Here is a 235,277-nt window from a genome sequence, read left to right as displayed (position 1 = left end):
ATACCCGCGTTCCCCATCCTGAACCCACTGGTGCACTGGGACACATCCCTTTTTTAAGTCCTGATGAAGGCTGGTCTTGAGAACACTCTTAATGTAAATCAGAGGAAGATTGAAGCAGCTAGCTTCAATCACTCAGGTAAGAGCTGACCCTCCTGGAAGTGAATGACCAAGAAAGCCACGTGCAGGCGATCACAGAACCATGTCAGAGCGTGAGTCCAAAGTCAGCAAAATGGTCTAATACTTCTTTTGCATCTGAGGCTGAGCAGGCTTCTATCTGCTGTTGTTTTATGCTGATGTTTTGGCAAGAGCCCTGACAGCAGCCCTCTTGTCACTGTCCCTGCAGTTAGCGTTCCTAGACCTGCTGCTGTAGCCTAATATTAATAGAAAACCTGGGGCTGGTTATGGCTGCTTCTGAAACTCCAGCTCAGACTGTGGCTTAAAATGTTGTCACCCAGAAGACCACCCGGTTCAGGAGTATGTTGTCTTAATCCTTTCTTAAAACTGCATTGCATTTTCTTTCCAAGTCTATGGCTACACTGCAGCCCGCCCTTCTGCAACACACAGCTGAGTTTGAAAACCTTGTCCCTTCAAGCATTTCCACTTCCTTCTCCAGGTGCAGTTCCCACACTGACCTGTGGCATGGTCCCAAACCTTGTGCTGGCACCCCAACCTTATTGGGAAGCCTTGCTCTGTCATTTCATATTCACTGGGGCTTGGAGGTGAAACTAAGGTCACCCACCGAGCCAGATTTGAGGCCACAGAAGAGCAGGACTTTGGAACCAGTTCAGTCTTATTCCATAGATGGAAATCTGAATCCTAGAGACCATGTTCACTTAGCTGGTCAGCAGCAAGGTTGGGACCCAGGCAGTCTGGTTCCCCACTGGTTTGGCATACTGCCAGGGGTGTCTCTGTTCTTCCATGGCACTCAATATTTTCTGCCATCCTGGAGCCAACCTGTACCCATCCCCCTTCTGCTGAGCCTCTGCTCTGGATCAACATGGTGTGAAGGATTCGGCTCCTGGATGTGACTTTCAGGTAAGAGCTGCAGAGGTGTATATGAGATTTCCAGGTGCATGCTGGCTTATCACCTGTGCTTTCGACCAGCCAAGAGCATATAGCCCCATCTTACCCCATCAGTGGTAGGATGTGAGAGAAGGCCCCTGCCAAGCTGACTGAAGGCTTCCTTGGCCCCAGTTTGATTCATGTTCCCTCACTGCAGAATGTCTTGGATTTCCAGAGGCCTTAGTGCCACCCCCCATGGATGCCAAGGGCATAAAGGCCCCAAGCTTCTCCCATCAGGCATACCTGAGGGGGAATCCTGATCAATAAACATGTTAGTTGCAACCAGCTGCAAAGTCAAAGGTTTCCTTCCACTCACAGGTCCACAGACATCCCCCTTACAACCAGCCACTAGGAGAGATTCTTGCCTGCTGTAGCCCATGTGTCAGCTGAGGACACCCTGCTCCTTGAGATCCAGAGAAGTCTGCTGACTGGGCCTTTGGAACTCCGTGATTTCTAAGGGACTTACATCTTGGGCAGTCACTGCTGACTCCAGACTTCTGCTTCCTCATTTAAGCGGCAGTGGTGTCTCATCTCTGCACTGCCTCAGCTGAGACGTGCTCAGTTCTCACCCCTACTTCCACGCACACCAAATTTCAAATGAGTCAGCATGGGCGTGGGTTCCTGTGTGTGTTTCGGTGATGTGGGAGGAAATGGGAGCCTTTACAGCAATGCAGACATGGAGCCCCCATTCATAAAACACTCATTTGATATCCTACAGAAGAATCCACTCACCTTCCACCCCACATAATATCTGTCTCCTTTCTAGGTCGCTTCAGTCGTGTCCGACTCTTTGTGATGCTATGGACTGTAGCCCATTAGGCTCCCCCGTCCATGAGATTCTCCAGGCAAGAATACTGGAGTGGGTTGCCATTCCTTCTTCCAGGGAATCTTCCCAACCCAGGGATAGAACCCACATCTCTTACATCTTCTGCATTGGCAGGAAGGTTCTTTACAACTAGCGCCACCTGGGAAGCCCTTCTTGGGACCAACCAAATTCATTTATGTTTTCATGGATGGCAGCAGAGTCATTCCTTTTTTTATTTGATTTTTTAAAATTTGATTCCTGCCAACACCCCTACCTTCAAGATTTCACTTTCAACCATGGGTGGCTTATTAGAGGCATCTTCCTGAACAAAGATCACTCCCTCCTCAAGAGGAACTCAAATGCTGTCCCTTAGGGTGATACACTGATCATTCCCACTACCCTAGCCAGGCATGACAACCACCATAATCACCCTTAGCTGTCAGGGTCATCATGCTTTTTGGAAGCCAACATAGATGGATGTAAATGGTGCTGGTTTGAGTTACCCAGGTTCAAATCCTGGCTTGATAACTTATGGCTTATGTGACCTCAGGAAAGCCACTTAATCTTGCTTAACCTTTGCATCGTCACCTGTAAATATGGTAGATAAACAGTCTTGAATGTGAAGCTCTTAACCACAGATCTGGCTTTCAGCAGTTTTCCTCTTCTTGCTTCCTTCACTGTCAGCAATCACAAACAGCTCCCGCTTGTGATCATGGCTCAGTGCCAAGGGATAAAAGCTGGCAGACAGCAGCTTTACAGCTGGGAAAAGAGATGCAGGGGAGGGAGGGCACAGGGCTGGTGGCTGCTCAAGCGTGCTGTGGTTCAGGCTTAATGACTGAAAGGTCCCATCTATCCCTGAGACTCTGTGATGCTCTAGTGTGAGATATAGAGGGTGTATCTGGCTTAGAAAAATCCTAGAGGAAAGGCTGCCACAGACAACTGGGAGGCTGGAGAGCAGAGAAGCAGCGTGACCTTGGATGATTTAGCACCTGGCTTCTTTGGCCCTTCCTGTATTCGGTTTACTGGCTTTGCATCAAATGGAAGGAGGAGATGCCAGGGATTTGAATTAAATCTGTCAAACAGAGGCTGAGGGGAGTCAGAAGGCTGGGGGAGGGGGGTGAACTGTGTAGGGAACTCTGAGAGTCCAACAGCACCATCTGGACTTGGCAGGGATGACAGCCTTGAGAGCAGATGGAACTAGCCAGTAAAGCAGCTAAAGTTCTGCTGCCCTAGGCCTGGCCCCCATCGGACCCCCAGGATCGCCTGTTTAGAAGGAACACTGTTTCTACTATCTGGAGAGAGCATGGTCTCTTAGTCTAGAACTAAGAAAGGTCTTCATGGTGGCAGGACCAGGCAGGTGGCTGATTTGTTTAGTTCTACCCAGGGGTCCCCAGAGTACCTGTGGTGTGCTGTACCAGATTGGACCAGCCCATGAGAGCGGATTGTTACCTTTTCAGGAATTTTGTGAGCTGGTTGTTAAAGGCAGCCATCATGCAAGCCTGCCAGGCTCCTCTGTCCATGGGATTCTCCAGGCAAGAATACTGGAGTGGGTTGCAATGCTCTTCTCCAGGGAATCTTCCCAACCCAGGGATCAAACCCAGGTCTCCCACATTGCTGGTGGATTCTTTACCAGCTAAGCTACCAGGGAAGCCCAAATTAAATATATATTATATAAACCTACAATTAAAGTATATTTAAAACATAGGTAAAAAATAATCAAAACTCATCACTGCGTAACCTTTTACTATTGTCTGTGCTCCTGAGGTTATTGATATCTATTGTGTTTGTATAGTGGAAATGCCACAGAATGGTGTGCAGCTGAGCATCTATACCCAACTGCACTGTTCAGTGACATCACGTTGGTAATCTGAAATCAACCATGGTGGGGATATCCGCCCGCACAGAGATGGGTAAACACAATATATCGTTTTCCCCCCTGGGGAGATAAAACTAGTGTTTATCAGCATACCAGTGCCAGTGGGTAACCAAGAAAGAAACTGATATACTGAAGAATTGAAACATCTTGGTTCCAGGGAGGTAGCATGTGTGATGGATTCCTCAGAAGCCAGTGTCATAATGTGCAGAACTGACTTGCAGAAAAACACTTGAAAACACAGCTTCTCTGCTTGTTCTATTTTTCTGTTTTTTCAAACGTGAGAAATCTGTTTGGTTTGCTCCTGAACTTAGGAGTTTTTGAGGCTCTGTCTCACCTGTGGGCTATACTTCAGCTAAGTTCTCCCCAGAAAAGTGAATGTAGTTTTTCTTGCCTAACTAGCAAACGGAAGATGTACCACAAAGAATATATCTCCAGATTTCCCTGGTGGTCCAGAGGTTAAGGATCCGCTTTCCAAGGCAGGGGACGGATGAGTTTTGATCCCTTGTCAGGGAGCTTAGATCCCACATGCCTTGGAGCAACTAAGCCTATGCATCACCGCAACTACTGAACCATGTGCTGCAACCAGACTCCATGTGCCGCAATGAAAAATCCTGAACAATGCAATGAAGATCCTGCGGGCTGCAACTAAGACCCAATGCAGCCAAATAAATAAAAATAAATATATTTAGAAAAAGAATATATCTTAACTAGTCACCCAAAGAGCTTGTTTCCAAGTGGTTTGAACAGTAATAACAATGTTAACTTCTCCCACAGGGAAGAAATCATTTCTAAATGACTGTTTTGCTGGTTTCGATTTTGATTAAAATTATTGCCATGGAACAGAATGCTTTGTTTGCCTTTGTCCCCAAATCTCTGTCCCTTTTGGTGGTTCTTTTTCAGTAAAAGTCACATGCTGAATCTACATTTTACTATTTTCATATCATAAAATGAGGAAAAGGCTTCATAGAAACTTTGTCCTATTCACTTGCACGCCAGCTGCATTCTGAAAAACCGTAATTTTCCTTTCAAACGCAGAGTGCTGTCTGAATTGTAATGTTGCCAACTCTCAACTGTCAAGATGATGGAGGAAAATACTAATGCAGATGGTATGAGCTTGTCGTGGGCCTGCTCAGCATACTCTCCTGGACTGACTTTAGAATGAATGCAAATAGCAAGTGAGAGCTGAAAGCCATTGGGAATGGCTGTGTGGTGCAGGAAGGGTCCCAGGGCACTGGAAGGATCTGGGTACCCACCGCAAGAGCCTTTAGAACTTGTTTGCATGACATTTCCAAAGACTTCCTGGGAGAAACAATGATCAGAGCTTCAGGAACTAACTCCAGGCAGCCCCAGGCCTGAGGACCTTGAACGAAGGCTGTTCCCCAACTGGTGAGGGTCAGGGAGCCCCACCCCACACTGCCTAGGAAGAGAGGCACAGGGATAACGCTTCACTGTGGCAGCCAGGCTGCTGCTCTGCTGTGCCACCCACATTGTCCTTCAACCAAACACTGGGGAACGTGACCCGAACTTCTTTTTTATTTTATATGAAATTCTTCAAACGACATAAAAGTAGAGAGGCTGGTTTAATGAATCCCTCTAGTTTTAAATAATCAAAATTTTCTATTTTTACCTATTTCTTTTCTTAAGCATTTAAAAACAGTTCCCACGCACCATATCTTTTCTCCCCTGCATACTTCAGCAAGCATCTCATTTTTAAGACAGATTTCCGGCACTTCCCTGATGGTCCAGTGGTTAAGGATCTTCCTTCCGATGCAGGGGACACGGGACAGGGCCCCTAAGCCCACTCACTGCACCTACCAAGCCCACGCACAGCAACTAGAGAGCCCACGCGCCGAGTCAACAGAAATTTCCTCAGGATGCAACGAAGATCTCGTGTGCAGCAGCTAAGACCCGACGCAGCCAAATGAATATATTTTTTTAAAGTGTATTCCACTGGCTATCTATTTTACATATGGTAACATATGTATTTCCATGCTACTCTCTCAATAGCCAGTTGGAATTTGCTACATGTCACAGGGAGCTCAAACCAGTGCTCTGTGACAACCTAGAGGGGTGGGATGGGGTGGAACCTGGGAGGGGGATTTAAGAGGGAGGGAACACATGTATACCTATGGCTGATTCATGCTGATGTATGGCAGAAATCAGCACGTATTGTAAAGCAATTATCCTCCAATTAAAACATTTTTAAATGTCTATTCCACTTAAAAAAAAAGAGCGAGATTCCCTTATGCCTATACCACATACACAAAATTAACAGTAATTCCTTGATTCTGTCTAATACCCAGTGCATAGAAACTTCCCCCAGTTGTCTCAGAAGAACTGGATTTGCTGCACTGTGGACCAGTGTGCTCGATGGGGCCTGAGGTCCCCGGGAAGGGTGGCACCTGCTTTCCCACCATCCCTTCTGTGGCTCTGGCAGAAACCACGCTGAAGAGGCCCCAGCAGAGGGGTCTTTAGGCTGGCTGCAGACACCTGCCCCTGGTGTTTTAGCTTGGGATTTCCTCTCCCCGAGGAAAAGAGCCAGTGGGACTTCCCCTCCTGGTGTCTGATGGTCCGTTGTCATCCCCTGAGACTGTTCCTGCTTTGTGCTGCTGACACCCACCTGGCTGTCAGGCTGGTTCCCATTTCACTGCTTTCCCTGCAGCTGTGTTTTTCACTGCAGGAGTTTCCTCAATCAGGGAACAGGCTTCCCCCAAGGATTACCGCTCTTCCCCTGGCCTCAAATCTACGGTACTCTCAGTGAATCACGGTTCTTTAGAGCTCCCAAGAGGACTTGGCTTCTTCATTTGTTAGAAATTTTGGCTGAATCCCTTCTAAGTCAGACAAGATTTGAGTAGCAGGACCTTGTGTCACATCTAAAGGCCTAAAGAGACAGCAACCGGATGCACTGCTTGCTCAGGGATGTTCTTTTGCTCTAAAGCGAGGGTCCTAAACTCCGGAATCTAATGCCTGATGGTCTGAGGTGGAGCTGATATAATAATGATAGAAATAAAGTGCACAATTAATGTGTAATGCACTTGAATCATCTCAAAGCCACTCCACCCCCTCTTGTCTGTGGAAAAATTGCTATCCGTGAAAATGGTCCCTAGTGCCAGAAAGGCTGGGGATCACAGCTCTAAAGAGCATCATTATGACAATGGGTGATATCGGAATTAAAGTCTGTATTTCATTCTTTGACAGTATCCTACTAATGATTAATTTCCCAATTTCAATGATTGTACTAATGAGAATATGTAAGAGAGTGTCCTGGTGTTTAGAAGATCCATATTAAGTATTGAGGGATAAAGGAGCATCATGTCTGCAACTCACTTTCAAACAATCCAGAAAATAACGTGTATTTATGGAGATAAAATGATAAGGCAAATATGGTAAAATGTTAATGTCTGGGGAATCTGAGTGAAAGACATATGGGAATCCTTTGAATGAATACTCTGGATAAATCTGAAATTATGTCAGCCTCTTCTCCGTTAAACATTCTGTTTCAGGGCATTTCCTGAGGCTCTTGTCCTTCTTTCTCTTCTCTTCCCTAGGTTGTCTCCTTCATTTTCAGAGTATTAATTACCATCTACATGATGCTCTTGATCTCTCAAACCCAGGCTTCTCTTCCTAATGTCAGATGGCATGTCCAGTTTCCTGCCTTTTCATCGCCCCTCAGTGTTTCATAAGTATCTTTAAACTCACCATGACCCAGTCTGAATTCACATTCTTCTCTCCCTCCCACAAACCTGCTCCTTTTCCAGGCCTACTCAAGTGAGGGCACAATGCTGACCACATGTTCAGACCAGAGGAAAGGGAAACACCCCAGCAGTCATTCATGGCTGCTCTCCTGCCCCGACATCCAGTGTTTGTTTCTTGTGTAAAATTTGACTTTCAAGGCCTGAATAGTCTTTGCTCATTGAAAACTTTTCTTCCTTATTCTTGAAGATGTTCTAGGATTGTTTCTTGTTTGCAAGCAAGGGACAACATTTATAATATATAATCTAGGTTTTGTATCCTGATCTCAATAGTAAGATTGCTTACATGCTTTTCAAATCTGCTGTTTATTTAAATATTTATTAATTATTGAAACTGTCTGTATACGCATATATATTAAATAAAATATTTATCTCCATCTCATCATCATCCATCTGATGAATATCAGGAAAGATGTACTTTTTCTAGCAAACAAAATGATGACATTGTTTGTCATTCAAGTAATGCTTCATTATCTTTTCTGAAGCACCTACTTTGCCAGATGTGTGTTCTGTGTGACCTCTTGTTCCTGAGATATATTATGCCTCATAGAGCAGTTGTGAATACAGAAACCTCACTTGCATGGCATACATCTATAGTAGGCCCTACTGGTGGCAGAGCACTGTGGTGTGCTAAAGTTGTGCAATGATAAAATATTGGTGAGTGGGTACTCAGAGCAGCTACTCAATGTCAATCTTTGTTACATAAAGGTTCGTAGACAAAATGACATAATTTGTAACAGTGCATATGTACTTGCTAGTAGAGAACATTTATCCAGCCCTTTCAGAAACGATCCCTCAGCTCCACACCTGCAAATTCTATTGAAGAGGCTTAGGGAAGGTTATCTGGTGGCAAGATAAGAGATAATCTTATTTCCCAAGAACTCCTGGTTCTCTTGAACCTGTGTATACCTTTTTGGGTCAAGTAAATCACATTTTAGTTTCCCAAGTGGTGCAGTGGTAAAGAATCTGCCTGCTAATGCAGGAGATGCAGGAGACGTGGGTTCAATCCCTGGGTTGGGAAGATCCCTTTGAGTAGGAACTGGGAACGCACTCCAGTATTCCTGCCTGGAGAATCCCATGGATAGAGGAACCTGGTGGGCTACAACCCATGGGATCGCAAAGAATCAAACACAACTGATCATTTATGCATGCACACAAATCACATTTCATAGAGCTTCAGAACTGAGACTATGTCCTGCATCACTGTATCATGTATGAAAGTGAAATACATTTTCATTGAAGAGTCAAAAAAGAAGGCAAAATATAACACTTTTGAATCAGTGAAAGAAACAAAATTTGAGAGTTTTCTATCAGCAAACTCTTTATTATTTATAAAATAATAATAATAATTGTGACTTGTGGGTTCAAGATACACATGAAATAAGTAAAAGTAGTGATACATAAGTTGGGGAAAGAAAATGCAGTTTAAAGGTTTTAAAGTTCTTGTATGGTCCAGGATGAGGGTAAACAACCTGAATAACTTTAGACTTTGATAAGTTAGGGATGAACATTTGAATTTCTGGAGTAATCACTTAAAGAATAGAAACACAGTGTATAACCTGCAAACTAGCAGATGGAGATGGGGGAAGGTAGAAAATGGAATGAGAAAAAATACATTATCAGTCTAAAAGAAAGAAGAAGGAAAATAGAACATGCAATACAAATAGAAGACACAGAATAATAGATTTAAATCCAAAAACTTTAGCACAGAAATAAAATATAAATTGACTAAATGATTGTTTTTAAAACTACAGATATAAAAATATCTAACCATACTATTTGTATGAGAGGTACATACAGAATGTAAGGTTACAGATTGCTTGAAAGTAAAAGGTTTTAAGAAGAAATAGTGTTAGTCAGGGTTTAGTTGGGAAAACGGTAGTTTCCTTAAGCATTTTGAGTAAAGAGACTAATTTTATGTAGGGAATTAGAATCTTACACGATCTTTGAAATGGTTGGATAATCAGGAAGCCAAGGTCAGAAAGGTTCTTTTATAGGAAATCTGCTTTCAGGAAAGCAACAGTGGGTGATTCTCAGGAAGATTAAGGGCTCCTCCTTCTCATCTTGCTTCCAAATATTCTGCAAATTGCCCCTCATTGGCTGAATTTATTCTAGAATCATCAAAGGAAAGAGATAATGGGAACTGTAGTTCCATGCTTCCCCTCTGAAGCAGAGGTAAATGCTTAAGCAGAGGTAAATGATAACACCTAGTTGATAACAAGCTATCCAGCCCCAAAGGAAATAGGCATAGTTATATCAGTATCTGGAGAAGGAAATGGCAACCCACTCCAGTGTTCTTGCCTGGAGAATCCCAGGGAGGGGAAGCCTGGTGGGCTGCCGTCTATGGGGTTGCACAGAGTCGGACACGACTGAAGCAACTTAGCAGCAGCAGCAGCATGTCAGTATCAGACCAAAGTATTCTGAAAGAGGCACTCCCCAGGTCGGTAGGTGCCCAATATGATACTGGAGATCAGTGGAGAAATAACTCCAGAAAGAATGAAGAAACGGAGGCAAAGCAAAAACAACACCCAGTTGTGGATGTGACTGGTGATAGAAGCAAGGTCCTATGTTATAAAGAGCATTATTACATAGGAACCTGGAATGTTAGGTCCATGAATCTAGGCACATTGGAAGTGGTCAAACAGGAGATGGCAAGAGTAAACGTCGACATTTTAGGAATCAGCGAACAAAATGGACTGGAATGAGTGAATTTAACTCAGATGACCATCATACCTACTACTGTGGGCAAGAATCCCTTAGAAGAAATGGAGTAGCCATCACAGAGAACAAAAGAGTCTGAAATGCAGTACTTGGATGCAATCTCAAAAATGACAGAATGATCTCTGTTCGGTTCCAAGGCAAACCATTCAATATCATAGACTTGGTAATCCAAGTCTATGCCCCAACTAGTAATGCTGAAGAAGCCAAAGCTGAACGGTTCTATGAAGACCTTCAAGACCTGTTAGAACTAACACCCAAAAAAGATGTCCTTTTCATTATAGGGGACTGGAATGCAAAAGTAGGAAGTCAAGAAACACCTGGAGTAATAGGCACATTTGGCCTTGGAGTACAGAATGAAGCAGAGCAAAGGCTAATAGAGTTTTGCCAAGAGAATGCACTGGTCATAGCAAACACCCTCTTCCAACAACACAAAAGAAGACTACACATGGACATCACCAGATGGCCAACACCGAAATCAGATTGATTATATTCTTTGCAGCCAAAGGTGGAGAAGCTCTATACAGTCAGCAGAAACAAGACCGGGAGCTGACTGTGGCTCAGATCTTGAACTCCTTATTGCCAAATTCAGATTTAAATTCAAGAAAGTGGAGAAAAACACTGGACCATTCAGGTATGACCTAAATCAAATCCCTTACGATTATACAGTGGAAATGAGAAATAGATTTAAGGGACTAGATCTGATAGACAGAGTGCCTGATGAACTATGGATGGAGGTTCATGACATTGTACAGGAGGCAGTGATCAAGACCATCCCCAAGAAAAAGAAATGCAAAAAAGCAAAATGGCTGTCTGGGGAGGCCTTACAAATAGCAGTGAAAAGAAGAGAAGTGAAAAGCAAAGGAGAAAAGGAAAGATATACCCGTCTGAATGCAGAGTTCCAAAGAAAAGCAAGGAGAGATAAGAAAGCCTTCCTCAGCGATCAATACAAAGAAATAGAGGAAAACAACAGAATGGGAAAGACTAGAGATCTCTTCAAAAAAATTAGAGATACCAAGGGAAAATTTCATGCAAACATGGGCTCGATAAAGGACAGAAATGGTATGGACCTAACAGAAGCAGAAGATATTAAGAAGAGGTGGCAAGAATACACAGAAGAACTGTACAAAAAAGAGCTTCACGACCAAGATAATCATGATGCTGTGATCACTCACCTAGAGCCAGACATCCTGGAATGTGAATGGAGAAATTTGGAGAACTCAGCAGTGGCCACAGGACTGGAAAATGTCAGTTTTCATTCCAATCCCAAAGAAAGGCAATGCCAAAGAATGCTCAAACTACTGCACAATTGCACTCACCTCACATGCTAATAAAGTAATGCTCAAAATTCTCCAAGCCAGGCTTCAGCAATATGTGAACCATGAACTTCCTGATGTTCAAGTTGGTTTTAGAAAAGGCAGAGGAACCAGAGATCAAATTGCCAACATTTCCTGGATCATCAAAAAAGCAACAGAGTTCCAGAAAAACATCTATTTCTGCTTTATTGACTATGCCAAAGCCTTTGACTGCATGGATCACAATGAACTGTGGAAAATTCTGAAAGAGATGGGAATACCAGACCACCTGATCTGCCTCTTGAGAAATCTATATGCAGGTCAGGAAGCAACAGTTAGAACTGAACATGGAACAACAGACTGGTTCCAAATAGGAAAAGGAGTATGTCAAGGCTGTATATTGTCACCCTGTTTATTTAACTTATATGCAGAGTACATCATGAGAAATGCTGGACTGGAAGAAACACAAGCTGGAATCAGTATTGGGGGGAGAAATATCAATAACCTCAGATGTGTAGATGACATCACCTTTATGGCAGAAAGTGAAGAACTAAGCCTCTTGATGAAAGTGAAAGAGGAGAGTGAAAAGGTTGGCTTAAAGCTCAGCATTCAGAACACTAAGATCATGGCATCTGGTCCCATCACTTCATGGCAAATAGATGGGGAAACAGTAGAAACAGTGGCTGACTTTATATTTTTGGGCTCTGGAATCACTGCAGATGGTGACTGCAGCCATGAAATTAAAAGACGCTTACTCCTTGGAAGGAAACTTATGACCAACCTAGACAGCATATTAAAAAACAGAGACATTACCTTACCAACAAAGGTCTGGATAGTCATGGCTATGGTTTTCCCAGTAGTCGTGTATGGATGCGAGAGTTGGACTATAAAGAAAGCTGAGTGCTGAAGAATTGATGCTTTTGAACTGCGGTGTTGGAGAAGACTCTTGAGAGTTCCTTGGACTGCAAGGAGATCCAACCAGTCCATCCTAAAGGAGATCAGTCCTGAGTGTTCATTGGAAGGACTGATATTGAAGTCAAAACTCCAATACTTTGGCCACCTGATGTGAAGAACTGACTCATTTGAAAAGACCCTGATGTTGGGAAAGATTGAAAGCAGGGGAAGGGGACGACAGAGGATGAGATGGTTGGATGGTATCACCGATTCAATGGACATGAGTTTGAGTAAACTCTGGGTGTTGGTGATGGACAGGGAGGCCTGGCGTGCTGCAGTCTATGGGTCGCAAGAGTTGGACATGACTGAGCAACTGAACTGAAAGTCAAAAACATTCCTGGAGATAAAGAGAATCACTTCAAAATACAAAAAATAAGGATTCAATTCACCAGGAAAATATTTGAATTTGTATTTGCCTAATAATCAAGTCCAAAAATATGTAATGCAAAAATTGATAGAACTGCAGGAAAATCATATTGGAGGGATTTTATATACCTCTCTCAGAAATAAATTAAAAATTCATCAATAAGATACAGAGTTTGAAAATGTGGGGAAAAAATTGATTTAATGGACATATATAGGGCCCAATAACTCCATTCTTTACTAGCACACACAAAACAATTACAAATACATATTAACTATACCCTGGGCCATGAAAGAAAACTTCAAATAATTTCTTAAAGTCAAAATTGTACACAGAATATTTTATGATCTCAATAAAATTAAGTTGGAAAACAACAAAGAGGTAATTAAAGTCACCATCTTTTAGAAATTAAGAATCATACTTCTAAATGGCTCATGAGTCATAAAAAATTAAGATCTATTTAGAGCAAATGATAGTAAAAATACTTTTAATAATATGTGGGATCAATGAAAGCAGTATTTAGAGATAAAATTATAGCTTTAAATGCAAATCTTAGAAAAGCAAAAAGACTGAAAATAAATTACTAGACATGATGCAAAAAAGCAGAACATTATGGGCCATAACCAAAAGGAAAATCAGTCAACAGGAACAGTAAATTGAAGCAATAATTTTATTAATATACGCAGTGGATAAGGATTCTTGAAGAAGAATTCAGGTGTGGAAAGAACAGAAAACAGGGAGGAGGGGAAAGAGGCCAGTGACTATCGTAAAGAAGAGAGCTCGAGTTTAACGAAAGGGATGTTGAAGGACTTCTTTAGAATAAGGACTTTCTAATATTTTCCTTTAAATTATCTGCTGAAGAGCTGTTCATCCTTCTCCTCACTCCCCCAAACTTCATTAAAGATCTCTTTGGAAGCGCTGGCTCATATTTGAGGTGAGAATCAAGAAGGAGTTGCGTCCCTAAAGAGATGAAAAAAAGAGCTACAAGACAAGATGTGGGAGGTGTGAAGGTAACTGAAGGTAAAAATGAAAGCAAGAGACAGGTAGAGAAGTAAGGCCTCTGGGACTTCGCAGTCTTTGAGAATCCTAAGTACACCCCAAGGGGATTTTACAGATCCGAAGGGGCAAGGTAGCCAGCGGACTTATTTTTATTAATATTACATGTGTCTGGGTGAATTAATTTCAGTGAGGAATATAAAACTCTCTGATAGGTCCTTTTTTTGGGGGGGATAGTTAAATTTTTACTGAAGTATTGTTGATTTATAATATTGTGTTAATTTCAGACATACAGCAAAGTGATTCATTTACACAACCATATGTGAGGGAAAATGAGCCATTTCAGGTTGTGTTTATCACCTGGGGAGATGATACAATATACATTTAAAAATTAGGAAACAGAGTGTACGTAAGACTGATCTCTATTAGATATATTTTTATGTCTAGAAAAAATATCCAAAATGTTAGCTATGGCATCTCTCTCTGAGGAGTTCTGAGTGGTTTCTATTTCTTCTTTATATATAACTGTCCGTCATAAGTATGAACACTCCGTAAGTATGTATTTTTTTAAAGTTATGTTGAGGTAACATTTTTTTCTTTTTAAAAAGTTTTTTTTAATTGGAGGATAATTTCTTTGCAACATTGTGTTGGATTGATTCTGCCATACAGCAACACGAATCAGCCATAGGTATACATATGTCCCCTCCCTCTTTAGCCTCCCTCATATCTCCCACCCCCATTCCACCCATCAGAGCTCCCTGTGACATCCAGCAAATTCCCACTGTTTTACTTATGGTAATGTATATGTTTCCATGCTACTCTCTCAACTTGTCCCACCCTCTCCTTCCACCGCTGTGTCCATAAGTCTGTTCTCTGTATCTGCATCTCTATTGCTGCCCTACAAATAGGTTCATTGGTACCATTATTTTAGATTCCATAAATATGCGTTAATACATGATATCTGTTTTTCTGACCTACTTCACTCTGTGTAACAAGCCCTAGGTTCTTTCACCTCATTAGGACAGACTCAAATGTGTTCTTTTCTTGTGGCTGAGTAATATTCCATTGTATATATGTACCACAGCTTCTTTATTCACTCATCTTAAAGCGGACATCTAGGTTGCTTCCAGGTCCTAACTGTTGTAAATAGTGCAGCAGCGAACAATGGGATACATGCCTCTCTTTCAGTCATGGTTTCCTCAGAGTATATGACCAGCAGTGGGACTGTTGAGTCACATGGTAGTTCTAGTCCTGATTTTTAAAGGAATCTCCATATTGTTTTCCATAGCGGCCATATTGGTCCTTCTTTTTTCTAATTTATTTTATTTTTGGCTGCCCTGAGTCTTCATTGCTGCACATGGGCTTTCTCTAATTGCGGCGAGTGGGGGCTACTCTCTGGCTGCAGTGCGCAGTCTTATTGCAGTGGCTTCTCTTGTTGCAGAACGTAGTCTCTAAGGTGGACGGGCTCAGTGGTTGCAGCTCGAAAGCTCTAGAGTGCAGGCTCAGTAATTGGGACACATGGGCCTAGTTGCCCTGTAGCATGGGGAATCTTCCCAGACTAGAGATCAAACCACTGTCCACTGCATTGCAAGGTGGGTTCTTAACCACTGGGCCACCAGGTAAGTCCTTTGACAGGTCCTTGATTTGCATATCCTCTCCCTGGTTTAGATCTATCCAGAAAGCCAAGAGCTAATGGGCAGGCTCCTTGGTGAGTCTGGAGCAAAAATGACTGTGCTAAATGACCAGAGTCCTCAATGGGACAAGCTGATAGTCAGGGCCATACCTGGGCCATCTTAGAATGTAAGGATGAGGTTGAGTGTGTGGGGGCAGTGAGTGTGTGGGGGCAGGGGGTCACAGAGCTAGTATGTGAGGAAGCTAGGATTTGAACCAGGCATGTCTACTCCAGTGCCTGCACTCTATCCCCGACATCACAGGAGACCTTCCAGAGTACTTCTGCCCTAGAAAGTAGAGATGACTCGCATCCACTTCAAATAATTCTCTGAGGAAAGAGACACCAGCTTGAAAGGGTAATTTAACCCATCTATACTGGAGCTCCTTGAAAGGCCCCATGGGCCTTATCTGCCCAAGACCTACAATTTAGGTCTGCATTTTGCAATTTCCTTTCTATGTGTCACACATCCTTTTTGTTCCTCCATTCCTCCTTTACTGCCTGCTTTTCCATTAAGTGGATCTTTTCTAGTGTGCCATTTTAATTTCTTTGTTGATTTTAACTATTTTTAGAGTAATCTTCTTAGTGATTGCTCTAGGAATCATAATGGGCATTTTAATCACAATCTACTTCAAATTAATGCTAACTTAATTACAGCAGAATAGAGGAACTTTACTCCAATATAGCTCTAATCCCTACCCCTTTCTTTGGCAAAGAGCTATGAAGCATGAATCACTGGGAGACCTCTGAGAAATAGGATAAACTATTTGCAGTTTAATTATGAATACCTTGTTAGTGAACTGACAGCACATTATTCAAAGTTGTACAAAGTCATAATAAACAAGAGTTTTACTGATCTCTGTGCCAAAAGCTCTACATTCCCCCAACATATGCTGTATAACAATAAAAACACAGCTACGAATGCAGTCCCAGGGGAATGGGGTGGGTACTTCAGCAATTCATAGCACCTCACTGCCCCTATGCAAGGCTGAAATATATGAGATGCTCAATCATCCCTGATTGAGCACAGCTCATGGGTCACTAAGTAATGGGTTGAGCTTCCTCAACTGAGATGAGATTTAGTAAGTCTTGAATGGTGTTTTGTTCCTGGACACTCAGCTTCTGTTTTTTGGCTAGATGGAGGGCTCTCAAGGCATATTCCTCTGCCTGAAAGAGAATTGCAGAGACAAAAGGAAATTGTCACAGAAAAGTATTATATTGGAAGCCCCATCTCTGCTCAGCCCCAGAAACACGGGCAAGGATCCTTCAACTTCTCACACCACCCACTGAGCTCTTTGTGAAAACTTGTGAACATATGAACTAGGTCTTCCTAGCTAGCCTCACGTGTGGGATGAGGGTGAGAGAGGTCAGGGAACAGGACAATCTGGATGCTGAATTTCTGAGTTTATAGTGGACAAAGTCTCTTTTCTCCATCTCAGGGCCCTTTGAACCAACACTGAGAGGCATAGAGGTGAGAGGTGCCACCAGTAAATTGCCATCTGGGGAGTCCGGGTGGCCCAGAGTCTTGATTTAGACAGAAGTTTCACAGGACATCTTGAGACAGACTCCAGCTCATCTTTCCTTCCTTGCTACCTTCCCTTCTTTCCTCCCTCTCTGCCTTTCTTTCCCCTTTCCCTCCTTTCTTTCAATAAACATTTATTGAATGGCTACTGTGTTTCAGAGACTGTGACTATAGGCAGAAATTCCTAACCTTGTGAAATTTACTATATAGCAGGAGAGAGAGGCAATAAACAAGACAAATAAGTAGAATATGATGGTGTCTTAAATAGTGATTCATGCTAAGAGAAAAAACTAAAGCAGGCAGGAGGACAGAAAGCATTAGCGATGGCAATGCTGCTACTGCTGCTGCTGCTAAGTCGCTTCAGTCGTGTCCAATGGGGGTTGTCATTTCAGACAGAGGACAGGGAAAGCCTTATTCAAGAGCAGATAGCTGATTCCAGACCTGAAGGAAGCAAGGTACCAATCTGAGTAGACAGAGGTGGCCCTTTCTTCTAAGAACCTCTTGCAGATCTAACATCCTTAAAATACCTTGGAGGAATGACTTCTTTGAGTAGAAAATGGGACCCTGAAATGCAGAGGTTTTGTCCACAGTAAACCTGGAAATGCAATGAAAATGCTTCTCTGTGCCCTGACCCCGCTCACCTCCATCCCACACGGGGTGGCTGTCCCTCCTTCATGCTCCCGCAGCGCCCCAGGCTTTGTTATCTCTGTTGTAACCCTCTGATCCGGAACTCCTCCAGGCCCTGGTGTACAGTAGGTGCTTAGTAAAAGTTTGCAGACCAATTGGAAAGAATGAAGGAAGGAAGGCAGGAAGGGAACAGGGGAAGGACATCTTAACTTTTCCCATGTCACCTGCACAAAATTGCCTCCTCCAACCAACCCTCTCTCCTCTTTCCTCTTGCCTGCTTTGTTTTTCTTTGTACAGCTTTTCTCTCTGAAACTATATTACACATTTATGTGTTTGTTTATTGTGACTTCCCCTCCTCCAGAAGAGCATAAGTCCCATGGAAATAGGCAACTTGGCTGGTGGTTCACCACTGTACCCTCAGTCTCCAGAACCATCCTTTGCACATGGCAGAAGTTCAATAAATTGTTGAATGAGTGGATCAATCAATAAATCAAGAAACCTGAGATTCGCCACTTACTCTATAAGAAATTTGGCAAATAACGGACCCATTCTGTGCCTCAGTTCCTTACCTGTAAAGTGGGGATGATAAAAGACTTACTTTGTAAGGTTGATATGAGAATGACATGTGATACTTCATGTAAAGTACTTAGGCTAGTGACTGGCTTGTAATAAGCACTCAAAAATGATTACCTTTGGAATTGTTTCTGCCTGGATCCCTCCAGCAGCAGGGAACTCACTATCACTGTGTAGTTAGAGTGACTGCTCCATTTCCCCAAGAACTCCCCAGAGCCCTTCTTTCCTGCAGGCCTCCCAGCACTGCCCAGCCTCAGTTTACCTCTGTGACCCTAGGGTGGTCCCCTTGAAGGAAGAAGGCAATCTTGTTTTCATTGTGCAGTTGGACTTAACACAGGGGAAATGTCATGAGTGTCTGAACTTTTTTGGAGTAAGGGCTTACTCTGAGGACAAAAGCTAGTGCAGCTGGACAAAACAGCTGAATCCAACCAGAGGAATTTCTCCCTCTGTTTTAGACTTGCTGCTTTTCTAGGGGAACTTGCCTTTGAAGAATTCATCATCAGGAAGTAAAGCATGAACAGAATTTTGAGAACAAAGATCGTTTTTTGGGGGGCTTTGTTAGATGTAGATTCTCGAATGTTCAAGATTGAAGTCAGGAGCTGAATAGCTTCTGCTTCCTGGGCTTCATCTGCAATGGAAAGAAAGGGAGAAAAGAGGAAGCAGGCCCTGGGGCAGCGGTGTCTACCCTCAGGGATAAGCACTGAGCAGTTAGGGCACTCGGCCTTCAGGCAGTTCACCAGCTTTGTCCAATGTGCCATCATCAGAGTAAACTGAAAGAAAAAAAAAAACTTCATTCCTACAGGTCCCTGAGTTGCTTAGCTTGCTTTCTTTCAGAGTCCTAGATTTCTCAGGCCCCCCAGTACAGGGAATTTGTCCTGGTGTGATTCCTTGGGTTCAATTCAGTTTCCACTCTACATCAAGAGGAGGGAGACAGGCTTCTGGCAGCCACAGAATCTTAATTCTTCTTCCCCAAATCCAAAGATGCTTAAGCAACAACATTTCCGCTTTCCCCACGTGAGGCTAAGCTAAGAGAAAAAGACAGAAAAGACATACACTATAATGTTAAAGTTGACACTCCTTGGATAGCTATGATTTTCAAGTTTTATGCTTTAACATGAACCACTTTTATAATGAGAGAAAAGTCAATAAAGTTATGAATTTTTTGAAGCTTAGCTCAAAACTTCTCCTCCAAGAAGTCTTCCTTTTTCAAAACCATCCAACTGTCCTCATTTCTTCATTCTGGGACTCACCTTGTAATATAATTTGTACTTGTTGAAGTTCTTTTCTTCCACATAGTTTCTGTCTCACTCACTACACTGTTTGTCTCTTTTGAGCAGAAACTAGATCCTGCATCAATTTTTATGATCTCAGAAGGAATGGTGCTGTGTTCAGTCCTCAGCTCTTTGCTGAGCTGAGGATACAGAGATGACTCAGAATCCACCATGCCACTGAGAAGCTCACAGTCCAGTAAAGGAAGAGGATGAGGCTCCAGAACAAATGAGCAATTGGACTTCTGTGTGGACACTCATGTGTCCTGGGAGGATAACACATAAAAAAAAATGGATGCTGTGCAAAAATCTCAGGGGGTTCTAGCAGGGTTTTCTTTCCTTCCAAATCTGTCCCTCATTAACCCCACTGGAAAGACTGTGTGTGATGCTGTGGTGCTGTGATGTGTTAAGTCACTCCAGTTGTATCTGACTCTGTGCGACCCTATGGACTGTAGCCCACCAGGCTCCTCTGTCCATGGGATTCTCCAGGCAAGAATACTGGAGTGGGTTGCCATGCGTTCCTCCAGGGGATCTTCCTGACTCAGGAATCAAACCCACGTCCCCTGAATTGGCAGGCAGGTCCTTTACCACTAATGCTGCCTGGGGAGCCCATGGGTGCTGCTGCTGCTGCTGCTGCTGCTAAGTCGCTTCAGTCGTGTCCGACTCTGTGCGACCCCAGAGACGGCAGCCCACCGGTAATGCTAGCGACCTGAATTTTTCACAACATTGGCCAAATCTCTTTGATTCCTCTGTCTCAGTTTGCCCATCTGCAAAATAGGGAAGATGGCACGGATGCAGCCCACGACAGGGACAGCTGCTCTCCCTCTGAGGGGCAAAGTCTATGGATCAGAAGAAATGAAGTCACTGCTCTGTTTCCCAGGAAGAATTGCCACTTACCCAAGCCAGTGTCAGTCTCAAATCGTTTGCCCAGTAGATCTATTTGTTGGATGCGAGCCTGTGAGAGGACTTGATAGTGATCGTTCAAATATTTGTTCCAGATCTCAGAGACCTGTTGGGAAAGGAGATGGTAATCAGACAAGCAGGCTGGACTTTAGCCATTGAACCAGCCATTTGAGAGGGCAGAACCTCTGGCCAGGCTTTCTGACCATCTACAGACTCCCCATTTCATTGTGCCTGGAGGCAGGGGGAGCCCTAGGAGCCCAAAGGTGCTTGCCCAAGGTAAGTGTGACAAATGCTGGGCTGCGAAGGGCACATGGCAGGTTGATCTGGGGACAGCCCTGGTGGGGTCTAATTATAACAGCTGCCATGTATGTATGAATACCAAGAGGAGAAAGAGGATGGGATGAACTGGGAGATTAGGATTGACATATACACTACTATGGTGGTTCGCCTGAGCATGCACTCACACATGTTTAAAATAGATAACTAATGAGAACCTGCTATACAGCAGAGGCAACTCTACTCAGTGCTCTGTGGTGACCTAAATGGGAAGTGGCAGCTCTTCCTAGGAAGCAGAGCAGCGACTTCACCTCTTCTGATCCATAGACTTTGCCCCTCAGAGGGAGAGCAGCTGTCCCTGTCATGGGGTGCATCCATGCCATCTTCCCTATTTTGCAGATGTGCAAACTGAGACAAAGAAATCAAAGAGATTTGGCCAGTGTTGTGAAAAATTCAGGTCCCTAGCATCACCCATGAAGGCGATGGCATCCCACTCCAGTACTCTTGCCTGGAAAATCCCATGGACAGAGGAGCCTGGTAGGCTGCAGTCCATGGGGTCGCACAAAGTCGGACACGATTGAAGCGACTTAGCAGCAGCAGCAGCAGCATCCATGGGCTTCCCAGGTGGCGCTAATGGTAAAGAACCCGCCTGCCAATTCAGGAGACATGGTTTTGATTTCTGAGTCAGGGAGATCCCCTGGAGGATGGTGGTTTAGGTGGTGAAGAAATCCGCCTGCCAATGCAGGAGCTGCAGGAGACCCAGGTTCAATCCTTGGGTTGCGAAGATACCCTGGAGGTGGAAAGGGCAACCCACCCCAGTATTCTTGCTGGGATAATCCCATGGATAGAGAAGACTGGTGGGCTATAGTTCATGGCGTTGCAAAGAGTCAGACATGACTCAACACCTGAGCACACATGACTCAACCCACTCACACATGTGTAAAATAGATAACTAATGAGAACCTATGCATAGCAGAAGGAATTCTACTCAGCGCACTGTGGTGACCTAAATGGGCAGGAAATCCAAAAAAAGGGGATATATGTATACATATAGCTGATTCACTTTGCTGTACAGCAGAAACGAACATAATATTGTAAACCAACTATACTCCAATAAAAATTAATTTACAAAATAAGGTTTAAATATATTCTTTAAAAAAATGACTGCCATATGTTGAGCACATACAACTTCCTTTACATCCTCCCAACATCCCAACTGAAGTCTTATTCTTATTACTCCCAATTCATAGATAATTAAACTGAGGCTCAGAAAAGTTAAGATCACACTTGATTCTTGGTAAGAGCTGCTATGTGGCACAGCCAAGGTTTAAATTCAAGTCTGCCTGATTCCAGAGCTCTTTTTTTTTTTCAGCTACATCACAATGCCTTGTCCTCAGAAGTGGGTGTAAAATATGAATAAACAGTCACTGCATGAGAGCCTCGGAGAAGGCGATGGCACCCCGCTCCAGTACTTTTGCCTGGAGAATCCCAGGGATGGGGGAGCCTGGTGGGCTGCCGTCTGTGGGGTCGCACAGAGTCGGACACGACTGAAGCGACTTAGCAGCAGCAGCATGAGAGCCTATACCACATGCAAAAATGGTTATTTGCTAAGTAAGGTGTATATGAACATAACCAACATTTTAATATATTGGAAACAGTTTTAAATCTTTCACAGGTAAAGATGGACATTTTAAAGTGCTTTCATGTTCTTAGATCCCTTCACAGGACCTTCCCACAATCAATTTTGCTTAAAAACCTAATCTCCTCTATCCCACACTTCAACATGACCACCTTAGCTTGCTGCTAGGGATATGACAGTATGTGTGTGTGTGTGTTAGTTGCTCAGTCGTGTTTGACTCTCTGCGACCCCACGGACTGTAGCCTGCCAGGCTTCTCTGTCCATGGGATTCTCCAGGAATACTGGAGTGGATTGCCATTCCCTTCTCCAGAGGATCTTCCCGACCCAGGGATCAAGCCCTGGTCTCCTGCATTGCAGGCAGATTCTTTACCATTTGAGCTCCAGGGAAACCCTATGACAGAGTATATGGCAGTCTGTTTGGAGGGGTTTTGTTCTTATTGACCCATAATTTGTTATTTGCTCACTGCTCTATGAATGCTAAGGACTAAACTATTCTGGTAGACGAGAAACAAAGAAAGAGAAGTGGAATATATCATGTATTAAGCTATGTGACCTTGGGCCAGTCACTTCATTCTGTCTGTGTCTCGAATTTCTCGTGAATGGTCTGACACCAGGTTCAAGATATAAGGCCTAAGTATCAAGGCTTAGCTCCCGTATTCCCAACTCACCTTGGTGTACAATGTGTCTGCCAGGTCCAACTTTTTAAGGCCATTGAAGATATTAGCCAGGTGGAAGTAGCCGCCTGAGGCCCTGATGTGCTCTGTTCCAAATGCACAACTGGCAAAATAAATCTATAGCAGAAGGAAGAAAGAGAGTGCTTGAGTTTTCTTTGTAAATCATATGTCTGATAAAGGACGTGTATCCAGAGTCTATAGAGAATTTTTACAACGCCTCATTTAAAAATGGGCAAAGGATCTGAACAGACATGTCACCAAAAAGATATACCAATGACTAATAAGTACGTGAAATAATGCTCAGTGTGATTAGTCACTGAGGAAATGCAAAATAAAACCCACAATGAGCTACATCTTTACACACACAATAACGGCTCTAATTAAAAAGACAGAAAATCACATATACTGGCAAAGATATGGCAAAAATGGAATCCTCTTGTCCATTGCTGGTGGGAATATAAAATGATGAGGCCTCTGTGGAGGGCAGTTTGCCAGTCCTCAAAAAATTAAACATAGTTTAATCACCATAGTTTGTTGACCTAGCAATTCTATTCTTAGCCATATATCCAAGAAAATAAAAACATTCCCTGATAGCTCAGTCGGTAAAGAATCCACCTGCAATGCAGGAGACCCCAATTTGATTCCTGGGTCGAGAGATCCACTGGAGAAGGGATAGGCTACCCACTCCAGTATTCTTGGGCTTCCCTTGTGGCTCAGCTGGTAAAGAATCCATCTGCAATGTGGGAGACCTGGGCTTGATCCCTGGGTTGGGAAGATCCCCTGGAGAAGGGAAAGGCTACCCACTCCAGTATTTTGGCCTGGAGAATTCCAGGGACTGTATAGTCCATGGGGTTGCAAAGAGTCAGACACAACTGAGCGACTTTCACTTTCTTCACACAAAGACTTATATACAAATGCTCATGATCAGTATTATTTATAATAGGCAAAAGATGGAAACAACCCCAATGTCCATCAACTGGTGAAGGGTAATTGTGGTATATCTACATGAGAGTCAACTACAAGATAAATGAAGTGTTGATATATACACAGCAACATGGGTGAAGCTCAAAATAACTATGCTAAGTGAAAGAAGTTAGATGCAAAAGGTCACATATCATTGTTTATATTAAATGTGTATGCTGCTGCTGCTGCTGCTGCTGCTAAGTCGCTTCAGTCGTGTTCCGACTCTGTGCGACCCCAGAGACGGCTAAATATGTATATTAAAGGTAAATCTAGAGGGATAGGAGGGGCATGAGAAATGGTTGCAAATGGACATGAGGGCTCTCTTTAAGGGTGAACACTGGATTATGTTGATGGTTACACAACTTTATAAGTTTATTAAGAAATCATTGAATTGTACACTTAATTGTACATACCATTGAATTTTATGGTATGTATCAATAATTTGGTTTTTTTTTTTTAAACTTAGGCTGAGGAATCTGAGCTTGATCTAATGCTAGCTGTGTGGTCCAGCTCAAGACAGAATGTGCTTCTGCTTGATTTGTTGGAGGTTGTAGAGTATAGAGAGGAAACACAAATGAAGAAGTGCATGAGTCAAGCTCCTAGGTGGAAGTAGATGGTACCCTTACAAGTATCCCTGAGGACGGTTTAATAAAAGGTTTACCTCCAGAGACGTGGAAGGGGTAAGGAACCAATGAGAGTTAGTCAAGCACTGGGGACTGTGCTATTGAGACTGTTACAGTAAGAGACTGGTACGGTCCAAACTCCTGAGAAAACCAGGGGAGAAAGCAGGGCTACCAGGGCCAGAAAGAGAGCTGCAGATGAAGGCTACCTGATGGGAGCTGTGGCTACGAGGAGCACTTCCTTTGCCAGAAGTGCACTGGTGCAGAAAGGCAGCAGAGAGTAAATACCTCACCCTCTGTCTCCTCAGAACCTCCTCTGCCATGCCTCTCACTCCCCAGACGCAACTGAGGCCAGAGAGCAGTGAAGTCCAGGTTCTACAGTCCATAAAGGTCAGCCTTCCAGGGCTGAGTAGAGCAAAGAATGGATCTGGGGTAAGGGGATATGGAGAATAACCAACATAGCAAGGTTTCCAGCAAATTTAGGGACATCGTTCAGTGGCAGGCAACCAGAGGGAAGGCTGCCCAATGGAGAGGCTCAAGAAAGACTCAGCCTTCATTGAGACTGCAGTCTCACCCCAACCTCATCCAGATTTCAGGCTCAGGAACTCCTCTCTGGTAATATTGTCCCATGTGCTGTGCTGTGCTGTGCTAAGTTGCTTCAGTCATGTCCAACTCTTTGTGACCCTATGGACTGTAGTTCACCACACTCCTGTGTCCATGGGATTCTCCAGGCAAGAATACTAGAATGGCTTGCCACGCCCTCCTCCAGGGGATCTTCCTGACCCAGGGATTGAATTCGTGTCTCTTACGTCTCCTGCATTGGCAGGTGGGTTCTTTACCACTAGTGCCACCGGGGAAGTCCCGATATGGTCCAATATTGAAATCCTAATAGAAACCTTTGGAAGAACAGCTCAATCATCACCCTCATCATCCTGTCTAAACCGTACAGAGTTCTATAGTTTACAAATCACCTTCACACAACGTCAGGTCATTTAAATGTAATTACCACACTCTGAAGAAAAGATGTTGATGTTACTTATAAAAATAATAGCCAAAGTACTGCACAAAGTACTGCAAAATAATAGCCAAAAATAATAAGACAGCCAAATGACCTGCTGTCTTATTCATCTCTGCAATTTCTTTGTGTTTGGACCCAATGAGGCAGAGACTAGTTTATGGTTTCTGTCTTATAGATGATGAATGACGTGAAATAATTTATCCAAGTCTATGTGCCTGGTGAAAAGACACCACTAGAATGAGAAGGAAAGCCCATAAAGCATCTTAATCAGGATGCTCTTCTGCCTCCCTTCATCATCCTCAGGGCAACTGAGGGTTGGGAAGTGATGTGATGTGGGCAAGGATGTACAGACAAAAAGTAGAAAGTTCTGAACTCAGGTTGTTAGAATTGTGTTCTTGCTAATAGTCCACCAAACAAATAGTTGGAAACAGAAAGTTTCAGAGAAACGCTCAGTAAAAAGAAAACAGCAATAAACAACAACCAAACAGAGGTGTTCGCAGATACATTCAGGTGTCGTAATTTAGCTTGTTTACATCATTGGCCAGATGATAGCGGGCTTCCTCGTAGTTTTCCTTAGCCATGTAGAGAAGTCCCAGGTTCCGATGCAGTAAGGAGTGGATGGCATAACTACATTCGGTTGATTTGAGGACTGTCCACTGAGCTTGGGATAGATATTCCTCAGCCTGGACGACCCGGCCCAGACCTGCCCAAAAGAAATAAAGATTGTAATTCATATCCTGGCCAGAGAACACATGTTGAAAGATGAGTCATCACCCATTCACTCATTTACTCATTGACTTAAAATACTGATTGACACAAAAAACCTGTACCTGAATGTTTTTAGCAGCCGATTCATAATAGCCAAAATATAGAATTTAAATGTCCACCAACTGGTGCGTAAATATACAAAATATGGTCTTTCCATATTTGTGAGTGGCATATCATTCAGGCACAAAAGGAATGAAGCACTGATACATACTACAACACAGATGAACCTTGAAAATACTGTACTGAGTGAAAGAAGTCAGAGACAAAAAGCCACATATTGTACGATTCCATTAATGTGAAATTTCTAGAATAGGTAAATTCATAGCGACAGAAAGTGGATTAGTAACTGGCCAGGGACTGTACTCCAATATTTTGGCCACCAGATGTGAAGAGCCGCCTAATTGGAAAAGACCCTGATGCTGGGAAAGATTGAAGGCAGGAGGAGAAGGGGACGACAGAGGATGAGATGATTGGATGGCATCACCCACTCAATGGACGTGAGTGTGAGAAAACTCCAGGAGATAGTGAAGGACAGGGAAGCCTGGCATGCTGCAGTTCATGGGGTCGCAGAGGGTAGGACATGACTGAGCAACTGAACAGCAAAAACAGGGACTGTAGGCATGGGGACTGAGGTGTGACTGCCGATGGTATTGGGTTTCATTTTGGGGTAACAAAAATGTTCCTGCATTAGATGTGATAATGGTTGCACAATCTTGTGAATATACTAAAGCTACAGAATGGTACTTTAGAAGGGTGAATTTTATGGTACATGGACTATATCTCAATTTTAAAATATATGTATATTCATATTCAATACCTTCCATGTGCCTTGTGTGAAGTGATAGGAATTCAAGGATGAAATTTTACAGGGAACGAATGAGTGACATGGAAACAAGAATATTCATTGTTGTTGTTCAGTCGCTCAGTCGTGTCCAACTCTTTGTGACCCCATGGACTGCAGCATGCAAGGCTTCCCTGTCCTTTACCATCTTTCAGAGTTTGCTCAAACTCATGTCCAGTGAGTCAGTGATGCCATCCAACCATCTTCTCCTCTGTTGTCCCCTTCTCCTCCTGCCTTCAGTCTTTCCCAGCATCAGGGTCTTTTCTAATGAGTCAGCTCTTCACATCAGGTGGCCAAAGTTTTGGAGCTTCAGCTTCAGCATCAGTCCTTCCAATGAATATTCAGGACTGATTTCCTTTAGGATTGACTGGTTTGATCTCCTTGCAGTCCAAGGGACTCTCGAGAGTCTTCTCCAACACCACACACAGTTCAAAAGCAAAAATTCTTCAATGCTCAGCCTTCTTTATGGTCCAACTCTCACATTCATACATGACTACTGGAAAAACCATAGCTTTGACCAAGCAGACCTTTGTTGGCAAGGCAATGCCTCTGCTTTTTAATATGCTGTCTAGGTTGGTCACAGCTTTTCTTCCAAGGAGCAAGCATCTTCTAATTTCATGGCTGCAGTCACCATCTGAAGTGATTTTGGAGCCCAGGAAAATAAAGTCTGTCACTGTTTCCATTGTTCCCCTTTGTATTTGCCATGAAGTGATGGGACCAGATGCCATGATCTTAGTGTTTTAAATGTTGAGTTTTAAGCCAGCTTTTTCACTCTCTTCTTTCACCTTTGTCAAGAGGCTCTTTAGTTCTTCGTTTTCTGCCATAAGGGTGATGTCATCTGCATATATGAGGTTATTTCTCCCAGAAATCTTTATTCTAGCTTGTGTTTCATCTAGCCTGGCATTTCACATGATGTACTCTGCTTATAAGTTAAATAAGCAGGGTGCCATAATCTAGCCTTGACATACTATTTTCCCAATTTGGAATCAGTCCATTGTTCAATGACCAGTTCTAACTGTTGCTTCTTGACCTGCATACAAGTTTCTTAGGAGGCAGGTAAGGTGGTCTGGTATTCTCATCTTTTTTAACAATTTTGCACAGTTCTTTCTGATCCACACAGTCAAATGCTTTAGCATAATGAAGCAGAAATAGATGTTTTTCTGGAATTCTCTTGGTTTTTCTATGATCCAGTGGGTGTTGGCAGTTTGATTTCTGGTTCCTCTGCCTTTTCTAAATCCAGCTTGAACTTCTGGAAGTTCTTGTTCACGTACTGTCAAAGCCTCGCTTGGAGAATTTTGAGCATTACTTTGCTAGTTGTAAGATGAGTGAAATTTTGTGGTAGTTTGAACATTCTTTGGCACTGCCTTTCTTTGGGGTTAGAATGAAAACTGACCTTTTCCAGTCCTGTAGCCACTGCTGAGTTTTCCAAATTTGCTGACATATTGAGTGCATCACTTCAACAGCATCATTTTTTAGGATTTGAAATAGCTCAGCTGGAATTCCATCACCACTACTAGGTTTGCTCATAGTGTAAATAAGTACATTATTATATTTGTAATATATACTAGTATATTCATAATATCTGTAGTATATTCCTAATATAGTATAAATGCAATCATAGTAACATTATAAGGTTTTCAAGTAGAACAAAATTGTTTAGTCACTAAGTTGTGTCTGACTCTTTTTTGACCCCATGGACTATAGCCCACCAGTCTTCTAGGTCCATGAAATTTCCCAGGCAAGAATACCATAGTGGGTTGCCATTTCCTTCTCCAGAGGATCTTTCCAACCCAGCGATCAAACACACATCTCTTGCATCCCCTGCATTGGCAGATGGATTCTTTACCACTGAGCCACCAGGGAAGTGTTTAATTCTATGGGTAGGGTAGAGGGGGACAATGGAGTGGAGAGAGGCATGGTCAGCGCTTTGGACTGAATGTTTGTGTCTCCTCAAAATTCATATATTGGAGCTCTAATCCCCAGTGAGATGGTAATTGGAAGTTGAGCCTCTGGGAGTTAATTCGATTATGAGGGTAGAGCCCTCATAAATGGGATTAGTGCGCTTACAAGAAGAGACATGAGAGAGATGATCTCGCTTTTGGCCTTGTGAAGATACACCAAGAGAAGGCAGCTGTCAGCAAGTTAGGAATTGGATTCTTACCAGATGCCAGCTAGGCTGGCACCTTGATCTTGAACTTGTAGCCTCTAGAACCGTGAGAAATAAATGTTTGTTTAAGTCATCCAGTCTATGGTATTTTTTATACCAACCAAGCTAAGATAGAAAAGTCTAAGCTAGGCTTGGAAGATGATTATGTTTTCCAGATAAAGAAAAGAGGGCATCCCAGGCAGAATGAACACATACGCAAAGCCTAGAGATATGAAGTAGTATGCTGTGTTTAGAGAATTATACGTTTTTCTGTGAAGCCAGAGCACAGAGTATAAGGGATCGAGTGGCAGGGAATGAGTAAAGAGGCAGGCAGGGCACAGATCATGGAGGGCTTAGTAAGTCATGCCAAGGAGCTTGCTGCATGGGGATAAAAATTAGAGAAATTTCAGAAAGGGAGAAAGAACTGGATTTAGATTTAGAAGAATCCTCTGGAACTGTGTGGAGGAGAGATCAGAGGGGAAGAGGAAGAGTAAAACACTCATCCAAAGACTTTTGAAATAGTTCCAGCAAGTACTTGAAGCCAGAACTAAGGCAGTGAATAAGGATGGAGAAAATAAAAAAAGACATTTAGGAGCTAGAATGATTTTGGTGGTTAACCATGTCACATGGTTAAGTGAAAGTCACCTTTATTTCTGATAGTCAGATATTCTCGACACCTAAACCTTTTTGTTTAGCTGTAAAGATATATAACAGTTTCCTGCCTACCTCCTGCTTGCCTCCTAGGGAGATTGTGAGAACCGAACAGAAAACTACTCTGAGGGCATCTGCAGAGCAGGAGGCACGACCTCACATGGAATGAAGTATTCCATGTGCTGAAAGCTGCAGGAGAAATGGTATCAGTAAAGGGTCGGAAGATGAGGACCCAGACCCCTCCAAAGTCAACCTTCTGTTCTTGGCACTTCCTCCCAGGCATACTTCATATGTAAGCACTGCTTTATTCTAGTCGTAATCATACGGCACTGAATTACTGGAGGAGAGGTGAGGAAGAAGCAGTCAACAAGAAGCAGCAAGTAATTTTGCCTGAGTGATGCTCACACTAAAATTGGAAAACATTAGAATCAAGAAGTCTTGGCCCAGGATCCTGGCTCATGTTAATTAAATAGACAAGTCACATTTTCCAACTGGATTTTGTCTAAAAATTAAGAGCTTTAGACTGAGGCTTTCTCAAATTTAAAGAAGCAAATGACTCCTGGCTAAGATGTTTGCGTACATATGTACTCAGTCATTAAGTCATGCCCGACTCTTTGGGATCCCATGGACTATAGTTCGCCAGGCTCCCCTGTCCATGGGACTTTCCAGGCAAGAATACTGGAGTGGCTTGCCATTTCCTCCGCCTGGGGATCTTCTCAGCCCAGGGATTGAACCCGTGTCTCCTGCAGTGGCAGGCAGATTCTTCACTGAGCCACCTGGGAAATCTAGCTAAGATGTTTAAGCTCAGGAAAAAATTGGTAGACGGTATTGATATCTATCGAAAATTTAAATTTTTCATGTCCAGTTCTCATTTACGGAGATATTGCTGGAAAAAGAAGGCCCCTAGGCCAAGCTGAACCACATTTAAACAAGGATCAGTACCAAAGGAAAAAGGGTATGTGCGAGAAAAAAAAAAGGACAAGGCTGCAAATTCAGAGAGCAGGATATAATGAGGTGAGCAGATCAAGCTGTGACAAGCAGGTCGGAATTAAGACTGTGACCCATGAGTGGGTGAGCTCAGGCATGCCCTCCTCCATACAGTGCTTACCTAGAGAGGTGCAGGGATAGAGTGGAGGTAACAGAGACATCAGGAAGGGAGACTATCCTACAGGGCAATTTGCAGAGCATACACAGTAGAGAGAGAAAGGATGGCCAGTTAAGGAACAGTGGTACTTGTCTCAAGGGGGAGTCAGCAGGCTTACATTGGGTTGTGGAGATCCAAGATATATTATGTGGAAGATTTTGCAGGACTTGGTGCTGAAAGTAAAGAAGCCCAGAATAAAAGTCACGAATAATTCAAAGGTGTGGCTGGGAAGCGCCCAGGGGAAGAAAAAGGAATCAGCATTTAATGAGGGCCTGCCTTACACTATGCCTTCCACTAGCCTTCCACCAGGCGAGGCCACCTGCATCTGTGATTACATCTGCAAACAACCCTGCAAAAGAAATATCAGAGGAGGAAACTGCATGCCTTCAGTTAATCTAAGTTCATCAGATCTGTCCAGTGTCTACCAGTCTGCCAGACGCTCATTGCATGCTGCAGTCCTGACCTTAAGGAGTTTACCGTCCAGTGAAATCATTACACAATAAAGAAACAAAAAGTGAAGCGCTAGGAAGGAAATGAACAGCTGTTGCTGCTGCTGCTAAGTCGCTTCAGTAGTGTACAGTTATCAAAAAAGGCAGGGAGTGGAGAAGGAAATGGCAACCCACTCCAGTATTCTTGCCTGGAGAATCCCATGGACGGAGGAGCCTGGTGGGCTATAGTCCACGGGGTCGCAAAGAGTCGGACACGACTGAGCGACTTCACTTTCACTTTCCCTTTCCCTTTAAGATTCTGGTGATCCACCTCGGTTGCTGAGTGTTTCACCAGTCGATTCCTCTTTATTGCTGCCTAGCTTTCCACTGTATGGATGTGCCACAGTTTGATGCGCATTTACCCACCGAGGGACAGCTGGGTGGTTTCCAGTTTTTGCCTGTTATGAATAAAGTGGCTGTGGACATTCATGTACAAAAAAAAAAAAAAAGGCAGGGAGAAACCTACTTTGGATGATTACAGGAGACATCTCTGAGAAGGTGGTGTTTAAGCAGATGCCTGAAGGTTGAACGGAATCAGCCATGTAAGAGGGAGAAACAAGCATTCCAGGCAATGTGTAAGAGAGCCCTAAGGTAAGAAAAAGCTCGATGACTGGGATCCCACGACTAGTGAGGAGGTGAAATTTAAACCTAGGTTCTCCCAGTTCCAAAGTGCTGACTAGAGTGAGAGAAGATGAATAAAGTGGCTCCTCTTTGAAGTATTACTAAAAATGTCATTTTCCAGAGGGTTAAAATTCCAAAGTTTTACTTAAAAAAAGACGAATGCCTATAATTTTTCCACTCCAGTCTGGAGGAATTTCTAAGATGGGAGAGGAATGTAGGGGGTGGGGGGCACATGATTTATTTAGACTTTCAAAAAGGTTGGCAAGGTTATAAATCAGTAATGGTGGGAGTTATAATGAAACCTTCCATCTAGACAGCACTTTCCTGCTTGCAAAGCACTTTCATGTTCATGACACACAAATTCATTTAATCCTCAAAACAGTCCTGTGAAGACGACTCAGGTTCAACAAATGCTTACATAGTTCCCATTTAGGTGTCAGGTCCTGTGAGAGGGTTTCTGAGTGCCTTCTCTACACTAAGTACTGTTCTGGATGTAAAGACACTATGATGAGTAAGAATATGCTGCTGCTGCTAAGTCGCTTCAGTCATGTCCGACTCTGTGCGACCCCATAGACGGCAGCCCGCCAGGCTCCGCCGTCCCTGGGATTCTCCAGGCAAGAATGCTGGAGTGGGTTACCATTTCCTTCTCCAATGCATGAAAGTGAAAAGTGAAAGTGAAGTCGCTCAGTCGTGTCCGACTCTTCGCAACCCCATGGACTGCAGCCTACCAGGCTCCTCCGTCCATGGGATTTTCCAGGCAAGAAAGAGTACTGGAGTACTCATTGCCTTCTCCAGAGTAAGAATATACACAGCCCCAGTTCTCCCTGAACTTATGGTCGATCGCAGGAGAGGGACTTGAATTAAATAAGCTCATCAACAATGTTGTTCGTGTTTAATTGCTAAGTCGTGTCAGATTCTCTTGCAACCCCATACACTGTAGCCCGCCAGGTTTCTCTCTCCATGGGATTTCCCAGGCAAGAAAAATGGGATGGGCCACCATTTCCTTCTCCAGGGGATCTTTCCAACCCAGGGATCAACCTCGCATCTCCTGCATTGGCAGGCAGATTCTTTACCGCTGAGCCACCATGGAAGCCCCATCAACAAATGTATAATTATTATCAAGGTAAGTGCCCAGAAAAAAGAAAGATGTTTCTAACTGCATACACAAAAAAAGAGAATCGACTCAGTCTAGGAGCTTGGGAAAGGGTTCTAGACGGGAGTGGTGACTCAAGCTGAGCCTGAAGGATGAATAGGAGTTAGTCAGGTGAGGGGGAGGGGAGGAGAAGTGGGGAGAGTAGCTAGAGAAGAACCTTCCAGAACAAGGAAGCATCGAAGTGCCAACGAGAGAAGGCCAACACAGCCAAAAGGGAGAGAGAAGATGAGAGGTGAGGTGAGAGAATTCATAAAGGCTGGACCAAGCATGGGCTCATAGGTTGCTTTAGGAACTTGGTCTTTATTTATTGGAGTGAGTTGGTCACATTTTGTTTAGAGACCAGATTAGAGGGCAGCCAGGGAAGATTGCGGAGGCCAGTTGGCAGGGAGAAATTCAGATGAGAGATGATAGGATTTAGGCTAGGGTGACCTTTCCAATATTCCATAGCTAGTCGGTGTCAGAGATAAACAGAGCCTAAGCTGTACTTCCTTGTCCAGCGGTCTTCCACTACTTATGGAGGAGGGACAGGCCAGAATGGGGAGTCGGACCAAAGCAGGGTAAAAAGGGTATTTTTGCAGCTAAGTGGCCTGGGATGAAGAGTCAGAGTGCAAACCAGTGAGGAGGGGGTCCATGCAGAAGAGGCATCCCAGAATAAGGAGTCAGAGCCCACAAAAGGAGAAGAGGGCATCTGAAGGGGAAAGAATAGGATTAGAAATGGGAGGTTAACTCATACAGGGTAACAGATTAAATATATAGATACGTCAGTGAAAATGGAAGCCAACATTCTCACCATCAGAGAGGAGAACTACAAATATAAAATGGGAGAAAATGAGATTGAACCCTGTGGATTTAAATGTAGTCCTAGGGACCCAAGATCATGTATAGAAACAGACGTAGAGAGAGAGAGATAAAGAAATTTAGAAATAATGTGTATATACATGTACACATTCAGTTCAGTTCAGTCGCTCAGTCGTGTCCGACTCTTTGCAACCGCATGAACCACAGCACGCCAGGCCTCCCTGTCTATCACCAGCTCCCGGAGTTTACCCAAACTCATGTGCATCGAGTCAGTGATGCCATCCAGCCATCTCATCCTCTGTCGTCCCCTTCTCCTCCTACCCCCAATCCCTCCCAGCATCAGGGTCTTTTCTAATGAGTCAGCTCTTTGCATGAGGTGGTCAAATTACTGGAGTTTGAGCTCCAGCATCAGTCCTTCTAGTGAACACCCAGGATTGATCTCCTTTAGGATGGACTGGTTGGATCTCCTTGCAGTCCAAGGGACTCGCAAGAGTCCTCTCCAACACCACAGTTTAAAAGCATCAATTCATATACACATTATCATACATATATTTCCTAATTCTGTCCACTGAGAAGCCTGGGAATAGCCATACCTCACTAGCAATGAGTATGTCTAGTGCACAATTCGTGGCTTCTAAATTCCATTTTCCACTAAAAGAAATCAGGGCTCCTTGCAGATAGGTTCCAGAAAGCAGGAAAAGTGATCAAAGAACAATGGGGAGGGAATTCCCTGGCAGTTCAGTGGTTCAGTGCTAATGGGGGACTTCTCTGATGGCTCAGACGGTAAAGAATCTGCCTGCAATGCAGGAGACCCTGATTCAGTTCCTGGGTCAGGAAGATCCCCTGGAGAAAGGCATGGCAACCCACTCCAATACTCTTGCCTGAAAAACCCTATGATAAAGGAGCCGGGTGAGCTACAGTCCATGGGTTGCAAAGAATCGGACACTGCTGAGCAACTAACACTTTCACTTTGACTTTTCAGTGCTAATGGATTCTATGCTTTCTCTGCTGAGGGCACAGGTTCTATCTCTGGTCAGGGAACTAAGATCCTGCAAGCCTCACAGCCACACACACGCACACACACAACCTCCCAAAAAAACAAACAAGAAAGAAAGAAAGAGAACAATGGGGATGTGTCAAGGAAACACAGAAGCCAGTGTGATGGGCTGCCACTTGCCAAATCAAGGACAGTTTGAACATCAAATTAAAGATACTAATGGATTGTAACCCATTAAATAAAATAGGAAAACAAAGGTCCATGGTGATATAAATATTCACTGAAAGTTTGCTGAGGAATGGGATATTTATATAGTTTCAAATACCTCTCTATAACTTATCGATTGCAAAGAGAGGAAAGATTAACTTTACAGAGAAGCCTGACAGATACCACCTTAATAAAGTAACTTGAACATCATCAATAATGGAACAAACTAAAAACATGTGCCAACTTCTAGGATGAGATGAGAAGAATACAGCGTCACTTCTGTGATATTCCTGCCAAAGACATATCACCTGAGCCCAGTCATGGAGAAATGTCAGAAAAACTCAAATTGAAGGACATATTATAAAATAATTGGCCTTTAATCTTGAAAAGTGTCAACATGGTAAACATCAAGGAAAGCTTGAGAAACTATTCCAGAATGAAGGAGACTAAAGAGCCGAGGCAACAAAATGAGACTGTGATTCTGGGCTCTGTCCTTTTGCTATAAAAATGTGATTGAGACAATTGGAAAAAGCTGAATGGGGTCTGCTTAGTAGACAATCGTCAATAATGACTGTACTGTGGTTATGAAGGAGACATCTTTGTAGGAAATGCACACTGAAGTAGTCAAGGTACATAGGGCGTCAGGTACGCAGCTTACTCTCAGATAGCCTAGGGGGAAAGTCCTTTATAGTATTTCCAACTGTTTTACTTTTTTAAAAGTTTTAAAAAAAAAAAATAATAATGGCTGCTGAGATATACAAAACAGTAGTACAGTATTGAAGGCAAAAGGAGAAGAGGGCAGCAGAGGATGAGATGGTTAGATAGCATCACCAACTCAGTGGACATGAAGCTGAGCAAACTTGGGGAGATAGTGGAGGACAGAGGAGCCCGGCATGCCACAGTCCATGAGGTCACAAAGAATCGGAAACAAGACTTAGCGACTGAACAACCAAACAGTACCTAAAATGCTGTAGATGCTCAAAAATGTTCATCCCCCTTGAAAACGCTAATTCCCCTCTTGTAGTAACCGCCCTGTGTGCTGTCTGCTAAGTCTGTGCTCGCTGCTCTCAGAATTGCCTCTCCCGTCAGTAGGAGCAGGTTCCTAATTTTGTCTGAACTGTGTGACTCCAACACAAAGGTAGATACAGATGGATACCACACTCGAGCTGAGTCAACACGATTCTTTTTTTCAGGAATTTAACATTGGAAATTAGATGCTAATTAGTTTCTGTTACCCACCTTGAACCTGGAGGATGTGTAAATTCAATGTAAATTCAGCTACATATGATATTTTGAGGTAGCTGTCTTCTGTGTAAGCAGAGGGTAGAAAAAGCTTGTCTGTAGAGATGGAAAATAAAGCAGAATGCAGAGAGAAACAGAGACAAGACCCAAGAGAGAGAAACAACACTAACCTTGGCTTCTTATAGCATTCAGAGTTTAGTATCTCACAAAGCCTCCCTTCCTTTAGGACACTTAGTGTCCTAATAAATTTCCTCCTTTTGCTAAGGCCAGCTAGCATGGATATGAGTCAGTTATAACCAAAAGTCCATGACATCTCCTTCCCCACCTTGTGCCAAACTTTACAGCAATCCCGTTCTTCCACAAAATGTGTCTTGGTGCCATTGCCAGAGCTGGACATTTTGGCCATTAATATGACCCAATATGGACTTACCTGGTGGCTCAGCAGTAAAGAATCCGCCTACAATGCAGGAGATTGCCTGCAATGCAGAAGATGTGGATTTGATCTCTGGGTTGGGAAGATTCTCTGGAAAAGGAAATGGCAACCCACTCCAGTATTCTTGCCTGGAAAATCCCATGGACAGAGGAGACTACAGTTCTGTAGTCTCTGTAGCCCACAGGTGGGCTTCAGTTCATGGGGTCGCAAGAGTTGGGCAGGACTTATTTACTAAACCACCACCATCATGACTCAATATAGCACTTCTTACTGGTTCCAGGGGGTCTCTAGTCAGCTTCACTTACCAAGACTGGCTTCAGCCAACAGCAAGTAAGCAGGCACTAGCTCAACTGAACTCAGGCCGTGCACATTCATGCGAAAGCGAAGAGAGTGCAAAGCTGCCGGGACAGCATCTTCATGTTTTCCTTCAAAGATATATTTCTGGGCAACAGTGTAACAGAGTTCAATCAAATGCTTCTGTGGAAGAAAAAATGAGGCTATCTGAGACATCTAAGGGTAAAAGGTAATGGTGGCTATAGGTATCCCTGGAGATAAGGGCAACACCTAACAACCTGGTCAAGAGCCCATAGTGAGCCTGACCACATTGAGGTGGACTTGAGACCCAAAATAGGTGATTAGAAAGGAAAACTCTGGACTGTGAGTTCCTGTGACGATCCAAGGTCCAGGGACAAGGATCTTTTCATCATAGGTCAGTACTTGGCATGAATGAGTGCTCAATATAAAATTATTAAATGAATATTATTATGTTCTTAATAAAATTTTAGTTTAGCAAAACTGTAATGTTTCGGGACAGTTTAAAACTTTCTGCCTTTCTGAGTTAATTTTGAGACAAACATATTTTTCCTTCTGTAATTATCCTGCTTAGCTAATATTAGAAATAACTTTGACTCTTCATCATTCTAAAGCCGCTCTCAAGGTGTCACTATACTAAAATCAATGAATCTTTTGAGATTTATGGCTTATAAAGCATTATTTTTTCAGAATAACTGAGATGCTATCAATGCCATAATAATAATTTTCTCAATCTCCTTTATTTATTAACTAGTATATTCATACATCATTTCTTGACCTTCTACTATGTGCCTAGGCTCTTATCACATACTTAGCATGTTAGGGAGCTATGGCTGAATTTTGTAACCCCAAAATTCATAAGATTTATAAAGATTTTTGTTGTTGTTGATGTGGACCATTTTTATAGCCTTTATTGAATTTGTTACAATATTGCTTCTGTTTTACATTTTGGTTTTTTGGCCATGAGGCATGCAGGAACTTAGTTCCCTGACCAGGGATGGAACATGTACCTCCTGTACTGAGAGGCAAAGTCTTAACAACTGGACCACCAGAGAAGTCCCCAAAATTCATATGATGAAGCCTTATGAATGGGCCTGCATTTGGAGATAGGGCTTTTTAAAGAGGCAATCAAATTAAAATGAGGTAATGGGGTATCACCTAATCCAATCTAGTGGCGGCTTTATTAGGGGAGGAAATTTGGACCCCAGGGATGTGTGCACACAGAGGAAAGACCACAGGAGGACACAGCAAGAAGGCGGCCGTCTGCAAGCCAAGGGGAGAGGCCTCAGAAGAAATCAACCCTGCTGACAACCTACCATTGGTCTTGGACTTCCAGCCTCCAGAACTGTGAGAAAATAAATTTCTGTTGTTCAAGGCCCCCATCTGTGGTACTTGGTTATGGCAGCAGCTCTAGGAAACTAACACTGCAGTGATTCAGCAAATTTGCAGAGAACTGACTGAACGGAACTGAGGGCATAAAGACATAAAACCACACCTCTGCCTTCAGAGGTTGCAGTTCAGTGGCCTTGCACAGTCCCTCCTTTCACTGGGGCCGCTGTGCTGCACCCCTGACTTAAACCTGCAGCGTCCCACAGGCCCTACCTGCCGCTGCTGCAGCTGCTGCAGGCCATGCTGCCGTTCTTCCTCCGAGTTGTAGAAGGGCATGGAGGTGCGCAGGGGAATCAGGAGCTGACATATCTTCTCGTGGATGCTGCCCCAATCAGCTCTTTGATGAACCACACCACTGACAAAGGAAACACAACTTCGTTATCTCTACTTTGGGCTTGACCGCAGATTCTCCTGACCCTACTGCTGGCCAGGCCCTAGGGACTAGAAGAGTAAGCTCAACACAGACCAGGCAGGGAGCCTAAAGCCATTTCTGACAAAACTTGCTCTTCCTTCACATGGTGACTGGGTGGTGTAAAGACCAGGGGTGTGTGGGAGGAGTGGGGGGAGGATATTTCTGCAGGCCGTTAGGTGGTGATGCTGTCTCTGCCTATTCTGCTTTTGTTCTTCATTAGTAACAACAAAGACAACGTTAACACTGTAATGGTCTAAGGTCATTTTCAAAATATCTGAACGCTGAAGCTGATGAATGTAAGGAACTTTTCTTAGGGAAAGGCGCGAGCCTCTCAAGAGGCTCTCGGAGACACTTTCCTTACAGCTGGGGCGTGGCTGGGAAGAGCACCATTTGCGTCTTCTGTGCTGGGGCTGGGCGGGGGGCAGGGGGCGGGCATTCGCATGGAACACACTGTGAATCTCCTCCAATCCTAGCGGCGCAACAGGTGGTCTCACAAGTAACTGTTCAACTTTTTGCAAACAAACAAACAAAAAAAAAAATATTATTTTTTTAAACGTAAGGAAGCATGGGTATGGAGAGTAAGTAGCTACTCTAGGCCCGTATTCCAAAGCCAGTATGTTTTAGCTCTCCAGAGAAAAGCCTTGTGGCAGTTTAGTTTACGGCCTTTCTGACTGTTTTATGTGCATATTTAATATTTTTTAAACACTTAATTGGACAGCACAAATATAGAACGTTTGCATCACTACAGAAACATTCTATTGGACAGCACTTTGACAGAGTCCACTCCCATTCCTTTTATTTTTTTAAATGGCCACACCATGCAGCCTGCAGGATCTAAATTCCCCAACGAAGGAAAGCGCCACTGGAGCACCAGAGCCCAGGGAAGGGACAGGGAAAGTAACAAACCACTGGACCAGTAGGAAATTCCCTCCCATTCCTTACACAATTTCCTCTATGAACGACTCCTGTTGCAGTGAAAAGGAAAAAGAGGAATGAGTTTTTCTTTCACTTTTCTGAGAATGAAGAAGAAAAAGAGAACAGTGAGCAGGCCTGAACATTCCTAGTTTTTATGGCAATTGTTGCTAATCTGTAACTGTTTGCTTTTCTGGCCCCTAACTCTGCAGGTGACTGCAGCTATGAAATCCATGAAATTAAGACGCTTTCTCCTTGGAAGAAAAGCTATGACAAACGTAGACAGCATGTTAAAAATAGACAGTGTTTGTCATCACTTTGCTGACAAAGGTCTTACATCATCAAAGCTATGGTTTTTCCAGTAGTCACATGTACAGATGTGAGAGTTGTGTGAGAACCATAAAGAAAGCTAAGCACTGAAGAACTGATGTCGTTGAACTACGGTGTTGGAGAAGACTCCTGAGAGTCCCTTGGGCTGCAAGGAGATCAAACCAGTCAATCCTAAAGGAAATCAACCCTGAATATTCATTGGAAGGACTGATGCTGAAGCTGAAGCTCCAATACTTTGGGCACCTGATGCAAAGCGTTGACTCATTAGAAATGACCCTGATGCTGGGAAAGACTGAGGGCAGGAGAAGAGGGTGACAGAGGATGAGATGATTCGATAGCCTCACCAACTCAATAGCCTTGAGTCTGAGCAAACTCCGGAAGATAGTGAAGGACAGGGAAACCTGGCATGCCACAGTCCGTGGGGTCAGAGAGTCAGACATGACTGAGCAACTGAACACCACCACCACCACCATATACAAAATAGACTCAAAATGGATGTAAGATCAGAAACCAAAAAGCTCCTAGAGGAAAACAGGCAGAATACTCTCTAACATAAATTGTAGCAATATTTTTCTTTGGATCTGTTTCCTAAAGCAAAGGAAATAAAAGCAAAAATAAACAAATGAGACCTAATGATACTTACAAGCTTTTGCATAGTAAAGGAAACCATTGACAAAATTAAAATACAACCTAATGAAGAGAAGAAAATATTTGCAAATTATGTGACCAATAGGGGATTCCAACCCAGGGATCGAACCCAGGTCTCCCGCATCACATGTAGACGCTTTACCATCTGAGCCACCAGGGAAGCCCAATAAGGGGTTAATATCCATCATATATAAATAACTCAAACAATTAAACATCAAAAAATAACCCAATTTAAAAATAGGCAGAAGAACTGAGTAAATATATTTCCAAAGAGGACATCAGTTCAGTTCAGTTCAGTCCAGTCGCTCAGTCGTGTCCGACTCTTTGCGACCCCATGAATTGCAGCACGCCAGGCCTCCCTGTCCATGGCCAACTCCCAGAGTTCACTCAAACTCATGTCCATCGAGTTGGTGATGTCATCCAGCCATCTCATCCTCTGTCGTCCCCTTCTCCTCCTGCCCCCAATCCCTCCCAGCATCAGAGTCTTTTCCAATGAGTCAACTCTTCGCATGAGGTGGCCAAAGTATTGGAGTTTCAGCTTTAGCATCATTCCTTCCAAAGAACACCCAGGACTGATCTCCTTTAGAATGGACTGGTTGGATCTCCTTGCAGTCCAAGGGACTCTCAAGAGTCTTCTCCAATACCACAGTTCAAAAGCATCAATTCTTCGCGCTCAGCTTTCTTCACAGTCCAACTCTCACATCCATACACGACTACTGGAAAAACCATAGCCTTGACTAGACGGACCTTTGTTGGCAAAGTAATGTCTCTGCTTTTGAATATGCTATCTAGGTTGGTCATAACTTTCCTTCCAATGAGTAAGCGTCTTTTAATTTCATGGCTGGAATCACCATCTGCAGTGATTTTGGAGCCCCCAAAAATATAGTCTGACACTGTTTCCACTGTTTCCCCATCTATTTGCCATGAAGTGATGGGACCAGATGCCATGATCTTAGTTTTCTGAATGTTGAGCTTTAAGTCTAGTCAAAGCTATGGTTAAAGAGGACATGCAGATGGCCAATAGGCAGATGAAAAGATATTCAATATTGTTAATCATTCAGTTCAGTTCAGTAGCTCAGTCGTGTCCAACTCTTTGCAACCCCATGGACTGTAGCACGCCAGGCCTCCCTGTCCATCACCAACTCCCGGACTTTACTCAAAATCATGTCCATCGAGTTGGTGATGCCATCCAACCACCTTACCCTCTGTCACCCCCTTCTCCTCCTGCCTTCAATCTTTCCCAGCATCAGGGTCTTTTCCGAGGAGTCAGTTCTTCACATCAGGTAGCCAAAGTATCAGAGTTTCAGCTTCAGCATCAGTCCTTCCAATGAATATTCAGGACTAATTTCCTTTAGGATGGACTGGTTGGATCTCCTTGCAAGCCAAGGGACTCTCAAGAGTCTTCTCCAACACCACAGTTCAAAAGCATCAATTTTTCAGCTCTCAGCTTTCTTTATAGTCCAACTCTCACATCCATACATGACTACTGGAAAAACCATAGCTTTGACTAGACAGACCTTAGTTAAATGTGAATCAAAACAGCAGTGAGATATCACCTCACACCTGTTCTAATGGCTATCATCAAAAAAGAACACAAATAACTAATGTTGGCAAGTATGTGTAGAAAGGGAAACTTATACACTGTTAGTAGAAATGTAAATTGGTATAGCCACTGTGGAAAATGGTATGGAAAATTCAAAAAACTAAAAAGTAGAGTTACTATATTACCCAGCAATTCCACTGCTGGGTATATACCCAAAAACATTCATTTGAAAAGATACACGCATACACACACACACACACACACACACACACACACACTTCCCAGGCGGTGATAGTGGTAAAGAACCCACTTGCTAATTAATGCAGGATACGTAAAGAGACATGGGTTTGATCCTTGGGTTGAGAAGAGCCCCTGGAGGAGGTCATGGTAACCCACTCCAGTATTCCTGCCTGGAGAATCCCATGGACGGAGCCTGGCAGGTAATACACGCACACAGACACAGACACAGACACAGACACACACACACAGACACAGACACACACACACACACACACACACACACACACACACACACTGGAATACTACTTAGTTAAAAAGAATGATATTTTGCCAATTGTAGCAATATGGATGGATTTGGAAGGTATTATGCTAAGTGAAATAAGTCAGAAAAAGACAAATACTGTAAGATGTCAATTATATGTGGAATCTAAAACATACAAAACTAGTGAATATAACAAAAAAGAAGCAGTGTCACAGATATAGAGAACAAACTAGTGGTTACCGTTAGGGAGAGGGGAGGGGGAACAATATAGGAGTATGTAGTTAAGATGAACAAACTATTATGTATAAAATATGGTGCAAGGATATATTGTACAGCACAGGGAATATAGCCAATATTTTATAGAACTATAAATGGAGTATAACCTTTAACAATTGTGAAACACTATATTATACAATGGAACATACGTATTATTGTATATCAACTGTATTTCGATTAAAAAAAAACTGAAAAAAAAAGAAAAGAAAATCTATCGACCATAGATGTATGTGGGCTTCCCAGGTGGCGCTAGTGGTAAAGAATCTGCCTCCCAGTTCAGGAGACATACGAGACCCAGGTTCTTTCCTAGGGTTGGGAAGATCCCCTGCAGGAGGGCATGGCAAGCCACTCCAGTATTCTTGCCTGGATAATTCTGTGGACAGAGGAGCCTGGTGGGCTACAATCCATAGGGTCACAAAGAGTTGGACATGACTGAAGTGACTTAACATGCATAGATGTATGTGCTTATTTCTGGACTCTCAATTATATTCCATCAATCTATATGTCTATCCTTATGCCAGTATCACACTGTATTTCTGTAGCTTTGCAGTAAATATTGAAATTAAGAAGTATGAGTTTTCCAACTTTGCTCTTTTTTGAGATTGTTTTAGCTATTTTATGTCCCTTTCGTTTTCATATACATTTTAGGATCAGAGTGTCCTTTAAGGCAAAAATGATGGTTAGAAATTTTACAGGGATTGCATTGAATCTGTGGTGGTGGTGGTGGTAGTGGTGATTTAGTCGCTAAGCTGTGTCTGATCTTGCAACGCCATAAACTGTAGCTCACCAGGCTCCTTTGTCCATGGGATTTCCCAGGCAAGAATGCTGGAGAGGGTTGCCAGGTCCTTCTCCAGGGGATAATCCCCACCCAGGGATGGAAGCTGGGTCTCCTGCATTGCAGGTGGATTCTTTATCGACTGAGTCACCAGGGAAACTGTTTCATATTAAGTCTTCCTGTCTATGAATATGAAATATATTTCCATTTATTTAGGTTTTGCTTAGTTTTATTCAACAATATTTTGTGTTTTTTTCCAGTGTATGTCTTTTACTTCTATGATTACATTTATTCCTTTATTTAAAGTGCTATTGTAAATGGAACCATTGTCTTAATTTCATTTTCAGATTGTGCCTTGCTAGTGTACAGAAATATAGCTGATTTTTGCACACTGATTTTATATCCTATAATCTTGCTTTTTTGTGTGAGGGGTTTCTCTATATAAAGATCATACTTTTACTCCTTTGTTTCCAAGCTGGATACTTTTTATTTCATTGTCTTCCCCAATTGCCCCAGCTAGAACCTCTAGTTCAATGTGGGAAAGAAGTAATGAAACTGACATCTTGCCTCATTTCTGATTTTAGAGGGAACACTTACTGTCTTTGACTATTAAGTATGATGTTACTGTTGTGTTTCGCTACGGTTCTTTTATGGATACTCTTTACCCAGTTACAAAAGTTCATTTCTATTCCCATTTTTTTAGTGAAAGTCACTCAGTCATGTCCAACTCTTTGCGACCCCATGGATACAGTACATGGAATTCTCCAGGCCATAATACCAGAGTGGATAGCCTTTCCCCTCTCCAGGGGATCTTCCCAAACCAGGGATTAAACCCAGGTCTCCCACATTGCAGGCAAATTCTTTACCAGCTGAGCCGCATGGGAAGCCCAAGAATACTGCAGTGGGTATAGCCTATACCGTCTCCAGCAGATCTTCCCAACCCAGGAATTTTGTTAAGTGTTTTTATCATAAAGGGAGTTGGATTTTGCCAAATGTTTTTTCTGTATCTATTGAGATGATTGTGTGATTTTTGTCCTTTATTCGATTAAGATGATGATGTATATTGATTGATACTTTTATGTTGAACAAACTTTGAATTCTCAGGAGAAATTCTGCTTGGTCATGAGATATAATTCTTTTTATATTCTGCTGGATTTGGTCTGCTAGTATTTTGGAAAGGATTTCTGTATTTGTATCATAAGCGGTATTGGTCTGTGGTTTTGATGTTTTTCTCTGGTTTTGGTGTTAGGATAACACTGGCCTCATAAAACTAGTTGGAAACTATTCCCTCCTCTTCTAATTTTTTCAGAAGGGTTTGTGAAGAATTGTTAACACTTCTTTAAATATTTGCTAGAATTCACCAGTGAAATTGTTCTGGGCTTACTTTGTGAAAAGCTTTTCTTTTTAATTACTTAGCTAAATTTCTTTAATTATAGATCTACTCAGTATTCTATTTCTTCTTGAGTCAGTTTCAATAGTTTGTGTCTTATTAGGAATATATTTCATCTCGGTTTTCAAATTTGTTGGCATACAATTGTATGTAGTATTCTCTTATAACTCCTTTTATTTCTGCAAAGTTGGTAGCAACGTCTCCACTTTAATTTTCCAATTTTAGTAATTTGATTCTTCTTTTCTTGGTCAGTCTAGCTAAAGTTTTGTCAATTTCAACCATTTTAAACAACTTTTGGTTTTGTTAATTCTGTTTATTGTTTTCCTATTTTCTATTTCGCTCAGATGGTAAAGAGTCAGCCTACAGTGTGGGAGACCCAGGTTCGAACCGTGGGTTGGGAAGATCCCCTGGAGAAGGAAATAGCAACCCACTCTAGTATTCTTGCCTGGAAAATCCCATGGATGGAGGAGGCTGGCAGGCTACAGTGCAAAGAGTTGGACACGACTGAGCGATTTCACTTCACTACTTTCTATTTCATTTATCTTTGCTGTAATCTGCACTATTTCCCTCCTTCTGCTAGTTTTGGATTGATTTTGCTCTTCTTTCTCTTAGTTCTTAAAATGTAAGACTAGGTTATTGATTTGCGATCTTCCTTCTTTTTTAGAGTATTTGTTTACAGCTATGAATTTCCTTCTAGGTACTGCTTTTACTGTATCCCTTCAGTTTTAGCATGTTGTGTTTTGTTCTCATTTCAAAGCCTTTTTTAATTTCTCATATGGTTTCTTCTTTGACCCACTGGTTGTTTGAGTGTATTATTTCTACGTATTCAAATATTTCCCAAATTTCCTTCTGTTATTGACTACTTTCATTCCATTGTGGTTGAAGAACATATTTTGCATATTTTCAATCCTTCTAAATTTACTTAGATTCTTGTATGTATTTGGTCTACCCTGGAGAATGTTCCACATGCATTTGAGAAGAATACATATTCTGTATTCTGTAAATGTCTGTTAGGTCTAGCTGGTTTATATTGTTGTCCAAGTCATATTTCTTTGCTGATGTTTTGTTTAGTTTTTCTATTCATTATTGAAAGGGGAGTTTTTCACTTCTATTGCCTATTACATACTTTTATTTAAAGGTGAGAAAGTTGGCTGTTTGATTCCATTTACACATACTCCAAAATAGGTAACAATAACTGAGGACAGGGATTAGCAAAGCTTTTCTTGGGGCCAGATAGTCAATTTTGGGCTTTGAGAGCCATGTGGTCTCTGTTGCAACTACTCAACTCATTGTTGCATAAAAGCAGTCACAGACAATAATTGCTGGGCTCAAACACTCTCTTGCTTTCCTTTCTTCTGGGACAAAGAAGTGAATAAAGTATTTGCTTTATAAACTGTGACGGCTCTCACACAAGTGACAAAAAGCATTTTAAAGGGTTTTTTGATAGAGAATTACTGTAAACAAATGAATAAAAGCACGTAACAGTCAGAATAAAGAAATAGGTGAGTTCCACAGGGTTTTTATTAAATAGGGGCTTAGTGAGTAATTGTGTGAGCAATGGAAATATTAACTTACTTAACTGCCTGAACTTTTGTTCCACTAAGCACATTTGCATATCTTGCCTTTCTAAAGAAAGGGAGCATATTTTATATATTTATGAGCTTTCTGCTTATTCATCTGTATCATCCCTAACAGTTGTCACAGGGCCATGCATAAAGAAGGATTGGAAAAGTATGCATTCAAATCAGGGATCACAAGCAAATAGCTTGTGGGTTAGACGTGTTTTGTTTGGCCATTCCCATGTTTTTTAAACTGAAGTGGAAGACTGTTAAGCAGGGCCTGAATTCTCCAGTTCACCACAGATCCTACTATTGAATACCACTTGACTGTTATCTCTTCCTACACAGTGAGAGCATTTTTATTTGTGCCCCATTTGTTAAGTGAAAGGAAAAATTATTGCAAATTACTCTTATCTCTACGCTACAACTTACTAACCTATACTGCTAAAGCCTCTTTTACCTGTAATGTTGCTGTGTACTTTATAAAATTGCCTTCTCTTAAAAACGCCTATTTCCTGGGAACATTCTCACAGTCCCACACAGAATGATATGCACAAGATTACACAGAATGTAATAAATAAATGAATTTATAGGAAAAGAACATAAGAAAATTCACTAAAATGTGAAGCTATTAATTATCTGGATTGTGAGGTTATGAATTATTTTTCATGTTTATATTTTGTATTGTATTATATATTGTATTCAGTAATTTCAAGTTTTCTGCACTGAGCATGAATTACATCTGCAATCAAAAAATTCTTTTGCAAAAAAATTAACTTCCACAAATTCAAGTTGACTTCCCTTCCTGATCTTTAAATTTGGAGTAAGGAAAAACAATATCTATTGAGTGCCAACTTGATCTCAGGCATGGCGCTAGATGCTTTACATTCAATCGTAAAAACCCTATAAGGGAGAACTAAAGGCCCTCATTTTTGAGATAGAGAACAACTATCACAGTTTTATTTTCTGGAAAATCATGACCTCTCTAGGACACAAGGATATAGATATCTGGAGAAAAGTTAGGGGGAGAGGAGAAGACCTTAAAAATAATTAAAGGGAGTGAAAGCAGTGAAAGAAAATAATGGAGGATAAGGGCATAGGAAATAATAATTTATTCATGGATTCATCAAATATTTAGTTTCAACCATTTCAAGATATTTTGCTGGAGACCATAGGGTATACACAGATGGGTCTGAAACAGATCAAAGATAACATATGAGAGTCCATCTACATATTAAACATAACACTTCTGCATTAATGGCACGGCATCCTGTATTAATGGAGCATGATAAAATTGAGCTAACAGGCTTGCCAACAACTAAAATGAGTCAGGGAAATAAGAGTCATCTGAAAGATTACAAAGTAACTACAAAGTGAGTTGAGAGGAAGGAGGAAATACTTCTGGGCTTGAGGGATGAAGAGGACAACAGAAGAGGTGGATGCTTGTATCAGGCAAAGGAGTCTTCCCTCTCTCCAGAATGCCAGTCCTGCACTTAGAAGTGTTTACTCAGGACTTCCCTGGAGGTCCAGTGGTTAAGTCTCCATGCTTCCAGTGCAGGGTACAAGGGTTCAAAGTCTGGTTGGGGAACTAAGATCCCATAAACCACACAGCAAAAACAAAAACAAAGACATTAAACAAGTGAGACAAAAATATAAAAGTATTGAAAAAGTGAAGGAAAAATGTGAGAGAGAAAATGAGATAGAATTTAGTTTGGGTTTAGCAGAAATACCTCTTTGAAGAAATAACATTTCTGAGAAGAGAAAGATGAAAGAGAGTTAGGAAGAGCTGTGACTGTAGAGAAAAATTCCCAACAGAGGCAACAGGCTGGGCAAAGAAACTGAGGGAGGAAAGGAGTTGGCAAATTGGAACTGAAAGAAAGCCTCTGTAACTGCATCCAGGAAAAGAAGGGTGAGTGTGGCGGGAAATGAAAGTAGAGAGGCAGCCAGGGCTTTGTAGTTTCTGCTGCAAATTCTGAATTGTATTCTGTATGCAATAAAGAAACAACAGTGGAGACGGAGATGCCGCCCCTGCGCTCAGGGAGCATACAGCTCAGTGAGGGGCACAGGCCACTAAACAAATGATTTAAATGTGTCATAAATGTGAGGATAGGGGACATGACGAGTGCTGTGAAAGCACTGAGGAGGGACACTGGATTCAGTCCAAGAGGTGTGTGCACTCTCCACCCGGACCACTGCAATTGAGAAGCTATGTAGCCTTTAGCGTCTACTTTCCAGTCTAGCTTCACATTGATACCTGTCATCTTTCCGTAATACAAATGAGAGCATGTGAAAACCATCCATGACCCCCCCGAGGATAAATTCCAAACTCCTTGGTCTCGTATCACTGTTTGGCCCTAACTTTTATCTTCTTGGTATAAACTTCTACTACTACCTATCACAATGATTTTCAAACTTTTGAAAAATCAACCTATAGTAGGAAATACATTTCACTAGTACAAACACATATCCACATAAAACACTAAAACACAAGTCTGAAGAAACAATTCAAGTAGGATTACTCTGATACTTTCTAGGTTTGTTTCCCCTTAAAACGCTGGTTGTGATTTATTCATGACCTGCTAATGGGGCCTGGACAGCAAGGTGACAGTTGTGACTGCTCTCTCCACCACTACCTTCTCAACCCACCTCTGAACCAAGTCTGTTCTCTCACTCTTTACCAAAGCAGTTCTGGATGCAAGAAGTGCCTTTCCTTTCCTTCTCCACTTCTCATTCACCTAGCAACTTCCTTCTGATCTTTCAAGACTTTGCCCAAATAGTACTTCTTCAGAGGAGCCTTTGCAGATACCACCCCAGTCTTCATGCTTCCATCCTTAGAGGTCCCAGGGAATAGTACTCCCGGAGTGACAGCACTTGTCATAGAGGGTTATGTTATAACTTACTTTTTTAAACAGGTTAGCCTGCTCTGGACCAGGTTTCTGAACGTCAGCAACCTCACTGTCTTATCTCAGGCCCCAAATAGGGTCCGATCTGAAGCAAAGGTCAGGGGATGTTATGCTGAAGTAAATGAAAACTAATATCATACCCTTCCCATACCGTCGCGATCCTGGCTGTGCACCGACAAACTAGCTTTCTATCTGTTCTTCAAACACAGCAAGGTCATCCCTCCCTCGGAGCCTCACTGCGCCACTGTTCCCCGAGCGTTTCTCCGGCGGGCCGTTCCTACTCAATCATATTCAGGTCCACAGTCCACCCTCAGAGAGGCTGTTTGCCTAACCTCCCAGCACATTTCCTTTGTCTTTAAGGCATTTTGTTGTTGTTATGGCCGACTGTTTTACAACCACATGGACTGTAGCTCGCCAGGCTCCTCTCTCCGTAGAATTTCCTAGGCAAGAATACTGGACTACTCTCTGGAATTGTTTTGTTTGGTCTGTTGGTTTATTTATCTAGCTTTCTCATGACAATATTACTTTTTTGGGAGACGTGGTCTCCCGACTTTCTCCCCAGACTTCAGCACCTAGAACAGTGCAAGGCGCACAGCAGGCGCCCCACAAAACATCTGGTGACGAACGAGCGAGTGCAAGAGGAAGCAAACGCAGACACTGAAGTCTTAGGGACCTGTCTTGAAGCCTCCTAGACTCTAGAACCTAGAGGGTTCCCTGAGAGGGAGAGGATTGAGGCGCCCAGGGGCCATGTTTCAGGGCCTACCAGTAATAAGTGACTGTGCAGGCCCCGCACACCCGCTCGGCCGGGGCGTCGCACACCTCACAGCAGAGCCGGCGCCCCTTGGGCACCGCCAGAGGGTAGATCACGTTCATGCCGCGGCAGACGGTGTTGTCAGTCTCTAGGACGGTTGCCCGGCGAAGACACACCGGACAGCGGCGTCACGTGACCGACACGGCGCAGCCTCATCCCCCGCATTTGGAGGGTAAGGGGAGGGACGTGTGGCTCGTCTGACAACTTGGGAGTGCGTTTGTAGGTTGTTTTTTTTTTTTTAATGAAGGAGAAAAAAAAAAAAAACAAGCTATCCCTCCACCTCTCCCCCTCCCGCACCTCTCTAAACCCAAAGGTTAAACAACCGGGCAGTCATATTTTTAGCTGCGGTCCTAGTCTAGCAGGGTCTGTACGGTAGCCGATAAGGATCAAACACGGCCGGCCGGACCGTCACGCAGGCTAGGAAACTAAACAAGGGGGTGTGCCTCTCAGCCGAGAACTCAAGTGTCAGACTCGCAGGGTGCAGGGCGGAACCAGCACGTATTTCCAGACAAGCGGAAACCCTGCGCTGACGTCCAGCGCACCGTAGCCAACCGGCCAGTTACTATTGCGGCTGCGCGCGGGCCAGGTAAGGGGCCAGGGGGCGTGGCGCCGAAGGGCCTAGAGTTTGCGCAGACGCAGAGGCGCTTGGGGCTGATGGCGGCCGTGGACCTGGTTGCTGAGTTTCCCCAGCCGGCTGGTGCTGCGCGCTGGGCAGAGGTTATGGCTCGCTTCGCCGCCCGGTTGGGCGCGCAGGGCCGACGGGTGGTGTTGGTCACTTCCGGCGGCACCAAGGTCCCTCTGGAAGCCCGGCCTGTGCGCTTCTTGGACAACTTCAGCAGTGGGCGGCGCGGTGCTAGCTCGGCCGAAGCCTTCTTGGCCGCGGGCTACGGGGTCCTGTTCCTGTACCGCGCGCGCTCTGCCTTCCCCTTTGCCCACCGCTTCCCGCCCCAGACCTGGCTGTCTGTTCTGCGGCCCTCCAGCCAAGCGCCTTCGGGCTTGCTGAGCCTGGAGGCGGAGGAAAAAGCACTCCCGGGCTTCGCCGCAGCTCTGCGGAGCTACCAGGAAGCTGAGGCTGCCGGCACCTTTCTGGCCATAGAGTTCACCACTTTGGCAGACTATTTGCATTTGCTGCAGGCTGCAGCCCAGGCTCTCAACCCACTAGGTGCGTGCCTTTGGGAGTTCATCGAATGCCAGGAGGCAGAGTCTTTCCCCCTAGACACATAGTCCCTTACTATATACCCAGGGCTCTCACAACGGAGGACTCTGAGTTGAAAAGGAGCTGACTCCATACCCTTCTCTGATTTATTACACTCTGTGCTTCTTTTTTCAGGTTCTTCTGCGATGTTTTACCTGGCTGCGGCCGTGTCAGATTTCTATGTTCCTGCCTCTGAAATGCCTGAACACAAGATCCAGTCATCTGGGGGCCCACTGCAGGTGATGGGCGCTTCTCTTCCAGAGATCTGATTCCCTATAACCAATCTTGGGTTAATTTCCTTTTGATCTGGAGATGGCCTTTCTGCATTCCGTATGTGCTAGGCACTAGGGATACAGAGATGAATAAGACACCGCCCTCCCTCAAGAACCTCACAATCTGTTGAGGTTGCTGGACACAGACATAATTACAGTACAGAGTGATAAATGCTCTAGTAGAGGTACGTACAAAGTAAAGTCAGAGCATGGGGTGAGTGAATCTTGGGGAAAGTCAAGGCTTTCTGGAGGAAATGGCTTGAACTGGGTTTTAAAAGATGAGCAGAAGGTGTACCAGACCAAGGGAAGATCATTCCAGATAGAGTACACAATTGGAGCTCAAAGATGGGCATTGTGTTGTGAACTGACATTGTCTGGTAAAGCTGGAGAGTGGTGAGGGTGGAGGGCAGACTGAAGGGACAGCTTCCTTCATAGAAAATTTTGTGTTCCTTAAGGAGCTTGAATTTAATCCTATGGAGCCAAGGGAAACCTAAGAGAAGGACATAAAGTTTTTGTTTGTGAAGAACATTCTGGCATCATTGTGAAAAGTGAATTAGCGTGGTGGGGGCAGATTAGATGGTTATTGTTGCAGTTTAAGGAGAAGGTATGGGGAGGGTAGTGGTGTGGTGAAGATGCTGAAATCATCTGGCTTCTTGGAACCTGAGGGAACTCAAGTCTTTTATTGGGTAATACAAGTAGGATTTAAATAGGAGAAACTACCTGTGGAGCACTTGCTGATTCTATGGGACAGTTCATTTTTTCATTTCTTCAGTAAATGTTTATTGAGTACCTACTATATGCCAGGCACTATTGTAGGAGATAAGGCAGTGAAAAGGAACATATTGTGCCCTGGCTTTGCTTATACTCTGCAGAGGAAACAGTCAGATGCATACTATATTGCTGCTAAGTTGCTTCAGTCATGTCCGACTCTGTGCGACCCCATAGACAGCAGCCCACCAGGCTCCCCCGTCCCTGGGATTCTCCAGGCAAGAACACTGGAGTGGGTTGCCATTTCCTTCTCCAATGCATGAAAGTGAAAGGTGAAAGTGAAGTCACTCAGTCGTGTCTGACTCTTAGCGACCCCATGGACTGCAGCCCACCAGGCTCCTCTGTCCATGGGATTTTCCAGGCAAGAGTACTGGAGTGGGGTGCCATTGCCTTCTCCGGCATACTATATTAGGTAGTGATAAATTCTAAGGAGAAAAGTAAAATGGGGAATGGGTATGTGATCCCTGTCACTCTTGCTAACTCTTCGAGGGAAAATTCTGATTATTAGCTTAGTGATTTCACACTTTTTAAATTCTGGGAACCTTACTTTATCCTGTAATTCTTAGTTCTGTCTTGTACTTGAAAGTACACAAAACAACTCAGCATTCCCCTTAGAAGGGACTGAGAATGATACTATGGTGTTGATGAATAAAAATAAAATCAATTCTGTTTCCTCAGTGCTAAGGTGTTACAAATGACAGTTTTTTAATAGAATCAAATAGCCAGTCCACCAGTGGAAGAAATATTTTAGGCTGAGAGATTTAAAAACTCAACCTTGAGCTTCTGCCAGAGTAACATTTGTATAAACAGATTATTTGTATTTGTTTATTTGAGGGTTTGGTTTAAAAAATATAAGGGAATGTTTGAGAAAATGTAATGCTATTTTTTCAGAGTTTTATTTATGGTAATGAGGGTTGCAAGGCAGGGCTAATTCATAAGATGTGCTTTGCCCCAGAATATGCATGAAGCTTTGAAATCAGGCATCCTTATGAACCCTACAAAGGGAGGACTTTTAAGTAAGCATTTAATACACTTTAAAAAGTTTGGCAGTGAGAAATCCTACTTAAATTGACATGGCCAAACATCTGATCCCCTGCTTCCTTAATTTCCTTTGAGATTGACCTGGCTGGTAGGTAGTAACCTTGTTTGCTTATTAAGATTCTCTTTTTCCAATACAGATAACAATGAAGATGGTGCCAAAAATGCTTTCTCCTTTGGTTAAAGACTGGGCTCCCAAAGCATTTATAATTTCCTTTAAGTTGGAGACTGATCCCTCCATCATAATTGACCGTGCACGGAATGCTTTAGAAGTTTATCGACATCAAGTGGTGGTGGCTAATATCCTTGATTCACGACGATCTTCTGTGGTTATTATAACCAAAGACTCAGAAACCAAGTTACTGTTATCAGAGGAAGAAGTAGAAAAAGGCATAGAGATAGAAGAGAAGATAGTGGATGATCTTCAGTCTCGACATACTGCTTTTATACATGACAAAAACTGAGGTAAAAAGCCTTTATTTATAGGATCAAAAATTGTTCAGTGGACCAGGGCTCTTATAGGTGGTGAGAAGTAGAATAAATCCTTTGCTTTCATAAAGACAGAAAATGAAGGGGAAAAGCAGTGAGTGGTGGGCAGACTAATGTTGCTCAGTGTCTGTCTTTTAAAGGCCTTTCAGTACTCTCTAAAAATGAAAGCAAAGGCAAATCTGTTATGACCGAGCCACCTGACACACTCACCTGAATGTTATTTGATTTTGAGAATGACTCTAGCTGTTTCTCAGCTTAAAAAAAAGCTTACTGGGTATCATATTCCTCAAAATACACATGTGGGGCCTGAATATCAGCCTTCTTCACACTATAAAAAGGATGATGGATGCCTGAATGGCAATGCTTATTTTGTTGATACCTACTGTGTGGTAGGCCCTCAGGATTTTGGGGCTTCAAAGGTGAATTGTTGTTCAGTCGCTAAGTCGTGTCCAGCTCTGTGACCCCATGGACTATAGCACGCCAGGCTCCCCTGTTCTTCACTATCTTCCAGAGTTAGCTCAAAAAGATGAATAAACATGTCTAGTTTGGGAAATGGGTATATAAAAATTAGTACAATAAATAAAGTGCCCCAAAGTCAATACAATGATGTTGTTTTTTTTTTTTTTTTGAAATTTGGTAAAAATGGGTGTAGGAGAGAAGGATACCTCCCCAAAGATAGATTAGCTGTAGATGGATGATTATCCCCCCACATTTACTTCTTGCTGCTTGTCCTAGACTCACTTCATATTTGAGTTAAGAATTTACCTTTCAAATACTTTATAACTGCTATTGTGGGAAAGTTAAGCTGGAGGCCAGGCAGGACCCAGTTGGTGACCACTGCCCTGAAGGAGGTAAACAGTATGGGTTTTGGAGTTGTCTTAGCCAGATTTCACCCTTCCAGCTGTGCCACCTATTCACTTTGTAAACTTAGATACCTGACTTAATCTCAAGTTTCCTCATCTATAAAATGGTGATAATTTCTCTGCAAAGTAACACCATTTGTTGTGGGGATTAAATAAATGGAGAAGGTAAAGCATGAGTCTGGCACTTGACACATAATTTGCTCAATAAATGGCAGTGTTACTGCTGGTGCCTTGCTTGATTCCTGAATCCTTGAGAAGTTTTCAAAGCTCTCACTGTCCTGGGCTTTGGGTTGGGAGTGCAAAATAAGTAGACCAGAGAAGTACCCTCAGTGATCCACAGGATGGTCCAGAATGCAGTGTGAAAAACTGTCATTAAGAACTAGGTATAAAAAAGTTCTTGACATAAATGAGTTAAAATGCAATTCATGGAGTGTGTTGGGAAGAGTAGTCCAATGTATCCGTCTGATAATAGAAGTATAATAAACTTTGAGATTTGCACATAAATGCCAAGATATACCTAAACATGTTATCAAATCAGGAAATGTGACTTCATTAAATCAGGAAACAGGAAAAGTAACTGCAGCAATCAGGACTTCTCTGGAAGCAGCAATCCCATTGAACAAAAATTTTAAATTACTTTCTGATCCAAATAACAAAATCTAAAAAGCAACATACTGTAGCCAGTGGCTGCAGTACTAAAGGAGCATGAAGTAAAAGATTGACTTCTTCCCTTCTCTATATCTGTAGGTTCATGTAGATAATGGCTGTCATTATCTTTGAATGTATAATGAGGATAAATGGAGCTAGAACTAATTGTAATGTTTGTTTTTATTAATATCATAATTATTACTCCCCTTGGGAACCATTTTCTATTGTGTTTTGTTAATGCTTAAAAACAGCCTCCATTACCCTAAATGGAATTTAGAATGTTTTCCAATTCAGTTTCATTTGCATTCAGAGCATGTAAAAATTCCAAGAGGTGGTTTTTTTAGTCAGCAAATGGAAGTGTGTGAAGAAAGCAAGAAAACTAAGAATGAGGGAGTTCCCTGGTGGTTCAGTGGTTACGATTTGGTGTTTTCACTGCCATGGCCCAGGTTCAGTCCCAAGCCAGGGCACAGCCCCAAACAAAAAGCAGAATAAAAAGGAACATAAGTCAATTAGAGCAAATAAGAAGGATCCTGAGTCTAAATTGGAGGACTAAATGATGTATCCCTAAGGAGAAAAGGACACTTGAACTGTTAGGAGTGGGTTGAGGGAGATGGTGGTGAGCATTTTAGATCAGAGGGATAAAAAAACACTTGCAAGGGCTCTGGTACCAGAGGGAGAGTTTAGGAAGTGTAAGGGATAAGATCTGTCCAGATAATGCATGTAGAACTGGCAAAGCTTTGGAAAGGAGCCTGTGAGAAACTAGAATAAGGTTAAGAAATGTTAAGCGTATATTCGGGATACCAGAAAAGCATGGGCCCCAAAACATGAGTAAAATCGGGTTTAGGTAAACTAACTAGAATCTTGCGATAAGAGCATTTAAATGAAGAGCATATAAACTGGTCCTTTGTTAAATGTTGTGTCTTTTAGATATTTTTATTTTGCCTTACATAGGTGGAGAATACGGTTCGCGAAAACCGAATTTTCAGTGCTTAGGACTTCTAAAGTTGTAGTCAAGTTCGGTTTCGTCATTTTTACAATAATAAGCGGGTTCCACAAGTGTTGTGATTTGTCTTAGGTGCCCCACCCAGGTAATGAGTGACAAGTCCTGACCTAAAATTCAGAACCCCTGACCTAGCTCCCCCCAGCCCCCGCCTTTTAAGAATGAAATTATTTCTAGAAATTTTAATCCAAGTTTGTTAGACTGGGGCTCTAGATAAAGTTTGGCAGGAAGCTGAGAACTATTAATGCCCTGTGACAGAACTTGAAGTTGCAAATAGGCGCCACGATGTTACCATGGTTACTGCAGAGCCGTAGGGAAGAGCCGTGCCTTCGTTACCGCGGGCCTAACCCAGAGGCCAATGGTCTGCGCCATAGCAATGGTCTCCGGCAGGAAGCGCAGCTCCTGAGCCAATGGCGCGCGTCGTTTCTATGGTTGCCGCCGGAAGGGCGGCCAGGCGTCTCCGCGGCGAGTGCGGTTGCTATGATGCCCGGGACTGAGCAGGCACCTGCAGCTCGCACCCTGGCGGCCACCGAACCCTCGCCGCGCTTTCCAAGAGACAATTTCCGGCTTGGTTCCTGAGGTTCCCGCCGCAGCCCCAAGGAAGAAAGCAGCTATTCGCTCTTTTTCAGCATTCCAGGCCTTTCCTGGCAGGGCCCAAAACGACAGAAGAGCCTCACCTGGCTTGGCCTTTCTAGCCGCGGGCTGGAGGGATTCGGCCTGAGAATAGATCGGTCGGTTTCCCGGGATCCACCCGTCAGAGGCCCTTAGAATTAGGCTGCTGCTTTTCTTTAAAGGGAGTTTAGAACACTCAAGCTGTTTAAGTGGGCGTTCCTTTGCTCACTTTCCAGGCGAAGACTCAGCCCTACTCAGAGACTGCGCGTGAAGGTAGAGGCCATGACAAAGTCCACCGAGCTACGGCATCCTCTGAGTGTCGGCCTGTGAACAAAGAACTGCTGTTTCCTCCTTTTTGCCGTTTGTTCGCCATGCAGAACTTTAATTCCTGATGAAGCTCTGGAGGCCCTTTGTATCCTCAACATCAGACGTCATCAAGTCAGTTACCTTCTGCCTTTCAAGCTACAACCTCATCCACTTCTCTCATTACCCTGAGCGCCAGTTTTCTCATCCTGATCATTGTACCGCCATTCTTACCCTTTCTTGTCCACACTGCACATTCCTGAATGTTCATTCGTCTCCATCACCTCTGTTATCTCTACACCCCCTCCTTTTTTCCTGCTACAATGCTTTGGGTAACTAAGCATTTCACAATCTCCAGCCCTGGAATCATTTGGAAGATTTTCTTTGTGTCTCTGTACTACAGCAATCTTTCTGTCTTGAGTAAACTTGAGACGAAAACGGAAAAGCATACATTGGTAAATACAAACAGTAAATGTCTACAAGTCTGGTGTGTTTTGAAAATGGAGAAGAAAAATATCCAAATGTACTTTTGGACTTATCTCAGTCTTATTTAGAGAAAGATGTTTCTTGTTAAGTGTATACTGTTTTAGGCATTCATTTTAGTGACGCATTCACGTATGTGAAAAGATCATTCAGAATGATCATCTAACAACTTCAAGTCCGTATGAACTCAACACCATGACAGGATAGAATTTTCAGGAAAGGAGATGCTTGAAACAATTCTTGTGTCTGCTCTTCATGATGGTTCTTAATCAGAAAACAATTCTTGTGATATAAGATAGGAAACAAAAACAGGAGGAATGATTGAAAATAAATATTTTTTGCAAGGGGGCATGCTTAAAAGCCCTCAAAAGCTTGGAAGAGAGGCTGTAAAAGTAGAATATGATTTCTTTAGATCCAGGGCAATTGTAATTGAGCTTGGAAAACTTTAATTTGTCTTAAAGTATGTGTTTCTTGTTGAGTTTTACTCTTTTATATATATAAAGTTATTTTGAAGATATGCAAAGTGTACATTTTAAATGGGTATTTGTGGGGATAGATATTTTAGATATTTTTCTCAGACTGATTTCATCAGTTATTTGTAATAGTCACGCTCAAAGCCAAGTTAAGTGTCCACATACTCAGAAATTCAGTTTTCTCTTCTATAATAGATTGGAGAAGAAAAATGAGTTCTGTGGCTTTAAAAAATTTTTCATATTAATGAGAGCTGAATAAATTTTAACTCTTGGTAGTAAGGGTTGTTAGATGCTAAATATTAAGGAGTTTTCCCCTTCCAGTATGTATTTATTAAACAAACATCATTATGGCAATGTTAACATAAAATTCAAAAAACTGTCCTCTTACCCCTAGCCTAGTGCTACTAAACCTTGGATGGGGCAGCAGGGGGAGGATTTTGCTCCCTAAGAAACACGGCAATGGATGGAGACAGTTTTAGTTGTCACAACTGGTGATATGTAACTGGCATCTAGTTAGTAGAAGCCAGAGATTCTGCTCTCCATTCTTCTGTCCACAGAACAAGAAAGAATTTCTGTCCCCCCACAAGAAAGAGTTGGCCAGCCCTGGATGGCTGGCTGAGTATGACCGCAGTGCTGAGGTTGGCACATCAATAGTTCATTGTTCTGTTCTGTGTCAGTCCTTGCTCATGTGCGTATGTTTGTTACATAGTTACAGTGGACATTTGCTTCTCTGTTTCACTTAATTTTGTATTTTAAGTGTTTAAACATTGCTACATTGTTCTCAACTTTTTAAAAAGTGTTTTTCTCCTTATTTTATTTGCAAATTGAAAAGAAAAAAAACTGTATAATGGATACTGTATTTAAGACATATTTGTATGTTTTAAATGATATTTGTGTAGGAGGAAGAAAGAAGGGCTAGGATGAATAACCTAAGTGGATTTCTCAGTTTTCATGGCCATACTCTTTACTGTGTTCCCTTATGTCACTCAAAGACCATGGGTCTCAGGCTCATCCTTTGTTCAGCGCCAGGAGATATGCGGTAGCATGAGGTATGGTCCTGGACCCTGCCCTGTAGTTGGAGGCACCTACTGCAGTGCTGAGAACAAGTCGAAATGACTACACTCACTCTTTTGTCCTCTTCCCATTTAAAATTCTTGGCCTCTGTCTCAGTTTGCTCTTACCACCTCATTCTTTACACCTAGAAGTTTTTAGACCTAGGTGTTTTTACCCAAAACACCACAGGATGTGCTTCTTTCCAGACCGTGACTTTTTAAGATACTGAATGAGCATGTGTTCAGTATCTCCTTTTAAAGAATAGTATGCGTATATACTTTGTTATGTGGGCAAGTTTAGGCACGGTTTAGATGTCAGAGCATTTAGAATTCAAAGAATGAATTTATATTACCTCAAGATCTGCTTTTTTATAAGTTTCAAATTACTCAACCATTGGGGCTCAGTAAATCCATCGGGAACATGTTAGTTCTGGGATGTCCGAGCAGAACAGGCAAAAGGACCCAGGATTCCAGACAGAGGGACCCAAATATTCAGAGTCATGGAGTAAGCAGCATGATGAGGATCAGTCCATACACTGGCATGAAGGGCTGTCAAGGTGTGGCAGAAGATAAGAGAGAGACATGCAGGGCTCATGTTGTGAAGACTCCCGAGCCAAGCTGAGGATCCAGACTCTTCCTGAAAGCAATGGGAATGTTAAGCAGCAAGTGGTTTGCATTTACAAGGGTTGGTCTGAGAGCTTCATAGAGTACAGACTGGATGGGGGCCAGCCAGGCAGCAAGAAAATCAGTTAAGGACACTGTTACACTAAGTTGGGCAAATGATGAGGTGAGGCTAAACTAAGAGAGGATTAATTAGAAAATGATTGACGAGATGGAATCCACAAATGCAAGGACTGGTTGTGGGATGAATAAGGATAGGCCAAAGATGACTCCCAGATTTCTGACTTGGGAAACTATATTGATAGTGATTTTATTAACTGGGATACAGATGGAAGACCAAGTGTTAAGAAAGATGAGTAGATTTTTCAAACTGAGTTGTACACTAGAGAGTTGGATGTGCATTTGGTCTTAACTAGTAGATTCATTTTGTATTGCCGCCTTGCCTACATCCTCTGCCCTGGAACTTGTACTTTTCTGCCAATCCTTGCTTAAAGGATAGGCTTGGTGGCTGTATTTTTATCCCTACTTCCCATCTGTCCTAGCCACAGCTGACTGAACAAGGAATATTGTACAACTAACTTAAGCGAGAGGGGAGCAATTCATGGGGTGAGCAACAAATAATTGTCTCTCATAAATTTGAACTAAAAGGGATAGATAAAAGAAATGACTTAATCTGAAAAATTACATAGGTTTAGGACTCAGATAACTGTTTTTAGCTTTACTGTTGAGAACACAGAGAAAGTCCATCCATGTGGAAAATCAAGTAAATGGGAGCAGGTTCATAGGGAAACACAGGCGAAAGACCTTATGGTCAGGATAGACTAGCAATGACTGTCTAGTTCCATGTCCATTTTCCATGTAACTAGGTTAATGGCAGCCCACTCCAGTATTCTTGCCTGGAGAATCCCATGGACAGAGGAGCCTGGAAGGCTACAGTCCATGGGGTCGCAAGAGTCGGACACGACTTTGCGACTAAACCACCAACCAAACCAGGTTTCAGTTCAGTTCAGTTGCTCAGTCGTGTCTGACTCTTTGCGACCCCATAGACTGCAGCATGCCAGGCTTTCCTGTCCATCACCAGCTCCCAGAGCTTGCTCAAATTCACGTTCATTGAGTCGGTGATGCCATCCAACCATCTCATCCTTGGTCGTTCCCTTCTCCTGCTGCCTTTAATCTTTCCCAGCCTCAGGGTCTTTTCCAATGAGTCAGTTCTTCACATCAGGTAGCCAAAGCATTGGAGCTTCAGCTTCAGCATCAGTCCTTCCAATGAATATTCAGGACTGATTTCCTTTAGGATTGACTGTTTTGATCTCCTTGTTTGCAGCATATGCCCTTGTATCTTATTCTTCCAACAACCCTCCTGAGTAGTTAGGATTGGTCAGCTGTAAAGGCCAGAAAACTCACAATAATAATGGCTTGAAAAATAAAAGTCAAGAAGCAAGCACCCCAGAACTGATAGGGCAGCATTTTGAAATTGCCAAAGGTTCAGATTTCTACTCTCATGATAGTATATCATCCGTGGCCTGTGGCTTCCACATCATGGTGTCCAGGATGGATGCTCAAGCTTCAAACTATCTTTGTCTGCATTCCAGCCAGTAGAAAGGAAGAGGATGAGGCCATCCTTTTCCTTAAAGGACATTTCCTAAACTAGGTGGCACACAATTCCATTTACATCCTATTGGTCAGAACTTAGTTACATGGGTGTACCTAGCAGAAGGCAGGCATCCTTGTGACCAGTCCAAAAAAAAAATCTTATTTCTGCAGGAAAAAAGAAGAATACACAATCATCATCAATTAAAAATAAATAGATATTTTAAATATATATATATATATAGAAGGAAAACTGGCAATTTCTGCTACATTTACTTATTTATATTTATTCTAACTTCAGTTTTTTGTTTCTTGCCAATTTTTCTAGCTAGACCTGGAGCTTAGCAGAGATGGATTATTGTTTAATTTTCCTAATAACCCAATGAGATTGGCATTACTATTATATCCATTCTCTTTGGGGGCAATCAAAGTTTAAAGAAGTTAGATGACTTGTGTTAGTCACACAATTAGAAAGTGATGGAGCCAGGATTTGAACCAAGTCATGTCACACTCCTATCATCACCATGATAGTAAGAAGGGCGGAGAGCCAAAGGCAGGGTCCTTAGGGATGGTAGCATTTGACGTGTCTGTTGAAGAGCCCAGGAAGAACATGGGAAAGGAAAGGCCAGGGAGGTAAGAGTGAAAACAGGAAAAAGTGACATCACAGAACAGAAAGGAGTGGACAGATACCACTCCTAAAAAGAGCAGAGACATGTCCAGTTGAATTTGGCATTTTGAGGGTTGTTGCCGAATGAGAGTATGAGTACAGTAGTGAGAAGCCAAATTCTGTGACTTGAGGAGGGTAAGATAGATTAGAAAGAGGACAGTAACTCGAGAGGGGGATATGGTAGGATCAAAGGAGAGTTATTTTGTATCTTTATTTTTACCATCAAAGACATCTTAACCTAAGGACATGACATCAGTTGAGAGGGAGATAGTGAGCCAACAGAAAAGAAAAAAGAAGCAATCCAAGATGGGATCTGGAACACGGGTAAACACTGGAACTCTTCCTCTGAGAAGGGAAAGGGAGCAGGATCTCTAAAAATGGTGGTTAGTGTATTGGTAGTCATAGAAGAAGCTGACAGTCTTATGATGGCCTTAGTTTTTACTAATGCTGTGGGAGACATGGTCATCTACCAACAGAGGGGAGAGGTGGAAGTTCTGAATATTTACTGAGTGAAATGGTAGCAGAAACTAGCCAAGTGCATGGAATGACCTACGCAAGTAGAGAAGCTTGGCTCAGGTGGCAGACCATGGATTTATCATGGCTCCAGTTTGCATACTTGTTCATTTTTCTCTCCCAGCACTCAGAAAACTAAAATAGGTAGAGACAAGTCAAATGGTCAAACTTTCCCCAGTTTGGATTTGCAGGGAAGATGGGACAAGGGATTAGATAACTGGAAACATTGATGAGAGATTGATTGAGATGAACCACAGTAGGGTCCAGACTCCAGAGAAGGCAATGGCAAGCCGCTCCAGTACCCTTGCCTAGAAAATCTCATGGACGGAGAAGCCTGGTAGGCTGCAGTCCATGGGGTCGCAAAGAGTCGGACACGACTGAAGCGACTTAGCAGCAGCAGCAGGGTCCAGGCTTGAGGGGGAAATAAGTGAAGCCAAAGAGTATCTGGTAGTTTGAGACTGGATGTAATGGTCCAGGGACTGGAGGTTTCAACTGTCATTGTAGAATAGTTTAAGAGAGCAACAACTTCACACCCATTTCTATGGCTATTTTTTAATATATTTATGGCAGTTCCCCAAAAGGTTAATATACATAGATTTATATATCCAAAAATTCCATTCCTAGGAAGATGCCCAAAACAACTAGAGCAGGGACTTAGATACTTGTTACACCAGTGTTTCATAGCAGTGTTATTCACAATAGTCAAAAGGTGGAAACAACTCAAATGCCCATCAACAGATGAGTGGATAACCAAAATACATACAGGGAAATGTTATTCAGCCTTAAAAAGGAAGGAAATTCTGATCCATGGTATGAAGAGGGTGAAACCTGAAGACATGCTAAGTGAAATAAGCCAGAAACAAAAGGACAAATGTATGATTCCACTCATATGAGGTACCTGGAATAGGCACATTTATAGAGACAGAAATTAGAGAGTAGGAAATGGGGTCTCGTTGTTTAATGGATACAGAGCATATGTTTGGGATAATGAAAATTCTGAAAATGGATAGTGACGATTGCACAGCACTGTGAATGTTCTTAGTGCCACTGAGTTCTACACTTAAGTATGATTACAATGGTAAATTTTAAGTTTCGTATATTTACTATACACACACAAAAGAGCGGAAGGTGGTAGAGTGGGACATTTGGAATTTAGAATTGTGGGATTTCAACAGTAGTTTAGGTTATGACAAGAGCTCAGTGGAAGCCAAGGGCTTAGATGACTAAGTAGAATGGAGCTTAAAGGTCTCTGGCTTTGGAAGGGTGCTCAGTCTAGGAGCTTGGATGAGTCATACACTTGGCTATTGACTTGCATCCTATACCTCCCTCCTGACCAGACACGCTTCCTTTTCCTGTATCACTGCTTACCCTCCGATACCCCAATTTCCCAGAAGCCAGGAATGCAAAGGTATTCTCAATATCCCCCATCCACTTCTCCTTTCAACTTCCTCCAGCTTAAGACTGCCCCACTCTACCCCACAACATGGTAGGGTGATGGGGCATGTGCTATTCTCTAGGGGCAAGCAACTCACAGTGTAGGACATGTAAGAATTCAAACATTTGTCTTCTTATTGTTCATAATCTCACCAATTTATCACAGTTATGTTTTAACATTTGGATGTATTTGCTTCCATTCTTATGTGTCGGATTTTTACATAGTTGTAATAATACCTTTATGTTCTACTTTTTATTATAACAGAAGCATTTTTCTATATTGCCAAATGTAGTGTCTTAGGTCCTCTAATACTCAGAACTAAAACCACAAGGAACTGAATAGTGCTCAGATACCTTGTAGGGAGGAGGATATGAATGGGGACCAGATGATGGGAGTAGGGTGAGGAGGAGCACAAGAAGACTTTTAGCTATAAGTCATGGGGAAGATGTGTGGGGGCACTAAAATTCAGATCTGGATCCTTTTTTTCCTCTAATGTATCAGATGATAATTAACATTTTATATATCATCCACAAAAGCTGTTGATGTGAAAAGAATGAAACTCTGGAAAACTTATCAAGAAAAGATAAAAATAATCAAAATATAGTTTGGCTGTTAAAAAAGCAAAACTGATCATGATTATGTACACTAACTTTAGTTCAATAACAATTATGCTTATTCCTATAATCTGGGTCACATTAACTTAGTTAAAAGTTATTAATATAATCATACCAGCAAGTCTTATTCACAATTGTTGTCAGTCTCTTAGTCATGTCCAACTTTTTGCACCCCATAGACTGTAGCACACCAGGCTTCCCTGTCCTTCACCATGTCCCGGAGCTTGCTTAAACTCATGTCCATTGAGCTGGTGATGCCATCCAACCATCTCATCCTCTGTGGTCCCCTTCTCTTCCTGCCTTCAGTCTTTCCCAGCATCAGGGTCTTTTCTAACCAGTCAGCTCTTATCAGGTGGCCAAAGTATTGGAGCTACAGCTTCAGCATCAGTCCTTCGTGAATATTCAGGATTGATTTCCTTTAGGACTGACTGGTTTGATCTTCCTGTAGTCCAAGGACTCTCAAGAGTCTTCTCCAACACCACAGTTCAGAAGCATCAATTTTTTGACGCTCATTCTTCATGGTCCAACTCTCACATTCATACATGGTTACTGGAAAAACGATAGCTTTGACTATATGGACCTTTGTTGGCAAAGTAGTGTCTCTTCTTTTTAATACGCTGTCTAGGTTTGTCATAGTTTTTCTTCCAAGGAGCAAGTGTCTTAATTTCATAGCTGTCATCCCCGTCCACAGTGATTTTGGAGCCCATGAAAATAAAGTCTGTCACTGTTTCCATTGTTTCTCTATTTGCCATGAAGTGATGGGACCGGATGCCATGATCTTAGTTTTTTGAATGTTGAGTTTTAAGCTAGCTTTTTCACTCTCCTCTTTCACCTTCATCAAGAGGCTCTTTAGTTCCTCTTCACTTTGTCTGTCATAAAGGTGGTATCATCTGCATATCTGAGATTATTCATATTTCTCCTGTCAATCTTGATTCTAGCCTATGCTTTATCCAGCCCAGCATTTCACATGATGTACTCTAATATAACTTAAATAAGCAGGGTAAGAATATACAGCCTTGATGTACTCCTTTCCCAATTTGGAACCTGTCCATTGTTCCATGTCCAGTTCTAACTGTTGCTTCTTGACCTGCATACAGGTTTCTCAGAGGCAGGTCAGGTGATCTGGTATTCCCATCTGTTTAAGAATTTTCCACAGTTTGTTTTGATCCATATAGTCAAAGTCTTTAGCATACTCAATGAAGCAGGAGTAGATGTTTATCTGGAATTCTCTTGCTTTTTCTATGATTCAGCTGATGTTGGGACTTTGATCTCTGGTTTTTCTGCCTTTTCTAAATCCAGCTTGAACATCTGGAAGTTCTTGGTTCACATATTGTTGAAGCCTAGCTTGAAGAATTTTGAGCATTACTTTGCTAGCATGTGAGATGAGTACAGTTGTGCAGTAGTTTGAACATTGTTTGGCATTGCCTTTCTTTAGGTTTGGAATGAAAACTGACTTTTTCCAGTCCTGTAGCCACTACTGAGTTTTCCAAATTTGCTGGCATATTGAATACAGCACTTTCACAGCATCATTTTTTAGGATTTGAGATAGCTCACCTGGAATTCCATCACCTCCTCTGCCTTTGTTCATAGTGATGCTTTAGTGATTCTCATAACACATATATCATTCCATCAATCAGCAGACATTTATCTCTTCCACACCATGTAGTGCAAGCTGTTATGTAGCATGACTACTTTCAAGTTAAAAAAATTAAAGACAGTATCAATGGCAGGCTTAGATCAAGTTTTAGAAGCAAGCTAAATGACTTAGAAGTCAACAGAAGTTATAAGACACTTTCTAGGAGCAAAATAATTCCTTGATAGTAGAGAATTAATGGCTTTCTAGCTCCCAGAGGCATCCTTTTATTTCTAAATACTTAATAGACAAAAACTACTTTGGGATTTATAACATTGCGAGGGGCCTTGGGGAGATTTTCAGATTATTAAATTACAAACTTCAGAACTGGGCAGGCAGAAAGCTTGTATTTTTTAACACATGCTTTTCTTATTTTAGAGGATATAATAGAACTCTTCAAAGCTTTAATTTTTTGTACTTTAACTATTTCATGTACGTGCACATTATAACTTGATAACATAACCGTTAATTAATAGGGAAACTAAGCTATACTTTGTAAGGAGTCTAACTCTAGGCATATAAACATAACAGATTTCTTGCATGCTCAGTTGTGTGTTTGTACATACATACATATGCTTATGTCTTTTATCAAGGGGAAATTTCAATTAGAAGATTTGCTTCACCATCCTGAGAAAGAAGGAATTGAACTGCCTGCCTCGACAGAAGAACAACTCTTATTTTGTCTGGTGCTTGTTACAGCAAAGACAGGCTGATGACTGCTTCCAGAGATCTAGAAGAGCTGGCAATGAAGCACATGGAAGAAATTAAAGACGTAAGAACTAATATCATAATTTTGAGATAGCCATGGTTTTGGGACGTCCCTGGTGGTTCAGTGATTAAGACTCTGTTGCTCCACTGTAGGAGGCAAGGGTTCTATCCCTGGTTGGGGAAGTTCCGTGCAATGGGGCCAGAAAGGAAAAAAGAAACTGTGGTTTTGTTCATCATCCTTCCATTATGTTAACATATTAAAAAGCGATATTTGAATATCACTGTGTAGTTTGCAAAGCATTCATGTGTACACTTTTTTTTTCATGAAATATATCCGCAATCTGTATTGATTTCCAATAGAATACATGTATAGGACATTGCCCAGAGAGGACTAGTTGAATATCCAAATAGGTCTGCTGAAGGTGGCTTTCATTATCTTAGGAAATTCATCCTTATCTCAATAACCAACCCTCTAGCTGACTCTCTGGCTAGTAGGCTTAGAGACCTGACTAGTCAGCCTAGAGGGAATGGATCTGCTTCTCAAAGGTAGCCTTGTATTGACCAAACTCACAGAAAAGTTTGTAGAAAAATCGAACCAGTTTTTTAAATAGAAGTAAGAAATATAACTACCAAAGGAACTAGACTCATATATCATGTGGCTGATGCATTTTGCTTCTGTAGACACACTACATAGGAAGCCAAATTTTAATCAAATGTTTACTTGCTGAACAAATGAAATGATTCTGATTTTTTAGAGCACCAGCTAAGATAACCATATTTCTACAGTCAGACTATCATCATCAGTTCAGTTCAGTTCAGTTGCTCAGTCTTGTCCGACTCTTTGCGACCCCATGAATTGCAGCGTACCAGGCCTCCCTGTCCATCACCAACTCCCGCAGTTCACCCAAACTCATGTCTGTCGAGTTGGTGATGTCATCAAGCCATCTCATCCTCTGTCATACCCTTCTCCTCCTGCCCCCAATCCCTCCCAGCATCAGAGTCTTTTCCAATGAGTCAGCTCTTCGCATGAGGTGGCCAAAGTACTGGAGTTTCATCTTCAGCATCATTCCTTCCAAAGAACACCCAGGACTGATCTCCTTTAGGATGGACTGGTTGGATCTCCTTGCAGTCCAGGGGACTCTCAAGAGTCTTCTCCAACACCACACTTCAAAAGCATCAATTCTTCGGCACTCAGCTTTCTTCACAGTCCAACTCTCACATCCATACATGACTACTGGAAAAACCATAGCCTTGACTATACAGAACTTTGTTGGCAAAGTAATGTCTCTGCTTTTAAATATGCTTTCTAGGGTGGTCATAACTTTCCTTCCAAGGAGTAAGCATCTTTTAATTTCATGGCTGCGGTCACCATCTGCAGTGATTTTGGAGCCCAAAAAATAAAGTCTGACACTGTTTCCATGTTTCCCATCTATCATACCTGCCCTTATTTCTGGACCTGTTATATCCTAGAACCTCAGTACCAAGCCAGTAGAGGAGCATATAATGACACCTTTTGACACTTTAATCACTCTTTTTGATGTGTCCAGTACTGATAAACCTACATTCTTACATATAAGATACTTTATTTTTTTTACTCCAGGTACTTACATTTCCTTTAATAAAGTTGTTTCCAAGTTCCCAAAATATAAAAACTCCAGTATAAGAACAAAATTGTATTTCTCTTCCTGGAAATACAAAGATAATAAAAAATAAGTAAAACAACTATCTTTAATGCTTTGCTGATCCAACATTGTCTTGCCTTGAAGGAATGGCTATTTACAGTGTATCTTTAAGTATTAAGTTCAATAGCAGTTAAACATCACTGTGATTTGATAAACAAGGGACATTTCATTGATTGCCTAATGTTTGGCTTTATATCCTGTTTGCTACCTAGGCAGACATCTTCTTTAGTTTTATAAAGTGCCATTTTGCTGTTTGATATTTCTTGAAAACCACACAAAAGAAAGAAAGGGAAAAAGAAAAAACTTTACTAAAGCAAATGAGCCACCTCAAGAAACATTTTTGACAAAGTCCTTGAGTGTACAACCAGCCTCTTCTGTTTGCCCAGTTAAGCTACTTTATTTAAATGAGCTAATAAATTCTCTCAGGTCACTTGCAGATCACTCTGTTGTGTTCTGACAGCTCAGCTCAGCTAACCTGTTGATTTTTAGACGGCAGTCTGATTCCCAACTCTTAAAGAAGAGTGCCATTAGCAGAGTAGACCATAAACTTTAACATTAGGCAGGTAAGGGTGAAAAATTGCCTCTGGCCCTGCCTCTCTTGTGTTACCTTGAGCAAGTTACTTCTTTGAGCATAAAATTTCTCATCTGTAGTTTGGGGCTGAAAATAGCTCCTTAAAAAGGATTTGTGAGGTTTACACACAATGTGTATCAAACATTTCACATATGTTCTTGGCACCCACCAAGTATTTGATAAGAGTGTTATTACTAGAAATAGATAGTATTGTTCCTGCCATTTTAAAGAGAAGGAAACTGAGTCTTACCAGGAAATGATAAAGTTGGGCTGCAGTTCTGTGTTCTTTCTACTATACCACTCAGCTTTTTGTTCATATTCTGAGTAGTTGTCCCCAGAAGGCTTCAACACAATTCAGCAAAATGCAGTTCTTTGGTAGTCTGCTTCTCAGCAATTTGGTTTAGTAAGAGTGTGAAATCTGGCTCCTGCCTTTCTGTCTTGCTTAACAATGCAACTCCCTCAGCCTCTCTCAGCCTCCTCACTCACCTATAAAGGAGAAGATAACAGTGTCATAGGATTGTGGTGAAAACTCGGTATTTGATGTCCTTGAACAGAGTACCTGGAGCATGTAGTTTGCTTTCAGTCTATTATTATTAGCCACACAGAAGTACCTTTTGTGAAGCTGCCCTATTAATCAGAAACTATTTTTAAAGAATACCCAATAGTTTATTTTAATAAAGCTCCTATTAACATTTCATCATTTTTTAACCCAATTTTAATTTAAATTAATAGTTAATTAAGATAAGCAATTATTATGAATGAAAAAAATTTCAGACATCGTAATCATGAGTTTTGCTTAAGAGTATAAATAATTATTGTGTAGCTATTTCTCTGTTCCTGAGTATCATGACAGTATTTCCTAAACCATAGTTAAGGAGACTTAATTTGAAACGTGAGTTGTTCATGGAAAAAAAATCAGAAATTGTGATTTTCCCAGAAATTTGTAGTGATGTGTCATCCTATCTGTGGGGAAACAGTGTCTGATAATGTAACAACAGGAAGTTTAGGGAGAGACATCAAATACTGAGGCCACGCTTAAGCAAAGTTGAGTTTTCTTTTATTTCTCAGATTATAAACATTAATAGTATGGTGATCTCTTAATGACTCTTTCACTTAATAGTCTGGTAAGAAAATGTATTATTTTCTTCTTAGGTGGAAAACTATGCAAACCATGTCTGTGACTTACCAGAGGAAAAAGAAGCATTTTCTCATAGTTATGAAAAGGAAAACAAACAGCCTAGACATGAGTTTAAAGAGCTCCAACTCAAACCAGGTAATTTTTCCTTTTGTTAAAAAATGTAAATTTTTTCTTTAATAAGTAGAGTTTGACAATTATAGAAAATTTGGAAAATGTATAAAAATAGAAAGAAGGAAAAAAATTACTACATACCCTCCACCTCAAGAAAAGTATTTGTAATGCTTCAGGTTTATTTTCTGCCTCTCTCTTTAAGGTATGTATTCTGAAATATTCTGAAATGTGTGTGAGAGAGTGCAGGATGCTTATTTTCTTTAATGTCAGTTACACCACTTACTGCACTAGGTCATCATGACCTGTGTCAGCTCTTCCGGGGCAGAGGTCACGTCCTAGTCTCCCTGGTTTCTGTGTTCTCGACACCTCCAACCTTGTAAAGTACCTAGCATGTTAAGGGCTCAGGAAATGTTTATTAAGTACTCCAAAGCTACAAAGGAAGATACAGACAGGACCCCTTTAAAATATTGTATTTTTTTTTAACTCCATAAGTTAGCTTTTATTATGATAGTCAGTGTTTATTTAGATTTCAGTTCAGTTCAGTCACTGAGTCGTGTCCTATTCTTTGTGACCCATGGACTGCAGCATGCCATGGGGTCATTTTACGCCAGTAAATATTTATATTTACCACACATTTATTATTTTCTTTGCTTAGCATTTTTCTTTCATTTCAGATATCCTATTTGGAATCATTTCCCAGTTTTTCATTTTAGAACTTTCTTTCACAAGGGTCCATGATGGACAGTTTTCTGTATTTTAAATCTCAGGTGCAGAGTGAATTGAGCTAATCGTAAGATGTAATTCATTTGTACTTTACTCTAGTTTCAATTTTTCTCCCCTTTTTTGTTTTCCATTGGATAACTTAGTTTTATTCTGCTGGCTCAAAAGCTTGCATTCTAGTTGTGTTCATATTCTGATTGCATTTTAGGAATTTTAAATTTTTCCTGACATTTTTAGTTTTTCTCAGCTGCAAGGTTGTTAAAGGCTCTAATCTGCCTTGCTGTAAGAAGCAAAAGCTCCTCTGTGGCCTGTTACTAGCATAAATTAATTAGCTCATGAAGGATTGGGAAATAGGGGAGTAATGTCACTACCGTGGGAGTTATATGTGGAAGTTCACGTATCATTTTCCCCAGCATATTAATGATTTGTATTCCCCCAGGATATTAATGATTTGGGTTCACCAACAAGCCATGTAGTTTATACCTAAAGCCTATTCATCCCACTTTGCTCTTCTGGGCTCTTTGGCCACATATTTTGCCTTGAAAGTGCTTATTGCAAAGATATTCCTAATCCTTTGCGTTTTGCCTTTATTTTACCCTGCAGGCTCAGCTCTTTCTTTATCTCATCTTTACAGCAAACCTGATTTTTAAAAAGAAGACAGAGTCCTATATTTGCTCTGTATATGTGTATGTGTGCTCAGTTGTAGTCTGACTCTTTGCTATTCTACAGACTCCAGCTGTCGGGCTCCTCTATCCATGAAATTTTCCAGGCAAGAATACTGAAGTGGGAAGCCATTTCCTACTCTAGGGGATCTTCCCAACCCAGGGGTAGAACCCATGACTCCTGCATTGGCAGGCGGATTCTTTACCACTAGTGCCCCCTGGGAATTCCCTATACTTGTTATGTGGTTCAGTTGTTCAGTCATGTCCAACTCTTTACTACCCCATGGACTGCAGCCCGCCAGACTTCCCTGTCCTTCAATGTCTCCTGGAGTTTGCTCAAACTCATAGCCACTGAGTCAATGATGCCATCCAACCATTTCATCCTCTGTCACCCTCTTCTCCTCCTGCCTTCAGTCTTTCCTAGCATCAGGGTCTTTTCCACTGAATTGACTCTTCACATCAAGTGGCTAAAGCATTGGAACTTCAGCTTCAGCATCAGTCCTTCCAATGAATATTCAGGATTGATTTCCTTTAGGATTGACTGGTTTGATCTTCTTGCTGTCCAAGGGACTCTCAAGAGTCTTCTCTGGCACCACAGTTCAAAAAAATCAGTTCTTTGGCACTCAGCCTTGTTTATGATCCAACTTTCACATCTGTACATGACTACTAGAAAAACCATAGTTTTGGCTATGCCCTTGTTGACAAAGTGATGTGTCTGCTTTTTAATATAATGTCTAGGTTTGTCATAGTTTTTCTTCCAAGGAGCAAGCGCCTTATAATTTCATGGCTACAATCACCATCTGCAGTGATTTTGCAGCCCAGGAAAATAAAGTCTGCCACTGTTTCCCCATCAATCTGCTATGAAGTGATGGGACCAGGTGCCATGATCTTAGTATTTTGAATATTGAGTTTTAAGCCAGCTTTTTCACTCTCCTCTCTCACCTTCATCAAGAGGCTCTTTAGTTCCTCTTTACTTTTGCCATTAGGGTGGTGTCATCTGCATATCTGAGATTATTGATATTTCTCCTGACAATCTTGATTCCAGGTTGTGCTTCATCCAGCCAAGCATTTCACATTATGTACTCTGCATATAAGTTAAATAAGCAGGGTGCCAATATACATCTTTGACGTACTCCTTTCCCAATTTGTAACCAGTCCATTGTTCTATGTCCAGTTCTAACTGTTGCTTCTTGACCTGCATACAGGTTTTTCAGAGACAGGTAAGGTGGTTTGGTATTCCCATCTGTTTAAGAACTTTCCACAGTTTGTTGTGATCCACCAAGTCAGAGGCTTTAGCATAGTCAATGAAGCAGAAGTAGATGTTTTTCTGGAATTCTCTTGCTTTTTCTATGATCCAACAGATGTTGGCAATTTGATCTCTGGTTCCTCTGCCTTTCCTCAATCCAGATTGTACATCTGGAAGTTCTTGGTTCATGTACTGTTGAAGCCTAGCTTGAAGGATTTTGAGCATTACCTTGCTAGCATGTGAAATGAGTGCAATTTTGCAGTAGTTTGAACATTCTTTGACATTGCCTTTCTTTGGGATTGGAATGAAAACTGACCTTTTCCATTCCTTTGACCACTGCTGAGTTTTCCAAATTTGCTGGCATATTGAGTGCAACACCCTAACAGCATCATTTTTTAGGATTGGAAACAGCTCGTTTGGCATTCTATCACCACCACTAGCTTTGTCTGTAGTAGTGCTTCCTAAGGCCCACTTGACTTCAGATTCCAGAATGTCTGGCTCTAGGTGAGTGATCACACCATCGTGGTTATCGGGTCATTAAGACCTTTGTATAGTTCTTTTGTGTATTCTTGCCACCTCCTCTTAATATCTTCTGTTTCTGTTAAGTCCATACCATTTTTGTCCTTTATTGTGCCTATGTTTGCATGAAATGTTCCCTAGGTATCTCTAGTTTTATTGAAGAGGTCTCTAATCTTTCCCATTCTATTTTCCTCTATTTCTTTACATTGTTTACTTATATTTGCTATAGTATTCCCTTAATTGTTTTAGGAATTTGACACATCTCTTTAATGAACCAATATAATTAGGATTCTCAGTGTTTTTTTATAGCATTAATTATGCAATGATAAAAGTTTTGAGTGCTCCAAGCCAACATTTTTCCATAAGCTACATTATTTTTAGTGAGCATTTTTGTGAAATACAGATCTGCTTGTTTATTTTAGGAACACATATGTCAATCACATCAGAAATGCGTCTGTGATTAAAGGATGTCTTTTGAAGGTGGAGCAAACATGATTTGATAATGGGTTTTTTGGAACCCTATACCAAGGTCTTCCTTTGGGGTTTCCCTTGTAGCTCAGTTGGTAAAGAATGTGCCTGCAATGCAGGAGACCTGGGTTCAATCCCTGGGTTGGGAAGATCCCCTGGAGAAGGAAATGGCAACCCACTCCAGTATTCTTGCCTGGAGAATTCCCATGAACAGAGAAGCCTGACAGGCAACTAAGCACAGCACAGCACATACCAAGGTCACAGATTTCATGTTGGGTGGGAGAAAAAGAGAGAAATTACTGGTGACCCCAAGCTCTTTGGCCTGAGCAGTTGGAATACTAGAGATCCTAACTACTCAGATGGGGTAGATGTGGGTGGTCCTATTTAGGGAAGACAGTAGAGAGTTTGCTCTTGGACATCTGCATTTGGATGTGAATATTAAACATCTGAGTGGAAAAGTCAAACAGGCAATTTTGTTTATGTCTGGAATGCATTATGAACTAGAGATGTAAATTTGGGAGTCATCAGATATAGCAGATACTTAAAGCCTTAGGATGGTAGGAGATACCCTAGGGAGTAAAAAGAAGAAGTTTCAGAGCTGGGCACTGGTGTGTTCCAGTGTTCAGAGGTTAGAAAGGTAAGAAGTCAGCAAAGGAGTCTGAGAAGGAGTGGCATGAAAGCTAAGAGGAAACTAGCAGAGTGTGGTGCCCAAGGAGAGAAATGAGGAAGGTGTTTTCAGAAAAGGAAATGAGCAATTGGGCCAAATACCATTAATAGGATATATGGAATGAGGACAGGAGATTGACCGCTGGATCTGGACACATGGAGCTCACTGTGATTTTGAGGAGAGCTGTTTCTGTGGAGCAGTGGATACAAAAGCCAATGAGTGAATTCAGGAAAGAATGGTAGGAGAGGGAGGGGACATGGCTATGGTTGATCCTTTCTTGAAGTTGTACAGCAAAGAGGAATGAAGAAATGGTGGAGGAGCTGGAGGGCGACATGAGTGTGAAGCAAAGTTTTTGTGGTTTTCATCACTTTTTTTTTTTAACTTTCTGTTTTTTAATTTTTCAGCCATGCTGTGTGCAGCATGCAAGATCTCTGTTTCCCACCCAGGGATCGAACCCACGCCCCCTGCATGGAAGCATGGAGTCCTAACCACTGGACCATTAGGGACGTCCCTATCACTGCTGTTTTTAATGGGAGATATTATACCATGTCTCTAAGATGAAAGCTCCATGAGACAGCAGAGATAAGAGTCAACCTCAGGAGCTTGTTTTTTTGAGAGGAGAAGGAATGAGATCCAGTGCACAAGGGGAGGGGCTGGCCTTAGGAACAAGGGTGGCTTGTTTAATCTCACAAGAAGGAAGAGTACCAGAGAGCTGGCAGATTTGGTAAGGGGAGCTCGTGGAAGTTCTTTTCAGAGTACTTCTCTTTTCTCAGTGAAATAAGAAGTCAGTTATTCAGCTGAGAGTGAGGATGGTAAGGAGGTATTAGAGATTTGATGAGAGAGAAAGATGAAATAATTGTCTAGGTCTCTAAAAAATGAGAGAGAAAGACAAGCAGGGGAATGCAGGAGGATTGCTGAGCAGCAGTAGGGGCCTACTCGAGGTTGGTTGATAGTCGTGAGTCTGAAATGAAACCAATCAGCACTGTCTGTGTAGTTTTCTTTACCTACATTCAGCTTCTGGAGTGCACTGGTGAAGTGTTGGCCTTAAACAAGTTGAAGTTTTGTCACCAAGTATAATGGAAGGAAAGGAGGCAAGAGAATTGTGAATATTTTCAGGGGAGTGATTGTAATGATGGGCTGTAGAATCTAAGCTGGGTAAGAGAAGAAATGAGAATAGGGATGGAATAAGGAACGCTGAAAAGTCTTCATAGTCAATGGATGCTGGTTTCCAGTATGGTCAAAAATTGTTGAAATTGAGCTCCTAGTACAAAGGGTTGGGAGGGATGACTGGAGAATAGAATGTTTGAAACTGAGGCTAGGGAGAGGCTATAGAAACTATACAGGCTAATGTCAGGGTCTAGGGTATTACTACGGAGTAGGTGACTGAGATGGGATAGAGGACTAGATTTCTGGAAGTTAGCTGGTAAAGGAACTGAAAGGACAGGCTCCTGGAATATAATCATTTACCTGAAAATTGAAATCATCAAAAATTTTGGCAGGATTAGCTGAGTGACTGTGGACAAGTTTCTTAGTGCCTGAGCCCTCATCTCTTAAAAGTGATAATATGACTCCTACCTCACTGGATTAAATAAGATAAATTTATCTCAAATGCTTAGTATAATGCCTGCCACATTAGCAAACACTAGCTGAAACAACAGTACACTTTAAAAGTTCAGTTCAGTTCAGTTCAGTCGCTCAGTCGTGTCCGACTCTTTGCGACCCATGAACCACAGCACACCAGGCCTCCCTGTCCATCACCAACTCCCACAGTTCACCAAAACCCATGTCCATTGAGTCAGTGATGCCATCCAACCATCTCATCCTCTGTTGTCCCCTTCTCCTCCTGCCCTCAATCTTTGCCAGCATCAGGGTCTTTTCCAGTGAGTCAGCTCTTGGCATCAGGTGGCCAAAGTATTGGAGTTTGAGCTTCAACATCAGTCCTTCCAATGAACACCCAGGACTGATCTCCTTTAGGATGATGTAAGGACAATTTTAAACTTACACAGGTAGTAAGAATATCTAGAATACCAACCTAGACAGCATATTAAAAGGCAGAGATATTAGTAGTCACATATGGATATGAGAGTTGGACTATAAATAAAGCTGAGTGCCAAAGAATTGATGCTTTTGAATTATGGTGTTGGAGAAGACTCTTGAGAGTCCCTTGTACTGCAAGGAGATCCAACCAGTCAATCCTAAAGGAAATCAGTCCTGAATATTCTTCGGAAGGACTGATGCTGAAGCTGAAACTCCAATACTTTGGCCACCTGATACAAAGAACTGATTCATGAAGAAGACCCTGATGCTGGGAAAGATTGAAGGTAGGAGGAGAAGGGGACAACAGAGGATGAGATGGTTGGATGGTATCACCGACTCAATGGACATGAGTTTGAGCAAGCTCCGGGAGTTGGTAATGGACAGGGAAGCCTGGCCTGCTGCAGTCCATGGGGTCGCAAAGAGTCTGAAACAACTGAGTGACTGAACTGAATTGAAGAATATCTACTGCTTTTGAGAACCTTTTCCCACTACTTTTTAGTTATTTGCCTGCATTTCTTGTAACAGTATTGTTTCTGTTATTTGTTTCTAACAGAAATGCAAACAAAGGAGGTTGAAATGTATCAAGAAGGCTTGTCTACAGTGGCTCTGAGCAGCCCATGTGAACAGATCACACACTTAATCATGGAAAGAAGTATACTCTTGAGGAAACTGGAACTTGGGAACCCCAAGCCAGAACCACAAAGATGTCTGAGCCATAACCTGAAGAAAGACTTTCCCCAGGTATTCCAAAATTGACTACAGAATTGAATAAGAAGCAGGCTAGTTGAAAAATGCGTGTGTTTATTTAACCTTTCATACATTAAAATATCAGGAAGCCAATTTTGATAGTGCTTAAGAATATAGACTTTAGGTTTGAATGGACCTGCTCTGCCCCTTCTGAGCAGTATGTCCTTGAATAACTTACTTAATTTTTGTGAGCCTCAGTGTCATAGTCTGTAAAATCTGGAAGCAACTCACCTACTCCACAAGATGATCATGAAAACGAAATGAAATTGCTTAATATATGTATAGCTCTAGAATGAAACCCCACATGTTAATTAGAATTGTTGTTATTGAGAACCTCCTGTGTGCCAGGCTTTGTGCTAGTAGATGTAGGAACAAGGTCAAATTAAACATGATCTTGGACTTGAAAGGAAAGAAAAATGAAAGAAATAAATGAAGCTAATGAAGGAAAGAAATAAACTAGTAGTTATAATTCAGTGTGGAAAGTTCTTTAGTAAACTGAGGCACAGAAGGCTAGGAGAACCTGGGGGAGAGGCTCAGTCAGGATGGATAGAAAAGGCTTCCAGAAGAGGTGGTATTGAGTAGCATTTTGAAAGCTGAGTAGGTGTGAGCTGGATGAAGAAGAAGGGAAAGGCATTTCTGGCAGAGGAGACAGTGTATAACACATACTGGTTCATGTGAGGCAATGCTGAGAAACACACCCGGGGATATTTTCAGAAACCACTTCATGGTGAGACTCATATGCTAAGCTAGAGAGTTTGGACTCAGCACCCAGCAGTGTTCCTGGAGCATACTAGAGGCATAAAAATATTTCAAATTGATTAATAACTGACTGCTGTAAAAGGTCTGGCGAGTCACTAAATGATTTTAAGAGAAGAGTGACATGCACACATGCACAGCATGATCTGATTCGTGTTTTAGAAAAATCACTCTGGCCATCGTGGAGAGATGGATTGGAAAGGGGCCAGATTGGAAGCTGGGGTTTCAGGAGATGTTAAATAATAATTAATTAAAGAATGAGAACCAAAAACAAGACTCAAAGTGTAAATGAAGAAGGGAAGATGAACTAAGGAGTTATGAAGGAGATGGAATCTATAAAACAAATTGAAGGTGAAGTCTTAGATGATTTTAAAGCTAAGATCATAGTTTACTTAGATCACTACTAAGTCATAGTTTTACAACTCATGGACAGAAAGAATTAAAACAGATACTATGAAGGATTTTGTTATTATAAAATGTAATTCATAACATTTCTGTCACATTCTGATTTATATTTTGTTTAAGCTAATGTTGTCATTTGCCTGAGCATAAAGTAATCAGTAGAGTCACTTTTTTGTAGAAATTGACAAGCTGATTCTAAAATGGATAAGGAAGGCAAAGGAACTAGAATAGCCCAAACAACTTTGAAAAAGAAGAACAAGTTGGAAGATACACTCTTCCCGCTTTCAAGACTTACCATAAAGCTGTAGTAATCAAGAATGTGTGGTATTGGTGTAAAGGTAGATATATAGATCAATGGAACAAAATAAAGACCCACACCTGTAGGGTAAATTGATTTTCAAAACAAACGGGAAGGTAATTTAATGGGGAAAAGATGTGCTTTCCCACAAACAGTGCTGGAACAATTGGATAGGCATAAGCAAAAAACAAACAGAAAAAACTCCCTCAACTCTACTGAGTCCCCTTCCCCACTGGTAAAGGAGGGAATCCCTACCCTAAATACTATGAGATAGTCAAACACATGACACCCAGCTTTGGACAGAGATGTGGTTCATAGTTAATCACAAAGACTTACAGCCCAGTGGAGGACACTGCCTGTCAGGCAAGGCCACAGGGGGCTGTATTCAGGAACGGAGTGAACTCACAGGACCCGTGGGAGACAGAGTTTGTGGTAACAGTAGGAGAGGTGCCCCTTTGTTCCTGTGGGAGGGTATGACTGGCTTGTTTAAAAAATTTCATGGGTTGGCAGCGGAATGACAGTCGTTAAATGGCTGAGGGCCAGGTAGACTATAGCTGTTCTGGCTGATAGGGGAATTAGCTGGGTCGGGAATCTTTCCTGTCAGATGGGGGTATATCTGGCAAAAGCAGGGGAATTCATGCATAGGCTTTTGGTGCACTGTGAGGTACAAGGGTGTGAAGGTAACACATGAAATTTAAGGCTTTATAATACCTTTATCCTATCCATATACAAGAATTAAGACGGTTCATAGATCATGTAGGAGATAAAATCTACAGAAGAAAATTTTAGTGACCTTGGGTTTGGAAAGATTTTTATCAGACAGGAAGAGCACAGGGTATGAAATTGGATTTTATCAAAATTCAGAATGTCGCTCTTCAAAAGACAGAAATAAAAGAGGAAGGCACAGACTGGGAGATAATTTTTTTTTAAAAATGTGTCCAACAAAATCTTTCTATCTAAATATATAAATAACTCTTATAATTCAATAATAATAACACATACAACCCAACTGAAAAATGGGCAAAAAATTTAAAAGCAACTGCACCAGAGAAGATATACAAATAGTAAATAAGCACATGAAATAATGCTTAAATTCATTTACTATTAGGAAAACACAAAAATCACAGTGAGTCACCACTGTCAATTTATCAATATCAATGAATGCCCAGAATTAAAGACTAACCATATCAAGTATTGTTGACAATGTGAAGCAACTGTAATCCTCATATTCTACTGATGTGAATATAAAATGATACTACCACTTTGAAAATTACTTAACATTGCCTTAAAAAATTAAACATGCAACTGTTACATTCCACTTCTAGGAATATACCAAGAGAAATGAAAGCATGTGGCCGTGTAAAGACTTACACATGTCACGGCAGCCTTCATTGTATAATCAACTCAAATGTTCATCAGCAGGTAAATGTATAGACCTATAGAATGGAATATTACTTTATAATAAAAAAGAAAAAATACAAAACAGATATATCTCAATTATCTGAGTGAAATAAGCCAGACCAAAAAGAGTACATAGTCTATGGTTCCATTTGTTTAAAGCAGTAGGAAATGCAAACTGGTATATAATAACAGAAACACATCAGTGGTTGTCTGAGGACAGTGTTGGGAAAGAATAAATTTAAGGAAGCATATGAAACTTTTGCCTGTGGTGGATATTTTCATTATCTTGATTGTGGTGTTGGTTTCATGAATGTATACATGTAACAAAAAATTGTACACTGTAAATATGTTCAGTTTGTTGTATATTGATTATACCTTTAAAAAACTTTAAAAAAAATTTTTGCAAAGATCTTATTATTATGAACTGTAGCCTGTAAAAATTTCATTGCCTCCCTAGTTATATTTTACATACACTAATGTTAGAGAAGGAAATGGCAACCCACTCCAGTACTCTTGCCTGGAAAATCCCATGGATGGAGGAGCCTGGTAGGCTACAGTTCATGGGATCACAAAGAGTTGGATACGACTGAGTGACTTCACTTTCAATGTTGAACTAACCTGTGCATAAAGTAGATGAGAGAATCATACCTACCAAAATGGGACCACATATGATGACTTGAAACCCCAAGAAGTTTTGCAAGGCCTGATCTACATATGAACTACATTTTATTTAACATTAGTTTTTATTTTTTTATTGGCTTTTTAACTTAATATAGGCACATAGTAAAAAAGGATTCAAGCACTATAAAATAGAATGAAAAATGAGTTATCTTCTCACCTCAAATCCTCAGTTCCATACTGCTAAGCAACCACTGCCAACAATTTTTTAATCTATCTTTCCAAAAAAATTTCCATTCTCTTAAAATTCAAATTATATTCCATTATGCCTATTGTTTTCAGTTTCTGTAATAGCATGTAGAGATTTTCCTTTGTCTTTTTGATAACATATATCCTTTAAATGGCTTAAAGCTCAAAATTCAGAAAACTAAGATCATGGCATCTGGTCCCATCACTTCATGGGAAATACATGGAGAAACAGTGGAAACAGTGTCAGACTTTCTTTTTTTGGGCTCCAAAATCACTGCAGATGGTGATTGCAGCCAGGAAATTAAAAGTTGCTTACTCCTTGGAAGGAAAGTTATGACCAACCTAGATGGCATATTCAAAAGCAGAGACATTACTTTGCCAACAAAGGCCTGTCTCATCAAGGCTATGGTTTTTCCAGTGGTCATGTATGGATGGGAGAGTTGGACTGTGAACAAAGCTGAGCGCCGAAGAATTGATGCTTTTGAACTGTGGTGTTGGAGAAGACTCTTGAGAGTCCCTTGGACTGCAAAGAGATCCAACCAGTCCATCCTAAAGGAGATCAGTCCTGGGTGTTCTTTGGAAGGACTGATGCTAAAGATGAAACTCCAGTACTTTGGCCACCTCATGCGAAGAGTTGACTCATTGGATAAGACTCTGATGCTGGGAGGGATTGGGGACAGGAGGAGAAGGGGACAACAAAGGATGAGATGGCTGTATGGGATCACTGACTTGCTGGACATGAGTTTGAGTGAACTCCGTGAGTTGGTGATGGATAGGGAGGCCTGGCGTGCTGCAATTCATGGGGTTGCAGAGTCGGACATGAATGAGCGACTGAACTGAACTGAACTGATCCTTTAAATGGATGTATCAGAATTTGTTTAACCACTTTATTGTTGCATGGGGCAGAGGACCAAGAGATGACTTTTAATGACAGGAATAATCAAAGTTTTTTTTTTTAATATTTTACTGTGGAATATGACAGAATATGTGCAGAAAAAAGATAACACTTTAAAAATACAGTTTGACAAATAGTTACTGAATAAACACCTATGTAACCACTGGTCCTGTTAGGAATACAACATTGCCAACTGCCTCAGTTCAGTTCAGTTTAGTCGCTCAGTCGTGTCCGACTCTTTGCGACCCCATGAATTGCAGCATGCCAGGCCTCCCTGTCCATTACCAACTCCCGCAGTTCACCAAAACTCATGTCCATTGAGTCGGTGATGCCATCCAACCACCTTATCCTCAATCGTCCCCTTCTCCTCCTGCCCCCAATCCCTCCCAGCATCAGGGTCTTTTCCAATGAGTCAACTCTTCTCATGAGGTGGCCAAAGTATTGGAGTTTCATCTTTAGCATCAGTCCTTCCAAAGAACACCCAGGACTGATCTCCTTTAGGATGGACTGGTTGGATCTCCTTGCAGTCCAAGGGACTCTCAAGAGTCTTCTCCAACACCACAGTTCAAAAGCATCAGTTCTTTGGCACTCAGCTTTCCTCACAGTCCAACTCTCACATCCATACATGACCACTGGAAAAACCATAGCCTTGGCTATACGGACCTTTGTTAGCAAAGTAATATCTGCTTTTGAATATGCTATCTAGCTTGGTCATAACTTTCCTTCCAAGGAGTAAGCGTCTTTTAATTTCATGGCTGCAATCACCATCTGCAGTGATCTTGGAGCCCAAAAAAAGAAAGTCTGACACTGTTTCCACTGTTTCCCCATTTATTTCCCATGAAGTGATGGGACCAGATGCCATGATCTTTGTTTTCTGAATGTTGAGCTTTAAGCCAATTTTTTCACTCTCCTCTTTCACTTTCATCAAGAGGCTTTTTAGTTCCTCTTCACTTTCTGCCATTGGAGAAGGTGATGGCACCCCACTCCAGTACTCTTGCCTGGAAAAGCCCATGGACAGAGGAGCCTTGTAGGCTGTAGTCCATGGGGTCGCGAAGAGTCGGACACGACTGAGTGACTTCACTTTCACTTTTCACTTTCATGCATTGGAGAAGGAAATGGCAACCCACTCCAGTGTTCTTGCCTAGAGAATCCCAGGAGCCTGGTGGGCTGTTGTCTATGGAGTCACACAGAGTCGGACACGGCTGATGTGACTTAGCAGCAGCAGCACTTTCTGCCATAAGGGTGGTGTCATCTGCATATCTGAATATCTGGAAGTTCACGGTTCACGAATTGCTGGCCAACTGCCTAGAACCTTTCTTATCTGATCACAACCCCTTTCTCTCCACAAAGATGTGCATCCCTAAATAATATATATAGTAGTTTTGTCTATTTATAGTCAAAATACTATTTGTCTATAGTAGTTTTTGTCTATTTTTGAATATTATATACAGGGAATCAACTTTGGGAAGTGCTTTTTGGGAAAACATTATGTTTATATTATTTATTTTTAGTCAGCTTGTCATTGCTATATATTATTCCATCATGTGAATATACAGCACGAGACTATCCACTCTATGCTAATTTGGGTTATTTCCAATTTATTGTCTATTTTGAACATATTTTATCAGTTATGCTGCTGTGAACATTCTTTTGTGTGTGCATTCATTTATATAGGGTATACAGCTAAGAGTAGATTTAGGAAATTATAGAGTATGTGGATCTTCAGCTTTACTAGATAATGTCAAACTTTCTTCTTAAAGTAGTGGTACCAGTTTATTCTGGCACTAGTATTGTGTGAGAATGCCTTTGCTTCTCATCAACCCCTGAAGTCTTCAGACTTTTAAATTTTTGCTAAACTACTGGGTGCATAATGATATCCCATATTGGTTTTAATTAGCATTTCCCTGATTACAAGTGAATTTAGTGTAATTATTTGTCACTTGAATTTCCTATTTTGTTAGTGTTTATTCAGGTCTCTTGTCCATTAAAAAATTGAGTTGTCTGTCTTGTTATTTACATGTATTGTCTATGTTCTGGTTTCAAGTCTTTTTATTGATTGTGTGTGTCACAAATGCTTTTTCCCTACTCTGTGACTTGTCCTTTTAATATTCTTAAAAGTGTCTTTTAATGAACAGAAGTTCTTAAATTTAAGATTGTTCAATTTATCAATCATCTGTTTTATAGTTAGTGTTTTTCTGTCCTGTTTAAGAAATTCTTTCCTTCTGGGGTTTTGATTTTTGGTTGCATTGACTCTGTAAGTCTATTGGAGAGGAATTGGCTATCGTAAAATACTGATGTTATCTGTGATCATAGACTATCTCTCCATTTGCTTTTTAATGTATATAAGTAAAGTTTTATCACTTTTTTCACAAAATCTTGCACATTTTTTGTTACATTTATTGCTAGTTACTTCATATTTTTGGATGCTGTTAGTAGTGAATGCTGTATGTTTTTTGAGAATTTAATTTTCTAATTATCTATTGCTAGTATTAAAAGTATAATTATTTTTATATATTGACTATTTTAGCAATATTGCTGAAATTTCCCATTCATTTTAATAATTTATTTGAAGATTTTGTACTTTTTCCCCCTTATAGTCATATCTGAGAATAATGATACTTTCGTTTCTTCCTTTCCCATCTTTATTCCTTTAAATTTCTTTACTTACTATACTGACTTGGATCTTTAGTATTATCTTGAATAGCAGATACTTGTCTTGTTAGTAATATCAGAGAGAAAGTATTCAGCTATTCACTAGTATGATGTTTGATTAAGAGTTGCTGTTTTTTCAAAAAGTTGTCTGATTTTTGCAAAAGAGAGAGGTTAGATTTGTATTATTCATATTTTCTTTTACAGTTCTACAATTCCATCACAGTATTTTTTTAAAATAAGTCAGGAGTTTGAGGTATATTAGAAAAGAAAATAAGTTATGTGGACTGTAAATGTTTTAAATTTGTAAGATTCTATAAATAAACCTATATTCTGTAAAAAAAAAAAAAGTTGCTTTTTTTTTAAGATAGACTTTATTGAGTTAAGAAAGTTCTCTTTTATTCCTGATTTGTTCAGAGCTTCTATTAGGAATTAATGTTGAGTTTAGAAAATGTTGAGTTTTTTCTATAGCTATTGAAATGATGAAGTCATTTAGAACTTTTACCTGTTAATGTGAGAATTTCATTGATTAAATTTTATAATGTTAAACCTATCTTGTATTCCTGGGATAAATCCAACTCCTTCATGATATGTTATCCTTTCTAAATGGTATAGATTCAGTTTGATAAACTTTTCTTTAAATTTTTGCATCTATGTTTATGAGTGAGGTGGCCCTGTGATTTTTCTTTTTGTGTTACCTTTGTCAGGTTTTAATATCAAGATCCATCTAGGCAGTGTTAGCCAGCCTATTTTTTCATTATTGCTTCTATAATGAGACTTTTTAAATAATTTTTTCTATCACTGTCCCATGAAATCTTGATGGTACTGATATAAAGTAATTCTATATATGTACCATAGACATCTGTACTTTGTACTTAAAAGGGTAAGATTTCCCCGCTTAGGAATCAGTCTGAACTCCCGTGGGGGCAGTATTATCTCACTGAGAATGCATGGTCTAGCCTCATAAAATTGACTGGATTGTGCTCCCTCTTTCTCTACTTGATTATATTTTTTTAAATTTAAATGACATTTTAAAACTTCCCTGGTGGTTCAGACGGTAAAGCGTCTGCCTACAATGCGGGAGACCTGGGTTCGATCCCTGGGTCGGGAAGATCCTCTGGAGAAGGAAATGGCAACCCACTCCAGTACTCTTGCCTGGAAAATCCCATGGATGGAAGAGCCTGGTAGGCTACAGTCCGTGGGGTCGCAAAGAGCTGGACATGACTGAGCAACTTCACCTTACCTCACCTTTTGTTCATGAAGCCAATTGATATAATATTCATTTACCTCATTTAGGAGAAACTTGAACAAACCCACCAGCCTCTGCAAAAGGAACATCAGAGACATCAAGAACCTGTGCATCAGTCTAAAAAAAGTCTGAATGAGGTAAGAAAAAATTTACTATCTTTTGCTTAATAATAATAGGTAATTACAAGTTAGCTTTTACCTTGGAAGTATTTTGTTTGAATACATTAAAATGTATAAATCCATGCTGTAAAAGATATCACTTGTGCATAAGAGTATTATGAACACATCATAGAAATTTGGGAAGAAAAAATAAATTATTTAACACAATAGCTGATTTTTATTGAATGTATCAAAATGTAAGCAATCAATATGTGTTATGTCCTTTGAAAAATCACCTTGGGACAGTACACACTTCTTTCCAAATATATTTGAAGCTTCTTTTTGCGGGGAGGTCCTTTAAAATGTGTTGCACATTATTTTAAGTATAAGTAATTCTCTTTGTGGAAATTATTTTTGATCTAGGGAAATGTTATTAAGAGTTAAATCTAGTGAATAAAGTATATATAGAGAATTTAACAATGGGGAAAAACCCAAGATAAATATATGTGGATGAAACCATGGTATTATTTTCAATAGCAAAAATGGAAAACTACCAAAGTGTTGAAATGATTACATAAATTATGTTGCACTCACTGGAACATTATATAGCCTCTAAAAATTATCATTACAAAATCTATACAGCAATATAAAAAAATATTCCTTGTATAATGTTAAATGAAAAAGTCAGACAGAAATGTGTACATAGATTGAGATTATGACTATGTTAAAAATGTATGTAAATGAAAAATCCTGCAAGGAACTACACCAGTAAGCTGAAGTAGTTTTGTTATGTGGATGGTATTAATGTTTGGTTGTTTTCTTACTTTTTAGGAAAATTTGTATAATGAAATTATAATCTTATATGAAATACATATCTTGGGGATCAAAAGCAAAATATAATTAAGATTGAATTTCTTACTTAGCTTTTAAAATGCTTTAAAAATAGTTGTAGGAAAGGAGCTCTAAACATGAATTGAGCCCTAATTGTTCCAACTTTGAAATGAAATAAAATTTAATGTAAAGGCATTTTACAAGCTGTATTTAATTACCATATAAATGAGGACTATTTTCCCTCTTTTTTGCCAAAGATTATTTTTATGATTAAATTTCTAGTTTTTGAAATAATTATATATCCATAATCTCTTAAGTATTTTGGGTTCGAAGGTGAAATTGTATAAAAACAATAAAATATCACCAATTTTATATGGTTCAACCTAATAAAAGAAATGCACATAAATAATCTACTCTTCTTTATTGGCTCTCAAACACAGGGCAATATCCTGAGTATATTTACTTTTCGGTGTACTACTAACAGCAGTTTTATTTCAGTCCCATAATGAAGATCCAGAAAAAGATAAAACACCACAAAACTGCAGAGAGAGAGATTTGGAGGACATAGCACTGCAGTTAGAGGTGGCCCACGAAGAGATCCGAAGGCTCACTGATGAACTGCGAGGGAAGGAGAAGGTACAGCGCAAACTCGGTAAGCTGTACTGACGGTGAACGTCTCTGACCATGTTGTAAATGTAATGGTCCTGCTAAGGGTAAGACACAAGTACACTGAGAAAAAAATCTAAGATAAACACATAAAAGTCTGATATATAGTCTCATTTTCTACAGTGTCCAGAAGTTTTTGTCAAAGCATATCATAACTACCAAGAGGTGTACAACTCCAATACACCACCCAGTGCAAGAAATTTCCAGTGCTCCAGAAGCCCTGTCTCTTCTCCCTATGTCTACTTACTCTCTCCTCCCGCAAAGTCATGACTAGTCCTAACTTTTAAGGCTATTTCTGCGTTTTAACTGCAGGGAGTATACATTCTTTAGCTTGTTTCTTTTGTTCAATATTGTATTTGTGAGATTCATCCGTATTGTTCCATGTAACAGTACTTTGTTCACTTTTGCTGTTTGTACTCTAGTGTTTCATTGAATAAACATACTCCACTTATTTTATTTATCCCTTCTACTGTTGATAGACATTTATGTTGTTTCCAGTTGGTCTCTTATGAACAGTGCTGCTCTAAGTATTCTTGTCTTTATCTATACATTTCTGATCATGATATACCTCAGTAGAATTATTAGATCAGATGGTTAAGGATTTGTTCTGTGTTGGTAAATTACTGCCATGTTGTCTTCCAAATAGTTGTACTAATTTAAGCTCTGCTCAGTTGTGTATGAGTTGTTAATTACTTCACATTCTCTGTCAGTGCTTGGTATTGTCAGTCTTACTAATTTTACCTTTTCTGGTGAGTTATGTAGTAGTATTTAACTGTGGCTTTACTTAACATTTCCCTGACAGTTAACATTGTTGAAAATCCTTTCATATGATTGTTGTTGTTGCTTACTTAGGTATCAATTCAGTTTGGTTCAATTGCTCAGTCATGTCCGATTCTTTGTGACCCCATGGACTGCAGCATGCCAGGCCTCCCTGTCCATCACCAACTCCCGGAGCCTACTCAAACTCATGTCCATTGAGTCGGTGATGCCATCCAACCGTCTCATCCTCTGTCATCCCCTTCTCCTCCCACCTTCAATCTTTCCCAGCATTAGGGTCTTTTCCAATGAGTCAGTTCTTTGCATCAGAGTATTGGAGTTTCAACCTCAGCATCAGTCCTTCCTATGAGTATTCAGGACTGATTTCATTTAGAATGGACTGGTTGGATCTCCTTGCAGTCCAAGGGACTCTCAAGAGTCTTCTCCAACACCACAGTTCAAAAGCATCAATTCTTCGGCACTCAGCTTTCTTTATAGTCCAGCTCTCACATCCATATAGGACTACTGGAAAAACCATATTTTGACTAGATGGACCTTTGTCGTCAAAGTAGTGTCTCTGCTTTTTAATACACACTGTCTAGGTTTGTCATAGTTTTTCTTCCAAGGAGCAAGCGTCTTTTAATTTCATGGCTGCAGTCACCATCTGCAGTGATTTTGGAGCCCAAGAAAATAATGTTTGTTACTGTTTCCATTGTTGCCCCAACTTCTTGCCATGAAGTGATGGGGCCACATACCATGATCTTTGTTTTTTGAATGTTGAGTTTTAAGCCAACTTTTTCACTCTCCTCTTTCACCTCCAACAAGAGGCTCTTTAGTTCCTCTTCGCTTTCTTCCATGAGGGTGGTATTATCTGCATATCTGAGGTTATTGATATTTCTCCCGGCAATCTTAATTCCAGCTTGTGCTTCATCCAGCCAGGCATTTCACATTATGTCCTCTGCATATAAGTTAAATAAGCAGAGTGCCAATATATGTCTTTGACATACTCCTTTCCCAATTCGGAACCAGTCCATTGTTCCATATTTAGTTCTAACTGTTGCTTCTTGACCCGCATACAGGTTTCTCAGAGGCAGGTAAGGTGGTTTGGTATTCCCAGCTGTTTAAGAATTTTCTGCATTTTAATGTGATCCACATAGTCAAAGGCTTTAGCATAGTCAATGAAGCAGAAGTAGATGTTTTCAGAAATTACCTTGCTTTTTCTGTGATCAAGCAGATGTTGGCAGTTTGATCTCTGGTTCCTCTGCCTTTCCTCAATCCAGCTTGAACATCTGGAAGTTCTCAGTTCATGTACTATTGAAGCCTAGCTTGGAGAATTTTGAGCATTACTTTGCTAGGATGTGATATGAGTGCAATTGTGTGGTAGTTTGAACATTCTATGGCATTGCCTTTCTTTAGAATTGGAATGAAAACTGACCTTTTCCAGTCCTATGGCCACTGCTGAGTTTTCCAAATTTGCTGGCATATTGAGTGCAGCACTTTCACAGCATCATCTTTCAGGATTTGAAATAGCTCTGCTGGAATTCCATCACCTCCACTAGCTTTGTTTATAGTCATGCTTCCTAAGGCCCACTTGACTTCACATTCCAGGATGTCTGGCTCTAGGTGAGTGATCACACCATAGTGGTTATCTGGGTCATGAAGATATTTTTTGTATAGTTCTTCTGTGTATTCTTGCCACCTCTTTTTAATATCTTCTGCTCTTGTTAGGTCCATAGCATTCTGTCCTTCATCGTGCCCATCTTTGCATGAAATGTTCCCTTGGTATCTCTAATTTCCTTGAAGAGGTCTGTAGTCTTTCCCATTTCTATTGTTTTCCTGTATATCTTTGCATTGATCACTTAGGAAGGCTTTCTTATCTCTCCTTGCTATTGTTTGGAACTCTGCATTCAGATGGGTATATCTTTCCTTTTCTCTCTTACCTTTCACTTCTCTTTTCTCAGCTATTTGTAAGGCATCCTCAGACAACCATCTTGCCTTTTGGCTTTGCTTTTTCCTGGGGATGGTTTTGATCACCATCTCCTATACAATGTTACAAACCTCTGTCCATAGTTCTTCGGGCCCTCTATCTATCAGATCTAATCCCTTGAATCTATTTGTCTCTTCCACTGTTTAATCATAAGGGATTTGATTTAAGTCATACCTGAATTGTCCAGTGGTTTTCCCTACTTTCTTCAATTTAAGTCTGAAATTTCCAATAAGGAGTACATGATCTGAGCCACAGTCCCTGGTCTTGTTTTTGCTGACTGTATAGATTTTCTCCATCTTTGGCTGCAGTGAATAGAATCAATCTGATTTCGGTATTGACCATCTGGTGATGTCCATGTATAGTCTCTCTTGTGTTGCTGGAAGAGGGTGTTTGGTTTGCTATGACCACTGCATTCTCTTGGCAAAACTGTTAGCCTTTGCCCTGCTTTATTCTGTACTCCAAGGCCAAACTTGCCTGTTTTACTCCAGGTATCTCTTGACTTTCCACAATAAACTGTGGAAAATTCTGAAAGAGATGGGAATACCAGACCACCTGATCTGCCGCTTGAGAAATCTGTATGCAGGTCAGGAAGCAACAGTTAGAACTGGACATGGAACAACAGACTGGTTCCAAATAGGAAAAGGAGTACGTCAAGGCTGTATATTGTCACCCTGTTTATTTAACTTATATGCAGAGTACATCATGAGAAACGCTGGACTGGAAGAAGCCCAAGCTGGAATCAAGATTGCCGGGAGAAATATCAATACCCTCAGATATGCAGATGACACCACCATTATGGCAGAAAGTGAAGAGGAACTAAAAAGCCTCTTGATGAAGGTGAAAGTGGAGAGTGAAAAAGTTGGCTTAAAGCTCAACATTCAGAAAACGAAGATCATGGCATCTGGTTCCATCACTTCATGGGAAATAGATGGGGAAACAGTGGAAACAGTGTCAGACTTTATTTTTCTGGGCTCCAAAATCACTGCAGATGGTGATTTCAGCCATGAAATTAAAAGGCGCTTACTGCTTGGAAGGAAAGTTATGACCAACCTAGATAGCATATTCAAAAGCAGAGAATTACTTTGCCAACAAAGGTTCATCTAGTCAAGGCTATGGTTTTTCCTGTGGTCATGTATGGATGTGAGAGTTGGACTGTGAAGAAGGCTGAGCGCCAAAGAATTGATGCTTTTGAACTGTGGTGTTGGAGAAGACTCTTGAGAGTCCCTTGGACTGCAAGGAGATCCGACCAGTCCATTCTGAAGGAGATCAGCCCTGGGATTTCTTTGGAAGGAATGATGCTAAAGCTGAAACTCCAGTACTTTGGCCACCTCACGCAAAGAGTTGACTCATTGGAAAAGACTCTGATGCTGGGAGGGATTGGGTGCAAGAGGAGAAGGGGACGACAGAGGATGAGATGGCTGGATGGCATCACTGACTCGATGGACGTGAGTCTGAGTGAACTCCGGGAGCTGGTGAGGGACAGGGAGGCCTGGCGTGCTGGGGTTGCAAAGAGTCAGACACGACTGAGCGACTGATCTGATCTGATCTGATCTCTTGACTTCCTACTTTTGCATTCCAGTCCCCTATGATGAAAAGGACATCTTTTTTGGTGTTAATTTTAGAACGTCTTCATAGAACCGTTCAGCTTCTTTGGCATTTGTGGTTGGAACATAGACTTGGATTGCTGGGATACTGAATGGTTTGCCTTGGAAATGAACAGAGATTATTCTGTCATTTTTGAGGTTGTACCCAAGTACTGCATTTCGGACTCTTTGGTTGACTATGAGGGCTACTCCATTTCTTCTAAGGGATTCTTGCCCAAAGTAGTAGATATAATGGTCATCTGAATTAAATTCACCCATTCCAGTCCATTTTAGTTCACTGATTCCTAAAATGTCGATGTTCACTCTTGCCATCTCCTGTTTGACCACTTCCAATTTACCTTGATTCATGGACCTAACATTCCAGGTTCCTATGCAATATTGCTCTTTACAGCATCAGACTTTTCTTCCATCACCAGTCACATCCACAGCTGGGTGGTGTTTTCGCTTTGGCTCTGTCTCTTCATTCTTTCTGGAGTTATTTCTCCATTCTTCTCCAGTAGCATATTGGTCACCTACTGACCTGGGGAGTTCATCTTTCAGTATCATATCATTTTGCCTTTTCATACTGTTCACGGGGTTCTCAAAGCGAGAATATTGAAGTGTTTTGCCATTCCTTTCTCCGTGGACCACATTTTGTCAGAAGTCTCCACCATGACCTGTCCGTCTTGGGTGGCCCTACATATAGCATGGCTCATAGTTTCATTGAGTTAGACAAGGCTGTGATCCAAGTGATCAGTTTGGTTAGTTTTCTGTAACTGTGGCTTCCATTCTGTCCGCCCTCTGATGGATAAGGATAAGAGGCTTGTGGAAGCTTCCTGAATGGAGTGACTGGCTGGAGGGGAATCTGGGTCTTGCTCTGATGGGCAGGGCTTTGCCTACACAAATATTAACTCAAAATGGACCACAGAGCTAAATGCAAGAGTTAAAACTATAAATGTTTAGAAAAAAACATAGAGTGAATTTTTATGATCTGGGCATAGGCAATTATATGTTAGATATAACCAAAAGCAAAAGTGATAAAATAAAGCCTAATAAATTGTACTTAATTGAAATTAAAATTTCTGTACTTCAAAAGATACCAATAGGAAAGTAAAAAGACAAACCGTGGACTGAGAGAAATGTTTGCAAATCATGTGTTTGATGCAGAACTCATATCCAGACTATATGAAGAATTCTTACTTATATATATTCTTTTATGTTGGAAAAGGCAATGGCAACCCACTCCAGTGTTCTTGCCTGGAGAATCCCAGGGACAATGAAGCCTGGTGGGCTGCCGTCTATGGGGTCGCACAGAGTCGGACATGATTGAAGCTACTTAGCAGCAGCAGCAGCAGCAGCATTCTTTTATGTTATTATAAAAAGACAGTCCAACTTTAAAATGAACAACTTGAGTAGACATTTCTTTAGAGAAGGCATGTGAATGGCCAAAAAGCACATGAAGAGATGCTCAAAATCATTGATCACTAGGGAAGTGCAAATTAAATCTACAATGAGATCCCATTCCACACCCACTAAAATGGCTATAATAAAAAAGATAATGTCAAGTGTTGGCAAGGATGTGAAGAAATTGGAACATTGTTGATGGGAATATAAAATGGTGCAGACACTTTGGAAAACAATTTGGCATTTTCTCAAGGTGTTAAGTGTAAAATTATCATGTTACCCAGGAGAAATGAAGATATATGTCCACTAAAAAGCTTGTATGAGAAATTAACACAACATTATAAGTCAACTATACTTCAATAAAATACATTTAAAAAAAAGTTGTATGTGAATGTTCAAAGCACTATTATCTACAGTACTAGCCAAAACATAGAAACAACTTAAACATCTATCATTGGTGAGTGGATAAACAAAATGTATATCCATCCTGCACAGAAAATAGTTAAAATAGAAGACTTGACCCTGCTGTCCTTAGAAACTCCTGTTTGTCAGGTTAGCCCTTGGCTAGCATCTGAGATGGAGAAGGCAATGGCACCCCACTCCAGGACTCTTGCCTGGAAAATCCCATGGATGGAGGAGCCTGGTAGGCTGCAGTCCATGGGGTCACTAAGAGTCAGACACGACTGAGCGACTTCACTTTCACTTTTCGCTTTCATGCATTGGAGAAGGAAATGGCAACCCACTCTAGTATTCTTGCCTGGAGAACCCCTGGGATGGGAGCCTGGTGGGCTGCCATCCATGGGGTTGCACAGGGTTGGACACAGCTGAAGTGACTTAGCAGCAGCATCTGAAAACTTGGATTTGGAGAAGGTTCCCTCCCTCCCCCAATTTATAACAGTGGCTCACTGTGCCTGACCTGTTTGTACAATGTGGTTTATGCTAAAAACCTGCTTTCGTTCTGAGAGTCTGAAATTTTGGTATGTTCTGGGCAGAAAAGTGAAATCGCTCAGTCGTGTCTGACTCTTTGCGACCCCATAGACTGTAGCCTTCTAGGCTCCTCTGTCCATGGGATTTTCCAGGCAATAGTACTGGAGTGGGTTGCCATTTCCTTCTCCAGGGAATCTTCCCAACCCAGGGCTCAAACCTGGGTCCCCCGCATTGTAGGCAGACGCTTTACTGTCTGAGCCACCAGAAGGTGGTGTCTATGTAAGTAGCACCCAATAAAAACTTTGGCTGCTGAGTCTGTAATGAATATTCTTGGCAGACTTTTCATGTGAATTGTCAAATTCATTGCTGGAGAAATTAAGCCCATCCTGTATGACTGCTGAGAGATGACTCTTGGAAGCTTGTGCCTGGTTTCCTCTGGACTTTGCCTCATGTACCTTTTCTATGTGATTGGGAATGATCTCTTGTAAGATTCATGTTGGTCTCTTCTGGGAGATTCCTCAACTTGCCATTATAGGAGGCCTATCAGCTGTAGCATTGGTGATGAGTAGACCACAGGAGGCAAAGTGATAAAACCTGGGTTAGAGAACGCAAATTCAATAGACTCCTGTGCCCCATATACTTTCTGTATGCCATTCTGCAATCCTCATACAGTTCTTGAATAGTACCAAAAGTTATTTCTGAAATTTTTCTATTTTGCTATTTCTAGGAACAACTGGTGAAATTCTAAGTATTATTAATTTCAGGCATTAATTTTAAGTATTTATGCGTGTCATTTCTTTTTACTAAATTTGTAATACCATGCTTAAAAACTTTTAGCTATTCCTTTTGTTTACAGTGGTCCAAACTCTTTAGCATAGAATCTGGTTAGGGAAACAGGGAAAGATTACATGATCAGACAATATCAGGGATAGGAAGAAACCTAAGATGTAGTAGGAATATTAAGAGGGGACTTTGGGAAAGCTTCCTGGAGGAGGTGACATTTATGCAGAAACTCAGAGGACAGCCATCAGAAAGTATTCCAGAGGGTCATTTGAAATTTGATTGCTAATCATTTGCTCCTTACACAAATATCAGATCAGATCAGATCAGATCAGTCGCTCAGTCATGTCCGACTCTTTGCGACCCCATGAATCGCAGCACGCCAGGCCTCTCTGTCCATCACCAACTCCCGGAGTTCACTCAGACTCACGTCCATCCAGTCAGTGATGCCATCCAGCCATCTCATCCTCTGTCGTCCCCTTCTCCTCTTGCACCCATTCCCTCCCAGCATCAGAGTCTTTTCCAATAAGTCAACTCTTCGCATGAGGTGGCCAAAGTACTGGAGTTTCAGCTTTAGCATCAGTCCTTCCAGAGAAATCCCAGGGCTGATCTCCTTCAGAATGGACTGGTCGGATCTCCTTGCAGTCCAAGGGACTCTCAAGAGTCTTCTCCAACACCACAGTTCAAAAGCATCAATTCTTCAGCACTCAGCCTTCTTCACAGTCCAACTCTCACATCCATACATGACCACAGGAAAAACCATAGCCTTGACTAGATGAACCTTTGTTGGCAAAGTCATGTCTCTGCTTTTGAATATGCTATCTAGGTTGGTCATAACTTTCCTTCCAAGCAGTAAGCGCCTTTTAATTTCATGGCTGAAATCACCATCTGCAGTGATTTTGGAGCCCAGAAAAATAAAGTCTGACACTGTTTCCACTGTTTGCCCATCTATTTCCCATGAAGTGATGGAACCAGATGCCATGATCTTCGTTTTCTGAATGTTGAGCTTTAAGCCAACTTTTTCACTCTCCACTTTCACCTTCATCAAGAGGCTCTTTAGTTCTTCTTCACTTTCTGCCATAATGGTGGTGTCATCTGCATATCTGAGGTTATTGATATTTCTCCCGGCAATCTTGATTCCAGCTTGTGTTTCTTCCAGTCCAGCATTTCTCATGATGTACTCTGCATATAAGTTAAATAAACAGGGTGACAATATACAGCCTTGACGTACTCCTTTTCCTATTTGGAACCAGTCTGTTGTTCCATGTCCAGTTCTAACTGTTGCTTCCTGACCTGCATACAGATTTCTCAAGAGTCAGGTCAGGTGGTCTGGTATTCCCATCTCTTTCAGAATTTTCCACAGTTTCTTGTGATCCACACAGTCAAAGGCTTAGGCATAGTCAATAAAGCAGAAATAGATGTTTTTCTGGAACTCTCTTGCTTTTCCCATGATCCAGCGGATGTTGGCAATTTGATCTCTGGTTCCTCTGCCTTTTCTAAAACCAGCTTGAACATCAGGAAGTTCACAGTTCACATATTGCTGAAGCCTGGCTTGGAGAATTTTGAGCATTACTTTACTAGCGTGTGAGATGAGTGCAATTGTGCGGTAGTTTGAGCATTCTTTGGCATTACCTTTCTTTGGAATTCTAATGAAAACTGACCTTTTCCAGTCCTGTGGCCACTGCTGAGTTTTCCAAATTTGTTGGCATATTGAGTGCAGCACTTTCACAGCATCATCTTTCAGGATTTGGAATAGCTCAACTGGAATTCCATCACTTCCACTAGCTTTGTTCGTAGTGATGCTTTTAAGGCCCACTTGACTTCACATTCCAGGATGTCTGGCTCTAGATGAGTGATCACACCATCGTGATTATCTGGGTTGTGAAGATCTTTTTTGTACAGTTCTTTTGTGTATTCTTGCCATCTCTTCTTAGTATCTTCTGCTTCTGTTATGTCCATACCATTTCTGTCCTTTATCGAGCCCATCTTTGCATGAAATGTTCCTTTGGTATCTCTGATTTTCTTGAAGAGATCTCTAGTCTTTCCCATTCTGTTGTTTTCCTCTATTTCTTTGCATTGATCGCTGAAGAAGGCTTTCTTATCTCTTCTTGCTATTCTTTGGAACTCTGCATTCAGATGTTTATATCTTCCCTTTTCTCCTTTTCTTTTTGCTTCTCTTCTTTTCACAGCTATTTGTAAGGCCTCCCCAGACAGCCATTTTGCTTTTTTGCATTTCTTTTCCATGGGAATGGTCTTGATCCCTGTCTCCTGTACAATGTCACGAACCTCATTCCATAGCTCATCAGGCACTCTGTCTATCAGATCTAGGCCCTTAAATCTATTTCTCACTTCCACTGTATAATCATAAGGGATTTGATTAGGTCATACCTGAATGATCTAGTGGTTTTCCCTACTTTCTTCAATTTAAGTCTGAATTTGGCAATAAGGAGTTCATGGTCTGAGCCACATTTAGCTCCTGGTCTTGTTTTGCTGACTGATTGCTCTTTTTTTCTTTTAGCTTCTGCACTTGAGAAGGCTCAACTAGAAATTGAGAAATTGAAAGAAAATTTGATAAAGCTGAACGAAAATGGTGAGTAATTTTAACAGATATCATAATATTTAATAATAAAACAAACAATAATATAATTTATGTTAAGTAATAGTATTAAACAAAATTTAATAATTAATGATATTACTACTAGTTCTATTATTACTATCTCTACCGTCCTATTATGCTTACTATCACTTGTTGCTTACTAACATATACTCTATCGGGCATTTTGCATGCATTATCTCTAATCCTAACATCAATGCCAAGTTGTAGTATTATTCTAACCATTTCATAGATAAAACAACTGAGTTGTGGCAAGGTTAAATGAATTATCCAGTAAGCTACATTAAGTATTAGAACTAAATGTCTGACTACAAAACCTTTGGTTAACACAAACAATACATGTTTTACTGGGACCACTGAGGTTGCTGCTGCTAAGTCACTTCAGTCGTGTCCGACTCTGTGCGACCCCACAGACAGCAGCCCACCAGGCTCCCCCGTCCCTGGGATTCTCCAGGCAAGAACACTGGAGTGGGTTGCCATTGCCTTCTCCAATGCATGAAAGTGGAAAGTGAAAGTGAAGTCGCTCAGTCGTGTCTGACTCTTAGCAACCCCATGGACTGTATACAGCCTACCAGGCCCCTCCATCCATGGGATTTTCCAGGCAAGAGTACTGGAGTAGGGTGCCATTGCCTTCTCTGACCACTGAGGTTAAGACACTGTATAATGCATTTAACAACACCTCTGTGGGGTCGCACAGAGTCGGACACGACTGAAGCGACTTAGCAGCAGCAGCAGCAGCAGCACCCTCACTTGGCTATGTATAAATGACACTAGCTATAGTGAAATAGAATGAAATTTGAGTGTTATAATGATAGTAGCTACAAAAATAATTTAAAATATGTCTACTGGTTTTAAATAATTATAAAACTAGGTTTATTTACCCTGTGATGTTATAATCTATAGTAAGTAACATGTATTTGGTCTTCACCCTAATAAAGGTGTCTTTTGTCATGACATGAAGACTTTTGGAAAGTCCCTAGGTAACCAAAGGATAGGCTTCCCTGGTGGCTCAGTGGTAAAGAATCCACCTGCAGGAGATGTGGGTTCAGTCCCTAGGTCGGGAAGATCCCTTGGAGGAGGAAATGGCAACCCACTCCAGTATTCTTGCCTGGGAAATCCCACAGACAGAGGAGCCTGGTGGGCTACAGTCCATGTGGTCACAAAGAGTCGGACACAACTGAGTGACTGAACACACACACACACACACACACACGCACGTTAACAACATTATTTCAGGTCAGGGTAGTTAAGGGTTGGATGAGAATATCTGCTCTGAACCTAACTGTATAGGTTGATTTTTAAAATGTAATTTTATTTATTTATTTATTATTGACTGTGCTGGGTCTATGTTACCTCACGAGCTTTTCTCTAGTTATGGAGAGCAGGGGCTCCTCTCTATTTGCAGTGCGTGGGCTTCTGTTTGTAGTAGCTTCTCCTTGTAGAGCATGGGCTTTAGAGTACCTGAGGTTCAGTAGTTGCAGCTCCCAGGCACTAGCGCACAGGCTCAATAGTCATGGTGCTCGGGCCTAGTTGCTCTGTGGCATGTGGGATTTTCCTGGATCACGGATAGAATTCATGTCTGTTGCATTGGCAGGCGTATTCTTTACCGGTGAGCCACCAGGGAAGCCCTAGCTTGATGTTTTAAAAAACAAAAAGCCTGTATTCCATTTGTGATAAGCAGAACAGTACTAATTTTAGTGACCTATGTAAAACTGTATTTTGAAGATTTGTGAAAATTAAAAATACTGGTAATATATACTATAGAGAAATAGACAATGCCATTGTGAAAGTATAGCTTTGTACAATCTTTCTGAAGAATAATTTGGCAGGCTCTGTCAAATTTTTTAAATGCGCATGTCTTCTGATCCAGCTATGTCATTTCTTTCTAGGGATTTATTTTTGGGGAAATAATGTCATAAGGACTTAGAGATTGATGAACAAGGAAAATCCTTATATAATTGTTTACAAGAATAAGCATTGGCAGCAAACCTAAATATTCATCAGTAGGGGGAAAGTGACATTGAAATGGCAATTTGGACAGTGGCTTACTATGCAGAACAAGATGAGGTACTGCATTAACAAATCATGGTATATTAATAAGATGGACTCAAAAGGAACAAATTATCAACAAAATACAGGTGAATCCCCCCAGTACTGTATATATTGAGTGAAAGTAGCCTGAAACAAACATGTGTGTTGTAAGATTTAATTTATATGAAAACCAAGAATGAGCAAAACTATTAATAGTCTCTGTGATAGAAAGTGGCTGTAGGGGTGGGTGGGAGTGGAGAACCGACTGAAAAGGATTTGAGGATATATTATGGTTTGATGAAAATATGCTGTATCTTTTGGAAGGCAAGTTCACAAGTATATAAAATTTTCAAAATTCATTAAACTGAGCACTTAGGATATGTTTGCTATATTGTATATAAATTATACCTCAATTAAAAAAGAGTTCCACATAAGACGACACTAGGTATACTATCCTGTAAAGATGTCCGTGATGTATTCACAGGTGGTAAATTTGCAGACAGTGTTGTGGAACACTGTTCGAATTTTTTTAAACTGCATATGCAAAGGTTAGAACAAATCTTGCCTTCCATATATGTATATGGATTTTGAATTACTTTTTTTTTCTTTTTGGCATGTTTTCAGCATTTTTCAAGTTAAAAATTCACATGCTAAGGAGAAAAGGGGGATAGCAAGGGAAACAAAAAAATTAAGAAAGAAAAAATCAATACAAGTTAAAAACCAAACAGGCAAGGAAGAAGGAAGACAAAGGAAACTTTACAGCATCAAAAGAAAAATAGGAAAAACATAAATGAAAAAAAGAAGCAGCTGCTGATCCAAGAAAATTACCAGCAACACGTTTATACTGTTGAAACTTTGATGAGTGCTACAAAGAGCAGATCTCAACATGAGGTGCTGAGGTGAGAGTGGCCTACAGGCAGAGGTGCTACAGGAGAAAGAGGATTTGGGTGAATTAATCTGATTTCACTTGGCCAGTCTGTTCACTGCTCCTAGCTCAGTGCATCAGCTGTCTGTGGGGTCCTACCGTTAACAAGTGCAGGAGAAGTACCAAGGAACACAAGAGGTGTGTAAGAGAGACTTCCCAGGTGGTGCTTGAGGTAAAGAACCCACCTGCCGATGCAGGAGATGTAAAAGCTGCAGGTTCAATCCCTGGGCTGGGAAGATCCCCGGAGGAGGGCATGGTAACCCACTTCAGTACTCTTGTCTGGAGAATCCCATGGACAGAGGAGCCTAGTGGGCTACAGTCCATAGGGTCACAAAGAGTTGGACATGACTGAAGCGACTGAGCATACATGCATGTAAGAGAGATGGGACCACAGGAGCCTAGGAAGATGATTTTCTTGGTCATTTGGGTTTTAGAAGGCAGGTTCAATTGTTTTAAAATTCCGGGTCCTGGAAGAACCTCTATTGCTGGAAACACTGCTCTGAAAAAGTCCAACTCACTAGACCGGCATGAGAATTGACAAAACATTCTGTTCTGTTTCGTGAGTTGGTACAACATTCTAGGGCTGGACTTGAGAGTCTAGCAGCTCTTCTTTGCAGAGAATCACATGTGCAGAGACATGGTAGAACTGACAAGAAGAGCAGGAAATAGCACTTCCTCCATTTTTAGACTTAATGCCCCCAAATTAAAACTTCAATCCATGGACTTCTTTGGTTGTCCAGTAATTAAGAATCTACCTGCCCATATAGGGGACACAGGCTGGATCCCTGTCCAGGAGGATCGCACATGCCATGGGGCATCTAAGCCCATGTGCCACAACTACTGAGGCTCTGCTTCACAAGAGAAGCCACTGCACTGAGAAGCCTGCACACCTCAGCGAAGAGTAGCACCCGCTCTCAGCAGCTAGAGAAATACCACGCACAGCATCGAAGACTAGTGCAGCAGAAAATAAATAAATTAATTGGAAAAAACTTCAGTCCAATTGAATCAATTGCATTTTCTTTGTTTTAGACTCAGTTGACCTACGGAAAGCAAAAGAACATAATCAGAGACTGGATGAGGAAATTCTGGCTCTAAGAAATCGGGTTCGATCACTTGACTCAGAAAAAAAAGTACTTGGAGAAGAGGTAAGTTGTTTAATTAAATTTGTTCCTAGAGTTAATTTAAATGTGTATAGACTAACAGCAGTTAGAGCCGCCTAGATGGATAATACATCATCCATTGGTCATTAGTGAAGTCTGATTCTGGTGGCTATAACATGGCAGGTAGATGCTATACTTTGACCTGGATGCTTTGTATCAGTGTTTCTGCTTCATACATTTTAACCACATATGCTGAACAGTAATGTTATTGCTATTGTGCTTCAATAGGATCTTTTCTTTTTAATAAGGATTTAGATAATAGTTTATGCTTTTTACATTTACCAAAGTTTGAGTTTGTTAATACTAAACACTTAGTTGTATTATGTTTTTGAATCATTTTTAATATGCACTTCCAGGTTCTAGATATACTATGCTGCTGCTGCTGCTGCTAAGTTGCTTCAGTCGTGTCCGACTGTGCGACCCCATAGACGGCAGCCCACCAGGCTCCCCCGTCCCTGGGATTCTCCAGGCAAGAATACTGGAGTGGGTTGCCATTTCCTTCTCCAATGTGTGAAAGTGAAAAGTGAAAGTGAAGTCGCTCAGTCGTGTCTGACTCCTAGCGACCCCGTGGACTGTAGCCTATCAGGCCCCGCCGTCTATGGGGTTTTCCAGGCAAGAGTACTGGAGTGTTATGTCACTTCAATTTTAGTTCTATTCATTTCACAGTCATCTCTCTGGTATGTAAAACAATGCCTGGCACACACTCTAAGTGCTCAAGAAATTTTGTTGCAAGAATGAGTAGTTATTCATTAGGATGGCTATTATCAAAACAATAAAAAATAACAAATGTCGATGAGGATGTTGAGAAATTAGAACCCTTTGTATATCGTTGTTAAGAATGTAAAATGGTTCAGACACACTCGAAAACGGTATGTACTCCCTTTAAAAAGTAAACATAGAGTTACCAGCAGTTCTGCTTCTGGTTATATACCCAAAAGAATTGAAAGCAGGCACTTGAAGAGATTTATTCACTCATATTCATAGCCAAAAAGTTGAAGCAACTCAAGTATCCATTGACAGATGAATGGATAAACAAAGTATGGTGTGTGTGTGTGTGTGTGTGTGTGTGTGTGTGTGTGTGTGTAATAGGGCCTTAAAAAGAAAAGATATTTTAACATATGTTACAGCATAGGTGAAACTTGAAGCCACTATACTACTTAAACAAGTCACATAAAGACAAATAGTGCATAGTTCCATTTATATGAGGTACCTAAAGTGGTCAAAAATCACAGAGATAGAAAGTAGAATAGTGGTTTCTGGGGGGCTGTGGGGAAGGGCAGGATGAGGAGTTATTGCTTAATGATTAGAGTTTCAGTTTTGCAAGATGAGAAGAATTCTGGAGATGGATGGCGGTGATGGTTGCATAATAATGTGAATATGCTTAGTTGTTCTCAACTATATACTTAAAAACGGTTAAAATGGTAAATTTTGTGTTATGTATATTTTATCATAATTTTAAAATGCAATCATAAGAATAAATAAACACTGTTCAAGTTGTCTAAATCTCTATAAATTTGTACATATAATACTGATAAAATATATTCAATGTATTTTAAACATGTTTGTATATGTTTTACATATATATACATATATTTGGACTTCCCTGGTGTCTCAGATGGTAAAGCATCTGCCTATAGTGCGGGAGACCTGGGTTCGATCCCTGGGTCAGGAAGATCCTCTGGAGAAGGAAATGGCAACCCACTCCAGTACTCTTGCCTGGAAAATCTCATGGACGGAGGGGCGTAGTAGGCTACAGTCCATGGGGTCACAAAGAGTCGGACACAACTGAGCGACTTCACTTCACATATATATTTATATATGTTTGCTCAGTCGTGTCTGTGTCTTTCTCAGCCCCATGGACTGTAGCCTATCAGGCTCCTCTGTCCATAGAATTCTCTAGGCAAGAATACTAGAGTGGGTAGCCATTCCCTTCTCCAGGGGATCTTCCCAACACAGGGATTGAACCTGGGTCTCCTACATTACAGGCAGATTCTTTACCATCTGAGCTACCAGGGAAACCAGCCCCCCCCACACACACAAAATATATATATATACACGCACAAAGAGTTGGAGATGACTGGGCGACTGAACAACAACACGCGTACATACATGTGAGATAAAGTTCAGGAAGGGTATATCTGAAACATTGTTACTTCTGGAAAGGGAAATGAAATTGTGGCACAAAGTTATGTGAAGGAAAAGATCACTTTTTAGTCTATATACCTATATATTGTTTAAATTTTTCGCACAAAGAATGTATTCATGTATAACCTATCTATTTTTTAAATAAAGCAACCCCCTCCCACTTTGTATTTAAAATGCTTTTGTATTTCAGGTTGAACGACTTAAAAGACGAACTTGTGAAGCTCAAGAGAATAAGCATCTTGGAAACCACTCTCCTGGAAAACCTGTGGGTACTGAACAGAAAGTAGAGGTAGTAAAGTTCTGTTATTTCTGACTTCTCATTTTGAAGTGAGCTGCATTTTACAGCTGGGCGCTGAGCACGTGCTACTCTTTTCTTGCCCGCCTTTTCCTATTGCCTTGCCAGAGTGTGGAGAAAGAAATTTGAGTATAGAGGATAGGATATGTTTCTATTCACTTCCTCCCCACAGGGAATGATTAATATGAAAAATATAATGGGTTTTGTTAAAGAAAAAAGAGTCTTACAAAAATACAACCAATATGGGCATTTTTAATCGTCAAAATGAAGTTGCTTTATAGCCTCAACCAGTGGTGAGGAGTGGGGAGTGGGAGCCACATATCAGAGAGAACTAAAATATGGTTTAGGCTTCAGTGTGTACAGCTTCCAGTCTTTTCAGCACAGTCAGCCTCTGAAGTGGTGGGCAAAATGACCAAACCCAAGGCAGATTGTAGCAAGAGCCAGTGTGTCACACAGAGGGTGGTTTCAGACTTTCCGCTCAAAGAGAGGTGGTTTTGCTGCAGCCTTTGCTCTTGTACACCTAAGACGAGTAACGTTGCTTGTTGCTGAGCGATCTGCTTCACTGGAGCTTGTCTTTTTTACTGTAACTCCCTGGGCCCTACACCCCCCACCTCCTCGGTATCAAGGAAATTATAGCCACTGGATTTCTTGATGCCCTACCCAAGGAGCCAATGTTCTTCTTGTCTTCCAAAACTCTTTCCTAGGCAATAATGCATTTTGTAGGAAGGAAGGAAAGGAGAAAAGGTAGGAAGGAAAGAAGGTGGAGGAAGAAAAGAATGAAAGAAGGAGGGTGCTGGAGGGAGGACAGAAAATGAGGAAGGAAGGGAAGAAGGAATTTCCAGGCAAGATTTCAGGATTCTTTACCAGAATTTCTCCCAGGCAACCCAGAATGGTGGCACTCTGATTTAAAGTTGATTTAATTAACTTCTTATTTATCCTTCTTTATGAATAAAGGTATACATATCTTCATTCATATAGAAGGATTTTGAATATTTATTCAGATTTCCTCCTTTCCTTCCTTTTCTTTTTTTCTTTCTGTTTTTACTAAAATGCCTCTGGAGATCCTTCCATATCATACAGAGAGATCTCCTTCATTGTTTAGAGCAGCTAGCATTCTGTTGTGTGGATGTACTATAATTTATTTAACCAGTCTCCTGTTGATGGGCACTCGAGTTATTTCTAGTCCTTTGCATATTTATACAGGTGTTTCTGTAGGATAGTCACAAAAATGGGATTATAAGGGTGGAGAGTAGATGTATCAGTCATTTTGGTCAGTGTTGCCAGATACTGCCCAGTGGAAATTGCATCATTTTCCTTTTCCCTCAGCAGTGTATGAGAAAGATAGTTTCCCAAAGATTCACTAACTGAATATATTGTCAAATATTTGCATTTAGTAAACATGCAAATGTTTATGAAATCTTTACCAAATGCAAATAACAATGGGTATCTCAGTGTAGTTTTCATTTCAGTCATCTAATGGTAGTGAGATTGAGCATTTTTCAAATGTTTAAAACTTATTTGTTGCTTTTATAAAGTTAATTTCACTAAATATTTAATACAGTATAAAATACATATTTTAAGAGTTGCGTTCAATGTGCTTTGATAAAGGCATACACCTGTAAACCGCAACGATTGCAATCAAGAAAATAACATATTCGTTAACCTAAAACCTTCCCTCACCTTTTGCTATCAGTGCCTCCCACTCCACCACTTTCTATGACCATACCATTTCTAGAATTTTACATAAATAGAACCATCTAGTATATACTCTGTGTTTGGCTTCTTTCACTTATTAATATAATAATGCTTTTGAGATTTATCCATGTTGTTTCTTGTATCGGTAGTTCATTTTTAAACTGCTGAGTAATATTCCTGTATGTATAGATATACTATCCATTGTTTATCTAGCCACTGGTTAATAGATAATCAGGTTGTTTTCAGCTATTATGAAACAGCTGCTAGTATTCACATACCAGTCTGTTTTTTCCCTCTTAGATAAATACCTAGCAGTGGAATTACTGAATCACAGAGCAAGTGCATGTTTAATTTTATAAGAAACTGTCAGACTCTCTTCCACTTTGTGATGAATAATGCTGGTATGAACATCCATGTACACATTTTTGTGTGAACAAGTTTTCATTTTTCTTCAGTATGTACATAGGAGTGGAAATACTGCGTCCTATATTAACTCTGTATTTAATTTTTTGTAGAACTGCCAGACTATTTTCCAAAGCAGTTGTACCATCTAACATTCCCATCAGCAGTGTATAAGTGCTCCAGTTTCTCCATGTCTTACCAACACTCATTACATTTTGTCTCTTTTATTATAGCCATCTTAATGGGTATGAAGTAATATCTCAGTATAGTTTTGATTTGCATTTCCTGATTGACTATTGATACTGATGCTTATTGGCCATTTCTTGAGCTCATCATTACCTTGCACAGGTCCACATTTCTATCTGGTACCATACTTCTTCAGCCCAAAGAACATTGATTAACATTTCTTCTAGTGCAGATATAGTGATAAACTTTCTGATTTTGTTTTCTTTACAGTAGTAAAGTACATATAACAGAAAATTCACCTCGTTAATGATTTTTAAGTGTACAGTTCAGTGATATTAAGCACCTTCATATTGTTTTTCACCCTTCACCACCATCCACCTCTAGAACTTTCTTCATCTTGCAAACCTGAAACTCTATACCCATTAAACAATAACCCCTTTTTTTGCCCAAAGTTTGCACTTTCTTTCATCTCAGAGGATTTGTTAACAAAATAAGCCACTTGTTATATACAAATAAATAATACAGATATATGTTAGAGAATTATCTAGCTTACTTTCAACATATTAACAGAGAAGAGAAATAGAAAGAGCAGAGAATACATCAACAAAGTGGGTTTTGACCAACATCCAGACTTAAACAGCGCTGGAAAGTCCCGTGTCACAGCACATCTGGAGTCCCAGTTGGGAAAGGGTCCCAGGCAGCATGTTGGCTCTGTGTGTGAGACTTGAGAGACTGCAGTTCAGGGTTCCCACTTATAATCCCAGGACGGATGCAAACTGGTATCGTCATCAATCTGTGACCAAATTGCAAGCCTGGTTTCCTGTTAATGCTGTTTGTTTTGTTTTGTAAAACTTGAAATGTTGCTAAGCCTGGGATGAGATGGTTGGATGGCTTCACTGACTCGATGGACATGAATTTGAGTAGTCTCCAAGAGTTAGTGATGGACAGGGAAGCCTGGCGTGCTACAGTCCATGGGGTCTCAAAAAGTTGGACATGACTGAGTGACTGAACTGAACTGAACTGAAGCCTGGGGCTTGGTTAGCCAGGACCCCTTCAGGGGCTCAACAATCTCAAGATTTCTTCCCCCATCTTATCTACGGTGCTGCGAGTTTTGCGCTCACAGCAGGCAGTCATTCCCAGTCAGGGCAGTGTCCAGGCAGGTTAGAAGCAAGGTCAGAGGCCTTTGTCTCTGAAGCCTAAACAAGACTATTTATTTAAATTCCCTAACACTCCTCATTCTGCCCTTCCCTCCCAGCCCTGGCAACCACCATTCTACTTTCTTTCTCTATGGTTTTGACTACTCTGAGTACCTCATTTAAGTGGAATCATACAGTGTTTTTTTGTGACTTTCTTATTTCAGTTAGCATGAGGTCTTCAAATTTCATCAGTGTCATAACATATATAATTTTAATATGATGTATTAATCTTTTAAATCATATTAAAAAAAAGTGGTGTTTCAAGCCATTGTTAAAATACTACTAGCTTTTATAATTGTGCCTATATTTACCTCTACTGAGATCTTTATTTTTTCATATGGCTTTGAGTGACTGTCTAGTATCCTTTGATTTCACTCTATAGGAGTCCCTTTGGGATTTCTCATAGGGCAGGTCTAGTGGTAGCAAAGTCTCTCAACTTTTGTCGATCCGTGAATGTCTTCATTTCTTCCCCACTCTTGAAAAGACAGTTTTGCTGGATATGGGATTCTTAGTTGACAGGTTTTTTTCTTTCAACATTTTGAATGTATCAGCCCACTGCCTTCTGGTCACTAAAGCTTCTAATGAGAAATCTGCTGATAATCTCATTGAGAATCCATTGTATATGACGAGTCACTTCTGTCTTGCTGTGCTTTCAAGATTATTTCTGTCTTTGTCTTTTAGTAGTTTGATTCTACTGTGTCTCAGTGTGGGTCTCTTTGAGTTTATCCCTCTTGCAGCTCACTGAACTTGTTGGATATTTATATTTAAGTCTTTAATCAAATCATCATTTTCTTTTGTTTTTAATGGTGACCATGTTTGTGGCCCATCCCTTGTTCTGTCATTCATAAATCAACCTGAAGGAGGCTGCTCTAGGAAGCAACACCAAGATGAACTTAGAATTACAAGAGTTGTTCTTCACAGGGGTGATACCTGTGAAGGATAAAAGGAAAGAGTAGACATGGGCAGGCAAAACCTTCAGGTCATAATATAGTTCTCACATCTCTTCAAGAAAAGAGAAAAAGAAGGAAAATCGGTTAAGAAGAGCCTCAGACAATATTGCAGCCCTGAGAAGTCTAACCCAGGCCAACAGGCGGCTTTGGCACAGTAATAACCTGTAGAAGTTCCACACTGGCCAGAAATGGCCAGGCTTTATTATTCTCACTATGCTCAGTCATTCACTGGAGGCTGCCTAGAAAGAACATGGCATGTTCTTTCTTGAAGTGAGATATGATACCATGTGGCCCTCTGTATCGTAGAATTCTTGACAATAGAGAAGACCCTTATAGAATATTTGGTTAATCTACCTTCCTCTATGATAGACGTTGTCTATGACATTCTGGATAAATGAGAATCTATCCTATTTTTAAAGATGTTCCAAAAAGAAGATCATGCAGTGTTTCTCCCTAAAGTATTAGAAAATTTTTTCTGTCTAATCTCAATTGTCTAGGCTATGATAGAAACCAGTTTTCTTTTCCTTCTCATTAAGGCTTGAAATATGTGTGGGTTCCTAAAATAATAAAGCTTTATATTGACTCTCAGTGATCCTCTCACCTACTTCATCCCAGATAGAGCCAGCTGGAAAGGGGCACTGAGGAACACTGTAAGTAAATGCTTCTTCTCTATAAAGTAGAAGGTCTCTAAAATTAGAGAAGTTACTTAAGAAATAAGTAGTCAATTATACTTAAATGATTTTTAAAGCCATTTCCTAAGGAAAGAGGATGTAACTATAAATAGGTTTTTGCTTTCAAAGTTCTCTCTTAATCTTTCATGAAGAAAAAAACCTCAAGCTTCCTTGATTATGTTTAGTAGCTGGATAGTGGTGGTATCAATAAGTATTAAGTCAAGGGTGTTAGCAGGGGAATGAAGTGAACTGAGTACTGTAATCAGTAGGTAGAGAATAGCAGCACTTCTCCTTGAGCTCATTTCCAGATTTTGACCTAGTGCCATGCTTTCCTTGTCATGGATCTTCAGCTTTCAGACAGGTCTTGGGAAAGTGAAAGTTACTCAGTCGTGTCTGACTCTTTGCAACCCCATGAACTGTAGCCTGCCAGGCTCCTCTGTCTATGGAATTCTCCAGGCAAGAGTACTGTTGTGGCTAGCCTTTCCCTTCTCCAGGGGATCTTCTCAGCCTAGGGACTGAACTCAGGTCTCCCACATTACAGGTGGATTCTTTACTGTCTGAGCCAGCAGGGAAGCCCAAGAATACTGGAGCGGGTAGCCTATCACTTCTCCAGGGAATCTTCCCAACCCAGGAATCAAACTGGGTTCTCTTGCATTGCAGGCAGATCCTTTACCAGCTGAGCTGCCAGGAAAGATGCCAGGTACTCAGTGTCTCATGCAATTATCCTGACCTATAGTTACTTTATTTTCTGTGTCCTACAAAAAAGTAAGTAAAAGGATAGAAACTAATATTTGAGTACCTATAATGTTTCAGTAACTTTACTGGGAGTTGGGGCGGGGGGGTTGACATAATTCGCTTTGGTTTAGCAGGCCTTTGGAGAGCTTAGGTATTGTTCACCTTGCTTTACAGGTGAGGAAACCAAGATCACAGATGCACAAATGTAGAAGTCAGGATTTCAGATTTCCACTGACTTCAAAGCTCTTTTTTTTGCCAGTATAATTTCCAAACTGTGTTTTAGAGATTCTTGCTGTTCATAGGTCCAAATCTTTAGGTGTTCTACCTCCACATCAGCCAGAGACACCTCCATTTGTGGGCAACTCTGCAGTTTCTCCATAAGAATTCGTCTGAAGATAAAAGGAAGCAAGAAGCCCTGTAACTTCAAAAGGACAAGTAATTTAGAAAACCACTCCCTTAAGTCAAACAGACTCCTCCATATATGACTGTGTTCTTTATCCATTTTTACATGCAGACAGATTTACCATTAAATAGGCTGTCTTAGTGCTACCAGTATGCATGTTCTCAAAGACAATGCTTAGTTGCAGCATGTGAACTCTTACTTGCAGTATGTGGGACCTAGTTCCCTGACCAGGGACTAAACCTGGCCCCCTGCATTGGGAGCGTGAAGTCTTAGCCGCTGGACCACCAGGGAAGTCCCAGAAGATGCTTAAAATGGAAGATATGCTAAGTATCTGGCAGGAATAAAAAGTAGTCATGATGTATTTATCATCGGTCACATGCGTGACCTTGTTTTACTAACATAACCTTATATAATCCTTATAACAGCCCTCCCCGTTGTGATTAGGTATGTTCTGTTTCATACTTGAGTAGAGGAACTTGATAACCTAAGAGGCACAACCAGGAATTGATCCAGGTCTGTCTGGCCTTAGAGACCATTTTCTACATCATACCAACTCTCTTGAGTATTCATAGAGGGAGCATATGATAATGCACGGGGTCTACAGCACACCCAGCGCGGAGCACGTCCCTGTCTGGAGGTGATGACCCGGCAGCATTTTATTCTCTGCAGCGCCTGCATCCGCCATCTCCTTTGATTGTGCCCAGGAGAGAGGAGAGCGTGGCACAAGCACGTGCTGGGGGTGGAGGGTGGGGGACAGCAGTCACTCTTGTCCATACGGTGCCTAGGAGGCACAATTTGGCTCAGAGTGTTAGATAGCCCCCACCCTTCAGATAGTAGAACACTGCAAGTGGAAGATTCTGAGCTGTTATGTGTTCTCCAGAGTTGTTGGCAGTTACCCCGTGCCAGTGAGGCAATCCCCTAGAAGTCTGTTCATTCACCTCTTTGCTTACTGCTGGCTGACAGGTGAGGTAGGCTCCCTTCAGTTGTCTAGAGATCACTATGTCCATTGCTTATTTCCCACAGTATTGTGACCCCTTTCCTGTGTTTTTCTGCTTTAAACTTTGATCATCAGTCTCATGAAATACATAAATCACCTAAATGTATGGCTGTCTTTAGTATGCCACAAACTATGGTAAATTTCAAGTATATATCCTTTTGAAAATCTCTCTCTTGGAAGTTATAGCATTTAAATACATGGCATTCTTGTATAGAGAAAACACAAAAGAAATGGGCGGAGCACTCATTTTTAAGAGTTGAAAACATTTTCTGCACTTGGCACTCGGTCATCTCAGGAGGTGCATGGGCAGGCTAAGTAGACGCCAGAGTGTTAAGTGCATCAGTATGTCATGTGTGGATGTGCAGAAACGTTAATCAGTGCATATGGCAGCTGATGAACAGGGAGAAGCTGACCTGGGGATAAAATATTTTCTTCCCTGTATCCTTGTGCATTTCTGCTAGGAAGTCAACATGATTCTTTAGTAGGTCTTTTGTCCATACCGCTAGGTAGGAGGATACGTAAAAGCTACACTTAGGTTTCAGCATCGTTTTTGCAGTAGCATTCCCCATTTTTCCCAACTCATCAATGTGAAATTTCTATTACTATTTCTATTTTATTGATATTTAACATGAGGAAGATAAATTATTGATAACCAACTTTACTGAATTAATGGATTTATTTTTTTTTTAATCTGTAGATTAAGTTAATACAGTCTTTGCAGTAAGTTATGAACCTGGGAATATAAGCAAACTCCAGATTTTCCCCCAATTTTGATTTTCCCCCAAATTTGATTAGATAAAAATCAATTACTTCCTTTCTTCAGCCTAGCAAAGGAATATTTTTATCTCTGAATTAAAAAGTTCAAGTTGAAGTTTCTGTTGAAACCTAATTCTGAATAGCAGTAATAAGTAATATCAGTGTTGGTGTCTCCTGTTTCTAAATTACATCTGCTGCTGCTGCTAAGTCGCTTCAGTCGTGTCTGACTCTGTGCCAGCCCACCAGGCTCCCCCATCCCTTGGATTCTCCAGGCAAGAACACTGGAGTGGGTTGCCATTTCCTTCCCCAATGCATGAGAGTGAAAAATGAAAGTTAAGTTGCTCAGTCATGTCCGACTCTTAGCGACCCCATGGACTGCAGCCCACCAGGCCCCTCCGTCCATGGGATTTTCCAGGCAAGAGTCCTGGAGTGGGGTGCCATTGCCTTCTCCGAAATTACATCTGCTGCTGCTAAGTCACTTCAGTCGTGTCCGACTCTGTGCGACCCCATAGACGGCAGCCCGCCAGGCTCCCCCATCCCTGGGATTCTCCAGGCAAGAATACTGGAGTGGGTTGCCATTTCCTTCTCCAGAAATTACATCTAAATACTCATAAACCTCCTTTGCATTTAATTTTATTACTGGGCCAATCAGCACTAACAAGGAATAATTAGGGAGTTTGAGAAGGTCACGTACACACTGCTAAACTCAAAATGGATGACCAGCAAGGACCTGTTGTATAGCTCATGGAACTCGGCTCAATGTTATGTGACATCCTGGATGGGAGAAGGGTTAGGGAGAAAATGGATACACATATATGTATGGCTGAGTCCCTTCACTGCTCACTTGAAACTACCACAACATTGTTAATTGGCTATACCCCAATACAAAATAAGACATTTAAAGTTTGATGAAAAATAAAAGTTAAAAAAAATAAGGTAAATTATCAACTTGATTAATTGAGAATCATCAGGATTCTGTAGTATGTTTTTCTAATAGTGCTTGTTCCCTTTGGTTAAGTTGCCAAACAGAGCAAGGACTGAAATATATCTTAAAGCAACTCTCCAAAGGATCCAAGACCAGATAAAAGATGGAATTGCTGGTAGGGGAGGTTTCAAGGCTGTAGCCTCCGGAAGAGATTCTTAAGAAATGTAGCTTATCTTTTCAGCATTTTTTAAAAATAGCAAATATATGTTTGTACTTTAGCTGACGGTTTATTTGGATTAAGATTTCCCTCTTGGAGCCTGAATTATCAGATAGAAAGACAGATGAGAAACCAGCATGAAAGGTCAAGAGACAGTGAAAGTACAAGATTTGAATGATGTAAGAAATTAAAAGATGATTTTCAGTTACATTTTGTAATACAGATGAGGCAGACTGTATAAGGATGCTTAAGAATTACTGAAAATAGACGACGTGCTGGTTGCTCAGTTGTGCCTGACTCTGCAACGCCATGGACTGCAGCCCTGGTGGACTCCTCTGTCCCTGGGATTTTCCAGGCAAGGATACTGCAGTGGTCTGCCATTTCCTTCTCCAGGAGATCTTCCCCACCCAGGGATCAAACCCTGGTCTCCTTCACTGCAGACAGATTCTTTACCAACTGAACTACGAGAGAAGTCCCCAGAATAGGCAAAAAGAATGGTAAATTTACATCCTATGATCATGATCAGTGGTTATAGAAAACCTTCCAGGATTAGTCATTCAGGAAGGAGCCCTTTAAAACTGTATTTAGAATAAACTAGTATATTGAAATTGTAAGGATGACGCCTGCTCTTATGGCTATAATGTACATAGGACAAGTCTTAGTTCCATTTTACAGCTGAGAAAAAGAGGCTTAGAGAGAAAAACCCATCTTATGAGCTATGGTACCATGATCTAGTTTTGCCAGGTTCGTCTCTCCCCATATGACTTTATAATTGAGTTAGGCAGAAAAGTATTATCAAAGTTTATAAGATACATGACTATTGTATTGAATACATAGAATTAATTATCTAAAATACTTTTTGCAGATATTGAAAATGAGCCAAGAAAAAATTGAAATATTTGAAAGTGAGTTGTCAGAAGAGAGAGAAACAAAAACGCAGTTGACATCTAATCTTAATACAGAGCAGAGAGCTTTGGAAGTTGAAAGTGAGGTATTTTGCCATTTAGGATGTTATTTTCCTCTTTTTGCATTTGCAGTTAAGGGATTTCATATTATTTATTTTTATTTTAAAATAAATTATAGCTATAGAATATTATTTATATTAGGAATAATAGGGTGACTGTTTCTCCAGGCTGAGTTCCAGCACTAGCCAAAGAGTCCTTTAAGTAGAAGGGATTTGATTATTATGATGACTGTAGAGTCCTGGGCTTGTCTCTCCTTTTTACTGCTGGTAATACCATCTTGGAAAGGTCTATCAGGAGACATACCAGCCTATATTTGGAAGAGAGACCTGGAAGTGAGTTCATCAAGTCTAGATCATTAATTCAGAGGATGGTGACAATCAGTTTGCAGGGTGGGTGAGAGCTGGCACAGTGCCCTAAATCTCATGCTAATGACCGATAGGAATTTTCCACGGAGTGAGGTAGGACACTGATAGCACTTGCCCTCTCACTATGGTTTTGGATGGCCACTCCCTACCTTCTCTCCTCATCAGCACTTTCCTCCCTTTCTGATCTCAAGCCTTTGGGAATAGTAACAAGTATTGCATGCTTTGTGCTAGGTTGCTTCAGTCATGTCTGATTCTTTGCGACCCTATGGACTGTAGCTTGCCAGGCTCCTCTGTCCATGGGATTTTCCAGCAAGAATACTGGAATGGATTGCCATGCCCTTCTCCAGGGGATCTTTCCAACCCAGGGATCAAACCTGTTTCTCTTATGTCTCCTGCATTGGCAGGCAGGTTCTTTACCACTAGCGCCACCTGGGAAGCACCACAAAGTAAATTTTATGTTATCTGCTCCCGTTATAGGGAGCTACACCACAGCCTGGCTCTCAGGCCCTGTCATCCACCAATCAAACGCTACATATTCTATGTCATCAATACAGAAACTTAATAAAAATCTACATCTAACTAAAGTGTTTTCTCTCATGAATATGGAAAAAAAATCAGAGGGTTAGAGGAATCCCTAGTTAAGTCACTGAATATGCATTAAGTAAGACAGCATAATTTGTCGTGAAGAGCGGTGTTTGAAATCAGTTTGAATCCCAGCTTTATCACTTCCTGGCTATGTGAATAACAAGATCATTTACATTCTCTGAGCCTCAGTTTCAATAACCCTACCTCATGGGGTTGTCATAAGGTTAAGGGTAAACAACATAGCACCTGACCTATAAAAAAGTAACTGTAAAAGAATACAGTTTAAGGCAGGTAATATAACTAATGCAGGAATTGCTGAAGAATTTATCTCTACACACCTTAAAGTGTATAAAGTGGGGACAAATAGAAGCCCAGTCTTTGAACCTATCAATGATATGATATTAAGAATGCTAATGGCGTGTGACCCTTCATAGCCACGACTGGTCCAGAACTGCTTTCCGCTGCCTGGGCACCTAGTGCGGAGCTGGGGCCTTAGACTTGGCCTCCTAGAGGCCCTGTGGAGCCCAGTTCCCTGATGCCTGTGGAGAAGAGCTCTTTAACAAGACCAACAAACACCACTTCTTACACAGTTCGGCCCTGTTAGGGTTGTCCCCGTATAGAAACCGCCTCTGGGCTGGTTGCTGCTAGCTTCTGGAACTACCTAATTCTGTACCAGCTTGTACTGCCAAGCTCTGAGTAGAGACCCCAGTACCCAGACATAGGCCCCCTATGAGAAGGAGCATTAGGTTCTCTCTTGGGCTCGCTTGCCTTGGCTCTTTGAGGTTCCTCGTGTTAAATTTCTGGGTGGCTTTTGCTTTTGTTTTTTTAGCAGGAAGAAGATTAAAAGAGAAAGACAAATTTAGAAAAAGAATGCTTAATTTTTGACTTAAGGAATCTTTTCTTTAACTATAATAGAGAAAGGAATTTGTCTGCCAGAGGATAAATTAAAATATTTAAAGCAAAAAAGTTGTCAGAATCTTTTCAAAGATTCCTTTTTAGCAGTAGTATACATTTTCTATGGAAAGCCGTGTTTTGTTCTACTAAATATTGTCATTTCTTAAATCAGGAATTGCAAAAATCAAAGTCCGAACTTACATGCCTTTATCGTGAAATTCGAAGTCTTCCAAGTGCAGCAAAAGACAGAGACCATTTTTTAATAGCATATGACATGCTACAAAGAGAGAATTCTGAATTAGAAACAAAGGTGAGATTGAATTATTAAGTATTTAAATGTTCTATGTATGACATGTCTTTTATGAAGATGACATAAAAGGTAACTAACTTCAGTAAGAGATGACTTGGAAATCGGAGTTTCTTTTATTATTATAGAACAAATTGCCACATAGTGTGGATTATAAGTCAAGCTGTATTTCAGGGTAAATATTCGGACTTCAGCCAGGACTTTACTCTTTATTCATAGGATTAACCTATGAATTTGTTAGTTTACAGAAGCTTCCCAATGGCTTAGTTTTTAGAGCACATGCTGTATGGTACTTAGTTGCTCAGTCGTGTCCGACTCTTTGTGATCCCATGGACTGTAGTCCACCAGGCTTCTCTGTCCGTGGATTGTCCAGGCAAGAATACTAGAGTGGGTTGCTATGCCCTCCTTCAGGGGATCATTTAACCCAGGGATCAAACCCAGGTCTCCTGCATTGCAGGCGGATTCTTTACTGTCTGAGCCACCAGGGAAGCTATAACATAATGTAAAAGGTGAACTTAAAAACAGAACTGTCATATAACCCAGAAATCCTGCTTCTGGATAAATATGCAAGAGAAAGACTTAAACAGATATTTGTACACACATGTTGAAAGCAGCATTATTTACAATAGCTAAAATGTGGAAGCAACCCAAGTGTCCATCTGTGAATGAATGATTAAGCAAAACATGGTATATACATATAATGAAATATTATTCAGCCTTAAAAAGAAGGAAATTCTGCAGTATGCTACAACGTGGATGAACCTTGAGGGCATTAAGCTAAGTGAAATAAGCCAGTCAGAAAAAGACTGATAACTATTTGATTTCACTTACATGAGGTACTTAGAGTAGTCAAAAATCATGAAGACAGAAAGTAGAATGGTGGTTGCCAGGATCTGTGGGGAGGTAAGAATTGGAGAGTTGTTGTTTAATATATACAGAGTTTGTTTTACAAGATGAAAAGTTATGGGGTTGGATGGTGGCAATGGTTGCACAACAATGTCGATATATTTAATACTACTGAAGTGTACACTTAAAAATGGTTAAGATGGTAAATTTTATGTTTTATATATTTTATCACAATAAAAAAAGCAAAAACAAACATGTTTACTAAAATGTCTTCAACTTTAAAAACTTAAAGCATCTTTTCTTGCTCAACATGACTCATTATCAGAGAAATGCAAATCAAAACCACAATGAGGTACCATTTCACGCCAGTCAGAATGGCTGCTATCCAAAAGTCTACAAGCAAAAAATGCTGGAGAAGGTGTGGAGAAAAGGGAACCCTCTTACACTGTTGGTGGGAATGCAAACTAGTACAGCCACTATGGAGAACAGTGTGGAGATTCCTTTAAAAACTGGAAATAGAACTGCCTTATGATCCAGCAATCCCACTGCTGGGCATACACACTGAGGAAACCAGAAGGGAAAGAGACACGTGTATCCCAATGTTCATCGCAGCACTGTTTATAATAGCCAGGACATGGAAGCAACCTAGATGTCCATCAGCAGATGAATGAATAAGAAAGCAGTGGTACATGTACACAATGGAGTATTACTCAGCCATTAAAAAGAATACATTTGAATCAGTTCTAATGAGGTGGATGAAACTGGAGCCTATTATACAGAGTGAAGTAAGCCAGAAAGAAAAACACTAATACAGTATACTAACACATATATATGGAATTTAGAAAGATGGTAACGATAACCCTGTATGTGAGACAGCAAAAGAGACACAGATGTATAGAACAGTCTTTTGGACTCTGTGGGAGAGGGCAAGGGTGGGATGATTTGGGAGAATGGCAGTGAAACACATATAATATCATATGTGAAATGAAAAAAAGAAAACCACCAGCAGTTTAAAAAATAAATAAATTTAGACAGTCTAAAAAAAAAAATTTTAAAGCATCTTTTCCAATTATACTGAACTTAGAATTAGGAAAATGGTGTAATGTCCCAACTCTAGTAAATTCCCCAAATATAAAAATGGCACTGCCAGATTAGGGGCAGTGCAACACTAAACAGAGAGGTTGCCAGCTGTGTAATTTCCAGAGTCCTACCTATTAGATTGTCACCAACTCCTGGCTAAAAATTCTCACTCTCAGTTACTCTCTTATGTTGATTAAAATGGTAGGAAGGACTAAAGGCTTGAACACAATGGTTAAAATATGTTGATTTATATTTTAATATAACACGTGAGGTAGATGACTAAATCAAGGCCTAATTTATCCTATCTGAAGTTGTTACTCTGAAATCACAGAGTAAGTTGCTGAGGAACTGGGGCACAGATCAAATAATATGTGACCTAGGGAGAGAAAGGTCCAGCCAATAGGGTAATATGTTGGCACAGCCTAAGTCTCAGCTTTGTTTGTGGGACCTTGTCAGCAAGATGCATTTTCATCACAGTATACAACTGAAGGATCTTGTTTCTCAAAATATCATCAGAAAACTTAACATAGTTTTAGCCAGTGGTTTACCCAGTCATTCTCTGAACCCCCGGGTTTCACTTTCGTGGTTTCGCATACTCGGATTCAATAACGAAGGATCCTCCGTTGGTTGAAGTGTTGTATGGAAGCCGGTTCAGGCCTCGGCGTCTCAGAGAGCAGGCGCCCTCTCAGCTCTTCCTCTGGAGATTCCGTATTTAGCTCGATCCTTCCCACTCCTTTGCAGTTTCCCAGATCTTGAGACTCAAGTCTTTGAATAACAAGAGAAACTTTTCATCTTTAACGTAGATGTTTTATCAATGGTGCTGTATAGAAGGAGAAGTTTTGAAACTACTGTAAAAATAAGACCAATAACTGGAAGCAGGAGGCTTAAATCCAAACCCTGACTCCAGGGAACTCCTGACTCCAAGGAACATTGATTGACAGGAGCTCATCAAACGCCTCCATACCTACACTGAAACCAAGCACCACACAAGGGCCAACAAGTTCCAGGGCAAGACATACCAAGCAAATTCTCCAGCAACAAAGGAACACAGCCCTGAGCTTCAAGATACAGGCTGCCCAAAGTCACCCCAAAACCATAGACATCTCATAACTCATTACTAGACACTTCATTGCACTCCAGAGAGAAGAAATACAGCTCCACCCACCAGAACACCAACACAAGCTTCCCTAACCAGGAAACCTTGAAAAGCCACCTGTACAAACCCACACACAGCGAGGAAACGCCACAATAAAGAGAACTCCGCAAACTGCCAGAATACAGAAAGGACACCCCAAAATCAGCAATTTAAACAGGATGAAGAGACAGAGGAATACCCAGCAGGTAAAGGAACAGGATAAATGCCCACCAAACCAAACCAAAGAGGAAGAGATAGGGAATCTACCTGATAAAGAATTCCAAATAATGATAGTGAAATTGATCCTAAATCTTGAAATCAAAATGGAATCACAGATAAATAGCCTGGAGACAAGGATTGAGAAGATGCAAGAAAGGTTTAACAAGGACCTAGAAGAAATAAAAAAGAGTCAATATATAATGAATAATGCAATAAATGAAATTAAAAACACTCTGAAAGCAACAAATAGCAAAATAACAGAGGCAGAAGTTAGGATTAGTGAATTAGAAGATAGAATGGCAGAAATAAGTGAATCAGAGAGGATAAAAGAAAAACGAATTAAAAGAAATGAGGACAATCTCAGAGACCTCCAGGACAATATTAAACGCTACAACATTCGAATCATAGGAGTCCCAGAAGAAGAAGACAAAAAGAAAGACCATGAGAAAATACTTGAGGAGATAATAGTTGAAAACTTCCCTAAAATGGGGAAGGAAAGAATCAGCCAAGTCCAAGAAACCCAGAGAGTCCCAAACAGGATAAACCCAAGGCAAAACACCCCAAGACACATATTAATCAAATTAACAAAGATCAAACACAAAGAACAAATATTAAAAGCAGCAAGGGAAAAACAACAAATAACACACAAGGGAATTCCCATAAGGATAACAGCTGATCTTTCAATAGAAACTCTTCAAGCCAGGAGGGAATGGCAAGACATACTTAAAATGATGAAAGAAAATAACCTACAGCCCAGATTATTGTACCCAGCAAGGATCTCATTCAAGTATGAAGGAGAAATCAAAAGCTTTTCAGACAAGCAAAAGCTGAGAGAATTCTGCACCACCAAACCAGCTCTCCAACAAATACTAAAGGATATTCTCTAGACAGGAAACACAAAAACGGTGTATAAATTTGAACCCAAAACAATAAAGGAAATGGCAACGGGATCATACTTATCAATAATTACCTTAAACGTAAATGGGCTGAATGCCCCAACCAAAAGACAAAGACTGGCTAATGGATACAAAAACAAGACCCCTACATATGTTGTCTACAAGAGTCCCACCTCAAAACAGGGGACACATACGGACTGAAAGTGAAGGTCTGGAAAAAGATTTTCCATGCAAATAGAGACCAAAAGAAAGGAGGAGTAGCAATACTCATATCAGATAAAATAGACTTTAAAACAAAGGCTGTGAAAAGAGACAAAGATGGTCACTACATAATGATCAAAGGATCAATCCAAGAAGAAGATATAACAATTATAAATATATATGCACCCAACACGGGAGCACCACAGTAGGTAAGACAAATGCTAACAAGTATGAAAGGAGAAATTAACAATAACACAATAATAGTGGGAGACTTTAATGCCCCACTTCACACCTATGGATATATCAACTAAACAGAAAATTAACAAGGAAACACAAACTTTAAACGATACAATAGACCAGTTAGACCTAATTGATATCTATAGGACATTTCATCCCAAAACAATGAATTTCACATTTTTCTCAGGCGCACATGGAACCTTCTCCAGGATAAATCACATCCTGGGCCATAAATCTAGCCTTGGTAAATTCAAAAAAATAGAAATCATTCCAAGCATCTTTTCTGACCACAATGCAGTAAGATTAGATCTCAATTACAGGAGAAAAACTATTAAAAACTCCAACGTATGGAGCCTGAACAACACACTGCTGAATAACCAACAAATCACAGAAGAAATCAAAAAAGAAATCAAAATTTGCATAGAAACGAATGAAAATGAAAACACAACAACCCAAAACCTGTGGGACACTGTAAAAGCAGTCCTAAGGGGAAAGTTCATAGCAGAACAGGCATACCTCAAGAAACAAGAAAAAAGTCAAATAAATAACCTAACTCTACACCTAAAGCAACTAGAAAAGGAAGAAATGAAGAACCCCAGGGTTAGTAGAAGGAAAGAAATCTTAAAAATTAGGGCAGAAATAAATGCAAAAGAAACAAAAGAGACCATAGCAAAAATCAACAAAGCCAAAAGCTGGTTCTTTGAAAGGATAAATAAAATTGACAAACCATTAGCCAGACTCATCAAGAAACAAAGGGAGAAAAATCAAATCAATAAAATTAGAAATGAAAATGGAGAGATCACAACAGACAACACAGAAATACAAAGGATCATAAAAGACTACTATCAACAATTATATGCCAATAAAATGGACAACGTGGAAGAAATGGACAAATTCTTAGAAAAGTACAATTTTCCAAAACTGGACCAGGAAGAAATAGAAAATCTTAACAGACCCATCACAAGCACGGAAATTGAAACTGTAATCAGAAATCTTCCAGCAAACAAAAGCCCAGGTCCAGACGGCTTCACAGCTGAATTCTACCAAAAATTTAGAGAAGAGCTAACACCTATCCTACTCAAACTCTTCCAGAAAATTGCAGAGGAAGGTAAACTTCCAAACTCATTCTATGAGGCCACCATCACCCTAATACCAAAACCTGACAAAGATCCTACAAAAAAAGAAAACTACAGGCCAATATCACTGATGAACATAGATGCAAAAATCCTTAACAAAATTCTAGCAATCAGAATCCAACAACACATTACAAAGATCATACACCATGACCAAGTGGGCTTTATCCCAGGAATGCAAGGATTCTTCAATATCTGCAAATCAATCAATGTAATACACCACATTAACAAATTGAAAAATAAAAGCCATATGATTATCTCAATAGATGCAGAGAAAGCCTTTGACAAAATTCAACATCCATTTATGATAAAAACTCTCCAGAAAGCAGGAATAGAAGGAACATACCTCAACATAATAAAAGCTATATATGACAAACCCACAGCAAACATTATCCTCAATGGTGAAAAATTGAAAGCATTCCCTCTAAAGTCAGGGACAAGACAAGGGTGCCCACTTTCACCGTTACTATTCAACATAGTTTTGGAAGTTTTGGCCACAGCAATCAGAGCAGAAAAAGAAATAAAAGGAATCCAAATTGGAAAAGAAGAAGTAAAACTCTCACTATTTGCAGATGACATGATCCTCTACATAGAAAACCCTAAAGACTCCACCAGAAAATTACTAGAACTAATCAATGATTATAGTTAAGTTGCAGGATATAAAATCAACACACAGAAATCCCTTGCATTCCTATACACTAATAATGAGAAAACAGAAAGAGAAATTAAGGAAACAATTCCATTCACCATTGCAACGGAAAGAATAAAATACTTAGGAATATATCTACCTAGAGAAACTAAAGACCTATACATAGAAAACTATAAAACACTGGTGAAAGAAATCAAAGAGGACACTAATAGATGGAGAAATATACCATGTTCATGGATTGGAAGAATCAATATAGTGAAAATGAGTATACTACCTAAAGCAATTTATAGATTCAATGCAATCCCTATCAAGCTACCAACGGTATTCTTCACAGAACTAGAACAAATAATTTCACAATTTGTATGGAAATACAAAAAACCTCGAATAGCCAAAGCTATCTTGAGAAAGAAGAATGGAACTGGAGGAATCAACCTGCCTGACTTCAGGCTCTACTACAAAGCCACAGTTATCAAGACAGTATGGTACTGGCACAAAGACAGAAATATAGATCAATGGAACAAAATAGAAAGCCCAGAGATGAGTCCACACGCCTATGGACACCTTATCTTTGACAAAGGAGGCAAGAATATACAATGGATTAAAGACAATCTCTTTAACAAGTGGTGCTGGGAAAACTGGTCAACCACTTGTAAAAGAATGAAACTAGAACACTTTTATAACACCATACACAAAAATAAACTCAAAATGGATTAAAGATCTCAACGTAAGACCAGAAACTATAACACTCCTAGAGGAGAACATAGGCAAAACACTCTCTGATATACATCACAGCAGGATCCTCTATGACCCACCTCCCAGAATATTGGAAATAAAAGCAATGTATGAAACGAGTTGCCAGTCCAGGTTCGATGCACGATACTGGATGCTTGGGGCTAGTGCACTGGCATGACCCAGAGGGATGGTATGGGGAGGGAGGAGGGAGGAGGGTTCAGGATGGGGAACACATGTATACCTGTGGCGGTTTCATTTTGATATTTGGCAAAACTAATACAATTTGTAAACTTTAAAAATAAAATTAAAAAAAAAAAAAACACCTGAACCTATTTAAAAAAAAAAAAAAAAACTTAACATAAAGAATGAAAGAAGTGAGAAGAATATAATATAAAGCCAGAGATCCAGATCACTATCCTGATAATGGGACTCTCTCTCCCTCTCATTTAAAAAAACTTTTTATTTTGAAATAATTTCAGATTTACAGAAAAGTTGCAAAATAGTATAAGGATTCTCCATAGTCTTTGACCTCTCCAAATGTTAACATGGTACCTATTTGGTTTTATCAATCTCTCTTGCTCTTGCTCTACACACATACATACACACTTTTTTCCTGAACCCTGGGAGTGAGTTGGATACCTAATACTCCTTTAACCCCAAATGTTTCCATGTGTTTGCTAAAAATAGTGACATCTTTTTGTCACAGTACAAATCTCAAAATCAGGAAATTAATATAGTACTATAATCTACAGCTCTTATTCAAATTTCACCAATTGTCCCACTCAATAGCAAAAGACATTTTTTTCCCTAGTCCAAGGTCCAATCCAGGACCATACATTGCATTTAACTGTCATATCTCTAAAGTTCCTTGAATCTGCAACAGTTCCTCATTGTTTCTTGTTCATGGTTTTACTCTCTTTGAAGAGTACAAATCATTTGTTTTCAAGAATGTCCCTCAATTTGGGCTTTTCTCATGTTTCCTCACAATAAAATTTAGATTACATAATTTTGGCAAGAATACTGCAGAAGTGATGCTGTATCCTTCTCAGTGCATTGTATCAGAACAAAAAAGGATATCCTTTTGTTCTGTTTACTTTGGGTAAGGTACTATCTGTCGGATTTCTCCACTATAAATTTATTACAACTGCCTTTGCAATTAATAATTACCTGTGGGGAGGCACTTTGAGACTATGGGTATTCTATTTCCCATCAAACTTATTAAAAGTTTCAGTTTTGAACCTTTGATTCTTTAATTATTTTCTAGTTTCTCTTTATAACATAGAGTGCTTTAGACTTAAAGATAGTCTTGCTGCTGCTGCTGCTGCTGCTAAGTTGCTTCAGCCATGTCTGACTCTGTGCAACCCCATAGACGGCAGCCCACCAGGCTCCCCCATCCCTGAGATTCTCCAGGCAAGAACACTGGAGTGGGTTGCCATTTCCTTCTCCAATGCATGAAAGTGAAAAGTGAAAGTGAAGTTGCTCAGTCGTGTCCAACTCTTAGGGACCCCATAGACCGCAGCCCACCAGGCTCCCCCATCCATGGGATTTTCCAGGAAAGAATACTGGAGTGGGTTGCCATTGCCTTCTCCGAGTCTTGCTAAGAGTGACTAAAAATTGTATTTTATGTATTTATTGAAGCCCTTGTTTCATAGGCTGTTGAGGCTGTTGTTTTATTTGGGCCACAGCATTTTAGAGCCAGAAGAGGGTGGATTCACGTAGGCCAGCTTCCTCAGTTTACAGATAGGGACACCAGACTCGGAATAATGAACAGGTACCAAGTTGCCTGGTGTTTCTCAGCGTGATCTCTGTCCTCACTCCTCTAGAGCCTTAAGCAGAAAGTGGAACAAACAACTGAATGCTTTATGGTACTTCGACATGGCTGGTTATGAGATTGAGCTATGTCACCAGGATAAAATTTCGGTAAGGAGGAGCCTGTGGAACAGTTACTCCTGTTCCACAGCATCTGTGCCATGAAGGGTCCTGTGGACTTAACTGTCTTCATGATAAAGAGCAAAGCTGACCACTTATAATATCCAATGACTTGGTCATTTGAGAATCCAGAATACCTAGAAAGTGTTTAGTGTCAAGGTCGCCTTCCACTTTAGAAACCATCAGCAATTCTCACTTTGCTAGAATGACAAGTCTAAATTCTGTTTGACTTTCTTTACTTCTTTTTTTTAATTTAAATTTATTTTAGTTGGAGGCTAATTACTTTACAATATTGTATTGGTTTTGCCATACATCAACATAAATCCACCACAGGGGTACATGTGTACCCCTTCCTGAATCCCCCTCCCTCTTCCCTCCCCGTACCATCCCTCTGGGTCATCCCAGTGCACCAGCCCCAAGCATCCTGTATCCTGCACTGAATCTGGACTGGTGATTCATTTCTTATATGATATTATACATGTTTCAATGCCATTCTCCCAAATCTTCCCACCCTCTCCCTCTCCCACAGAGTCCAAAAGACTGTTCTATACATCTGTGTCTCTTTTGCTCTCTAACATACAGGGTTATCGTTACCGTCTTTCTAAATTCCATATATATGTGTTAGTATACTGTATTGGTGTTTTCCTTTCTGGCTTACTTCACCCTGTATAATAGGCTCCAGTTTCATCCACCTCATTAGAACTGATTCAAATGTATTCTTTTTAATGGCTGAGTAATACTCCATTGTGTATATGTACCACTGCTTTCTTATCCATTCATCTGCTGATGGACATCTAGGTTGCTTCCATGTCCTGGCTATTATAAACAGTGTTGCAATGAACTTTGGGGGTACACGTGTCTCTTTCAGTCCTGGTTTCCTCAGTGTGTATGCCCCAGCAGTGGGATTGCTGGGTCATAAGGCAGTTCTATTTCCAGTTTTTTAAGGAATTTCCACACTGTTCTCCATAGTGGCTGTACTAGTTTGCATTCCCACCAACAGTGTAAGAGGGTTCCCTTTTCTCCACACCCTCTCCAGCATTTATTGCTTGTAGACTTTTGGATAGCAGCCATTCTGACTGGCGTGAAATGGTACCTCATTGTACCATTTTGATTTGCATTTCTCTGATAATGAGTGATGTGGAGCATCTTTTCATGTGTTTGTTAGCCATCTATGTGTCTTCTTTGGAGAAATGTCTATTTAGTTCTTTTGATTGGGTCGTTTATTTTTCTGGAGTTGAGCTGTAGGAGTTGCTTGTATATTTTTGAGATTAGTTGTTTGTCAGTTGCTTCATTTGCTATTATTTTCTCCCATTCTGAAGGCTGTCTTTTCACCTTGCTTAGAGTTTCCTTTGTTGTGCAGAAGCTTTTAAGTTTAATTAGGTCCCATTTGTTTATTTTTGCTTTTATTTCCAATATTCTGGGAGGTGGGTCATAGAGGATCCTGCTGTGATTTATGTCAGAGAGTGTTTTGCCTATGTTCTCCTCTAGCAGTTTTATAGTTTCTGGTCTTATGTTTAGATCTTTAATCCATTTTGAGTTTATTTTTGTGTATGGTGTTAGAAAGTGTTCTAGTTTCATTCTTTTGCAAGTGGTTGACCAGTTTTCCCAGCACCACTTGTTAAAGAGATTGTCTTTAATCCATTGTATATTCTTGCCTCCTTTGTCAAAGATAAGGTGTCCATAGGCGTGTGGACTCATCTCTGGGCTTTCTATTTTGTTCCATTGATCTATATTTCTGTCTTTGTGCCAGTACCATACTGTCTTGATGACTGTGGCTTTGTAGTAGAGCCTGAAGTCAGGCAGGTTGATTCCTCCAGTTCCATTCTTCTTTCTCAAGATAGCTTTGGCTATTCGAGGTTTTTTGTATTTCCATACAAATTGTGAAATTATTTGTTCTAGCTCTGTGAAAAAAACCATTGGTAGCTTGATAGGGATTGCATCGAATCTATAGATTGCTTTGGGTAGTATACTCATTTTCACTATATTGATTCTTCCAATCCATGAACATGGTATATTTCTCCATCTATTAGTGTCCTCTTTGATTTCTTTCACCAGTGTTTTATAGTTTTATATATATATATATTTACTTTTTAAGAAACTAACATTGACTATTTGTAATGTTTAAATTTTTACAATGACTATAAAAATCAGTGATTTAAATAGCATCTTGGAGTCTGTCTTCCTGTTCACAAAAGTTACACAAGTTTGTTAAGAAAATTACTGTCTTTCAGGTCTCTTCATCATCTGATCCCTCCCCTCAGTCTTGTCTTACTTCCTCAGCTCCTCACCTTGTAGCCTCTACTCCAGGAAGACCATCCTCCTCACTTGAGCAAAAATACTCCCTGCTCAGTTACACACTATGCCTTTGACCGTATTGATCATGCTTGAAATAGTCTCTTCTATTGCTCTCTTCTAAATGCTTGGTATAGTCTCTTTTTCACCTGTCTGTATCTTCCCACCTCCTAATTCCCAGTGTAAGAGCAAATTTCTCCCCTGGAGAGGTTATAATCCATATGAGATTATATATATAGCTTTATGGGATTATAACCCATATCACACACTGTGGTCTTTCTTCAGAAAATTGAAAAGGCCAAGAAGATAAAAAAGATTCATTAAAGTAACTTAAATTGATCTTTAGATTGTGTTCTTAGAATCAAACATATTAATAATAACTATAAAAACTTTGCATTTTCAGAGAGGCTCAGAATGGGAGTCAGACAGGTTGTTGTCTCTCTTCACGCAATACTTGAATGGAGATTCATCTTCCATTCTTGGAACTATCCCCCATCCACCCTTTCTGCTGCCTTCTGGAGGCATTTTTTCATTTTACGTGAAAATATGCATTTGAGGAAAGGAATCTGTTTGTCAAAAAACAAAACAAAGCAACAAAACCTGGCCAAATATTTTGCCAAACTACACAGCAGAGCAATGACTCTCAAAGCATCCACTAGAATCAGAATTGTCTGGGAGACTTATTTGAAGTGCACGTTCCCATTTCCCAGCCCATACCACTGACCTGAATCTCAGGAGTGGGGTGTCGATGTGAGACCGCATTTTTTTTAACTCCTTAGGTTATGCTCTTATTAGCTAAAATCTGAGAATCACTACAATAGTCTGGGAATCCTTACACGTTCAAGTGTTTCCAAACAAGTAAAATCTGATTGGAAGACTTCTGTGCTCTGTCATGTATAGCTAATGTTATTTCTAATGTTTTCTTGCAACAGTATATTATTGCTTTTCAATAAATGAAGTACACTGTAAACTTGAGAACAGAAATATGTGATAATAATGCAAAAGCTCTAATAGGGTAACACATCTTTTTGCTTGTTAAAAGAGCACAACCCTAAACAGCACTCTAGGAAGCTAATCCCAGAGACCCAAAATACCCTCTTTTCTAAAAACCGTGGACTTAATGCACTCCTATGCCTATGGTAAAAATGAGTTAGATTAGGTAACAACTGCAAAGTGTTAAATTGGAATAAGACTTCAATTTGGATGCAGTTTATGTTATTTAAGCTAATAATCATTTAAGCATGTAATGAAATCAACATACTTTTTTACAGTCACATATAAGAGTATACAAAATAGAATATTTGTCTTTTTACTTAACAGGTCTTGAAGCTTTTACAAGAATTTGAGCAATTAAATCATTTTACTGTAGGTAAAAAAACTGCAGCTGCTAATTTAACTTCAAGTGAAAATACCTGTAAAGATCTTGTGCCTAAACTACCAATTTTGGGAATAGAAATTCAAAGCCTGAAGGAAGAAAAAGAGGAACTCTGGTAAATGGAGAAAAATCTCATGTCACCTTAATTATTTGGGGGGTATAATTATATAATTTTGATATTCATTTTCAAATGATGTGCATGGAAAAATCAGTTCAAAAAAATTCCCAAAGCTTGGCTTTTGATATGTTATTACAATCTCAAACTTTTGTTCCTTCTTTTAAAAATAAATATATGCTTTTTTGGAAAATCTGGAAAGCATGGAAAAGTATAAGGAAATTATAATTTCCACTATGGAAAAATGTTAATGTCCTAATTTTTTCTTTCTTGTCTTTTTTCCCATACATATACATGTATATGGGGCTTCCCTATATTCTTTCAGACTATAAAGGATCTCCTGCAATGCAGGAGACCCAGGTTCAATCCCTGGGCTGGGAAGATCCCCAGGAGAAGGGAATGGCAACCCACGTGAGTATTCTTGCCTGGAGAATTCCATGGATAGAGGAGCCTGGTGGGCTACAGTCCATGGGATCACCAAAAATCAGACATGACTGGGCAACTAACACTAACTAATACAAATATATGTAAAAAAATATGTATTTTTTACATTTTAAGACCATACTTTTCAGAGAGGTTTGTTTTTTGCTATTTTTATTTAACATTATATCTGATAATTGTTTTGAGAATTTTTTTCTTTTTTTTTCACTGTTGTTAATCTTGCCCTGTAACTGTTGTGTTCCTACTTTTCCAGCCAACATATCTTTTATTTTTGGTTGCACAGTTCAGTTCAGTCACTCAGTTGTGTCCGACTCTTTGCGACCCCATGGACTGCAGCATGCCAGGCTTCCCTGTCCATCACCAGCTCCTAGAGCCTACTTAAACTCATTTCCATCGTGTTGGTGATGCCATCCAACCATCTCATCCTCTGTTGTCCCCTTCTCCTCCTGCCTTCAATCTTTCCCAGCATCACGTCTTTTCCAGTGAGTCAGTTCTTTGCATCAGGTGGCCAGAGTATCGGAGTTTCAGCTTCAGCATCAGTTCTTCGAATGACTATTCAGGACTGATTTCCTTTAGGATTGACTGATTTGGATCTCCTTGCAGTCCAAGGGACTCTCAAGAGTCTTCTCCAACACCACAGTTCAAAAGCATCAATTCTTCGGTACTCAGCTTTCTTTATAGTTCAACTCTCACATCCATACATGACTACTGGAAAAGCCATAGCTTTGACTAGACCAGACCTTTATTGGTAAAATAACGTCTCTGCTTTTTTAATATACTGTCTAGGTTTGTCATAGCTTTTTTTCCAAGGAGAAAACGTCTTTTAATTTCATGTATGCAGTCACCATCTGCAGTGATTTTGGAGCCCAAAAATATAAAGTCTCTCACTGTTTCCATTGTTTCCCCATGTATTTGCCATGAAGTGATGGGACCAGATGCCATGATCTTAGTCCTCTGAATGTTGAGTTTTAAGCCAACTTTTTTACTCTCTTCTTTCACTTTCATCAAGAAGCTCTTTAGTTCTTCTTCACTTTCTGCCACAATAATCTGTTTCCCAACCAGGGATGGAACCCAGGTCCCCTGCAGTGGAAGTACAGAGTCTTAACCACTGGACTGCTAGGGAAGTCCCATCAGAAGTATCTTGCACAGAAACTTTTGAGATTTAGACAAATGCATTACTATGTTTTGGCACACATGCTATAGATGAAATCAAATTTTGTCTAGACAAAAGCCTAAAATTAGATCATCAAAAGGAAAAATAGATGACATTTTAACTTATATATCATACTAAAGGATACTTTATCAGTGAGTTGAGAAAGTATGGCCTATATATAGCCAAATTTGTCTTTATTCTAAAATAGAATGGACTGTTTTGCCAGTTTCAGGCCCCTGAATTTTATGTCCTCTTAAAAACTGGTTTTAAGTCTATAGTGAGCTCTAAGATTCAAAATCATGAGCCTTAGTTGCAGAAGCAGAATGAGATACTAGGGAGGTGTTGGAGAGCAGGTATCATAGTGATCACAGGAGCAAAGAGCCAAGAAGCCAGATCACAATGTGTAGGTCTGTTGTAGGAGTAAGAAAAAGAAAGTCTAGTTCTGAGTACTAAAATAGTGTATTACAAGACTTTCGGGGGATATAGGCCTAGTAATTCTATTAGATGAATTGAGAGGAAAGACCAGTTAATCTAGATATTAGCCACAGATGCTGCTGCTGCTGCTAAGTCACTTCAGTCATGTCCAACTCTGTGCGACCCCATAGACAGTAGCCCACCAGGCTCCTCTGTCCCTGGGATTCTCCAGGCAAGAATACTGGAGTGGGTTGCCATTTCCTTCTCCAATGCATGCATGCATACTAAGTCGCTTCAGTTGTGTCTGACTCTGTGAAACCCTGTGGACCAGCAGCACACCAGGCTCCTCTGTCCCTGGGATTCTCCAGGCAAGAACACTGGAGTGGGTTGCCATTTCCTTCTCCAGCCACAGATTAAGAGATAATTTAGAATGAATAAGTAACAATGGAGATGAAATGGCCAATCTGAATGCTTTTCAGAGAATAATTTGATAATGGTAATCAAAGCTGATGAAAATCCACCCAGCTGATTTGGGATAATCGGCAGAGATACTTGCCATAGGGAACAAGGCTGTGGCCTTAATTCATTTGGAGGTGGAGAACCTTGCCATGGAAAAGACACTGGACTTCTCTTTAAACAGCTTCTTACAGCCACTTGTTTACACAGCTAGGTCGAAACTGCTCACCATTGCTAGGATGGTAAGAAGTCCACTTATCTGCCATATGTTTTCTTCTCTCCTCTTCTCATAATGTTTCCCTGTTTGCTTGTCTTCTGTGCCTCACTTCACAGCCCCCACTTATCTCAGATCCTTACACAATCACATTCAACAATAAATTGCTTATCTATCATGTGCCAGATACTGTAGGTAGATGCTGAGGCTACAAAGTAAGACAGACATGGGTCCTATCGTTAGAGGAGTTATGGTGCATATTGCCTGATGGGGGAATATAAATCATTAAACAAGGAAGGTCTTGGATGGGAGCACAAAGGAGGGGCTCTGGCCTAGTTAATGAAACAGAAAATATTCTTAAAGGGAACTGATAAATTGAGTCCTGAAGTATGAGTAATCAAGGGCAAAGCAAAAAGTTGGGAGAATAATTTCAGGGAAGATATGACATGTGCAAGAAAAAGCTTGGTTTGTTTGAGGAACTAAAAGTGACATCAGTGGTGCTGTAGCATAGAGTATGTAGAAAGGAAATGAGGAAGGAGATGCTGAGAATGAAGAGGAAGTCAGGGGTCTGATCTTGAGGGAATATGAATGCCTACCCTAGGGAATTTGGACAATGAGAAACTCCTGCAGGATTTAGTAACATAGCAGAGACATAGATAGATTTGTGCTTTAGAAAAATCACTCTCCCTGCTGTGTGGAAAGTAGATGGTTGGTACCAGAATGAAAGTAGCAAGACCAATTAGGAGGCTGTTACTGAAATGATGTTTGTGAGGACAGAGAAAAGTAGATGAAATTGAGAGGAGGCAAGATCAATGAAACTCGGGGATTAATGAGTATAGGAAGTAAGGAAGAAGGTACTCTAGGCAGAAGTTTGAGTATGAGAACAGGTTAAGGACAATTTCATTTTCTGGTTTGATGGAATCATTCACATAATTTTGAGAGAGAAGACAGAAGTTGAGCTTTTGAGACAATGACTTTCGAGCGTCTTTGGAACAACCATGTGTGGATTTGCAACAAATAGTTTGACTTATGGGTTTGGAGGCCTGGGCTGGAGATAAATGTGAGGATCATCAATAGGTAGATGGTAATACAAGTCATATGATGGATATATTCCCATATGTTGCTTGATGAAAACACTCAAAGGCAGAAACCTAAGGAAAACCTCTCTATATGGATAAAAGGAGTACTTCCAACAGCTGAGACAAAACAGCTAGAGAAGTAGAAGAAAAGTCAAAAGCATGTGTGTTACAGAAGCTAGATTAAAGAGTGTTTCAAGAAAGAAGTAGTCAGGAGTATCATATGCTACCAATGAGTCAAACAAAGTAAGGGATAAAAAGTGACTGCTAAATTTAACAACCTGAAGGTGACTGGAGACTTTAATAAGAGCAGTTCCTATGAAGGGCAGAAAACACATTGCTTCCTAGATAACATGCCATGGGATGGTGAATAGGAGTGAGTTGAGGAGGGCATATGAGATGAGCAAATGGTGACTGTAGATAACACTTTCCAAAAAGTCTGGTTTCAAAAAGAAGAGAATGTGGAACCGAGTTAAAAGGAAATTCATGTATGTTTGAATACTGGTGAGGAAGTCTCCAAAAGGGCAGGTTTAGGACTTAGAAAAAGGCTGGCATTAGTCAGGAGATCAGCCTTGTCTACTGTAACAGGAGAAAGAAAGGGAGGATGAACAGAGATCCAAATGGTTTTTTTTTGGCTGCTCTGGGTTTTGGTGCCGTGCACAGCTTTGCCATGGCTTCTCTTGTTGCAGAGCACTGGCTCTTTAGTAGTTATGGCCCATGGGCTTAGTTACCCCATGGCATCCCAGACCAGGGATTGAACATGTGTCCCCTGCATTAGCAGACAGATTCTTAACCACTGGACCATCAGGGAAGTCCCAAATGGGTTTATAACTTGAGAGGAAATCAAAGGACTTGTTCAGTGGTTTCTATGTGCTCTGAAGTAGGAAGCAAAGTTATCTGCTAAAAGTGAGAGAGAAAGAGAAAGAGCAGCGTTTGCAAGAGAATGAAAAAAGTTTGAAATAATCACTGTGGAAAATGGAAAAGAAAACTGACTGGGGAGAGCAGTTGGTATGGAGAGCCCAATCAAGGCCTGAGACCCCACCTTTATGTTTATTAACATTTAGTATAGACATGAGAAGATGGTTGAGTTTATCCAGGGTTGAGGTTTTGCCACATGAGTGGAGTGGAAGGATGATGGGGCAAGAGAATTGAATATTTTACTTAGACAGTGATTAAAATAAGGAACTCTGTAGACTCTGTGTTGAATAAAGAAGCAAAGTAAAGGGAACTGGGCAAGTAATTTAAGGTACTTATGATTGCATTGAGTACAAATTATGTAAAAAGGAGAAACTGGAATCCAAATATCTAATTTTAGTATATCAGAAGTAGAGCAGTTATTGATGATACAACCCATGGTGTCCTTATACAAGTAGTTGGCAAAGTGGGAGAGAGGAGACAGTCATTAGAGATAAGGAGACTGAGGAACTGAGATGTCAAGACATTGGTGGGTGATCTCTATGGACCTTGGAATCTTCCAGGATGATGGCAGGACTTGGGGTGAAGAAGATGCCAGAAAGCCATGAACCCAAATCTTCAACTGAAGAGAAGTAGGGAGTGTCACAGCACACCTAGCATGGTCCCATGTACACAGAAGCTGCTCAGTAAGCCCAACTGATTGATTCTTATAGTATATTTCCTCCACTAGATTTTAAGCTCCATTTAAGGTAATGGACTGTGTCTTGTTTTTCTACTGTCCTACCAGGCTTCCCTTGTGGCTCAGCTGGTGAAGAATCCGCCCACAATGCAGGAGACCTGGGTTTAATCCCTGAGTTGGGAAGATCCCCTGGAAAAGGAAAAGGCTACCCACTCCAGTATTCTGGCCTGGAGAAGTCCATGGACTGTATAGTCCGTGGGGTCACAAAGAGTCAAGACATGACTGAACAACTTTTACTTTTCACTTTCATTAGACTTTAGTTCATTTTAACTGTACCCTGTCCTTTTAGGTTATCAAAATTCTTTCACATTTTATTTCATAAAATCCCAGCAATCTTATGAGTAAGGCATGAAACTGAGACTCTGAGAGATTTTGCCGTACCAAACATTGCACAAGTGGTAGGTGGAAGATTTAGGACTAGAACTCATGACTCATACTATTATAGTCTCTTTCTTCAGTCTCTATTCTCGTTCAAGACTGCCATGTATCAGGGCTACTAGAAAAGGAACAGGATAAGGATGCTGCCTAGGCACCTCCTACCAGGTGAAGAGTGAAGCCAATTACAAAGTTATAGAATGGTGTAAAAGTAACAGGGGATTGGTTGCAGTCAGAACTCAGTAAATAAATATTAAGAGCTGTGTTAGAGGGGAGGAGAAATTTGAGAGTCATGGTGGGTTTTCTAGTCCCTAGGCTGTAGGTGTACTGACTGCAGGGCATGTTCTCAGTTCCATGTCATTTTTGACTGGTAGTCTGCTTTTACCCATGCAACTTTTACATCATTATTATCATCATATAAAAATAATACAGTATACATAGTAGTATTTGGATAAAGTTTTTTTCTTGTTTGTTTGTTTTTTCATTTTGTTTTTTGGCCACATGGAATGTGGGATATTGATCTTAGTTCCCCAACCAAGGATTGAGCCCCTGCTTACCTGCAGGGGAAGCACAGAGTCAACCACTGGGCCTCCAGGGAAGTTCCTGTATTACTCTTAAAAACCTGTTCAGTTTTCTTTTCATTTCCAAGTCATATTTTCTCTTATACCTTTTAAAAAGATAAAGCGTTTTCTTTTTTGGAGAGCATTTATTTTAATGAATCTTTGTCTTAATATATTAAGATTACTTGAAATTAAATTCCCCTATTCTTGGGTATTGCAGTTCTCCTTAATTAATTCATATGAATACAGTTCATTTATCCAGACTATTAATAAAGATGTAAAATGGCATTATCCCAAGATTGTCCCTGGGAAAGAACTGCTCATCATTTCCTCCAAGTCAGAGAAGACTCACTGACTGCTGTGCTCTGAACAAGGGTTTACAGGCACATCTTATGGACCTACCTAAGAGGAGGACCATCTAAACTTTATGGAAATATGATGAAGGCAGCTTCTCTTCTCCTGTGACTGCATGGCCACAATGCAGTTATAGAAGGAAACCATATTAGGTCTGGCTAAATTTACTCTTTATTATTCACTCCTCTAAATATGAGAAGTCAAGCACCTTCATAAATAATAAATGGGCAGTTTATAGATAATTTTTCATTTTTAAACTAAACTTTTGAGACAATTGTGTATCCACATGCAGTTGTAAAAAATAATAGCAATCCCCATTTATGCTTTACCAATTTCCCCCAATGGTAACCTCTTGCAAAACTGTAGTACAGTATCATAATCTGGATATTGACATTGACACAGTCAAGATACAGAGCATTTCCATCACTCCAAGGATACCTCGTGTTGTCCTTTTACAGCCACCCCCACTTCCCTCCTACTTCACCCCTTCCTTAACTCCTGGCTCTGTTCTGTTCTAATTCTAACTAGTCTATTCTCCATTTCTGTAAGTTTTTCTTTTCAAGGATGTTATATAAATGTAACTATATAATAAGTAGTATTTTAGGGTTGACTTTTTTCACTCAACATAATTCTCTAGAGATTCATCTAGGTTATTGCATATATCGATAGTTGGATACTTTCATTGCTGAGTAGTATATCCTTGGTATGGCTATACCACAGATTTTTTTTTAAGCTTTCATCCATTGAAGGACACCTGGGTTATTTCCAGTTCTGGCTATTATGAATAAAGCTGCTATAAATATTCAAGTTTTATGGGAACATATTATTTTTTCCTCTGCGATAAATCCCCACCAATGCAATTTTGGGTAACCCAGGTACTCACATATTTAGTTTTAATTAAACTTTTTAAAATAAATTGCCAAGCTTTTTCCAGAATGACTGTATCATTTTACATTCCCACTAGGTGTGTGTAAGTGACCCAGTTTCTCTGTATCCTCACTAGCATTTGGTGTTATCACTTTTAAATTTTAGCCATTCTAATAGGCGTATAGTAATAACCCATTGTAGTTTTAATTTGCATTTTCCTAATGTGTAACATCTTTTTGTGTATATCTGTGTATCCTCTTTAGTGAAGACTCCTTTGATATGTTTTCCCTATTTTCTAACTGGATTTGTTTTGTTAATGTTAAATTTTAAGAGTTCTTTTTAAATTCTAGATTCTAGTTTTTTTGTTGGTTATGTGACTTGCAAATATTTTTCCCAGTCTATGCCCTGTCTTTTCATCCTCTTAACAAGGTTTTCCCAGAGCAAAAAAAAATTTAATTTTGATGAGGTATCAAATTTCCCTTTTACAGATCATACTTTTGGTGTTAAATCTAAGAATTCTTTGCCTCACCTTAAATCTTGAATATTTTCTCCTATGTTTTATAGTTTGTGTTTAAGCTCATGATCTATTTTGAATTAATTTCTGTATAAGGTATGAGACTTAGATGGGATTCTTTTTTTTTGCCTATAGATATTCAATTACTTTAGCCTCATTTCTTGAAAATACTGTCTTCCATTGAATTGCTTTCACATCTTTGACAAAAATGAGTTAGGCATGATTGCGAGCTTCTGTTTCTGGTTTCTCTATTCTATTCCATTGATCTGTGTGTCTGTTCCTCCACTAATACCACACAATTTTGATTACTATAGCTATATAACAAACTTTGAAATTGGATAGACTAATTACATTTATTCCTTTTCAAAATCCTTTAACTATCTAATTCCTTTGCCTTTTCATATAATGCTGGAATAATCTTATCTGTAACTGTAAAAAATCTTGTTGGAATTTTGATACAAATTGTTTTAAACCTGCATATCAATTTAGGGAGAATTGACATCTTTCCTATGAAGAATCCTCCAATCCGTGGACACAGTATGTCCTACATTTCTGTTTAGTGAAGTGAAGTCTCTCAGTCGTGTCCAACTCTTTGCGACCCCGTGGACTGTAACCTACCAGGCTCCGCCGTCCGTGGGATTCTCCAGGCAAGAACACTGGAGTGGGTTGCCATTTCCTTCTCGAGGGGATCTTCCCGATCCAGGGGTTGAACCCGGCTCTCCCGCCTTGCAGGCAGACGCTTTAACCTCTGAGCCACCAGGATTTAGATATATTCTTTTATTTTTTTTTCATCAGTTTATTATGGTTTTCATCAGACAAGACTCATACATGTTCTGTGTATATATACCTAAGTATTTCACTTTTCTGACCAATTGTAAATGGTACTTGAAATTTCAGTGTTTATGTGTTCATTGCTAATACACAGAAATAACAATTATTTATGTTACATTCTGGGACCTTGCTGAACTTGCTTATTTGATCTAGGTTTTTTTTGTTTGTTTGTTTTAAAGATTCCTTGGAATTTCCCACATAGACAATTATGTTATCTGAAAATCATGACATTTCAGATTATTTCATCTTTTCTGATCTGTATGCCTTTTATTTCCTTTTTAGCCAACTTATATTAACTAGGACTTTCAGCAGTATGTTGAATAAAAGTAGTGAATATGAATATCTCTGTCTTGTTTCCAGTCTTATCAGGAAGGCATTTGGTTTTCACCATTAGTATAATGTTAGCTGTTGGATTTTGGTCAAATTAAAGAAGTTACTACTTCTGTTTCTTTAAGATTTTATCATAAATTACTACATTTTATCAAATGCTTTTTCAGCGTCAACTGATATAGCTGATTTTCTATCTAGTTCTATCACTTTTTGCAAAAGGATTGTTAAAATCTCCAACTGTAATTGTGATTTGTTTATTTCTCCTTTTAGTTATTCAGTTTTTACTTTTGTAGCTTTGTTGTTTGGTACATACACATTTTAGGATTGCTATGTCTTCTTCGTGGACTAACCCTTTTATCAGTAAGTAATGTCCTTCTCTCCTTTTAATTTTCTTATTTCTGAAATCCATTTTATCTGATGTAAATATAGATTCTCTTGTTTTCTTTTTATTAACATTTGCATGGTATATCTTTTTCATCCTTTTGCCTTCAACCTGCTTTTATTACTATATTTGAGATGAGTTTTTGTAAACAGCATATAGTTAGGTCTTATTTTTTAATCCACTCTGCTAGTCTGTTTTAATTGGTGTGGTTAGGCTATTTACATGTAATATAATTATTGATCTATTAGAACTTAAGTTTGCTATTTTTTCATTTTTGGTTCTCTATTTGTTCTCTCTATTGTTTGTATCGATTTTCTGTTTTCTGCCTTCCTATGAGTTATTTGAATACTTTTTAATAATTCCACTTTGATTTTTATAGTGTTCTTGAGTGTACTTCTTTTCATAGCTTTACAATGGTTGCTCTGGGTACTGTTTTCCACACACATACATACATACACACAGTTTGACCAATTTGAATGAAATGTAGAAACTTTACCTCCCTTTATGTCCCTTTCAGTTTAGTTCAGTTCAGTCACTCAGTCATGTCCGACTCTTTGTGACCCCATGAATCGCAGCACGCCAGGCCTCCCTGTCCATCACCAACTCCCGCAGTTCACTCAGACTCATGTCCATCAAGTCAGTGATGCCATCCAGCCATCTCATCCTCTGTCGTCCCCTTCTCCTCCTGCCCCTCCCAGCATCAGAGTCTTTTCCAATGAGTCAACTCTTCACATGAGGTGGCCAAAGTACTGGAGTTTCAGCTTTAGCATCATTCCTTCCAAAGAAATCCCAGGGCTGATCTCCTTCAGAATGGACTGGTTGGATCTCCTTGCAGTCCAAGGGACTCTCAAGAGTCTTCTCCAACACCACAGCTCAAAAGCATCAATTCTTCGGCACTCAGCTTTCTTCACAGTCCAACTCTCACATCCGTACATGACCACAGGAAAAACCATAGCCTTGACTAGATGGACCTTTGTTGGCAAAGTCATGTCTCTGCTTTTGAATACGCTATCTAGGTTGGTCATAACTTTCCTTCCAAGGAGTAAGTGTCCTTTAATTTCATGGCTGCAGTCACCATCTGCAGTGATTTTGGAGCCCAGAAAAATAAAGTCTGACACTGTTTCCACTGTTTCCCCATCTATTTCCCATGAAGTGATGGGACCAGATGCCATGATCTTAGTTTTCTGAATGTTGAGTTTTAAGCCAACATTTTCACTTTCCTCTTTCACCTTCATCAAGAGGCTTTTTAGTTCCTCTTCACTTTCTGCCATAAGGGTGGTGTCATCTGCATATCTGAGGTTATTGATATTTCTCCCAGAAATCTTGATTCCAGCTTGTGCTTCTTCCAGTCCAGCATTTTTCATGATGTACTCTGCATGGAAATTAAATAAGCAGGGTGACAATATACAGCCTTGACGTACTCCTTTTCCTATTTGGAACCAGTCTGTTGTTCCATGTCCAGTTTTAACTGTTGCTTCCTGACCTGCATACAAATTTCTGAAGAGGTAGGTCAGGTGGTCTGGTATTCCCATCTCTTTCAGTTTTCCACAGTTTATTGTGATCCACACAGTCAAAGGCTTTGGCATTTACCTTCCCCTATTTATAATTGTCTTAAAATTTTTCTCTACACACATTTAGAACCACATCAGACAGTGCTATAACTTTTGTTTCATCCATTATACAGAATTTAGGAAACTCAAAAGTGGAAAAAGTGAAAGTGAAAGTTGCTCAGTCATGTCCGACTTTTTGTGACCTCATGGACTGTATGTAGCCCACCAAGCTCCTCTGTCCACGGAATTCTCCAGGCAAGAATACTGGAGTGGGTTGCCATGCCCTTCTCCAGGGGATCTTCCCAACTCAGGAATCAAACCTGGGTCTCCTGCACTGCAGGCAGATTCTTTAGCATCTGAGCCACCAGAGAAGCCCAACAAAAGGAGATGGAAAATATTTATCCAGATTTTTACTCTTTCTATACTTCCTTCCTTACTGATGTCCCAGTGTGCCTTCTTTAATCATTTCCTATGTATATAGAGAGTTTCCTTTAGTCATTCTTTTATAGTACTTCTGCTAGTGGCAGATTCTTTTGATTTTTCTTCATCTGAGAACATCTTGATTTGCTTTTCATTCCTGAAGAATATTTTCACTGGGTATAGAATTCTAGGTCAGCACTTCTTTTCTCTTTCAGCATTTGAAAAATGTTATGCAAATTCCTTCTTGATCTCTCTGATTTCTGATGAGAAGCCTGCTGCCATTTGAATTGTCTTTCCCTATTGATAAAGTAGTGTTTCTCTCCTGTTCCTTTCAAGTTTTGATTGTCTTTGTTTTTCAGAAATTTGACTTTGATGTATTTTGGTATGGATTTCTTTAGGTTTATCTTGTTTGGAGCTCACTCAGCTTTTGAATCTCTGTGCTTATGTCTGGGGGAGTTTGTAGCCATTATTTCTTTATGTACTTTTTCAGCCCTACCTATTCTCCTCTCTTTCCAAGATCCAATAACAAAAGCATTTGATCTTTTGCTATAGTCTCACAGTTCCCAGAGGAACTTTTTTTTTCCTCCCCCCCCGCCACCCCCCGCCCTGCAAGTCTGTTTTCTCTCTGTTTTTCAGATTGGGTAATTTGTATTGTTCTATTTTCAAGCTCACTGATTCTTTTCTCTGCCCCCTCCATTTTGCTATAGATTCTATCCAATAAGTTTTTAATTTTTGGTTATTGTATTTTTAAATTTTAAATTTCCATTGTTTTTTCCTATATCTTCTATTTATTTTTTTAAACATTTATCATTTCTTTATTATTATTATTTTTTACTTTACAATATTGTATTGGTTTTGCCATACATCAACATAAATCCACCACAGGGGTACACGTGTTCCCCTTCCTGAACCCCCCCTCCCACCTCCCTCCCCGTACCATCCCTCTGGGTCATCCCAGTGCACCAGCCCCAAGCATCCTGTATCCTGCATCGAACCTGGACTGGCGATTTGTTTCTTATATGATATTATACATGTTTCAATGCCATTCTCCCAAATCATCCCACCCTCTCCCTCTCCCACAGAGTCCAAAAGACTGTTCTATACATCTGTGTCTCTTTTGCTCTCTCACATACAGGGTTATCATTACCATCTTTCTAAATTCCATATATATGCGTTGCTGCTAAGTCACCTCAGTCATGTCCGACTCTGTATGACCCCATAGACTGCAGCACACCAGGCTCCCCCGTCCCTGGGATTCTCCAGGCAAGAACAATGGAGTGGGCTGCCATTTCCTTCTCCAATGCATGAAAGTGAAAAGTGAAAGTGAAGTCGCTCAGTCGTGCTGACTCTTTGCGACCCCATGGACTGCAGCCTACCAGGCTCCCCCGTCCATGGGATTTTCCAGGCAAGAGTACTGGAGTGGGGTGCCATTGCCTTCTCCGATATATGTGTTAGTATACTGTATTGGTATTTTTCTTTCTGGCTTACTTCACTCTGTATAATAGGCTTCAGTTTCATCCACCTCATTAGAACTGATTCAAATGTATTCTTTTTAATGGCTGAGTGATACTCCATTGTGTATATGTACCACTGCTTTCTTATCCATTCATCTGCTGACGGACATCGAGGTTGCTTCCATGTCCTGGCTATTATAAACAGTGTTGCGATGAACATTGGGGTACATGTGTCTCTTTCAATTCTGGTTTCCTCAGTGTGTATGCCCAGCAGTGGGATTGCTGGGTCATAAGGTAGTTCTATTTCCAGTTTTTTAAGGAATCTCCACACTGTTCTCCATAGTGGCTGTACTAGTTTGCATTCCCACCAACAGTGTAAGAGGGTTCCCTTTTCTCCACATCCTCTCCAGCATTTATTGTTTGTAGACTTTTGGATTGCAGCCATTCTGACTGGCATGAAATGGTACCTCATTGTGGTTTTGATTTGCATTTCTCTGATAATGAGTGATGTGGAGCATCTTTTCATGTGTTTGTTAGCCATCTGTATGTCTTCTTTGGAGAAATGTCTATTTAGTTCTTTGGCCCATTTTTTGATTGGGTCGTTTATTTTTCTGGAATTGAGCTGTAGGAGTTGCTTGTATATTTTTGAGATTAGTTGTTTGTCAGTTGCTTCATTTGCTATTATTTTCTCCCATTCTGAAGGCTGTCTTTTCACCTTGCTTAGAGTTTCCTTTGTTGTGCAGAAGCTTTTAATTTTAATTAGGTCCCATTTGTTTATTTTTGCTTTTATTTCCAGTATTCTGGGAGGTGGGTCATAGAGGATCCTGCTGTGATTTATGTCGGAGAGTGTTTTGCCTATGTTCTCCTCTAGCAGTTTTATAGTTTCTGGTCTTACATTTAGATCTTTAATCCATTTTGAGTTTATTTTTGTGTATGGTGTTAGAAAGTGTTCTAGTTTCATTCTTTTACAAGTGGTTGACCAGTTTTCCCAGCACCACTTGTTAAAGGGATTGTCTTTTCTCCATTGTATATTCTTGCCTCCTTTGTCAAAGATAAGGTGTCCATAGGTGGGTCAGTGTATCTCTGGGCTTTCTCTTTTGTTCCATTGATCTATATTTCTGTCTTTGTGCCAGTACCATACTGTCTTGATGACTGTGGCTTTGTAGTAGAGCCTGAAGTCAGGCAGGTTGATTCCTCCAGTTCCATTCTTCTTTCTCAAGATTGCTTTGGCTATTCGAGGTTTTTTGTATTTCCATACAAATTGTGAAATTATTTGTTCTAGCTCTGTGAAAAATACTGTTGGTAGCTTGATAGGGATTGCATCGAATCTATAGATTGCTTTGGGTAGTATACTCATTTTCACTATATTGATTCTTCCAATCCATGAACATGGTATATTTCTCCATCTATTAGTGTCCTCTTTGATTTCTTTCACCAGTGTTTTATAGTTTTCTATATATAGGTCTTTAGTTTCTTTAGGTAGATATATTCCTAAGTATTTTATTCTTTTCATTGCAATGGTGAATTGAATTGTTTCCTGAATTTCTCTATTTTCTCATTATTAGTGTATAGGAATGCAAGGGATTTCTGTGTGTTTATTTTATATCCTGCAACTTTACTATATTCTTTGATTAGCTCTAGTAATTTTCTGGTGGAGTCTTTAGGATTTTCTATGTAGAGGATCATGTCATCTGCAAACAGTGAGAGTTTTACTTCTTCTTTTCCAATTTGGATTCCTTTTATTTCTTTTTCTGCTCTGATTGCTGTGGCCAAAACTTAAAACTTTGTTGAACAGTAGTGGTGAGAGTGAGCACCCTTGTCTTGTTCCTGACTTTAGGGGAAATGCTTTCAATTTTTCACCATTGAGGATAATGTTTGCTGTGGGTTTGTCATATATAGCTTTTATTATGTTGAGGTATGTTCCTTCTATTCCTGCTTTCTGGAGAGTTTTTATCATAAATGGATGTTGAATTTTGTCAAAGGCTTTCTCTACATCTATTGAGATAATCATATGGCTTTTATTTTTCAATTTGTTAATGTGGTGTATTACATTGATTGATTTGCAGATATTGAAGAATCCTTGCATCCCTGGGATAAAGCCCACTTGGTCATGGTGTATGATCTTTGTAATGTGTTGTTGGATTCTGATTGCTAGAATTTTGTTAAGGATTTTTGCATCTATGTTCATCAGTGATATTGGCCTGTAATTTCCTTTTTTTGTGGCATCTTTGTCAGGTGTTGGTATTAGGGTGATGGTGGCCTCATAGAATGAGTTTGGAAGTTTACCTTCCTCTGCAATTTTCTGGAAGAGTTTGAGTAGGATAGGTGTTAGCTCTTCTCTAAATTTTTGGTAGAATTCAGCTGTGAAGCCATCTGGACCTGGGTTTTTGTTTGCTGGAAGATTTCTGATTACAGTTTCAATTTCCGTGCTTGTGATGGGTCTGTTAAGATTTTCTATTTCTTCCTGGTTCAGTTTTGGAAAGTTGTACTTTTCTAAGAATTTGTCCATTTCTTCCACGTTGTCCATTGTATTGGCATGTAATTGCTGATAGTAGTCTCTTATGATCCTTTGTATTTCTGTGTTGTCTGTTGTGATCTCTCCATTTTCATTTCTAATTTTATTGATTTGATTTTTCTCCCTTTGTTTCTTGATGAGTCTGGCTAATGGTTTGTCAATTTTATTTATCCTTTCAAAGAACCAGCTTTTGGCTTTGTTGATTTTTGCTAAGGTCTCTTTTGTTTCTTTTGCATTTATTTCTGCCCTAATTTTTAAGATTTCTTTCCTTCTACTAACCCTGGGGTTCTTCATTTCTTCCTTTTCTAGTTGCTTTAGGTGTAGAGTTAGGTTATTTATTTGACTTTTTTCTTGTTTCTTGAGGTATGCCTGTATTGCTATGAACTTTCCCCTTAGCACTGCTTTTACAGTGTCCCACAGGTTTTGGGTTGTTGTGTTTTCATTTTCATTCGTTTCTATGCAAATTTTGATTTCTTTTTTGATTTCTTCTGTGATTTGTTGGTTATTCAGCAGCGTGTTGTTCATCCTCCATATGTGGGAATTTTTAATAGTTTTTCTCCTGTAATTGAGATCTAAACTAACTGCATTGTGGTCAGAAAAGATCTTTGGAATGATTTCTATTTTTTTGAATTTACCAAGGCTAGATTTATGGCCCAGGATGTGATCTATCCTGGAGAAGGTTCCATGTGCACTTGAGAAAAAGGTGAAATTCATTGTTTTGGGGTGAAATGTCCTGTAGATATCAATTAGGTCTAACTGGTCTATTGTATCATTTAAAGTTTGTGTTTCCTTGTTACTTTTCTGTTTAATTTATCTATCCATAGGTGTGAGTGGGTTATTAAAGTCTCCCACTATTATTGTGTTATTGTTAGTTTCCCCTTTCATACTTGTTAGCATTTGTCTTACATATTGCGGTGCTCCTATGTTGGGTGCATATATATTTATAATTGTTATATCTTCTTCTTGGATTGATTCCTTTGATAATTATGTAGTGTCCTTCTTTGTCTCTTTTCACAGCCTTTGTTTTAAAGTCTATTTTATCTAATATGAGTATTGCTACTCCTCCTTTCTTTTGGTCTCTATTTGCATGGAATATCTTTTTCCAGACCTTCACTTTCAGTCTGTATGTGTGCCCTGTTTTGAGGTGGGTCTCTTGTAGACAGCATATATAGGGGTCTTGTTTTTGTATCCATTCAGCTAGTCTTTGTCTTTTGGTTGGGGCATTCAACCCATTTACGTTTAAAGTGATTATTGATAAGTATGATCCCATTGCCATTTCCTTTATTGTTTTGGGTTCGAGTTTATACACCCTTTTTGTGTTTCCTGTCTAGAGAATATCATTTAGCATTTGTTGGAGAGCTGGTTTGGTGGTGCTTAATTCTCCCAGCTTTTGCTTCTCTGTAAAGCTTTTGATTTTTCCTTCATATTTGAATAAGATCCTTGCTGGGTACAGTAATCTGGGCTGTAGGTTATTTTCTTTCATCACTTTAAGTATGTCTTGCCATTCCCTCCTGGCTTGAAGAGTTTCTATTGAAAGATCAGCTGTTATCCTTATGGGAATCTCCTTGTGTGTTATTTGTTGTTTTTCCCTTGCTGCTTTTAATATTTGTTCTTTGTGTTTGATCTTTGTTAATTTGATTAATATGTGTCTTGGGGTGTTTCGCCTTGGGTTTATCCTGTTTGGGAGTCTCTGGGTTTCTTGGGCTTGAGTGATTATTTCCTTCCCCATTTTAGGGAAGTTTTCAACTATTATCTCCTCAAGTATTTTCTCATGGTCTTTCTTTTTGTCTTCTTCTTCTGGGACTCCTATGATTCGAATGTTGGGGCATTTAATATTGTCCTGGAGGTCTCTAAGATTGTCCTCATTTCTCTTAATTCGTTTTTCTCTTTTCCTCTCTGATTCATTTATTTCTACCATTCTATCTTCTAGTTCACTAATCCTATCTTCTGCCTCCATTATTCTACTATTTGTTGCTTCCAGAGTGTTTTTGATCTCATTTATTGCATTATTCGTTATATATTGACTCTTTTTTATTTCTTCTAGGTCCTTGTTAAACCTTTCTTGCATCTTCTCAATCCTTGTCTCCAGGCTATTTATCTGTGATTCCATTTTGATTTCAAGATTTAGGATCATTTTCACTATCATTATTCGGAATTCTTTATCAGGTAGATTCCCTATCTCTTCCTCTTTGGTTTGGTTTGGTGGGCATTTATCCTGTTCCTTTACCTGCTGGGTATTCCTCTGTCTCTTCATCTTGTTTATATTGCTGAGTTTGGGGTGTCCTTTCTGTATTCTGGCAGTTTGTGGAGTTCTCTTTATTGTGGAGTTTCCTCACTGTGGGTGGGGTTGTACGGGTGGCTTGTCAAGGTTTCTTGGTTAGGAAATTTGTGTCAGTGTTCTGGTGGGTGGAGCTGGATTTCTTCTCTCTGGAGTGCAATGAAATGTCCAGTAATGAGTTATGAGATGTCAGTGGGTTTGGAGTAACTTTGGGCAGCCTGTACATTGAAGCTCAGGGCTGTGTTCCTTTGTTGCTGAAGAATTTGCGTGGTATGTCTTGCTCTGGAACTTGTTGGCCCTTGAGTGATACTTGGTTTCAGTGTAGGTATGGAGGAGTTTGATGAGCTCCTGTTGATTAATGTTCCCTGGAGTCAGGAGTTCTCTGGTGTTCTCAGGATTTGGACTTAAGCCTCCTGCTTCTGGTTTTCAGTCTTATTTTTACGGTAGTCTCAAGACGTCTCCTTCTATACAGCATCATTGATAAAACATCTAGGTTAAGGATGAAAAGTTTCTCTACAGTGAGAGACACCCAGAGAGGTTCACAGAGTTACATGGAGAAGAGAAGAGGGAGGAGGGAGTTAGAGGTGACCCAAATGAGATGAGGTGGAATCAAAAGAGGAGAGAGCAAGCTAGCCACTAATCACTTCCTTATGTGCACTCCACAGTCTGGACCGCTCAGAGATTTTCACAGAGTTATACAGAGAAGAGAAGAGGGAGGAAGGAGACAGAGGTGGCCAGGAGGATAAAAGGGGGGAATCAAAAGGAGAGAGACAGATCCAGCCAGTTCCCTAAGTGTTCTCCACTATCTGGAACACACAGAGATTTACAGAGTTGGGTAGAGAAGAGAAGGGGGAGGGAGGAGACAAAGGCAACCTGGTGGAGAAAAAGGAGAGTCCGAAGCGGGAGAGAGCAGCCAAGCCAGTAATCTCGCTCCCTAGTGAAAATGGGTACTGAAGATTGGATTCTTAAAGGTACAAAATTAACAAATACCAAAAAGCAAAGATTAAAAATCTAGAATAGAGGTTGGATTTTCAAAAATACAATATTAAAAGAAGAAAAAAAAACAAAGTCACAAAAATTATGTTAAAAAAATATGTATATATATATGAAGTTTGATTTAAAAAAATAGGGTCTTTTTTTTGCAAAGTAATAGTAGGTTATAAAAATGAAAATTAAAGGAGTAATAGAAGACTTAAAAATTTTTAAAATTAAAATAAAGAATGATCATAAAAATAGTAAAAATATATCTAGGACTTTCTCTGGTGTTGTTGTGGGCAGTGTGGGGTCAGTTCATTTTCGGATAGTTCCTTGGTCCAGCTTATATTTCTCAAGGTCTATAGGCCCCTTCCTATGTAGTCGGTACTAACTACAGGGTTTTAACCTATTGCATCTGTCACTTCCAAGGCAGTTTCCTCTGTTTTAGCTTCTTCTGTTTGCTGGTCTCTTCAGTGTCTGCTTTCTGCCCTGACACAAGGGGGCGGTGGTGGACACTTTTTTTAGGCTCACTTGTTCAGTCGCGCTGTGGGGAGAGAGGGACGCTGCAAACAAATAACACTGGCATGTGCTCGCAGTTCCTCAGCCACACTGGGCCTGCCCCCGCTCACGGCACGTGTGCCCTCCCTGCCCACACTGCTCAGGCTCTAGGTTGCTCCACTGGGAACCGTCCGAGGCCGGCCCTGGGCTGCCTGCACCTCCCGGGTCTAAGCCGCTCAGGTTCAGGCACTCGGGTAGTCCTCAGAGGCGCAGACTCAGTCGGGCCTGCATTTTGTGCCCTTCCCAGGTCCTAGCAGCTGAGGTGATGAGGTGTTTGGCGAGCGCCGCTGGGACTTATCGCCTCCCCTGTCCCTGCCACTAGGTTTTCTGGGTGTACAACCGGCGCACCTTCGCAGGCGGATGTCCAGAACCCCAAGAAGTCTTAGTTAGCAAAGAAGCCTGCTTGCAGTTTGGTAGATAATGTCTTTCTGGGGCTGCGATTGCCCACTTCCGGCTCTGGCTGCCTGTCACCGGAGGGGGATGGTCTACAGCCGGCTATCTCTGTTCAGTACTTTGTTCTGTGCACAGGCCTGGCAGTGTCTTAGATTAGGGCTTCGTGAGTGGTAGCTATCCCACAGTCTGGTTTGCTAGCCCAAGTTAGTTCCCTCAGATTGCCCTCGGGGCATTCAGGCTCGGTCCTTACTCTAAGCAATGCAGCCTGTCCAGCCCCTGATTGCTAGTGGCGGGTACAGGTGTCTGCGCTGCTTCTCCGCTGGGGGAGTTACCGTTGGGCTTGTAATCTGTGGCTTTTGATTATTTATTTTTCCTCCCTGTTATGTTGCTCTCTGTGCTTCCAAGGCTTGCCACAGACTCGGCAGTGAGAGAGAGTGTTTCCTGGTTTGGAAACTTCTCTCTTTTTTAAGACTCCCTTCCCGGGATGGAGCTCCATCCCTTCCTCTTTTTGTCTCTTTTTTTGTCTTTTATATTTTTTCCTACCCCCTTTCGAAGACAATGGGCTGCTTTTCTGGGTGCCTGATGTCCTCTGCCGGCATTCAGAAGTTGTTTTGTGGAATTTACTCAGCGTTTAAATGTTCTTTTGTTGAATTTGTGGGGGAGAAAGTGGTCTCCCCTTCCTATTCCTCTGCCATCTTAGGACCGCCCCCTATATCTTCTATTTCTTTACTGAGACTTTCTAGTTCTTTTCAGACTTTCTACCTTTTCATTTGTTTCAAATTTTCATAATTGCTCTTTGAATTACTTTATGAGGTCTGATTTAAAATATTTTTAAATAATCCTGACATCTTGGTTTGTCATCTATTGTTGCCTTTTCTCATTCAAGTTGAGATTTCTGGTTCTTGCTATGATGAATAATTTTAGAATGCAATCTGAATATTTTGGGTATTATGTTATAAAACTCTACACCTTGTTTTATTTAACCTTCTGTTTAGCTGGCTTCTTATGATGCCACTCTGGGGCAGGTGACATAGAGGAGTATATTGTCTCATTACTACCCCAGGTTACAGTAGAAGTCTTGGTTCCCCCCTCAGCCTCTGTGAACACCCAAAGAAAGAAGGACTCCTCATTACTGCTGGTAATGATAGGAGTTACTACTCCTCACTAGGCCTCTACTTGTACTGCACTGACTGTGACGGAAGGGATGTCTTATTAATGCTCTCTACTTGGCCCCCATGATATCATGAGCAGGGCAGTGGTGAAAGTCCTGACCCTCTACTAGGCCTCCTCTGAAACTACCCCAATAGAGAGAAAGGTACCTCCTTACTTCCAGGTAGGGGTGGAAGTCCATATTCCCCTGTCTAGTACTACCTGGAAGGGATGAAAACCCCTGCTTCCCACTGGCCTCTGACACTATCCCCAGCAGAGGAGTTGAGTTACCTTCTTATATCTGGTGAAGGTGGAAATTTGGTCTCCCATCTTGACCTTTGCTGACATGAGTGAGGTAGAACCAGAGTTTTTTTCTATGACATTTGGCTGGGGAAAAGTGGATAATGTCCAAAAGTTTTCTTTCTTGCTTGGTTGTCCATTTCCTGGTCCTCTGTACAGAGTAAAAACCCTTCCATCTACACTTCTTGGTGTTGTCTGGGTTGCCAGCTTCTTCAGCACTAAGTCGTGAATATACACGGCTACAATATACAATACCCAGGAAACTCATAGACGTGTCATTCTTCAAGTCCTGAGTTCCCTAGCTGATTTCACTTCTTCCTACTTTTCAGAGTCTTCTTATATTTGTTTTATATATAATGTCCAGAGTTTTTAGTTGTACTTGTTGGGAAAAATAGGGAAAAGTATGTCCTCTTTATCTTCCTGAATGCAGAAGTCAGTTTTTCCATTTTTTAAAAATATTAGGTATATGTTTGCATTTTCCCAGTCTGAAGACTTCCTTTGAGAGTAGGAAAAGGAAAAGAGTTTATGGAGGATGGAAGGAATCATTATTTTATCAGAAATTTATTTTTAAAACATTCTACTCTTTATCTCATGTTTTTTATCATTTGAATATATTCAGTTCAGTTCAGTCACTCAGTCATGTCCAACTCTTCGTGACCCCATGAATTGCAGCACACCAGGCCTCCCTGTCCATCACCAACTCCCGGAGTTTACTCAAACTCATGTCCATTGAGTTGGTGATGCCATACAGCCATCTCATCCTCTGTCGTCCCCTTCTCCTCCTGCCCCCAATCCCTCCCAGCATCACGGTCTTTTCCAATGAGTCAACTCTTCGCATGAGGTGGCCAAAGTACTGGAGTTTCAGTTTTAGCATCATTCTTTCCAAAGAATACCCAGGACTGATCTCCTTTAGAATGGACTGGTTGGATCTCCTTGCAGTCCAAGGGACTCTCAAGAGTCTTCTCCAACACCACAGTTCAAAAGCATCAATTCTTCGGCTCTCAGCTTTCTTCACAGTCCAACTCTCACATCCATACATGACCATTGGAAAAACCATAGCCTTGACTAGACGGGCCTTTGTTGGCAAAGTAACGTCTCTGCTTTTTAAAGGAATTTTAAAAGGAAAAAAAACTCAATAGATAAAATTTTTCCTGTGTTCTTTTCCAGTTTTTTTCTGTATATACCTTTCCCATATGTATGATGTTTACACACAATATATATATATTATTCATTGTTCCACAACTTTATTAAGTATTTAATGTTGATGAATAGTCTGCATACCACTTTCAAGTTGGTTTATCTTTAATCATCTTAGCCATCTCTGCGTCTCCACTTAATCACTGTTTTAAATACTGTGGTTATGAGCATTATTATATATTCAGCTTTTTTCTTCTTGCCAACTATTTTATACCAGTAAATTCACTGGTATGCTATTATTCAGTCAAAAGATCTGAACATTTTTATGGTTCTTGATGTACTGCCAAATTGCCTTCTTAGAGAATTTGAGCACCAGCTATAACTTGTGAAGCATCTTGTGCTAGACCCCAAGGTACCGGAAACAAATTTAAGGTTAATGGAATAAAAACAAAATGGACTTGTTTGTGTTCACTTTTCATTCACGCTGTCTAACCATGGAAGGTATGTTCCCTCCCTTGGCTTCAGTGGCTCACAGCCTTTTGGTTTTCCTCCCCCTACTCTGGCTTCTGAGCTTGCTCTTCAGGCCCCTTTCCTCTGCTTGTTCCTCACAAGGCTTTAGGCTTCTGACTAGATTGATCCTCTTCCTCTTACTTTCCCCCTTCTTCCTGGCTCATTAATCCCAAGGTTTCTGCTCACGTTCCTCTGTATCTGTATCTTCACCCTAGGCATCTCTCCAGTGTATACCTACATTCTGTCTTCTTGGGCTACCATCCACTTGCTCATTTGTTCCCGTCAGAAATCCAGGTGTCACTCATTGCTCCCTTTTCTCCCTCACCTGCCACACCCAATAAATGACTGATTTTATCAATACTGTCTTCTGAATATCTCTCTAGGATCCATTTTGCCTTTTCATGCCCACCATCCTATTCTAGTCACTGTTGGTTAGTAGGCAGATCATAACAATCTCTCAACTGACTTTTCTGACACACAGATTCCAAATAATCTTCCTAAGGCACACTCTCTCTTTTGCCTCTGGGCTTTTACCTATCTTATTTATGAAGTCTTCCAACATCCCCCATCTTCAACATATACACACACAGGCAAGTATGCACACACCCCTACCTTTACATCTGCCTAGCTTGTGCCAACTCATCCATCAGGCCTCCAATTACTTATTACTAGCTTAATATAATCACTTGTTAACTTATCCTTATTTCTCACTAAATTGTAAGCTCCTTAAGGGCAGGATTTTGTCCTGTTGTAACCCTAATGCCTGCCAAAGTGCCTGGTGCTTATTGAGTGATTAAAAAAAAAAACTTTATAAGCTATATCTGCCCAATGCCATACTAAAAGTTGAAAAAGTGAAAAATTCAGTAAACTGCTTATTTGTCTACACCTGTAGACAAAAACCTGGAGAAGGCAATGGCACCCCACTCCAGTACTCTTGCCTGGAAAATCCCATGGACAGAGGAGCCTGGTAGGCTGCAGTCCATGGGGTCGCTAAGAGTCAGCACGACTGAGCGACTTCACTTTCACTTTTCACTTTCATGCATTGGAGAAGGAAATGGCAACCCACTCCAGTGTTCTTGCTTGGAGAATCCCAGGGACGGGGGAGCCTGGTGGGCTGCCGTCTATGGGGTCGCACAGAGTCGGACACGACTGAAGCGACTTAGCAGCAGCAGCAGCAGTAAACAAAAACCTATGATGGGTCATTTCCCTGCATATGAGTAAAAAAACATATGACTGATTTGTTTTTAAAGTTTATTTCCAAGCATAAGACAACTGCTCCGCTGTAGAATTCTGGTAAAAAAATCTTGCCTGCAGCACTTTCTTCACTGGTACATATTTTTCCTCCATATTCTGCTACTATAAGGAGCATTTTGATAGTTTTTCTTATTATTATATTTATGCTAAGTCCCGAACTAGGAGAAAATAAGCAGAAGGAAATTCCAGAGAAGGCAGTAAAGGAGGGCACTTTTCCAAGAGAGGGACGGAAGGAGGAAGACTCACAGCAGAACCAAGAAATGAGAGGTGAAGAACAGCAGTTGACCTTGCAGCCTGAGGAAGTTATGAGGCTCAGAGAAGAGCTGAGCCTTATGAATCAGAGCCTCCTTCAGTCTCAGAGCTCTGGGGATACCACAAAAGACAGTAGTTTCCAGGTAGGTATGATAAACATGAGGCCTGACTGGCTCCATTTCCTCTGATCAGCTGTGGATAGAGGTTTAATTTTTAATATCACTGTTAGCATATATCTGTTGAGCAATATCATAACCATGCCCCGAATGTTAATAAATAGCAATCAAAATCTCAGCTGAGCCCATTCGTTGATGCATTTTATTATAAAGGGTTCTTAGGCTCAGGAATTCTCGGTAGGAAAGAATGCTGATTGATTGTCATTGTCGGCACTGGGCGGGTGGAATAGGGGACAGCAGGATTTCTGCCACATTTTGTGTTCCTGGTACGTAGCTTGATATACAAAATACATTGTTTTGGTGGGGAAAAGGCCACAGACTTGGAATTCTTTAAAATATGGCTATAGCTATTTAAAGGGGAGAATGAAAAAGCTGGCTTAAAACTCAGCGTTCAGAAAACTAAGATCATGGCATCTGGTCCCATTACTTCATGGCAAATAGATGGGGAAACAATGATAACAGTTACAGACTATTTCTCAGGCTCCAAATTCACTGTGGACGATGACTGCAGCCCTGAAATCAGATGCTTGCTCCTTGGAAGAAAAGCTATGACAAACCTAGACAGTGTATTAAAAAAGCAGAGACATCACTTTGCCAACAAAGGTCCATATAGTCAAAGCTTTGGTTTTTCCAGTAGTCATACACGGATGTGAGAGTTGGACCATAAAGAAGGCTGAGTGCCAAAGAATTGATGCTTTCGAACTGTGGTGCTAGAGAAGACTCTCGAAAGTCCCTTGAACAGCAAGGAGACAAAACCAGTCAATCCTAAAGGAAACCAACCCTGAATATTCATTGGAAAGACTGATGCTGAAGCTGAAGTTCCAATAATTGGCTGCCTGATATGAAGAGCCAACTCATTGGAAAAGACCTTATGCTGGAAAAGATTGAGAGCAGGAGGAGAAGAGGGTGACAGAGGATGAGATGGTTGGATGGCATCACTGACTCCATGGACATGAATTTGAGCAGACTCTGGGAGATAGTGAAGGACAGGGAAGCCTGGCATGCTGCAGTCCATGGGGTTGCAAAGAGTCGGACATGACTGAGCAGCTGAACAATAAACAATTGCTATTTATTAGCAATCAGCTTGCAGGAGAAATAAACGGAGTAACTATATCTCAATTCTTTTACCTCAGTTCTACTGATTCCCTCTTGTACAAATTAAGATTTCCCTACACACACCTTTGTAGGAATTCTTTTGAGATCCACAGAGGGAGAATCTCAAAAGTAAACCAACTCATAAGTAAAGCAACTTCAAAAAAACTGATAATATACATTTGAGGAGTGATTCAATATACATTTAGAAAACAAGAAAGAAAGAAAGAAAGTGAAAGTAGGAAAGTGAAGTCGCTCAGTCATGTCCGATTCTTTGCGACTGCATGGACTGTAGCCTGCCAGGCTTCTCCATCCATGGGATTTCCCAGGCAAGAATACTGGAGTGGGTTGCCATTTCCTTTTCCAGGAGATCTTCCTACCCCAGGGTTGAACCCGGGTCTCCCGCATTGTAGGCAGACACTTTACTGTCTGAGCCACCAGGGAAGTCCAAGAAAACAAGGAAGAGTATTAATAAAAGAAGTCAAAAATATACTTGAAAAGAGCTTTGGCTATAGAGTGAAAAATAGTCAAGTCATAGTAAACAAGGAAAATGTGTACCTGAAAAGGAGATTCAGATGCATTTGAATGAGAAGGAAGTTGCTGGATTTGTTCAGAAGACCAAAAGGAAGTATGACATCACATAGTCAAAAAGAGGTTGAATTTTCATACTCAGACAATCCTTTTATGGGGCAGTGGGCCAGTGTAGGAGGCTTGAGCGGAGGCTGAACACTGTAGTCATAAAGATGATTAAAGTTTACTTATGAGCTTAAAATGATCAGTGAACTTTTAGAATAATAAAATCTAGAGTATGAGAACTAACACCTTGGTTAATTCATTCAGTTCAGTTCAGTTGTGTCTGACTCTTTGCGACCCATGGACTGCAGCACATCAGGCTTCCCTGTCCATCACCAACTCCCAGAGCTTGCTCAAACTCATGTCCATTGAGTAGGTGAGGCCATCCAACCATCTAATCCTCTGTCACCCCCTTCTCCTCCCACCTTCAGTCTTTCCCAGCATCAGGGTCTTTTCCAAGGAGTCAGTTTTTCGCATCAAGTGACCAAAAAGAATTGGAGTTTCAGCTTCAGCATCAGTCCTTCCAATGAATATTCAGGACTGATTTTCTTTAGGATTGACTGCTTGGATCTCCTTGCAGTCCAAAGGACTCTCAAGAGTTCTCCAACACCACAGCTCAAAAGCATCAATCCTTCAGCACTCAGCCTTCTTTATGGTCCAACTCTCACATCCATACATGACTACTGGAAAAGCCATAGCTTTAACTAGATGCGCCTTTGTTGGTAAAGTAATGTCTCTGCTTTTTAATATGCTGAATATGTTTGTCATAGCTTTTCTTCCAAGGAGCAAGTGTCTTTTAATTTCATGGCTGCAGTCACCATCTGCAGTGATTTTGTGGTCCCCTCAAAATAAAGTCTGTCACTGTTTCCATTGTTTCCCCATCTATTTGCCATAAAGCTTAATTTATTAATTTGCTCTAATTTACCCTTTCCCATTACTTGAAGAATCTTTTCTCAATACTTGGTGGGTGTGTGTGTGGAAAAAAACTATTAAATATATAAAAATTCTATGAGAAAGCTGGGAAAATAGCCTTTTTGTGAATGAACAAATCTATATACCGTATAGCCACAGAAACAGTAATTTTCTTTCATAACAGTGAATCTGGATTATTAAAAGAAATGTAAGTTATTCTTATTCATTTATTCAACCAGTATTAACTGAGTATCTGTGATGTGCCAGGCCCCGTGTTAAGGTACACACAACAGTAAACGAGGTAGATATGGGCCTCATGGGGAAAAAAAATAACATATTTGTGTTTTAAAATTCACATTTCCCAAAACATTCACACACATAATATTTTATTTACTTCTTTAAGCAAGCAAGGAAGAAAACACATTTTTAAAAATGTATTTATTTTTTATTATTTTTGTTTGTTTGCCTGCACTGATCTTCATTGCAGCATGCAGCCTCTCTAGTTGCAATATGTGGAATCTTAGTTCCCTAACCAGGGATCGAACCCGGGCCCCCTGTATTGGGAGCCTGGAGTCTTATCCACTGATACTGGTAAAGTCCCAGAAAATACATTTTAGTTGGATTTTTGTCTACAGTGCACTGTGCAGTGATAATTTCAGAACCTCTTTCTGTGTGTATAGCTCTCTGATGGTCTGATAGCTATAGATCATCCTGCTTTTCAGTCCTTGTGTGTGTCTGTGTGTGCATAGTTTTTAGATTTCACTGATGTTGCAAGATTATGATGCTGGTACTTTGCTACTCTCCATGTGTGCTGCATCCTATTAATCTCATAATGTGCACATTTAGGTAGCTGTAAGCACCTAAACTTTAAAGAATGCTTATAAATGGCAAATGCATAGTAAAAAAAATTGTGAGAGTTTCTACTATGAGTAAGTATGTGAGCTACATTGCTCATGTCTTTTGTGACATCATTTGTGGCTGCTGATGACCTTTAGGGCTTAATTTCTGTTGTTCAACAGTATTCCAGGTGAGGTTGCAATAGCTGAGTTCTAGATATTACTTTCCCACTATTTTTGAAACACATTTGAACCACTGTTAACTGTCTTAATTTTGTAGATTTAATATGTAGTTTCGCATTTTTCACTATGCCCTAGGCACTGTACTTAATACCCTGTGTATATTAAGCAATACAATGAGGCAGGATATTATTGTTGCCACTTTATAGATGAAGAAACTGAGGCTTTAGAGAGGTTAAATAATTGGCCTAGTATGACACTTTGTGGTGAAACTTGGGTCTGTCTCTGTTACAGCCTGGCCTTTTAACTATTTTGTCATCTGCTTCCTCTTGCTGACAGACTCATAGAAAGCACATAGTTCTCACGTCAAGCTAATTTTCTAAAGAAGGCTGGGAAGCTGGCTCCCAAAAGCCTTCCCAAGGTGTCTGTCTTAGATTGAAAATGAAAATGTTAGTCACTCAGTCATGTCTGACTCTTCGATCCCATGGACTGTAGCCTGTCAGGCTCCTCTGTCCATGGAATTTTTCAGGCAAGAATATTGGAGTGAAAAAAAAAAAAAGAATACTGGAGTGGTTAGCCATTCCCTTTTCGAGGGTATCTTCCTGAACCAAGGTTCAAACCCGGATCTCCTGCATTGCAGGCCGATTCTTTACCATCTGAGCCATCAAGGAAACCCCTCTCTTAGATTATTGTGGTAAATTTATCTGGAATTGACCCTTAGGCTTGCCCTCTCCAAAACTTTAATGTAATAGCTCCCCTAGAATAGATCTGAGTCATGGGGATACATTTATATAAAACCAAATCTTCTAGACTACTGGATAAAATTAGAATGTCCATCAGTTATTCTTCTGTAACAATGAATAAATATCAGTTGAACATGTTTAGATAACAGTGCATTTATCCATAGAAAGCTAACTAGGATCTTAGACACTTGCAGCTCTAACACAAACAAGTTGGATCCAGATTGCCTTTTTGACTAACCCAAGACCGGAACTGAAAGGCTAACAGGACTTGGGGAATTCACTGCAGCAATTCTGTTATAGCAAGATAAACTAGAATAATGATGTGACATTTTCAGAAAGTCTTGAACAGGAAGCACACTGGACCAGGACTCAGGAAACAGATAGTATCTTATCTATTGAGCTGAATAAGGTTGAATTTTTTATCTACTCAGCACGCCTATATGTGCCTACCTTTTAGAAAATCTAAATAATTCCTCCTTTGGTCACGAGTTTTATTGTGCCAGAGAGGCCTGGCAGGAGAGTGTGTTGTTGAAAAGTAACTGAAGGAGAATCATGAAGTAAAAGGAAAGTGATGAGGAAGTCTAGGAATTTAGTATCTCTTGCTAAATGTCATCTTCTCCTTTACCAACAGACACTACACACACGCACACATGTGCACACACACACACACAGCTTCCACACACACATTCACACTCCTTCATAAATTGATGGTTTGAACTCCCTGTATTTTTTTAATTTTTATTTATTTATTTATTTTTGACTGTGTTGGGTCTTCGTTGCTGTGAGGGCTTTTCTCTAGTTGTGGCAAGTAGGGGAATCACTCTAGTTGTGGTGTGTGGGTTGCTCATTGCATTGGCTTCTCTTGTTGAGGAACATGGGTTCTAGGGTGTGTGGGCTTCAGTAGGTGTGGCTCCTGGGCTCTAGAGCACAGGCTCGATAGCTGTGGTGCACAGGCTTAGTTGCTCCAGGCACGTGGGATCTTCTCAAATCAGAGGTCGAACCTGTGTCTCCTGCAGTGGCAGGCGGATTCTTTACTTCTGAGCCACCAGGGAAGCCCTGTACTCCCTGTTTAAAGCATGTTTTGCTCTAAAACTGTCCACACTTCTGTTCCCCTTCATTAATGTGAAAAATAATAAAGTTAATTTTCTATGCTTAATTGCTTTTGATCACGTAACTTCTTCAATATTTTCACTCTAGTATGAGTTAAATTATATGAACTTGTACAACTGGCCATACATGTAAAAAGAGTAATTGGTTAGAGTGAAGCTAACTCCAAAAACATTTACGTGTGACTAATCACATTCTGACAGCTGGAACCCATGTTTTACCAATATTCTTTCAAATTGTCCATATTTCCCTGGTAAAACGTTTCTTTTAGTATCCATCATCTGGGGAAAGATGGAAATACTGGCAGCAGGAGGAGGTACAACAACTTCACCAGAATTTGCGCCGGCTCCAGACTCTATGCAGCTCCGCAGAAAAAGAGCTTCAATATGAGCGAGGAAAGAACTCGGACTTAAAGCAACATAATAGCTTACTTCAGGAAGAAAGCCTTAAGGTAATTCCAGTGGGGGTATCCTTCATTTAAGGGTCTCAACTGCTCACCTGACCCCAGGAATGAAGGAATCTAACTTCTGCAACTTGGTAATTCATGATTGAGTCCCCAGATGGGTAGACAGCATCAGCGATCTGGTAGCTGCATCCTTCAACTTCTCTTTACCAAGTAGGTGCACACTTCAGTTGTTTCTCTACTGCTAAAAGGTCGTATGTGCTGTAAATGTGAAAAACTTTGAAGTTTTTTGAAATCATTACCTAGGACATTTAGCACTTAATAATTTCGATGACCTGAACCAAATCTCTAGTAGTAATTCCCTGGTTCTCTCTCTGGACATATTTATTCCTAGTAGGTGCATTCATTTTTTAAAAGATTATTTTTGTATGGACCATTTAAAGTGTCTTTATTGAATTCGTTACAGTATTGTTTCTATTTTATGTTTTGGTTTTTTGACCCCAAGGCATGTAGGATCTTAGCTCCTCGACCAGAGATCGAACCTGTACTCCCCGAGTTGGAAGGCAAAGTCTTAACCACTGGACCTGCAGGGAAGTCCCTAGGTGCATTCATTATTACTGGTTGAATCAAAAATCAACTGCCCCAAGGTACAAACCATGAGAAAGCAAAATTGTTCTTCTTGACGTGAGTGTATCAAAAAGTTAGAGGAACATCCCCCAAACTCGCTTCTTTTACAATAATCTGTATAGAACTACCACCCACAGATTCATCTAAATGTTATGAACTACAAAATGTTCAGACTAAACCACCATGTAAAATGTCATTTTCTTTTAATTATGGTTCAATTCTGTAAACATATATTAGGGACCTAGTTTCTATAAGCCCCTATTTAAGATTCTGGAGTTCAACATTCAACAAATATTTATTGAGCATCAGTCTTAACACAAGGCAGGCCATCTCGTCAATACTGAGGATTTAATGATAGGCAAAATGGACACAATTCTTATCCCCTGGTGCAGGGGTCAGCAAACTTTGGCCTATAGGTAAACTCCATAGGCAGGATTTGACTTGCCTTTATTTCTGTGAATAAAGTTTTATTGGCACACAGCCATACCTGTTCTTTCACATATTACTGATGGCTGCCTTTGCACTACAACAGCGGATATGAGTAGTTCTGACAAGAGACCATGTGGCCCACAGAGGCTAAAACATTTACTGTCTGGTCCTTTATATGAAAAGCTTGCCACCCTGGTATGGCAGGATCAATGACCTTATTTAAAAAGTGACATAAAAATGGATTAAGAAAGGTCCCTACTTTTTAGGAGCTCACAGTCTAGTAGGGGAGATATAGAGGAAAACAAATAGTCATTTATCTCAAACTTCTAGGAAAGCCCTTCTAGAGAAGTCCAGAATTCCAGGATTCTTTGGATACACTTCTTCCCTACCCTCTGCATTCACAGTTTTTTGAATATTAAATATCATATTCTCTCAAGCCTTTGTAGTTTTAAATTAAATTTCAAACCTTTCTCACATTTCAAGACACCTTTTACCTTTCCCTTCAAACACCTCTCTTAGATCATTTTAATTGTCCACTCTGACTACATCTTTGTCAAGGTACAATGACCAGAACAACAGATCATAACATCTTAAATATGGTTGGCACTCTATAAATATCAGTATTTGTTGATTAATGAACAAGTCCTTCAAGGATGGGTAAATGATAACTTGATAAAAGCAGAAGGTATTTTTTGTTGTCTTGAATCTCGTTCATGGTAGGATAAAATTTTGGCCATTTCATTGATGAGACTTCGGTCTTTGGGCTGATGCCTTAGGTCAGGCACCTAAGCAGAGTTATATGCAATAGCCAGCTACCTTATAATGACAGCTTGTCCACTTTATCTATTATAAACCTCCCAGTCCTGAAGGGTCAGCATTTTATAGATGGGAAAATTGTTCAAGGTGACAAAGCTGACAAATTGCGGAGTCAGAATTTAGTACCAGGCCTATTTCTGTCTTTCCCTCTCTTCAATTTGGGGCACTTTGAAAACTCAGCTTTGCAAACTTAGAACTTTAAAAATCCACTGAGAGATGTTTGAACTCTGGGCCTCTGGCTAATATTAGGCATACTTATAAGACTGGCTAAGGAACCAGAATGCAAATGTGTTGCTTTTAAACCATTTTATTGGGAAATGTACCACTCAGAAGGCTTCCCCAGTGGCTCAGAAATAAAGAATCTGCCTGCAATGCAGGAGACATGGGTTCGATCCCTGGGTCAGGAAGAGCCCCTGGAGAAGGGAGTGGCAACCCACTCCAGTATTCTTGCCTGGAGAGTTCTATGGACAGAGGAGACTGGCGGGCTATAGTCCACGGGGTCGCAAAGAGTCGGACACGACTGAAGCAACTGAGCACACACACACACATACCACTCAGAAAGTACGGTTCAGTTTATGTTTTTAAAAGAACACTGGCTGCAGTGCGGATAACAGATGAGAAGGGACTAAAAATGGAGGTGGTGCAACCAGTGCTGTTGCCATGGTCCAGGCTGGAGATGATGATGATCTAGCAGAGGTGGTGACACAAATGACGAAAATGGACACGAGATGTGCTGTAGGCGTAGAGTGATAGCACGTGCTGAATAGACTTACGACGGCGGAAAAGAAGCCTCAAGGGTGACTCTCAGGTCAGTAGCCTGAACAAAAGTGTGGGTGGTGGCATCCCTTACTGAAATCAGGAAGACTAAGAGAAGGACAGTTTTGGCGATATGGGCAGAATCCAGGTGTTCCATTTTGGCATATATTGGCGTAAACGTGGTATTTTTAAATCATGAGAATGAATCTAGAGAGGGAATGCGTCACTTTCAAGGCAGGCCTAGAACAACCCACTAATATTTAGAAGTTGAGTTCACTCGAATAGTCTAAGAAGAAACCAAGAAGCAACAGCAGTGGTGAATGAAAACCAGGAGAGGTGGGTATCACAGACTAGGAGAGGAGAACTTTCTGAGATGGAGGAAGGAACTGCTACTAACAGGTCAGTTGCCCAAGGGACTTAAATTCTGGCAGTGGGAAAGGCAGTACTGCCCCTGGCAAAAATAGCTTCATGAAGTAGTGGGATTGAAAGCCAGTAGACTGGGGGAGGAAAATAAGGATGGAAACTATTTAGACCACGCATGTACAGAAACTCTTAGGAAAATTCCTTTGTCAAGCTGCCAGCAGCTCCAGAGAGGTAACCAGCCACATGACACTGGTATTTGTCAGCTCTTGAGAGAGACTACATTTCTTTGAAACCTGCTTATTCTGGCTCACATCCACATTCATCCCATGCTTATTTTTGTCACTTGTCTTTATTACCCACCTCTAGATCAAAATTGAACTCAAGCAGACCCAGGAAAAGTTATCAGACAGCTCAAAGATGTGCTGTTCACTTACGGCTGACTGGAAGCACTGTCAGCAGAAAATCAGGGAACTGGAGCTGGAAGTACTTAAACAGGCTCAGAGCATTAAATCACAGAACAACCTGCAGGAAATGCTGGCTCAGGAGAAATCTAAAGTTGCTGATGCAGAAGACAAGGTAATTATCCTCACACTTAATAAATATCATGCCCTGGATACTGCTACTGAAATTCTGTTTCCCTGAGGATTTTAAGAAGTAGATACAGGGCAAACGATAAAATTCTAGGGTTGTTTTACTCTCCTATGCTTTCCTCTTTTGATGTCACCTGTTCCTACAGTTCCAGTAAATCTGAGATTAAATAACTTTCATTATATACTTTCAAATTTTAAAGGATTTAGTCTCCTGTCACTTGGATTGTCTATTTATTTGATTTTTAGTTTGTAATTTTTGGAGGGATAGGTGTTAAGAAATGAATCCTTTTGAAATGTTGCCCCTGCATTTTAGCCTGCTGAACCCCAGGTGGCAGTAGTGTGTAACATGCGCACATTTTCTTCGTTGGTTTGTCTGAGAGTCAAATCTTATGTAAAAAATAAATCATTTCATCAAACCACATAAATGTAAAGCAAACATCAAAATTAGATGATAGCAATCTGTCTTAAACTCAAAAACTCAATGTTGAGCTAAAGAAGCCAGCACAAAAGAGTTCATACTATGTAATTTCATTTATATGAGGTTTAAGAATAGACAAAACTAAGCTATGGTGATGGAGAAGGCAATGGCACCCCACTCCAGTACTCTTGCCTGGGAAATCCCATGGATGGAGGAGCCTAGTAGGCTACAGTCCATGGGGTCGCGAAGAGTCAGACACGACTGAGCGACTTGACTTTCACTTTTCTCTTTCATGCATTGGAAAAGGAAATGGCAACCCACTCCAGTGTTCTTGCCTGGAGAATCCCAGTACGGGGGAGCCTGATGGGCTGCCGTCCATGGGGTTGCACAGAGTCGGACACAACTGAAGCAACTTAGCAGCAGCAGCAGCATCAAGCTATGGTGATAGAATAGTGGATATCCTTATGAGGGGGACATGAGGGAATTGTCTATGGTGCTGGAAGTATTCTTTATCTTGGTCTGGAAGTGGTGGTTATGTAAGTAAAACTTCACTGAGTATGTGCAAGTTGTGGGCATATTGTCATATGTATGTTATTATTCCATTAAAAAAGTAACTGGCAAAATTGATAAAGATCAGTAAAATTTTAAAATTTAGACAATATAAATATTGGTACTGGATTTTGTGCAACAGGATCGCATATTCTGACTGCAGTTGGAAGAGTAAGCTAGTATAGACACTTCAGAAAGCAATTTGGCATTAGTATCCAGTTAAGTTAAAGATGTATATATACCATACAACCAACCCAACACTTCTACTACTAGGCATAAAAACTAGGGAAATTCTACTGCATTCTGCTGCACACGTGTATCAGGATGCAAGATGCATGCTCAGTCACTTCAGTCATGTCCGACTCTGCAATTCCATGGACTGTAGTAGCCCTCTTGGTTCTTCTGTCCATGGGATTTTCCAGGCAAAAATACTGGAGTGGGTTACCATTTCCTCCTCCAGGGGATCTTCCTGACCCAGGGATCGAACCCAAGTCTCCTGTGTCTCCTGCATTGCAGGCAGATTCTTTACCACTGAGTCACCTGGGAAGCCCCAGTATTTGTTTATATAAACATAAATCAATTTCTAGAGGGGTGGACAAGAAACTAATACCAGTGATTACCTGTTTGGTGGAGGAAAACTGGAAAGAAGACAATATAAGAATGGAAAGGAGATTTTGTAGCTTAGTTTACCCACACACACTAAATTATGTGAACGTACTGTGTATTGCAACAATTAAGTAATTTAATTTTAAAATTAAAATAAATCTTGTCACACTCTTCAGATGAGATTTTTATGTTAGTACTACTGTTTGCTATCTATATGGTATTTCCCTAATTGGAAAATAAGTCACACTTAAAGTTTTATGTGTAAACTCTTTTCATTTAAGATTTTGGATCTGCAGCAGAAATTAGAACATGCTCATAAAGTCAATCTGACAGACACTTGTATTTTGGAGAAGACGCAATTAGAGGAAAGGATAAAAGAAGCAATAGAAAATGAAGCTAAAATAAAGCAACAATATCAGGAAGAACAACAGAAGAGGTAAGAGGAGCAAAGATGTCACTTTTCTGTGGGTAACCACTCCCGAGTTTACGAGCAGTGTCAGTTTACCGCTGCGTTTCCTCTGCGTCCCCACTGAAGTAAACTTAGTTACAAAACCGCATGTGTACATGTGTGGGTATGTGCCAAGTGGCGACCCTCGGGACCATAGCCTGCCAGGCTCCTCTGTCCATGGGATTCTCTAGGCAAGAATACTGGAGTGGGTTGCCGTGCCCTCCTCCAGGGCATCTTCCCAACCCAGGGATTGAACCAGTATCTCTTACATCTCCTGCTTTGGTAGGTGGGTTCTTTACCACTAGCACCATCTGGGAAGCCCCACATCTATACGTGGTGATATATATGTATGTGTGTGTATGTGTGTGTGTATAAATATACATATATATATATACATATACATACATAATATATGTATATATCACTATATTCTGATTGTTTATTTTCTTGCTTGCCTTTCATCCTAGAGTGTGGAATTTTCAAGGGCAGGCATTATGTCTTGTTCTGGAACATGCTTGGTGCACCAGTAAATCTTCTTGAATGAATGGATGGCCTATGAAATATGATCCCCTGGGATCTGCTTTTCTAATTCTTAACACGATTGGCACAAAAATGCAGACTAGAATGCGGTTGCTGTTTTGTATTTATCAGCTGATTTTCTCTAAAGAAGATCCAAGTACTTTATAGGCATCTTAATCATTAACGAGCTGATAGTAGTTAGCAGCTGTCATTTTTTTTCTAGAAGAGTTTTGATTATTATTAGGATTCTTACTAAAATGATCTTATATACCCTAAACTTCAAGTCATGGGCATATTGTCATATGTATGTTACTACTCCATAAAAAATGTAGCTGGCAAAATTGATAAAGATTAGTAAAATTTTAAAATTTAGACAGTATAAATATTGGCACTTCGGTGGCACTCAGAACATGTGTCTTAAGAAACTACTTAGTAGTTTTAACTACTGAAAAGATATATAGCCATTCCCATAAATTGTTAAGCCTCAGAAGCTTTACTTTCAGCTCTAATTGAAACCTCTAGTATAGGACTTCCCTGGAGGTACAATAGTTAAGACTCCATGTTTCCACTGCAGGGGTTGCAGGTTCAATCTCTGGTCTGGGAACGAAGATCCCACATGCTGCGCCTTAGCACAGTCAGAAAAGAAAAGAAACCCCTAGCGTAGAGCCCAACACTCAGTAGGTGCTTAGCAAATATGTTGATCTGAATGTTTGAGTAAATAGTGAATTCACTCAGGTCTCACTGCCGCTTCTACCAAGATGACACCCTTCTCCTGTTTTAATACAGCTAGTTCCTGAATAAACTACAGTAAGTATAGCTTTTAAAGCACTGCTCACAAAGTTAGAGAAAGCCCTAGGGCAGACATACAATGAGGCAAAACAAAAATAATGAATGGCAAACCAACTTCTAAAGGACAAATAGCACTAGGAGCTCCAGGTTCAAGAGAGCCCGAGGGAGCTGTCACCAGGTGCGTGCTCCCTCGCTCAGCCACGTCTGACTCTTCGAGACCCTGTGAACCGCAGCCCGCCCAGCTCCTCTGCCCGTAGAACTTTCCAGGCAAGAATACTGGTGTGGGTTGCCATTTCCTACTCCAGGGAATCTTCTTGACCCAGGGATTGAACCTTCCTCTCTTGGGTCTCCTGCATTGGTAAATGGATTTTTTTTTACTGCTATGCCACCTGGGAAGCCCTGTAAAACACATATAGTTTACAGTAATTTTAAAATTTCTCTTTGACACATACTGCTTAAATAAAAATATGTTTAATATCCAAATATTGTGCTTTTCCATCTGTTCTTCTGTTATGGATTTATGGTTTCATAATATTACATGGTTGTATAGTATTTTGTTACACAGCTATATCATAATTTGTATAAAATATTTTTAAACTTTTTGCTGATATAAAATATTTTGTAATTAATATCCTGACACATGGGGCTTCCCTGGTGGCTCAACAGTAAAGGATCCACCTGCCAATGCAGGAGATGTGAGTTAGATCCCTGGGTCAGGAAGATCTCATGGAGAAATGGCAGCCCACTCCAGTCTTGCCTGGGAAATCCCTTTGACGGAGGAGTGGGCTACAGTCCACGGGGTCACAAAGAGTCAGACACATCTCAGTGACTTCACCACCACCACCACCATGCTGACACATAAGACTTTGCAACTATAACGAAGTATGAGAAGGGTTATACTAAAGGAGATTTAGTATGCTCAGGTAACACATAGCAGGGACACCTAATTTGGTCCAGGAAGCTCAAGAAAGCCTTCCTCAAAGAAAACTATGCAAGTTGAAAGTAAAGTAGTTGTTATGGGAAAGCTAAGTAGAAAATACCAGGTAAAGGAAGACCTGGAAGAGGAGGCTAGGGACAAGGTTGGAGTTGCAGGGGATTAATAAATGTGGAGGATGACTTGTTTTGGGAAGTGAAAAATCTTCATTTTGCCTGGAACAAAATGTTTGAGGGGTAGAGGAAGTGGCAAGAAAATGGAGCTAGAAAGGTAAGTTAGCTCACAAGTCATATTAAAGAATTTGGGGGCATTCCCTGGTGGTCCAATGGTTAGAACTCCATGCTTTCACTGCCAAGGAACCCAGGTTCAATCCCTGGTTGGAGAACTCAGTTCAGTTCAGTTCAATTGCTCAGTCGTGTCCGATTCTTTGTGACCCCATGAATCGCATCACGCCAGGCCTCCCTGTCTATCACCAACTCCCGGAGTTCACCCAAACTCATGTCCATTGAGTTGGTGATGCCATCCAGCCATCTCATCCTCTGTTGTCCCCTTCTCCTCCTGCCCCCAATCCCTCCCAGCATTAGAGTCTTTTCCAATGAGTCAACTCTTCGCATGAGGTGGCCAAAGTATTGGAGTTTCAGCTTCAGCATCATTCCTCCAAAGAAATCCCAGGGCTGATCTCCTTCAGAATGGACTGGTTGGATCTCCTTGCAGTCCAAGGGACTCTCAAGAGTCTTCTCCAACACCACAGTTCAAAAGCATCAATTCTTCAGCACTCAGCTTTCCTTATAGTCCAACTCTCGCATCCATACATGACTACTGGGAAAACCATAGCCATGACTATCCAGACCTTTGTTGGCAAGGTAATGTCTCTGTTTTTAATATGCTGTCTAGGTTGGTCATAACTTTCCTTCCAAGGAGTAAGCGTCTTTTAATTTCATGGCTGCAGTCACCATCTGCAGTGATTTTGGAGCCCCAAAAAATAAAGTCTGACCCTGTTTCCACTGTTTCCCCATCTATTTCCCATGAAGTGATGGGACCAGATGCCATGATCTTCGTTTTCTGAATGTTGAGCTTTAAGCCAACTTTTTCACTCTCCACTTTGACTTTCATCAAGAGGCTTTTTAGTTCCTCTTCACTTTCTGCCATAAGGGTGGTGTCATCTGCATATCTGAGGTTATTGATATTTCTCCCGGCAATCTTGATTCCAGCTTGTGCTTCTTCCAGCCCAGCGTTTCTCATGATGTACTCTGCATAGAAGTTAAATAAGCAGGGTGACAGTATACAGCCTTGACAGACTCCTTTTCCTATTTGGAACCAGTCTGTTGTTCCATGTCCAGTTCTAACTGTTGCTTCCTGACCTGCATACAGGTTTCTCAAGAGGCAGGTCAGGTGGTCTGGGATTCCCATCTCTTTCAGAATTTTCCACAGTTTCTTGTGATCCACACAGTCAAAGGCTTAGGCATAGTCAATAAAGCAGAAATAGATGTTTTTCTGGAACTCTCTTGCTTTTTCCATGATCCAGCGGATGTTGGCAATTTGATCTCTGGTTCCTCTGCCTTTTCTAAAACCAGCTTGAACATCAGGAAGTTCACAGTTCACGTATTGCTGAAGCCTGGCTTGGAGAATTTTGAGCATTACTTTACTAGCGTGTGAGATGAGTGCACTTAGATCCCACAAGTCCAAAAAAGAATTTGAACTTTTTCTTAAGAGTAAAGGAGAACGTTACAGCAATGTTAACACATGTGCATTAGTATCAAGTGTTTGTAACTGATAGCCCTTTATTAAAGCAAAGAGATGAAGGGATTCCACTCATAAAACAGTGTGGACAAGCAGAAGGACTATAGAATTCATAATTAGAGCCCTACCTCCATCTTGCTGTAGCTGTGCAACCTGGAGCAAGTTAATTAAGCCTCTCAGTGCCACAGCTTCCTCGGTGGTGGTGTTGTTCAGTCACTAAGTTGTGTCCTACTCTTTGTAACCCCATTGAGTGCAGCATACCAGGCCTCCCTGTCGTTCACTATCTTCTGGAGTTTGCCCAAGTTCATGTCCATTGAGTTGGTGATGCTATCCAGCCTTCTCATCCTGTGCCGCCCTCTTCTCCTTTTTGCCTTCAGTCTCTCCTAGCATCAGGGTCTTTTCCAATGAGTTGGTTGGCGAGTTCCCTTCCTCTGTGAAATAAGGACAATTATTTCTTCTTAGGGTAGTTTTTGAAAAAGAGAAAACTAAGAAAAGCTTCCATCACAAAGGAGATTGCTTTGATGTTGGCCCATTATGGACCGCTACTTTATCTCACTGAACAAAAAAATTCCCCTATGCCCAGTCTAACAATTTTAGGTCAAAGAGTTTCTTTTGCAAAGCTTTGCAATTCAAAGTGTGATTTAATATACATTAATTGCCTTAAGGAAACTCCTAGACCAGAATTTGAATGAGCTACAGACGCAAGTGAAAATCTTACAGGAAAAAGAGAGTCTATTGGAAATGACCAGTGTTCAGCAACAAATCAAACTTCAGCAACAAAAGGCCCAACTTGAAGAACTGGAAAATGAAAAAAGAAAATCTGATGAGGTAAGAAGACAAATAGGTATTCTTCTGTTTTCCTGTTCCCTTAGACCTAATAAGTAATAGTTAATAAGAGCTAATAATTCTTGAATGCCTAGCACTTTACCCATTAAGTTTAGTTAGGATTCAGACAGGGAAGCAGAATCTACTCTAGCTATTTCAAGCAAGAAGGAATTTAACACAGGGAATAACATGCTTACGAAACTGTTGGAAGGGAGAGGTAGGGGTGAGTAGGTCAGCAAGAACTGTTGCTAGCTTTCAGTAAATCCAGAAGTTCAGAAACCACAGGGAAACCAACCCTTGTAGGAGATTAGCAGGAACTCTCCCAAAGCCCTTTCAAAAGTTTCCCTCTTTCATCTACCTGATAGTGTTACCAGAAACTGGATTTGCCTCTTGGTGGGTGTCAAGCCAAGAGACACAGCCAAGTCAATAGATCAGGAGAAGAAAGGATTTATTTGCAGCAAGTGAAAACACCAGGGATCTTTCCCAAAGCAGTGTCTCCTCAAACAGCAAAATTGGGGAAGTTTTAAGCTAAGGATACATGGGTATTTATGAAGGAGCTTGAGCAAAGGAGAATTCAGCATAGAATTGGGGCAAAGGTCCAGAGTCCAGGCTTTAGTTGATAGAAGTCATGAGGGTCAACATCATCCTTCTGTCCTCCACCTAAGCGGGGCCTTAGTTCCTGCTGAACTCAAAGACATGGATCAGATTGCTATGTATTTCCCTTGAGGAGGAACTAGGGCTAATTTTACCACTGAACTATTGTTTCTTGACTGCTTTTGCTTTTTCTTGCACTTCTTCACTTCCCTTAAAATCATTAACTACTGAGACCTGTTCAGGGACAAGCATTGTGGCCAGGTTTAGATCACAAAATGGAGTAAGCCAAAACTGTCTTCTCTTATGTCAAGAAATGATGCCTGGTTCTTTCTCTGGAGACTCCCTATCCTGTCTGCTTACAGTAGCACAAGAGGAGCATGGTGGCTCTTCTGTGCTTTCCCCCACGCTTTCCAAACTGTGTGCATGTGCCTCTGATTTGCAGAAACCAAACTGAAACCCTGCTGTCAAGGGAGTTTGGGAAATGTCATTTTCAGACTTGCAATCTTGCAGCACAGGGGAGAGCTTAGAAAAGTAAGGGTCCTGGTGAGCAATGTCACAGTCTACTTTGTATAAGCAGCTTCCATCCAAACCCTTTCACCCATATTCAACTTTATAAACTACAAGAATAGTATGCTTCCACTGAGTAGAATGCACTGTCACTCATGCAAATGAAGGTGAAACAGCACAACTCGGATTGGGGCTTGAACCCGTTGTCTTCATTGAGATCGCACATGTGTTCTCAGGACTTAATGAAACTCAGGTTCTTCTGTCTTGTCTCAGAAAGAATTCAGTGAGAGACAAAGTGATAGGTAAGAAGTGGATTTACTTAGAGAGATACACATTCCATAGGTAAACTGTGGTCTGACTTAAAAGGCCAGAGTGGCTCTGAAAGAAAGACACTCCACAGGCAGAGTATGGACCATCTCAGAAGGCAAGAAGGCCAGAACTATGGCATAGTTTCTATGGACTGAGTAATTGCATTGTAGGGGACTGGAATGCAAAAGTAGGAAGTCAAGAAACACCTGGAGTAAAAGGCAAATTTGGCCATGGAATACAGAATGAAGCAGGGCAAAGACTAATAGAGTTTTGCCAAGAAAATGCACTGGTCATAGCAAACACCCTCTTTCAACAACACAAGAAGACTACACATGGACATCACCAGATGGCCAACACCGAAATCAGATTGATTATGTTCTTTGCAGCCAAAGATGGAGAAGCCCTATACAGTCAGAAAAAACAAGACCAGGAGCTGACTGTGGCTCAGATCATGAACTCCTTATTACCAATTTCAGACTTAAATTGAAGAAAGTAGGGAAAATCACTAGACCATTCAGGTATGACCTAAATCAAATCCCTTATGATTATACAGTGGAAGTGAGAAAGAGATTTAAGGGACTAGATCTGATAGAGTGCCTGATGAACTATGGAATGAGGTTCGTGACATTGTACAGGAGACAGGGATCAAGACCATCCCCATGGAAAAGAAATGCAAAAAAGCGAAATGGCTGTCTGGGAAGGCCTTACAAATAGCTGTGAAAAGAAGAGAAGCGAAAAGCAAAGGAGAAAAGGAAAGATATAAGCATCTGAATGCAGAGTTCCAAAGAATGGCAAGAAGAGATAGGAAAGCCTTCCTCAGTGATCAATGCAAAGAAATAGAGGAAAACAACAGAATGGGAAAGACTAGAGATCTCTTCAAGAAAATTAGAGATACCAAGGGAACACTTCATGCAAAGATGGGCTCGATAAAGGACAGAAATGGTATGGACCTAACAGAAGCAGAAGATATTAAGAAGAGGTGGCAGGAATACACAGAAGAACTGTACAAAAAAGATCTTCACGACCCAGATAATCACAACGGTGTGATCACTGACCTAGAGCCAGACATCCTGGAATGTGAAGTCCAGTGGGCCTTAAAAAGCATCACTACAAACAAAGCTAGTGGAGGTGATGGAATTCCTGTTAAGCTATTTCAAATCCTGAAAGATGATGCTGTGAAAGTGCTGCACTCAATATGCCAGCAAATTTGGAAAACTCAGCAGTGGCCACAGAACTGGAAAAGGTCAGTTTTCATTCCAATCCCAAAGAAAGGCAGTGCCAAAGAATGCTCAAACTACCGCACAATTGCACTCATCTCACATACTAGTAAAGTAATGCTCAAAATTCTCCAAGCCAGGCTTCAGCAATAAGTGAACCGTGAACTTCCTGATGTTCAAGCTGGTTTTAGAAAAGGCAGAGGAACCAGAGATCAAATTGCCAACATCCGCTGGATCATGGAAAAAGCAAGAGAGTTCCAGAAAAACATCTATTTCTGCTTTATTGACTACTCCAAAGCCTTTGACTGTGTGGATCACAAGAAACTGTGGAAAATTCTGAAAGAGATGGGAATCCCAGACCACCTGATCCGCCTCTTGAGAAACCTGTATGCAGGTCAGGAAGCAACAGTTAGAACTGGACATGGAACAACAGACTGGTTCCAAATAGGAAAAGGAGCACATCAAGGCTGTATATTGTCACCCTGCTTATTTAACTTATATGCAGAGTACATCATGAGAAATGCTGGACTGGAAGCAGCACAAGCTGGAATCAAGATTGCCGGGAGAAATATCAATAACCTCAGATATGCAGATGACACCACCCTTATGGCAGAAAGTGAAGAGGAACTAAAAAGCCGCTTGATGAAAATCAAAGTGGAGAGTGAAAAAGTGGGCTTAAAGCTCAACATTCAGAAAACGAAGATCATGGCATCTGGTCCCATCACTTCATGGGAAATAGATGGGGAAACAGTGGAAACAGTGTCAGACTTTATTTTTTTGGGCTCCAAAATCACTGCAGATAGTGATTGCAGCCATGAAATTAAAAGACGCTTACTCCGTGGAAGGAAAGTTATGACCAACCTAGATAGCATATTCAAAAGCAGAGACATGACTTTGCCAACAAAGGTCCGTCTAGTCAAGGCTATGGTTTTTCCTGTGGTCATGTATGGATGTGAGAGTTGGACTGTGAAGAAGGCTGAGTGCCGAAGAATTGATGCTTTTGAACTGTGGTGTTGGAGAAGGCTCTTGAGAGTCCCTTGGACTGCAAGGAGATCCAACCAGTCCATTCTGAAGGAGATCAGCCCTGGGATTTCTTTGGAAGGAATGATGCTGAAGCTGACACTCCAGTACTTTGGCCACCTCATGAGAAGAGCTGACTCATTGGAAAAGACTCTGATGCTGGGAGGGATTGAGGGCAGGAGGAGAAGGGGACGACAGAGGATGAGATGACTGGATGGCATCACTGACTCAATGGACGTGAGTCTGAGTGAACTCTGGGAGTTTGTGATGGACAGGGAGGCCTGGCGTGCTGCGATTCATGGGGTTGCAAAGAGTCAGACATGACTGAGTGACTGAACTGAACTGAATGATGGGAAGATGAGTCCAACCATTTTGGAGAAGGGGCAGAATTGGGCCATACCCACTGACCCCTTTTTGCCTTTTATGGTTGGCCTTGGAATGGTCTGGCACCTGTGGGTGTATCACTTACCTAATTACAGTGAGCATATAATGAGGCTCAAGGCCTAGTGGAAATTAAATCTTCTGCCATCTTGACCCTAATCGTTTCAACCAGTTTTTTCATATCTTCAACAGTTATGTCATTCTTTTAAAGGTTGTGCCCTGCTTCCTGTTTCACTGATACACTTAACTTCTGAAAGTCCCAGTAGTATCCGTGGTCATTTTTGGATAATGTAGTTGCTACTTCTTCAGTCTCAATCCACATGGATGTACTCACTTTAAAAACTTAATTATAAATTAACTACCAATAATACAATAAATTAACTACCAATAAACATGTTTTGGGATATAGGTTTGAAAAGCCATTCCCATTCCAGCTCTTGGTTTCTTTCCCATATTCTGGCTCCGAAAGAGACCACAGCATATTTCAATCACTGGTTGAAGGTTTAGACATCATCTTATAGGACAACACAGGACCTCAGAAGATGTTGTCACCTGGTCGGCATCATACCTACATCTTCCATAGGTCTTTCCACTGTTTTGCAGTTTTTGAGGTTTTTTTCCCCGGATAGTAGGATATATGATGAGAGCAATGACTGAGACTTTGTTTCACTTCTCTTACCTTAAAATGATTTTCTTGTTCAGGAACTATGCTGAGTAGTAGTATATCATGACAGGAAATAAAGAATTTAGAAAGCCCACAGATGGTAGTCCTGGCAAAAGCACTGTGGACAGAGAAAGAAAATCCCTGTCTAAAATGAGTGTCCCTTTCACTGAGGACAAATTGTTGTTCTCTCCGTGGTGGAAGAGGTCCAGTATAATAAACCTACTATCCGTTGACTGTCTCCACCACCCCCCCCCTCCCCACAGTGGATGGTCCCATATCAATAGCTCAACACTGATCTTTGCTTTTGGCAAGTTGAGTAGATTAGCCTTGGTAACCCCTTGTCCACTTTGTACATGAGCCGAAATGAGTGAGCACATAAAGGATAGAAAAAGAGGCTAAGTGACATCTACAGAATGTACTGGTTTTTTTCCACTTGATTACTGAGGGCCACCTCTTCTGTAGAAGCCCTCTGCTGTGGAAAAGCACATGAGGCACAATATGTTCACACTCTAGGCTTGTGCTGTCTAATATTGTGTCAACTAGCCACCGTGGCTATCTAAATTTAAATTAAAAATTTAGTTCCTGAGACATACTAGGCACGTTTCATGTGCTCAGTAGCTGCATACAGCTAGTGACCACCCTGCTGGAGAGTGCAGGCATGGAACATTTCCACCAGTAGGACACATTTCATCAATCTTCCAATATTATTCTTTCCAAGTCCCTGATCATCTGGCCAAACTATTAGAAACTTTCTGTGAGTTAGCATCGGTCCCTGCCTCTGGACGCTTCTCTTTCCAGGCAAAGTGAACACAGACTTTGCCCACTGAGATTTCCCTTCCCACTGGTCTGAAGGACCACCCCTCAGTTGGGGCTATCATACCACAGCAGCCCTATTTCAACTGGTTGCCATATTTTGTACAGAATCATAAGTACATCAGGCCCAAATTACTCTTTCTTGGCCAACTGGTAATACATAACTCCCCTTGAGGCCATAGGTTTGGGTTGAGAGAGGTGGTGATACAATAGAAGTAAGTATCACCTGCTCATGCAGCTTGCTCAGTATTTTCCATAGCATTTCTGTTTGAGGACAGAGTACTACTGCCCATGCCCAACTCAATGCTCAGTAGATAATAGAACACCTCGTTTCAGGAAGGGCAGCTCAGGTTACTCGACCCTTTCTTTCTTGTGGCCAACCATGAGAGGTGATTGAGAGGAGAGATGACTCTCCTCCCAAATCCTAAGATTAAACTAAAGCTTTCCAGAGGCTCTGTGTTGTTTCCTCATCTGCCACAGAAACTTGGGGCATATTTGGGTCTGCTGGATCATAAAGCCCAAATGGCAGAGCAGTTTGCACCACAGCCTGGCACAGCGCGGCTCTTTGTCTTGCTTTGGGCACCACTAAAACCTGACAGCCTTGGTGGTTGCTTGATAAATGGGCTGAAGGAACAAAGGTGGTATAAGCTGACTCTAGACTCAGAAGAGGCTTTCTAAGAACCTGGCCTCTTCTATCATCAATAGCCCTCATGCCTCAGGTTGGAAAGCCAGCAAGGAGAATCTGCTCTTCCATATTGTCTAGGCTGACTGCACACTCAAGAACTGGGAAATTCACAAACTGAGGAGCTTCACAGACCCACTAGATCCGTTGTGAAACCTATATTGAGCCAATGAGTCTCTGCAAACACACTCTAAGACACTCTGTGTGTTCAAACTCCCATTTCCCCCCTTACTTCCTCAAGTCCCCACTCTGAATTCTGAACCTCAGTTGCATTTTGGGTTCCATGGTGCTAGTGCTGACTCAGAACCACTGGACTGTATGTAGTTCCCCCCAAATCTACATAATCCCCTTTCTCCAATTCCCTGTCACCTGGGTAAAAGGCCGCAGATCCCTTTGGGAAAGGCTCAGGAGAAGATCACATGCTTGTGGCAGTGTCACACACCAGGTTCTTCCTGAAGAAAACCTGGCTAAAGGACCCTGGGTCTGAACTGGCTCAGGTCTGAGGACTGAGTAAGAGGCCATTACTCTCTGTTGTTGTCATTCAAATTAGACCTCTGTTCACCAGACCCAGGTGTGTTTATTTATTTACAAATACAACGCAAGTAAAACTTTAATAGGCTGTTCGTGTATTTTAGTTCTGTAATCACTGTGATCAGTTAACTACAACCAGCGATTGCTACGAGTCTAGCCATTTGGTTTTATCTCCGGCCCTATTGTCTCATCACAGTACTAATGCCCACCTTGCATTGGGGATTAAGCATTGTGCTTGACTTTTGACACTGTGCAGTAGCATCACCCCCCATCATAAAATCAGGGCTCAATTCCAATGTTTGCATCTCTCACCATCATCCTCACAGGAGAGCGTTATGGAGCATTTCAAGGAATCTGGTGCTCACCAGTGTATTTGGCAAAGCCTTTGTGAAAGGAATGTCCTCTGAGTCACATGAGGATCATGATGAGTTGGGTGAGCAGGTTACCTATGGTAAATCTACTCCAAACTTCCTATCTACTTAAGACTCTAGATTCTTTCCTCTTAATATGGCGTTTGAATATCATTTAACCCTGGTCACTGTAGAGTCCAACTCTCAGTCCACCAACCAAGCAAACTATTAAAGTCACTTTAGACATTTAAATTAACACATTCAACCTTGAATCTCTCTAAGTGTATCCATCAGGTCAGTAAATTCAGCCTATTCAACATTATATTCCTTTCTCCCTAGTATAAACACCCTTGGAATACAGTCCTATGTATATTCCTCAGGTTTCTGCCAATTTAACATCATAAAATCTTTCTACTCTTTCAGTATGTCAGTCCTCCTAGGTCAGTGACTATACTCAACTCCTTTTCCCCATGATGTGCTGGGACCTGACTCTCACTGTGGGATTCGAGGCAGAGACAAGCAGTGGCGGTGGGATAGGGGTGGCTCTGAAAAACAGCGGGTATCATTGCACAGGTAGATGCCCCAGGTGGAGTCAGCAAAGTCCTGGAGACAAGGGTGCTTAATCTCCTGAGACAGTAGGACTGCTTATGCTGATAAGAGGGGCTCAGGAGGGTTTTGAGGCCCAGGGTGCTCAAGGTTATTGGGATCCTGTCAGATGTTCTTGTTCCCAGTTCTCAGATTTCCATGTTTTCCAAATAAAACTCTATTTTTCATATAAGAGATCTAGCAAGGCTATGAAGTCAACTTGTGCTTGCATTTCTGCAACCTACTTGATGAAATTTGGATTTGGATTGTGGATATATTGACCTGCTGCCTACATGAAGGAAGTGCCCTGGGTTTCTGAGTGTGCCTTGTTCCAGTAATCAAACCCTGCATTGGCCATTTTCTCCTCTAGGGCTCATTAACTTGGCCAGATGTAGCTAAGCACCCCACACATCTTAGGGTTGTCAGACTTTTTATATAGGCTTACACAACTGCAGGAATCACAAGTCAGGAAAAGGAGCTACGAGCTTTCAGAAATTCTGGAGGCGCAAAAATCACAGGAAGCTACTATGGTTTCTGTAAGCCTTTTTTAGTAGAAAGGCTTTGCCCATTTACATTCTCTCAAATATCACACCTTTCTTCACCAGTGTATTCTCATTTTTTAAAATGTTTTTCAGCATCTCAAGAGCAACCAGAAATTGTCAAACAAGCTGTCTGTGTTGCAGCAGGAGAAGAAAGCTCTATGTGAAGAAAATGAGCACCTTTTGAAGCAGTTTGATCTCCATGTGAGGTAAACAAAAATAAGTTCCCCTTAGAAGAAGACTGTGTAGAGTAAAGCTCATTCTTAGAGAGCCAGCTCCCGAGATCAGCAGGGGATGCTCGCCGAGGTGACTTTTCACCAACACCATTGTCCTTCCTTCCCAGAAGTTCTACCTACCGGGCTTTTTCTAGGGTGGTATGGGGCCTTATTTCTTCTCAAGAACTGGAGGGGAAAGGCAATTGCTATTTCTTGAGATCTAGTGATATCTAACATCTTGCTTTTCCCCAAATACATCCCTCTGACTTGCCTTCAGGCTTTTCCCCCTCACACGCTGTCCTCAGTCTGAACCATGCTCTTCCATTTCAACTCTTCCTTCTCAGACAAGCCTTCCTTGACACCTTCAGCCTGGGCTGGATGAGGTGCTCACTCTCTGTGTCCCTATAGCCTTTTGTACGTGACTATCTATGATTCTTGAAGAACTCACCATGTTGTTCTGAAATAATGTGATTCACACCTATCTTCCTCACCAGACTATAGGTTTTAAAGGACATGGGCCACAGTCTTATGCATCTTTCTACCCACAGTCCCTGGTATATAGAAGGTGCTCAATAAAAATTTGTGTTCCCAGGCTTCCTGCTCTTTCTTCCATTCCCTGATCATCATCCCACCAGATTCTTCCCACTCTCCTCCTCTCTCAAGTCTAGCATGGTAGTTCAGAGTATGGACTCTGGACCATATTGCCTGGGTACAATTCCTGGTTCTAGTAGGAACTAGCTGTGTGACCTTGGACAAGTTACTAACCTCTCTGTGCCTGAGATATCTCATCTTTAAAATGAGCAAAATAAAAAATAAAATAAAATAAAATGAGCAAAATAGCCATTACTTTCACATAAAGTTGTTGGGAGAATTAAATGACGAATAAATAAATGTAATAGAACAGTGTCTAGCACAAAGCTGATATTCAGTTCAGTTCAGTCACTCAGTTGTGTCCAACTCTTTGCAACCCCATGAACTGCAGCGTACCAGGCCTCCCTGTCCATCACCAACTCCCAGAGTCCACCCAAACCCATGTCCATCGAGTTGATGATGCTATCCAACCATCTCATCCTCTGTCGACCCCTTCTCCTGCCCTCAATCTTTCCCAGCATCAGAGTCTTTTCCAATGAGTCAACTCTTTGCATGAGGTGGCCAAAGTATTGGAGTTTCAGCTTTAGCATCAGTCCTTCCAAAGAAATCCCAGGGCTGATCTCCTTCAGAATGGAATGGTTGGATCTCCTTGCAGTCCAAGGGACTCTCAAGAGTCTTCTCCAACACCACAGTTCAAAAGCATCAATTCTTCGGCGCTCAGCTTTCTTTATAGTCCAACTCTCACATCCATACATGACCACTGGAAGAACCATAGCCTTGACTAGACGGACCTTTGTTGCCAAAGTAATGTCTCTGCTTTTTAATATGCTATCTAGGTTGGTCATAACTTTCCTTCCAAGGAGTAAGCATCTTTTAATTTCATGGCTGCAATCACCACCTCAGTGATTTTGGAGCCCAGAAAAATAAAATCTGACACTGTGTCCACTGTTTCATCTATCTGCCATGAATTGATGGGACCAGATGCCATGATCTTAGTTTTCTGAATGTTGAACTTTAAGCCAACTTTTTACTCTCCTCTTTCACTTTCATCAAGAGGCTGTTTAGTTCTTCTTCACTTTCTGCCATAAGGGTGGTGTCATCTGCATATCTGAGGTTATTGATATTTCTCCCAGCAATCTTGATTCCAGCTTGTGCTTCTTCCAGCCCAGCGTTTCTCATGATGTACTCTGCATAGAAGTTAAATAAGCAGGGTGACAGTATACAGCCTTGACAGACTCCTTTTCCTATTTGGAACCAGTCTGTTGTTCCATGTCCAGTTCTAACTGTTGCTTCCTGACCTGCATACAGGTTTCTCAAGAGGCAGGTCAGGTGGTCTGGGATTCCCATCTCTTTCAGAATTTTCCACAGTTTCTTGTGATCCACACAGTCAAAGGCTTAGGCATAGTCAATAAAGCAGAAATAGATGTTTTTCTGGAACTCTCTTGCTTTTTCCATGATCCAGCAGATGTTGGCAATTTGATCTCTGGTTCCTCTGCCTTTTCTAAAACCAGCTTAAACATCTGGAAGTTCATGGTTCATGTACTGCTGTTATTATATCTATTTTCAGTTTTCCTCTATGACCCACCTCTCTGCTTCTAGCTCTGCACCCCTCATTCTATTGTTTCTTTAAGTTGAAGTTTCTTATTCTCTTATGTTCTCACTTCCTATGTTGATGGTAGTAATAATGATTTGAAAACCACTTTCTGCTGTATAGTGGAAAAATCTTCAGTCATTCATATTGAGTATCTTGCTTTATCATATCACTGAGAAATATAGAAACATGGAAAGGAACGTGTGTGGCTCAGCTCATATTAAAATAACAAATCTAAGACTAGAACTCAGCCCTCTGCTAACCTGCACAGTGCTCTTCCCACTTTGTATCTGCCATTAGAGGGAGGGGAGGGCATCCACAGAGCCCATGGTGTCTCACAGCAGTGGGTCCAGAAAGGCCAGGCAGGAGCTCAAGGCCTCGCTCTGTCAGGACCAAGATGCACCTTCCTGTCTTGGATCAGGAACCACCAGCATGTGCACTGACCACCTCAGAGCCAGGGATCCCAAAATGGATTCTCAGTGGAGATGTTTTACATTCTGCTGATCATGTAAGCACATTCCTGCTCTTTAACCAGCCTCGGAAGCACAGCCTTCTCGGGGTCTCAGTCAGATCCGGTATAAATCATTAATCTCATTGTTATCAATAAACAATGCTGATAGTTGGTGCAAACTGCCATGAAACTCCAGACCTGTGGTTGCAAAGCAACACTGTTTTAATTGGTATATTTCATTCCTGGACCACTGGTCAGTGCCAAGCAAGAACTTTCACAAAACAGTTCAGGCCTGATTCTAGGCCTGCTGGATTCAACCCTCTAACATAGCCCTGATTTAGTTAAGAATTACCCACTGGTCCTGCAATTGATATTTTTATGCAAAATAACTTAAAACCGCTTTTGTACATATATTTTTCATTTTAAAAAATTATTTTTACAAATTTCTAGGTGTAGAATTACTAATCCAAAAGCTGGAGCTATGGATCTCAAAATGTATTATCAAACATTCAGAAGCATCCTACCAAAATTTTCTGCCATATTGTATGAGAGTAGAAATTTCACTACATCTGAATTTGCATTGGGTGCTACTTTTGTGGGGGGAGGGCTCTGATGAAATTTTTCCCAATGCTCTTTCTTTTAACTGAAGTATAATTTACATATACACAGATTTTTAAATGTACAATTTGATGACTTTTGACAAATCTATATGTCCACTAAGCACAACCCCAATCAAGATACAGAAGATTTCCTTTATCCCTGACAGTTTGTTCCTTTTTTACTGTCAGTCTATATCTCCTGTTCCCTCACCTCCTCCCAGGAATCTACTCTTCTGATTTCTGTCTCTACTAGAATGGAATTATACTACATGTAATCTTTTGTGCCCGACTTCTTTTGCTCAGCTTATTCCATTAATTTTTATTTTGGAATAATTCCATTCCATTGTTTTTAATGATCAGTTATAGTCATAAATTACTTGTTATTTTATTTTGAATTTCTTTGATGGCTAGTGAGTCTGAATAGTTTTCCATATTATTAGTCCATAGCCTTTAGAACAGTGAATCCTAACCCTAGCTGCACATATGTGGGCCCCAACATAGATTAATTAAATCAGAATCTGTGAGGATAGAGCTTAGGGATCAATATTTTTCTAAAATCATCCCCATGTGATTCTGATGGGCACCTAGAGAAACTACAGCTTTAAGAAAGAAAATGGAAGGAATTGTCAAAATTCTAGGTTCATTTTTTTTTCATTCCCCTGATCCTACTCCTGACCTTTACAAACAATGCTTAATTTTTTTCCCCATATTTTCCCAGCTAGTCTTCCAGAGGAACAAATTCCTTGCCATTTTGAAATAAAAATGAAGGAAAGACCATCTGGTTTTACTTAAACATAAGCCAAAGTTGTCCTGAAATTTTAGAACATGAGTATTGTGCTGTCTTATCATGCATGCAGTTAACCAAGCCAACCATAAACTTAGAAAATCCACATGTTCTTTGGCAAGTTGGCCAGCAGGACTTCTGACCAAACTGGTAAGTGTGCCAAATAGCCAGCTAGCTATTTGGGAAGGTTCTAAGCTCTCATCAGCCTCACTGCATCCATGTACTTTTCATACCATGTAGTACTTCATGGGAAATAGATGGGGAAACAGTGGAAACAGTGTCAGACTTTATTTTTGTGGGCTCCAAAATCACTGCAGATGGTGACTGCAGCCATGAAATTAAAAGACGCTTACTCCTTGGAAGGAAAGTTATGACCAACCTAGATAGCATATTGAAAAGCAGAGACATTACTTTGCCAACAAAGGTCCATCTAGTCAAGGCTATGGTTTTTCCACTGGTCATGTATGGATGTGAGAGTTGGACTATAAAGAAAGCTGAGCGCCGAAGAAATGATGCTTTTGAACTGTGGTGTTGGAGAAGACTCTTGAGAGTCCCTTGGACTGCAAGGAGATCCAACCAGTCCATTCTAAAGGAGATCAGTCCTGGGTATTCTTTGGAAGGACTGATGCTAAAGCTGAAACTCCAATACTTTGGCCACCTCATACGAAGAGTTGACTCATTGGAAAAGACTCTGATGCTGGGAGGGATTGGCGGCAGGAGGAGAAAGGGACGACAGAGGATGAGATGGCTGGATGGCATCATCGACTCGATGGACATGAATTTGGGTGGACTCTGGGAGTTGGTGATGGACAGGGAGGCCTGGCATGCTGCAATTCATGGTGTCACAAAGAGCCGGACACGACTGAGCAACTGAACTGACTGACTGAACTGAGTACTACTGGAAGAAGCCTGAATATCTAGCAATAGGAGCTAGTTAGGTCAAGTATTGCACATTCAGTTGATGGAATATTATACAGCTGTAAAAGATGGTGGCCATGAACATTAGAAGCAATATGGGAAAATGCTTGTGATACAATAAATGAAAAGAGCATAAAATAATTTTAACATAGTGTTTAAACAGAAGATACTTATGAAAAGAGTGGAAGGAAATACAACAATATCATAAAATAGATCATATGGGAGTTGGATTTCTTCCCAAAATTTTCTATAATTTATCATTTAAAAAATAAAAAAATTTTTTATTTTTATTAAAATTTTTAGGCCGAGGCGCCGCACCTGTTGGCGGAGACAGCTGCGCGTCGAGGCCCGAGTGGCCCAGCCCAGCCCGCGGCGGCTCCGCGTTAGTCAGTCATGGGGCGGCCGCCCAGAGCCGCCACGGGGGCGGCGGGGCTCGGGGCTCGGGGCTCGGGGCTCGGGGGTCCGGCTGAGCCGGCCGCGGATAGCGAGCCTGCCGCGAAGGCGACGGAGGCAGACGCGGGGCGACCCTGGCGGCAGCGGTGGCGGGGGAAGCGGGAGCCGCCTGGGATGTTCAGTCATGAAACGGGTCCGCACGGAGCAGATCAGATGGCCGTGTCCTGCTACCTCAAACGCCGGCAGTACGGGGATGCGGACGGCCCGCTGAAGCAAGGCCTGCGGCTGTCGCAGAGCACTGAGGAGATGGCTGCCAGCCTCACAGTCCAATCAGAATCTGGTTGTGCCAACATAGTGTCCGCAGCCCCTTGCCAGGCAGAGCCCCAACAATATGAAGTACAGTTCGGACGGCTGTGGAATTTTCTCACCGATTCTGACTCCCAGCACAGCCATGAAGTGATGCCTCTCCTCTACCCTCTCTTTGTCTACCTCCATCTCACCCTGATCCAGAACAGTCCGAAGAGCACAGCGGAAAGCTTTTACAGCCGCTTCCATGGAATGTTTCTGCAGAACGCCAGCCGGAAGGATGTTATGGAGCAGCTCTAGACCACTCAGATCGTCCAGGACATCCTGTCTAACTTCCGGCTGCGAGCCTTCCTGGACAACAAATACGTGGTTCGTCTGCAGGAAGACAGCTACAGCTACCTTCTCCGCTACCTCCAGAGTGACAACAACACCGCGCTGTGCAGGATCCTCGCCTGGCACATCCATCTGGACGTGCAGCCCGCCAAGAGGATGGACTACCAGCTCTACGCCAGTGGTGGCTTCTCCCACGGCGAGGGCAGCGGCCTGGAGCCCACCGACATGCCAGCGCCCATCCTGCAGAATAAGGCCGCCCTGGAGCTCCTGCAGAAGAGCATCAAGCGTGTCAAGGACAGCCCCCCCTCCCTCACCACCATCTACTTCTACGCCTTCTACAACACGGAGCAGCTGCTGAACACTGCAGAGGTCTCCCCGAACAGCAAGCTGCTCGCAGCAGGCTTTGACAACTCCTGTATAAAACTGTGGAGTCTGTGTTCCGAGAAGTTAAAGTCCAAACCCCATCAAGTAGATGTGTCCCGCATCCACTTGGCTTGTGATTTCCTAGAGGAGGAGGATGACGAGGATGACAACGCAGGCACAGAGATGAAGGTCCTGCGGGGACACTGCGGGCCAGTGTACAGCACCAGGTTCCTCGCGGACAGCTCGGGGCTGCTCTCCTGCTCTGAAGACATGTCCATCAGGTACTGGGACCTGGGCAGCTTCACCAACACCGTGCTGTACCAGGGCCACGCCTACCCCGTGTGGGACCTGGACATCAGCCCGCACAGCCTGTACTTCGCCAGCGGGTCGCACGACCGCACAGCCCGGCTGTGGTCATTTGATCGGACGTACCCACTGCGAATCTTCGCCGGGCACCTGGCAGACGTGGACTGCGTCAAGTTCCACCCCAATTCAAACTACTTAGCCACGGGCTCAACCGACAAGACGGTGCGGCTGTGGAGCACTCAGCAGGGGAACTCAGTGAGGCTCTTCACGGGCCACCGCGGCCCTGTGCTCTCCCTGGCTTTTTCCCCCAACAGTAAGTACCTGGCATCAGCAGGCGAGGACCAGCGGCTGAAGCTATGGGACTTGGCGTCTGGGACCCTCTACAAAGAGCTGCGGGGCCACACGGACAGCATCACCAGCCTCACCTTCAGCTCAGACAGCAGCCTGATCGCATCAGCGTCCATGGACAACTCTGTGCGTGTCTGGGACATCAGAAGCACACACTGTAGCACACCCGCCGACGGCTCATCTAGCGAGCTCCTGGGCGTCTATACCAGCCAGATAAGCAAAGTGCTGAGCGTGCAGTTCATGGCCTGCAACCTCCTGCTGGTGACTGGAATCCCACAAGAAAATCAGGAACATTGATTTGGATCTTTGATATGACAGACTGGGGCGTGCGAAGGGCTCCAGACGGTTTTACTCCTGGCACTGGCTGTGATACTTGGAATTTTGAGGTTCAGGGAATTCAGAGAACTTGGTCGCACTTGTATTGGGAACTTGTATTGGGAGAAAGGGAAAATTCCTAGGTGACAGTTGGATCACTCCAGCTGACATGTTTCTAGAAGTGGGTGGGCAGATTTGACTGAGAAAGTCTTGGGCTTTTGCAGCAAGGGTGGGAAAGAAAGATTCTTTTTGTGGCTGCACTTCTGTTAACAATTCTCTCCCCCGAAAGAACAGATTGTGGTAAAGAAATGAAAGTAATTAGAAGTGAAAAGTCAAAAGAAAATTAAAAAATGTTGAATTTCCAAATGATTCCGAGGTGTGGCTTTTCCAGCATCTTTTCCTCCTGAGATCATCCCTCCCACCTGCTTTGCAATAGCAGTTTAAAGAACAGTCTATGAAACACATCTTAAGTACGAACACACGCATCGAAAACTATGCTCTGAGGATGAAGCGACTTCTAATTTGTGGGAAAAGGATTAAATATTTCTGTTTTCTGAAAAGAGTTATTTTGTATTTTGTTTTCTATTAAAATGTGTTTAGTTTCCCCAAAAAAATAAAATAAAATAAAATTTTTAACAGTCCAAATGGCAGAATAAGAGAGACAAGCAGCTGTCTGGCATGGAAGCTGCAGATGTGAGTTTTAATAGCCCACGGCAGAATGTGTGAAAGAAATTCTAGAAATCCATGTTGCATTTCAAATGATGTCAAAACATCAGAGGAACTGTGAACAGCTGGGAAACTCAGAGACCAACAGGTGTACCATTAGTGTTTAAACCTCTGAAGCTATGGACTAGGGTATGCTGAAACCCAGTGATAGCTTTTGACAAACTCGTCCCAGAATAAGGGAAAATGAGAATATTTGTGAGATGAAAATATCTTCCTATAAAGAACCTGAGTCAATCCACAAGAATATACACTTCCTTTTATATAGTAGGTGCTACAAGGGCCACAGAACTGAACAAGCCTAAAGCAGTTTTATAAACCTCAGTATCTAGAGTAACTCTATTGAGTTGCTGTAGCATAGACATTGAATAAGAATGTCTTTAGAAATGGAGGGGTTTCTCTCTTACCTAAAAGTACAGGGAGCTCAATGTTCCCAAAGTCTAGACTCCTTTCTTGTTGTCGCTCCAGCATCTTTAGCACTTATCCTCATAGTCCAAGGCAGTTCATTATTATATTCACATTTTATCCAACAAGAAGGGAGAAAGAAGGGAAAGCAAGGGCATTCTGTTTTCCTTTAAGGCGCATTACTTCCACTCCAGCTACTGGCTGGAACTTACTCACATGGCCTCATCTAGCTGCCTCATCTAACTACAAAAAAAACTACATTTTCTTGTAGCTCATGTTTGAGCAACCAAGTGCCAAGCTAAAACCAGGGGGTCTATAATGATAGAAGGAGAAGGTGTACTGGGGACCATCCCCACAGTCAGTCACTGCCACCTAAACTGACAAGCTGGTGACAAGAGCCAGTGTGCATGTCTCTGACCTCCAGGAATGCAAACTTCTCTGCTTGGTATCTGGCCAACAGCTGGATTAATCTTCTAAGGGAAAAATATGCAAAATGATTCTTTTATTTACAATCAACAGTTAGGGAGAGAGGGGCACTATTTTGGAAAATGGAAGATCTTGCAAAACACACTTGCTGCTGCTACTGCTAAGTCGCTTCAGTCGTGTCCGACTCTGTGCGACCCCATAGATGGCAGCCCACCAGGCTCCCCTGTCCCTGGGATTCTCCAGGCAAGAACACTGGAGTGGGTTGCCATTTCCTAACTTAACCAGAGCAGAAGACTCTCTTGGAGTCACTAGACTAAATTACCATCTAAATAAGTCTCCTTTGCTCTTCCCCTGCCATCCAGCTCCTAATTCTAAAAAAAAGTGTTAGTCGCTCAGTTGTGTCTGACTCTTTGCAATCCCATGGACTGTAGCCCGCCAGGCTCCTCTGTCCATGGAATTCCCCAAGCAAGAATAATGGAGTGGGTAGCCATTCCCTTCTCCAGGGGATCTTCCCAACCCAGGGATCGAACCTGGGTCTCCAACATTGCAAGCAGATTTTTTTTTTTTTACCATCTGAGCCACCAGGGAAGCCCTTATAATAGGTTATTAAGATGTAATTCACATATTGTACAATTCACTCATTGAAAGTGTACAATTCAGAGGCTTTTGTAATCCATCACTGCAATCAATTTTAGAACATTTAATTACCTAAAGAAATCCTTTAGGTATACCCTCCATTCCTGGTTTCCCTCCTTACTCCCAGCCCCAGGCAACCACTAATGTACTTTCTTTCACTCTATATTTGTCACTTCTGGACATTTCATATGAATGGAATTGTATAATATGTGGTCCTTTGTGACTGGCTTCATTCACCTAGCATAGTGCCTTCAAAGTTCATTCATGTTGTAGCATGTATTTGTACTTCATTTCTTTTTATAGCTATATAATGTTCCATTATACAGCTACTCCATATTGTGTTTATTTATTCATCAGTTAATAGAAATTTAGGTTGTTTTCACCTTTTGACTGTTACGAATAGCGCTACTATGAACATTCATGTACAAGTTTTTGTGTGGGTGTACGTTTTCATTTCTCTTAGGTATATACCTAGGAATGGAATTGCTAGGTCATGTGATTCTCTATGTTTAACCATTTGAGAAACTGCTAGACTTTTTCCATTTGACAGTCCAACCAGCAGTAGATGAGTATTCCAATTTCTCCACATCCTTGCCAGTACTTTAAAAAATATATGTATGTATTTATTTATTTGGCTGTACCAGGTCTTGGTTGCATCATGTGGGATCTTTGAGCTTTGTTGCAGTATGCAAACTCTTAGCTGTAGTATGTGGGATCTAGTTCCCTGACCAGGGACCCAACCTGGAGCCCCTACATAGCAGAGTCTTAGCCACTGGACCACCAGGGAAGTCCTGCCAGAACTTCATTACCTTTTATTTTTTATTTTAGCCATTCTCCTGTGTGAAGAGGTATCTCATTATTTTTATTTGCATTTTCTTTATACTAATAATGTTGAACATCTTTTTATGTATTTATTGGTGGTAAGTTAAATTTATGTCAGAATCAGAATAAAAGTCTTGAGCAGAGATCTAGGTAGAATTAGCATTTAGAAGTCTAAACTCAAGACAAGAGAAACCCAGTTACCTGGAAAATCGACAAGACAGAGTGGGTTCTATCACTGCTCAAGGGTATAGCCCAGAACCAGAAAATTTTAAAGTAATGACTAGCTCGGTAGAGTAGGATTCAAAATTTTTAGATGTCGGGGATCAGAAGTCAAGGAGTTACCTGTGTTGGGGGTGACTGAATCTGGTGTCATGGGGGAGGTTCTACTTGGTCCATTTCCTCCACTTGGGTGAGAAGTGCTATGGATGTGAGGCAGGACGAGTCTTCATCTCTGGACCCACCCTGACAAAGCCAGAAGAGGAACCCCAAGAAAGGTGCTAATCGAGGAGGCAAAGTAAGTTTTCACTGTGTTCAGGTGCACCTATACTTAAATTTCCTTTTGTAGAAACTATAATCAGAAACATCAGTACTACAAAGTCAAGCTGCATATAATCAAGGATCGTTTAGTTGATGAAGTACAACTCCGAGATGAGAAAATCAAACAACTTGAAAATGAAGTTGGAGCCCTGCGGCAGCAAATAGAAAAGGTGAGGGGGAAGGTGGAGCACTCACTGGTCCTGCTGGTGTTGGGCATCTGGAGGAAGCCCACTTGATTGTTAATGTGTTTGTGGCTTCTTCATAGCCCAGGTTTCCATTTCTTTTCTTTGCACCCTTTTTCAGTTTGAGTAATTGTTTAAGCCCTGCCCAAAAGTATGTAAGACTCATAGTGATGCTAGGTCAAACTGGGCACTGAAAATACTCTGCACTGCTGCTTAGGGCTAGCATTTTGCCTTCAAATGAAAGTGCCTTTTCTTTATATATATATATATAAAATTAAAAATTTTATTTTTAATGGGAGGATAATTGCTTTTACAATATTGTGTTGGTTTCTGCTATATATCAACGTGAATCAGTCATAGGTGTATATATATATATGCTCCCTCCCTCTTGAACCTCCTCCCACCTCGCACTTGATCCCACCCCTCTAGGTTGTCACAGAGCACTGGTTTGAGTTCCCTGCATCATCCAGCAAATTCCCACTGGCTATCTGTTTTAAATATGGTAGTGTATATGTTAATCACCCTTTAGCTGAGACTTCCAAACCAGCCTCCACAACTCATTCCTGCTTTATGCAGCCCTCATTTTGGCTCAACATTTCTGTCCATTTTAAATGGCGATGAAAACAGGTGACCCCTATTCTTCTATCTTAGTAGCACCTTCAGGCTGCTTTCTAAATCTCTCTGGTTTCTTTGTCTTGTTGCCCCTGTGACTTTTTGGTGCTGGCAGAAAGTAAATGGAATGGTTGAACGGGACCCAATGCAGAATGGCCTTGAGAGCAATAAACTACATCAATTCAAAAGGGAGAGCAACTGATTTGGCCAGAAATGTTTCCCTTCTAGAGATCCCCAACCCATTTCAGAATTTTGAAAACATTGTCCTCAGTCCTAAATTACTCCTTTCTACACCCACCAAATTTTTATCATATCACCACTATGTGCCAAGGATACCAAAACAATTGATGTAAATTCAGTCATTCATGGGCTATTATAGGACTCCACAAGAAGAATCCCTCAATGACTGCAATAAAACATGTGAGGATTATAAGAGATGGGTCACCAATGTTGTGTTTTTAATTTTTTTTTAATCCTCCTGTTACTTGAGAATGGAAAACAAGTTAGATTTTGCAGTACCCTCCTATTTTGGCACTAACTCACCAAACTTTTGAAGACTCAGATCCAGGTTAGGAAGGCAATGCAGAAAGTATAACAGAAGAAAGTAGCAGCTCTTATTCACGGGCCCACTGGAAATACCACCAGCCTATTCTGCACTACCCATTCTTCCTGGTGGTGCCTGCCTTCCACTTCCAAGCTTACATGACAAAACTAGCCTCCTGCTTTCAGCAGGCATGTTTCCTGACTGTACTGTGTTGAAGAGTATACCCCCCAAATTCATGGCCACCCAGAACCCAAGAATGTGACCTAATTTGGAAGTTTGCAGGTATAAATAGTCAAGATGAGGTCATACTAGATTAGCATGAACCCCAAATCCAATATGACTAGTATCGTTGTATGAAGAGGAAAAGACGCACACAGGGGAGAAAGGCCGTGTGATGATGAGGCACAGATTGGAGCAATGAAGCCACAAACCAAGGAGCCCCAAGGACTGGTAGCATTCATCAGTGAGGAGGGAGACATGGGACAGACTCTTCCCTCGGTGCCCCCAGAACTAACCCTGTCAACAACTTGATTTTAGACTTGTAGGAATTAAAACAACAAATTCCTGTTGTTTTAAGCTGCCCAGTTTGTGGTAATCTGTTACAGCAGCCCTGGAGGACCAGAACATCTACCCAAAGAGTCACAGGTCTCCATGAAATTTACTGGAGGCTGCAAGTAACCAGAGGCGAGGAAATAGTGGTTGGGGTTGGCCTTGGACAGGCTTGGATGCAAAGGCTGGCCCTGCTACTTAATAGTTGTGTGCCCTTCCGCGAGGCCCGAGGCCCTTTGCATCATTTTCTTATGAAAATGTGAATCCCTACCTCAAAAGGCTTCTGTGAGGATTAAAATACAAAGTGCCTAAAGTGGGACCTCCTGGCACATACAGATCTTCATAGATGTTACTTTCTTCTCAGTGTAAAATCTCTTGGTGGTGGTGGCTTAGTCGCTAAGTCAGGTCCAACTTTTGTGACCCCATGGACTATAGCCCATCAGCCCTCTGTCCATGGAATTTTTTCCAGGAAAGAATACTGGAGTGGGTTGCCATTCCCTTCTCCAGGGGATCTTCCCGGCCCAGGAATCAAACCCCGGACTCCTGCATCGCAGGCAGATTCTTTACTGACTGAGGTATGATAAAATCTCTTAGAAGCATGTTAATCAGTAGATGTACCACAGAGGTACAAACCTAGAGCTCTTGACTTTATTTATTTTAGGGCCTGTGAACCAGAGCCCCAAGCTACAAATCCTGGACTCACTTTCTAAGCACAAAATCTCCAGAAAATAATGCCACTTGCGGGGGCGGGGGGGGGGGGGTGCTTCATTCCTTCAGCCTTCTCTTATTCAGTGAGCCAGTTGAGAGCTCTGACTGTGTGACCACCCAAACCAGGTTTCCACAAATATTTTATCCTATTATTACAGCAGGTGTCCTGATTCCAAAAAATACAGTATTTCCGATGGACAGGGTGTCAGTAGCCAGTCCCACTCAATTTCCTTTCTAATCCAGTTATAACTGCAGAGGTTATTATTTGTCGGGTGGGTGCTTCTACTCTCAATCCTTACCATGCTGCTGCTGCTGCTAAGTCACTTCAGTCATGTCCGACTCTGTGCAACCCCATAGACGGCAGCCCAGCAGGCTGCCCTGTCCCTGGGATTCTCCGGGCAAGAACACTGGAGTGGGTTGCCATTTCCTTCTCCAATGCATGAAAGTGAAAAGTGAAAGTGAAGTCACTCAGTCGTGTCCGACCCTTAGCAACCCCATGGACTGCAGCCCACCAGGCTCCTCCGTCCATGGGATTTTCCAGGCAAGAGTACTGGAGTGGAGTACCATTGCCTTCTCCGAATCCTTACCATAAATGTATTTAAATAGTGACAGGTGAGACTGTTGTTAGACACGGAAGGGTCCTGGATGAAGGACTTTAAAATATGGAAGAGCTTCAGAACATTCTGTAATCTCCTTCCTTACAATTCCTTAATAATAGACTAACAGATGGACAGCCTTCCTTCTTCCCTCCCTCCTTTCTTTCCTCTCTCTTCCTTCCCTTCTATTCTGAATTATAATTGACATAATATTATATTATGTTTACAGCATTATTACATTATTTAGTTATACAATACAATGATTCAATATTTGTATATATGCCCATCAAAATAAGTCTAATTAACAGCCATCACCACCCATAGTTACAAATGTTTTTTCTTGTGATGAGAACTTTTAAGATCTCCTGTCTTAGCAACTTTGTCATATGCAATACAGTATTACTAGCTATAGTCACACGCTGTACATTACATCCTTATAACTTATTAGTAACTGGAAGTTTATACCTTTGACTACCTTCACGCATTTTGCCCACCCCTCTCCGCCTCTTGTTGTTCAGTTGCTCACTCATGTCAGACCTTTGCCACCCCATGGACTTCACTTCTGGCAGCCAACAATCCAATCTGTTCTCTGTATCTATGAGTCTGGTTTTTTGCTGTTGTTTGAGTTTTTTTAGATACCACATATGTGGACAGTCTTTTCTGAATGATCTATATTATTAATAGTACCTTATTAAAAGAAAGAAATTTTCCCCTCCTAACAATGTGCTTCATCTGCCAGAGGTCCTTACTCTCCTCCCACTCCCATTCATGCTCATCCCACGAAGGAAGGTGGGAACAAACACAAATAGGAGAAGGAACTCACCTATTACCACTAACAGGTCCTTGGTGAAGGGAGAAAAGCAGTTCTACACTTGTGAGCTTCTGAACTCCTCACCAACTGTGATATTTACTAATAACTGCTGACTCAATGTAAGGATGTTAGTGTTTTTTCACAAAATGTAATCCTGTACTGTTTTAGCTATAACTTCACTGGCTATTGCTTTCAGGGAAGATGCTGGTAAAAAACGAAACATGTCAAGCTAGAAATCATTTCAACATCATCACTGCAAGAGTACTTGCAATACCTGGCTGACATGCCAAGCAACTGAAACCCTGACGCTGGTTTTCAAGTGAGGTGGCTAGATTCCCATCTTCCTTCACCTTAAAAAGACTGTAACTACAAAGCAGATGGAAATGTGTTATATGGAAATCTTTCTCAATAGGAGCTTCAGAGAATTTTGTTGTATTTGTTAGTGACTTGATACCTATAGAATTAGAATACAGATGAGAGCATTGGGACCTTAATGGAAGTTGAGTGTTCAGACATTAAAAAATATTAACCCAAAAGAATGAATAAATGTCAAAACAAATATGTAGCATAAAATAACCAAGATAAATAGGAGAATGATCTAACTGACAATGTCAGCAAACAGGTAAAGACAGACTAAGAAGACAGGAGAAAAAGATGTTTGCAAGATAATTTGCTGTTGAGTTTAGACACAGGCTGATGCTCTTAAATGTGTAATTCTTTCTCCTGCTGGGGTAATTATGAGGACTTATTATCCCTAGGAGAAGGCATTCCAGGACCAGATCACCACCCAAAATGATATCCTGCTCCTAGAAAAAAGGAAACTTCTGGAGAAGGTCACAGAACAAGACTTATTGATTGACAGCAACAAATGGAGACTATTTTCTGTCCAAAACAGGTAGGTCCCTGCCCCAGTGGCCTGTGAGCTCCATAAAGAGGATATTTCTCCTTCACAAAGGAGGTGAAGTGGTGGTCCTTTGAGTTTGCAGACTTGTCCCATAACTGTTTCTCTGCCATTCGGCTATTTTTAGCAGTTCATACAAGTGGCAGAAGTTTTGAAATTAAAGAGAAAAGTATCATGGAGAAGGTGAGCTGGGCATTCAGATAGGCTCTTTCATGGCAGGATTGCCTCCCAAGGACCCAGCTGTGTTCATGCTGGTCCATCCCGGTGTATGTGTGCTGACACTCATGTTTATGTTTTGGCATCTATGGGATCAAGGTAGACTGAGAGAGAATAAGGCTGGCATCTCAGCTCTATGACTTTCTGGTTTTATCTTTTTACATAAGTTACTTTCCCCATTCTGAGCCTCAGTTTCCTTACTTGCAAAATAGGCTTCATAACAGGATCTGTTTCATGGTCATGGGCTCATTGTGAGGATTAAAGGAACTAATACATGAAAAGTTTTAAGTGTTTACTGTGTAGATGGGCTTCCCAGTTGGCACTAGTGGTAAAGAACTTACCTGCCAATGCAGGAGATATAAGAGATGCTGGTTCGATCCCTGGGTTGGGAAGATCCCCTGGAGCAGGGCATAACAACCCACTCCAGTATTCTTGTCTGGAGAGTCCCATGGACAGAGAAGCCTGGAGGGCTATGGTCCATAGGATTGCAAAGAGTTGCACATGACTGAAGCGCCTTAGCATGCAGGTGCTGTATAGATGGTTTGCAGTGCCTACGTCCATGGTAAGCACTTGGTAAAATGGCTGCTGCTGCTACTAATACTGCTGCTACTATTGTTTTTACTTCTACTACTACTACTGAAACAAAAACGTGGGGTGACTGAGATCAGAACCAGATGCAGGCCGTGTGGCTACAACGTTAGGAGGCATGCAGAGTCCCACCCCTAAATGGGATCACATCATTTCTTAGGTTTCTCAAGGGCTGGAACTGTGCCTTTCATATTCTTGCATAGAGTGTGTCTCTATTCTCTATTTAATGACTGTGTATAAGCCAGAAGCTTACTCATTTTCACTTGGTTTTGGAATATGGTGGGAATTATTCTGGCAAAGTTGGTTATAAAATCTGGCAGTGGTCGAAGACCCAGAGCTAGTGGGAAGTGGAAGAGAGTTTTTAGGGTGATCCAGAAATGTTAAGTTACACTTCTGATCTGTGCCATTCTTAGAGTACTTTTCCTGGATGAAGAAAATAAGCAGCTACAGAAAAACAGTCTCCGGCTCACACAGGAGGTTTATTTCCTAGAGCATATCATAAAGAGCATCCAGATGCACAGACGGGAGGTAAGGCTGCTGTCTTCTCTCTTCCCTTCACCTTCTGCATGAAGCTGCAGTCTGAAATTGGCCTTGGTGTGGACTATGGCAGAGGTTCACTGGCTGCACCGGGGAGCAGACCCTGAGACAGCTTTTGGCCAACTTGCTCTTCGTTGGGTCAGGTTTTGTTCAACAGGCTCCTCCGATGTGATCCCCAAACACTTTGTGTGTGCCTCCCAGCTTCTTCCTTAACACACTGCACTGTCATCGCCTTTTCACTTCTGTCATCATCTCAGCAGTGACATCCTGGAGGACAAGGGTTACATCTCACATGCCATTGTGCTCCATAGATATTTGAGAATGAAAGTATGTTAAATGTCCTCACACAGATGCCTCCTTCTCAGCTACCCTGTTTGCCTTGTATTATTCTATCCCATTTTGAGAGATGAACCCATCTGAGGCTCAGAAAGGTAAAGTGAACCTAGTCTGGTCTGGCAAGGAGTCAAGTCTAAGGAGAACATCTTAGTCAGAGAAATGCAATTATGTTACAACAGTCCTGGCAGGCAAGTAGCCAAGTCCAGAGAGATGCAGCAAATGGTCTACATTCAGATGAGATCCAGGGTCTGGCTGCTGAGTGAGTCAGCCAGAGGGACTTCAGTAAGCAGAGCTGTATTCTGAATCCAGGATGGAGCCTGCTTGCTTTCTTCCCTGGCTTATATCATCTGCTAGGCCTTTCTTCCCTTATGATTATACAGTGGAAGTGAGAAATAGATTTAAGGGCCTAGATCTGATAGAGTGCCTGATGAACTATGGAATGAGGTTCATGACATTGTACAGGAGACAGGAATCAAGACCATCCCCATGGAAAAGAAATGCAAAAAAGCAAAATGGCTGTCTGGGGAGGCCTTACAAATAGCTGTGAAAAGAAGAGAAGCGAAAAGCAAAGGAGAAAAGGAAAGATATAAGCATCTGAATGCAGAGTTCCAAAGAATAGCAAGGAGACATAAGAAAGCTTTCCTCAGCAATCAATGCAAAGAAATAGAGGAAAACAACAGAATGGGAAAGACTAGAGATCTCTTCAAGAAAATTAGAGATTCCAAGGGGACATTTCATGCAAAGATGGTCTCGATAAAGGACAGAAATGGTATGGACCTAACAGAAGCAGAAGATATTAAGAAGAGGTAGCAAGAATACACAGAAGAACTGTACAAAAAAGATCTTCATGACCCAGATAATCAACGGTGTGATCACTGACCTAGAGCCAGACATCCTGGAATGTGAAGTCAAGTGGGCCTTAGAAAGCATCACTACAAACAAAGCTAGTGGAAGTGATGGAATTCCAGTTGAGCTATTTCAAATCCTGAAAGATGATGCTGTGAAAGTGCTGCACTCAATATGCCAACAAATTTGGAAAACACAGCAGTGGCCACAGAACTGGAAAAGGTCAATTTTCATTCCAATCCCAAAGAAAGGCAATGCCAAAGAATGCTCAAACTACCGCACAATTGCACTCATCTCACATACTAGTAAAGTAATGCTCAAAATTCTCCAAGCCAGGCTTCAGCAATCCGTGAACCGTGAACTTCCTGATGTTCAAGCTGGTTTTAGAAAAGGCAGAGGAACCAGAGATCAAATTGCCAACATCCGCTGGATCATGGAAAAAGCAAGAGAGTTCCAGAAAAACATCTATTTCTGCTTTATTGACTACTCCAAAGCCTTTGACTGTGTGGATCACAAGAAACTGTGGAAAATTCTGAAAGAGATGGGAATCCCAGACCACCTGACCTGCCTCTTGAGAAACCTGTATGCAGGTCAGGAAGCAACAGTTAGAACTGGACATGGAACAACAGACTGGTTCCAAATAGGAAAAGGAGTATGTCAAGGCTGTATATTGTCACCCTGCTTATTTAACTTATATGCAGAGTACATCATGAGAAACGCTGGACTGGAAGAAGCACAAGCTGGAATCAAGATTGCCGGGAGAAATATCAATAACCTCAGATATGCAGATGACACCACCCTTATGGCAGAAAGTGAAGAGGAACTAAAAAGCCTCTTGATGAAGGTCAAAGTGGAGAGTGAAAAGTTGGCTTAAAGCTCAACATTCAGAAAACAAAGATCATGGCATCTGGTCCCATCACTTCATGGGAAATAGATGGGGAAACAGTGGAAACAGTGTCAGACTTTATTTTTGTGGGCTCCAAAATCACTGCAGATGGTGACTGCAGCCATGAAATTAAAAGACGCTTACTCCTTGGAAGGAAAGTTATGACCAACCTAGATAGCATATTCAAAAGCAGAGACATTACTTTGCCCACAAAGGTCTGTCTAGTCAAGGCTTTGGTTTTTCCAGTGGTCATGTATGGATGTGAGAGTTGGACTGTGAAGAAGGCTGAGCGCAGAAGAATTGATGCTTTTGAGCTGTGGTGTTGGAGAAGGCTCTTGAGAGTCCCTTGGACTGCAAGGAGATCCAACCAGTCCATTGTGAAGGAGATCAGCCCTGGGATTTCTTTGGAGGGAATGATGCTGAAGCTGAAACTCTAGTACTTTGGCCACCTTGTGTGAAGAGTTGACTCATTGGTAAAGACTCTGATGCTGGGAGGGATTGAGGGCAGGAGGAGAAGGGGACGACAGAGGATGAGATGGCTGGAGGGCATCACTGACTCAATGGACGTGAGTCTGAGTGAACTCCGGGAGTTGGTGATGGACAGGGAGGCCTGGCGTGCTGCGATTCATGGGGTCACGAAGAGTTGGACATGACTGAGCGACTGAACTGAACTGACCTGAACTGAACTGAGGCCTTTCTTCCCAGGATACTTCACAGTAGACCCTGCTTATTGGATTAGGGCCCATGGACAGACATGTCTCATCTCCCCTCTCCCATCTTCCCAGCCTTTGTCTTGTAAGTCCTGTAGTTCTTAGTCTGTAGCCAAAGAGGTCTCTAGAAAATACACGTAGTCTGAGCAGATGACTCAACACTGTGCAAGAACTTCCTGCAGTCTTCAGGGTAAAACTCCCAGTTTCTGACATGGTCTTTTATACTCTGTGACCACGTCTCTGGTCTGTTTTGGTCTATATTTTTCTAAGAAAGAATATTCAGTTCTTCAAGTCATGGCAGACTTCCCTGGTGGCACAGTGGATAAAACCTGCCTGCCAGTGCAGGGGACCCAGGTTCGATCCCTGGTCCAGGAAGATTCCATATGCCTTGGAGCAGCTTAAGCCCATGCGCCACAACTAAGCCTCTGCTCTAGAGGCCAAAAGCTGCAACTACTGAAGCCTAGGGGCTGTTCTCCGCAACAAGAGAAGCCACTGCAGTGAGAAGCCCATTCACTACAACGAAAAGAAGCCCTCGATTGCCACCACTAGAGAGAGCCCGCACAAAAACCAATGAAGACCCAGTGCAGCCAAAAGTAAACAAACAAATAAATAAAAATTTTAAAGGTCATGGAGCTCAAAACAGGTAACCTTTTTTATGTTATAAAGGGATAGAAAATGTTTACCAGAGTATTAAGTAAAAGCTAACATAGGTAAATATAATGGAATGATTACATCAGCTAATATGAGGTTATCCATGTAGAAAAGTAGATATAAAAAGCAGGCTAGCAGTTATATGTAATTTTTTTCTGTATTTTCCAAGTCTCCTATTAATGTGTTTTCATAATTTAAAAAAAGAAAATAAAAGCAGGCTAGCAGTGAAAAGCACTAATATAGAAAGTCTGGCATTTATTATTTTAAAAATCATTTTATTTATTGAGGTAACATTGGTTTCTTCCTTCATATCTCAGTTGGTGATGAATCTGTCTGCAATGCAGGATATCTAGGTTCAATTCCTCAGTCAGGAAGATCTGGAGAAGGAAATGGCAACCCACTACAGTATTCTTGCCTGGAGATCCCATGCACAGAAGAGCCTGGTAGACTACAGTCCATGGGGTCGCAAGAGTTGGACATGACTTAGCAACTAAAGTTACCTGCCCTAACATTGTTTTCTAACATTATATAGGTTTTATGTATATAACAATTATACCTTGACTTCTGTATACACTACAGCATGCTCACCACCACAAATTTATAGTTTCTATTCATCACCATACAGTAGAAGACTTCTGCCCATTTCACTCTCACCCACTTTCCCCTCTGGTGACCACTGCTCTGTTCTCTGTATCTATCTGTGTATTTTTGTTTGCTTACTATTCCACATATGAGTTAAATGAATTAAGGTAGGTTTAGTCACCAAGTCATGTTGTACTCTTGAGACCCCATGGACTGTAGCCTGCCAGGCTTCTCTGTCCATGGGATTCTCCAGGCAAGAATACTGAAGTGGGTGGCCATTTCCTTCTCTAGGGGATTTTCCTGACCCAGGAGTTGAACCCAGGTCTCCTGCATTGCAGGCAGATTCTTTAACAACTGAGCTGCGAGCGAAGAAACCAAATGAGTTAAATCATATGGTATTTGTCTTTCTCCCTTATTTCACTTAGCATAATACCTTGTTGTCCACCCACATTGTTACAAATGGCAAGATTTCATCTTTATATATTTATAGTCTTTATCCACCATTCATGCATTGAAGGGCACTTAGGGTGTTTCCATATCTTGACTGTTGTAAATAATGCCATAGCTTTTCTTTCTTAAAAAAAACACCTTTATTAATATGTACATAGGCTGCCCTGGGTCTTCAGTACTGTGCAAGGGCTTTCTCTAGTTGCAGTGAGCAGGGGCTACTCTGTAGTTGTGATGCACAGACTTCTTATTGCAGTGGCTTCTCTTGTGGAAGAGCAGGGGCTCTGGAGTGTGGGCTTCAGTAGTTGGCACATAAGCTCAGTAGCTGTGGTGCACAGGCTTAGTTGCCCCACAGCATATAGAGTCTTCCCTGATCAGGGACTGACTCTGTGTCCTCTGCATTAGCAGCAGATTCTTAACCACTGGACCACCAGGGAAGTCCACATATACTTTTCAAATTACTGTTGTCATATTCTTCAGAGAAATACCCAGAAGTGGGACTGGAACATGTGGTAGCTCTTAATTTTTTCAGGACTCTCCATACTGTTTTTCACAGTGGCTGTACCAATTTACAATCCCACCAACAGTGTATGAGGGTTTGCTTTTCTCCACATCCTTGCCAGCACTTGTTATTTCTTGCCTTTTTGATAACATCCATTTTAACAGGCATGAGGTAGTATCTCATTGTGGGTTTGATTTGCATTTCCCTAGTAATTAAGTGTTGTTCAACATCTTTTCATGTGCCTGTTGGCTATCTGTATGTCTTCCTGGACAAAAATGTTTATTTAGCTTTTCTGCCCATTTTTAAAATCCAGTTGTTTGGTTTTTTGTTGTTAAAAATATGAGATGTATAACTGTCAAATATTCCATAAATATTAGGGATTTTATCCCCCCAATTTTGATGATATAAATGACATAAAACATTTAAGTTTAAAGTATACAATATAATGATTTATTATATGTATTTATTACAAAATGATCACCACTGTAAGATTAGTTAACATCCATCACCTCATATAGGTACAATTTTTTTTCCCTCACGACGAGAACTTTTGCGTTCTACTCTCTTAGCAACTTTCAATATATACAATGCAGTACTGTAGGCATCATGTCTTACATTACATCCCAAGAACTTATTTCTCTTACAAGAGGAAGTTCATACCACCGATCACATTCACCTAATTCCCCCATCCCTGACAACCACAAATCTGGTCTCTTATTTTAAGACGGTTGTTTTTTTTTTTAAACTCCAAGCATATGTAAGATCATACAGTATTTGTCTTTCTGACTTATTTTACTCAGCATGATGACCTCAAGGTCTATTCATGTTGTCACAAATGGCAGGATTTCCTTATTAAAAAATTTTCATTTTGCTGAATAGTATTATATTGTACACATATTCTTTATCCATGCATCCATCATGGACACCTAAGTTGTCCATATTTGGGCTGTTGTAACTAAAGCTCCTCTAAACATGGAATATAGGTATCTCTTTGGGACAGTGATTTCACTTGTGCCAGGTACATACCCAGAAGTGAGACAGCTGGTTCGTATGGTAGTTCTCTTTTTAATTTTTTTAGGAACCTCCATACTGTCTTCCACAGTGGCTGTACCAATTTACATTCCCACCAACAGTCCAGAAGCGTTCCCTTTTTCCCATATTTTCTCCAGCATTTGTTATCTCTTGTCTTTTTGGTGATAGCTAGTCTAATGGGTAGGAGGGGATTACACTTTTAACCAGAAATATGTATAAAAAATACATATCACCAAAGGTCTATGATTATAATTTAATACTCATCCTTTCTTTTAAGGAAACAACAATTTGTGACATCCCTGAATCTGAAGTATTGAATAAAATCATGTGTTTACCAGACTCCAGGTTAGTAAAATCAAGACCATCATTTGCATGCCTGAGTGTCACGACTGCCCAGCTAGTTCTAGTTGCTGGCCTGAGAAAGCATAGTATTTAGAGGTAATTTTCTCTATATTTAGTATCTAAATCTTCTTGTAACTCCTCCCCTTGCTACCTCTTCACCTTCACACTTGACAGAATCCTGACTTAATCCAGACTTAAGGCCCCTTTTTAGATTTTCAGGAACAGGTTTGGTAGAGTCAGCTGGAAGTCTTCAAGCGACTGAACAGAGGTTAGAAGAAACTGGCAAACCCCCAAGTCCCTCGAGTCCCTTTCGTGTTCACAGAATTCTAAAGCTGGATACATAAACGTGGCTTCCCCAAAAGAAACACATCTCATTCAAGAATAAGACGAAGTCAGATCTAGAAAATCATTGGTGTCTAAAATAGACTGATCGAAGCTGCTAACCTGAAGCCTGGGCATGAAGGCGCAACATGACGTGAAGAGTTCGGGCAGATCCTCACTGGACGTCAACCAGGAATCTTCAAAACTGTTGACAAATTCATTAAACCTGTTCTAAAATGGATTTTCTCACGTTTTTTTGGTATCCTCAAATGCCTTGTATTGATCAATGTCATGACATAAATTCACTGGTTTAATAAGGCTGTTGTTCAGCAGAGCACATACACGGCTAATTCAGCATTCTATCTATTTTTATTATCTTGGGTATTATTTTTTAATTTAAAAGAAAATGTAATCACCTTAAAGCAAATATTTGAGAAAAAAAAAAAACCTATAAGGCCCACATTTTTAACACAACTACTTTCATTTATCCTTTTCTGGTTCTTATTCAAATGTATATATTTTAAATGATTATACTGTATATTCATTTTCATAGTATGATTTTAAATTTAATACATCATAAAACATTTCCCCATATTTCAGCAGTCTTCATAATTATTCTTTTAGTAACCATATGATATCCTATCATGTCCTACAAACTCTCCTGTTGTTTGACATTTGTTTCTACTTTTTTACTATTTAAGATTATTGCTGTGATGAAAGTCTTTGTAAATGTGGCTCTTGAGTTATCCAGAAAACACATTTACAAGATGGGCATGATTGGGTTAAAGGATATAAATGATATATAGTTTTGATACATCACTTGTTAAACTGTTTTAAAAAAGACTGCGTCAACATATTCTTTCTCTTAGTTTAACTCTTCAAGCCTCAATTTCTTGATCCATAAAATGGGAGCAATAGTGGTTCCTATCCTATAGAGTTGTGAGGACCAAATAAAATGAACCATGTATGTAGCACTTAGTCACAGCTTAATAAATACTTAGACATCATTATTTATTTTCAATAGCAGTTTCGGTGTACTAGTTTTTCTGTAACCTCATTAACATAGGATATTATCAATATAAAAAATTATTCTAAATAGTTGGTATAAAACTATACTAAAAAATGATTTCTGCTGCTCCTTCTCCTCCTCCCCTTTTCCCTCCATTTTCTCCTCCTCTTTCTTCTATACCTTCATGAGGGAGACCATATCCAGAGGGAAAGTAAACAAAAGTTATTTTAAAAGATCTGTTAAGTTGAGACACACTGAATTTTTAATATGTAACCCTTGCTTCCTCAGACCAAAAGGGGGGTCACAGGATACAGGAAATAATAGCTGTGATATTAAATCCAAGCTTTACCCAATTCATTCAATTCATTGAATCTATTTATTGAATCCCTACTATGTGCTATTCAATAGTGGGCACACCTGTGAAGACAGATGAGGAAAGTGTCACTTTTTGTTGGCAAACCCAAGTCCCTGTGCCTGCAGAACAGTGAGAACAAACAAATAGAAAAATTAGAATTTGGAGGAGAGAAAGTTTTATTGCATGGGCCATGCAAGAACAGGTGGTTCCTGCTGGAAAGACCCAAACTTTCCATTAGTTTTCAGAGAATAGTTTTTAAAGGCATCATTTGGGGGTGAGGACTGTAGGGCATATGACTTTCTTCTGATTGGCTGGTGGTAAGGTAACAGGGTGACGTTCCAGGAATCTCAATCATCAACCTTCTAGTTCCCACCAGTCTGGCTTCTCAGAAGGTAGTTACCATCCTCCACCTGGGTGAGGGCTTTAGTTCCTGCAGCACTCAAAGATCTGTATCAGATCATTACATATATCCCATGAGGAGGGACTAAGGCTCTGTTTTATCACTGAAATACAATTTTTTTTTTACATTTAATTGCAGTTGATTAACAATGTTGTTAGTTTCAGATGTACAAAAAAGTGAACTAAATTTTATTTATTTATCACTGTGCAGCAGACAGGATCTTAATTCCCTGACCAGAGAGCAAACCCATGTGTGTGCTGGAAGCATAGTCTTAACCACTGGCCCACCAGGGAAGTCCCTGAACTACAATTCTGTGACTGCTTTTCCTTTGTTTTTGCATTCGCTCATGTCCCTTGTTAGGAACTGTCTGGATCTGCTCTTTGCAACAAGATCCAGGAGGCTCAAGTCTTTCTACAAACAAGGAATCAGATACATAAGAAAGGGTTTTATCCACAGTCGTGTCCATCAAGGGCCTGCTGTCTCAATCCCTTTTTCTTTGGTACTCAACAACCTTGAGGGAAACAGGTGGACAAGAAAGGGAACGTTTTAGATAGGTTATTCATAAGCTTTGCAAAGGAACCCGGTTTTTAGGAAGGACCCAGCTTCACTTTCATGGAGTTAAACAAGTGGGAAGCAGCTGGTGAGTCGGGGAAACCATGTAATTTTGGATGGTGAATGGCATGAAGAAAATCAGTTATCTATCCAAAAGAGTGGCAGAGGGCTACTTTAGATTGGATGCAATGTTCCTGACTGATGACCTGAGCTGAGACTTGACCTAAAAGACCACTCCCACCCTCATGAAGATTTAGGAGAATATTAAAGTCAGTTAACAGGCCCTAAATGGAATCCGAGTCTCCGTGACCTAGAAGAACAGGCTAGAATCCCAGGTAGGTGGCCAGATAATGTAATGTAGGTCTTTTATGTAAGGAACTGGATTTTATTCTAAATAAGGGAAGCCGGGAGTGATTTATAAGCAGATTCATTTAAAAGCTCTAGCTGTTCTGCAGTAAGTGACTTGGAGATGATGAAAGGGGAAGCTTGTGGGAGAACTGGAATTAAAACACTAGTGCCTGACTTCAAGAAAGTGCTGAATATACTGAACAAGCCTTATACACCAGGCTGTTCTAAGCGCTGAGGATAAACACGGTTTTTGCTTCCGGGCCTCCAGACTAGTTAAAGGGGGTAAGAAGCCGCACGTATGACAGTTCAGACGGTCTTGGTTGCATAGGCTGATAAAGATCCTGAAGACTGCCTAGTCCAAGCCCCGTAGCCTGAGCGAGAATAATCTGTACTGCACTTACTGTATCCAAGTAAATGAGAGGCCCGTGGGCCTCGAGCAAAAAAACGCCGAAGATGTCCTCCGGACTCACCGCTCAAGGAGACTCAGGTGAGGTAATAACTTGCGAGTTGTCAAAACGGAAGGAAGCCCCGGCCACCCACGCAGCGCCCAGTTTGGCGTCAAAGGCGGAGAGCTTCCGGGGGCGGGGCCTGCCGCCCCCGGCTCTTCCTGCGCCTGCACCGGAAATAAACGCCTCCCGGCCGAGCAGGGGCATACGATCGCCGGCACCCCGCAGTCCCGACTTCTGCTTCCGGGTCAGAGGCATGGCGGTGGCAAATTCAAGCCCTGTCAATCCCGTGGTATTCTTTGATGTCAGCATTGGCGGCCAGGTGAGGTCTTGGCAGCCAGTCAGCCCGATGCCAAAGGGAACGTGCACGCGGTATGGCAGGCAGATCACCTCCTCAGGTGTAGCAAATTCGGGAAGCCAAAAAGTGAAATCGAACCAGCACTTACCGACCTGCGGGGCGGGGGTGAGGGAGTAGGAAAAGGAGGAGTCTTGCGCATCCTAGCGCCCCGCTGGTGGAGGGACTGGGTGGAACGGAAGAGTAGGCTATGGAGGCGGAGGTGGGAGAGACCAAGCGGCATGGGGGCCCGAGGGTTCCCTGTTCGGTGAAGCCTTCACGGGCTTGGACTGGGCTTTCTGAACGTCTCTCGCCGGTTGCAGGAAGTTGGTCGTATGAAGATTGAGCTCTTTGCAGACGTTGTGCCTAAGACGGCGGAGAATTTTAGGTAAGAAGATGTTCTTTGCTGGATAAACCAAACGAGAAGCTGGGCCTGTCTGTGGAATCTTCTGCCTACCTCTATCCGTTCATTCACCGTCCTTGATATCTGACTTCTCTGGGTATCGCTCTGAATAGTCTTGACCGTCCCCTTTTCAGTTTTTGTTCATCTGTATGCCTGGACGTCTAACCAGCCGGTTGGTGGGCTGGCTAGCGCCGACGTCTCCCCTTCCCGCCGAAGTTAGGGGCGCTCGGAGTTGTGATGCCATGGCGACTGAGTCGTTCACTCTTTTCCTTTTCAGGCAGTTCTGCACAGGAGAATTCAGGTCAGTCTCTGACGTGGTTACTTATCTGCTTGCTCCTGAGGGCTGTCCTGAGGCTGCAGTGAGGGTATTGGGGAATCACCGACAGGCCTTGAATGATTGCTGGTGACAGTAATAGAAGGTATTACTATGGGTCTGTCGTCAGTTCATTTGCCTTCTTCGTCTCTCTTCTCCCGACCATCTCTAGAAGAGTGTCTCTGGATCGACTGTATGGTAAACTTGAAAGGCCTGTGTTTACCTGTTACCATCTCAAGTCTCTTTCTTTTTGCTTATAGAAAAGATGGGGTTCCGATAGGATACAAGGGGAGCACCTTCCACAGGTAAGGCCTTTGGCAAGCCATCCTGGGGGACTTTTAAAATTACTATTAGTATGGTTTAGAATTACTTCCTTGGGGGATTAGTCTCTTCAGAGGAAAACAAAACCATAGCATAATTCTTAGTTCTTGAGAAGGGATGTTTTTGTGAACTCAACCGTTGATTTAAGGACTTACTAAAACCAAAGTGATAAACATTATATTTTGAAATTAATGTAATTCCAAACCACAGAATCTTCTCCTAGGATCCTTTGTTCTCTGTTTCAGGGTCATAAAAGATTTCATGATTCAGGGTGGAGATTTTGTTAATGTAAGTATTGTTCCTTTCCTATTAAGGATCTATAACTTTTGTTTTTGTTGTTGTTATTGAAGCTGCTCCTCAGGGACCTGAGAACAATAGCCAAGTTTGCTGGGGGAGGAGGTGAGAATGGAAATATCCTGTGATGGCTGCTACTCATTGCATCACTAGATGGTATATCAGCACTTTGATTAAGTCAGTTCAGTTCAGTTCAGTCTAGTTGCTCAGTCGTGTCCGACTCTTTGCGACCCCATGAATCGCAGCACGCCAGGCGTCCCTGTCCATCACCAACTCCCGGAGTTCACCCAAACTCATGTCCATCGAGTCGGTGATTCCATCCAGCCATCTCATCCTCTGTCGTCTCCTTCTCTTCCTGCCCCCAATCCCTCCCAGCATCAGAGTCTTTTCCATTGAGTCAACTCTTCGCATGAGGTGGCCAAAGTACTGGAGTTTCAGCTTCAGCATCATTCCCTCCAAAGAAATCCCAGGGCTGATCTCCTTCAGAATGGACTGACTTCCAAATCTCAGTCTTTTAGGGCTGGGAACTGACTTTCCCAGCATACCTGTAGGTGATCCATGACAGACCCAAATTAATTGGTCACATGGAATTTAGCTAGAAATCAGTTACAGTTATTTTTTCTAAATGGGGGCAAGTCCCTTTCCAGTGAGCTAAATGCTTATGCCCTTATTTCCCATTCACTTTTGGTATCCCAGTGCCTGGAAAGGTGAGTTGTTATTTTTTTAATCAAGTTCATTAGTGGGCAAGGAATCAGAGTTCTGGAAGGATATTTTCCCTATTCACTAGGAGAACCCATTGAATTAATCCTTCATTGCTAAGCATGATTTTTCTTGAAATGAGATTGTATGCATCCCCATTTCAAGCCTCCTTCGCTTCCCCCAACCTTGCAGGTTTCTGAATAAACCACATTTATGCTTTCTTAAACCTAAATGTTTATCCTTATCCACCCATTTCTGTGCATGATCTGTCTTATTAATATCATTTGGTTAGTCATGTTGCTGTTTTCTTGAATCTGGGAGACATTCTTTATCCTTTACATGTATATTTAGTTTGACTCCTAGGAGTTTTTTAAGATTTCTATCTTTCCTACCCAGATAAGTTTACAAAGTAGCAGATTTGGGGCTGAATCAGAAACAGATATGCTTTGTTTCATCTGTATGATGTTGTAAACTGGGAAATTTTACCGGAAAGTTCTGGAGTTTTGTTTTCTCTGTTACAACTGAAAAGTAGGGGTGCACTTGGCCTGTGTTTCTCATGCAGCAACAATTGGTTGAGTCAAGTAACAGCTCCCTTTAGACGGGTTCAGTTCAGTTCAGTCGCTCAGTCGTGTCCGACTCTTTGTGACCCCATGAATTACAGCACACCAGGCCTCCCTGTCCATCACCAACTCCCGGAGTTCACTCAAACTCATGTCCATTCAGTCGGTGATGCCATCTCATCCTCTGTCGTGCCCTTCTCCTCCTGCCCCCAGTCCCTCCCAGCATCAGAGTCTTTTCCAGTGAGTCAACTCTTTGCATGAGGTGGCCAAAGTACTGGAGTTTCAGCTTTAGCATCATTCCTTCCAAAGAACACCCAGGACTGATCTTTAGAATGAACTGGTTGGACCTCCTTGCAGTCCAAGGGACTCTCAAGAGTCTTCTCCAACACCACAGTTCAAAAGCATCAATTCTTCGGCACTCAGCTTTCTTCACAGTCCAGCTCTCACATCCATAAATGACTACTGGAAAAACCATAGCCTTGACTAGACAGACCTTTGTTGGCAAAGTAATGTCTCTGCTTTTGAATATGCTATCTAGGTTGGTCATAACTTTGCTTCCAATGAGTAAGCGTCTTTTAATTTCATGGCTGCAATCACCAGACGGGTATGTCCTTATTATTTCACCAGTTCCCACCACTGGCTTCCCTTCTTTATGTCACCTACTCCTGTAGGCATTTAAGTTTGCAACCCCTGGCCACAACTGATTGGAGCAGGGCTTGGGGTGACCATATCCTTTTTTATTGGCAGGTAAGAAGAGCTAATATGCTATTCTCTGCGTTCTTTTCTTTTCTTCTCAAAGGTTTCTATACTGCTATATTGTCTTAGCAGGGATAGGACCAACTTCTTATGGGTCATTGCCAGGCACATGTGATCACTTACTAATTGCTCTAGAGTTAGCAGTTAGTCAGCCAGAAGTCTGTCAGAGAGAAGAAACTACTCAGAGCCACCCTTAGGGCAGAAAAAATAGAATGAGCAAGAGGTAGAAGCGGAATTTGAGACCTTCTAAAGTTGGACTAAGAATATTTGCTTGTTTGTTTTAATAATGTGTTTTAAAATTTAAAAAGTAATGTGTTTTTTTTTCTGGTTGCGAAACAAAAATACAAAAATGAAAGTAAATCGTCTCAAGGAATATACTCTTGGCAATTGCCCATCTTATTGTTGCGAAGATTTGTGTGTCAGATATAACTTTTAACAGATTTCAACTTTTAAAAATTTGTGCTCAGTCATTGTGTTTTCCCTTGTCACTATCTTCTTCCAAAACATTCTTGCTAATAACTCCTTACTGTTCCCTTAGGAAAAGACAGTGAATTTATTTGATCAGTCCACTATCATGGAAGATTTAAGTTGCTTTCTGTTTTTTGTCCTGCAAATTAATTTGGTCATTTTCCCTACTCTGGCTTCTGGAGCACAGTAGATAGTATGATTATAGTGAATGATGTATTAACTGATCTTTTCTCTAGGTATTTTTTTTTAAATTGGAAAGGAACATGTTTTCTCTTCCTTCTATATGTATGTGTGTATTTATGTGTAGTTAAAGAAATCCCATGGACAGAGGAGCTGGCAGGCTACATCCATAGGGTCACAAGAGTCAGACATGACTTAGTGATGAAACAACAATAACGACAAAGATACAATAGCTCACATTTACGCAGAGCTGTGTGGATTGCAAAAAGTTTTTCTCATAGACGCTATTATTGCATCTTTTTCCAATGTTGTAAGGAGTAGGTGATATCATTTTCACTTGATAGTTGAGGAAACTGGGGCTCAAAGATAAGTGACTTCCCCAGCTCATAAATGATAGATCTGGAACTCAAAGCCCATCTTTCCACTATACAGAGCTTGGTTGTATCAATAACTTTTAATCAAACAGTTTGAGAGTTTTTTCCCTTCCCTGACTTACATTAATCCCCTTTAGTGGTCTTTGCTCCAGTAAGGGCCCCTTGATTCTGCACTCAGTCAGCGTTTTCACATCCCATCATGTACCCAATATTCTTTTTGTTTACTAACTGGCTGGAAGAGATTGGTCTTTGGTAGTCTCTCAATATTAACTTTAAACCCCTGGGGTTCTGTTTAAGGTACTACAGCAAAGCCTTGGTCAGGTTGCTTTATTATCCTGACTGAAGTTCACTCACCTGAAAAATGGGGAGGATGATAATGCATGTTCCATGGAGTTGTTGAAAGAGCAGAGGGATAACACAAATAGGGTTATGACAAGGTGTTTCGTGGAAGCCAAAGGAGGAAATAGGTCTAGGAACTGGAGAGTCACAGAACCAAGCAGTCCTTCCTTTCTGTTTCTCGAGCTTTCTACACGTGTATTGCAGTGTCTTTTTCTTCTCCAGCCCACCTTGCCGAAGATAGTCACCTGCAACTTCCAGATTTGCACGGCACAGATTCAGTCTCCAGAGAGTAGATATTCTATTTCCTGCTTCCCATAGAAGGAACTCTGATTGGCCCTACATTCTCCCCTCAAATTCCCCTCACCTCGACTTTAGCCAGAAGGATGGTATCTTGTCATACAGACTAGACTTCCAAGAGCCCACCCACCTGCATAGTTGAGAGGAGAGGGGAAGTAGTCAGTTAAATGGATTCTCATACACGACTGCAGGCAAGAGAGTCTTTGGAAAGGGCACTGATTACATATGTAATCACTGTTTCCTATCCTCTGCTTTGTTTGTGTCTTATCCCACCTTTCTAGAGGCCCAGCTGTGTGACCTTTTTTTTTTTCCCCTCAGTGAGGTGCCCTAGCCAAGTTGTGGGCTGCACGTGCCTTGGATGGGGCTGGTTTTGATTACAGGAGAGGGTTAAAGAGGTGTGGCTCCCAAAGTGACCTGCAGGAGTAAGAAGACTTTAAAGCATGGAGGCTTCGGGTGCAGCAGCTGTTTCCTATGAGCTCTGAGAGCCGACACTCGCAAGTCATTAACACTTCCCTTCTCTCTGCTCAGGGAGATGGTACCGGAGTTGCCAGTATCTACCGGGGGCCATTTGCAGATGAAAATTTTAAGCTTAGACACTCAGCTCCAGGCCTTCTTTCCATGGTAAGTGAGGACCAGTCAATGTTTGGGGCTAGGTTTACAGCCAGCTGAATTCTGGGTCCCTCTGAGGCGTGGCACAGTCTCTTGGGATAGAAGGAAATGCTTTCCTTCCCTTGCCTGACCCAGGACTCAGCTCTGCCTGCCCACCTCTTTCCTCAGTCTGGTTTGATTTTTTGGCCTGGACCCACTAGCCAGCCAGGGAACCAAACGCAAACTCTGCTGTGTGTTTTCTTACTTTGTGTGAGCCAGGACATGTGGCTGGGCACCCAGCCTTGCTGCTTAGAATGCAGCCGGCTGAGCTGTCAAGACCCAGTGCTCACACACCCGTCACGCCACTCGCCCCTGACTCTCCCTCACACTGCCTGCTGGCCGGTCCCCATGTTCAGGTCACACACCACTCCTTCTCCCTACTCCCAGGACCCTGCCTGCCCATTTACAACCCCACTCAAACATCTTGCTCCTCTCTCCGTCCCCCTGCCCACCTGCTTTAGCCCCCCAGCTACACATCCCTGCTTATTCCCCCTTCACTTCTCCTTACTTACCCCTCACCCCTCATTTGCCCTTACCCCTCTCACCCTGCTTCCTTCTCACTGTCCAACCCTCTCCCTCCCTCTTGTCATCACCTATTTCCCTCTGTCAGTTCCCCAACCCTCACTCCCCCAGACCCACTGTTTACAAGCACATTCTCTGTCTGCTTCCCCATTCTTCCACTCATCCACTCAGGCATCCGTCAAGTAAAAATTGTTGACATCCACTGTTTTAGGCCTCGTGGTAAGGCCTGAGGATACAGATCCGATCCCTGCCCTCTAAGGGGGAAGCACACATGCTGAGTGATGAGTCCAGTGTATAATTCATGCCATCAGGGTACTAAGGGGAGGTCACCTCAGTGTATGTAAGGGTACTATGAGGGCCCCAAAGAATGAGAGTAATTGCTGCAAAGATCCAGAGAAGTTCTCTACCAGGTAAAACAGCCTAGACAGAAGATATGTGACCCTGAAATAGTAGGGTGGCATGGGCAAGGGCCAGAAAGTGAGGAAGGTATGAGAACATAGGTTGTGGATGGGACAGGGAATGAACTAGTAGAGACCACTGGAGAGGCAGGTGGGTCTAGCTCCTGAAAGGCTCTAAATGCCAGAATAAGGATGAGGTTATATGGATTTGATTTCATGGAATGTGGAAAGCCATACACTTTTTTGAGCAGGACTGGTCGACTTTGTGTTTTAAAACGAAGATCCTGGCTGCAGTGTTTGAGTGGCAGATAGGAATGAAGAGGCTGGGGCAGAGAAGCCAGTTAGGAGGCTGCCATGACACTTGGGTGAGCCTGGCGTAACAGACAGTGTACAAACCTCCTTTTAGAAAAGTCAGGCTGGGCAAGCATGGTACCGTGCCAAAGGGGCTTAGGTGGGCTTGGGTTGTCGTCATGAGGATTGGAACCCCTCTAGGTGTGTGCCGCTCTGTTAGCATCTGGGGAGGGGTCAGAAAAAAGTGGAAGGAAACTTTGCTTTCTGCTGCCTTCAGGCTGACACTGGTTAAGCTGTGTTGTCACCATCCTGTAGCACAGTTGCTTTAATTGTAGCAATTGTAGCACAATTGCTTCCATTCTCCACTAAATCATGATGAGTTCCTCAAGAGCAGAGACTGAGTCGCATTGATCTCCTAGCCTGACTACCTGATACAGAAAGGTGCTGAGCAGATACTGATGAATGACTGAAAGATACGCAGAATAAAGGCTAATGTTGAGCATATTCTCAGCAACAACTTTGTTTGCATTAATTCATTTTAATCCTCAGCATCCCTTTGAGATAGTGCAAATGAGGAAACAGCGGCATAGAGAGGTTATGCAGCTAAACTAGATCACAGCCAGTAGTGGGGCTGGGATTCAAGATAGATCATCTGGCTCCAGAGCTTGTTCTCTGAACCAGTAAGCTATTCTGCCTGGAAGACTGGCTAAATGACTGACAAAAAACACATGTCGTATGACTGTTTTCCTACCTGCCTACTAATAAATGTTTATACATTGAGCAGCAAGGTAGATAGATTGGAAAAATAAGGGAGGGGGGGGGCGGAGAGAAGAGAAGAAGGAAGGAAGAAGTGGGACCACTGAGGAGTCTGTCCTCATTCCAGAGTTAGGTCTGTTCTCACTGGCTCAGGCAGTCCTTGCTAATGTGAGATGTTCCTACATACGTGAACAAAAACCAAAAATAGTCTCTCATCTCACATGGGGAATTTCTAAAATATGAAGTGAAATCCCTTCTAGACAAAGTCTTTAATGTATTTCATACAAATTTTCATTCCTTCAGTGTTAAACACAGACTCAACTAACTTAAATCCATTAAACATCCACTGAAGGCTAGTGACCTGATGGTGTCCAGTGTTGTTTCCATAGCATTACTTTTATGAGACCTGTGCCTTGAATAGTACTGGTGCTTTCAGTTTTCCTTTTTCTACTCAGTTTTTTCCAAAACAAGGGAAGTATGCAGTGAAATATTCACATAGTTACACAGGCACCTGGTAAGCCAGTGCTGCTGAAACATGACATGGGTTTGCTGATTGCTTTGTGTTGTCATTATATAATGTATTGTGAAGTGTAATGATACAAAAACAATTTCAAGAGAGGAAAAGGGAAGGGATATGGCTGGAGAATTTCAGATCCTCAATTTTAAAAACTAATTTTTCCTATAGAATTCAGCAATAAAGGATTTGGGGTATAGCTGTAAAAAGCACGTCATTAATTAAACAGAATCTTTTTTCTAGCATGGCAACTTCTTTCACCTTAAATTTTTTTATTACCATTATTTCGGGAAAGTACAGAGCCATTCAGACAAAACAGTTTATGGCCCAAGTGACGGGCTTTTTGTGAGCTGGTAGCTAATTCTTGAAGTGTGATCCAGTTATTGCCAGTACTGGCCTAAATACAGCAAATCAGATTCCATTAGCAATTTTTTCCATTATAAAATTCACACTGTAGGAGACATGTGTAGTTATTGAAGGGTCTAGCTCTTTGAGGGCAGAAATTGTGTATTCTGTTCCTCTCTGTGTCCTTGGGTCCTAGGTCAGACCCTGGCTCACAGTCGATGCTCAGTCAGATTTGCTGAGAGAGCACAGAGGAGTCAGGGCTATAGTCTCTTTTAGGGAGTTTGGCCCTTCAGCTAACATGGCCAGGAAAACTCACAATGTGTCTGTTTGGTTTCCATCAGGCAAACAGTGGTCCCAGCACAAATGGCTGCCAGTTTTTCATCACCTGCTCTAAGTGTGATTGGCTAGATGGGAAGCACGTGGTGTTCGGTGAGTCCTGTTCCTGTCCTAGTCCAGGTCCCCTCACCCAGAGTGGAGCTTCTAAAGGAGCTGGTCCCCCAACTCTTGTGCTCGACGGGTGTAACTGCCCTGGAAGTCAGGAAGGTGGAAGCTGTGGTGGGTGGGGAGGATATGTGGTTAGAGGGGATGACGAGAGGGCCATATGATGTAGTGAGTAGCCACCTGGGCAATGTGACTGTGTAGGTATGGGTGTGTCTGCGGGGGATGGCAGCATTAAGAAATACCGCATGGGCAGCATGGTGCAGTGGGGCTTTGCAATTGTTTTGACCTAGGTATGATCCCTAACTCTGCTCCTTACTACCTGTGACCTTGGGAAACATTTCATTTCCACTGAATATTAATTTTGTAATGTTAGTCTGAGGTTCAAATAAGATAATGGCTGAGAATGGGCCTTGCGGGGCTGGAAAATACTATGCAAATGAGAGTACTCAAGTCCAGCTCATACTCTTCCCACAGGAAAAATCATTGATGGACTTTTGGTGATGAGAAAGATTGAGGTGAGTCCTGTGGTGCTGATCTCCTCTGTCTCAGCCATTCTGGCCTCGTACTACCTAACTAGTATTGAGGAGCTGGAGAACTTGTTTGGCCAGTCTTCATGGGGAGGAGAGACCGTGTGCCTCCCAAGGGTTCTGGGCCCTAAGTTAGCCTCTCTTGTGCGAACTGAGCTTTGGCCTCTGCTGACTCTTTCACCTACTTGATGCAATCCTCCTCAGCATTGTATTCAAGGTTCTTCATGACTGAGTCCCTGCCTCCCTCTCCATGATTTCTTTTGCCCCTTCTGCCACTGCCACTTCCGTGTTCTAGTCACATCAGGCTGCTAGCCCGCCCCTAAATATGTATACACATCCCGCCTCTTGCTCCTTCCTGCCCCAGTCTTTGCTCATGCTGTGTCCTCTACTCTGTCTTATAACTTATTACATTTTTATATGTCATGAGTTTGATGGGTGGAGTTTTTTTTATTTTTTTATTTTTGAGATTATACATTTTCTCTTTGATCTGTATTATATTCCTGTCAGATCAGCCTGTGAGCCGTCAGTCCTTAGCACAGGGGCTGGCAGGCATGGGTAAGTGTGTGGTGAGGGGTGTCAGAGTGGAGGAATCACCACTGTGCTTTCTCTCCTAGAATGTTCCCACAGGCCCTAACAATAAACCCAAGCTGCCTGTGGTGATCTCACAGTGTGGGGAGATGTAGTCCAGAGGGAGACTGAAGCAGGTAAGTGTGTCTTTCCTGATCAGGAGTCAGGATCCCAGAGAGGGCAGCACGGTCTGGTGGAAAGAACTTTAGACTTGAAGATGTGGGATTGAGCACATTTTCTCTCTGTGTGACCTGAGAGAAGTCGATTCCCTTCCCTGAGCCTGTTTTTCTCATCTGTCCGATGGTGATAATGCCTGTCTCCCAGGGTCACTGTAAGGATCAAAAGAGAAAGGTTGAGTGGGACACTTCATTTTTCTAACACATTATAGTTTACAAACTATCAACCTGAAAACCATCAGACACTTTGTGACAGCACTGTTAGACACTCATTTCATTCAGTAGTCCCACTTAGAAAGACCTGGCTGCAGTCCTGGGTGATTGGGAGCAGCCTGGGCAGCCAGAAGTCTCTCTTGTCAAGCTTCTCATCAGAACTGATGCTGCAGTCCCAGGTCATGACTTTGTGTTTGCCAGAGTCAGAGGTGAATGTGACACATTTCTCAGCCCACAAAGACTCAATTCCTACCTAGGCTTGCTACTCACCGCCCACTCTGTGCTGGACATTGGACATGGAGAGTGGGAGAAAAAGTGAACGATGCCTCCACCTTTTAGGAGCTTATGGGGAATAAAAACACATTCTCAGAAGTGATCACTAGGGACTTCCCTGGTGGCCCAGTGGCTAAGACTCTGCGCTGTCAATGCAGGGTGCAGGGTTCAATCCCTGGTCAGGGAACTAGATCCTCCATGCTGCAGCTAAGACCCGGTGCAGCCAAAAAAAAAAAGAAGTGATCACTAGTAATATGAGTGATGTTGTTAAGTGTTAGTATGAGTTCAAGAAAGAAATTGAGCACGTCCAGCTAGGTAAAGGATGGTAGTGCTTTGCCTTTCTTTCCTTTTTTTTTCTTTAAATTTTCAAACCTGCAGGATAATTGGAAGAATAGTACATTGAAACCTATATACTTTTCCCCTAAATTTGCCAATATTGAACATCTTTTTTGTAGCATTTTGCTTTGGCTTTTGTCTCTTTGTCTTCTTCTTTCCTTTCTTTCCCTTACTTCATTTCTTTCCCATCTGGAAGTTGGAGGACTTCTTGACACCTTACCCCTAAATACTTCAGCAAGTGACTCCTAAAAATAAGAACATTGTGCATAACCACAATAATATTGTCTGATATACAAGTTCAAACTTCCCCAGTTATCCACAAAGTAACTTTTCTAGCTCTTAAAGAAATCCCATCAGGATTCACATATTTCATTTGGTTATTTATTTTTAGTTAGGAAAGCAACATAATTCACCTGAAAATTTTCACACAGAGCAGCTAAAGCTCCCCTCTCCTTGACAGTTTGCCCCCCACCCCCATCTGCATCCCCATCCCACTGCTCTCAGAGGTAACTGCTGTATCAGTCTAATGTACGTCCATGGGGCCTTTTCTTTGCCAATCTAATTTGGGGAGGTTTTGTTTTTTCCTAAATGGCATCATACTATTGAGTTGGCCAAAAAGTTTGTTCAGGTATGTCCATAAGATGTTACAGAAAAACCATATGAACTTTTGGGCCAACCCAATATTTGTTCATCGTTTTATTTCCATTTGACATATGTCTGGAAGACTTTTCCTATACCATTCATGTAAAAGTATGTAGTACTTAAAACTGATATGCTCTATATTTGTAGCATATATCTGAATAATTACAAATTTTATAATTATACAATTTGACTTGAATCAAGTGTACATTTCTGCACCTTAGTTATTTTTTATGTTGTGGCCATTTTGTCCTGAATATATGTTAAAAAAAAATTGGCAGTGGGTTGCTTATCTTAACTTTGGTGATATCCTTTGTTAAAGAGAAGTTCTTCATTTTGATGAGATCAGAATTTTTAATCTTTTCCCTTGTGTTGTGTTTTAATCTTGTTTAAGAAGGTCCTTACTCCCTCAGTCATAATGCCTAATGTTTCTGTAGTTTTTCTTACAAAAGTATCTAGAATTTATTTTTCTGGATTCTGCCATTTTTTTCAAATGCAGATCTAGTCAAATACTAGAGCATCTTAACGACTATGCATACCTCCATCTGCGACTTACTTTGTGTTCACAACATCTGGCACTTAAAAGCATTCAGTTAACATTTATTACATGAGTTAGAGAGAAGGAGAATGTCAGGCATTTTAGGCATGGATCTGGTGTGAGCAAATGCCAGGGCAGGAATGCGCAAGTGTGTGCTGAAAGCTCATGTGGACCCTTGTCCAGCAAATGCTCCCTTCTCAGGCCCAGTTGACACGCTGAACTGTCTTTTCTGCTGCTACTGGGGGCCCCAGGCTCAACCTGCTATCCCCATGCCCTCACTGCGGTTCATCCCCCCTCCCCCTCTTTTCTGGGCTGAACTAAAGTTGAACTCATTGGTCCTTTTCCTTCTAAAGACTGACCACTGATCACCACTGGAGGACAGAAGATCATTAAAAACAGTAAAGTTTTGAAATCCTTTTATGTTTGCAGCCTTTTCTCTACATTTTTCTGAGTCCCTTACAAAAAGTTACTGGAAATCTGTGTTAGGAGTTTGTCTTCTGAAGGTGGCAATCATCAACCCTCCTCTCCTCACCTGCTATGAATGAACGTCATGTAAACCTTTGCCTCTACAAAAGCCCTTCTTTTCAGCCTACAACCCCAAGCAGAACAAATCCCACGGGTGCCCTTTGATGCTCCAGAGGTCCTCTACAGCCATACTGTCCAGGAGGCATTCCTTTCTGCTATGGTGGAAATGTTTTGCATCTGTGCTGTCCATTATGGTTGCTTCCAGCTACATGTGACCGTTGAACACCGAAAATGTGCCTGCTGTGACTGAGGGACTCAATTTTTATTTTTATTTAACTTTAATTAAATTTAAAGAGCGACATGTGATACCTTCAACTTAGTCTTCTAACCTTGACTTGCTCAAAATTAAATCTTTCTTAGCTTATATTTAGAGACAATAGAGTAAAAGCAATTGTATCATTTAGTGAATATTTCTGGTGCTCAAATTCTGAGCTAAGAACCTTACTTTAATTATCTCATCTAACTTTACCAAGTTGAAAACTCGTAGGTTTCAAAGTGTAGGGAATCTAAGTGGTAGTCTGACCTTAAGGCATTGCACAGATAGGGTCCTCACTTTGGGTTTCTGAGTAATGGATTTGGGAGAAAGTGGGGAAAAGAGGTGAGTAATTCCCCCAGGAGTATGGTATCCTTCCATCATGTTTCTCTCCAGCTGTAAAGTTACAAATATCTCTTAATTTCTAAAGGAGTATTTCAGATCCCTCAGGTAGTGTCTGGGTGGAATAATGTTTCACCGCCAGTATAGATGATGTTTTTAAATCCTCCTACCCCACTCCAGTACTCTTGCCTGGAAAATCCCATGAACGGAGGAGCCTGGTAGGCTACAGTCCATGGGGTCGCTAAGAGTCAGCACGACTGAGTGACTTCACTTTCACTTTTCACTTTCGTGCATTGGAGAAGGAAATGGTAACCCACTCCAGTGTTCTTGCCTGGAGAATCCCAGGGACGGGGGAGCCTGGTGGGCTGCTGTCTATGGGGTCACACAGAGTCGGACACGACTGAAGCGACTTAGCAGCAGCAGCAGGCAGTATTTCTCAAACTTTAGTGCACATATGAGTCATTGGGAGGTCTTGTTACCATGCTGGTTCTGACTCAGTCAGTCTGGATGGGACCTGAGGTTTTGCATTTCTGACCAGCTCTCAGTTGATGCTGACACTGAGTAGCAAGGCCACAGGGAAATGACAGCCTGTCTTTTAATTGAGAACTCACCATGTTCCAATCAGAAAAGACACAGAAGGAGATAATCTTTTGATGGTATCAGTCCAGCAGGAATCTACTGCCTTCAAATCAAGAATTCACTTATCAGGCATTTGAGGCCTTGTGCCTAGGCGCTAGAAATAGAGGAATGTAGGAAGGAGACACCTGTCTTCACAGGTGAAGTCACTCAATCAGCTGTACCTCCTATGAAGTCCTTCCTTTCACAACTTCTTTTGTGCTTTATCTTAGATCCTGACCTTGGTTGTAGAGAAAATGAAGTTTTCTATTAATATACAACTCTAGATGCAGAAACCTAGGTTTTATCTCAGTGGGTCCTTTGAAAGCTTTTTATTATGAATTTGTTTGAAAGTGAAAGTTGCTCAGTCATGTCCAGGTCTTTGCGACTCCATGGACTAAACAGTCCTTGGAATTCTCCAGGCCAGAATACTGGAGTGGGTAGCCTTTCCCTTCTCTAGGGGATCTTCCCAACCCAGGGATCAAACCCAGGTCTCCCTCATTGTGGGCAGATTCTTTACCAGCTGAGCCACAAGAGAAGCCGAAGAATACTAGAATGGGCAGCCTATCCCTTCTCCAGCGGATCTTCCCAACCCAGGAATAGAACTGGGGTCTCCTGCATTGCAGGTGGATTCATTACCAACTGAGCCATCAGGGAAGCCTGAGTCTTATCATCAGGGGAATTTGGGGAACAATGAATTTAAAGAAAGATCTCTACTGCTTGACAGCACCAGATCTGGGGATCACAGAGGGACTAGCAGGGCTGTCAGAGTGCACAGCCACTCTTTTCCAGGAGACTCTCAGGCTTTCAAAACAGGATTTTCCTGCTGTAGAGTGCACTGGGTTCTTGGCTACTTACAGCCACATGGCGGAGGTGTCGGGGTGGTGGAACCTCTGTTTTGAAAGCCGGAGAGTCTCTTGGGAAAGAGTGGCTGTGCTCTGCTAGTCTCTCTGTGATCCCCAGATCTGATGCTGTCAAGCAGTAGAGATCTTTCTTTAAATTCATTGTTCCCCAAATTCCCCTGAAGATAAGAATCACATAGGAGCATTTGTTAAGACTACCAATTCCCAATCACCCTCCCCTACCCCTCAAGAGTTTGAGTGAATTTGAGGTAGGATCCAGGATGCTATGTTTGTTATAAGCATCTCAGAGGCTTCTTACCAGAGAAATGTGGGTAACCCTGCTTTAGGTGGTGCTGGATGAATGTTTTTTTAGTATTGTCTCTTAGGAGAAAATATAATTAGCACAGCACATAATTTTACACTATCATAGCTTACAATGAGGTATTACTCAAGTTCAGATAGTCAGTAGGTTAAAAATTAATTGCACGTGTGGATGGTGGCTATAATAAGAGATGTGAAGCTGCTGTTGTAATGACTGAGTTTAAGTCCTCCTAGGCAGTATTTCTCAAACTTAAGTCCACATCCCAACCTGGGATTTCCTGTAGATGTGATACATTCCTGTAGAGGAAGATGCTGAAAGACACCTTGGTTAGACACCTTGGCTAACTTTCATTCATTTCACAACTAAGAACTAATTAATTAAGATAGGCTCCATGCTGCAGGTGAGGCTACAAACTTGGAAAGCCCAGTTCTTGCCTTCAAGGAACTCAGTCTCTTAGGGAAACTGAAAATTACAGGACAATAAAGCACCGGACTAGAGATTTTAAGATGAAGGAAAATGAATACTCGTGTCTGCCTGGAGTGTTTAGGAAGACTGCAGGAGAGATGTTTCAGCTGAGTACAAGAATGGAGCTTGTCAGGTAGCTAAAATGGGAGAGCATTCCAGGCACAGGGAATAGCATGAGCAAAGGTACAAACCGCAGGAAACAGCAGGAAGTGTTAGGGAGACTACAAGTAATTCAGTACAGCCAAAGCAAGGTGTGAAAAGCAAATAGCGGCGAGGCTACAGGAGGCCAGGACAGACCTAAGAACTGGCGCAGGCTGATGTATTCATACGTTAACTCCACGGTGGGGCTGAGCTTTAGGCAGTATGTACAACTCCCTCCAGCCCCCTCCCACCCCAGGGTGAGAGTCCACCATGCTTCTGAGATACCAAACGGTGGCCTGACTGTCCAAAAAGAACCAGGCCAGGGGGAGCCACTCAAGGTTTTTGAGCAGAAGAACACCATTACTGACTTTCTTTATTCAGAAGTGTGGAGGACAGGCTGGAGGCCAGTGAGATGCCCCTGCAGCAGTCTGGACAGAGAGGTTCCACGGAAATACGGGTCTAGGGAGCAGGGCAGCAGATATCTGCATACCTGCTGGGTGTGTAACACTGTTCCCTGCCCTGAAAGTCAGAAGCCCTGCCAACTGTACAGGGCAGGGAGGAGAGAATGGCTCTATTCCAGTCCCTCCAGTACAAAGGCAAAGCTCCCTGCCCTGAAACCCAGCATGTATACAGAGTGATACATCATGTCCATGGAATACTATATAGCCTTAAAAAGAAAAAAATACATCTGTATGTGTTGGCAGATTTCTAAGATACATTAAAGGACAAAGTCAAGATATAGTACATTAATAAACATGATGCTATTTAGAATTACTCTTTCAGAAATTACTGGAGTGATGGATTGCTGACTGGTAGTAATGGTTACCTCTGCAGAGTAGAGATAACTGAAGACTTTCTTTTCAGTTTATGTATATGCTTGAATTTTCTACATTGGGCATGTATTTTACAATATAAAATTCAGATACACAGAAATACATACTGTGTATCTGCAGTTTTAACTAATCCTAGTTCCTCCAGTCCTTCCCAGGAGCGTGTGGCTAACGTCAGTTTATGAATCATTCCCTGGTCCCTTCCTGGGTGTACCCACCATACTTGGTTCATGTCTCTATTCCCACATTTAACACAGTGTATCATGAATGTGTTGGTCTGGTTTTCTCTAGAGTCAGAATTCCTTGAAGCAGGGACCATGCCTACTCACAAAGTGCCTGGGCAGGGATTAGAGCTTAGGTTCCAGTTCAGTTCAGCTCAGTCCCTCAGTAGTGTCCGACTCTTTGCAACCCCATGAATTGCAGCACGCCAGGCCTCCCTGTCCCATCACCAACTCCAAGAGTTCACTCAGACTAATGTCCATCGAGTCAGTGATGCCATCCAGCCATCTCATCCTCTGTCGTCCCCTTTTCCTCCTGCCCCCAATCCCTCCCAGCATCAGAGTCTTTTCCAATGAGTCAGCTCTTCGCATGAGGTGGCCAAAGTACTGGAGTTTCAGCTTTAGCATCATTCCTTCCAAAGAAATCCCAGGGCTGATCTCCTTCACAATGGACTGGTTGGATCTCCTTGCAGTCCAGGGGACGCTCAAGAGTCTTCTCCAACACCACAGCTCAAAAGCATCAATTCTTCGGCGCTCAGCCTTCTTCACAGTCCAACTCTCACATCCATACATGACCACAGGAAAAATCATAGCTTGACTAGACGAACCTTTGTTGGCAACGTAATGTCTCTGCTTTTGAATATGCTATCTAGGTTGGACATAACTTTCCTTCCAAGGTGTAAGCGTCTTTTAATTTCATGGCTGCAGTCACCATCTGCAGTGATTTTAGAGCCCAGAAAAATAAAGTCTGACACTGTTTCCACAGTTTCCTCATCTATTTCCCATGAAGTGATGGGACCGGATGCCATGATCTTCGTTTTCTGAATGTTGAGCTTTAAGCCCACTTTTTCACTCTCCACTTTCACTTTCATCAAGAGGCTTTTTAGTTCCTCTTCACTTTCTGCCATAAGGGTGGTGTCATCTGCATACCTGAGGTTATTGATATTTCTCCCGGCAATCTTGATTCCAGCTTGTGTTTCTTCCAGTCCAGCGTTTCTCATTATGTACTCTGCATATAAGTTAAATAAACAGGGTGACAATATACAGCCTTGACGTACTCCTTTTCCTATTTGGAACCAGTTTGTTGTTCCTTGTCCAGTTCTAACTGTTGCTTCCTGACCTGCATACAGATTTCTCAAGAGGCAGGTCAGGTGTTCTGGGATTCCCATCTCGTTCAGAATTTTCCACAGTTTCTTGTGATCCACAGTCAAAGGCTTTGGCATAATAAAGCAGAAATAGATGTTTTTCTGGAACTCTCTTGCTTTTTCCATGATCCAGCAGATGTTGGCAATTTGATCTCTGGTTCCTCTACCCTTCTAAAACCAGCTTGAACATCAGGAAGTTCACGGTTCACATATTGCTGAAGCCTGGCTTGGAGAATTTTGAGCATTACTTTACTAGCATGTGAGATGAGAGTAATTGTGCGGTAGTTTGAGCATTCTTTGGCATTGCCTTTTTTAGGGATTAGAATGAAAACTGACCTTTTCCAGTCCTGTGGCCACTGCTGAGTTTTCCAAATTCGTTGGCATATTGAGTGCAGCACTTTCACAGCATCATCTTTCAGGATTTGGAATAGCCAACTGGAATTCCATCACCTCCACTAGCTTTGTTCGTAGTGATGCTTTCTAAGGCCCACTTGACTTCACATTCCAGGATGTCTGGCTCTAGGTCAGTGAGGTCCCAGAGCACCATGCAACTTGTACATTCGTACATTTTTGTACATTCTCCTTGAGGACCCGGGATTAGACTTCTGTCTGAGCGTGTGCTATGATGCCAGGACCCACTGTGCTCTGGAGGAGGGGGAATGTTAGCCATGTTTGGGGGGAGGGGTACACTCAGTGGTAACTGAGTGTACTCACCCCATTCTTTTAGTACAGCCAACTCCAAGGCCATAAACAGAGGGTGTGGACTTTCGTTTCTCTATTGCCCTGAGCCCAAAACCTTCAAGGAAAAGGGATTGCTCTTTGTCTAGAGCTCCAGAGAGCCATCAAGGTCTGGCCGAAAGCACACAGACTTTGTAGCCAAGTAGACCAGGAAGCCCCATCACTATCAGGCCATTAAACCCCTGGGAACCCTAGTTTTCCCCTTTGCTTAATTATAATATATACTGCACAGAATTGTGAGGGGTAAATAATAAATGAGATAGTGTATTGTCTGTAAATACTATTAATAGCTTCTTCCTTGGGTCTTACGTAATATCCCTCTCCACTCTGCTGTAGGGCACCAAAGGTCTGGCCTGTGGCAAGAAGCAGAGCGGTTCTGCTCTTTGGGGAAAGGAGGGTTGGGGTGCAGAGGAGAGCTGCGAGTGTTTTCTCTCGTGGCCGATCCCCTCTGAGCTGCTTCTCTCTTCCATCCCTCGCAGACCCTCCACCTCTGCCACTGGAGGCCTTCCCTTGCTCGATGTGATACTCTTGAGTAAGATAACCTGGACTGGCCCCTGTGTTGGCTTCCGTGCTGGCTGCTGCCCCATTTGATCAAGAAAGAGACCTTGGAAGCATCACAAATTCAAAACCCAGAATTTTATGTTTAAGTTTTCAACTGTAAATAAAGTGTTTTTTTTTTTTCTTTGTATGTTGCGTTCTTCTTAAATGGTTGTAATGATACCCTACCTCCTCATGCCTTAGCTCCAGCTAGGAGGACTGGCTCTCCCCAGAGACCAGCATTGCCCAGAGGCAGGCTTTTGCTATGCAGAGTTGATGCCTCAGATTTATAAGCAGTTGTAGCAGCCCCCTCTTAGGTTAAAGCTAATCAGACAAGACAAAGCTCCAGGGCCTTCTAGCACTATTTGTTCCAAAGATGTTTCCAATAGGTTCCATTTGGTTAGTTCTAGAGCCTGTAGGTGAAAGGTCACTAGCTTGAGATATTTGGGGATGGAAGACCATTTGGTAGAATGTGGCTTAATCATGATGAAATGGGAATAATTTAGTTAAAAATCTTGGTTTGAATCTGAAGTCACGTTTTAAACAGCTGAGGTCTTGAGACCTTCCCCTCTCAGAACCTTGGTCTCCTCATCTGCAAAATGGGGATAATATTACTATTTTGTAGTACTGTTGAAAGGGTCAAACAAGAGAATGAATATACGAGTAACTTGTAAACAGTAGCATGCGTTGGAAAATATGTTTTGAAAGGAAATAGCCCAACATAAAAAGATCCCGTTGAGTATCATGTTCAAGAGATGAAGGGAACTCCCTGGTATTCCTTTCATGAGGCAATGTGTGTGTTATCCCATTCCTACGTTCTCTTGGCTCATGGCAGGGATGACTCATAACTGCTAGCAGCAGGCTACTGTAGCTAGCAGAGTAGCAGAAAGCTAAAGTCTCTGATACAACAGGACCAGCTTAAAAGTGCCATTTCACTGTACTGGGGGTCAAGGAAGATGGTGAGATGATCAAGGGCCTCTGTTGTATGGATATTTGCAACTCTGTCTGGCTAAGTAAACAGGATTCAGGGGACACAGGAAAGAAGGGGCTGTGGAGGAGAAATCTGGAAGTAACTAAAAGGAGTAGAATTATAGACAGGAGGGAGGATGAGCAGCTGGGATCCTGAGTTGACAGCCCCGATGGGACATCGAATTAAATTACACTTGGCACCTATATTCTATGCCAGTGTCTGTCCTGGGCACTGGAGCTGTGAAAATGAATAAGATGTGACCCGTGCTTGTGACAGGGACTAGGCAGTTTGGATTCAGTGCAGTGTTAGAATGTGAATCCTTATGAAGGCAGGAAATTTGGTCTTGTCTTTTTTTACTGCTCTCTCCAGCACTAGAAGAGGTAAGCACCCAGTAGCCAGTAAGTGCTCAATAAATAATTGTCATGAATGGTAGTGGTATGTTTAAGGTGCTATGGAAGCAGGCGGAGAGATAGGGGGTGAAAGGAAGAGGCAACATTTGAGGTAAGTATTGGCAAAAAGCAAAGGAGAAAAGGAAAGATATAAACATCTGAATGCAGAGTTCCAAAGAATAGCAAGAAGAGATAAGAAAGCCTTCTTCAGCGATCAATGCAAAGAAATAGAGGAAAACAACAGAATGGGAAAGACTAGAGATCTCTTCAAGAAAATCAGAGATACCAAAGGAACATTTCATGCAAAGATGGGCTCGATAAAGGACAGAAATGGTATGGACCTAACAGAAGCAGAAGATATTAAGAAGAGGTAGCAAGAATACACAGAAGAACTGTACAAAAAAGATGTTCACAACCCAGATAATCACAACGGTGTGATCACTGACCTAGAGCCAGACATCCTGGAATGTGAAGTCAAGTGGGCCTTAGAAAGCATCACTACGAACAAAGCTAGTGGAGGTGATGGAATTCCAGTTGGCTATTCCAAATCCTGAAAGATGATGCTGTGAAAGTGCTGCACTCAATATGCCAACAAATTTGGAAAACTCAGCAGTGGCCAAGGACTGGAAAAGGTCAGTTTTCATTCCAATCCCAAAGAAGGGCAATGCCAAAGAATGCTCAAACTACCGCACAATTACACTCATCTCACACGCTAGTAAAGTAATGCTCAAAATTCTCCAAGCCAGGCTTCAGCAATATGTGAACCTTGAACTTCCTGATGTTCAAGCTGGTTTTAGAAGGGTAGAGGAACCAGAGATCAAATTGCCAACATCTGCTGGATCATGGAAAAAGCAAGAGAGTTCCAGAAAAACATCTATTTCTGCTTTATTGACTATGCCAAAGCCTTTGACTGTGTGGATCACAATAAACTGTGGAAAATTCTGAAAGAGATGGGAATACCAGACCACCTGACCTGCCTCTTGAGAAATCTGTATGCAGGTCAGGAAGCAACAGTTAGAACTGGACATGGAACAACAGACTGGTTCCAAATAGGAAAAGGAGTACGTCAAGGCTGTATATTGTCACCCTGTTTATTTAACTTCTATGCAGAGTACATCATGTGAAATGCTGGACTGGAAGAAACACAAGCTGGAATCAAGATTGCCGGGAGAAATATCAATAACCTCAGGTATGCAGATGACACCACCCTTATGGCAGAAAGTGAAGAGGAACTAAAAAGCCTCTTGATGAAAGTGAAAGTGGAGAGTGAAAAAGTGGGCTTAAAGCTCAACATTCAGAAAACTAAGATCATGGCATCCGGTCCCATCACTTCATGGGAAATACATGGGGAAACAGTGGAAACAGTGTCAGACTTTATTTTTGGGGGCTCCAAAATCACTGCAGATGGTGACTGCAGCCATGAAATTAAAAGACGCTTACTCCTTGGAAGGAAAGTTATGACCAACCTAGACAGCATATTCAAAAGCAGAGACATTAGTTTGCCAACAAAGGTTCGTCTAGTCAAGCTATGGTTTTTCCTGTGGTCATGTATGGATGTGAGAGTTGGACTATGAAGAAGGCTGAGCGCCAAAGAATTGATGCTTTTGAACTGTGGTGTTGGAGAAGACTCTGGAGAGTCCCTTGGACTGCAAGGAAATCCAACCAGTCCATTGTGAAGGAGATCAGCCCTGGGATTTCTTTGGAAGGAATGATGCTAAAGCTGAAACTCCAGTACTTTGGCCACCTCATACAAAGAGTTGACTCATTGGAAAAGACTCTGATGCTGGGAGGGATTGGGGGCAAGAAGAGAAGGGGATGACAGAGGATGAGATGGCTGGATGGCATCACTGACTCGATGGAGGTGAGTCTGAGTGAACTCTTGGAGTTGGTGATGGGACAGGGAGGCCTGGCGTGCTGCGATTCATGGGGTTGCAAAGAGTCGGACACGACTGAGCGACTGATCTGATCTGATTGGCAGATTGGTTGGAATTAGCCTGGAGATAATGGTGGGGAGGGCCTTCTAGGAAAAGGGAACTATATTCTTGGGCCAGAGTCTATACGAGATGGGGACCCAGTGAAAGTTTTGCAGAGGAGATTCTTGGAATGAACCCACTGGCTTTTCACATCACTTAAAGGTACACACCAAAGCTGTGGTCACCTGGGCTCTCAGGGTGACAGGGGGACTCTGGTGTAGAGAACTCGCACCTTGAAACAGGAGATGAATTTTGACATGAACTTTCTCCTCAGTGCTTCAGTACCATCTGCAGTGGTAGATGTAGCTACAAGGAAAACTAGTTTCGTATTTCTTAAATCCTTCATCTATCTTCATGTGCATTGAGCATGAAGAGAGAGCTTAGTAAAGTAATTGGATGAGTAAGTAATGATACTTCTAAGTAACACTTTAAAGACAAATGTTACAGAATTTATTGTTCTGCTTGAGAAGCCATCCCTTCGAAGCAGTTACATAGGGAAGGTCCCTCACTTATTCTCAAAGGTGCTGCTGCTATTATTCTAAGTGTCTTTATAACTCCACTTTGCAAAAAAGCTCTCAAGCCTCTAAGGCACACTTTTAAATGTCCTCAGTGTTGGCAGAATTGCCTTTGAGAAACATTTTCTTTTTAACAGTCAAAAGTCACCTGGAGCTGGAACAGATGAATAGCAGCTCTGGGGCTGCAAACCTTTTCTCTTGGATTACTGGCACTGCTGCCTAGATAACCTCTGCTGCCATCACCTCCTTCTCCGATCCATTTTCTACATCACACCGTATTTAATACATTAAGATACCATGTGTCAGGGACTATGTCAGATGCCTCAGGAACTGGTAGTCCTATAGGGAAGATGTAAGGAGTGCAATACAGTGTGTGAGGAGAGGAAGGGTCTCCTAATCTAGTAACACCTGAGGCAAGATGCAGAGGATGAAGAATTAAGCAGACAAAGGAGAAAGGAAGAACAGAGGGAATAGAATGCAGTAATTCAAAGGAAGCAGTTGTAAAAGGGTCACCTGGAAGGTTGGACAGGGTATGTGAAAGAAGATTGGAAGCTAAGTCTAGAGGTCATGCAAGGTCCTGCCAACCACATTAAGGAATCTGGACAATTCTGTGGGTGGTGTAGTCACTGAAAGATTTTAAGTAAGACAGTGTCATGATCAGATGGCGGTTTCAAACACGATGTTGGCATGGGGACTATTAGAGTAAGAAAAAATGATAACTGCAGTGCTCTAAGCCAGAGTTTGGCAGGCCAGGTATTTTCTATTTTTCAGTGGTTCATGAGCTAAGGATGATTTTTAAATGTTTAAATAGTTGGGGGAAAAGGGTTTAAACAGTTGGAAAATGTAAATATTTTGTGACGAAAAACTGCACGAGATTCAAATTTCCATAAGTTACTTTTTGGGGGGAACACAGATGCACTTGTTTACTGATTGCCTATGGTTACTTTCAGGCTCTATAAAGTTGAGTGGTTGAGATGGAATCATCTGACCCCTAGAGAAAAAGTGTGCTTACCCCTGCTCTGGGGCTTCCCAGGTAGCTCAGTAGTAAAGAACCTGCCTGCCAGTGCTGGAGACATGAGTTCGATACCTGGGTTGGAAAGATCTCCTGGAGAAGGAAATGGCAACCCACTCCAGTATTGTTGCCTGGGAGATCCCACAGACAGAGCAATATGGTGGGCTGCAATCCATAGAGGTTACAGAGAGTCGGACAGGACTTAGCAACTAAACAACCACCCCTGCAATGAGCACTAGATGATGATGGCCTACATTAGAGTAGCAGCAGTAGGAATAAGGACTGGATTGGCATTTAGAGATTTTCTATGACTGATTCAGGGAGGCGTTTAGGAGGTGGAATTGACAGCCTAAATGATACCGATGGGGTAAGGACTACCACACTAGCCTCCTAGGCGGCTTCCCTACTTCCAAGGTAACAACCCATTCTCTGCTCCCTAGCAATACAAAAAAAAAAAAATTCCAGTCCCTATTTCAACTCTAAAATTACCCTTCTCACTATTGCCCTCAAGTTTCAGATAAAATGTTCCTAATTTAACCCTGCCTTCCTGTATAACCCAGCGTCTTCATTCTGGTCCTGTGTAACTACTTTACTTCCATTTTCCCCAGACCCCATCTCTTCCCTCTGTGCCTTTGCATAAACCTCCATGTGCTTGAAGTAGGCTACCTTCTTCCCACGGCCACTCCCAAAACGCTTTGTGCATTAGCAGCGCTGGGGTGTTTGGTATGTCGCATTTTGAATTTGTGCCTTCATCCCTAGGCTGAGTTTAAGAAGGCTGCAACTGGCGAACTTGTCCATCCCCAGGAGATAGCAGACGCCTAATAAAGAACGAAGGTGAAGGGCTTCATCTACATTATGTGGCAGCCTCAATTATGGCTGTTGTAAGAATAAAATGCCTAGCTTGCGCAATAAACGTGAGTTGAAATTAAATCTTTTTTGTGGCCAATACAAAAAGACGTGAATACTTAACCAGACAGTCCTGTGCTTGGAAGGCAGGTCCCCATGGAGTACACCCCCGCCCTCCGCCCTCAGTATTTTTAACAGGGGCTTCCTAATAGCTAGCATGATCCCCCCCGCAGAGTGACTGGTTCGCCGTAAACCGACGCTCTTTGAATCCAGTCGTTTAAGTATGTTCCAGAAACTCTCGGCTCTGCCGCGAGTACACGGCCATTGTAGAAAAGACGGCTCTATCTGCAGTAATGGTCTGAGGTCACAGGGACCATATTTGGAGCAGGGCGGGAGGGAGGCCTTCTCCACATGCAGCTACGGTGTCGTCGGGCCCCGTTCCAAGCCCCCAGGTCAGGCCGGGTAATCCCGGCGCAGGCATCTGGCCGTACCTTTCCTTCGGCCAGGACACAACCCTGGACTTGGAGCCGGCCCACCCCGGCTGCAGCCTCGTGAAAGTCACGTCCCCTCTTGCCCGTCCTCTCGGGTTCTCTATGGTTCTCGTGGTGACTCTACTCTAATTCTAGTTCCGGTCTCTATGGCGGCAGCAGAGGCAGGAACGGTTGTAGGTCGGTCGAATTAGCCGCCTAAAGGCCAATGAGAGTGGAGGAGTGAAAGAGTATTAGCCAATAGAAACTAGGAGTTGTGGTCAGGTGGTGAGATTGACAACACTACTGACCATTGAACGATGCTTAGGGCGGGTCGCTCGCAGGGCTTATCCCGCCCGTCCCGCCATTCTCGCTAGTTCGATCGGTAGCGGGAGCGGAGAGCGGACCCCAGAGAGCCCTGAGCAGCCCCACCGCCGCCGCCGGCCTAGTTACCATCACACCCCGGGAGGAGCCGCAGCTGCCGCAGCCGGCCCCAGTCACCATCACCGCAACTATGAGCAGCGAGGCCGAGACCCAGCAGCCGCCCGCCGCCCCCCCCGCCGCCCCCGCCCTCAGCGCTGCCGACACCAAGCCCGGCACGACGGGCAGCGGCGCAGGGAGCGGCGGCCCGGGCGGCCTCACATCGGCGGCGCCTGCCGGCGGGGACAAGAAGGTCATCGGTGAGGACCGGACGTGGACGGGGGTGGGGCAAGGAGGGAAGTCTGGCGGCGGAACCGTTACCCGAAGCGGGGCGAGCCGGCGGGCGCGCGGCCGGCGGGGACCGACTCGGCGGCGCGCGGCCGCCCCTCCCCCAGGCCCCCCCACTCGCGCCCTCGCGGACGCTGGCCCGCCCGGTCCGCGTGCCCGGCAAGCGCGCGCTCGCGCCGCCTCCCGCGCCCCCTGCGGACCCCGCGCGGCCGCGCGCCCCTCCCCCTGTGCGGCCGCGCGCCGCCGACCGCGTGTGCGGCGGGGTCCCTCCCCTCCGTGCCCGCCAGCCGCGTGCGCCCGGGCCCGCACGCCGTTGTTCCGTCCCCCACCCGCTCCCTTCCGCGTGTACCCTGAGGGCGCGGCGCGCCGCCTACGCAGGCCGGAGTGGGCCGGGCAGCTTCCCCCTTCTCACGTGCTCGCCGCCGCCCGCGGTCCCCGCGCACACCCGGCCCGGGCCCGCGGCCCGGGCCTGCCCCGGGGCCTCTGCTGCGGTGGGTTCACCCACGTGGACCGCGCGGATGGCCGGCGGTCCCTGGGGAAAAAGGCTGTCAGGTGGCCGTGGGTCGCTGCCAGGGAATGCGTGAGCCACCGGATGCTGAAGCGTGGCGGTTTTGAAAAAGGACGTCTAGTAATTGTGGGTTTTTTTCCTCTCTCCTTCAGCAACGAAGGTTTTGGGAACAGTAAAATGGTTCAATGTAAGAAACGGATATGGTTTCATCAACAGGTGAGGTGACCGCCGCTGAAGCCCTGTCCTGCCTCTTGCATTGCTCTCCTCCATCTGTAGGCTTTACGAACTTGGGGTTGTTGGCGCTTGTGTAGGTTGCCACCCCTGGTTGTAGTGCTAGTGGGGTTTTGTTTTCTTTAGTGAACGAAAGGATTAGGAGACCTAGAGATGTCTTTGTTTTGTAGCTAAATGTTGATCTCTAGCTAACTTGAAAGATACAAAGCGATTTAAAAGGCAGAGTGAGTGAGCCATCTCTTACCAGTTAGGGCGAACTGAGAAAGGTAAGATCTGGTGTGATTCTGTTAGGCTTAGACCCCTCGCATTTTTATTCTTCATTCTTTTCTGTTACTGAAATTGGTATTAGAAAATGTGTGCCGCTGTTTATTATGTAGGTTATTTACAACTTGTTAACCTTTGGAGGTAACATGATTTGACAATGCAAGTATGTCATTTTGACTAAGGTCTTATTGCCTTATTCCTCCTACTTCCTTGTCTCCCCCGCCCCCAGTCGTACCTGTTAAAGCTTTGGTTGTAGCTTACAGTGACCTTAGTCCACGATTACATTATTCTTTGTATTTGAAGGCAGAGCTGCAAAGTGCATCTTTAGGATTAATCCTTTGAGTTGTTTGTAGCAGTAGGATGGTGACTGCAGTTCACTCAGTGCTCTTCGTGGTCCCTGTCAGCCGGGCATCTTTTCCAAGATGGCTGCCCAGGCTGGCAGTGCAGTTACAGGGTGTAGAGCACTGCATGCGAACAGCAGTGTTGGCCTTACAGGTATGATGCAGTCATCTTAGCATTTTCTTACACCCCTATTACACTGGATGTTTGAAAGAACTTCAAGAGTAAGAAGTAATACCAAATGTTTCTGAAATGGACACTACTGAGGGAAACCAAGTGGGCAAGATCAAAACTAGACACACAATTGGCTGGCAAAAACCCATTAGTTACTTAAACACTCAGAGAGCAAAAGAGATTGTAAGCATTTGACAGTCTGTTTTCCACTTTTGCAGCTGAGGGGAAACATTTTATTTTTTCCAAAATCTTTAGGGATTTTCCATCTGTTCTTACACTGCCTTGGGACAGGCCAAGGCTACATTTTCTCATCAGCTTTTTGATAATGGGTTACTACTGAGGAAGGCAGGGACTGCTTTGATGCCAGTGTTTGACCACTTTTTAGGTGATCTCTGAATTTGTTAGTATTTCAGTCTTAATCTGATTCTCCTTTCTAGCCTCACCCTTAAACCAGTGGTTTTCGAATTTGTGTGCTTACCTTGAAAGGGTAAAAGTGCACATTCCTGAGTTCTTCATTCTGAGCTTTAGATTCATTGGGTCTGGAGTACATTTTTTAAGGAGAATTCCAGGTGATTATAGCTTGTGAACCTCAGTTTGAGAAACACAGCTTTTGACCTTTGACCCAGTGTGGTGATAGGCTATCACAGGTGTGCCTATTAGGAGTGATCTATAATTTGCAGCCTTTTAAGCAATTTGTGTGTTTTAAAGATTGTAGCATATATGTGCCTTCTGTTCTGCTGCATTTGTTAAATGGATCTAGATTATATTTGTAAGTGAACAATTGATAATCCAAGGTAAAAGCAGTTCTTCGGGTTCTAAGTTAATTCTGTGAGATACCATTCATTTATTCGTCTTAACTTGTAATCAACTCTTTTGATCATCAGATAGGGCAAGTTAAATGTAAGTTGGCTTTTAATGATCCTTCGTTTGGATTGTCTTAACCACAGTGTTTTGTCAAACTAACTGGTTCAAATAAATGTGCTTCTCACTTCTGAACTGGTCATCTCAATGATTCAGAGACTTCTGAACAAGGCACTATAAAACCTAACAGAAGTTAAGTCCAGGAGAGGTTTACCTTGCATAAGGGAAAATGTATAGCAAGTGGTTCAGGGCTGTAGGCACCTGGCTTTCCTGAGAGAGAGAGAGAGA

General features: G+C 41.5%; 6 protein-coding genes across 21 annotated transcripts in view; 5 read left to right on the top strand and 1 right to left on the bottom strand.

The window, feature by feature from the left end:
* Positions 1-16,245: 16,245 nt before the first annotated feature.
* On the bottom strand, positions 16,246-51,052 carry ZMYND12 (zinc finger MYND-type containing 12). Of its 2 annotated transcripts, none has more exons than XM_059883541.1 (8): positions 50,834-51,052; positions 38,978-39,119; positions 37,369-37,540; positions 26,108-26,277; positions 22,968-23,090; positions 20,379-20,490; positions 18,692-18,841; positions 16,246-16,654 (listed from the first exon to the last, which is right to left on the bottom strand). In XM_059883541.1, exons 2-8 carry the CDS (start codon positions 39,038-39,040, stop codon positions 16,533-16,535), a joined length of 912 nt encoding a protein of 303 aa, XP_059739524.1. In that variant the 5' UTR covers positions 39,041-39,119; positions 50,834-51,052; the 3' UTR covers positions 16,246-16,532. The 2 variants fall into 2 exon arrangements, with proteins under 2 accessions (XP_059739524.1, NP_001178222.2); NM_001191293.2 differs by having other exon boundaries at positions 16,533-16,654; positions 50,778-50,952.
* A 266-nt stretch (positions 51,053-51,318) lies between these two features.
* Positions 51,319-68,083, top strand: PPCS (phosphopantothenoylcysteine synthetase). Of its 5 annotated transcripts, XR_009493809.1 has the most exons (5): positions 51,455-51,987; positions 52,156-52,259; positions 54,239-54,563; positions 57,947-58,148; positions 67,688-68,083. XR_009493809.1 is itself a non-coding variant. In NM_001434759.1 (4 exons), the coding sequence occupies exons 1-3, from the start codon at positions 51,480-51,482 to the stop codon at positions 54,560-54,562; spliced, it is 936 nt and encodes a 311-aa protein (NP_001421688.1). In that variant the 5' UTR covers positions 51,455-51,479; the 3' UTR covers position 54,563; positions 67,688-68,083. The 5 variants fall into 5 exon arrangements, 3 of the variants coding, with proteins under 3 accessions (XP_024845382.1, NP_001421688.1, NP_001421687.1); NM_001434759.1 differs by lacking the exon at positions 57,947-58,148; NM_001434758.1 differs by lacking the exon at positions 67,688-68,083 and having other exon boundaries at positions 57,947-59,765.
* CCDC30 (coiled-coil domain containing 30) lies at positions 67,784-203,368 on the top strand. 2 transcript variants are annotated; one of them, XM_059885175.1, is made up of 22 exons: positions 67,784-67,866; positions 71,208-71,328; positions 78,177-78,364; positions 86,935-87,024; positions 88,315-88,468; positions 98,438-98,509; positions 102,519-102,634; positions 104,985-105,083; positions 115,088-115,213; positions 117,204-117,341; positions 130,008-130,177; positions 154,443-154,686; positions 160,434-160,613; positions 163,923-164,132; positions 166,001-166,155; positions 170,815-170,977; positions 179,263-179,375; positions 190,257-190,398; positions 194,989-195,125; positions 196,349-196,463; positions 202,742-202,809; positions 203,129-203,368. In XM_059885175.1, exons 1-22 carry the CDS (start codon positions 67,807-67,809, stop codon positions 203,148-203,150), a joined length of 2,883 nt encoding a protein of 960 aa, XP_059741158.1. In that variant the 5' UTR covers positions 67,784-67,806; the 3' UTR covers positions 203,151-203,368. The 2 variants fall into 2 exon arrangements, with proteins under 2 accessions (XP_059741158.1, XP_059741157.1); XM_059885174.1 differs by having other exon boundaries at positions 203,018-203,368.
* Positions 184,701-187,324, top strand: LOC132344929 (TAF5-like RNA polymerase II p300/CBP-associated factor-associated factor 65 kDa subunit 5L). Its single transcript, XM_059885176.1, is given in 2 exon segments — positions 184,701-184,914; positions 184,917-187,324. Coding segments are annotated over 2 exon segments (1,767 nt in total). The 5' UTR covers positions 184,701-184,892; the 3' UTR covers positions 186,662-187,324.
* A 3,101-nt stretch (positions 203,369-206,469) lies between the features above and the next one.
* Positions 206,470-231,521, top strand: PPIH (peptidylprolyl isomerase H). 10 transcript variants are annotated; one of them, XM_005204726.5, is made up of 10 exons: positions 206,470-206,559; positions 206,895-206,959; positions 207,252-207,275; positions 207,548-207,592; positions 207,854-207,896; positions 212,104-212,196; positions 215,391-215,478; positions 215,965-216,005; positions 216,632-216,721; positions 231,351-231,521. In XM_005204726.5, exons 1-9 carry the CDS (start codon positions 206,494-206,496, stop codon positions 216,698-216,700), a joined length of 534 nt encoding a protein of 177 aa, XP_005204783.2. In that variant the 5' UTR covers positions 206,470-206,493; the 3' UTR covers positions 216,701-216,721; positions 231,351-231,521.
* Positions 231,522-232,279: 758 nt separating this feature from the next.
* YBX1 (Y-box binding protein 1) overlaps positions 232,280-235,277 on the top strand; it is a 19,536-nt gene continuing 16,538 nt past the window's right edge. The window contains 2 exon segments of the mRNA NM_174815.2: positions 232,280-232,584; positions 233,273-233,336. Coding sequence (NP_777240.1) covers positions 232,419-232,584; positions 233,273-233,336 — 230 coding nt within the window. The 5' untranslated portion in view covers positions 232,280-232,418.

The sequence above is a fragment of the Bos taurus genome, chromosome 3 (assembly GCF_002263795.3).
Source record: "Bos taurus isolate L1 Dominette 01449 registration number 42190680 breed Hereford chromosome 3, ARS-UCD2.0, whole genome shotgun sequence".
Classification (NCBI taxonomy): Eukaryota; Metazoa; Chordata; class Mammalia; order Artiodactyla; family Bovidae; genus Bos; species Bos taurus.
The sequence above is the reverse complement of the archived record's forward strand: the minus strand, read 5'-3'. Positions and strand labels throughout refer to the sequence as shown.

Coding starts and splice junctions, on each gene's coding strand:
- ZMYND12 (NM_001191293.2), bottom strand. CDS start 50,887: ATGAACGTGATCTACCCTCTGGCGGTGCCCAAGGGGCGCCGGCTCTGC. Junction 23,091..26,107: donor GCTATCATCTGGCCAATGAT/GTAAACAAGCTA, acceptor CTTCTGCTATAG/ATTTATTTTGCCAGTTGTGC. Junction 20,491..22,967: donor CAGACACATTGTACACCAAG/GTGAGTTGGGAA, acceptor CTTTCCCAACAG/GTCTCTGAGATCTGGAACAA.
- PPCS (NM_001434759.1), top strand. CDS start 51,480: ATGGCGGCCGTGGACCTGGTTGCTGAGTTTCCCCAGCCGGCTGGTGCT. Junction 51,988..52,155: donor CCAGGCTCTCAACCCACTAG/GTGCGTGCCTTT, acceptor TTCTTTTTTCAG/GTTCTTCTGCGATGTTTTAC. Junction 52,260..54,238: donor CATCTGGGGGCCCACTGCAG/GTGATGGGCGCT, acceptor TTTCCAATACAG/ATAACAATGAAGATGGTGCC.
- CCDC30 (XM_059885174.1), top strand. CDS start 67,807: ATGACTGCTTCCAGAGATCTAGAAGAGCTGGCAATGAAGCACATGGAA. Junction 102,635..104,984: donor AAAAAGTACTTGGAGAAGAG/GTAAGTTGTTTA, acceptor TTTGTATTTCAG/GTTGAACGACTTAAAAGACG. Junction 196,464..202,741: donor TCCAGATGCACAGACGGGAG/GTAAGGCTGCTG, acceptor CTTTCTTTTAAG/GAAACAACAATTTGTGACAT.
- PPIH (XM_005204726.5), top strand. CDS start 206,494: ATGGCGGTGGCAAATTCAAGCCCTGTCAATCCCGTGGTATTCTTTGAT. Junction 206,560..206,894: donor ATGTCAGCATTGGCGGCCAG/GTGAGGTCTTGG, acceptor CGCCGGTTGCAG/GAAGTTGGTCGTATGAAGAT. Junction 207,593..207,853: donor AAGGGGAGCACCTTCCACAG/GTAAGGCCTTTG, acceptor TCTCTGTTTCAG/GGTCATAAAAGATTTCATGA.